General features: G+C 37.9%; 7 protein-coding genes and 1 long non-coding RNA gene across 11 annotated transcripts in view; 6 read left to right on the forward strand and 2 right to left on the reverse strand.

Moving 5' to 3' along the window:
• Window positions 1-10090: 10090 nt before the first annotated feature.
• Window positions 10091-163435, reverse strand: LOC129727869 (uncharacterized). Of its 3 annotated transcripts, XM_055686113.1 has the most exons (9): window positions 162731-163435; window positions 159228-159807; window positions 100136-100176; window positions 23899-24726; window positions 22816-22958; window positions 22519-22729; window positions 17420-17531; window positions 12151-12707; window positions 10091-11027 (listed from the first exon to the last, which is right to left on the reverse strand). In XM_055686113.1, the coding sequence occupies exons 4-9, from the start codon at window positions 24020-24022 to the stop codon at window positions 10843-10845; spliced, it is 1332 nt and encodes a 443-aa protein (XP_055542088.1). In that variant the 5' UTR covers window positions 24023-24726; window positions 100136-100176; window positions 159228-159807; window positions 162731-163435; the 3' UTR covers window positions 10091-10842. The 3 variants fall into 3 exon arrangements, with proteins under 3 accessions (XP_055542088.1, XP_055542089.1, XP_055542090.1); XM_055686114.1 differs by lacking the exon at window positions 159228-159807; XM_055686115.1 differs by lacking the exons at window positions 100136-100176; window positions 159228-159807; window positions 162731-163435 and adding an exon at window positions 99866-99888.
• LOC129727871 (uncharacterized) lies at window positions 83817-98757 on the forward strand. Its single transcript, XR_008728599.1, has 5 exons — window positions 83817-83936; window positions 97937-98001; window positions 98064-98138; window positions 98198-98386; window positions 98460-98757. It is a non-coding gene; the product is annotated as an uncharacterized LOC129727871 (long non-coding RNA).
• A 12186-nt stretch (window positions 163436-175621) lies between the features above and the next one.
• Window positions 175622-177196, forward strand: LOC129728377 (uncharacterized). The gene has a single exon (XM_055686815.1). It carries the CDS (start codon window positions 175622-175624, stop codon window positions 177194-177196), a length of 1575 nt encoding a protein of 524 aa, XP_055542790.1.
• A 183-nt stretch (window positions 177197-177379) lies between these two features.
• LOC129728379 (uncharacterized) lies at window positions 177380-178495 on the forward strand. The gene has a single exon (XM_055686816.1). The coding sequence runs from the start codon at window positions 177380-177382 to the stop codon at window positions 178493-178495; it is 1116 nt and encodes a 371-aa protein (XP_055542791.1).
• Window positions 178496-178828: 333 nt separating this feature from the next.
• LOC129728380 (uncharacterized) lies at window positions 178829-180256 on the forward strand. The gene has a single exon (XM_055686817.1). The coding sequence runs from the start codon at window positions 178829-178831 to the stop codon at window positions 180254-180256; it is 1428 nt and encodes a 475-aa protein (XP_055542792.1).
• A 94811-nt stretch (window positions 180257-275067) lies between these two features.
• LOC129729850 (hypertrehalosaemic prohormone) lies at window positions 275068-276042 on the forward strand. The gene is made up of 3 exons (XM_055688696.1): window positions 275068-275277; window positions 275589-275720; window positions 275796-276042. The coding sequence occupies exons 1-3, from the start codon at window positions 275209-275211 to the stop codon at window positions 275832-275834; spliced, it is 240 nt and encodes a 79-aa protein (XP_055544671.1). The 5' UTR covers window positions 275068-275208; the 3' UTR covers window positions 275835-276042.
• The window catches only part of LOC129729848 (crossover junction endonuclease MUS81), a 15680-nt gene continuing 3197 nt past the window's right edge, over window positions 275876-288358 (reverse strand). The window contains exons 3-4 of one of the 2 annotated variants that reach the window (XM_055688693.1): window positions 276462-276502; window positions 275876-276084 (exon numbers count right to left, since the gene is read on the reverse strand). The gene's annotated coding sequence lies outside the window, so the exon portion shown is untranslated. Of the gene's footprint in view, window positions 276085-276461; window positions 276503-285085; window positions 285183-288358 lie in introns of those variants that run through there. The other variant, XM_055688694.1, reaches the window with a different exon arrangement.
• The window catches only part of LOC129729849 (serine protease snake-like), an 11980-nt gene continuing 1595 nt past the window's right edge, over window positions 277974-288358 (forward strand). The window contains exons 1-3 of the mRNA XM_055688695.1: window positions 277974-278261; window positions 278364-278597; window positions 278823-279090. Coding sequence (XP_055544670.1) covers window positions 278171-278261; window positions 278364-278597; window positions 278823-279090 — 593 coding nt within the window. The 5' untranslated portion in view covers window positions 277974-278170. The remainder of the gene's footprint in view (window positions 278262-278363; window positions 278598-278822; window positions 279091-288358) is intronic.

Genomic DNA, 288358 nt, shown 5'->3' on the forward strand with positions numbered 1-288358 from the left:
TGCGATACAATTTTACGATTATTGGGACACTCTCACTCACAAGGTGATTCAAACCAAAGATTTTCGTTCCACGGCTCGATCGGATCGGGAGACGATAATGAATTACCGATCGAAACCGATGAGAGAATCGAGAAAGCGTATGAACAAGTGACGATAAACTCGCATACAGTTAACAGGCTATAAAGTTCACGGAGTATTCTTTCGGTAGTTTATTTGTCACACAAGTTCTCTTCTCGAGAGACCATACAAAACATCGCGTATTATGCGTGATCAGAATCCAATAGGATTCTCTCGTGATAATTCTCTGATGCGATTTTAACCATCCTTGCCTGCCAGAAGACGGCGCACAGTGGGACCAAACTGAAAAAAGACGGACAAAAGTCTTTTTTGACGTTTTAGCATATAGGTGTCTTCAGAGAAGTTTTCAAATATGCGATTTTAAATATTTTAAGATATTCGTTGAAACTTTTATTAAGGGAGTATTCAGTCGAAATAAAAGCAACAACATCTAGTTGCAAGATATCAAATTTAGGTCTTCGGCAAAGTTGTAGAACTATTAAATTTATGAATTTTTCTCGAAGACACTAAGTGTCTATATTGTAAAACCATTGAGCTATAGTTAAATTTCTGTCAACACCCCCTTAAAATCAATTTATTGAGTTTCTTGAGATTGAATCGCATTTAATCGAGTTGACATATTCTACAAAGCTGGTGATATCATTAAGAAACACAACTTTTCTTAAGATTTCAATATCGTATATCGAATGGTTTGTTCAGAAAATTAGTTTTGAGCCAAAATTTTACTCATTTTTCAATTAATATATCTCAATGAGTGGCACTTTGTGGCAGCCAAAATTAGCATCTTTTAATCAGTCGTTGTATACACTAGAAGTATATGAAAAATCATGGCCGGGTATGATCGGGTATTATGGTTTTCCCAGCAATGTTTTCGATCATACCAATCACATTTCTGATGACCTTGTATACGGATTTTACATCAACTCGACCAGATGTTGGCAGCAACCTCTCAGAATTCATTGTAACTTTGTAAATATGAATGCCTTCCTAAACAAAGCAACTTTGCAAACTTTTTTTCGAAAATTATTTAGACAAACTGTTGAAAAGGTCTGAACATTTTATGTCTTTTGTATAATAAGATATATCTAAATAATGAAGAGGAATAGAGAAAAGTTTTCGAGGGATGGCTTTTAGGAAACTGTCTGAATTTTCATTAAAAAATATTGGAAAAAATGAATTTGAGATCGTACACTAAAAGAAGTTGATCTTAAGAACAAAAAGTGATTTGAGAAGAAACAGGCCATTTTAGATTTCTTAACACATCGTTTTTATATAACATTTTAAAATAGGCACTTTGAAGAAAAAAAACTTTTTTCTAACAATTTTGTCGTTTCCTTGGAATGTTTTCAACATGAAACAATGTTGGACATAATTTTTTTTTTGTTAGAAACATTTTTTTTCCTTAGAGGTGCCTTTTTAATATGCTCAGAAGATTATTGATAGCTAAATTTTTCATATGAAAATTAAAGTTCAAAGAAATCTTAGCTGATTTGTTTTTTTTTTAATATTTTTTTGTTTTTTCAGAAACAGTTTTTTCCGTGTGTTAATTTTTGAATTTTTAATAAAAAATCAGGCAATTCCCTATAAGTTATCTCTTGACAGGTTTTCTCTATATCTTACAATTATTGAAATATATATTATTTAGATATATATTACATTTATTTAGATATATATTATATATTATTGAAAAGTAATTTACAAACTGCATTAGTTCAGAAAGGCTCACACATCCACAAAGTTTCATGGAATTCTAAGAAACTGTTGCTAACATCTGGTCGAGTTAGTGCGAAATCCGTATACAAAGTCATCAGAAATTTTATTAATATGATCAAAACATTGCTAGGAAAACCATAATACCCGCTCACACCCGGCCATGATTTTTCGTACACTTCTAGTGTATACAACGACTGATTAAATGATGCTTATTTGGGCTACCAAAAAGTGCCACTCATTGAGATACAATAATTGAAAAATGAGTAAAATTTAGGCTCAAAACTAATTTTCTGAACAAACCATTCGATATACGATATTGAAATCTTAAGAAAAGTTGTGTATCTTAATGATATCACCAGCTTTGTAGAATATGTCAACTCGATTAAATGCGATGCAAACTCAAGTAACTCAATAAATTGATTTTAAGGGGGTGTTGACAGAAATCTAACTATAGCTTAATGGTTTTACAATATAGGCACTTGGTGTCTTCGAGAAAAATTCATAAATTTAAAAGTTCTACAACTTTGCCGAAGACCTAAATTTGATATCTTGCAAATAAATGTTGTTGCTTTTATTTTGACTGAATACCCCCTTAATAACAGTTTCAACGAATATCTTAAAATATTTAAAATTGCATATTTGAAAACTTCTCTGAAGACATCTATATGCTAAAACGTCAAAAAAGACTTTTGTCCGTCCGTCGAACGACCATGAAAGTCTTTCTTGCCTAAAAATTTGCTAAATTTGGTTCTATTTACTTGATTATTTTTCGAGATGTGCAGATATTCGTTTCATTTATATGGGATCCCTCCCTTACAGAGAAAGGAAGGAGTGTCAAACCACCAGGGAAATATTTTTTGCCTTCAAAGCTTTTACATGCCAAGTTTGATTCCATTCACTCGATTAGTTCTCGAGATGCGCAAAAAATTGGTTTTCATTTGTATGGGACCCCTTCCTTCCGGAAGAGGGAGGGATGTCCAACCACCATCATGTCCGATTGAGCTGAGATTTTGCACATATCAGTTTTTTGGGACAATGACAATGTACATGGTCGGTTTTTGAAATTCGATGATGAATTTTTTTTTTTCATACAGTCATTGTCACCCTAATAATTAAGCCCCTTTGGCAAACTATCCAGAAGATAAAGTATATCAGTGCGTCTTGAACTGTCCTACAGATCAGACGTTTTTTCGGTTGCTTGTGGACTGGTCTTTGACTGCCTATAGCTTCAAAGTTTGTGTTTTGTCAGTGTGTCCCTGAAAGTTATTTCCCATCAGTCTTTCTCAAGACTACCTACTTTTGAATTTAACATTTGTTTTAACTTTTTTCGTATCACCTGAAATGGCTGGACGGAAAAAAGAACGCTGCGGGGAGGAAAAGAGAGGCATCTCTTTCTGACACTTCGAGTGTCTGTAGTGACAATCCTTTTGATATTTTGCCTGAGCAAGAAGCTGGCGAAATGGAAGTTATTAATAATGAAACTATACAAAATATAAAATCTTTAAAAAAGGAGAAAGTTCCACCTATTGTGGTAACTATTTCTTCTGAATTTAATATATTCAAAAAGGAACTTTCAACGTTTGTTTCTGACGTTAAAGTTACCTATCAAATTGGCCGTAGAGGTGAATGCTGCTTATTAGCCGACTCAGTAAAGGGTCGTGATCGTCTTGTTTAGTATTTAACTGACAAGATGTACAAATTTTTTACATACGACACCAAGAACGCCAAGCCGTTCAAGGTTGTCTTGAAAGGTCTCACCAACGATCAAACCGTTGATGAGATCAAACTTACTTTAACAGAATTACTTGGCATAGCCCCTACCCAAGTAATTCTAATGAAACAAAAATCACGAGGCGAAAACAGTCAGAGAGCTGGAATTTCCCTTGTTAATTATTTAATTCATTTTAACCGCAACGAGGTTAACAACTTAAAATTTTTTGAAAAAGCACATGCTTTGTATAATGTGCGTGTAAAGTGGGACATTTATAGGAAGTATGGCGGAGGTGAAAAGCATATCACCCAATGCCGTACTCGCCAACGTTATGGCCATGGTTCCAAATTCTGTAACATGGACCAAAAATGTCTTAATTGTGGAGACTCTTCTCACAAAAAGGACACATGTCCTGTGAAAGAGAGTAAAAATTTTCGCTGTGCGAATTGTAACGGCAACCATATGTCAAATTTTTATCAATGCCCAGTCCGTTTAGCAATTGTTAAGGCAAGGCAAGGTAAACAAAATTCAATTTCTCAATTAAAACCAACTTCAAAACAAAATTCTCCAAGCGTACCAGTGACGCATAGTTTACCTACTCCTTTGCATACCCGTTTAACTTATGCACAGGTTACAGGTAGTTCGAACATTATACCGCCTAGTGTTGGTAGTTCGAAAATGACCGTTAATATGGGTAAGCAAAACACGCTAGAAAATAATTGTACACCTATCACTCCAGCTAATATTGCTGCCGAAAATATTTTTTCTAATGTCAACTGCCTGGGGCCTATTACGGCAGGTAAACTTTCTTTTTTGCAACAGGCAATGTTCGATCTTATGAACGCCATGTTGCAGGCAAAATCAATGTTTGAAGCCATTCAAATAGGCACAAATTTTACTATTAAAATTGTTTCTAATTTAAAATTTAGCAATGATTTAAAAAAAAACAATTAAAATATTAAATTGGAATGCTCGCTCATTGAAGGCCAATGAGAATGAGCTTTTTAATTTTTTAACAGTAAATAATGTGCATATTGCAATTATTACTTAAACATTTTTGAAACCTAACATAAAATTAAAATATGATCCCAATTACGTGGTTCATAGATATGATAGGATTCAGGGTTCCGGCGGTGGAGTTGCAATTGTTATTTATCGCCGAATCAAACATCGTGCTCTTCCCCATCTTGAGACGAAAGTTATTGAAACTTTGGGAATTGAAGTTCAAACTGAACTTGGGATTTTATTTATTGCCGCAGCATATTTACCATTTCAATGCACACGCGAGCTCAAAAATTATTTTAAAGGTGATTTACAAAAACTCACTAGAAATCGTTCGAAATTTTTCATAATCGGCGATTTTAACGCTAAACATCGTTCATGGAATAATTCTCAAAGTAATTCCAATGGCAAAATTTTATTCAATGATTGTTCTTCAGGATACTATTCTATTTTGTCTCCGAATAGTCCTACATGCTTTTCTTCTGTAAGAAACCCTTCAACTATTGATTTGGTGCTTACAGATCAAAGTCATGTATGTAGTGATTTGATCACACATGCTGACTTTGATTCTGACCATCTTCCAATAACTTTTTCTTTATCACATGAATCAGTTTTAAACCCTATGAGCTCTGTTTTTAATTATAACAAGGCTAATTGGGAAAGATACAAAACTCATATTGAGAGAAATTTCAATAATGAGCTTGATTTGCAAAACGAAGTGAATATTGATTCCGCTTTGGAAGCATTAAAATGTGCAATTGTTGATGCCAGGAATTATTCTGTTCCAAAGGCTCAAATGAAATTTGATTCACCAATAATTGACGAAAATCTTCAACTTCTAATTCGTTTGAAAAATGTCCGCAGACGTCAATATCAACGTTCTCGTGACCCTGTTTTTAAAACTATTTATAAAGATTTACAGAAAGAGATTAAACATAGATTTACTCTTCTTAGAAATCAAAATTTTGAGACTAAAGTTGAAAAATTGAAACCATATTCAAACCCATTTTGGAAGCTGTCGAAGATTCTTAAGAAACCTTCAAGGCTATTCCAGTTTTAAAAGATGGTGAACGTTTCCTTGTATCCAATGAACAAAAGGCTCAAAGACTTGCTCAGCAGTTTGAGAATGTTCATAACTCAAATTTGAATTTTGTGAGTCCAATTGAAAATGAAGTCACACGTCAATTTGATTTAATTTCTTCCCAGAATTTTTTACCTGCAGAAATAATTGAAACTAACTTGAATGAGATTAAATCAATTATTATAAATTTCAAAAATATGAAAGCACCTGGTGACGATGGAATCTTTAATATACTAATCAAACATCTCCCTGAGAGCACAATGGAATTTTTAGTGAAAATTTTCAATTGCTGCTCCCAAATTATGGAAAAATGCAAAAATTACTCCCATTTTAAAACCGGATAAGAACCCAGCTGAAGTTTCAAGTTACCGACCAATCAGTTTGCTTTCTTCAATAAGTTAACTGTTTGAGAGAATTATTCTTAACAGAATGATGTCACACATCAACGAAAATTCAATTTTTGCAAATGAACAGTTTGGATTTCGCCATGGGCATTCCACAACTCATCAATTGCTCAGAGTTACTAATATGATACGAGCTAACAAATCTGAAGGTTATTCCACTGGAGCTGCTCTTTTAGACATAGAAAAAGCATTCGACAGTGTTTGGCATAAAGGTTTGATTGCGAAATTGCAAACTTTTAATTTTTCAATTTTCCTAATCAAAATTTTAAAAAATTATCTTACTGATCGAACTCTGCAGGTTGTCTATCAGAATTCAAAATCTGATAGATTTTCTGTCAGAGCAGGTGTACCTCAAGGTTCAGTCTTGGGTCCAGTCCTGTACAACATATTCACTTCAGATCTTCTTGATTTGCCTCCAGGATGCACAAAGTCATTGTTCTGCGATGACACAAGCATTTCCGTAAAAGGAAAAAGCCTTCGTGTCATATGCAGTCGATTGCAGAAAAGTTTACATATTTTTTCCTACTTGCAAAAGTGGAAAATCTCTCCCAATGCTTCTAAAACTCAAATGATAATTTTTCCGCATAAGCCTAGGGCTTCTTTCCTCAAGCCAAACAATAATCACGTTGTCAAGATGAATGGGGTTATTATAAGTTGGTCCGACAAGGTTAAGTACTTGGGACTAATTTATGATAAAAAACTTATTTTCAAAGAGCACATTGAGAGTATACAAGCCATATGTTTATATCCTCTCATTAACAGGAATTCTAAACTTTGTTTAAAGAACAAACTTTTGATTTACAAACAAATTTTTAGACCAGCAATGCTTTATGCTGTACCGATCTGGTCAAGTTGCTGTTCAACAAGGAAGAAAACGCTCCAAAGGATTCAGAATAAAATTCTGAAAATGATTTTGAAGCGTCCTCTTTGGTTTGGTACACTCGAATTACATAGACTTACTGGTGTTGAACCATTAGAAGCTATGTCAAATAAAATTATTGACAATTTTTCGACAAAAATCGTTGCAATCCTCAATTGCTACGATAAGTTCTCTTTATAGCCAATAAGTTAGCAATTAAGTTAGTTGTAAGTTTACTTTCCCTTTTCTGACAAGTAGGTTTAAATCCCTACGAATGATAAGTCCTAATTGCGAAAGCAAACAAATCCTAACAATTAGAATTACAAATTTCTAACAGTGTTGAGAAGTCACCATTTGTGATTTGACACACATACTCATTATTTACTAATATTTATCATAAATACTTAAGCTACTAACAAATCCCCCCTTAAAAAAAAAAAAAAAAAAAGATAAAGTATAGATTTGAAAATCTTGCCAAAAACATTCAAAAACATAAACAGATAAACTGTTCATCTTGAATCTCGGCTAGAAAAATTTTTCTTCATGTTATTTGCTTGCATCTGACTTGTTCTACCATGTCAAATACTTCCAAATGTCATCAAAATTTCGCAGAGAGAGCTAAATCGACCTAGCGCTAGTGCATTGGCAAAGCGGAATCCTGGACTTTTGAGAGTTAACAGAACTCTTGAATCATTATTTCAAGTAAACAATATAAAATAGTCTGAAAAAGTGTTTGCAATATTCCCGGGAAACGGGAATGTAAAATTTTATTTCCCGGGAATTCCCGGGAACCGGGAATGGGAAAAAAATTCTTAGCAAACATGAGATTTCAAATAAAGTGTATTAATAAAAGGTATCAAAAAATTGTTTACAATTTCGTTATCAATACGCATGAAAAACGAATTGACAAACAAAACTTATTCAAGTTCACATCGGAAATTGCAGAAGAGTAGCTACAGGTCGGACTGGATTATCCGGAGCATCAAAAAAAATTTTATTCCGGATGATCGAGTTTTCCGGATATCACACAAAAACTACTGAAATTTTGCGATTACCGAACATAAAATAAATATTTCTTTTCTTTATTTTACTTGTATGATGTAGTGGCGTAACCAGAAGTTGTTTCTGAGGCGAAAAGGGGTAAAATCTTTAGAAGCAAAAAAATAAATTGGACATTGATTATTTCACTTAATTCGAACATATTCCAAGCATGCCGGAAGTGACTTAAATGGTCACAAATATGCTATAAGGGATGGTAAAGGCAAAATTACGAAATAAAAATTGAAAACGGACACCAAAAAAATAAAATTCCGGATAATCGAGTTTCCGGATAATCGAGTTTCCGGATAATCAAGTCCGACCTGTACCAGAATTTTCATGTCGTTGAACAACCGCTTCAGATCCACTGACAATTTTCCGTTAAACCCAGATAATGTAATTTCATTCTGTAAAATATTGCTTAAGTCCGCTGAATCACCGCTGGTGTTTGATTTCTATATTACTTCTAAATCGCCGATTCCATCTCTTGCTACATTTCATTAGAAACTGGAGTTTACAATACTTTCAGTTTGTTGAAAAGTAAGCTGAGTGTTAAGCAGGCATTAAACGAGGTAAATATATACAGTCAGGTTTTTTTACGCGGAGGATACGTACCTCGTAAAAAAAACGCGTAAAAAAAACCGCGTTAATTCGAAAATCCGCGCTAATTCAAGAATCCGCGTTCAAAAAAAACGGATTAATTCAAAAATCCGCGTAAAAAAAACCACGTTTTTTTTTAAATCAGCGTAAAGTAGTCCAGCAAGAAGGGCTTTAGAAAAAAACCCTAGACGCTCTATAACCAGTATATAAAATTGTCCTCTTTGACGGTAATTCCGGATCTTTTGGTGGCCGGAGAGTATTTTTCTGAACTAAGTCTATTACAAGATAAACACTTAAACGTTTCTGGTTCCAAAACCACGTTAATTCGGAAATTGGCGAAATTTTTTTTGAATTAGCGCGGTATCGCGTAAAAAAACCGCGTTAATTCAAAAATCCGCGTAACAAAACCGCGTCAATTCAGAAATCCGCGAAAAAAACCGCCGTTATTCAAAAATCCGCGTAAAAAAAACTCGTAAAAAAAATCCGCGTATAAAAAAACCGCGTAAAAAACCCGACTGCAATAATATATATTTTTTCAACAAAATATTTCTTCGGGTTATTATATATATGCTAAAGTATTCAATATTTGCTCAAAAATTTGCTTTACTTGTTTACTTAAACAATAGCAAAGATCATTCGCTCATATTTTACCGAATATATTTGCTATACCACCACACGATTCAATTTATTTTCGTAAAATAATCTGTGTAACAAAAAAGTTTTAATTGTTTTAATTGTTGTTTAGTTTTAATTGGCATAACAACATTTCGAACCCTTTGGATTTATTTGTCTAATTTCTCGTTTACTGAATAAGACAACAAATGTTTTTGACAAATAATTAAAGCAAATAATTTTATATCACACGGCCAGCAAACATTGACCGTTATTCCAATCAAATATTTGCTCCCCATAATGTCTACTTTAAAGGTGCTTTACACTTTGACGATTTAAGTTTTGTGTTTTAACAGTATATTAAATTTGATTGCACAATTGTATGGGACACTATATTAAATCTTGCGAAATTTTTCGATGAACTCGGGAATCCCGGGATCCCGGGAATCAAAATTTCTATTCCCGGGATCCGGGAATCCAGGGAAAAGGTAATTCCCGGGAAATCGTTCCCGGGATTGCAAATCCTAGTCTGAAACCTCTTTGTAGAATATTTGACCGCCAACAACCCGGAAGTTCATTTTTTTTATTAAAAGTCATCTTAAAACTTATCCAAAAGTAGTAGATGCTATCCAGAAACTCAGTGAAAGCGTTAGGAGTTTCACGATCATGCTCAGAAAACAAAAAGTGGGCTAATGACAGTTGAACCAAACATCTTTGGAAGCCAGATTTGATTCTGAATTTGGTTAATGCTCAGGGCAGAACTACAACAAATTGCTAACGAAGATTGCGTCATTAGTATTGATGAAATGTACTTCAAAAAAAAAAATTTAAAAAAAACATCAACAACAGCACTATAAAATAGGTTTGGATATATAACTCTTAACATAAATTCTAACTGTCTTACTCTTACCTATTTTCTCCCAAAGGCTGTACGTTCGAATGAAAGATGAATAATTTTGGTACACCAAGTTAAAAAAAAACTTTCGAGCGAGTTCGGATTATCTAACAACTTATTTATTCACTGTATATGAATAATACTTTTGCGGCATTCGTTTTTTTTATTTCTCGATTCCACATTTTATTGACTTCTGCAGCTGCTGTTAAAACGGTTTCACTATCTAAACATTCTCATCAAGTTCTCTATAATTCATTAACACAGAGAGCATGGCTGTACATTTTTTTCATCATTTACAATTACGATCAGTTTTTATTTGAGTTCCGAGCTTTAAAATTGAATTATGGTTTCGTAACGAAATTTTACCAAACAGAGAAGTTTGCTATGTTTCACGAATAGAAACCTGAAATTAAATTTACATTTCATTTTAGTTTAACTCATACTTTGCATTATTGCGATTTTTTCCTGGATATTCTCTCGCGAAATTTATTCTTCTGTTCCTTGCATCCCTTGCACTACACTTAGGACATCCGGCCAGGACATAAACCAGCGGTACCACAATAGGGTGACCCTCTGTTAATTATAGAGCATAAACGGTCAACCTAAGATAATTGATATTGCGTTTCCATCTGTTCGTTTCATGAGAAACGGTTTTTTTTATCTAAGCTTTGGGTGATGAAAGTTTTAACAATAAGGACTCCCTCAGCGAATGCTTTATTGCCCGCTACACAGATATAGTATTTTCGCTCTCGTTTAAACTAATTTAGCCTGTGAGACATGCGCTGGCATGCTGGCTTCCTAACAGTAGCATTCAGCTAGTTTGTTGGCCGTTGTAAGGGACAACCGATTTCACCTATTTAGCGCGCGGGATGCGAGAATAGATTCCGGTGCCATCGTCCACAGTAGCATCAACGATACCGCCACTATGAAAATGTCCGGATGGATGGCTCTGCTGGAGGTGCCCCCTTTGGCCTTACTGACGTCCGAGTCCAGCTGGCTCTGGTTGGCATGCTGCATCGCAGCTGGCTTTTCACCTGTGTGTGACGATATGGAAACAACCAGAACAAGCGAAATGGTAAGTGGAATGTTATTAGTATTGTTGGGTAGAAAATTCAATTTTTGTTTCGTTCTACGATGTATACTCGCAGAGAGCTTGCCATAGAGCTGGACTCGATGGTTTGGAGGATGATAATTAATGGTCTATTGTAATTGGGTTACAGTGCTGGCACTACCCTAAGAGTCGGTATTAATTGTTGTCGGAGTGCATATTGAATTTTTATTACGTGAAATTATATTCCATGTTTGCTACAAGCAACGGAGGGTATTAGATTTTTGCTATGTACAGCCGATTGAGCTATCACAATTTATGTGAATCGTAAGTTGAACGTTATTACTGTTTCTGTCCTATCAAGCATAAAATGTCTAAAATATCTCTGAATGAACCATAATTTAAAAATATATTAAACGTATTTGACAATTTGACAGATACACTGTTTGATTTCTTATCAAATTACTAGCTTCAACAATATTTAGATTACATTAAGCACATCCCAGTAGGAATAACCACTCGTACAGCTCCGTGGTATATTGAGTTAATGAGCAGTGGTAAATAATTACCAGAAACGGAATACAGCTAAACACCACAGAACTAAGTATCTTAACTAGGAATTCATTAAAAAGTACATGAGCGCTGGGAGGCAATTCAAATTCTAGTTGGAGTGATTTATCATCATCATCCGACTACTCTGGTCCCAAATTCTGTTGCTACCAAATTGAAACATCTACTCGAGAAAATTTCGCAATCGCCAGTTATCTGATTTCTTTGGAACATTTTTGTTGGTAATTGGAAGTTACAAGGGCAAACCACAGACAAACAGAACGTTCATACGAAACCTTTATTTCCACGGTAGTAGCTATTTTAGTGAGTATTTGCTCTGTTTGTTCGTGGTTGATACGCTCGAAATCGTCGCGCATCCCTCGGTAGTAATCACCATTCGTGTTGGTATGACAAGTACGACCAGCAGAAACTTTATCGATGCACCATCAGCATTTAGCCATCTACTGTCCAGCTCTCTAGTGTGGCTACAATGTTCATGCATGGCCAGCGGGAAAGATTTCCAGTTGGCCATATTTTGCTATTCCCCCTCAAAAAGTTACCTTGTAACACGTGAACGGTGATACTAGCGGACCGAGTGTTGGAAGGTGCACATGTATAGTTGCCAGCGTGCTTCGAGTGCACCTCCTTGATTGTCAGTATGCTGGTGACTGGAGAAAGTATGTGCGAGTACGGAAGAAACCCGCTGTGATTCAACGCCCATAGCTCTTGTTGCACTGGATGGTGGTCTAAGCTGCTGATGGGATTCGCAGTGTCTGTGGTCAGGTGCGCTTCTGCCGCGGCAGCCGATGAATGGTCCAGCTGTCCGGGAGGTACCATCATTTCGAGTGCATTTATTCCGAAGCGGCCATCATCCTGGTCCAGCGTGTGGCTACCTTGCTGGTAGCGATGAGCTAGGTGTAGATGATGATGATGCAGTTGGTGTTGGTGATGGCCATGATGATGTAGATGGTTTTCGATATCAGGCTCGTGGAATGGCGCATGATGTTGCTCGGTTGTGTCGGTTGCCGACGACGTTCCAGTACTGGCCGGAGGTTGAAATGGCGTTACTGAAAACCCATTTTGCTGGTCAAAGTTTACCATGCTTTGCTGGTGGTACCTTGATTGGGAAGAGAACCAACAAAACAAAATGAGACAAGTTTTGAAGTGGTATAAAGCTGGCTGGAAGTTTGGCGCTAGGGTTAATGACTTCCCATTAAAATCAAGCTAGTAGTGGGCATCGGACGACGCTAATGTCAAGTGTTTGGGCACTTAGATGGTGCACGTTGGTAATATACTATTTTGGTCACAGCTCTTTCTGATTGAAATAAAATTATACTGGCAAAAATATAACTGAAGTTTTTTTTTGGCGTAGAATTACGTCTTACTTTAGTAGGGTGGTATGCCAAGAAATCGAGAATGGAGTGAAACGGCAGATTGAAAAATTCCAAATGCGTATAAACTGTCATTGATATCTCTTCGGTCACAGAAATATTTGGTAAGGTGGTTAAATTTTAGTAAGTTATTTGATTATAAATCACCCAATCACGTGACCGTAATAAATTCTTACTGGGGGAGGAGCCTAGTAAATGACATAATAGAAGAGAAAACGCAACATTTCTCAACCGTTCTCCATCCGAAATACACCTGTTAAAAAGTAATACCATTAACTACTTCGAATAAATGATTTCAGGGCGCTAAGAAGCACTGGCTTTGTCTCTATAATGACCTCCGGCAAGTCTGTTAATTTTCTGGTCATTGCGAATTACCATTTGCGTATGAGGCGGGATGATTTCTGGTTATTTTCACAGTTTTTTTTTCAACTCGACTATCGAACGATATTCTCGTGCTGTGTAGTTGCATTGATCTAACAGTTTAATCTGTTTCACACATTACCAAACGGCTCAATCAGAGCAACAAACAAATTTTAACGGACATAATTCAAACTAATTCGATAATCAAAATATGGGATTTTTGGCGTGTTTATTCACTTAGTAAAGCGGGCAATGTATGTAGTTTCGCGGGAATGCGAAGATGAACGGGAATAGAAGGTGTGACTAGAATTAGAAAAAATTTTCCCTCGTCCAGACGGGACTCGAACCCGCAAACAACGGAGATTGCGGGTTCGAGTCCCGTCTGGACGAGGGAAAATTTTTTCTCATTCTAGTCACACCTTCTATTCCCGTTCATCTTCGCATTCCCGCGAAACTACATACATTGCCCGCTTTACTAAAAACTTAAAATGTAAGTCAATATGACAAAAAATGAAATTAGTTCGTAAAGTGTTTATTCACGGTATACAGTTGCCGAAAATCTAATGTAATGTAAAAAATGTCGCGCCGTCCTCTTTTCCAAATTTCTCTATTCTATCACGTACGTAGCACCGCCTAGCAGTTGCGTTAGTCCGTAAGTATTTAAAATAATCACGCAGATTTTTTTTATCATATGGTTAGCAGTTTTATTCATCGTCAAATTGCTATTCCGTTCAACTGAATTTCCAGTGGTCATGCGAGTGGTCATGGTTTCGAATCTTAGTAGAATCAGGCCATTCAATGTCAAAGTACTTAAGCATGGGTTTATTCTTAGGCTTTTTTAGACGAAATCTTTTTTTCAAACTAAAAAACTCTTTTCTAAACTTTCGGAAACTGCATTCACCCATAACATAACTATACGCTTTGATAACATGCTTAAGGCGACGATAAGGTCGACAAAGAAGGTGAGCGAATAAGTCTGATCGAATACAGGCACGTAGCAGGTAACATCTCAACAGGTGACACTGCATAAAAAACACAAAAGAGTGCGAACAGCAAAAAACGTTCGGATAATGCCACAAAAGATTAAAATTACTGGTCACAGTCGGGTCCAAACAAAAAAAAAAAACTAGGTCAAATTGCGGTCGTGTCTGATACACAACCTTTTTAGCTTTTTAGAAAAAATTTTCCGTCAAGTAAAATGTAAAAAGTAGAAATTCAGAAGTAAAAAGTAAAAAGTAAAAAGTAAAAAGTAAAAAGTAAAAAGTAAAAAGTAAAAAGTAAAAAGTAAAAAGTAAAAAGTAAAAAGTAAAAAGTAAAAAGTAAAAAGTAAAAAATAAAAAGTAAAAAATAAAAAGTAAAAAGTAAAAAGTAAAAAGTAAAAAGTAAAAAGTAAAAAGCAAAAAGTAATAAGTAAAAAGTAAAAAGTAAAAAGTAAAAAGTAAAAAGTAAAAAGTAAAAAGTAAAAAGTAAAAAGTAAAAAGTAAAAAGTAAAAAGTAAAAAGTAAAAAGTAAAAAGTAAAAAGTAAAAAGTAAAAAGTAAAAAGTAAAAAGTAAAACGTAAAGAGTAACAAGTAAAAAGTAAAAAGTAAAAAGTAAAGAGTAAAAAGTAAAAAGTAAAAAGTAAAAAGTAAAAAGTAAAAAGTAAAAAGTAAAAAGTAAAAAGTAAAAAGTAAAAAGTAAAAAGTAAAAAGTAAAAAGTAAAAAGTAAAAAGTAAAAAGTAAAAAGTAAAAAGTAAAAAGTAAAAAGTAAAAAGTAAAAAGTAAAAAGTAAAAAGTAAAAAGTAAAAAGTAAAAAGTAAAAAGTAAAAAGTAACAAGTAAAAAGTAAAAAGTAAAAAGTAAAAAGTAATAAGTAAAAAGTAAAAAGTAAAAAGTAAAAAGTAAAAAGTAAAAAGTAAAAAGTAAAAAGTAAAAAGTAAAAAGTAAAAAGTAAAAAGTAAAAAGTAAAAAGTAACAAGTAAAAAGTAAAAAGTAAAAAGTAAAAAGTAAAAAGTAAAAAGTAAAAAGTAAAACGTAAAAAGTCAAAAGTAAAAAGTAAAAAGTAAAAAGTAAAAAGTAAAAAGTAAAGAGTAAAAAGTAAAAAGTAAAAAGTAAAAAGTAGAAAGTAAAAAGTAAAAAGTAAAAAGTAAAAAGTAAAAAGTAAAAAGTAAAAAGTAAAAAGTAAAAAGTAAAAAGTAAAAAGTAAAAAGTAAAAAGTAAAAAGTAAAAAGTAAAAAGTAAAAAGTAAAAAGTAAAAAGTAAAAAGTAAAAAGTAAAAAGTAAAGAGTAAAAAGTAAAAAGTAAAAAGTAAAAAGTAAAAAGTAAAAAGTAAAAAGTAAAAAGTAAAAAGTAAAAAGTAAAAAGTAAAAAGTAAAAAGTAAAAAGTAAAAAGTAAAAAGTAAAAAGTAAAAAGTAAAAAGTAAAAAGTAAAAAGTAAAAAGTAAAAAGTAAAAAGTAAAAAGTAAAAAGTAAAAGGTAAAAAGTAAAAAGTAAAAAGTAAAAAGTTAAAAGTAAAAAGTAAAAAGTAAAGAGTAAAAAGTAAAAAGTAAAAAGTAAAAAATAAAAAGTAAAAAGTCAAAAGTCAAAAGTCAAAAGTCAAAAGTCAAAAGTAAAAAGTAAAAAGTAAAAAGTAAAAAGTAAAAAGTAAAAAGTAAAAAGTAAAAAGTAAGAAGTAAAAAGCAAATGTAAAGAGTAAAAAGTAAAAGTAAAAAGTAAAAAGTAAAGAGTAAAAAGTAAAAAGTAGAAAGTAAAAGTAAAAAGTAAAAAGTGAAAAATAAAAAGTAAAAAGTAAAAAGTAAAAAGTAAAAAGTAAAAAGTAAAAAGTAAAAAGTAAAAAGTAAAAAGTAAAAAGTAAAAAGTAAAAAGTAAAAAGTAAAAAGTAAAAAGTAAAAAGTAAAAAGTCAAAAATAAAAAGTCAAAAATAACAAGTAAAAAATAAAGAGTAAAAAGTAAAAAGTATAAAGTGAAAAGTAAAAAGTAATAAGTAAGAATAAAAAAGTAAGAAGTAAGAAGTAAGAAGTAAGAAGTAAGAAGTAAGAAGTAAAAAGTAAGAAGTAAGAAGTAAGGAGTAAGAAGTAAGAAGTAAGAAGTAAGAAGTAAGAAGTAAGAAGTAAGAAGTAAGAAGTAAGAAGTAAGAAGTAAGAAGTAAGAAGTAAGAAGTAAGAAGTAAGAAGTAAGAAGTAAGAAGTAAGAAGTAAGAAGTAAGAAGTAAGAAGTAAGAAGTAAGAAGTAAGAAGTAAGAAGTAAGAAGTAAGAAGTAAGAAGTAAGAAGTAAGAAGTAAGAGTAAGAAGTAAAGGAGAAAGTAAGAAGTAAGAAGTAAGAAGTAAGAAGTAAGAAGTAAGAAGTGAGAAGTAAGAAGTAAGAAGTAAGAAGTAAGAAGTAAGAAGTAAGAAGTAAGAAGTAAGAAGTAAGAAGTAAGAAGTAAGAAGTAAGAAGTAAGAAGTAAGAAGTAAGAAGTAAGAAGTAAGAAGTAAGAAGTAAGAAGTAAGAAGTAAGAAGTAAGAAGTAAGAAGTAAGAAGTAAGAAGTAAGAAGTAAGAAGTAAGAAGTAAGAAGTAAGAAGTAAGAAGTAAGAAGTAAGAAGTAAGAAGTAAGAAGTAAGAAGTAAGAAGTAAGAAGTAAGAAGTAAGAAGTAAGAAGTAAGAAGTAAGAAGTAAGAAGTAAGAAGGAAGAAGGAAGAAGTAAGAAGTAAGAAGTAAGAAGTAAGAAGTAAGAAGTAAGAAGTAAGAAGTAAGAAGTAAAAAGTAAGAAGTATGAAGTAAGAAGTAAGAAGTAAGAAGTAAGAAGTAAGAAGTAAGAAGTAAGAAGAAAGAAGAAAGAAGAAAGAAGAAAGAAGTAAGAAGGAAGAAGTAAGAAGTAAAAGGTAAGTAAAAACGAGAAGTAAAACTACAAAAAAACTAAAAAAGTAACCTTGATAAGGTTGAAAAAAAAACAGAAAAGAGCGAATCAAGAGTGTTGTTTTTTTATTCTTGAGCGAAGAAAAAGTGTTATTTTATTATAATTATTTATACAAAAGAAGAATTTCTGCTTAGTTTAACTAAAGAACAGTAACATTACTACGTGCAGTCTGAACTGTAAATCTATTATAATATTACGCTTACCAGAATACATAGGCCGGGTATTCCGTGGCTTGGTTCAGTTTACACTCCAATCGCAGGGTCGAACCCTCATCGATGTGTAAGTCCGGAGCACCCATAATGTCTGCAACGGCTTCTGCAATTGCACAATAGAAAGACACTTGATGAGAAAATTAGAATCAATAAGTTTAAAACCGCATGATTAAATCAGGTAAAACATAGTGGGGTTCAACTAGGGATACACATGCTCCGATTAACAATGTACATTTTAATTTATAACACAATTGAATTAGAGCATCTCTGCTTGTGTGTGTGTGTTTTTCAGCCATTCAGTTCAATTTAATATAGAGTGGCCTAACGAAGACTAGAATGTTTGATCATGTATCTAAATAAAACATGTTGTCCTAGAAGACAATAGCGAAACACGGGTGGGGGTAATTTAATTAAAATATCCATTAGGGGATTGCTACGTTATAGTTTTCGCACTTTAGGGTAGTACTCCGTTCGCCGTTTCGGCAACAACACTGAATGAAAGGGTAGGCCTTTGCGGTGTTCCTGTTTAGGTATATAGTTTTGCTTCTGTCGGCGGTTACGCTTGGTTGGGATGTGGGTTCTTGAATTTCAAACGAATTGATGGATGCTTGGGCCTTCAAGAGTTTCAAACCAAACTCAATGATGGAAATCTATTTTTAATGTTTGATTAGTCCGCCCGCCCGATCGTTGTGTGTTGAATACTTGAATTAGCATGATCAAATATTGGGTTTGGCACTTTTTCATGTGAAAATTTGGTAGGCGTTTAAAAAAAGTGACTGTGAGTGAGCGACTCAATCAGAATACAATTATCAATATTTACTTAATCAATGTTTATGCGCGAATTGATTTCAATCTTCAATTTGTTTAATGTCGAACTGTATCTTAACCATTCACACTGTTGTTCGAAAACCTTCCACCTATGATTGAATAGACAAAATTGAAAATGGACATGAACAGAAAGTTATTTCTAAAACAATCTGCAAATCGCCTCGTTCAGATTTGAGTGCATTCCCGCTTCGTTAGTATAGAATTTAAAACACGGTTTGACTACATGTAACCGTCTAGATTGGAAAAAAAGGACACGAAATGGCAAGGGTGAACATAATCTTATAAAAAAGACCTTTTAGGCCTCTGTGCCGAGTTAAGGATACAGACGCATTGCTATATTCTAAATCGTGTTCATTAGGGAATGGAAAAATCTGAAAATTGGTGATCTCTTTATCCCTTCTTTTCCATGCCTTTTAGTTTTTTCAAGGTGAAATAAAAGTTCGATTCGGTATAGTACCTTAACACCAAAAGGATTCCAGCCAGAGGACTGGCAACTCTGTCTGACATCGAGAGACGTCTCATTCACTGGATAACGCAGTATTAATTCCTTTTTATTAATCGTACAAGAAGAATCGAACCGTATAATAATTATCTACGGTTAGAGTTCAGATCGGTCCTTCAGTTGAAATAGAGTTTGTGAGCAAAGGAAACTTGAATGTAATTTTTGAAAGGTTAAATTAACTTTTCTCCGCGGGGAGATGGGTTAAGATGAGAGGAAAATTATATCATGATGGCCATCCAAAGGAGGAAGTCAAGATTCTTGGCAAAGAGGGTCACTTCTCGGATTTAATTCTACTGAGCACGGGTTATTCTCAAGAGAAAAACGCAGGGAACTAAATCTCATGAATCTAAATGAGGAATGAATCGAATGATTCTTGAAACGCAGATAACCAACAATGTGTTGGTTTATCTGTAATGAGTTCATTTTGTTTTCGATGATTGATCTTTTCTGAAGAATCGAAAAAATTAGCATTCTTATTTTGTTATTGAATACAAACCCAATAGCAGACGACGAAACATTTCACATGGGTTCGCAAATCTACCAAGACTGACCATTTTCGATTAATCGGAAACATTTCATAGATATTTCCTATATGCCAAGATGTCGTTTGATGATATTTATTGTTCATAAAAAAATCACCACTGCATTTTTGAGAGGCCACATCTGAAAGCAATGCTGCTCAATGAGTTAACTAAATCCAATTACCGAATATTCAGTAATTTGGCCTATTTTTTCCGCATAATTCACTACCTAACTTCAATTAAGAGGGTTTATTTCATTTTTGACCTACTACAAATAAAAACATTGTTTATGCTATGCTCTTTACCAGTCCACATAAGCACTGATGATGATTGTATGTAGCATTCAAAATGCGCATCTGTACGGACTAGTGATATTTTCAATATTTACTTCTCAAATTTCTAGTAGCGATCAATGGAAACAAATAATTCTTTTTTTTTGATTTCGTATATCATTCTTCTGTCTTAGTAGAGCTCAAAAAATATTTTCAAATTTGGTTTTTTGAACCACCAATAAACCTTTTTCACAACAAGCTTTAATTGTTTTATTTAGCTGATTTTAGGACCACCCTAATTTTCAATTCAATTTGAATGTAGATCAACTTAGAAGAAGCAACTTCTCCAGAGAAAGTATAGCTCCATAAAAAACGTATTTAGAAAAAAAATTATAGTATTTCAAAAATATTTACTTAAAATCTTTTTAATTGCTTTACGTTTCTGTGCAATTCCATAAAAACATTTTATTCGGCCATTTTTTTATCTAAATTAACCACGGCTAATTTTCGAAGAGGGTTCTTATAAAAATGGTATTGGTGATTTCAAATATTTTTAAAGCTAGAATGGTTTGTTTGATTGGTGTGACGTCTTTGGCAAAGTTGTAGACAATTGTTTTGTCTTCACAAGTTTTCATGAATAAAATTAGGAGTTGATTATCTCAAAAAGCTCATTTTTAAAAAAATCGTTTTATCAAAAAGCTGTTTTCCTAGAAACAAAAATTTAAAAAGAGATAATTTATTTGAGATATTTAATTTTAAATTTTTAAATGATATTTTTTCAAAGAGAAATTTTATTTTGAAAGACAAAATTATTATGTATAAGTTTGCAAAAAAAAAAACGCATTTATAAAACAGACCGTTTTGGCTCTAAAAAAATTTATAATCATCAATTCCATTTTTACATAGGACCTTCTCGAAAATAAGTAGTGTTCAAAGAAAAATACTAATATCATGAGATGCTATCTTTATCCTATAGAAACATCTGTGCAAAGTTTCAGCCTGATGAAAAATGATCTAATTAAATTGCTCTTTTATCGATAACCTGAAATGCATTCCAATTTTCGGAAGGTTGCAGGTTTTCGTAAAGAACGAAATATTTGTACTAAGTGTACTAAGTATTCACAACACGACAGAGCATAAATTAGAAATTGAAGTGTTGATTGTTTTTCAGAATATTTCATATACCACTCAATTTGAATTGTCATTCGTTCGTGACAAATAAAATTAAAACTAGCAAACCATTGCACAATGGTCCAGAAACCAAATTTAGGGGGAAATTTGAATCTAGAGCTCTATAGCAATGTTTTAGAGAAAAACTTTCTTCTACAAAGTTGTTACATATGATAATGCGCTTATTGAAAAGTTATCAAAAATTAGGGTGACCAAAATTTTCGAAGCAATCAACTATCTAACTTTTTTATCTTTGAAGATAGAAGAAAAAATTGTTCTACAATGTTATAGCTTCAATAATTTTAAGTAACTTTGTAAAAAAAGTTTTTTTCTATCCTTGAAAACAACCGATTTATATTACTTAAACTGCCTTTGAACGACTTTTAAAGCTTTTTAAGAGAAGCAATTTGAAATTCTGATATCGTAAATATCTCTATTCTACTCAAAGTTATTGGTGTTTTTCATCAAAAAACATGCGTTTTTCATTTGTATGTCATTCAGTTTGGGGCAAACATAAAAAATATCTCTTGGTCTCATTTTGAAGGGCATGCTTGACTCTATGAATGGAGGCACTTTTAGAGATATGTTATTTTTTAAATTTGAGTAAATTCAATTTAAAAACAAGACGAAAATTTCAATAATTTTATACATTATGCATATAAAAGCACCCAGATTTATGTTTTGGTATTTTTTCTTATAACTAGACGTAGTTACCTTTAATTTGACCCAAAAAGATCGAACATCGATCAACTGGTTCAAAAGTTATGAATTTTTTTAAATAAAATACATCGAATATAGCCGTTTTTTATTGTCACCCTATTTCGGAGCTGGTCCCCTTAACAACCCAACGAAACAATACGGGTTTGATTATTTTCAACATAGATGCATCCCTGCGATTTTGAGCACAATTGAAGCACTTTGCGTGACCAACTTCGAAATAGGGTGACCATAAAAAATGACTGTGTTCGATATATTTAATTTTAAAAAAAATCATAACTTTTGATCCAGTTGATCGATTTTCGATCTTTTTGGGTCAAATTAAAGGTAATTACGTCTAGTTATAAGAAAAAATACCAAAACATAAATCTGGGTGCTTTTATATGCATAATGTATAAAATTATTGAAATTTTCGTCTTGTTTTTAAATTGAATTTACTCAAATTTAAAAAATAACATATCTCTAAAAGTTCATCGATTTATAGAATCAAAAATGCCCTTCAAAATGAGATCAAGAGATATTTTTTATGTTTGCCCCAAAATGAATGACAAACAAATGAAAAACGCATGTTTTTTGATGAAAAACATCAATAACTTTAAGTAGAATAGAGATATTGGCGATATCAGAATTGCAAATTGCTTCTCTTAAAAAGCTTTAAAAGTCGTTCAAAGGCAGTTTAAATGTGAAACTTGAAATAAAGAAGTTAAAGCGCAAAATGTGTTTTTTCAATATAAATCGGTTGTTCTCAAAGATAGAAAAAACCTTTATTTACAAAGTTACTTAAAATTATTGGAGCTATAACATTGTAGAACAAGTTTTTCTTCTATCTTAAAAGATAAAAAAGTTAGATAGTTGAATGCTTCGAAAATTTTGGTCACCCTAATTTTTGATAATTTTTCAATAAGCGCATTATCATATGTAACAACTTTGTAGACGAAAGTTTTTCTCTAAAACATTGCTATAGAGCTCTAGACTCAAATTTCCTCATAAATTTGGTTTCTGGACCATTGTGCATTGTGGAGAACAATAACCAAAGGCATGAAATAGACCGTAAAATATGTCAAAAAACTGTGAACTTACCGACTACTTTCAGTTCGATAAACACCGATTGCACCGGATGCACCGACAGTTGGCACTCGTACAGTCCTTGGTCTTCGTCCCGAACGGCCTTGATGCGCAGCGCCCAGTGGCCCATGTGCCGGATGTGCTGCACCAGGAAACGCTCGTCACTGCTGTAGGTGGAGAGGCCTACCGTTAGCAGCTGGAAGTCTCTCCGCCGTACCCAAGATACCTGCGTCGGTAAGTAAAAGGTTTTGTATAGCACGAAAAATTTGTGATTGTTTTTTTTTTGAATTATCGCCTTTATTGCGGACCTACCAGAGCGGGACTTTGAGTTTGCACGGTGCACGGCAGCAGCGCGGTGCCGCCTCTTTGGGCTGTGACTTTTGTATTATTTCTGGTGGCAAAGTATCCCTGTGGTGAAATGGGCGCCAGAAAGTTGGTCTGCAGCGAGGTCGGATCTGAAATAGGTGATGAAGTTGGGACTAAGTGTATGAAATATGCTGCGGTTTTTGCTTAGCTGCTGAAACATGCAATGAAATATCTCTATACACACTTTGAAGTAAGGTTTCTTTTCACCGGCATAAATAAGAAGGTTTTTTTTTCAACAAGGAAAACAGATGTTGAAAAATTGAAAAAGAATAACCTAAGCTTTCAAACGAAAATTATCGACATATCGCGCTCTTAGTTTATTCTTCGCGAAGTTCGCTTCGTTTATCAGAGTTTTATTTTCGTCTGCTTTCTCGTGAATTGAATTGTTAGTATTTCCCGATTAAATCTTTCAGTTAGAAATATGATCCTTTCCATTTTGATATGCTACAGTGAGAGATTTTTATAAATCAACCTGTATTTCGAAAATGTAATATTGGCTTCCGTACCATGTTACACGTTAGATCATTGACTGAAAGCTGTTGACGTCATCAGCTTGGTGATGCAGAGATTCGAGAAAGATAAAGTTTTTCGGTTTGTTTGTTCAGCTGCATGGTCACAACCGTTTCGTACAATGTAGGCACTAAATAAAGGCATTTCGATGTTATTCATAAGACAGCGAAAAAACGGAAATGTGATAAAATTGCCTATTCTTAAAAATCGAAGCTGAGATTGGTTTGCTATAATCAGCTTTTCGATGACTTGTAGACTAGTTAATCAACCTATGTAAATAATAAATAGGGTATCGGATTACTTCAGAAGCGGTTTTCTTCGGCAGGTTTGCATTAGTCTGCTGTAGAAAATCTGTTGTAGAAAACAGCTGCCAAAGTAATCCGATACCCTAATCAATAAAAAATTTATGAACTTTAAAAACAAATTCTTTCATATTATCTGTGATATATACCTAACGTTTATAACAATGATTAACTCAACTATTTTTAACCATGCGGAAACATGTCCACTGCTACATACCTGAATGTGGCGCTCCCATTGCGATAGTGAAAATTAGTATCACAGCCAACAGTTGCCTTTGATTACAGCAACAACAGCAACTACAGCAACACAAACCGTTGCTCATAGCGTTCCTCCAGGCCATGTTATTATGCAAGCTTCCAGCTAGTCATTTATTTTCCGTTCGCTAGGTTTTTTGTTGCTGCTTTTGCTCTCTTTTTATATCTCTTCCGCAAGCCTCGTCCTTTTCATGTTCGATACAAGATGAGTGAGTCCCACCGCTCGTAACTTATAACAAAACGTTTTGTTCCACGCTGGTTCCGCTAGCAATTTTCCAACGCGTGCAAAGATAAGCTCTAGGCAAAATCGCACCTTACTGTTGTCGCGTGTGCAGGTAAGCTGCATCGCTACTTTGGTTTGTGCATTTATAATTAACTGACACAGGTACAAGGTAAAAGTTGTGCTTTGTTGCGCTTCGCGCCGAATACCTCGCGTTTCTCCCAAACCAACGACCGTTTCGCTGGAAGTGTTCTTCATTCGAAGTGCTTGTTCACATAACTGCCCTCGCTTGCAGGACATATACGCTTCGTAATTGTCATGTAGTTTCGTTTTTGCATGAACATCCCGGAGAAAGGGTTTTTTATTCCCGTCGATAGGTGAAGCGTGAGAGTTTTTTTTTCAAAAAGCCTTTATTTTTTGATACTCTTTGCGCGGCATGTGTCGTTGCAATGCTGTTCTATAGATTAATATTGCAATTCACCTGTAGCTCGCTGGTTTCGATGAATGGATGCAGGAGTGTGACTGGTGCAGCTTCCTACGGCTTCTTGTTGTGTTGCGCCGATAGTCGAGCTGCGAATGAAGATAAAATGAATGCATGCAATTTTAATTATGCAATGTTTGCTGAATAATTTATTGCTAGATGAAAGAATAAAATTAAATTAAAGATATAATGGATACCTACAACACTATAGCGCGTATTGTAACTTTCGTGAGTTGCTCATATTTGGATCAATTTGTTCGGATTCACACAGTGAGGCCTCTCTTGGTGTTAATACAAAGTTTGTTTTACGTTTTGTTCAAAGTTTCAGGTTAAAGTATAGGTCACATTTAATCAATGAGTAAAATAGGGTTGGAGTCTGCAAAAGTTCATGTACAGAATATTTTCCTAGCTTTTTGCCTAGCTGGACGAGCATCGGTGTGCAAAATTTGAATATGATTGGCTCAATGGTTGTTGAGTTACATTGCAAATTCGAAGAGCTGTGTTATAATTTTAAATAACATTTGCGCTAACAAATTGGACAAAAATTGCCGATTTTTCAAGGGTCTACCTTGAAACGCACTGACAAAACAACGCATGCAGTGACAATCATATTAACCCATGAGCCAGCCGAATAAATTGGTAGCTCTAGCAGTCGAACTCTAACCGTTATGGCGAAAGCAGTGAAGCTACTCCGTTCAGATGTGTGCGCGTTTAAATAACAGTACTCCGCCGCGTCGAAAACGGACATCGTGCGACAGTTCGTGGACACCGGATACGCCCGTTTCGGCATCTACAACATCTTGACACTATTGGACAACAATGAGAGCATTAAAATAAAGCCCGGTTCCGGACGGCCGACGATCCTGAACGACAAGAAGCTCCTAAGGAAGCTGAAGAGGGAGACCGAGGGAAAAGTGGCTTAATCGCTGCGTGCGCTTGGCCGGGAGGTCAATGCAACCGGCCAAACAGTGAGGAAGTGCCTGGCGAACAAGGACATACATGTCAGGAAGCAGCAGTCCCTTTCACTAGTCTCGGAGCTGCAGGCAACGCCTGAATGAAATGGTCAAATCGATTTTCCCGGCAAATCACGACGTTGCGGTGGTGAGGGACGACGAGGCCTGTCTCATCCTGGATGGCAACGACTGGCAGGGCACTTTGTATTTTACTTCCTCCACGAAGGAAGTAAGCACCAAGGTGAAGTCTCTTTCACACACTAATTTCCCCAAGAAGGTGCTGCTGTGGCTGACAATCAGCGAGAAGGGGATGTCAAAGATGCTCTTATTCCGCTCCGGACTAGCCGTGAACGAGAGAATTCATAGTACGAAGTGCCTAACGAAAGTTACATCGTTCATCAAGAAATACCAGAAGGCCGAAGACGTGATGATTTGGCCGGATCTGGCGTCGGCCCACTATTCGAAGCGATCGTCGAAGAAGATGGAGCGGCTGAATATTAATGTGATACCCAAGTTGGTGAACCCGCCCAACGTTCCCAAGTTGCGTCCCATCGGGGATTTGGGCAAGCCGGAAGTGTAACATCTACTTCAACAATTTTGTCGCGAAAACTGAGAAGGAATTGATAAATAAAATGCAGAAAGAGTTGAAAAACATGCAGCACGCATGTTTTCGTATGCAAGGGCGAATGTTCCGGTTAACTGCCGCAAGCCGCACGCAAATTTTTTTTGCGTGTAAGCAAACATAATTACCTTCCATGGGAAATTTGTCAAACTCAATTATCTGTCTTAGTTTTTTTTTCACCACCATCCGAAAAAAGTCCATTTTTTAACGCATACGTTAGAATGTAAAAAAAAAACAAAAATTGTAGTTCATAGTCCGGAAGTTCTCACGAAATCCACCTCCTAAATTTACAGCCTAATAAGCCTCTATTATCCAACGCATCACAAGCAAGGCTGCTATTTTCTACGTTTTTGCATGAAAGTAAAAAATAGCCACCAGAAACGTTAGTGTTACCATGACAAGAAAATAGCTCACTATCCTGCAGTGTTCATTCTCTCTTCCCTTGTTTTTTTCATTATTCGTAAAAAAGAGAGTTAAGTCATCCATCAGTTGTAGTCAAAAACCTAAACTAATCCACCTAGCGGTCAAACCCAGCCTTTCTCATTCAAACTTTTATTTGTAAAAATATATTTACATGAACGCTTCAATCCAATGAATGTATTTTCACTCTTAAAAATATTGATGTTGTAATCTATACAGGGGAGTTTTTTTCGGCTTCGCAGTCTTTAAAATGTGAAAAGAAAACGATATTTTTCTCTTACACCGACGTTTCGAATAATATATATTCTTTATCAAGGCTCTACAAGTAAATTAAGATCAAAACGATTTTTAGAAACAAATACATAAATTATGCACATAACATCATTACCGAGAGGACCATTTTCCTGTGAAGTGGTTCTTCGGCTAGAGCATTAATTGTCAAAACAGAAAGTAATCATCCTAACAGAACATCCAAAAATACATTAAATTAGCTAAACATGATATCAAATACAATTCATGCTTCTTACATTATGCAAATTAACAAAAAAAACAAATTAAAAACTGTACACTTTAACGAAGCGGAACTCGTAGCACTCTCAATCATACTAAACCAATTTTTCCGTAACCAGCAACCTTGCATGCAAACTCTATTGCGCACAAGTTATGCTGTGTGACACTCGGTGGAAGCTGTCAGCGACCGTTGACGTTTGCTGTTGTTTATTTCTGTACTCCGCTTGACGTGTTGCATGATTGCTGTATATGTTGTGCTTAAGCCTTCAACATCACTGCGTTTGTTTACCGTATGATCGTTCGTGATAATGTGGCACATTTCCAACACGTTCAACGCTGTTTTTCGCCTATGTTCATCCAGGATACACACCTCATTCAACTTGAATGAATGGTTCTCGTCGATGCTGTGTTGGAGTAAAGCAGTTTTTTCCCTCAGGTGATGTATTTTGGCAATAGTAGATGGGCTGGTGGCATGTTCGTTTGACTTGAGCTCATCCAGTTTTTTAATGTTTGACCGGTGGTTGCTGATTCTTGTTTTGAGATGCTGTGTAGTGAGTCCAACATAGCACGCATCGCAGTTGGCACAGGGAATTTTGTAAATGACGTTGCTGCGATCTAATGTTGCGATCCGATCTTTGGTGTTCGTGAACAAATGGTTTATGGTGTGCTCATTACGTGTAGCGAGGGTAATTTCTGGGAAATCTATACGCAGTGATTTCTTTATGCGCGCCGTTAATCTGTCGATGTAGGGCATAGGTTTGTATGTTGTTGGCAATGTTTCTGCTGGGGCATCTTGTACGTTCTTCCTCGTTAGTCTGTTCTGCAATCTATTTCGCAGCGATAAAGGATAGTGGTTGACCTTAAGATGTTCGTCTATGATGTCGTTGATCGCTTTTGGGGGGAGGTTTGTGCTGAGTTTTCGTACTCTCATGATAAAGTTGGCAACCACATTCATTTTCATATGCAACGGGTGACAAGAGAAAAAATCCAGGAATCTACCCGAGGCCATGGGTTTGGAATACCATTCCGTTTTGATGGACTGGTCTGCTTTGCGGACTAGCACCATGTCGAGATATGGAATTCTACCTTCCTCTTCTCTTTCACACGTAAACTGTAGGTTGCTGTCATAGCTATTAAAAACATCTAGAACTTCTTCGACTTTGTCTGCGGGCACAGCAAGGATTAAGTCATCTACATATTTTTTCAAAAGTGGGAGCGGGAAATTCAACCGTTCTACCACTTCTTCGAGCAATAATTCCATAACTAAATCAGCTGCAGTTGGCGAGAAGGGATTCCCCATGGCGGTTCCAGAGATCTGTTTGAAGTACTGTCCACGAAATGAGAAGTAGCTACATTCCATGCAGAAATTTACAATTTCAATGAAAAAATCAAGGTTGATTTTCGTGTGTCGTTTGATTCTATCCCATTTGGTTATTATTGTGTGTATTACTAGACTCCTGGGTATGCAAGTGAATAGAGATACCACATCCAACGAAATAAGAATGTAGCTTGGTGGCAGTCGTACCGTATTAATGTACTCGCAGAAACTGAAAGAGTCTGTTACATTATACTCACACTCAATCGATGCTCGCACGATGCGTCCAATATATTTAGACAGCATGTATGATGGTCCTCCGATGTTGGGTACGACTGGCCGGAGCGGTAGGTCCTGCTTATGTGCTTTCGGTAGTCCATATATCCTTGGGCAATGCGATGACAAGGTGCGTAGCTGATAGGCTGTTGTTGAATCAATCAACTCTAAGTTTAGCAGGCGATTCACCAAATCGTTGTTTTGCTTTTGAAAACCTGATGTGGGGTTGGTTTTAGTGGGCTTGTATGTGTTCTCATCAGACAGTAGGTGTAGCATTTTTGAGTTGTAATCATTCTCGTACATTATAACGGTTTGTTTTCCCTTGTCAGACTGAACAATAATCGTGTCTGGGTTATCTTTGACGAAGCGCTTTGTTATTTTGCAGGCATGTTGTAAGAATGCGTTCAGAGGATCGTATGATGCTGAATCAAACGTGTGCAGATAGTTCTGAATCATATTGACGACATTGCATCGATTACGATCTCGCACTGATTTATCCGGATTGGAAATAAGGACATTTTCCAAATCCGCGATCAAGTGGAAAACTGGCACGTCAGTGACGGAGGTATATGGCAAAGCGAACTTCGGTCCTAAGCTCAACAAAACCTCAGTCTCTGGTGGAATTGTTGTTGATGTAGCGTTGTGAACTGCTTTTGGGTTACCATTGAGGGTTGGCGGATTGCTTCGATCCACGGAAACGGAGAGCAAGTTGTCAAATTTTCGTTTAGTGGTTTTCGTGCTGTGTTCGGTATGTGTTTGCAAAAAATTATCCTGGAACCGAAGAAAGCTCTGTGCGATATGTTCAGGCAGGATATGTACAATCTGTCCTTTCAACGATTTGAGCTCGTTCTGAAGCTTATTTATTGTATAGTAGGTCTGTCTGATTTCGATATTTAAGAGTGACTTCTTAAACCTGTTGATGCTCCTATTTAACTTGTTTATGAATGGGCTTTCGGTCTCGAGCAACGCGAAAACACACTTGAACGAGTTTTTTATATGGTTTGGGAATATACCTCTCCTCCGACATCTTACGAGAAACTTTTTTCGACTTATCATATTGCCATATTTTTTGTTACTTGTTGCATACTCTTTTAGTATCGTGAGGGTTGTGCTTCCGAATTCGTTGTCAATCGCTTGATAAAAGCTGGGGGGACGCGCCATCTTATTTCCACTATACTTTTTATCGACTGTTAGTTTACTCAGGGGAGTTTTTTTCGGCTTCGCAGTCTTTAAAATGTGAAAAGAAAACGATATTTTTCTCTTACACCGACGTTTCGAATAATATATATTCTTTATCAAGGCTCTACAAGTAAATTAAGATCAAAACGATTTTTAGAAACAAATACATAAATTATGCACATAACATCATTACCGAGAGGACCATTTTCCTGTGAAGTGGTTCTTCGGCTAGAGCATTAATTGTCAAAACAGAAAGTAATCATCCTAACAGAACATCCAAAAATACATTAAATTAGCTAAACATGATATCAAATACAATTCATGCTTCTTACATTATGCAAATTAACAAAAAAAAACAAATTAAAAACTGTACACTTTAACGAAGCGGAACTCGTAGCACTCTCAATCATACTAAACCAAATTTTTCCGTAACCAGCAACCTTGCATGCAAACTCTATTGCGCACAAGTTATGCTGTGTGACACTCGGTGGAAGCTGTCAGCGACCGTTGACGTTTGCTGTTGTTTATTTCTGTACTCCGCTTGACGTGTTGCATGATTGCTGTATATGTTGTGCTTAAGCCTTCAACATCACTGCGTTTGTTTACCGTATGATCGTTCGTGATAATGTGGCACATTTCCAACACGTTCAACGCTGTTTTTCGCCTATGTTCATCCAGGATACACACCTCATTCAACTTGAATGAATGGTTCTCGTCGATGCTGTGTTGGAGTAAAGCAGTTTTTTCCCTCAGGTGATGTATTTTGGCAATAGTAGATGGGCTGGTGGCATGTTCGTTTGACTTGAGCTCATCCAGTTTTTTAATGTTTGACCGGTGGTTGCTGATTCTTGTTTTGAGATGCTGTGTAGTGAGTCCAACAAAGCACGCATCGCAGTTGGCACAGGGAATTTTGTAAATGACGTTGCTGCGATCTAATGTTGCGATCCGATCTTTGGTGTTCGTGAACAAATGGTTTATGGTGTGCTCATTACGTGTAGCGAGGGTAATTTCTGGGAAATCTATACGCAGTGATTTCTTTATGCGCGCCGTTAATCTGTCGATGTAGGGCATAGGTTTGTATGTTGTTGGCAATGTTTCTGCTGGGGCATCTTGTACGTTCTTCCTCATTAGTCTGTTCTGCAATCTATTTCGCAGCGATAAAGGATAGTGGTTGACCTTAAGATGTTCGTCTATGATGTCGTTGATCGCTTTTGGGGGGAGGTTTGTGCTGAGTTTTCGTACTCTCATGATAAAGTTGGCAACCACATTCATTTTCATATGCAACGGGTGACAAGAGAAAAAATCCAGGAATCTACCCGAGGCCATGGGTTTGGAATACCATTCCGTTTTGATGGACTGGTCTGCTTTGCGGACTAGCACCATGTCGAGATATGGAATTCTACCTTCCTCTTCTCTTTCACACGTAAACTGTAGGTTGCTGTCCATCAAAACTGAATGGTATTCAAACCCATGGCCTCGGGTAGATTCCTGGATTTTTTCTCTTGTCACCCGTTGCATATGAAAATGAATGTGGTTGCCAACTTTATCATGAGAGTGCGAAAACTCAGCACAAACCTCCCCCCAAAAGCGATCAACGACATCATAGACGAACATCTTAAGGTCAACCACTATCCTTTATGGCTGCGAAATAGATTGCAGAACAGACTAATGAGGAAGAACGTACAAGATGCCCCAGCAGAAACATTGCCAACAACATACAAACCTATGCCCTACATCGACAGATTAACGGCGCGCATAAAGAAATCACTGCGTATAGATTTCCCAGAAATTACCCTCGCTACACGTAATGAGCACACCATAAACCATTTGTTCACGAACACCAAAGATCGGATCGCAACATTAGATCGCAGCAACGTCATTTACAAAATTCCCTGTGCCAACTGCGATGCGTGCTATGTTGGACTCACTACACAGCATCTCAAAACAAGAATCAGCAACCACCGGTCAAACATTAAAAAACTGGATGAGCTCAAGTCAAACGAACATGCCACCAGCCCATCTACTATTGCCAAAATACATCACCTGAGGGAAAAAACTGCTTTACTCCAACACAGCATCGACGAGAACCATTCATTCAAGTTGAATGAGGTGTGTATCCTGGATGAACATAGGCGAAAAACAGCGTTGAACGTGTTGGAAATGTGCCACATTATCACGAACGATCATACGGTAAACAAACGCAGTGATGTTGAAGGCTTAAGCACAACATATACAGCAATCATGCAACACGTCAAGCGGAGTACAGAAATAAACAACAGCAAACGTCAACGGTCGCTGACAGCTTCCACCGAGTGTCACACAGCATAACTTGTGCGCAATAGAGTTTGCATGCAAGGTTGCTGGTTACGGAAAAATTTGGTTTAGTATGATTGAGAGTGCTACGAGTTCCGCTTCGTTAAAGTGTACAGTTTTTAATTTGTTTTTTTTTGTTAATTTGCATAATGTAAGAAGCATGAATTGTATTTGATATCATGTTTAGCTAATTTAATGTATTTTTGGATGTTCTGTTAGGATGATTACTTTCTGTTTTGACAATTAATGCTCTAGCCGAAGAACCACTTCACAGGAAAATGGTCCTCTCGGTAATGATGTTATGTGCATAATTTATGTATTTGTTTCTAAAAATCGTTTTGATCTTAATTTACTTGTAGAGCCTTGATAAAGAATATATATTATTCGAAACGTCGGTGTAAGAGAAAAATATCGTTTTCTTTTCACATTTTAAAGACTGCGAAGCCGAAAAAAACTCCCCTGAGTAAACTAACAGTCGATAAAAAGTATAGTGGAAATAAGATGGCGCGTCCCCCCAGCTTTTATCAAGCGATTGACAACGAATTCGGAAGCACAACCCTCACGATACTAAAAGAGTATGCAACAAGTAACAAAAAATATGGCAATATGATAAGTCGAAAAAAGTTTCTCGTAAGATGTCGGAGGAGAGGTATATTCCCAAACCATATAAAAAACTCGTTCAAGTGTGTTTTCGCGTTGCTCGAGACCGAAAGCCCATTCATAAACAAGTTAAATAGGAGCATCAACAGGTTTAAGAAGTCACTCTTAAATATCGAAATCAGACAGACCTACTATACAATAAATAAGCTTCAGAACGAGCTCAAATCGTTGAAAGGACAGATTGTACATATCCTGCCTGAACATATCGCACAGAGCTTTCTTCGGTTCCAGGATAATTTTTTGCAAACACATACCGAACACAGCACGAAAACCACTAAACGAAAATTTGACAACTTGCTCTCCGTTTCCGTGGATCGAAGCAATCCGCCAACCCTCAATGGTAACCCAAAAGCAGTTCACAACGCTACATCAACAACAATTCCACCAGAGACTGAGGTTTTGTTGAGCTTAGGACCGAAGTTCGCTTTGCCATATACCTCCGTCACTGACGTGCCAGTTTTCCACTTGATCGCGGATTTGGAAAATGTCCTTATTTCCAATCCGGATAAATCAGTGCGAGATCGTAATCGATGCAATGTCGTCAATATGATTCAGAACTATCTGCACACGTTTGATTCAGCATCATACGATCCTCTGAACGCATTCTTACAACATGCCTGCAAAATAACAAAGCGCTTCGTCAAAGATAACCCAGACACGATTATTGTTCAGTCTGACAAGGGAAAACAAACCGTTATAATGTACGAGAATGATTACAACTCAAAAATGCTACACCTACTGTCTGATGAGAACACATAGAAGCCCACTAAAACCAACCCCACATCAGGTTTTCAAAAGCAAAACAACGATTTGGTGAATCGCCTGCTAAACTTAGAGTTGATTGATTCAACAACAGCCTATCAGCTACGCACCTTGTCATCGCATTGCCCAAGGATATATGGACTACCGAAAGCACATAAGCAGGACCTACCGCTCCGGCCAGTCGTACCCAACATCGGAGGACCATCATACATGCTGTCTAAATATATTGGACGCATCGTGCGAGCATCGATTGAGTGTGAGTATAATGTAACAGACTCTTTCAGTTTCTGCGAGTACATTAATACGGTACGACTGCCACCAAGCTACATTCTTATTTCGTTGGATGTGGTATCTCTATTCACTTGCATACCCAGGAGTCTAGTAATACACACAATAATAACCAAATGGGATAGAATCAAACGACACACGAAAATCAACCTTGATTTTTTCATTGAAATTGTAAATTTCTGCATGGAATGTAGCTACTTCTCATTTCGTGGACAGTACTTCAAACAGATCTCTGGAACCGCCATGGGGAATCCCTTCTCGCCAACTGCAGCTGATTTAGTTATGGAATTATTGCTCGAAGAAGTGGTAGAACGGTTGAATTTCCCGCTCCCACTTTTGAAAAAATATGTAGATGACTTAATCCTTGCTGTGCCCGCAGACAAAGTCGAAGAAGTTCTAGATGTTTTTAATAGCTATGACAGCAACCTACAGTTTACGTGTGAAAGAGAAGAGGAAGGTAGAATTCCATATCTCGACATGGTGCTAGTCCGCAAAGCAGACCAGTCCATCAAAACGGAATGGTATTCCAAACCCATGGCCTCGGGTAGATTCCTGGATTTTTTCTCTTGTCACCCGTTGCATATGAAAATGATTGTGGTTGCCAACTTTATCATGAGAGTACGAAAACTCAGCACAAACCTCCCCCCAAAAGCGATCAACGACATCATAGACGAACATCTTAAGGTCAACCACTATCCTTTATCGCTGCGAAATAGATTGCAGAACAGACTAATGAGGAAGAACGTACAAGATGCCCCAGCAGAAACATTGCCAACAACATACAAACCTATGCCCTACATCGACAGATTAACGGCGCGCATAAAGAAATCACTGCGTATAGATTTCCCAGAAATTACCCTCGCTACACGTAATGAGCACACCATAAAACATTTGTTCACGAACACCAAAGATCGGATCGCAACATTAGATCGCAGCAACGTCATTTACAAAATTCCCTGTGCCAACTGCGATGCGTGCTATGTTGGACTCACTACACAGCATCTCAAAACAAGAATCAGCAACCACCGGTCAAACATTAAAAAACTGGATGAGCTCAAGTCAAACGAACATGCCACCAGCCCATCTACTATTGCCAAAATACATCACCTGAGGGAAAAAACTGCTTTACTCCAACACAGCATCGACGAGAACCATTCATTCAAGTTGAATGAGGTGTGTATCCTGGATGAACATAGGCGAAAAACAGCGTTGAACGTGTTGGAAATGTGCCACATTAACACGAACGATCATACGGTAAACAAACGCAGTGATGTTGAAGGCTTAAGCACAACATATACAGCAATCATGCAACACGTCAAGCGGAGTACAGAAATAAACAACAGCAAACGTCAACGGTCGCTGACAGCTTCCACCGAGTGTCACACAGCATAACTTGTGCGCAATAGAGTTTGCATGCAAGGTTGCTGGTTACGGAAAAATTGGTTTAGTATGATTGAGAGTGCTACGAGTTCCGCTTCGTTAAAGTGTACAGTTTTTAATTTGTTTTTTTTTGTTAATTTGCATAATGTAAGAAGCATGAATTGTATTTGATATCATGTTTAGCTAATTTAATGTATTTTTGGATGTTCTGTTAGGATGATTACTTTCTGTTTTGACAATTAATGCTCTAGCCGAAGAACCACTTCACAGGAAAATGGTCCTCTCGGTAATGATGTTATGTGCATAATTTATGTATTTGTTTCTAAAAATCGTTTTGATCTTAATTTACTTGTAGAGCCTTGATAAAGATATATATAATTCGAAACGTCGGTGTAAGAGAAAAATATCGTTTTCTTTTCACATTTTAAAGACTGCGAAGCCGAAAAAAACTCCCCTGAGTAAACTAACAGTCGATAAAAAGTATAGTGTAATCTATACATATAAAAATGCAATTCGGTCTGTCTGTCTGTCTGATCCATATAGGCTCGAAAATTACCGAACCGATCGGCGTGAAAATTTGTATGTAGGGGTTTTGGTGCCGATAAAGGTTCCCAAGATAGTTTGAGACCCCTCCCTTTTCTGGAAGGGAGGGGTCCCATACAAATGAAACAAAAATTTCTACACAACTCAAGAACAAACCAAGCAAATGAAACCGAATTTGGCATGTAGATGTTTTAAGGGGTAAAAAATATGTCCATAATGTTTTGACACCCCTTCTTCTTTTGGAAGGGAGGGAAGTCATACAAATGAAACACACATTTTTGCACATCTCGAGAGCTAACCAACTAAATGGAACCAAATTTGGCAGGTGAATGTTTTAGTGGTAAAAAATATGTTCCATAATCGACCTCAGGCAACATTTTGGATTGTAAGATGGCAACTTCCGGTTTCTGGAAATCAGCCTGAAATGGACGATTCCCATTAAATATGAGTATCTCCGGAACCAGAAAGATGCACAGAAGCTAAAAATTGATCACGGACACAATCTTGAATTTTAAGATGGTGACTTCCGGCGTCTGGCAAACAGCCGGAAATGACCAAATACCATTCAATATGAATGTTTTCGGAACCAGAATCACGCACAGATGACAGAAATTGATTTCACAGGCAATTTGAAAGTTCAAAATGACGACTTTCGGTTTCGGAAAAGCAGCCCAAAGTGACCAAATACCACCCAATATGAGTATCTCCGGAGCTAGAATGTTGCAAGAACACGACTATGAATTGTAGGATGGCAACTTCTGGTTTCTGGAAAACAGCCAAAAATGGCCGATTTCCGTCTGACATGAGTATCTTCGGATCTAGAATGATACACAGCAGCTGAAATCGACCACCCATCCCATTCTGGATTCTAGGTTGGCGACTTCCGGTTCCTAGGAAACAGCCGAAAATAATCGAATAACACCCAATATGGGTGTTTCTTCAACCAGAATGACGCTCAGAGGCTAGAAATTATCTTAAATACCATTTTGAAATCCAAGATGGCGACTTCCGGTTTGTGAAAAACAGCCTTAACTAACCAAATACCATCCAATATGAGTATCTCTGGAACTAGAATGATGCAATGAGCTAACAATTTACCTCAGGTACCATTTTGAATCGCTAAATGGCAACTTTTAGGAAACAGTCGAAAATGACCGAATATTACTCAAAATGAATATTTCCGTAATCGAGATGATGCATAGAAACCAAACATTGGCCCTGAACACCATTTTGAATTTAAAGGCGACCACTTTTAGTTTCTGGAAAACAACCAAAATAACTAAATACCTCCAAATATGGGTATTTCCGGTGTCAGATTGATGCCGGAAAATCTGCTGAAAATGACCGAATACCACCCAATATGAATATATTCAGAATTAAGGCGATGTACAGAAGCCAAAAGTCGAGGATATTGTCATTTCGATAAACCCAATCATTTCAAACGATTTGTTATTTGACTTTGATCTTATCCTATGGCTGATTCGTCGTGCATTTGCAGACTTTTAACACATCGCAAGGAATCAATCTTTGAATTTCTTCTCTTTCCAAAACTTTTGAGCAACATATCAAATTGTTATGAAGTTTGTTATTTGTAAGTTGCGAGAGATGACTCGTTCGTATGACACTAGTTATGTTCAAATAAGTCATTTAATCTTTGAGATAATAGACTTCCGTTGTTTTATCAACAATTTAATACATAACGGTTGCTTAAGTTCAATTATAATCAAATGAAACGGGAACGTATAAAGCAGCCAAACTTTGAAACCACGTGTTCAATCATAATTCATCAGTTAACCCTTAGCCTGATCATCTGATAATAATATTGATAATATTGATCAAATCGGTTGTGTGGTTTCTGAGATAATGAAGTTTCGCGATTTTCACATTTCGACACATTACAGACAAAGTTACAGTCCGATTATAGTTAAATTCAATAGGGTGTTATGAGGCTGCTAGACCTCTCATTTGACTTTAATTCAGTGGAAATCGGTTCAGCCATCTCTGAGAAAAGTGAGTGAGTCCAAGTAGTCTTCGGAATATATTCCTTTTCATAGCTGGATTTCACATTTTTAAACATAACAGGCAAAGTAATGGTCCGATTGCAAAACAAATCAATAGGGTCTTATGGGGCAACTAAACCTTCCATTTGACACCGATTTTATGAAAATCGGTTCAGCCATCTCTGAGAAACATGAGTGAGATTAAACAGTCTTCACAACACGTTTCTTTTCTTAACTTTTGAATCACAAGTTCAATCTTCATAAAATTCAAAAGTTAAGGGTTTTTAATGTAGCCCGTTCATTTGAAATCAATTTTGTTCAAATTGGTTGTGTAGTTTTCGAGATAATGATGTTTCGTGATTTTTACATTTTGATACATAGCCTCTAAACTAAAAATCCGATTACAATGAAATTGAATAGGGTCTTATGGGACAACGAGATCTTTCATTTGCAATTAATTTCATGAAAATCGGTCCAGCCATCTCTGAGAAAAGTGAGTGAGAATAAAAATCTGCACATATACACACACACATACAGAAAATGCTCAGCTCGTCGAGCTGAGTCGAGTGATATATGCCATTCGGCCCTTTGGAGCACTTTTATACTTTCGGTTTTGCAAGTGATTGCCATACCTTTCTAGGAGAAAGGCAAAAAGTTCGTTAGATTTTCAGTGCTTCAAATTTACTGGAAATAGATAACTCTGTTTTGCCTTTTTCCTAGAAAGGTATAGCAATCACCGAAAAAACTAAAGGTATAAAAGTGCTCCAAAGGGCCGAATGTCGTATATCACTCGACTCAGTTCGATGAGCTGAGCATTTTCTGTATGTGTGTGTGTATGTGTGTGTGTGTGTAACGCTCTCCCAATCTCACTCGATTTTCTCAGAGATGGCTGGACCGATTTCAATGAAATTAATTGCAAATGAAAAGTCTATTTGCCCCATAAGACCCTATTGAATTTTATTGTAATCGGATTTCTAGTTTAGAGTTTATGTATCAAAATGTAAAAATTACGAAACATCAATATCTCAGAAACTATGCAAACGATTCGAACCAAATTAATTTCGAATGAACGGGCTACCTAAAAGACCCTCAATTTTTGAATTTCTTCAGGATTGTACGAGTGATTCTAAAAGTTATGGAAAGAAACGTGTTCTCGAGACTATTTAATCTCACGCATGTTTCTCAGGCTGGACCGATTTTCATAAAATCGGTGTCAAATGGAAGGTCTAGTTGCCCCATAAGACCCTATTGATTTGTTTTGCAATCGGACTATTACTTTGCCTGTTATGTTTAAAAATGTGAAATCCAGCTATGAAAAGTAAAATATTTACAAAACTACCTAAACTCACTCACTTTTCTCAGAGATGGCTGAACCGATTTTCACTAAATTAGTGTCAAATGAGAGGTCCAGCTGCCTCATAACACCCTATTGAATTTAACTGTGATCGAACTGTAACTTCGTCTGTAATGTATCGAAATGTGAAAATCGCGAAACTTCATTATCTCAGAAACTACACAACCGATTTGAACAATATTGATATCAGATGAACGGGCAAGTTAAGGGTTAACTGATGAATTATGATTGAACAACTGGTTTCATAATTCGGCTGCTCTATACGTTCCCATTTCATTCGATTATGATCGAATTTAAGCAACCGTCATATATTAGATTGTTAAAACAACGAGTCTATTATCTCAAAGATTACACGACTTATTCAACATAACTAGCGTCATACGAACGAGTTATCTATTAAACATACAAACAACTAACTTCATAACAACTTGATATGTGGTTCAAAAGTTATGGAACGAAAAGAAATTCAAAGACTATTTAAAACTATACCTGCTTTGATCAACATAATTTAAATGCGGTTTCGTACTATTTGAACGTTCCCGGTATTGCTCGTGATGAAATTGTTCGAAATTAAGTCATTTCTTTTATTTCGCTATTTCTTAAGCACTAACATTACGTGAAAATTCATATTTTATACTTCAATTACAACATCAATATTTTAGAACCCATAGAGTGAATATACTTTTATTGGATTGAAGCGTCCATGTAAATCTATTTTTACAAATAATAAGTTTGAATGAGAAAGGCTGGGTCTGGCCGCTAGGTGGATTAATTTAGGTTTTCCATTGTGTGAACTATACAGTGATCACCCGATTATATCTCAACCTGATGATTTTTGGCGTGATAAAATAGGGAAAGTGATAAAATCGGGAAATTTTCAATTTTTTTTTATTGAAGATGTTAAATCAATAACTAAATACGTAAAATCAGCGATTTTAATTTTTTTTTTTGGAAAATGTATCTGTACAAACATATAAAAAAAGCTGCAGTTGTTTTTTCATAAATCGATATATCTGAATAATGACAAAAGATAGAGAAAAGTTGTCAAGGGATGAATTTGAGAAAACTGTCTGAGCTTTTAAAAATATTTAAAAAATTCAATTTGAGATCCTGTACTGAAAAAAAAAATTTCAAAAACAAAAAGTGACTATAAAAAATCGATCATCACTTTTTTTTTAAACATTTTTTTAGATAGATAATTCAGTTGCCTAAAACTTTTCTGAACAAACCTAAAAAAATAAAAAAAACCTAAAAAAATCGAAGTAAAGTTGCAAATAAATTACAATTAAGTTTTTTATTCGTTCATGTTTTTGTTTGAATTGGTAAAAATGAATTACTTGCTTTTTTGTAGCGCAGTACCATAAGCAAAATATTAGATGTTCTCACAACACTGAACATTGCCGAAGACAGCATGCTGATATCTCTCACATATTGCAACCAGAAAAATCTTAATATGTAATTAACGATTTTTAATGCCTTCTCATAGAAAACTTTATGTTGCTTGCAATATGTAAGAGATAGAAACATGATGTCTTCTGCAAAGTTTCTTGTTATGAGATCACCTAATACTTTTCCTAAGACACCAAGCGTCTATCTTTATCTAATGAAAAAGTAAATATTCTATCTCACTTTTAGGAGGATTGATCACACAGCTTTCTACATCAAAAGATGCGTTTTCAAATATTTTGAAACTTTTCCGAACATATTATACGGTTATAATAAACATTTGTATCACTATTCAATTATTCGCACGATAACAGCAAAATGTAACATTGTGCATCGGTTGAATTTTTAATGTAAACTGCATCCAGAATGATACACAGAATTATGAAAAATGCCTTAAATATTGAAGCGTAATAGAAAATCAGTTCACCCTGACATTTTTTTGATGAAATGTTTTATGATGATAAAATCGGGTGATTACTGTAGTTAGTAAATTCGGTTTGTGTACTGTACAGTGGCATTACCTACGCGACTAGTGATGGATGGAAAAAATACTACGAGGTAAACCGGCTTCGGAAAGTCCGCTCTTGAATCAACTTTGTAGTTTCATCTTGATAACGCTTGCTGTTTGTTACCAAGGGGACGATGAAGATCATTTAGTACGATTTTCAGCAAATTTTATTGCGTGCCTGTGAATGATGCGCGTGAATTATTTTATCAGAGTATTGACAGATAAGGATGGAAATTTGTGTATCTGCGTTCATTAGAAGTGAGAACTGAAAAAGATTGATTGTAATTTTTGAAGAATTTCGCTAGTAAAAATGATAGTTATCGGCGCTGATCACAAGATATGCATTGTGAGTTGACTTGATTCGTAGTTTAAATAAGTCAATTAGTAACATACATTGTGAATTCCAACTGCTCCCTTAAATGTCGAAACTATCGCCCCAGTTAGGCCAATTTGTCACGGATTTCTTTTTAATTATTCGATGGGTTTGCAAAGAATAGTTTACTTCTACAGCTGGTGAATTGTCAACAGCCCGGGTGGGTTAGTTACAATAGAGCAACCAACTGTGAAAGCGTTTTCCAAACGCGGAGTACGCCAAAGGTCTCAATTTGCATATTTTGATGCGAACGCGTTTCGTTCAAATATTCTAGTGGAATGTACACTGTCGTCGCTGGGGACGACGGAAAGTTATCGACGAAGATAATGAAACTTTTCCGCTCGGGGAAGCTGTGAGGTTGGGTATTCGTTCCTTAATATTTGGGCGCAAGTTTAACAAATTGATGGAAACTGCTGGTTGTCAAATTTTGTTTGCGTCTTTCTCTCTTTCCTAGCGATGCTATAATATTACCCAAATGGTACGCGGACATAAGCGATTTCGTAGTTGCGAGTGTTTATGCAAATAGGGAAATGTTACAATTTTAATCAAATGAAAATATGGTGAAACTTTTACCCACAGTCGCAGTACCGTTAAATGCAGGAAATATGTCACAAGAATAAGCTACTTTGATGACGATTCAGAACTGTCACCGCCAATCCATGTTGAAGCTTTGTTTACTTGAAAACCAGCTGAGTACTATAATATCATTCTTCTCTTTAGGTTTATATCAGATTGCAAGAAGAATATTTCACCGAAATGGTAACAAAATTCCCGCTGTGCGCGTTGGTTTGAATTACAGGTGAAAACGTATAGTCAATTTGTAGATGAATGATTGAAATTCAGCGAAATAATCGATTTGGTTATTTTTTATCAAACGACCGCTTACAAAAGCTATTGTGTTGTTTACAATTGGTTTTCAGCTGTCGTTAATTTTGTAGTTTATTGCCCTTTTTTCATCGAAACCCATCGAAACAAAATTTGCATAAACGAGTAAATTTCATATGCATATGGTACACGTGTGGCAGGTGTGAAATCTTAAAAACTCATTATCTTCAACGCCGTACGAACTAGCATTCCAAAACCACCAAACCACCAGCCAACATTCAAATGGATGGTAGATATCAACTGTCGCAGCTTAATCCCCAGTAGTAGGGGTGCTGGTATATCCGACAGCAACAAACAGCACCACTAGAGCAAGAACCCTACAACGCGGTGGGTATTATTGACTGATTTATGGGATCGGATTCTAACTGTAAGGGACGAAAGGTACAGGATAGCTAGAGGTAACCTATTTGGTTTATAACCAGTAGAATTTATCTGTGCACATTGGCGAGATAGATGTGGGTCTGTGAAGCGGTGACAGGGCCAGGTATTTAGCGGTGATTCTGCAGTATGATCATGATGAATGGATATGGCTGGATCTCAGCAGCCGCAAAGGCCTGGTACCCTGCAAACCTAGAAAGCAATAGGTGCCATAGTTATAGCAAGAGTAATCATATTCGAGGCTTAGATTTAACTATATTGGGTATTTTTAATTTTTTTATTTTTATTAAGTGTATTTTAATATTATATTATGTTGATTAATCATGTCCAAGCTGATCTCTAATATTGATATAAAAAGTAATTCTCGTAAAGCGAGAGATCTACACTAATATCCTAATAACAATTAATCGGTGATACCGATTTTCTTTGACGCCGGTTAGAATGCGGGTTCTGAATATTGCTTAGAAACTAATTATAGGTTGAATATTACACTAGTCGACCAAATGAAAAAAAAAGTGAAAAATGAAACACTAAAATTCAAAGGAAAGCTATAACACAGTGCAACAAAAATTTGCTTTTTTGCCTTGGTTTTTATATAAGATTTTTTCATGTATTTTGACGCAGAAACAAATTTACCCTAGTTTGTGAATATATTTCACCTTAAGGGGCAACAGTGGTGGCATTTTGAATTTTTGAGAAATCGGAAATTTTCGATGCTTTTTCGACGCCATTTTTTTTAAAGTCAAATATCAAAATGATAAGAGTTTGTCCACATATTGGCATTTACTTACCCATATTTAAAAAAAAAACATATCTTAAACCGGACAAAACCTGAGCTTAAAACGGTGATTTTACGGAAACGGTTTTGGCATGGTTTCAATATAACTCACAAAGCGAAAAAATATCGAGTACACATGAGCAACAGCGGGAGGATCACGTGAAGACAAATTGTTATTGAATCGCTTACATAATTGATATTACATTAAACAAATTTTAAATAAATTAACCTAGCGTCGAGATAAGCCTATTTCATTATTGTAAGGGGATTGGGGCAAAATTGACATGTTGCTGACATTTTACGTGGATCAGACACCTTTCAATCGATTCCTGAGACTTTACCATTAATGTTCAGACATACTCGATATTATTTCGTTTTGTGAAGTATACTAAAACCATGCCAAACCCGATTTCGTAGAATCAACATTTTGAGCTCAGTTTTTGTCCGATTTAATATCTGTTTTTTTAGAGATTGGTAAGAAAATGCTAATGTGTGGAAAAACTTTTAGAATTTCGATAAACAAAAGATAAAACAAAAAGGCGTCGAAAAAAACATCGAAAATTTTCGATTTCACAAAAATTCAGAATGGCGCCATTGTTGCTCTCCAGGTGAAATTTGTTCAAACTCGGAGGTATTTGATTTTGCGTCAAAATAAATAAAAAAATCATACATAGAAGCCAAGGCAAAAAAAATGTTGCACTAGTGTTGACAAGTGTTACCTTACGCGAATATTTTTTTCATTTAGAGTGTGCTTCATTACACGGCTTAACACAGGTTTTACCCTAGAGCTCAAGCTGGAATATAGGAAATCATAGTTTTGTAACAATTTTTGCGAATTTTGGTGCTCTGCGTCAAAAGCTTGCAGAGTAATTGCTCCCCAGGTTCGTCGCTTCTACATTTGCTAACAGGGAAACTTCATTTTAGTCTTTGAAAGAGGACGCGGTAGAGATAGAGAAAAAAATTCGAAATAGAAAGAAAGCAAGAGAGAGAAAAAACAGAGAGAAAGAGACAGAGAAACAAAGAAAGATAGAGAGAGAGAGAGAGAAATAAGAAAGATAGAGTGAGAAAGAGAGATAAAGTAAGGTAGATAGAGAGAGAGACAAAGCAAGATAAGGAGAAAGAGAAAATAAAAAAAACACACAGAGAAAAAAAGGGAACAAAGAAGAAAGAGAAATTGCATCTCTTTCCATTTTTTTCCTCCATCTCTTTTTTGTGTATGTGTCTGATCGACTTTTTGGCTTCTGGGAAGTTTATAACTACATTTGGAAAGTTTAATTTAATTTAAAAAGTTAACGGAAGTTAACTTATTTTAAGGAGTTCTATATAGTTTAAATCGAATCATAATTTTACGATTCAGTCGTCTTATATTGAAAGACGTCCCTATAGCATGAATTTATATTGCAGATTTGAGCTTTTAATATAGGAATTTTTATATTACATACACTACATTCAGTTATCTGCAAACCAATCAAATAAATCAAATTCAAATTTTATTCTAATATATTTTATATATGTGAACAGTGAACGAACATATTCAAGCACATTCATGACGAAGCCCCAACATGTGTGTATTTTCAATCTATTCGAAGATGCTTTTACCAAAGAAGAATAGCAAAAACCTGTTTTTTGAGCTGGACGGTTTGAGATGAAATTACAACGAAATTACAAATGACACGATAGCTTCACGAGTACTACAGTGCGTTGAAGTAAGTTTTGTTCATTCGCTTCTTTCGTTTACTCTTGGCACTGCTCATCCTTACCCGTGCTTCGATATTTCACGTTTGTTAAATCAAAGCTCAGCCCGGTTTGTTATTTCTTCTTGTGATTTTAAATTAAAAAGTTGCTACTCGGAGTGTAACGGTTTAGTCAGGAAAACTTTTCGACTGTTTCATCTATCATTCTTGTTTACCAATGTTGGATAATTAAATAAAAAGATTTACAAATTAGATAACTAGTAAAATTTGAATCGAACTCTCAAGTATGCATGTCAACTCTGTCGATTAAATAATTTATAGAACAAATAAATTTGTTTTTTTTATCCGTTTCCTTCGTTCAGTCCTTTGAAAAATATGGCACTGTTAGCTTCTTAATATTTTTTCGTTTTGTATTTTACAGTATTCAACTCAGCAAGCAGTAAACTATTCTACCAAAAAAATAGTAACTGTTTACCTATAGGTAACCTGCGGGGGCCTAGCATGGTTGGTAACGTCTCCGCCAACCACGCTCGACGCCTGGGTTCGAATCCCACCGCCGACATAGGTGTCGATGGTTGTGAGGTGGCGTGATCCACTCACAACCAACTCAGCTGGTCTAGATTCAATCCTAGCCAACACCGGGAGATTTTCTGAGGCAAAAAATCTCTGGGATCACGCCTTCCATCGCATGAGGAAGTAAAACCGTTGGCGCCGGTCCGTTAATCAACAAGTCGTGAGTTAGGGTCCTGGGTGGAGTCGCCTCTCCGGGCGTCGGTGATTGGCACAACAACAGTGGTGGAAATAGACCGACGGAAAATAAGCGAGAATAAAAAAAAACCTATAGGTAGCCATTCGCCTCCATTCACGCACATTCGATGGAGTCAAAACTAGTAGAAGGCGCAACCAAAAATTGCATTTGAATTTTGCAAGAAGTTAGTTCAGGTGAATTGGAATTTAACAATTTACGTTTAAGTGATAGTATACCAACATTGTTGAGAGCTTGCTCACATGTGGTTTTCGTGATTGTATTTACTGATCAGATATATTTTTGTGAAAAAGTTACAACCAAGACAGGATAATTGCAATCAGATATAACTACATATAAAAAACAGCACTGCAAGATGTCTTCTGCATCCATTTTTGTCAACCAATATCGAAAGGTAGATGGACAGTAGAGCAGTGTGTAGAGCAGAAGTGAAATAATTACATTTTGTATAGATGTATAGCTTGGTGTATCGCTGCAAGCCGGAATGTAGTTTTTGTACAGATACGAATATGGTAGAGCTAGTTTCTATTTCTACCATTTCTGCTTAAAGTTTAATTCCAATAGAAAACGTCTGAGTCAGGTTGATTGAATTGTGGACAATGAAGTTTCTATCGGATGTCTTGTAGAAATTGGCAGAAGATTATTTATATCCAAATGACCAATTGTTGAGTAGAAACATTGAAAAGCTATTAACACGCTAAAGCTAGCTTGTAGATATACTGCTAAAAAGAAATAATCCATATTCAGTAGCGACATTTCCCCGAGCGCTATTATATACAGCTATTTTTCATTTTCCTAAAAAATCTTGTTTGAATAACTTTCCCGAGAAGAACTCTTGTAGATTTAAATCGTAAAACAAATGAAGAAGCTGACAATTATCACTTCCAAGTGGAGAAATCTCCGTTTCCGCATGCTGCGCGATTTACCGTCTATTGCATGTAGCAACCAAGCAAAGGTAAGCAACTGGAGCAGTTTGTATACAACTGGCGCTCGTTATGTAGTACCCTTTCATGCGGTCGGATTTACATGGACTCTTTTTTCTCTTACCCTATTGCATTCACAAAGAGGATTACGAACCCAGTCTTGGTGGAAATACTTCTATGGGTCTGAACTCATCAAAAAACTTTCCCAACTACAAGACATACAGATGTGGTTATGCGGTAGATAAATGTATATCACACTAAAACGTGACATATAGTTGAGTTAATATGCATACGTTATTTTTTCAGAATATTTTAATATATCCTCCATTCTCACTAAAACCCGGTCATTATTCACAAGCTCGATCATTCCACCTCATAATGAAATGCTTCTCGATTAAGGTTTCATAGCAAAGTTTAGAGATATAGCCCAACAAAAACGGTGAGAATTGCAAAGGTCCAGCTTTAAAAAACTGATTCACCACTTGACCGGTTTGAGCAAAAGAGTATAATCATTTTTTCCTGGGTTTAATTAATTGATTTCCAATTTCGAAGACATTGTGGAACTAGTGACCTGGTTTTCACGAGGATTGCTCACATTTATTCTAACGCACTAAATTGAAATGCAAAGTTCATATTTTATGTCTAAGAAATACATTTTTATAACAGTACTATACCTTCATTAATGTCGTCAGCAGCGTACACTAAGGCCCAAAAACCATTCAATCGATTATTTTAAAATTTGGAGTTATTATTCCTAACTGATTTAGCTGGTAAATACCAGAAATGATCAAAACTAATTGTAGATTGTAGCAGATAAGCAAAGCAAAGCCTTGGTGCTACATTCCATATTGGAACTCGACCTTCTGTTTTACTATACAGTCATACCTCGATATAAAGCAACTTTATTTTTATTTTTGTTACGTTATGTCGAGTTACGTTATATCGAAGCAAAAAAAAATTTTTATTTTAATTTATGCAAGAATGTTAATGGTTGCTCAAATATGCGCGAAAACCCATTTCCAACACCTATCAGTATTTTCAAACTTTTCTTATGCCCATTTAGAAATATTTTCAGAAGCAAAAAAAAATTTTTTTCAACTGATACACAGGTTACTCAAAGATGCGTGAAAACTTATTTCCCATCACCTATCAGTAATTTTAAACCATTCTAATGCCCATTTAGGACAATTTTCAACAAGCAAAAAAATTTTTTTTCAATTGATGCAAGACTGTTGACGGTTACTCAAAGATGTGCGAGTAAGTATTTCCCATCACCTATCAGTATTTTTCAACCTTTCTTATACCCATTTAGAGAAAATTTCAACAAGAAAAATTTTTTTTTTTTCTAATTGATGCAAGACTGTAAATTGTTACTGAAGGATGCGTGAAAACCTATTTTCCATCACCTATTAGTATTTTTAAACCTTTTTTATGCCCATTTAGGACAATTTTCCCTTTAGTTTCATTCATCTTAAAACTTACTACAAACACTTTTTTGAAGCAATTTATACCCCGAAAACAGTTGCTGTATCATTTATTTTCATTTTCAATACATTTTCAAAGTTACGTTATATCGAGGTAAAAGTTACGTTATATCGAGTTACGTTATATCGAGGTTGCCTTATATCGAGGTTGCCTTATATCGAGGTATGACTGTACATAGACTTCGCTTCCGACTGTTAAGTGTACACGACAGTTGCGGGGCTAGCGCTATAATCCTACTGACACTAACAGTCTCTTCCAGGCCAGGACTCTAACATGCAACGATTGGCTTGTTAGGCCAGCATCGTACCTCGCGACCAACTGGAAGACTTTGTAGCTGATAATATAATTGTAGCAGATAATATAATAAAAACCTGAATTAATCCACCTAGTGGTGCAGAAACCTTTGTTATACTAACTATTACTTTATACATATTTGGCCTGTCACTTACAAATCGTATACCATGCATTGTAAGTAATTTCAATAATGAATGAAATGAATTCAAAAGATAGTTTTCAGAGAGTTAACCAACCCGAAAAAAACCCGAAACCCGACCATATCTTTTGTCCATGATTGTTGATTTCCTTTGAGAAATAAATAGCGTTACGAAAAAAGAGGGATAGAGAAGAGGAAAGAGCAGTGAGAGAGAAAAATTATCCAGAAAGTAAAATATCCCATGTCTAAAATATACTTTGGTCAAAACTCTACAGTTCAAGAAACCAATAAAAGATCGCACTCAGTATGATTTTTAAAGATCTCTGGGGCTTTCATTTGAGCAAGCGAACATCAAAATCGGAATAAACGTTCTGTAAAAAGAGTGTTTTTGTTTGTTATTTTTCTTTTTTAGGTCGATTTTGATATACTATACATATTAACAATATATTTACACATACATACGTACAGGCACACATACACAAACATACATAAATTGTTCAATTCGTCGATCTGAGTAAATTGGTATACAACACATGGCTCTCCGTGTCATTAATTTTGCCTTAAAAGTTGAATTTCTTATATAAAAATTACTCTTTGATCAATATTTTAAAATCTAAGCCAATAATCAAATATCCACTCGGTAGCATTCTGGGGGAGCACAGTAGTTTTCGTTTGCGTATAAGATCATAAAAATCGGATATTGCGTTCTGTAAGAAAGGTGCGTTAGTATTTTGCGGCACATACATACAGACAACATACACACACACACACACATACACACGAACAGACATTGCTCAGTTCGTCGAACTGAGTCGAATGGTATATACGATTCGGTCCTCCGGATCATGGATCTATTTTGCGTTTTTCGACCGATTTTATAACCTTTGTTTTTAGTATAACAAATCTATTTTGCGTTTTCCGACCGATTTTATAATCTTTGTTTAGTATAATGAAGGTAAAAAGGTAAAACTATTAAAAAAATAGAATGTTCATTTATTTACACCAGTTAGAACGAACTACCATAGTATGAAAATTATGCACAAATGTCTTTTACTCTTAGTTTCTTCTGAGAGATAAATAGTAGTTGAAAAAAAAAGAGAGAGCGAGAAAAAGAGAGATAGTGATATAAATAAAGGATAGAGAGAGAAATGATCCAAAAAGTAAAATAATCCATGTTTAAAAATTCTTTCGTAAATATTCTGAAATTCAAGCAACCAATAAAAAACTCACTCAGTATGATCAAATGGGTTTGGAGCTTCCATTTGCACTTGTTAACACTTGAATCGAATAATGCATTCTGTGAAAGGTGTGATTTTTTTTTAATTTTTTTTGTTCGATTTTGATATACTACACATGTAAACAACATATTTACAAATACTAACGTACATACACACATACACATGTATACAGGCAATGTTCATTCAGACGAACTGAGTCGATTGGTATACGGCACTTGGCCCTCAACAGATTTATTTTATGTTTAAAGTTAAACACTCTATGTAAAAAAATACTCTTTGATCAATATCTCAAAATCTAAGCCAATAATCAAAAATCCATTCTGGGGGAGCACAGTAGCTTTCATTTGCATATAAAATCATCAAAATCGGATATTGCGCTCTATAAGAAAGGTGCGTTAGTATTTTGCGTCACATACATACAGACAACATACATACACACACACACATACACACAGATACACACGAACAGACATTGCTCAGTTGGTCGAACTGAGTCGAATGGTGTATATCACTCGGCCCTCTGGTCTTCGGATCTATTTTGCGTTTTTCGACCGATTTTATAACCTTTGTTTAGTATAACAAAGGTAAAAATGAAGGTTTGAAATTACGTACTTAATATTTTTGGACGTTAATCATTTTGTAAATGTAAAAAATAAATACATGTGTGTAGAAAGGAAAGTCTGAGTTGTTAGGAAGATACTATAGATTTCTTTATTTAACAGTATTTAAGAACAATCGAATGAGCGATGTGAACTACACGACGACTCGGTACTATATAGCTTCGTTTTCGTATTTTTCGACGAGGGGTCACAGGACCATCCCGGAAGTGTCCAAGGTTTAACACAGTCTCCAGCAGTCGTAGTTACTCTCGGTCCCTCCGCATTTTCATCGATTTTATTCACCTCGTAGCGATCATTCGGCAAAACCTTAACAATTTTATACGGTCCAAAAAACTTCGGCTTTAGCTTCAGTCCAACACAAAACTGAGTTTTCGGTATTGCGACGAATTCTCCAATAGCGTACTTTCTTAACGGTTTTCTGCGTAGATTATACGACCGCTGATTCTCATTTTGCAGTCTGGAAATATTATCGTGTGCTGATTTTCTAAGCTCATCGCGTTCTCGCTGAAAATCATCTCGGATTTCCTGTTGCAAAATCTCGTGAAGAACTTCATCAGTTTTTGTACGCATCTTTACACCAATCAGTAGTTGGAAAGGTGTGGTCTCTATCGCACGCTGCCACGTATTATTCAATACTTTCTGCGTCTCGCCCACATAGCGAAACCATTCATCGGGTTTGTCGATGGACAGCTTCGTTAGCATCGGTATGATTATGCGATGAATGCGTTCAACCTGATCATTCCCGCGTGGTACACCAGTAACGATGGTATGCAATTCGATGCTTTCTTCTTCACAGTAGTTAGTAAAAATTCTCGACGTAAATGCTGCACCTCTGTCGGTTATTATCCTTCTTGGATTCCCAAAATTATAGGTTATCAATCTAAGCTTCCTTAGCGCTTCTTCTGCAGAAGTTGTTTTCGTAGGAAAAAGCCAGACGAATTTTGTGAACGCGTCGATTACGGTTAAGATATAATTGTACGATTTCTTTGTAGATGGCATTGGACCCAAATGATCAATGTGGAGCGTATTCAATGGCACATCTCCCTTGGGGATCGGGTGGAGTTCACCCTCTGCTTTACCTTTCTTTTTCTCTCCGACAATGCAGGGAACGCACGTACTTATGCATCTTTTGATTTTTTCTTCTAGACCTGGGATAAAATATTCAGCATCAATCCTTTCCTTAATCTTTCTCACACCTATATGGCCTTTTTCGTGTACCGATCGTATCATAGACGTCTCCATGGACTCCGGGACATACACTCGTTGCGATTTCTCGTCACCCTTATACAACACGCCGTTTTTCACGGTATAATTTTCAAATGAATCTCCTCTCTCAATAACTGCCATAACAGCTTTCGCTTTATCGTCACTTTCTTGCGCTACACGGATCTGAGCACTGACTGGTGAAGACAATGTCAGCACCGTTGCACGTGATAATGCATCAACATGGGGCATACGATTTCCTGAGCGATGTTCGACTTCGTATTCGAACTCAGCAAGAGCGACAACCCATCGAGCAACACGCGCATTCATTTTCCGCTTCATCATTGTATCTTTAAACGCACGACAATCTGTTACTTTTTAAATATGTACCCCAACAAATAGCATCGGAATTTCTTCAATGATTCAACTACCGCTAACGTTTCGAGTTCATATGAATGATAGTTCTGTTCGGCACCGTTGGTTAATCGGTTGTAGTAGTAACATGGATGAAACTTACCGTGATCCAAGGCACGCTGCATCAAAATACCTGTCAAAGCGACTTTACTGGCATCTGTATGCACTTCGATATCTCCATCCGGTCTGAATATGCGCAGCACAGGGTATTTAGATAGAATGTCTTTGATGCTACTGAAAGCGGTTGAAGCTTCTTCATTGAACTCAAAACAAGCATCCTTTTTTAACATTCTTGACAAAGGACGAGCGATGTCAGCGAACGAAGGTATAAATTTCCTGAAATAACTCGCTAATCCGTAAAATCGTTGCAACTGTTTAACTGTTGTCGGCTGCGGAAATTGCTTAAGTTTTTCTACCTTCGCTGGGGCAGGCTCGACGCAACCGCCATAAATCGTGTTGCCAAGATATTCAACACGACGCTGTAGGAAAACACACTTCTTCCAGTTGAACTGTAAACCAGCTGACTCAGCCACTTTTAGTACCGTTTCCAAAACCCGTATACCTTCTTCTTCATCTTTCGTAGGAATAATAATGTCGTCAACGAATACAATTATTTTACCATCCTGCACCAAATCTTTCAGTACTGTTCCAATAAATCTACCGAACGCGGAACCGCTAGTACACAACCCGAAAGGAGCCCGTAGAAATTCATATTGCCCGTCACTGGTGACGAATGCTGTGTACTTTCGACTTTTTTCTTCCACAGATACCGCAAACTGGGGTGACTTTCATCACTTTTTCGATTGTATCCCAAATATTTTCAGAATATACTGAAAACAATATTATTCGATATTTTTAAAATAAGTACTGGCATGCATTGAAAAAAATTTTACACCAATCATCATTCCGGGGTGACTTTGATCACTTCATTGTTTTGATGAATTTGGTGTAACACTTTGCTACTTTCACTAAATTGAACAGCCTTGAACGGCTTAAACGAGTTTATAAATATGGAAAGCAATTTGGGGGCCATTCGCATTCTACGTGAACAGTTTATAATGGTGAATGTACAAGATTCACACAAAATTTTTAGAATATATATGAATTGTTATCCACTGAGAGAGAAGGTGGTCTAAAATCATCAAAAACTTGTCCACGAGGAATATGACTTATGAAATTGGCCAAATTTGCATGTTACTTCACGTCTTGGGTTTTTGTTAAGAAGAAATATGTAATACGCTGTGGAGAATATTGGGACTCAACATTGCCTTTGAGGAAAAACTTGCAAAAATAACAATAAAATGTATTGTTATAATATTTGTTTATCTTAAGAACTAATCTGGGAACAAAATAAAAAAACTTTACGTATTGCAACTTGTTGTTTTGAATCTGCTTAAACCGATTGTTTGTATGCAACAAAAATCGCCAAAAATACACTTTATTTTCAATTAATATTTTAGCATGAAAAACACTCTTTAAATAGCAGGAAATGCATGAGTAGTAGCAATGCGAACATATATCCACGCATTCAGTGAAGATTACGACAAGTCCCAAGCACTATGAGCTTTTTTTTACCACATTTTCAAGAAAGAGGTACAGTGATCAAAGTCACCCCGGTGATCAAAGTCACCCCAGTTTACGGTACATGGAAACAAGAATTTCGTAGATCAAGAGTGGTAAACACACGAGCCTCAGCTAGCTGATCGACTTGTTCTTCTATATTTGGCATTGGAAATTTGTCACGTATCACTTTCTTATTAATTTCTCGATAGTCGATGCACACGCGCCGCGATCCGTCCTTTTTAGGAACTACAACCACTGCACTAGAATCAGGGGGGATCTATCTGTCAAACATCGTGTAACCAACATATTCGGCAACATAGCGTTTGTTTTGGTTTTTGTTCTTTTTGGTCATGAAATTGATCGATGTGAAATATTATGGAATTGGTACTTTTTATTTTCAAAACTCGCTTTCATGAATGTGTTGTGTAGCGATTTTTCCCTCATTATTGTTCATAGTTATAAACATCATGGACCAACAAACGTCATGGACCAGAGTTGATCTGCGATAACGCACACATATATGAAATTTGACAGCAGTGAATCCCTGACTAGAATCTGACTAGAATACTCACTGTGAGATGGTTGTATCACACCATTCTGGAGCCATTCATCGATTTGCTTCTTAACGATTTCCTTCTCTAAATACGCGAGATGACGCGGATTTTGACACACTGAATCGTTATCGGTTAGCTTGATTACCAATTCGTTGACAGCCTTTACGGATTCTGCTGGCTTGTAGCTTTTGACTAAATCCGTAATTCGGGCGCGATACATATACGGCACAGTTATTTCATCCATACCAACGTATTCTTCTATACGATGAATCCATTTCGCATCACTTTCACTTGGCTCGAAATCCTCGTTCGATTTTTTTCTAATGCAAACACCCGCCGGTGTAATAGAATAATCGACACTAGCAAGAAAGTCCATTCCGACTAACATTTGTATATCGACAGCATCATAAGGCACGATGTAAACACGAATTTCATATTCAACTTTACAGCATCTTCAATACAGTCTCACCGCACACATCGTTCACCGCTCCGCCATATCCACGTACTTTAAGGAAAGATTTACGCATTTGCATTCCAGTTTTCTCCAGCTCTAACCAAAGATCTTTTCGAATTAATGAAACTTCACTACCGGTATCAATAATTGCGCTAATATCAATCTCACTCACTTTACCCTGAAGAAACGGTTTTCTATTACAGATGGCATTTACTATTTTCACATTCTTTTCGGTTTTTTTGTCGCTCTTTTTTGTACACTCTTTTGACAGATGGCCGAATTTATTGCAACCGAAGCACTTCGGGCCGTCGTTCTTTTGCGGACACTCGCTTGCGACGTGCGAAGTCTCGCCGCAGTTGAAACAATGCCGCTTCGTGCCTACTTTGTCACTCTCCTTATGTCCCATTTTTCGCTGTTCCATCGGCTTCATGTGGTTTTCGTCTGATCGGGATTTCCTATTAGATTTTCCTTGTACCTTCTCATAGTTCAGAAGTTTCGCTTTTAGCTGTGTGATGGTATGTGCTTCGTATAATTAGTCAGCCTATACACCAGAGAGACGCCGAGACACTCACCGTTAAGGCAGCTGTCAACATCAAAACGGGCGATCTGTATAATTTTGCATTGCCGTTATCCGTTTTGATGTTGACAGTTGCCTTAACGGTGAGTGCCTTGTCATTTCTCTAATGTATAGGTTCTCTAGTATAATAGAGAACGATGGATTCATCGTCAGTAATTCCATCAACTATATACTCACAAACACTCGGTTCATCGAGGTCGATTGCCTGGGCGATTCTCGGCATTTCATAGATGAAATCCCTTGTAGACTCTGTTGGTTTTTTTCTTCGTGATGCCAGTCTACGGTGCACATCAGTTGCTCGGGTAAATGGGGCGAATTCCTTTAGTAATGCAGATTTCAATTTCTTGAACGAGTCAAGGTCACGTTGAGCGAACACGAATCGTCTTGCGGTACCAGTTAATTTTTTTCGGCACTTGATGAGTTTCTGCTCGTCAATCCAGTAAGCGGCTACTGACATATCATCAAATTGCTGTATCCAGATCTTCACGTTTTGGCCGTCCTCTGCTCCAAAAGATTCAATACTATCTTCTACGTCTCGAAACGTATACGGTCTTTGCACTGCACGTACTCTCCTTGGGGTCGACGTCATTTCATCGTTTATGGCAGTACGAAATTTGACAGCGCCATCTTCGCTGCTAGCTTCATCGTCGTCAGGATTAACCTCTTCTTCGTCGTCGTCATGATGATCTTTATCGTCGTTTTCGTCGTTGCTACCTTCAGCGTCATCGTTTCTCTCTACGTTCCTGCGTTTTGCTGCCGTCGTGTACCTCGTCGTTGGTACATGGAATTACACCGTTTTTCGCTAGGTTGTCGTGAGAGAGAATTTTCTCTGCCATCGCCTTTTTGTCTCCTGTAGCGGGAATTCCTCTCTTCTCGCACTCCCGAGCTAAACCAATTTTGGTAAAATTTTCGCATAGCTCGGTTATACGGTCCGCCATCTTTGCAAACAAGAATTTACTTTTTCACTTTAACTAATAATCGTTTATGGAACAACTTTCACGTATTTCGCCGGTATTTCCATAACAACTCGCTTCCCGGACGTGCCCCCATGTAGAAAGGAAAGTCTAAGTTGTTAGGAAGATTTCTTTATTAAACAGTATTTAAGAACAATCGAATGAGCGATGTGAACTACACGACGACTCGGTACTATATAGCTTCGTTTTCGTATTTTTCGACGAGGGGTCACAGGACCATCCCACATGTGTTATTGTCATAAAAACTATATATGAAACTACATTTTCAAATCATGTCGTTCAGGGTACTAAACCGAAGCCCTAATGAAATATGGCCGGCGATAGGAAAATGAATGTTATTTTCATTTATTAAGAAAATCGTTGCCGAAATGAGCAAATTTCCATTCGCTTTTTGTGCTGCAAAAAAAAACTGTTCCGATGCAATCATTCCGGACTTACATTTAAATTACTGCCACCGTATTCACGCTTTGATTAGAAAACTTTTTTATGTGTTCCACTGTAGACGGTTGCTGGAATTTCACTTGCCTGTTCGGCAGAAGTTATCACAAAGTGCAACTATCAGGACGCTTCGCTTCCCATTCGGAAGGGTTCGCTATCGCAATATAATTTTAACGTTGACCAAATTGGATGTGGGCTTATGGTCGTACCTGGTCTGGTAGTACGGAAGCTGTTTCTTTATCGATTGTTATTTCGCTTTTGGATCTACATTACCATCGGAATTGAAAAGTCAAACGAGGTAAAAGTAATCTTTACGCTGCTGCTGATGTTGCATCTTTTTTTCCCATTGCAAAGTTGTTGCTGCTTTGTGTTTTGCTTTGCGATCGTCGTTTTCATCTGTTTAATTCACCAATCCTAGCATTTATATAGAAAGATACCGGCAGCCAGTAAAATTTAAATAAAAAAATATCGGTGAAAGCTTTCAGCGACAACTTTGCATTCCGTGAAAGTCACATGAAAAGCAGCGAATAATGGCAGCTTCGCAGACTATACAGCGTAGGGCACTTTCCTGATGCAAGCAACTAAATAAGAAGAAATCGCTTCCATCTGTATAGATTTTTACATTTTTTTGGGTTGATGCAATTGAATGAAGAATGCCGTCGTTTTCTGTTTTGTTATTTTAAATTTGGTTTTTCACCCGTGATTTGAATTTCTTTCGATAATGAACTTTATCTCGATAATGACGCGAGTGATGCTGTTGTTTGTTGGTCAAAGTGGGTAATGCAAATATCTGATTAAAGCTTTAATTTATTACTATCGTTTGTGATACTTGAACTGGAAAGTAGTGTAAATAGGGTAAACCTAGAGAAATGTAGGTTATACAAATGATAAAGCGCTAACCGTTGTAGTAATTGTCACGCCAAAACGAGTAATGGCCGTGTGAAATCATACAGTGCACCCGTTTTCATGTGACATTTATCATAACACTGAGCTCCTTGTCAACTCTCTTAGTGTGTAGGCTCCAGGCCCGGATTTGAAGGGGGGGGGGGTTAAGAGGGCAAATGCAAAAGTTTCGGGTTCGGGTCGGGCTCGGGTTTCAACCGAAAAAAAAATCGGGTTCGGGTCGGGTGCGGGTTCGAAAAACATCAAACCCGACCATCTCTAATTCGTACCTGATGATGCATCATGACAGGAAATATCACAAATATACATATACATATCACAAAGCGTCCTCAGTTGCGACATTGAATTAATTGAAACGTTAATGACACCTTAAAAGCATATTCTAGCAATGAGTCATATCTGAATGCCTACCTGTTAACGTACCGTGTAAAATAATATGTTCACCATTTCATTTATAATGGTACTATTATATTATTAGTGTCAACCAGAACAAAGTCCTCACTTAATTAGTTACCAATATGTATTGTTTAATGACTGCAGACTGACTGTTGCTACTGCTTTTCAATATGAGCACAATGCGTTTCAAAAAGCCCATCTCGCTATGTACCATCATAAAACGCCAATCAATGTCAATATACTGATTTGGAGTCATCAAGCAAGTTCCTTTTATGGTTTGCATTGTTATAAAATATTCTGTGGAGCAGTTTTAAAAATATCAGAAAAACTTGAGCATTAATTAAAAAAAATACGCTCTCTGGGAACTGTCACACACGAATAACGGGAATACAAAATCATACAGCTCACCCGTTTCGATGTTGACAGTTGATATAACGGTGAGAGCCTCGTCTTCTCTCTATGTATATAGGCTTCCTATATAATAAATCATTCTGTTTCATTTTTTGTGTGTTTCAAGATTTACTACTACTTTTCGATACACTCCTTATGATATTACTACCTTTAAAGATCTAAATTCAAATATACAGTAACGCATGCTAGTTAGTTCCACCTATAGTCCCGGCCAGGGATACGATCCAATCGAGCACACGCACATTTGGAAACCACTCCAAGAGGAAGAATCACACGCCCCTGAAAAATGGTAAACCAAACAAAAATGTCCAATAAAATAAAATTTATTCAAGTGAACCTACATCACGCCAAAGAAGCTAGAAGCGTCCTATGTAGCAGGTTCACTTGAGAAAACTTGGACGTGGCTCTAATCCAAGAACCCTGGTCCAACAACAATAGAGTTCAAGGAATTTCTACACCAAAATGTAAGCTTCTTTATGATAGTACACAAACTGCTCCCAGAGCAACAATTCTTATACGGGAAAATTTAACATTTATACCCGTTACAAAATTCATCAGTAGAGACGTCGTGGCAATATAAGTGGACGTTCCAACGACTCGTGGGATAACGGAGATCATCGTTGCCTCTGCGTATTTCCCAGGAGATAACGCTGAGATTCCTCCAAAAGAAGTTGCTGCGCTTGTTCAACACTGCAAACAAAAAAACAAACAGTTCATAATAGGATGTAATGCGAATGCCCACCACACGGTTTGGGGTAGCAGCAACATCAACGTTAGTGGTGAGTTTTTATTTCATTATTTATTTTTTCACAACATAAACATTTGTTATCAAGGTAATGATCCAACATTTGTTACTAGAATTAGACAAGAGGTTCTTGATCTAACACTTTGTAGCGCTAAACTATCTTGAATGATTGTGAACTAGCACGTGTCAAAAAAACAATCGTTGTCGGACCACAAACAAATTATGTTCAACTATGTTTCTGAGGAGCTCGCGTCCGAAAAATTTAGAGATCCTAGAAAAACTAATTGGGATAGCTACTATTCCACACTCTCAAACAAGATTTTGCTCTCAGTGGACATCTCTTCCACTGAGCAACTCGAATCTGTTTCCTCATCTTTTCTAACTAATATGATAGATTCCTTCGAAGAAAGTTGCCCGGTGAAACGGAAAACTTCTAGTAAGAACGTATCTTGGTGGAACAATAAACTTGAAAAACTAAGAAAATCGTCAAGGAGGCTTTTCAATAAAGCTAAAACTACCGCAAATTGGACAGAATATAAAAGCTGTCTAACAGAATACAATCGAGAGATTCGAAAATCAAAGAGAAGGGACTGGAAGCGTACATGTGAGCAAGTTGAAAGTTGTAGCTAGACTCCATAAAGCCCTCTCTACAGATCACACAAATGGGCTTGGCCGCTTAAAGAACGAAAACGGTCAGTTCACAACAGACTCTCAGGAAACACTTAGTGTCATGATGGATACACACTTCCCAGGCTCGACTCAATTGACTTCCGAAAATGCACAGGACTTCTATATGACTCAACCTAGCTCAATTCACGACAAGGTTAAAGCTCAAGAATTGGCCAGTGTAATATTCACGACGTCGAGAGTTGAATGGGCAGTGGATTCCTTAAAGCCCTTTAAATCGCCGGGGCCAGATGTGATTTATCCAGTGCTTTTACAAAAAAGCAAGGATATTATAGTTCCCTGTCTGGTGGAGATGTTCAGGGCTAGCATGACACTAAGCTACATTCCGAGTAAATGGTGAGAAGTCCGCGTCATATTTATTCCTAAGGCTGGAAAACGAGATAGGACGAGTCCCAAAGCATATAGACCAATCAGTCTAACTTCTGTCATTTTGAAAATGATGGGAAAAATCATTTATCTACATATCAAATTATCATACTTAAAAAGTAGACCATTAAACAAATTTCAGTTTGCCTGTCAAACTGGTAAATTAACTGAAACAGCACTCCACACGCTGGTTTCAAAACTAGAGAAGTCTTTTGAGGCTAAAGAAATCTCACTGACAGCCTTTTTTGATATTGAGGGAGCATTTGACAACACTTCTCACGAATCTATAAAAAATGCTATGAAAAAACGCGGTTTTGACATGTGCATCTTGAATTGGACTATCGCTATGTTATCAAACCGGTTGATAACAGCCAATTTAGGAAGATCAACTTTAACGACAAAACCAACAAGGGGTTGCCCACAAGGAGGGGTTTTATCTCCCTTATTGTGGTCTCTTGTTGTCGATGATCTTCTTAACAACTTAACGAACCTAGGATACGAAATCATCGGATTCGCTGATGACATTACTATTTTAGTTAGGGGTAAATGCGGATCTACTATTTCCAATAGAATGCAATACGCCTTAAACTACACACTTAAGTGGTGTAACCTGGAAGGACTAAGCGTCAATCCTTCTAAAACAGTCATAATCCCATTTACAAGAAATAGAAAGTATGAAATTGCAACTCTTAAGTTGGGAAACACACAGTTGGTGCTATCCAAGCGAACCAAGTACCTAGGTGTTATGCTTGACCATAAGCTCAACTGGAACGACCATCTAGAGTATGCGATATCAAAAGCAAACAACGCTTTTTGGGCTTGCAGCAATACATTTGGCAAAAAATGGGGACTCAAGCCGAGGATGATTCACTGGATATACTCGGCAATAGTGAGACCCAGAGTAACTTATGCCTCGCTAGTGTGATGGCCTAAAACTTCACAATGATCAGCTCAGAAAAAGTTAGATAAACTACAACGTCTGGCATGCTTATCAACAACAGGAGCAATGGCCAGTGCACCATCCAAAGCCTTAGAAGCTCTTTTATATCTTCTACCCTTACATCAGTATGTACAACTTGAAGCCGAAAAAGGTGCTCTTAGGCTAAAACGTGTTAAAATTTTTCTGGAAGGAGATCTACAGGGGCATTTACGAATCCTCAAAAATTTCCAACTGAACACCTTAGTAACCACACAGTAAAGAAAATTTACATTACTTTAAATGCACATAAATGGAGCATTGGAAACCACGTAATATTCCGTGTGGCATTATATTCACATGCAAAGTAAATGAATATATTGTGAATTTGTATGCATATTTATATTCGAAGCTTTAAGTTTATATCAATTAACGTACAAATTTACATGTCTTAAAACGATTCTGTATTGTACATTATTTACGGTGTGAAATTGTATATGTTTTTCACTTTATGTGCTAGATATCGTTATGTGCTTTCATTTGTATTAGTTGTAAATTTCATATTTTGGTACTGTGCATGAATGAAGATCGGATGGACTCTAAGACTAACTTCAGTGTTCCTTTCAAAGTGATTGAATCCAATCGCACCGAATGGGATGAAGGAGGTCCTAAGGTTCGTCCAGGGTCAGTCATTTTTTATACAGATGGCTCTCAAATGGACGAGTCTACAGGCGCTGGGGTCACTGGACCAGGAATCAATATATCAATTCCAATGGGGCAGTGGCCCACAGTTTTTCAAGCGGAAATAAATGCTTTTCTAACATGCACAAGTATTTGCTTGGCTAGGAAATATAGGTATGCCAATATCTGCATTTTCTCAGATAGTCAAGCAGCTCTCAATGCTTTAAAAGCATACACATGTCAGTCGAAGTTGGTATGGGATTGTATTCAATCCCTACGACAACTCACTATAACAAACGTTGTCAATCTATACTGGGTGCCTGGTCACTGTGGTATAGAAGGAAATGAAAAAGCCGATCTCTTAGCGAGAATTGGTTCTTCAACTGCTTTCGTCGGGCCGGAGCCATTCTGTGGGGTATCTTCATCCTGTTTGAAATCTGCGCTAAGAGGCTGGGAATCAATGATGATTGATGCCAACTGGAAGTCTTACTCCAAAGCAAGGCAATCTAAACTATTCATTACACCATGTAGAAGAATCACACGGAACCTACTCAGTATGAATAAAGCTGATCTGAGTACGTTAACTGGCCTACTTACTGGGCACTGTCCGAGTAAGTATCACCTTAAAAAATTAAGTAAACTGACAGATGACTTATGTCGTTTCTGTAAATCTGTAGAAACCTCGGAACACTTACTGTGCCAATGCAGCATAATTCAGCAAAGACTCTTGGAAAAGGTATCCTCACACCTAACGAGATTAGTCTGCTGAACTAATGAAGGGAGGGAACTTCATCAAAGAAGTCATACCTTCTTGGGGTGAAATGCAAAGACTGGGTGCGACTATCACTGATACCCATAGTGATGGAACGAACTGACAGTGCATAAAAATTAACGCGGAGTATACCACAATATATCTAACTAATGGTAGCAGTGGTCATAGGCTCCTACAGGAAAAAAAATGCATGCTAGTGTGTGCTGGCGATGCGAATGCATTTCGAACACACAGGCAGGATCATTACACTCGCACACAATTTCTTCGTAACGATGTAATTACGACTTTGATGACAAGCTCCTACCTTTAAAAGATGGAATGCGCTGTTTGATTTGACGCTTGTCATTTATATGGGATTAATCAGTTGCCAGTCTTCTTTTTTTAGATATTACGCAACTTTAGTTGATTTTTTTAAAAAAATGTTGGCCATTTATGAAGACGCTAGATATATTGAAAAATGTGATATGGTAACGATGAAAACAATGCGTGTGTGCATGAGAAAGAAGGAGAGAGAGATATAAAAGACGAACACTCGTTTGCCAAAACATGCAATGATTGTTTGATTCTAGCATGACTTCGAAAAGCTGTTAAACATAGCGCAAATAAAAGGTTACTGAACTTTTCGATGCTGGTTGAAAAGTCTCAAAATCGTTTGGTCTTGAAGGCCATTCGAAACAAGTCAAGAAATGATCAATGGAGGAGAAAATCAACGGAACACACAAAAGCTCAAGTCCTAATCAATCAATGTGTCTTCTCATTTCGCACAACTTATGCAATGATTTTGCACAACAAATGCGTTAGATACGTAACGCAACATTTATACAATGAATACATTCACACAGACTGAAATCAAAATATATCGAAGATGGTCAGGTTTCGGGTTTTCAAACCCGAAACCCGAACCCGACCTGTACCCGTCGGGTTCGGGTTTGAAAATTGTTGAAAATGTCGGGAACGGGTTTGGTGAAAAAAAATCAAGTTCGAGTCGGGTTCGGGTTTGGAAAACCATATCGTATGCAAAAAATCGTGATGTTTCGGTAAACTTTGGTTTTAGGCATTTTGGACCGCTCAAACCGTTGTTCATTTTCGTGAGCCGTTCGTCCATCCCTGATAACACCGTCTTTAACTGAAACAGCAAATGCAATGAATTTAGTTTTGACAGTATCAGTAACATGGAAACGATTTCATATCGTCAGTTGAATTCAATACTGGCACTACTAACAATTCATAGTTTCAGGAAAAACGTGTTTGTAAATTTTCGTCACAAAATTCTTTTTCCATTTCCGTGAAAACTTCAAAATTGAGGACTTTTTCAGACAATTTTTATTGGACCTGTTTGGGTTTATTAAGTGCATATGATGAGCATGTTATACAACTTGTTACCTTATTCTTTCGTCTTTTTTGGGATGTTTTCGATTTGTGCTTGAAGGCGCATCAATTTATAACTCTGGAATTGCTGGATTTGGCATCGTTTGCCATCAAAAAATCAAAACTGCAAAATTTTGAGTTGTGACAGTATTGTATTCAACTGACGATATGAACAAAACCAGTAGATTCATAGTTAAAAGCAAATTCCAATTCATATTTAAAGAATTAAAAAAGCTTTTCGCCATGTTGGTCCACTGAGGAAAGTGGTCCACCCAAGGAAGTTCTATTCCTTAAAATTCCATGTGTCTGAGTTTTGCTCTGCAGCAAATGAATGACTTATACGGTGTTTAGAACAGACTATTTAAACTCTTCACCATGATTTTCCTAAAACATGGATGAATCATTGAGTCCCTGAAACGCATGAACATTATCAGCCGAATATTCTCAAGGCAGTCATTGCTTATAATAGCAGCCATACAGGGTAAAACTACCTTTGATGGACCATGTGCTTTAATGAACCACCGGTCAGAAAAACAAAATTGATGCGAAAACTCGAGGAATATACAGAAAACATCCATCGAGTAACATTTTATTTAGCTAACTGCATCAAAATCACGAGAAATATTTGTAATTTCCAATTTAGGTCAAGAGAATAAACAGCTATTTGTCAGGGTGGCCCACTGAAGGAATTGGTACATCCAATGAAGCTCTACTCTGTAAGTCCACAATAAAAAAACATTACCATTTACATTTTGTAGGGTAAATTAACCTATAGTGGATCCATTTCCTATTGTGAACCACTTACTAGATTAACTCGAGAGATGTACAAAAAACTGTCATCGCGAAACATCTCATCTAGTCAATCTGCATCAGAATCACGAGAATCATTTATAAATTCTGATTTGGGGTGAATTCACCTATAGGGCCCCTCTGTCCTACAGTAAATCACTTGTCAAATATCCTCAATGTTTGAGTAAACTCGAGGAATTTTCAAAAAAATTCTATCGGGAAACATCTTATCCAGTCAATTGGCATCAGAATCGCGAGATAAAGTTTCAATTCCGATTTAATGTTAAGAGAAATTGAATTAATCTGACGAATGGTCCACTATAGGAGAGGAGTCCACTATGGGAAAGGAGTAATTCACCATATATAATATTTTAGAATGTTGCTGTTTGCTGTAGTACGGAAAAAATAGGTCACATATAAGGAGTGCTGCCATGATAGATAATTTATTCAAGTGTAAGCTACACAGTGCAACATTTTTTTTGCCTTTGCTTCTATGTATGATTTTTTGTTGGAGTTTGATGCGAAAATAAATTCCCCCGATGTTCAAAACGTATTTCAATTTATTTTTTCAAGAAACCCCCTCCCTGCAAAAGGGGAAGGATCATGTAAAGAAAAATTGTTATTGTATATTTGAGTATCGCTTACACTCTTGATATTACTTTAAACAGGTTTCAAATAAGTTAATTTAACGTCGAGAAGAACCTATTTTAGTATTGTAGAAAAATTGGGGCAAAATTCATATGTTGCTGACATTTTACGTAGATCAGATACAAACCATTCGATTCCTGAGATGTTTTTACTCAATATAAGACATAATTTGACTACTACTTTTAGATATTAGCGCATTACACAAAAAAAATATATATTGAAACCAAGGCAGAAAAAGTCAATTTTTGTTGCACTGTGGTGAAGTGTGAAGTGTTAAGTGACTGTAAAGGCTAAAATTCAGCTACAATTGACGTGCAATATGCAGTGCATGAGAAATAAAACCATGTGCTTATTTTTGATTAGAGGATTCCGACAGGGCAATACAGCCCAATACCGTACAGCCGGATTAACAGAAATAGTTTTTAGTGAATTTTCGGCGGTAGCAAACAAGCTCAGTGTTGTTAGATACGAACTCGGAGGAGAATATAATTTCAGCTTGGAGTCGTTGGAACAGAAAAGTTTTTTTAGTCAATAAACTTGATACCGTTGTTCTACTTGTACTATTGAAAGCATCTGGCTGTTCTTCTCTTCATTATGGAAATGCTCATTCTGCATTATGCCGTTTGTGTTGACTCACACAAGGCTCGTCTAGGCGCTGTTTCTTTTAGCGAGAAGGGAAGATCTTCCCATGAATAATACTAATTACAGTTGAGCAAAGTTTTCCTTCTTATTTTTCAATATCCTGCGGTGGAACGTTCATACGACATAGAGAAAGTACTTACGCACGTGCTATCCGTAATCTTTCCGCGTTGTTCCTTCCATTATCTTTGCTGCGTAATATTCAAGATGGTTAACTAGGAAACTTTGACATACATATGAGCTTGGGAAAATACTTTGCACACTCTTCGCCAACTTGCATGACGTAAACGCGTTATCCGCCGGTGGATCTATTTACGTTCTCCGGTTAGTGCTCGCTCTGAGGTTATGACAAGCTTTTACCGTAGAACCGCCCGGCTTCGATGGGTTGCATCAAGGTGATGAAAGGATGATGCGTACATCGTGCAAGCTTATCATCATAATCAATCGCAGGACTGATCCATGGGATATACATGGAAACGGTTTTTTTGTTTCATCCATCTACCAGTGTGAGTGTTTTTTTTGGAAGCATTGTGCTATCGTTTATTTCGTGATATAATACGCTCTTCCATACAGTAGAAATTATTTTTTTTAAATGAATTTGCCTCTTCGAATTTTAGACTAAGCTTTCATAAGAAAAATAGACTAAAATAAGAAACATGCACTCATGATGAAGCAGAAAAGGGACAGTTCATGTTGCGGATGGGGGTTACGACAATGGCAGTATATCTCACATTGATTCTTATCACTCCCTGTATAAAAGTGCATATAGGACAGGCTGGAAAAACTTGTCCACATTTTACTCAATCGTGTTACCAGAGTTGATATGCGAACGATTTACCGAAGATGATCTGTTTTTCTCGCCCAAGATTACTTACATCACATAACCGGCAATGGTGCAGGTTAGGTAAGATAAAGGAAGGACATACTTTATCCATTGAGTCAGCACTGATACATATGCAGTGATAGTTTGCTGATAGTTGATATGATAAGGGTTGGGGTGAATGTCGGTTTTTTATTGAATGAAAAAAAAAAATGAAATCTTTATTAAGACATTATTTGCATTATCTATCAAAGTTTACTTAATTCGTGAACATGTTAACAAATATTTGAAAGCAAGGGTTCATTTTTCAAATACAATTTTTCAATAACTATTATGTTTTCATTATGAATCGAAGCTCAACAACAGCACATGACTTCGGTATCAGCATTGAAAAGCAATGAAACTTTTTTTTTGATTATCGTGATCCGATTAAATCATAGAGGCGTAAAAGCGTAACGAATTATAGGGTATTAATTATGCTTTAATAGGTCAGTAATGTAATCAACATGATGAAAAATGTGATTATGCTCCCAATAATTGGCGATTTTTGGTTTTTGACATCCTTTGTTCCATGCCGTTACAGACGATTCATTGTTTCTGATAACAAAGATGTGTTGATGCCATTGAAAATAGATTTAAAGCAATAAAATATACACAGTTTTGCAGGCAAAAAAGTTTTGCGGGACACAGAGTTTGATGCAGATTTCACTGCTAAGAATGAGTTTTCTTGGTTTGTTGAATCTTTTAATAAGCATGATTTTTCATCATTCGCTTCTCTGCTACCGTTGCGATAGGAAGCATTTGAACACAGCTCCGTTATTCTTTGCTCGCTCGAACAAACAATACCGTTTGGTGCGCGCGTGGCTTGTTTTTTCGGTATAGTGAAGTATACAATAGACGTCCAGCAGTCGAAGCAAATTATCGCGCCGCCGGGCGCTGGTTACTTCTTGTGGCACAGAAGACTGAGCATTGTCTCCAGACGATACACGTGCTACTTGTGTTTTCGGTACCGATACTGGAGTCAAATCAAAAGCCGTTCAGTAGTTGGAGCAAACCCCCCGCGCCGCTGGGCGCCGGCTATACCCTAGCGGTGTGGTTACTGTGCATTGTGTGTAGACGGTCACATGTCGTTTGTGCTACCAGTGCAGTACTATATCAACCGTTCAGCTGCCGAAGGAAACTTCCCGCACCACCAACCGCTGGTTAGTCCCTAGTGCTGGCTCAGCTGAAGGAGACTGATTGTGATTCCTGCCACCTACTGGATCAACCCAACTATCAGCCAGTGAGGCGCGTAGGTCGAAATTGGAATAGTCTGGTGAAGTATTCACATTTGTTTTTATTATTATTATTTTATATATATATATATATATATATATTTTTTTTCTCAATACAATAGTCTTTTTTTCTATTTAACACATCTTATTTTGGAAACTTGTTTTCACATTTTACAAAAATTATTTGACCCCCCTATATACGCATATTTATAGTTTGCGTGCGGTAGAGCAGAACGCTCCCGCAAAAATGAACAACATCCAGATGGAACTTTTCCTGGATGTGGAAACAAATGGGGAAGAGGTTGAAATCTCCCCCTGCAGTTCCCCCCTGCCTTCCCCTGTACCTTCCTCTGTACCTAGCCCAGTACCGAAGGTCCCGGTACGAGCAAAAGCTTACCCAGATACCGCTGGCGGTCCTTTCGTAGTCTTCTTCAGGCCAATTAAAAAGCCATTGAATATTTTTCAAATCGGCAAGGACCTGGCAAAAAATTTTTCGGACGTCACTGAAATTACGAAAGTGAACAAACTGCGAGTTGTCGTGAACAGCTTGAAGCAAGCAAACGCAATTGCTTGCCACGAGCTCTTCACGAGAGAGTATCGCGTGTACATCCCTGCCAAGGATGTAGAAATCGACGGTGTGGTCACCGAAGGGAATCTCACTGTCGAAGACATTTTGCGTTACGGGTGGGCTGTTTCAAGAACCCCCTAATGCAAAGTGTAAAGGTGCTGGATAGCAAGCAATTGCATTCAGTATCAATCGAAGAAGGGAAGAAGAAATTCTTTCCTTCGGAGTCCTTTCGAGTGACATTTGCCGGATCCGCACTGCCGAACTACATCCGTTTGGACAGGGTTCGTCTACCTGTACGCCTGTTTGTGCCGCGGGTCATGCACTGCCAAAACTGCAAGCAGTTGGGTCATACAGCCACCTACTGCTGCAACAAGGCACGCTGCAGCAAATGCGGAGGGAATCACGTTGAGACCGCTTGCAGTGGGGACACTGAAAAGTGCCTTTATTGCGGTGGTCCCCGGCATGACCTTTCGGCGTGTCCCGCGTACAAACAACGCGAGGAAAAAATTAAGCGTTCCCTCAAGGAACGATCAAAGCGCTCTTTTGCAGAAATGCTTAAGAGGGCTGAGCCACCCTCGACAGGAAACATCTTTTCCTTTTTGCCAACCGATGAGGGTACATCTGACGATCCCGTCGAAGGTTGTTTTTATGCCATGCCAGAAGGATCAAGGAAGAGGAGAATTGTTAACTCTCCTAATCTCTCTCGCAGAGGTCGCAAGATAACCCCTAGCGGAATGACCAATAAGCCAACACAAAAAGGAAGCGGTGGAGAAATGCCGAAGCAAATACCTCCCGGGTTTAACTTCAAATCAAACCAGGAGAATCCACCGCTTCCCGGGGCACCGAAAACCCCTCGTGCATCCATTTCTCGATCAGAGGATAAAAAAGAAACAGGGTTTATAAATTTCTCTGATATTGTGGACTGGATATTCAAAACATTCAACATAACAGATCCCCTTAAAAATATTCTTCTTGCCCTTCTCCCTACAGTGAATACATTTTTGAAGCAACTCACAGCAACTTGGCCCCTCATTTCAGCTATCATATCTTTCGATGACTAATACGGCGAAAGAGGTTAGGTATTTTATCACTGTATTACAGTGGAATTGCAGAAGTATCATCCCCAAATTCGATCTATTTTCTCATTTGATAAACACATACAATTGTGATGCGTTTGCGCTCTGTGAGACTTTTCTTAATTCAAATGACCAACCCAATTTCCACGATTTTAACATAATTCGTCGAGACCGAAACTCACACGGTGAAGGGGTACTTTTAGGGATCAAAAAGTGCTATTCCTTTTTCAGAATCGACCTCCCCTCGCTCTCGAATATTGAAGTCGTTGCCATTCAAACGAATATGAATGGAAAAGACCTTTGCCTTGTTTCGATTTATATTCCTCCATCCGTGCGGATTGAACAGAGGCAACTTTCGGATATAGCAGAATTGCTTCCCGCACCTTTTTTGATATTGGGAGATTTTAACTCCCACTGTTTGCAATGGGGGTCGCATTACGACGACGTCCGATCTTCTTTAATCTGTAACTTGATAGACGACTTCAATATGACACTTTTAAATACTGGGGAAGCGACACGTGTACCTAATCCTCCAGCTCGTGAAAGCGTGCTTGACCTATCCTTTTCTTGACATCACTAGCGTTAGATTGCCAGTGGAAAGTAATCAATGATCCCCACGGTAGTGATCATCTCCCAATCGTTACCTCAATTGCTAATGGTTCAACTCCCCCGGACCCAATCAATATTTCATACGACCTTACTCGTAATATTGATTGGAAGTCATATGAGACGATCATAATGGAATTCATCGAGTCTCACGAGGAACTTCCTCCGGAGGAAGAATACGCGTTCCTTTCTGGCTTGATCATAGACGCCGCGACTCAAGCTCAGACGAAACCGATACCCGGGGTAACGATTAGACAGCGTCCTCCCAAGTGGTGGGACAAAGATTGCTCTGAACTGTACGCGCAAAGGTTCTCGGTGTATTTGGCCTTCCGAAAACACGGTACTCTTGATCTGCTCCGAAAGTACGATGTACTGGATAGGCAGATGACGAGTTTAATCAAAGCAAAAAAACGCGGATACTGGCGGCGGTTTGTAAACGCGTTGTCGAGGGAAACAGCAATGGGCACTCTTTTGGACACGGCCAGCCGCATGCGGAATCGTAATGTTTCGAACGAGAGCGAGGAATATTCAGGCCGCTGGATACTCGATTTTGCCAAAAAGGTCTGCCCGGACTCTATACCGGAACAGAAAACCTTTAGCGACGCGTTTTTAGTAGCTACGGAAGAGCCTCCATTTTCGATGTTGGAATTTTCGATGGCTCTCCTCTCGTGCAACAATAAAGCTCCAGGATTGGATGGAGTTAAATTCAACTTGTTAAAGAATCTACCCGATTCTGCAAAAAGACGCTTGTTTGACTTGTTCAACAAGTTTCTTGAGTTAAACATTGTTCCGCACGAGTGGAGGGAGGTCAAAGTGATTGCTATTCGAAAACCCGGAAAACCTGTCTCTGATCACAATTCATATAGGCCGATTGCTATGCTCTTGTCTCTGGAAATTAATGGAGAAAATGATCCTCTTACGGCTAGACAAATGGGTCGAAACAAACGGTTTACTTTCAGATACTCAATTTGACTTTCGCCGGGGCAAAGGAACGAACGATTGCCTAGCGTTGCTTTCTACTGAAATTCAACTCGCCTTTGCTCGAGAAGAGCAAATGGCTTCTGCATTCCTGGACATTAAGGGGGCTTTCGACTCTGTGTCTGTAGAAGTTTTAACCGAGAAACTTCACTCGCAGGGACTTTCACCAAATTTGAATAACTTTTTGCTCAATTTGTTTTTCTGACAACATATGTATTTCTCACATGGTGATTCGACAACTTCCCGAATTAGTTACATGGGTCTTCCCCAGGGCTCATGTTTAAGCCCTCTCTTATATAATTTTTACGTCAATGACATCGATTAATGTCTTGCAAATTCATGCACGCTAAGGCAACTTGCAGACGATGGCGTTGTTTCCAATACTGGAAGCGAGGCTAACGACCTGCGAGGACCATTGCAAGATACCTTAGACAATTTGTCTGAATGGGCTCTCAAGCTGGGTATCGAATTCTCCCCGGAGAAAACTGAGTTGGTCGTTTTTTCTAGGAAGCATAACCCAGCTCAGCTGCAGCTCCTACTATCGGGTAAAACGATCACTTAGGTTTTAGTTGCTAAATATCTCGGGGTCTGGTTCGACTCTAAATGCACCTGGGCTTGTCATATTAGGTATCTGACACGAAAATGCCAACAGAGGATCAATTTTCTTCGTACGATTACCGGAATCTGGTGGGGTGCTCACCCAGGAGACCTACTAAGGTTATACCAAAAAACGATATTGTCAGTTCTTGAGTACGGTTGTTTTTGCTTTCGCTCCGCCGCGAACACGCACATTATAAAACTAGAGAGAATACAATATCGTTGTTTGCGTATTGCCTTGGGCTGCATGCAGTCGACCCATACGATGAGTCTTGAAGTGCTAGCGGGTATTCTTCCGTTGAAACATCGCTTTTGGAATCTCTCTTACCGGTTACTAATTCGATGCACAGTTATGGACCCATTAATAATTGAAAATTTCGAGAGGTTGGTCGACCTTCAATCTCAATCCAGATTTATGACTTTATATTTTGACTATATGGCTCAAGATATTAACCCTCCTTCATACGTTTCCTCCAATGTTGCACTTTTAGGTACTTCTGACAATGCTATATTCTTCGACACCACCATGAAAAAAGACATTATTGGTATCCCGGATCAATTGCGACCGATCAATTACGTCGCAGAACTTGCTGCTCTTGGGATCATCGAAACCCTGCCCATAGACCACTACTTCATCTTCACAGACAGTCTCAGTGCCATTGAGGCTCTGCGATCGATTAAGCCTGTGAAGCACACCCCGTATTTCCTGGGGAAAAAACGGCGGTTTTTAAGTGCTTTAACAGATAAAAAATTATTTGTGAAGAAAAAAAAAACAGATAAAAAATACCGGGTTACCTTAGCATGGGTCCCTTCTCATTGTTCCATTCCGGGCAATGAAAATGCTGACGCTTTAGCTAAGGTGGATGCTATTGATGGCGATTTTTATGTCAGACCAATTGCTTATGATGAATTTTATAGCATTTTGCGTCAGAGAACACTCAACAGTTGGCAATTATCATGGAACTCAGATGAACTGGGACGGTGGCTACATTCCATTTTTCCTAGCGTATCGACGAAAGCATTGTTCAAGGGGTTGGATGTAGGTCAGGACTTCAGTCGCGTGATGTCCAGACTTATGTCCAATCACTACACGTTAAACGCGCATCTCTTTCGTGTAGGGCTTGTGGAAAGTAATCACTGCATTTGTGGCGATGGCTTTCACGACATTGAGCATGTTGTTTGGTCGTGTACCGAATTCTCTGCTGCTAGGTCCAAGCTGATAGATTCCCTTCGGGCCCGAGGAAAACAACCGAACGTTCCCGTCAGAGACATTCTGGGAAGCGGGGATCTCCAGTACATGACACAGTTATACTGTTTTTTGAAAAATGCTCACATTGAAATTTAAAATTATTTTGTCTATTTGTCAGAATACCACTATGCTGGAGACACGAAAACGAAGAGCCAACATCTATGTAAACACTTCAGACCAAAACTGCGCCACATCACTGTTACTGTTCTACCAGTTGAAAAACAAAGTGCTAAATAGTTTTAATTCAAAATTGTACCTCCCCTCCTCTAACCTTTAATCCCCACTAGCTCATAGTCGGCCGCGAGAAATAAAAAAATGGCCTCCCTATTTCTCCTGCTAACTTAGACATAATAAGAATTGTATCTGGCTCAGTAAAGCATAAGATGTATCGTGCCGTGTCAAATAAACCAACTTAAACCAAACCATGATTTTTCATAAGTAATTTCTTAATATGGTGTACCTAAACATGATGTTCCTAAAATGTGACAGTCAGTATTTAGACGGTTTGCCTAGCGATTACGTTGAAGTGTTCGGAATTAGAATCTAAGCCGAATTCTGAATTCTCGTTATTTACATATTTAAAACATATAATCTATAAAAACAGCACTTAATTGCAACAAAACAAAATAACCAACATGCTAAACCTTTAAAATCGACGGGAAAATTTATTTTTCGTTGAGTTTTTAGTGCAAGCTATGATGTAACATCTTAGGTGTTCGAAATTTGATGCAGATGGTATTTAGTGAGAAAGGCGAGATCATTCCGCTAGTCATATTGATTCGTATTTTCAATTTTATGATCGTCCATTACTAGACAAAGTTGCAAACTAGGAAAAGTATCTATATTCACCATGGAGCGTGCTGTGTGACATCAGCGTTACAAATTGAGAGGAAAAATCATAAGTTTTTTCTTCTATGTTCGGTGTATTTCACTTATTTTTAAACGAAGCATATAAAAAATATGATTATATGCTAACAATACCATATGCAATAACATGTCTGCTGTCGCACCATGATCATGCAGCATACATTATTCATTCGAAATCTGCCGCAGATATGTCATAACGATACCGCAGATTGAACTGACGAGTAGATAATAATTTTGCGCATTGAAATGAGAAATGTTAAAATTGCAATAGCTTGCTAAAAAAGGGAGAAGCGAGTCGAGCTCCGTACCTATAGGAGAAAACTGGAGAGGGTAAGTATACTTACGAATAGGCGTTCGTGGAAAATGTTTTCGCATGTACAGCGACAGCAGTCTAGGGTAGGTAGTAGAAAATACCGTATCACCAATTTCATACTGTAAGTGATTTTAAAGGTCATCGTCTTTGACACAAATAATATCGCCGATGCTTTACCAAACACAAACTTGCGACTCTCTAGATCAAACAACCATTTGAGGAAAGATTATAAAAAAATATTGTTCCGAGAAGTATTCAAAAACGTTCACGTAGTTTTTGTTGGCATTGTTTCGCACGCAACGAATAACTTGGCATGAAATTGTTATTCAATTTGTTTTCATTGAATTGAATTTCGAGGAATTGAATTACACGTCTGTAGGACGTGCACATACCTTCTTTGGAAATATATTTTCTACAAGCTTCTGGAAGTCCAAACTCATTTCAATTTTAATACTAGTGCTATAAGCACGAAATATTTGATCATTTTATATTCAGAAATCATTTAACCGTTCGAGCTAGCCGATCGGTATAAATCTAAAATATTCATCCATTTGCAAACCATTGTTATGATTCATACTGCGGAAACTGTACTGGCTACTTCTCACGGTATTTTCGCCCATAGAACAGTGGGTATCTCAGAAGCAGCAGAAGATGTATATAATAAAATACCGCGAATGATATATTTAACGCCAGTCGGAATTGCTCTTCGGAGATTTTCACCTGCCGTGCCGGTGGTGAATGCAGTGTAACCGACCGGGCAGATCCAAGAGGGAGCCGGAGATACAATAAGTCATTGGCGCTGTATGCTCCATTTGTATTTATTGCTATACTGCGGTCGTTTCGTAGCATAACAACGCTGTTTCTCGAATTCCGGTCAAAGGTTTGGAATGTGTCAGATTAATCACCGTGCACCTAGAAGCGCAATTTATTTTTTAAAACGATAGCTAATGGCAGGTTTTTTCTTCGAGACATGTTTATAAAATATGTGGTTAGTTTTCGTGTATTGTAATATGTTTATATTAAATCGTAAGTGTGAGCTGCTCCATGTTTGAACGGATACGGTAGCAGCACACATGGTCCGAACCGAAAGACCGTTTTACTAGTGTGCTTTTTGTCATGGACGGCTCTTCTGTAATATGTTTTGCGTACCCACCATGATGCCTCGAGCGTTCTTTTGTTATGACTCGCACAAGTTGGGACTAGGAAAGCTCGACGAAAACATATCTCAAGAAATTGTGTGTATGCATTGTATAGTAATGATGAATATTCTATAGAAATTCTCGATTCTATAAACCTACATATTTTTCCTCCTCATAGTAATTCCGATGGAAAAGTAGCAATAATCATGGAATGGCATCGGTCCTATGAAAGTAAACTAAAAAGTGTGCACCGTTACTTTGGTTTATCTGTTTCTTGGGTCATGAACTCAAAATAATCCGTAATGTTGGTTATTTTCCCACTTACATAGAAAATATGTAACATCCCTATATTTTACCTATGTGATCAGAGCTAAGAAGGTGTGCTTGTCACCGTGTTTCGCTACGCATTAATCTCCACTTCAACACTTGCTACCTTTATGCTTTTGTCTTTAATAACCTGCGTCATTAAAAATATGCTGGATTATATGGACCGGGTACTAAACGTAGTGTATAGCTACTAGGAGCATCAATTTGCGAAGCTACGGAAAAACTGTAAACCGGCAAGTAATTAAACTTTCATTCATTTTTATTGTTTAACACTATAAACTTTATGGCTGTATGTAAAAAAGAATAGTTGCTGCTAAATTCCAGCGGAGTGGTAGAGATAAATCAAATGGAAAGGTAGATAATCACTTAATTCGTAAAAGTGCTGAGCATCTCGCTTTAGTGGATTCTAGACTTTTTTACTATTGAGCAAATCCCCAAAACCGGCAACCTTTTTTCCCCAGCACAACTGATACCAAAATATACAACCGATTTGACTTTGTGAACGATTTGTTTTTGATGTTGTTATCTTACTCGCTTCATAAATTAGTCTTCATTGTTTAAGCGATTTCTGTTGTAGTGAGAGAACGGTTGACTCTTACTGGAAACTGGCTCGACCTGCAACCGGCGAAGCAGCAGCTGATTTTAGCGCAGTATGGCTGAGAATAGTGATGGGAAACTTATCGATACTTATCGATAATATCGATAAATGCTGCTTATCGATATTATCGTTAATTTTTTGACGTTAACGATAATTATCGATATTATAAGGGTGAGCACAAGTCAGTGCGGCTCACCCCTTTGGCATCACGCCATGTTTCAAGGGCTAACATCTCAACATATGTAAAAGCGAGATAGCATATCACTGCTTTTTTCATACATCTTCATCTTACTGCTTACAGCGGGCACAAATTAATTTGAGCCCAGGACACGAGTTCATTGTCATTCACTGTTACTCGGTATAGGGATGCCAAAGGCTCGGTGCGGCTGGTTACTGGAGGAGACCCAAAAGAAGGAGACCTCTCCTACCCTACCCCAGGAGTTGCTTTTGCCGCTAGGTATTTGTTGGGTGCTGCTATTCGACAAGATTTAGCATAGTTGCGGGTGGTGTAAAGGTTCGCCCCGGGTGTCACTGAGTTTCTGAGAAATAATGGTAACTAAAAAGGTATTTATAGTTTTTAAACAGATGAATTCGACAACTTAGTACTGGAGAATTTTAAAAAAATATCCAAACTTTTTGCACCATCTCATAAAAAGCAATGATACGAAATTGTAATAAAATGCATTTTCTTTGGCTTGCCATTTCTTATAATATGATGGACATGCATAGCGGCAGTCTATCGGCAATTCTCTGGTAATTGTTTAGTTTAACTTGGAACTGTTTAAGTTTAAAGTATCTGTTACCCAACAAACAATTTTTAGTTCCACTAAAAATTCAAATCAACGAAATAGTTGCGCCATAAAAGTATCCTGATTTATACAGGGAGTAGACAAAATAATTAAGATTAGAAAAAATTCTCTCGAATTTTAAATGGCCAGAACTTTACGAAAAATGGATCAATTTTGATAACCGGCTTCATTTCACTGGAAAACAGTATTATATTAGTATTACTTGGGAACTTGGTGTGACCAACCTACACCGAAAATGTTTCGGATTTCAAGAGTGTGTGTCAAAGTGTACATTTTTGCAACGCATAGAACGTGCATAGTACCCAACAGGGAAAAAACCGCCAAAATCAACACTCATACTTAATAAATTCATACCACGATGATTCCTTGGCAAATTTTCAATCTTTGACTACCAATAAACCCGAAATAAATTCTGATTTATTGACAACATATAAACCTAAGTGAAACAGTTCTACGCGTTGCAAAAATGTGCACTTTGGCACACACTCCGGAAATCCGAAACATTTCCTGTGATCCTTGGTCACGTCCAGTTCTCAAGTAATACTAGGAAACTAGGACAGTTTTCCAGTAAAATGCAACCTGTTTTGTAAGAATTGATTCATTTTTCGTGAAGTTTTGGCCATTTAAAAATTGACAGTATTTTGCCTGCTTCAATTATTTCCCTTATTATACAACCTTCAAAACGAACTTCGGCTTCAAACTACTCCGTAGAAAGCAGTCCCGGCGTAAAACCCGAAGACTTTCTAAAACAAACTGTTTAACTCATCCGGTTGTTTGAATTTCCATTCGCAGTATCGTAAGATTTGTCATTCAAGGCCTTAAGGGATACGTTGCGGTTGCGTTTGCGGCAATTTGACAGTTAGCCCATACATTTACTGTCACATTGACGTCAACGCAACGCAAACGTATCCATTCTATTTGGGCCATCTCTGTCTCTGTTTTTAACAAATTTATATAGCAAAATTGCATTTGTCGAATAACGTTTGCGATAAAACAAATGGACAAAAACTGCCGATTTTTCATGGGTTTACCTTCAATCGCACTGACGAAACTACTCATGCATCATCAATCATAGTAACCCATGAGTAAGCAAAAAAAATTTGACAGCTCTATCAGTCAAACTCTAACTGTGATGGCGAAAAAAGTGAGGCTACTCCGTTCAGAAGTGTACGCGTTCAAAGAACGGTACCCCGCCGTGTCAAAAACGGATATCGTGCGGCACTTTGTGGACGCCGAGAATGCCGGTTCTGTCAACTACAACATCTTGACACTATTGGCCAACGATCAGAGCATAGAAAGAAAGCCCGGTTCCGGACGGCAAACGACCCTGAGCGACAAGAAGCTTCAAAGGATGCTGAAGAGGAAGACCGAGGAAAAAGTGGCTAAATCACTGCGTGCACTTGGCCGAGAGGTTGGTGCATGCTCTAAAACAGTGTGGAGAACATGGACATACATGTAGGAAGCGGCAGTCCCGTCCACTGGTCTCGGAGCTGCAGGCAATGACGCAGCAACAGCGGTTGAATAAGATGGTCAAGTCGATTTTCCTGGTGAATCGCGATGCAGCAGTGGTATTGGACGACTAGACCTATCTCACCCTGGATGGCAACGACTAGCAGGGCTCTTCGTATTTTACCTTCCCCACGAAGGAAGTGAGCTCCGAGGTAAAGTTTATTTCACAGACCAAGTTCCACAAGAAGGTGCGGCTTTGGCTGACAATCAGTGAGAAAGGGATGTCTAAGTTGTTCTTCTTTCGCTACGGGCTGGCCGTGAACGGGGAAATTTATAGTACGAAGTGCCTGACAGAAGTTGCGCCGTTCATCAAGAAATACCATAAGCGCGAAGACACGGTGTTCTGGCCAGATTTGACGTCGGCCAACTACTCGAAGCGATCGTTGGAGGAGATGGAGCGGCTGAATATCGATGTGGTACCGAAGCCGACGAATCCGCCCAATGTCCCCCACCTGCTTCCCATCGAGAATTTCTGGACAAACTTGGAGCGCAAGATCTATTCCAACAATTTTGTCGCGAAAACGAAGGAGGAATTAATAAAAAAACGAAGAAAGAGCTTAAAAACACGGCTACACGCATGTTTTCGTATGCCATGGCGAATGTTCAGGTTAACTGCCGGAAGGCTGCACGCAAGGACGTAATATTTTTTGTGAGGAAGCTAACATGAAATTTATCCAACTGAATTATCTGTCATAGTTTTTTTTCATCACCATCTGAAATAGTTTTTTTTCATCAACATCTGAATTTTTTTTTACCGCAAACGCTAGCTGTCAAATTATCGATATTTATCGATAATATCGGTGAAAGCCCAGGAATTATCGATTATTATCGATGTCTGTTTTGGGCGATATTTCCCATCACTAGCCTGAGAATAGCCTGCTTCATTCGATCGCAACGTTCCACAGCAGATGAACCAGCCGGCGGACTGCACAGCATTGCTGAACATGTCCGAAAATGTTAGTAATTTTATCCGGATTTGTCGCGTCGCGTTTATTTCCAGTGGTAGCGTTCGTTATAATCTTGTTTGCTTGCTCACAGTGTGTGCGGAGAAATAACAAGAGATCATCGGTATGCTATTTAACGCTCCAAATCATAATTGAAGATGTTAATATATTTTCTGTTTGTTTTGCGATCGCAGGGAACAGCGAAAATAAGGCAGCACTGCACAGCCACATTACACGGGTTCCAATTACATTCCACGTGGACAGATTTTTGACGATTTGGACTCCCCCTCTCTCACCCTCCGTGGACAACCCATAAAAAATCATAAAATTTTGTTTAAACCGTGGACATTTTACAAACCCCTCCGTCCCCTAAGCTGTCTACGGGAAATGTGAATGGCGCCTAATAGCTGTGAGTGTGACGGTAGCGTGCGTGTATGGTCGTTACGTCTGGTTTGTTTGCTTGCAGAGCGTACAGATCGGAAAATAACAAGAGAACTAGAATCATCTCGTATCATCGGTAAGTGGCAATCAAAAATAAACGCTTCCCTTCAAGGTTACCCATCAATTAATAAAAATGGGAGTTGAAAAAGAGCTATTACTGAAATTTATCGCTTCACCCTGATCGAGTGTATTCCCAACCCTATTGCAAAAAATATATTGACATAAGACAGGCTGTCGTAACTCTACGTTAACCTCGCGGTCGTGTCTTAAAAACAACCTCTTCAAAAATTACTGTTTTTTCTAAAATCTGTGGTTGATAAATATAATGAAAAATTCTTTGACATTAATAAGTAAAATGATAAAATTTACAAGAGGCCAATTGATAGGCAATCCAATTAGAAAACTAGTGAAATAAAAATTAGCTTCAAAATTTCAACTTTTTTTTCCATTTAAATTAGAAAATTCAAATAATCGACCAAAAATTTTTTAATACATATTTTCGTACGTGACATCGTGTTTTAGAATTCAATTATTTATTGATATCATGTAAAACGTAGCGCTGTCAGAATAGAAGAGCTAGCATGACCTTGCACCGACTAAGAGAACGTGAAAAGCATAAATAATAACCCTAGCACCTGCGAGAGCGAGAAGATACACAGTTGACATGGTCTGTAGTTATCCGCTGCGTGTTATGTGTCGCAGCCATAAAGTGGGGCGGAGGTTTATATACATTTTATAGTTATTTATATTTGAGTTTGCTTTTAAACAAATGAATGAAAGTGCTCCTGGCTATTGTAAATTTTATACATACTTATAGTTTTGGTTATAGTTCTGTAGTATAAAAACTAAGAGAAAAAAGCTAAATAATTTGTTATGACCAAAACAATTGCATTTTCTCAATAATCAATCGCAATCATCATAAATACGCTTGACATTTTAATAACAATTTTATATTTTCTCTGAAAGAGAAAAAGTTTAAAACAATTGTCTATGGAGAACATAATTTGTTATTGAATAAGGATTATAAACTGATATCGTTTTCCCATGGTAAAACTTTGATTCCTTCTCCTGAAAATGTTACTTGTCTAATGACGGAAATAAAACGCTGATAGAATTTATCTTAACAAGCTAGCGCGTTCGCAGAAACAAGTTGTTTTCTGCTCAACAAACATAAAGCGTATAAAATTGGATGACAATCTTTATACAATGAAAGCACTAGCACTCGTTTTTGCTTCTGTTCAAACGCTCAGTTTATGTTTACATTTGCACGCTATAAAACGGCGACTAGCGCAGCAGCTTAACTATGATGCATATACACAAGAGTACATACAACTTTTTGTGCAGCACATGTTTTCGGATTTTCAAACTGAACTTTGTTGTGCCTCTGGGCTTCGAGCAGCCTACACTATTAAACATCGTTTGAACTAATTCCTTGGTTCAAGCTAGGTCACGGTCGACGGTTATACGGTCGATTTAACTTAACCCAAGCAACCACCGAACAGTATAATTTCTGGGATCTTTTCCACCATTCAGCCAACACAGTGGTACGAACACGGTTAAACAGCTGATGCAGGTACATTGTTAGAAACATTTGTTTAATTATGGGAATGAAGATAATACAGACTCCAGTGAGTTACATAGACCACACACCTGCTTATTTTGCAGATCAAATAAATGCTAATGTACAAACACTTGCTTCTAGTGCGAAGCAATAGTAAATGAATCTTTATGGTACTTAGATTGTTTTTGATTCAAATTTGCTGTTGAAATTGCAGAGACGCTGCTGGTTAACCCAATTTAGTAGTTAAATAAAAAAGTTTGATTCTCAGCAAAATCCGCTTTTGTTGGCATAATCGCTTTCATTACCGCAAAATCTGTGTAGGACACTAAACAATTAGGCCCCCTTTTCTCCTACATGCGCAGGACATGTTGCGGTTGAAAGTCTACCGATAAAAATAAAACCACTCGAAATGAGCGCTTTCATTCTGCCGCATCAGCCACATGCCGGTCCGGTGGGTGTTGCAGCTGATGCAAATGGCAGATGACTCGGGAGGTAAAAAGTGTTAAAATTTTATTAACCATTTACCGTTCACACCAAGACAGCAAAAGGCAACCAATTGGTTTTTGTACATCGCCCGTTGTCCGCCATATCGGATTGGGATGATCAAGTAGTGTTGCTTCCTACCTACATTTTAGGAGCGAAATGATGTAAATGTTTTATTTATTTGATCGAGGTTTTAACACAGAAGTCATTCACCTCCTAGGAGCAACATAATGTACAATAATATTTGTCCTAAATAACAAAATAAATCTTGAAAAAATGTAAAGGTTTAGTTTCATTCAGTGAAATAAATCCTTCAACAATTAGTCATTTTTTATCAAAAGGTTCAAAAGAGTATCATAGTTTATCTAATCATTTTTCATCAGATTCACGAGTTCGATCAGAAATTTATCAACGATTGGATTTTGAAGGGAGGTATATTCGAAGTCACTTTTTTGGAATTCAAGCTGGTGTCAGGAGTTGATTTTGCGCATAATACCAGTTTTAGGAATATCCATGTTAGATCATGTCTGTAATTTATTCAGATATTCCTGTCACGGTTATAGTTTTATGCGAAATTTATAATCATCAATTAAAATATGTATTTACAATATTAGCTTGTAGTTAAGACTCTTAACTTAAGAGCAATGCCAACCAAATGTGACAATTTTCATATTTTTTAAGCATGTAAGCTGCTTGAAGTTTAAGAAATTCACTTATTTACCAAACCAATTCATCAGTTGCGGTATGATAACTTTTATTTGGATTTCTACATTGATGACTTTTTCTAAAATTTAATAGTTGTTGTGATTGATAATATTGTCCGGAGATAAAAAACAAAAAACTAGTAGCAGTGCTTGTTACTTTCCGAAATCTGCCCCTGATTATTGAAAAACTCCAGCAAGTCTGATCATCCCGACGATGCACCTGCATGTAGCCAGCCGTGGGGATTTCTGTCACACGGGGCACTTCAACCGCATTACGGTACTGACGCAGTAGGTTTTCAAAGCAGCAGGTTGATTCTAAGCCTGCATGCCGGTGACCAAAAATGCACAACCAAAGCAACGCAGCGTTATTAGACCACACAATATTCTTTGGCGTAGCTGGGGTGTGCTGTTCTGACACACGAGCCACCACAAGCAGTGAAACACAATGTGTAATAATAATAATAATAGCAGAAACACTGACTGGACAGGAACGGAACGTAATAGTATACATAGTATTTCAGTTCCGGTAGACTTGAAGCAGCTACTATTGAAGTGCTTGCTTGCTGGTGGTGCACATTTTTGCGCATCAGCATAAATCTAAATAGGTATGAATTGCACTAAGCGAATGAATATGCATTGGTGATGAATGGTGAAGGGGTTACCTGTTGAAGAATAAAATGTGCTAAAACGGTTGCAACAGTTGTGTTTTTGCGGGCAGACGGAAAGATGCTGGTTCGAATTAATTTTCTGATCGAGATAGCATTATAGTATAATCTGTAATTTGGTGTAGAAATATTGCATCGATACAATTCAATCATTTCACCTTTCTCACCGAGGTAAGGCTTTGAAAAGTGTAATATGAGAATGGAATGTTAGCAAATATTTGTGCATGTTCGAATAAAAAAACGGCTCAACTGATTTAAATGCTTTTAGTTGGGCTTGAACTTGAACGATCGCACATTTCGTAGTTGATTGATCTGAGCTAGTGAAGTTGCACAAAAAAAACCATTAATTTGGGATTAATATATCATCTTCTGTGCACAACAATTCAGCGGCCTCAGCTTGGTATAGATCGATAACGGCGCCGGCTACGTTCTTACGGTCATTTATGCTTTGTTCAGACTACGCCGCATATCACCTGATATCGCCAGATGATATCGGATATCACTTCGGGTGTTCACACTACAGTGAGATGATATGGTTTGACATTTGCTTGGGTAATTGAAAAGAGCAGAGAACAAAAACAGGTCAAAGCAAAAAAAGACAACGAGAGCAACGCATTTAGGATAGGGATGTCAGATAGTTGGTTCGCTCCGACGTGAACTTTCATATGCAGTTTTCAAAATGTGCGGGATGACAAGAGCAAAAATTTTTTTTCCTTCTTTTTCGCATGTAACGCGAATTGTGAAATTTGTAGGGCTGTGTCAAATGTTTTTTGGCCGTGTTGTCAACTGCTGCAAACCAGGTTTTTATTGTTTTCCGAACATGATATCCTTGATATCATGTAGCCGAGGTGATACCCGGTGACAGCTCGATTGTATGGGATATCAGGTGATATGGATGGTAATATGGCCTCCATAGCACGAATCGCCTGATATCAGGTGATATGCGGTGAAGTGTAAACGGGGTATTAGGGAAGAAAAGTAGAAAGTGTTACAATCGTGGTTGCCAGATATCTCTGCATCTCTACGACTATAACGGAAAGGAAGGTTATTTTATCACTGTGGTTAGTGACTGATTTTTATACTTTTACCCTTCCCTCTACACGCCCAAATATAGACTTTACCACTTTACATTTAATTGGTGAGTTGACCTTGGCAGAAGCGTCATACTAAGCTTCGTTCCTCACAAGTTTCATATGATCATTATAGACTGTCAGCTGAAATATGGTCACAACTGGATGGTGTTTCCTGAGCAATGTTGTCATTCGACAATAGCTAAGTGAAGAGGTGCGCATTAACCATATCTCGGCGGTAGAAGAAATGCCAATTCAAGCTCCTGTTTGCCAAAATAGTGTAGCTCAAAACAGCGTCTGTTATCCGTGTTAGGTGCGGCTGATCACTGACTTGGTGTCAGCGTTGGACTCTAATCAGAGCTGTCACGAGACTGGTGGTTGGTGCAGGCCTTATAAGCCAGTCGTGAAAACAATCCGTACAGAAAGCAAAAAATGTAAATATGGACCGGAAAAATCGGCATAGACCTAGGCAACGGAAAAGGACTAACGATTGGGAACTCGGATCATGGAACTGCAAATTCACTGATTTTTTTTTTGGGAATACCGGTATTCTTTCCGTCTTATTGAGGGTCCGCAAGTTTGATATTGTAGCGCTGCAGGAAGTATGCTGGGAGGGAGTATCGGTACATACTACCACAAAAGATCATAAAAATGGTCGTAGTAGTCCAAATTTTACAAAAAAAAACAGTACATACGTACGCAGATGGTTACACCGTCTACCAGAGCTGCTTACGATCTCAACGCTTAGGTTTCCCAGGAGGAGGAATTCTGACCGGTTTATGGAAAGTTCAGCGTACAACGGCTCACGAACGAAAATGGCCTTCGACTCATAGATATCCAAGAATATGGCCAGTACCTACTTACAGCGTAGCCTCCCATAAAAATCACCACAACAGACTGTAAACACACGAATCGATCACGTTGCAACTGACGGAAGGCTCTTCTCGGATATTATCAACGTCCGAACGTAAACGGATATTATCGACGACCAAGTACAAACGTCGATTTTGACCATTGTCTTCTTATGGTCAAAATGCGCCAAAGACTTTCGGTTGTCAACAACATCCACTACCGTCGCCCGCCACGGTATGATCTGGAGCGACTAAAACTCCCCGAAGTCGCTACTGAGTAAGCCTTGAGGCAGCGTTACCGGAGATAGGAAGCTTACCAAAGCCCCTCTGGAGGATTGCTGGAGTACTGATAAAGCAGCCATTAACAATGGAGCGGAAGGTGCTACTGGATTCGTCGAGAGGAATCGACGTAACGGCTGGTTCGACGAGGAGTGTCAAATCAGCATCAGCTGATAGTCAGGGTCTGGGATACAGAACAGCTACTGGAGAAGTGAAAGGAGGGAGTAATATGCCCAATACACAAGAAACGCGACAAGTTGGAATGAGAGAACTACCGAGCGATCACGATTCTCAACGTAAGCCTACTAGGTGCTCTCCCAGATTATCTTTCGCCGCCTCTCACCGCTAGCGAGAAGGTTTGTGGGAAGTTATCGGGCCGGTTTTGTGAATCGCCGACAACGGACCAACGGACAATAACAATAACAGTTCATGAAACGCTGCGTTCCCATTCACCACCATTTTAAGGCCACTTACGACACTATCGACCATGTAGAGCTATGGAAAGTTATGAACGAAAATGGTTTCCCTGCGAAACTAACAAGACGTTATCAAGCTCGTTTGAAACACGCAACCCTAGTAACAATATTGGTTTTGTTAAAGTTTTATAGCGCTAAATACAGCCAAAATAGCGCTATAAAACTTTGATAAAACCAGTTTTGTTACTTGGGAAGGGACTTCGACAAGGCGACCCTCTTTTCTGCCTCCTGTTCAACATTCCTTCAAGGTGTCATTTAACGTGCGGCCGTTAACATGCGGGGAACGATCTTCAATAAATCCATTGTTCCAGGGTTCCATGATGTTCCAGGCGGTTGCTGAGCAGTACACCAAGCTGAATCATGAAGCAGGAAAAGTTGGATTGAAGGTTAATACGTCGAAGACCAAGTATCTGCTAGCAGGGTGAACCAACAGCGATAGAGCTCGCTTAGACGTAGTGATCGACGGAGATGAGTTCAAGGTGGTTGACGAATTTTTTGTACCTCGGGTCATTGGTAATGTCAGACAACAACGGCAGCAGAGAAATCCGCAGTCGTATTGTAGCTGGAAGTTGTGCCTATTACGGACTCCACAAGACGTCGAAGTCTGGTAAACTACGTCCCCGTGCACCACATACAAGACGCTCGTAAGGCCGGTAATCCTCTACGGGAAACGAGAAATGGACAATGCTCGAGAAAGACTTGCAAGCATTAACCGTTTTCGAACGACGTATAATTAGGACTATCTTCGACGGAGTATGTGAGGATGGGGTATGGAGGCGAAGAATGAACCACGAGCTGGCGCAACTTTACAGCAAACCCAGTATCCAGAAGGTCGCTATAGCTGGAAAGGTACAAAGAGCGAGACATGTTGTAAGAATGCCAGACAAAAATTTCGCAGAAAGGGTGTTTGTCTCGAATCCGTCCGGTACAAGACGTAGGTGGGTGGACCGAGTGGAGCAAAATGTAAAGATGAAAATGACAGAAGCGCTAGTCACCTTTTCGACCGCTAGGAGCGCCACTCCTGGTTTTGTTCTACAGGACATTCAAGAAAGAATCACTTTTGACAATGAAATTACCCAAATGGGTACACTGAAAAGAATGCACATTGTTGTGAATTTTATAATAAGAATAACGTTCGCTTATGTATGAGGCAGTACATGGGTGCGGTTCACGGTTGGTACGTTTGTTTGTGTTATTGTTTTTGCAACCTCAAACCGAACACAAAATCTTAATGTCTGCAAAAAAATCAAGAGTGGTATTTTATTGTTGTGTTAAGGATGGCTATTCTCGCGATACTAGAGCAACCGATTGGATATTTGTTTTTCGCGCTTCCCCGATCGGGGTTCTATCCAAGTAGCGACCTGAACTCTAATCAGCGGGTCACACCTGTCTCGTGGATTTTTTATTATCGTGGAGAAAAACCAATTGGCGCTTCTAATGACAAAACAGGTGACTAGTACATCTAATCTGTTCTACATGTCAAGTGAATATAATTAATATTTAAAAAAGTGTAACTCGAATGAGTAGACTTCAAATTATGAGTATGGAAAACTCGTCATAAATGGTTTCTTTTTATTTGAAGAATTTTAAAATAAAAAAATATATCGCATCATTAGTTTACGCCAAGAAAGAAAGTGAAAGCTTAAAACAATAGTATACACTGGGGTTGCTTTTTACGCGGTTGGTTGTACCGCATTTAAAAGATTATTATACTAAACTTATTTGATACCGCGTACAAATAATCTTCCGAATCGAGTGAAAATAATTCGCGTTATTGTAAAAATATCCCGTTTAAAAAAACGCAAAAAACAACCCGCGTAAAAAGCGACCCCAGAGTACATATATTCACCATTGTGGAAACAAGGAATTTACAAGTGAAAGTTCCACACGACTTTTAAAAAGTAAATATGGTCGAGATACAGCCACATACTTAAGACATACGTAACACTGACAATTATTTGCTGGTACAAACGTTTCAAGCTAGTCGACAAAAAAATCATTACTTCGCTCTACTGGAGCGTTAAAAAAATCCCTTAAGGAGCTGTGAAAGTATATGCAGCAATCTTCGAGCACGCAGGAAAAAGCATGCAGGTATATTGTTCGCATAAAGTACTCAAAGTTCAATATTGAGGTTAAGAAAGATCTAGTAATTTATTTCAAAACATTAGTTTTAGAAGATTTCTTCGTTACGGGTGTTTTGAGTATTTGACAGTTAATGATTAACCAAGATTTTTAAAGAAACTAGGTATATTAGATATTTTCACATCGCATGACATATCACATTTCCCTTCTTGATTGAATTTAACATTTTCAGTTCCCCCACATTTGATCCCCCACTACACTGCCACCGCCTGCCTTCATGATTAAGTGGGTCCTGGATTCCTATTTATTTTAATCCACAAAGAAGAATTTTATGTAAGAATAATGTTGGTCAAATAAAAAAAAACCCTTAAAAAGGTAAATAATGTTTTTATGGAAATAAATTTCGAATTCGAATATCATACGTTTATCATAAAAATATATTAGTTCGTATTAATCCTTTGGAGCCATTAAATCAAAGGTCCAATGTGTCGCTAATATTTACTAAGAGACCAATCAAATAGGTCCTATGTGATAAGGAAAACAACATAGGTCCTATATAACAAAACCATCAATAAAACCTGGAAAAAGTAGGAGGGTGGTATTCAAGACACGACCGCATGACGTTGACTACCGTATTTTCTTATATTCCATCAAAACAAATAGTAGAGGGAATTGCAACTCCAGTATTTGTTGCAATTTTATCTAACAGTGCATTTCTGAATGCTGAATACTAGAAGAATGGATCTCTCTTATTTAATCGCTGTCATTTCATACATACCGCATGACGTAGGACTCTATATTTTTCATCTAACAGTGCTTTCTTATTTGCTGACATTAGAGCGCTTTGAACAATAATTAATAAATAAAACAGAAAATTCAATTAGCCGCTTCTGTACCAAAATTTCGAGGCACCAAAAGGTGCCAGTTGCCGATTATAGTTTCCTGGTTAGTCCGTCCAGAATTCCAGCCATTTAAGTGTTTTGCAGTAGCCATTTACTACTAAAGCCACCAGCATTACGGGTGAAACCGGCACGAGAGGACCGGTACTATTTTGTATTTCCTCCTTTCAGCTGCTATCACCTAGCGTCCGCATGTCACTGGTGCGGTTTTGGAATCAGAATGATGGGGCGCCGGCCGCTGTCGTAAAATTAACACCAACAAAAAGATGCATATTTGCAAGGTTTTTTCCGCTAGCAGCAGCATTTTGTAATAAAACAGAAAATTCAATTAGCCGCTTCTGTAACAAAATTTCGAGGCACCAAAAGGGGCCAGGTGCCGAATATATCCATGTTTTTGGTCAGTCCGTCCAGAATTCTTTCAAGATAGCGTCCGTATGTAGCCGGTACGGTTTAGTAATGAAACTGATGGGGTGAAATGTTCGAACGGTACGTTTTATACCAAGGCTTCGTCAGATAAATTAAAAGAGGGATGGGCTACATAAGTTATGGAATGGAAGAGACAAATGTTTCTTGAAAGCTGCGCCGGCCGCTGTCATAATATTAACACCAACACAAACATGCATTTTTGCAAGGTTTTTTCCGCTAGCAGCATCATTTGGTAAAACAGAAAATTCAATTAGCCGCTTCTGTACCAAAATTTCGAGGCACCAAAAGGTGCCAGTTGCCGATTATAGTTTCCTGGTTAGTCCGTCCAGAATTCCAGCCATTTAAGTGTTTTGCAGTAGCCATTTACTACTAAAGCCACCAGCATTACGGGTGAAACCGGCACGAGATGACCGGTACTATTTTGTATTTCCTCCTTTCAGCTGCTATCACCTAGCGTCCGCATGTCACTGGTGCGGTTTTGGAATCAGAATGATGGGGCGCCGGCCGCTGTCGTAAAATTAACACCAACAAAAAGATGCATATTTGCAAGGTTTTTTCCGCTAGCAGCAGCATTTTGTAATAAAACAGAAAATTCAATTAGCCGCTTCTGTAACAAAATTTCGAGGCACCAAAAGGGGCCAGGTGCCGAATATATCCATGTTTTTGGTCAGTCCGTCCAGAATTCTTTCAAGATAGCGTCCGTATGTAGCCGGTACGGTTTAGTAATGAAACTGATGGGGTGAAATGTTCGAACGGTACGTTTTATACCAAGGCTTCGTCAGATAAATTAAAAGAGGGATGGGCTACATAAGTTATGGAATGGAAGAGACAAATGTTTCTTGAAAGCTGCGCCGGCCGCTGTCATAATATTAACACCAACACAAACATGCATTTTTGCAAGGTTTTTTCCGCTAGCAGCATCATTTGGTAAAACAGAAAATTCAATTTGCCGCTTCTGTAACAAAATTTAGAGGCACCAAAAGGTGCCAGTTGCCGATTATAGTTTCCTGGTTAGTCCGTCCAGAATTCCAGCCATTTAAGTGTTTTGCAGTAGCCATTTACTACTAAAGCCACCAGCATTACGGGTGAAACCGGCACGAGATGACCGGTACTATTTTGTATTTCCTCCTTTCAGCTGCTATCACCTAGCGTCCGCATGTCACTGGTGCGGTTTTGGAATCAGAATGATGGGGCGCCGGCCGCTGTCGTAAAATTAACACCAACAAAAAGATGCATATTTGCAAGGTTTTTTCCGCTAGCAGCAGCATTTTGTAATAAAACAGAAAATTCAATTAGCCGCTTCTGTAACAAAATTTCGAGGCACCAAAAGGGGCCAGGTGCCGAATATATCCATGTTTTTGGTCAGTCCGTCCAGAATTCTTTCAAGATAGCGTCCGTATGTAGCCGGTACGGTTTAGTAATGAAACTGATGGGGTGAAATGTTCGAACGGTACGTTTTATACCAAGGCTTCGTCAGATAAATTAAAAGAGGGATGGGCTACATAAGTTATGGAATGGAAGAGACAAATGTTTCTTGAAAGCTGCGCCGGCCGCTGTCATAATATTAACACCAACACAAACATGCATTTTTGCAAGGTTTTTTCCGCTAGCAGCATCATTTGGTAAAACAGAAAATTCAATTAGCCGCTTCTGTACCAAAATTTCGAGGCACCAAAAGGTGCCAGTTGCCGATTATAGTTTCCTGGTTAGTCCGTCCAGAATTCCAGCCATTTAAGTGTTTTGCAGTAGCCATTTACTACTAAAGCCACCAGCATTACGGGTGAAACCGGCACGAGATGACCGGTACTATTTTGTATTTCCTCCTTTCAGCTGCTATCACCTAGCGTCCGCATGTCACTGGTGCGGTTTTGGAATCAGAATGATGGGGCGCCGGCCGCTGTCGTAAAATTAACACCAACAAAAAGATGCATATTTGCAAGGTTTTTTCCGCTAGCAGCAGCATTTTGTAATAAAACAGAAAATTCAATTAGCCGCTTCTGTAACAAAATTTCGAGGCACCAAAAGGGGCCAGGTGCCGAATATATCCATGTTTTTGGTCAGTCCGTCCAGAATTCTTTCAAGATAGCGTCCGTATGTAGCCGGTACGGTTTAGTAATGAAACTGATGGGGTGAAATGTTCGAACGGTACGTTTTATACCAAGGCTTCGTCAGATAAATTAAAAGAGGGATGGGCTACATAAGTTATGGAATGGAAGAGACAAATGTTTCTTGAAAGCTGCGCCGGCCGCTGTCATAATATTAACACCAACACAAACATGCATTTTTGCAAGGTTTTTTCCGCTAGCAGCATCATTTGGTAAAACAGAAAATTCAATTAGCCGCTTCTGTACCAAAATTTCGAGGCACCAAAAGGTGCCAGTTGCCGATTATAGTTTCCTGGTTAGTCCGTCCAGAATTCCAGCCATTTAAGTGTTTTGCAGTAGCCATTTACTACTAAAGCCACCAGCATTACGGGTGAAACCGGCACGAGATGACCGGTACTATTTTGTATTTCCTCCTTTCAGCTGCTATTACCTAGCGTCCGCATGTCACTGGTGCGGTTTTGGAATCAGAATGATGGGGCGCCGGCCGCTGTCGTAAAATTAACACCAACAAAAAGATGCATATTTGCAAGGTTTTTTCCGCTAGCAGCAGCATTTTGTCATAAAACAGAAAATTCAATTAGCCGCTTCTGTAACAAAATTTCGAGGCACCAAAAGGGGCCAGGTGCCGAATATATCCATGTTTTTGGTCAGTCCGTCCAGAATTCTTTCAAGATAGCGTCCGTATGTAGCCGGTACGGTTTAGTAATGAAACTGATGGGGTGAAATGTTCGAACGGTACGTTTTATACCAAGGCTTCGTCAGATAAATTAAAAGAGGGATGGGCTACATAAGTTATGGAATGGAAGAGACAAATGTTTCTTGAAAGCTGCGCCGGCCGCTGTCATAATATTAACACCAACACAAACATGCATTTTTGCAAGGTTTTTTCCGCTAGCAGCATCATTTGGTAAAACAGAAAATTCAATTAGCCGCTTCTGTACCAAAATTTCGAGGCACCAAAAGGTGCCAGTTGCCGATTATAGTTTCCTGGTTAGTCCGTCCAGAATTCCAGCCATTTAAGTGTTTTGCAGTAGCCATTTACTACTAAAGCCACCAGCATTACGGGTGAAACCGGCACGAGATGACCGGTACTATTTTGTATTTCCTCCTTTCAGCTGCTATCACCTAGCGTCCGCATGTCACTGGTGCGGTTTTGGAATCAGAATGATGGGGCGCCGGCCGCTGTCGTAAAATTAACACCAACAAAAAGATGCATATTTGCAAGGTTTTTTCCGCTAGCAGCAGCATTTTGTAATAAAACAGAAAATTCAATTAGCCGCTTCTGTAACAAAATTTCGAGGCACCAAAAGGGGCCAGGTGCCGAATATATCCATGTTTTTGGTCAGTCCGTCCAGAATTCTTTCAAGATAGCGTCCGTATGTAGCCGGTACGGTTTAGTAATGAAACTGATGGGGTGAAATGTTCGAACGGTACGTTTTATACCAAGGCTTCGTCAGATAAATTAAAAGAGGGATGGGCTACATAAGTTATGGAATGGAAGAGACAAATGTTTCTTGAAAGCTGCGCCGGCCGCTGTCATAATATTAACACCAACACAAACATGCATTTTTGCAAGGTTTTTTCCGCTAGCAGCATCATTTGGTAAAACAGAAAATTCAATTTGCCGCTTCTGTAACAAAATTTCGAGGCACCAAAAGGTGCCAGTTGCCGATTATAGTTTCCTGGTTAGTCCGTCCAGAATTCCAGCCATTTAAGTGTTTTGCAGTAGCCATTTACTACTAAAGCCACCAGCATTACGGGTGAAACCGGCACGAGATGACCGGTACTATTTTGTATTTCCTCCTTTCAGCTGCTATCACCTAGCGTCCGCATGTCACTGGTGCGGTTTTGGAATCAGAATGATGGGGCGCCGGCCGCTGTCGTAAAATTAACACCAACAAAAAGATGCATATTTGCAAGGTTTTTTCCGCTAGCAGCAGCATTTTGTAATAAAACAGAAAATTCAATTAGCCGCTTCTGTAACAAAATTTCTAGGCACCAAAAGGGGCCAGGTGCCGAATATATCCATGTTTTTGGTCAGTCCGTCCAGAATTCTTTCAAGATAGCGTCCGTATGTAGCCGGTACGGTTTAGTAATGAACTGATGGGGTGAAATGTTCGAACGGTACGTTTTATACCAAGGCTTCGTCAGATAAATTAAAAGAGGGATGGGCTACATAAGTTATGGAATGGAAGAGACAAATGTTTCTTGAAAGCTGCGCCGGCCGCTGTCATAATATTAACACCAACACAAACATGCATTTTTGCAAGGTTTTTTCCGCTAGCAGCATCATTTGGTAAAACAGAAAATTCAATTAGCCGCTTCTGTACCAAAATTTCGAGGCACCAAAAGGTGCCAGTTGCCGATTATAGTTTCCTGGTTAGTCCGTCCAGAATTCCAGCCATTTAAGTGTTTTGCAGTAGCCATTTACTACTAAAGCCACCAGCATTACGGGTGAAACCGGCACGAGATGACCGGTACTATTTTGTATTTCCTCCTTTCAGCTGCTATCACCTAGCGTCCGCATGTCACTGGTGCGGTTTTGGAATCAGAATGAAGGGGCGCCGGCCGCTGTCGTAAAATTAACACCAACAAAAAGATGCATATTTGCAAGGTTTTTTCCGCTAGCAGCAGCATTTTGTAATAAAACAGAAAATTCAATTAGCCGCTTCTGTAACAAAATTTCGAGGCACCAAAAGGGGCCAGGTGCCGAATATATCCATGTTTTTGGTCAGTCCGTTTAGAATTCTTTCAAGATAGCGTCCGTATGTAGCCGGTACGGTTTAGTAATGAAACTGATGGGGTGAAATGTTCGAACGGTACGTTTTATACCAAGGCTTCGTCAGATAAATTAAAAGAGGGATGGGCTACGCAAATTATGGAATGGAAGAGACAAATGTTTCTTGAAAGCTGCGCCGGCCGCTGTCATAATATTAACACCAACACAAACATGCATTTTTGCAAGGTTTTTTCCGCTAGCAGCATCATTTGGTAAAACAGAAAATTCAATTAGCCGCTTCTGTACCAAAATTTCGAGGCACCAAAAGGTGCCAGTTGCCGATTATAGTTTCCTGGTTAGTCCGTCCAGAATTCCAGCCATTTAAGTGTTTTGCAGTAGCCATTTACTACTAAAGCCACCAGCATTACGGGTGAAACCGGCACGAGATGACCGGTACTATTTTGTATTTCCTCCTTTCAGCTGCTATCACCTAGCGTCCGCATGTCACTGGTGCGGTTTTGGAATCAGAATGATGGGGCGCCGGCCGCTGTCGTAAAATTAACACCAACAAAAAGATGCATATTTGCAAGGTTTTTTCCGCTAGCAGCAGCATTTTGTAATAAAACAGAAAATTCAATTAGCCGCTTCTGTAACAAAATTTCGAGGCACCAAAAGGGGCCAGGTGCCGAATATATCCATGTTTTTGGTCAGTCCGTTTAGAATTCTTTCAAGATAGCGTCCGTATGTAGCCGGTACGGTTTAGTAATGAAACTGATGGGGTGAAATGTTCGAACGGTACGTTTTATACCAAGGCTTCGTCAGATAAATTAAAAGAGGGATGGGCTACGCAAATTATGGAATGGAAGAGACAAATGTTTCTTTAAAGCTGCGCCGGCCGCTGTCATAATATTAACACCAACACAAACATGCATTTTTGCAAGGTTTTTTCCGCTAGCAGCATCATTTGGTAAAACAGAAAATTCAATTTGCCGCTTCTGTAACAAAATTTAGAGGCACCAAAAGGTGCCAGTTGCCGATTATAGTTTCCTGGTTAGTCCGTCCAGAATTCCAGCCATTTAAGTGTTTTGCAGTAGCCATTTACTACTAAAGCCACCAGCATTACGGGTGAAACCGGCACGAGATGACCGGTACTATATTGTATTTCCTCCTTTCAGCTGCTATCACCTAGCGTCCGCATGTCACTGGTGTGGCTTTGGAATCAGAATGATGGGGCGCCGGCCGCTGTCGTAAAATTAACACCAACAAAAAGATGCATATTTGCAAGGTTTTTTCCGCTAGCAGCAGCATTTTGTAATAAAACAGAAAATTCAATTAGCCGCTTCTGTAACAAAATTTCGAGGCACCAAAAGGGGCCAGGTGCCGAATATATCCATGTTTTTGGTCAGTCCGTTTAGAATTCTTTCAAGATAGCGTCCGTATGTAGCCGGTACGGTTTAGTAATGAAACTGATGGGGTGAAATGTTCGAACGGTACGTTTTATACCAAGGCTTCGTCAGATAAATTAAAAGAGGGATGGGCTACGCAAATTATGGAATGGAAGAGACAAATGTTTCTTGAAAGCTGCGCCGGCCGCTGTCATAATATTAACACCAACACAAACATGCATTTTTGCAAGGTTTTTTCCGCTAGCAGCATCATTTGGTAAAACAGAAAATTCAATTTGCCGCTTCTGTAACAAAATTTAGAGGCACCAAAAGGTGCCAGTTGCCGATTATAGTTTCCTGGTTAGTCCGTCCAGAATTCCAGCCATTTAAGTGTTTTGCAGTAGCCATTTACTACTAAAGCCACCAGCATTACGGGTGAAACCGGCACGAGATGACCGGTACTATATTGTATTTCCTCCTTTCAGCTGCTATCACCTAGCGTCCGCATGTCACTGGTGCGGTTTTGGAATCAGAATGATGGGGCGCCGGCCGCTGTCGTAAAATTAACACCAACAAAAAGATGCATATTTGCAAGGTTTTTTCCGCTAGCAGCAGCATAAACATCGGAAACAGAAAGTGACAACAACAATAACAACAAAGTCAGATCGATTGTATCCGTTAGTGTCGACTGTGCTTGGGAAGAGAGGTAGTGATTGGCTGCGCGGTATGATTTAGACAATCGATATTAATTACCAATTTTTCAATAGTGTATCTCAAACAATAGTTTGTTTTTGTTACATAAATTTAACCGTAAAAGAATTTCTGATCGATTGATGCCAAAACCTCGAAAACCTGATTATAGATGACTGCAAAATAAGCGCTCAAAACCTGACCACTTTTCTCTGGTTTTCCCTGGTTGAATTACTAGATTTTTAAATTCAGGGGCCTAACTTCGATATAGACGTTAGTCAACGTCAAAAAAGATTTCAACCGTTATAAAAGGCATTGGAGGTAAAGACAACATTCTTTCTTTGCACAAACTAGCCATGTATTTTCTACTAACTGGTACAGAGCGGAAGATTTCGGGCTCGAATCTCAGTACAACCAGGTCCTTCGTTGTTAAAGACAAGCATATTAGGGTAGGGAACATATTCTAAGCAGCTTTAGAAACTACCTGTGTATTGAGACGAAATACTCGAAATGTGTTTGGTGAAATTCAAACAGAAGTATATCAATCTGTGCTCTATGTTTTTCTCTGTCAGAATATGTTTTCAGATTGTAAAACTATGTTAGCAAACTTTAACAATAATTAATTGAAGTTACCAATCGAGGGACACTATTCCAATCACCCCGAACCTATTTTAAGCAGATTCCATCTGTTTTTCTGTTTGCCTCCCCATCTGGTCTCGAGGTAAGATGCTGGCCTCACAAGCCGGTCGCCGTAGGTTCGAGTCTCGACTCGGGAGAGACTGTTAGTGTCAGTAGGATCGTAGCGCTAGCCCCGCAATTGTCCTGTACACTTAACGGTTGGCTGCGAAGTCTGGGTATAGTGAACAGGAGGTCAAGTTCCGAATCGGAATGTAGCACCAAGGCTTTGCTTTTTCCATCTGTTTTTCAGGCATCACGTATTATATGTAATTCTCGAGAAACATTTCAAAAGGTCCTATCTGACATTTGTAAACAAAATACAATTTATGCGTATTCGTTTTAAACAGCTTCTTGTCTTTGAGCTAATTGAAAAAAAAATTGGTTTTGATTTCTAAAAAAAAAATCAGTGTGGGCGAAAAAAACGTCCAATTTGAAAAGTAATACAATATCGCACAGCTTTCTGATTGGACCTTTTTATCTGCTTCTGTTATTCAAACGAAAACTTTGACAGAAACAAATTGGACCTCGTACCTCGAAGTGAAAAAAAGAAAATGGAATTCGTTTCGTCTAATCTCGGTAATTTGAAGAATTATTTTGGAATTCCTTGAGTAAATTTTTATATTTCGTTATTATGCTAGATGCCGCAGATAACGCCAGCCGAAGTCCAAAAAATATAAATCAAATGGAAATCTTTTATAGCGATTTGTGTGAAGGTAAAATTTAATGCCATAATTTCTGTGAAAATTAAACTAAATTTTAAAACTAAAAACAGATTTCAGATGTTAATTCGTCATTCGACAGTCAATACCATTCCCGGCCATGTCACTACCGTTCTACTGACGGAGGTTCACCTCATCCTGGTCCTTTTTTTTCCAGTCTATGCCATCAGTAGTCGGTGTCACCACTCCAGCAGCCTAGAGAATAGCCATTCAACTCCTCATGATTGTTCTTTTTCTCTGTGGTAAAATTTCATGCGAAAGCTTCTATCATGTTTGGATGGGATACTAATTTTCTTGATAACACGATTTTGTCAGGTTCATCGCACTCACACCGTAATCGTTCTCGTCTCCATTATGATGTTTCACGTCGTAATTAGTCATTGACGTCAGGCAGCACAGACCGTGGCCGTGCTGATCAAGCTTCTGCCGTAAGTGATCGATCCCCTCAACCATGTCATTGTCATCGTTCACGTCGCGATCAGCCCTTCACGTCAAGCAGCAAAGATGAAAGCCGTGGGCTTCCTGTCCAAGTTTCTGTTGTTAAAGGTTTTCATTTCATGCATATAGTGTTATTTACTATGCTAGTGTTTATTATACAACTTCAGGTGGTAATTCGTCGTTTCCAGTTATGTACGGCCCGCAACCATCTCACAATAATAAATTAAAATAAATATACCATAAAAGTTGCTTACGTTTCTTGTAATTTTTTTTTAAAGAAACTAGGTATATTAGATATTTTCACATCGCATGACATATCACATTTCCCTTCTTGATTGAATTTAACATTTTCAATTTCTATTTGATCCCCCACTTCGGTTTTGCGGTAATTTCATAGACCACTACACTGCCACCGCCTGCCTTCATGATTAAGTGGGTCCTGGATTCCTATTTATTTTAATCCACAAAGAAGAATTTTATGTAAGAATAATGTTGGTCAAATAAAAAAAAACCCTTAAAAAGGTAAATAATGTTTTTATGGAAATAAATTTCGAATTCGAATATCATACGTTAATCATAAAAATATATTAGTTCGTATTAATCCTTTGGAGCCATTAAATCAAAGGTCCAATGTGTCGCTAATATTTACTAAGAGACCAATCAAATAGGTCCTATGTGATAAGGAAAACAACATAGGTCCTATATAACAAAACCATCAATAAAACCTGGAAAAAAGATTTCAACCGTTAAAAAAGGCATTGGAGGTAAAGACAACATTCTTTCTTTGCACTTAATATCATAAAAGAGATTAAACTTTCTTTCTGTAGAAATTGGCATTTGAAAAAGATCTACAAAAATTCAAGTTCATTTTTCTCTGATTAGTGTCGATGTCAGATAGGACCTTTTGAAATGTTTCTTTAGAATTATATGTAATTCTATGCAATTCTTCTTATTATTATTCTACAGTAACACACATTAACATGTGTTTTGATTTATCGAATTGGACTGTCCAAATGCAATTAATATAATGGTAACGGTCGACCGTTTTTACATTTCTCGTTGCATTCCGAAAGTTTTATAGCGTGGGAATTCGCTGTTGAACATCAGATAATAAGTTCAAAAGAATAGTATGTTTCTTTATACATATAAAAATCAATATTATTATAAAATATACATAGTTTGCTAGACAACAGATAACTCGATTAAGATACGTTTGAATACATTTGAAAACATTCGAAAAGGGTTGCCACGTGAATGATGAGCAACAATTCAAAAGGTCCTACCTGCTTTGATCGATTGTTCGAGCAAGATATTTTTTTTCGATCACAGTTTATCAAACACGTTTCATGACCAGTTATTTGCACAATTTGATGGCTGCGGGTTAACTCCAGCCTTCTAGACGAAAATTACGCTAGGAAAAGAAGTCGAAAAGGAAAAGAAGGAACCATTGACAAAATGAAAGGTCGATCAAGATAATCGATAAAAGCAGATATGAGACCTTTTGAAATGCTTCCGAAATTTAAGCAAAAAAGTGTTATAAAAATTTGGCTCACCTTTATGGTTTCTCTAATGTAAGAATGTACGGAGTCGGCATCTGAAAAAAATGGAGAAGATTAACACTATTTATTATATGATAAATACTGTGAATTTCGTTTATTGTTTTAATTGTGTGTTACAATCAATCTAATTTTCCTGCTGCACTTCTGGTACATCGTAGGTAAAGAAAATCAGCAAAAAAAAAAATTACTTTTGCCCTTTAATGCAATCTAGAATCTGGTGTGACAAATTCTCACGCACATCATCAATAAAAATTTTCAAAAGGAGTTTGCTTTTTATATCTATTTTTATCCTGGCAAACGTTTCTTCCTTTGATGTTTTTGCATTGTTTGTTCATACATACATTCATATAAAATGAGCTGACGGGCGTATTCTCGTGAGATCATGTCCTTCGTCAACCTGACACCAATCGATTCGTAATTCACCGAGCTTGCTGTACCTGTTGTATGTATACATATCTGTCATGTCATGGTATCGGAGAGACGCTCTTGGCAAAATATGTGATCAGATGGTGTTGCCTTTGCTCTTCGTTTCCCGTATCTTTTTTATTCCAATCTGGCTGTCGTTTTTTCCGATGCTGAACTTGGACCCTCACTGTTTTCTTTTGAGATCACTAATAAATCATGTGATCAATTTTTTTGCTGTGGCAAAGGTGTGACTGCAGAGGGATTCGATTTCATAAATTTATTCTGCATTACCGGTATGCACTGCAAAGTGTGCACGGCCTATATGATACCTGTGTGCTCTTTTTCTTTGCATTATAAATCAAACCGTCACATCGCAACATGTTTACCAACAAAATGGTTTGATGTTATATTGCGGCTCGCTCGATATTCATATTTTGATCTTTACAAGATTTGCAACTAAACGCGAAGGGTTGATAAGCGAGTTACCGCAACGTTTTTTTTTCTTATGGTACGTAGATATGATAAATTCAATGAATGATACCACCCGCGCTGAAACGTGCTGCCCTGGTGGGGTTTCTGGTCGGAGACGTGCGTAGAATTTTCTATCCATGTAAATCATATTCTCAACCTATCTGAACACGCAACACCTAGGGCAGTTTCAGTGTGCTCCGGGGTTTGGCATCAAAGAAGTCGATGAAAAATGGCAATACAACCCCGCACGCAGCGCTCGCTTAGATCTTCGACTCACTCAATCTTCTTCTCGGAGAATAAAATTATACACATATCCCAGCTGGAAATCCCGTTTCACCGGTGCAATTTTTGTTAGAATGACTTGATATGAAACTAGACGTATTTGGCAACATGAAGTATAATAAAAAAATAAATAAAAACCAAAACAGAATAAGTAGAAAATGAATCAATGTATAAAATGTATGGAAAATAAAATAAAATAAAGTGCTATAATCGGGACACCCTAAAAGTTCCGTTTACATTTTGGATTAACTGCCATTTCGCCACCACAACCAATGATACCTTTCGAATCTGGTTGATGATTGGTTTCGACAAGCAGGACGTCGCACCCCAGTAAATAAGAAAATGATTTATGGAAATGTTTTTTTCCGCGCCTACATTTTCACGTCGTTTGCAACATCGGAACGATGAAAACAGCGTGAAGATGGAAAGTGGCGAATTCTTTTTAAAGACAGTTGGGAGAATATAAATTATATACCGAAAACAGATTCAGCTGGAAATAGAACAAAAATCCGATTTAGAGAAAAGCGAAGAGCATTTTTAATAACGGCGTCATATTTTTGAAACAGTTTTTTAATTCCACGCTTCCATTTTTTCTCCTTTGGCCTCCTTTGGAACGTCGCCGGGAAATTGTTCATCTCCAAATAATTTTCGGAAGCAATTTGAAAAATGTGCGTAATTTCGCTGCTGCAATCCACCAATATAATTGTGAGTTGTATGATTATAATCGCGAGAACTAATGCTAATTCCAGCGATTATCCTAATTTCAACACAAAAATAAAATGAGAAATTATTCGATAACATTTCGATTCGAATCCAAGTGGTATATTATTATGTCAGTCGATTTGTCACACACGCCAAAGAAATTGAAATGGAATCCAAAGTCTTCTGTAAGGAAAACAAAATTTGTTTTACGCCTCCGGGCAAGACGAATTGCTTTTCATTACGTTGTGTTTTCACGCCCCAGTAAAACATGTCGAACATTTTTCCGCTGTGGTTGGCGTCCATTGAGAGTAGTTCTTGCTAGCAGAACCGTTACCCGAGTGGGATAGGATATCAAGTTCAATGTTGTAATGAATATCAATATGAATGAATATCAAAAACATGAACCAAAGGCTTGTCTCATGTTTTTGATACTACATACCAAAGAGACGTGCTCTTTCAGTCGACTGGCCTCACAAACGACGTGGGTCTGTTCTTGTTGCCCAGACTCAAATGAAATTTTTATTTTGCACTATAATTGTATTCCTCTTCTGCTTCAACAGTCTCGACACCGACTGTTATAGGTAAATTGAGCTCGTGAGGTGAATTCGATTAGGTAGGAAGGCGACCTATGGAGAAGCTGAAAGCTGGTGACCTGTAGGCTAGATATGATATTTATATAAAGATTTTTTTCTGAACGGGAAATTTGGAAGTAAGTTGTCTCCCACATAAGAAAACGTAAAACTAATTCTCTTTCTCATTGGTTTAGTTGGTACCTGTAAAAAAAATGTTTAGTTGGTTTTATGCTGATTGCTTTAGTAGTACAATACTGGATATGCTGAAAGATAGAATGCATCCTGAAAAGTAATCAAAGATAAAACCACAAAATTGTGGTACACGATAGAACATGAGTGACAGGCATTGCTAACCGGTTGAACACTAGCCCACGTGTTGCTTTCCTACACTCGCTCTGCTTAATGGTAGCATGATGATTCACCTAATTGAATAACCTGGCCGTCCCGATAAATTGAAATGGCTCCGAATGGCTCCGCCCAATAAAATTTGATCACTTTTGATGGAAAAGGTAAGCGAAATTTCGGTTTTCGAAAAAAAAATTTGATGCCAAATGACTTAAAAACACATGAAACGTCGAGAACTGGTGTCATCTGAATTTTTTTTTTTGAAAATATCGACTCTCTTTTTTCAATTGTGGAAGGCGGAGTTTGAAACATTTAGAATTAATTTAATGAAATTGATCGCTAGTCTCTCGAAATAGCCTGTATAATGATATACACTGTAACTAGCATCGAATACATTATGTTTCATTAGGGTGGTTCATTTATTCGACATAGGGTGGGTCATAATATTGTGTAAAAATGAGTATAAAATAAAAAAAAATTACTTTTCACTGAATACCATTAGAAAAATTTCTGAAAATATAATATTTGTTATATCATTGTTGTTAGGGTGGAAATGTTGAATTGGAAAAAATACTATTCAAAATAGCAAGATATAACAAAACAAATTTACAAAATGTACCAAAAAACTACTCTGTGCAAAAACAGAAATCATCTCAACCAAAATTAAGATTGTGTCTTGCGGAAAATGTTGAATACTTTCATGTCATTTGCAAAAACACACACGGAAGGTACACGGAATTTGGATATTTGAAAAATGTTTTCGATTCCAAGTGTCTTTAAAGTACATGGAACGGTGGAAACTGATGGAATATGTTTTTTTATTTTGATTGAAAAATTTACTCTCTAGGACACTTGTACTTGTTCTTTCGAATGTTGTACCAAACAATTTATTCGTTTTATTCACCACAATAATGTCCTTTGCCAACACTTGATCGAACACACAGTGCTCTGGCTTATATAATCGGACAAAAGACTGTATCGATGTTATTCAGTGATAATGAGAGTATAGGGATCTCAATCAGATGCGTCGTTTTGACAGTTCGACTTTACATTTTCTGTCAAGTTTGAGCGGTGTGTCATCTTCGGCAGAGTTGAAGGTAATAGTTTTGTCTTTCAAAAAAAAAATATATATATATACACTCTAAAAACAAATTATTAATTAAAAAAAATAGAAGAAAGGTAAAAATTATTTATCAAAACAGTCCATTTAAAAAAACTGATTTTTTTATGAGAACTACGAAAGATTACATAAACAACGAAACCGGTCATGGAGAAATAAAAAAAAAAAGTTATAATTTGTTTTAAAATTTTTTTTTACAGGGTACATTTTTTTGGAAGGAGAAAGTTATTACTCATAACTTTGCCAAATATACTATGTCAATCAAATAAAGTCGAAACGGTTTGTTTGATTGGCATAGTGTCTTCGGCAAAGTTGCAGATAATATTTTGTCCTTCCAATATGCCTTTAAAAAAAATAATTGAAAAAATATTTTTTTTCAAAAAATGTAAACAATATCGCACGCTTAGCCTTGGGGCTAATAGCGGTCTCGATCAACTAGATTAATTGAGAGAATTCGTTATTGATATTGTTTTTGGCACATTTTGCATGTGTAGGATAAGTACAACGATACACCGTGCCCCAGTGTTGAGTCGAGAAAATTTCCAGCTCGAAAAGATCCTCGACTCGATCGGGAATCGAACCAGATATCACAACCGTGTGGGAGAGCTAGCCGACCGACATCGCTAACCACGGGGACCACACAAAATGTTTCAAAATCAAAAAATGTTTTTATTTTGTTTCAAATAATGATAACTATTTTTTAACTTTTGTAGGTTTTTTTATTAAAGAAATAAGATTTTTAAACATCGAGCTCTTTTGAATAAATATTTTAAATTTTTCTTCTAACTTTGTTTTAATAATTAATTTTTTGAGGTGTAATTTTTTGGAAAGACAGAATTATTATCTACAACTTTGTCGAAGACGTCACACTAATCAAACGAACCGAAGTGCTTTTTTTAATTTTTCAGTGTATTTCATTATACAGGCTATTTCGAGAGACTAGTGATCAATTTCAAAAGATAAATTCTAAACATTTTGAGCTCCGCCTTCTACAATTGAAAAAACGACTAAGTCCCAGAGTCGATTTTTTTTTCAGATGACACCAGTTCTCGACGTTTCATGCGTTTTTAAGTCATTTGGCATAAAAAAAAATCGAAAACCGAAATTTCACGTAAAAAAAGGCCAAACTTTAATCGCTTTGCGCCACCCCATTTCAAGTCCGATTGAGCTGAAATTTTGCACAAGATGTTTTTTCGAGCAGGTGAACATTTTGTAGAGGTTTTTTTTCAAATTCGAGATGATCATTTTGGCTGGCACCTTATTACATATGTATGCTGGCCACGCGCTGTAGCGTATACTTTGCACTCTCTTCTGCAGAACGCTCAAGGTATTGCTTAAATTGTGAACCATAGGGTATAAACATTGTGACTGCGAAAACATCCATTCAGAAAACATGCACCAAAACATTTCACACACATGAGCGGCTGGTTCGCGGACTCGATAAAGAACTGAGTCAAACGGTGCAATGGCCTAGGGCATTCAAGCAGAGCGCGTAAAAATTGTCGCGATGTATGATGTACGTAACCTCTGTATGCAGTAAAAGTAAACACAACATTATAACGTATCCAGGCATTACTCAAAGGATTCGACTGAAGTAAGCCAAAACAGGTGTATAATCTCGGCGGAAGTAATCCACCGAAAAAAAAGTTTACTGAAGGAACTGTTGTGAATATATACATGCACTGTGCGACCGTGCCCGTAAGGTGAGAAAAAATCTTCTATATTAAACAGCCCCACGGGTGCGAATAATCCGACCCATTTCGATTCTTTATTCCAACCTTTCGACCTTATTTGAGCAGATTTAAAATCCAGAAGCGTAACAGTAATGTATGGTAATAAGAGGGATTTTCGAAGCTATGAAGAAGGAAGACTAAGAAATGTGTGCCTATTGTTTGAAATGGATAAAAAATAAAACTTTTGGTCAGCAGGCTTCTTGACTGTTTATTTGGCATATATCTTTCTGCGATTGACACGTTTGCTTGCTTAGAACAGATTTTTGAAGAAACTACCCACATCCTTGGCCGCCTGCTGGAACCAATTGCCAACCTTCGCCAGCACATCATTCCCGGTTTCGCTTACCGACGATGATTCCTGTTGCGTGCCGCTATTTTGCTCGCCAGAATAACTATAAACGTCTTGATCTGCCATGACGACCGCCGTCATCGTTAATAAAAAGATTGCCGTAAGGGTTAGTATAAGTTTTATTTCCATGGTGTGTCCGTACTGGTGTACTGATATCGACTGAAAGGCTGGGATATTGTTTGTCCAGACATGTACGCGTACGAGACCTTTACGTACATTCTACAACGATTCAAGCACTGTTTGTACAGATGGTGACTCTTTTTTGTTCATTTAGTTGTGTCAAGTAGACAATATTGAAGAATGTTTGAGAAAGGTTTTAGTTGTTTTTCCTTTTCACACGTACCAAAGACGTGCATTGAAACTTGGTAGGCACACTCTGCATGAACCCGCATGTTTTTGGATGGGATGAAAATTTTGAAACAGTCATAGTGCAACTGCTGAGTAGAATTTAAGCATCAGTATTCTACAGTCGAATTTCCGCAAATTTGAAATCGGTATGCAATAAAAATATATTTACAATTTAAACGGTTGTTTTGCCTAACCCAATCAGTCAAATACCGCAATAATACCAATTTGCGTCGTTATGTAAAACTTTATTATACTTTTTATTCGCTTAAGTTAATATATTCCATGTGTAATGTTTCCTATTGTTCTTGATGTAAAACAAGTGAATATTTCTACCAAAACAGCAAACAGTAAAATATTTCAAGACCATGGTTGTAGAAACAGTTATTCTATTTTCCTCACATCCCAAATTTTTTTGCATATGCGACAAAAAATTTACGCACGCCGAATCTATGTCAAGATAAACCGATTAGGAATACATTTTGCTCCCTTTTGACACCTCATATTCCCTACAATGTCGGCTGGAACAAATCGGGTGGATGATGGAGCTCAACATGCGGTGCTTAAATATGCTTTCGTCGACTTTACTGTGGCACATACCTACAGCTTCTAGTTCGGCTGGAGTGGGAAACTAAAGTACACATCGTCGCAACGTGAGCCGTAGGGGCATTCTGTAGCATTAGATGGCTACTGAAAACGTGCCGGTGAAGGATACATTATATTCATCGATAAGTATACGTATACCTATATAAATAGGCACTTATGTGCTTTATTGGTAGTAAAAAAACCGTTTACGAGCTATTTGGTTTCAAGCAGGGCTCGTCATGCTGCCCTCTCTGTACGTAAAGAGGATTGTGGAAGCCATTGACCAGAGCGGGGCCGGTCATAGGTTATTCGGGGGATAGTAACTCATCAATTGGAAATACGAGCATGTTGAACAAGTACTGTCCATAAAAATTCTTACGATGATGTATAGCGGCATAATATGTATGCAGGAATGAACAATTTATTTCGTTACACTGTGATGGGTTTTTGATTTTTTTGGTTCTGAAGCGGAGAGGATTCGATTTAAATGGTTTGATTCCCAAACAAAACATCTCTACATTTGTCTGTCCTCAAACAGGAACAGATGCAGAAACGGCTGTCTTTATAGAAAATATAGTCATGCCAACATTTGCATTTCTCGAACAGTAGAACGGCACTCAAAACCTTAAAAGCTTTTAAGTGCACTTTAAAACTGGACTGAATTCGCTGCTTCCTACAAAAACAAAGCCAGGTGAACTCAGTAAATCTGTACTGCATTCCTGGTCATTGCGGTAGAAAAGGAAATGAGCTTGCAGATGAATTTGTTCCAGCTTTGCCTTCATCAGAATCATTGTATATATTTTTTGAATGTGTTCTGGGGGTCATTTTCAGAACGCGCAATATATCAAAAAAAAAAAAAGAAAAAGAAAATTAACGCCAAGTGTAAAAACCAGTTGTTTGGTAAAAATCGAAAATAAAAATCGAATCTCAAAACTTTTACGGATCTCATGACTGAACTTTTTCCGCTTAAGTACTGCCTTTTTCTATAGTTAAATTGTTTTATTTGTCAGGTTGTTTAAATATCGTAAACTGGGGTGACTTTGATCACTTTTTTGAATATATCTTAAATATTTTAAGAATATACAGAATACAAAATTGTTTGATATTTTTAAAATGAGTACTGGCATGCATTGAGAAAGAACCAAATACTAGATCAAAAGTTTAACAACAATTCTGCTATTTTTGATGATGCTCTAAAATTTTCACATCAGTCATCATTCCGGGGTGACTTTGATCACTTCTTTATCTTGATGAATTTGAAGTGAAACTTTGCTACTTTAACAAATTTGAGCAATCTAAAACGACTTGAACGAGTTTATAAATATGAAAAGCAGTTTGGGGCTATTCACATTTCACGTAAACAGTCTATATTGGCGAATGTCCAAGATTCATCCAAAATTTCGAAATATACATGAACGACTATCCACGGAGAGGGAAAGGGGCCTATAATCTTCAATAACTAGTCCACATAGAATATGGCTTATCCAATAGTCCAAAGTTGCATATTATATGGCGTCTTGGGTTGTCGTTAAGAAGAAAACATGTAATACACTTACACACAGATTATTGGGACTCAACATTAGCTTTGAAAACCGTAGGTTTATATTTTTTTATACTAAGAACTAATATGGGAACAAAATAAACAAACTTCACGTTTCGCAGCTTGTTGTTTTGTATATGTTTGAACCGATTGTTTGTATGCAATAAAAATCCCTTAAAATCCACTTTATTTTTAAATTAATATTTTAGCATGTAAAACACTCTTTTAATAGCAGGAAATGGACAGTGGATAGTAGCAATGCACACTGGCCCAGAAACGGAATCTAGCGGAACGAAACTAATAGCGCTCTCGGGGTTTGACCAATCGGTTTTCGATCTTCTACAAAGTGTCTAGGGCTTCATTTTGGATGCTTGAATTATTCCGGAATTTAGCCGCAAAGGTGGCGTTGCGATGCCATCTTCTTTCCCTTACAAGCTAGAACTTTGCGATATTCGACAAAGTTGTAGATCTCTAAATTTCATGAAATTTTACAGAATATACAAAATTTCTAACTCTTCAAGTTTCAGAGATCTACGAGTTTTTATAAATTTTGTCTGAATTTCACGTTTTATTGTGATAATTTTATGAGTTCACTCGAAATATTTTATTACAATTTTTTTCTCGATAGAAATTGAATAATTACATCGTTTTCTTCCGAATACAGAAGTTTTTGAAGTACTTAAGTGAAAATATTACACAAAATTTGAAAAAAAAAACATAATTTTGTGAAGTAGATAGCTCAGCGGGTAGTAAGTATTAGCAAACCATGATTTTTTCTAAAAATTGTCCATCAAAAAAAGCTTCATTTTCTGAAATATAGAAAGATGTGTTTTTTTTGTGATATTTCAGATCCGTTGCTATTGGATTTGGCTATGAAACAAACAAAGTAACATTTGATCCAATAGCAACGGATCTACTCTCAATAAACCTAGCTTTACTAACGAAAACTCGACGCATACTTAAACCGAAAACGTATGCTGATTCAGAAAATTGTATATTCTTCGGTGATTTTAATGTTTCGAATCACAAAACTATCACAAAAAACGTGAAACTCAAACAAATTCTTCAAAAAATCGTGAATTTCCAAAAAAAATAAGAGACAGAAATTTTATTTCTTCTACGAAGTTACATAAAATTTTCTAATCTGAAACTTTGCCGAAAACTGCAGAGCTCTAGCGTGTAAAAATAAAAAGTTGGTGTCGAGGCGCTATCTCTGCGGTCAAATCGCGAACAAAACTGAGCGTCAAGTTGAAGTTCTTATTACACTGGGAAACTTTGCTGGCACATAGGTTGAATAGAGTATCAAAGTACTGGACCGTGTATTCCATGCAATAAATACATAGCAATTGTATTTTTACATGAAACCTATGGTTATATTTAAACTAGACTGAGGCCGTTGCAGTAAACCTTTGTTAGAGAGAGCAACAGTGCGGTTGCGAGGAAGGGGGATCCACAATGGAATGAATTTTCACCTTGACAAGAGAAGTAAACTTGCAAACTCATCATCTGTCTAAAAACTTCAAGGCGGCATACGATTCAGTTAAGCGCAACGAATTATGGCATATTATGCTTAAACACGGTTTCCCAACGAAACTGATTCATGCCACCCTTGGCGGTTTTTCATCATGCGTCAGCATAGCGGACGTTATTTCGGATCCGATCGTGACATAAGACGCTCTGAAGCAGGGTGACGGGCTTTCGAACCGGTTGTTCAACATTGGCTTGGAGGGTGCAGTACGGAAAGCTGGCGTGCAAACAAGCGGTACTATTATCTCAAAGGCTCATATGCTTCTTGGCTTTGCGAAAGCAGCCAGAATCGGAGTTGTCATCAACTCTATCAAAACAAAGTAGGGGAACTGCTCCATTATTCATCTCAGCCCATATATTCATCTCATACAACTTGAAAACACAATTGAAAACACGAAAAAACGCATATTTTCTTCTTGGACCAATCTGCTAATCCATGCTCTGAGGCAGCATATAAAAGTTTATGGAACAATCGTAAGCTCAACAAACTATTTTATGTCAAGATATGATGATTATAATTCTTGGTGCTTTAGAGTCACCATGAGCGGGAAAGGGTTAATATTATAGTCGGGCATCTGCACTCGAAAACTCATTTAATTCAATCACCTACCTCAGAAAATAAAAAACGGCTACAACGGGACTCGTTCAGCAGCCAACCGAAGTTTTTCTCATCACTAGCGGACCACTTTTTATTTTAATCACAAAACAAAATCACTATACTTCAATCTTTGAAATGTTCACCTAAAATTTCCAAAAACAAGCTTGAATTAGCAGAAATATATGAGATGAATTTCTACAATTCCTTAATTTCAACTGTATGTATTTTCATCTGTTTTCACTGCGTTGAAGAAAATCAAAAGTTGCCAAATCCCTTTTTGTTAATACGAAAAAATCATACTGAAAATGTTCAATTATTCTGACATAATTGACATAAATCTACAGCACTGTTGTGGTTACCTAGGTTACCAGTTTTGCACGTAAACAACTACAGCGGATATCTAGGTAACCTACTACGACGGGCTACGGCTACGTTTATTCATGATAATGTGATTCATTCATGATTAACAGTGTGATGAATATGGGGGCGTAGTGAGATGAATAATTGAGCAGTGATTCAAGTTTTGAGATGGATATGGAAGCGTTGTGAAAAATGGCTTGTTTTACAAAATTCAGGATAAATCTATCTAATTTTTCTTAATATACAATGCTGAACGATTCCATAAGAGCACGTTAGCATATTTAGTTTATTTGTTTAGTGATTTCGTGAAAATTTGGTGTTTAATCAGTGCATCCTTCGTGAATATCAGCTTAATGAGATGATTAATGGAGCAGTTCCCCTACATGGAGGCTGGTGGAAAAGTTAAAAAACAATTGAACATCAATTATACTCGAGTTGAATAAATTGAGATTTTTCCCAGTGATGTTTTATGCTTATAGTAGGGCCCACCAGCATTTTTCTATGTTTTGAAACAGAAAATAACCCGGGGAGCGCAATCTAGTGAACAGGCCGCGTGAGAAAGCAGTCCGAATTTTAAAGCTTCGATTCTGGGAGATGCAATTACGCATGTCAATTAAACTGTTGAGGCATTTCATGAAAAACAGGCGAAAAAATATTTTTTTAGTATATTATTTTCGGTTTTGCTGAAACTTTTCACAGTTGTTCCTTTTTGATAAAATGGTATAAAAAGGTCATAAAAAAATTCTATATCAGTAAAACGGCTTGTTTGATAAAATTAGTGTCTTTAGCAAAGTTGCAAGTAATAAAATTGCGGTTCTAGAAAAAGTATGTAAAATGTAGAAAAAAAAATTCTTAGCTAAATTTCCCAAATTGTCACAAAATTTTAAATATCTTAAAAAGTCTATTTTTCAAAATCTGATTTTCTTACACATTGAAGTATGTACTACTATATGTCAAAATTTGGTGATAGTAAAATGGAGAAAAAAACAGTTATGAACGTATAAGTGATTGAACTATTGAATAGTCCTATTTTGCGACAACATACCAACATTCTAGTATATCACGCAATTGGCATTTCAGTGTTGTTAAATTTCACTCTGCGAAAGTTCGCACAATATTTACGGTTAGGTCTAGCTCATGATATTTTACAGAGCTACTTGGTGCGTGCTTTCAAAGACTATTACAAAATATAATTAGTTTTCAACAAAGCGTTGAGAAAATAACAGAACCATGGATAGATCATGATTCGTTTTATAATAGTAATAATCCTAAGCCTTACTAGTCCATCCTTGATCCTGCAAGTAAATAATTACACTGGCGCAAAAAATGTTCCCCTAAAGCTAAAAAAAGTTGCCCTGGAAAGATTATAGTTTTAAAACCATTCCTGTGGATTTAGGTGCCCCTGGTGCGTCAAAAGGCGACAGAGTAATTGCTTACCGTCGCTTCTACGTTGGCTTACGGGAAAACTCATTGAAGTCTTTGAAAAAGTTTTCTTCTCTAGGGGCTTGACGCCCCTCGAAATGTTCAAAAAGCTATAATCTTTCACTTTTTCGTGAGCTCTAGGGCAATACCTGTGTTTACCAGTGTTATTGTCCTTGAGAATGAATTTCATTTCCAAATAATGATACATTTTTTTAAAGGGGGGATTTGTTAGTAGCTTAAGTAATTTTGATAAATATTAGTAAATAATGAGTATGTGTGTCCAATCACAAATGATGACTTCTCAACACTGTTAGAAATTTGTAATTTTGATTGTTAGGATTTGTTTGCTTTCGCAATTAGGACTTATCATTCGTAGGGATTTAAACCTACTTGTCAGAAAAGGGGAAGTAAACTTACAACTAACTTAATTGCTAACTTATTGGCTATAAAGAGAGCTTATCGCAATTGAGGATTGCAACGATTTTTGTCGAAAATTGTTAATAATTTTATTTGACATAGCTTTTAATGGTTCAACACCAGTAAGTCTATGTAATTCGAGTGTACCAAACCAAGGAGACGCTTCAAAATCATTTTCAGAATTTTATTCTGAATCCTTTGGAGCGTTTTCTTCCTTGTTGAACAGCAACTTGACCAGATCGGTACAGCATGAAGCATTGCTGGTCTAAAAATTTGTTTGTAAATCAAAAGTTTGTTCTTCAAACAAAGTTTAGAACTCCTGTTAATGAGAGGATATAAACATCTCGTATATTTGATGCACTTGGCTTGTATAAATAATGATACATATTACTTCTTCCTGTGTAACAACTTCATGCATAAGTCAAAGGTGGTGAACCATGACGACGGGTGCATAATTCAACAATTATTCATGTTTCAATTAAAAAGAAATTTATGGCTTCATTTTCGTTACGTTTCCAGAGCTGCGCAGTACATTTCCCGAAAGTAATGATCGAAATTTAATACGTTGATAACTAATTATATGATGTAACAGTCCGTGAAAACACGCTCCACGTAGCTCTGTAATATTTACACGCTTATTCGAGGAAACCGCAAATAATGTGCGTTCATTCGCGTAGTAAAATTGAACAACGTTGAAATGCAGCTCGCACGGGAATGTTGATGCATTTGGATGCTTGGTTACGGAGGGAAAGCGGAATTACCAGGTTGTGTTCAATCATCAGAGCAAACATGGCGAATGAGAATACACAAATCGGAACCCTAGCGTATGCTCACCGAACCACCACTACAAACACATACTAACATGCACCCGACCCCGTACGCTCAGGTGTGTATTCACGATAATGGAATTGGTTTCCTTTGGTTTGCCAAGATAAATTGCTTACATTTATCAATCAGTGGACGAGTTCTGTCCTCTTTTACCTACTCAACCATGTTCATCAGGTCAAACTGGAAAACCTTTAAAAAGGTTTTGTGTCTACGCGACATCATTGCATTGATGTCGTTACTATTATTTTTAATCATCTTATTGTTAAAATAAAGAAGGGAAAAAGTTGCAATTGGTTTAAGTAGGTAAAGTAAGACATCTATTGTTGGTGTTGCACGATGATTAAGGCATCGATTGACAGCCAACATCAACAGAACACTGAGCTGAAGACTGTCAGGAAAAGTGAAAAAAAAACAAGCCTCTCTCCTTAATGTGATCCTGTGAAGTTTTCTTTTGCGATAAAAGTGCATTAAATTAGCATGGTATGGTTATTATGACTTTCTCTCGAATGAAAGTTTTGATTCTCTTGAAAGTTAACACAATACAATACAAAATAACGATAACTGTGTGCGCTAGAAATACGGAAAAATTGAAGTGATAGTGAAATAAAAATAAAATTATTAAATAATTCCAAAACAGTTCGGAATTTGAATCTGGATAGATACATTGTCAGGTTTGTTGTTTTGTTGTTGTCTGCCACCATGTACTTTTTATAGTAAGATCGTCTGGCTGATGTTCGTATTCCACATATTTGCTTTGCAATGGGTGCGTACAAGCTTTGGTTCGGAATAATAGATTTGGTTTTGTCGGGGGCTCAAAATATTGTAATTTTTTAGAAACATCCATAAAACTAGAAAAATGGAGGCGCTCTGAAATGGTCACTGACACAAATAGCCATGCGTCCCCACACAAGGCAATTTCAAAGCGTTGAAACGATGAAGTTGAACCGGATTTTCCGGCCGGAAGCTCTGGCAATCATTAATTTTTTTGTGAGTACATACGTGCTCTGTTCAATGTGGTGGGTGAAAGCTTAGAAACGGTAGATTTTAGTTGAATATGTCTCGCTTACGGCTCATGTAGAGAGAATAATTCCAGCTACTGCTGCTTTCTGTTTGTTCCGGCTTGTACAAATGTTGAGTATTTACAATTTAATCAACAAACTTCTAACGGTGCTCTGTAACATCACGTTTTGTTTGGCGGTAGTAAATTAGATTTCAATGCTTAACTTCTATTAATTTGGCATCAGTTAGGTTACCGTTTCATTCATTTTTTTACATTTGTTCCACGTATCTAGCGTCAATAATATGCATTATTGCAGATCGAGCAAATAGCGTGCACGCTTTCATCGTCTACTTGAACTGATAAACAGATGCTTACTGCCTCTTCGTCCAACCAACGTCGCAACGGCAGCAAACGATGTTCGTGATGCGCAAATATTTGCACGGTGTTAATTGAAAATTGACGCTACACATGCAGCATCATTTCAGTATGTTCCAGAGGGCGTTTGAAGTTCAGCAAACTCACCCGGTGGCTGTGAACAAATCACTTGCAAATCCGCTGGTGGTATGTTTCCTGTGACCATCCCATCACTTTGCTCTTCTGTAGGAACCGGGAAAGATTTAACTGCAATCCAATCGAAATAATGGACTGGTGCCGGTTCGGTGTACGAGGAACGTCAAGTACCAAAGTAAATTATTCATCGATTTTGACTGAGTACACACAGCAACATATAAGGAAATTTGCCTGTGACCGGCACAATCACTTCTAGAGCCCTCAATTATTTATATTTCTTGGATGGTTTAATTGACAAATAAAATTTCCACACTGTGCCAAATTAAATTTTCTCGTCTGTGTATTATTGTTCTTGTTTATGTCAAAACAATCTGTGAAAGGTACATTCATTGAAATCTCCAATGGGAAATTATCAGTCAATTAGATTCCATCTGGCTTCCGAGACATTCTGAGCGAAAGGCACAGAGCTTACGTGGAACTCAATTCCACTTTATGAATGTGTGTGTTTGTTTTAGTGGAATGATTTGAAAGCTTTCCACTCTAAAAACTCTTCAAGTATGCAACCATTTTATACTATCTTTGGTATAAGAAAAGTTAATTCAAATATGCGTACGAATGGCAACGCTGAAATAGTGGTGTTTGGACTGATCACTTCATTAGAAGAGTGTGACTTGTTTAGAGTGTCAAATGAGTTTACTTAATGCACCTTTTCATATTTTTCCTTGATATTTAACGCGATTCGCAGGTGGAAGTTACACTGCTATCGATTCTTTTTCGAAAGTATTTAGCAAAAATGAGTGAAAACCTTCAATAAATGAAGTTTTTTTACGCAAATTTCGGATTTTTTTTCGACAGCTTAACTTAATCCGCGCAGTTATAAACATAATTACCTGCCCGAACAATTTCTTTACGGGTATGTTATGTATTTCTATCGTCATGTTCTAAAATTGTAAATTTTTTTAACATATTCGACTATTTATTTTTTAACAGTCTAAGTAGATATTTCAAACTTCCAGCAGTGGAAGGATTTCGCTCAGAGGTTAATAACTGAAAAACTCACTTTTTCACTCTAGGCGTCGTACTAAATTACGTGACGCTAAAAATCTAAATTTTAGAACCCCTCCCCCCTATGTAGCGAAAGGTAACGTTCGACATAGCTCCCCCCTAAAATTACGTAACGCTGATCAGCCTGACCCCCCTTCAAAATTTTCAATTTCGAGCAAACATCACAGTTACGTAACTGTCTAACTCTACCCCCCCCCCCCCCTAGGTAACAATAAGTAACGCAGACTCAACCCTCCTCCCCCCCCTCATGCGTTACGTAATTTGTGTACGACACCTTACGAACTAGTTCCATTTTTTGTCTCACCACTTGCGCGTCTCGACTACTCACAAGTCATAAATAGAGTAAGTCGTGTGAAAGAGAGACACTTCCTCAGTTACAAAATGAATCACACGAGGCAGTGTGTGTGGTTCATTGAGGCGTGCTAGGAATGGGATACAATAGTAGAACAGTTCTCGCTGAAACTGTCCAACTGCACAGTGTTGCGGGAGCTCACAATCGTGAACCCTTTTTTCCATTTACTCTTCAAATACTAATTTTATTGACATATGACTTCGTAAAATATCTAAACATATAAAAATGCAGCTCTGTCTGAAACTAAGGAACCGATCGGCGTGAAATTTTGTATATAGGGGTTTTAGGGGCCGGGAAAGGTGACTAAGATAGTTCGAGACCCCTCCCCCTTCTTCAAGGGAGCCAACAAAATGGAACCAAATTTGGCAGGTGATTGTTTTTAGGGGTAACAAATATAATGGTTTGACACCCCTCTCTCTTCTATAAGGGAGGGGTCCCATACAAATGAAACTCAAATTACGCACAGCTCGAGAACCAATCAAGCAAATATAACCAAATTTAGTAGGTGAATGATTTTAGGTGTAACAAACATGTCCATAATATTTCGACACCCTTCCTTCTTCTGGCATGTCTTCAAATACCATTTCGAAATCCAAGATGGCGACTTCCCGTTTCTGAAAAATAGCGACAAATGACCAAATACCACCCAATATGGGTATTTCCGGAATTTTTATGATGCACTGAAGCCACAAATCGACCTTAGACAACAATTTGAATTGTAAGATGGCGACTTCCGGTGTCTGGAAAACAGCCGAAAATGACCAAATACCACCCAATATGAGTGTTTCTTCAACCAGAATGACGCTCAGAGGCCAAAAATTGTCTCTTAATGCCAATGTGAAATCCAAGATGGCGACTTCCGGTTTCTGAAAATCAGCAGCAAATGACCAATTACCACCCAATATGGGTAATTCCGGGATTGTTATGATGCACTGAAACCATAAATCGACCTCAGACAACATTTCGAATTGTAAGATGACGACTTCCGGTATCTGGAAAACAGCCGAAAATGACCAAATTACACCCAATATGAGTGTTTCTTCAACCAGAATGACGCTCAGAGGCCAAAAATTGTCTCCTAATGCCAATGTGAAATCCAAGATGGTGACTTCCGGTTTCTGAAAATCAGCAGCAAATGACCAAATACTACCCAATATGGGTATTTCCGGGATTGTTATGATGCACTGAAACCATAAATCGACCTTAGACAACAGTTCGAATTGTAAGATGGCGACTTCCGGTGTCTGGAAAACAGCCGAAAATGACCAAATACCACCCAATACAAATGTTTCTTCAACTAGATTGACGCTCAGAGGCCAAAAATTGTCTCCTAATGCCATGCTGAAATCCAAGATGGCGACTTACGGTTTCTGAAATACAGCGGCAAATGACCATATACCACCCAATATGGGTATTTCCGGGATTGTTATGATGCACTGAAGCCACAAATCGACCTCAGACAACATTTTGAATTGTAAGATGGCAACTTCCGGTGTCTGGAAAACAGCCCAAAATGATCAAATACCACTCAATATGAGCGTTTCTTTAACCAGATTGACGCACGGAGGGCCGAAATTGTTTTGAAATCCAAGATGGCGACTTCCGGTGTCCGGAAAACAGCCTAAAGTGACCAAATACCACCCAATATGAGTATCTCTGGAACGAGAATTAAGCTGAAAATTGACCTCAGACATCATTATGAATTGTAAGATGGCAACTTCCGGTTTCTAAAAAACAACCAAAAATGGCCGATTTCCATACAAAATGAGTATCTTCGGAACCAGCGGTCATAGTATTTCAAGAATTTGTTTAGAATTAATTTATAATCGATCAACACAATTGTGTTGCGCCAAGATGTAGACAACCGTAGTTTGTCGTATCTGTCGCAACACCCTAGCGCACGCGTCTCTCCGAGAATGTGCATCTCTAGATTAGGCGGTTGAGAAAACCCGAAGTAGTCCCCATATAGAATTGCCAAAAAATGGCTGGAGAGGGACAGATAGGGCCCAATGACGGCAGCCAAAATGAAACAACCAGCAGAATTGTAGATTTCCGAATATTCACGACGAGATTTGCGGGAAATTACGTACTTCCTGTTAATTCGTACGAAATCACCTTCCCTTATCTGAGGACTAATAATGATCGTTCATTTCGTCCTAGATCGTCAAGAAATTTGGAAGTGTCGCGTTGAAAGTCTGTTGTCCGCGTTTTCTAATTAATTTTTGTTAAGTAAGTTTAGTGACGTGATTTATTAGTTACTTGTCTTAATTCCTTGTCCTTTAGTGTACAATAGGCTCGTTACCAAGTGAAGTCTAATTGAGATTTATTCAGTGCGAATAGTGCGTTTTGAAATTGTGTGCAAAGTAGAAAGGTAAATGTGCTCAAAGTTCAAAGCCATTGACCCCGACCATATGCTAATGACCCCGTTTGTACAGCCACAGGGCTGCGCACTCTCACCCACAGCCGAACGAGCGAGAGCAGGACAGCGAAAGACGCAACGCGTACCGTTTTCCCCCAGGACGAAATTTTTCCCGGCAGCCGTTTCATCGCGCGGGACACTCGCAGATCACACTTTATCTGCCCACGTGACCAGCATCGGATAGACAAAAGTCCTCCGGTGAGGCTAGTGGCCGTTTCCGGTCGAGGGATCCCGGAAAGCGGCACTATGCAGTGAATTATTTCCATCATCCAAATCGGCGTGTGCTGATCGACCGCGTTGGCCTTATGTGATCGCCAGCAGCAGCAGTTTAACACGCCAACGACCAACATCAGCATCAGCAGCAGCACACAGCAATCTATTGGTGAGTCGTTCCAATTTACTCTCGAGAGCGGTGGGCGCGTCCATGAAGGACCCCACAATTTAATTGTGATTTCCCAATAATCGACTATTAGTCGCACTGGCCGGTATCGAAGCCGCGCCCATGATTTTTGCAGTTGAGTGGAGGCCGAAATAGCGTGCACGCGTTTCAGAATTTTTGATCGCCCCACACAACAAATCTAAATCCCGGGTAGCTAGCCATTTGCTCGCACCGCAGGACGTCACTGCAAATATCCATTCTGGAGCAGCTGATCGAAACTTGAAAAGCACATGGGTCAATGAGCACTAGAGATAGGGAGAGAAAAAACGCACACAATAGGAGCTTAGTCTAGACGATAAGTTACACACATACAATGAAATTATAATATAAAAGCATGCTTGCTCGATTTAAATACAAACCTGTTCTTCAATAATAATATATGGAGTTTGTTTCATGCAGATAGTGTTGTAGTTTTGTTTATGTAATGCTCCCGCAAGGTTTAAGTCCGGTTCTAGTGTTTCACGTCATTTTGGTTCGTTTTCCGTTTGTGATAGTTTCGTCTTCCGCGTGGCGAGATTCGAATGGTCGGCAAAGCTTTTCTTCCAGATTGCGTACGATCTCTGGTGGTAAATAGCGGCATTACCCGTGATGAGAAATTATAGTGCGGGTGGTTTCTCACCGCAAACTCTCTGAGAGAATAGATGGTGTTGAAGATTTCTGCTGGGGGATAAAAGGGTGTCGACCCGTTTTTGGTGACCGAACTTTGTGTAGCCATCTGGTCAGATCCTGATTCCTTTTTTTTTGGTATATTCTTTGGAACGACCCTTTAGGGGAGTCTCAACCGGGCAAAACTAATCTAGGTGGGCAGTCTCCATTTCGGAGTGGCGCTTAAGCTGCCCGCAAGCTAGGGATCGACCAGGGCCGGCTACAAATGATACACAGGAGCTAGAATCGACCACAGACACCATTTTGAATTCGAAGATGGTGACATCCGGTTTCTGAAAAACAGCCGAAAATGACCAAATAACACCCAATATGGGTGTTTCTCACACCAGAATGACGCTCAGGGGCCAGAAATTGTCTCCAAATGCCATTTTTTAATCCAAGATGGCGACTTACGATTCCGGATCACCGGATCCAGAATGATGCAAGGAGCTATAAATTGACCTTAGACAACAGTTTAATTGCAAAATGGCAACTTCTGGAAAACATCCGCAGATAACCAAATACTGCTACATATGGATAAGTCCGTAATCGAAATGATGTAAAAAAGCCAAGCATTGACCCTGGCCACCATTTTGAATCGGAAGATGACCACTTTCAGTTTCTGGAAAACAACGAAAATAACTGAAATGCACCCAATATATATCCGGAATAGAGGTCATGTACAAAAGCCAAAAGTTGAGGATGTTGCCATTCCGATAAAACCAATATTTTTAAACGATATAATCCAATCGCAAGGAATCAATAAATTTGAAATGTTCAATATTATTAAATTAAACACTTAAATAGGCGAGACGAAGTTTGCCGGGTCAGCTAGTTGAGTATAAAAAACTAGAGCTAACAAGTTTTAGTTTGAAACTCCGCTGCCAGTGACGCAGAAAAATCTATCTTTTCAATCCTACACTTCAATAAAATGGTGTCTTCAGTAAAATTATTATTACTGTTGTCATAAAAAACTTTACCTAAGACACCTTTCTTCTAACTTCTCTTGTTTTAGAGACCCATACCGTTTCATATCAGCCTACTTCTTAAAATTCAATTTCCTTTAATGTCTAGAAAACTGTAGTATTTGGAATTCACAGATCTAGTCAATGCCAAAAAATGAGCTCAAAATCGTGAACTTTTTTCATTTGATTTTCATATACTGGTTTTATTGACATAATATATCCAGAAGATATTTGTTATGAAGAAGATTCAAAGGATGACAATAAGTTTAGATCGAAACTACACCGCTGGCGAAACACAGTGCAACGTTCCATAGACAAAAATCGAAAAAGTGGATTTTTATTGAACCAATTCTATATGCTGATATGTTTTATACATGTTTGAGACATACTGTAATGATATTATTAACCTCATAAGTTCACCCATACGATTATGAAACGCATCTACTGTGAAGTGGTTTCAACGCCCAGCATTGGAAACTTAGTAAACTTAAGGACCATCCATTAATGATGTCACGCATTTAGGGGGGGAGGAGGTTTCGATTATTGTGACATTTTGTGACATATGGGGTAGGGGGGGTTAGCTTGAGTGTGACATCACATTTCAACTCAAAAGAAATAAAGAAGACCTATACTACAGAGTTTAACTCAGAATTATTTATGATACTTGCATCATTCATTCATAGTTCTATGATCTCTTTTTTTGTTTAAGATTTGCTTGAGATAAAATAAATGACAATTTTTTTTCGTTTAAAAAGCACAATGTTCGTTAGTTCTGTTTTACCGTGCATGAATGACAGCGTAATTTCTTTAATTTTTTTTGTCTCTCTTAATCCTATTAACATGTGGAGAAGATTTGGTTTGCGAACTGATTGGAGAGGAGGAACTAAATATGGATGGACTTTCTGTAATCAGCAATGATGCTGCAGTTACTGCCCCAGCTTTCTATGTCGTCGATATGCGACTCCATCAACAGAATCTTTGGACTAAGGATTTAACGCCTTTTCTAGTTGTTTTTAATAGTCTTCTTTACTTCTTAGTTTCAGTAAAATCGTTCTAATTTCAAAAAAATGCATTTTATACAAATTTCTCAATTTTCAGTCAATTATAATCAAAGTAGGGGGGGGGGTGTATCAAAACGTGACGTAATTAAGTGGGGGGGGGGGGTGTCAAGGAAGTTGTGACATTTGTGATAAGGGGGAGGGGGGGAGTTAATTTTTCCCAAATTTTGCGTGACATCATTGATGGATGGTCCCTTAGCTAGATTTATCCTGAATTGTGTAAAACAAAACATTTTTCACAACGCTTCCATATTCATCTCAAAACTTAAATCACTGCTCAATTATTCATCTCACGACGCCCCTATATTCATCACACTTTCATGAATAAACGTAGCCGCAAACCATCGTAGTAGGTTACCTTGTTATTCGCTGTAGTTGTTTACGTGCAAAATTGGTAACGTAGGTAACCACTGAAGTGCTGTCGATTTATGTCAATTATGTCGGAATAATTCAACATTTTCAGTATGATTTGATCGTATTAACAAAACTGATTTGGCAACTTTTGATTATCTTCAACGCAGTGAAAACAGATGAAAATACATACAGTTGAAATTTGGAATTTGTTACAATTCATTTTATATATTTCTGCTAATTAAAGTTTGTTTTTGGAAATCTGAGGTGAACATTTTAAAGATTGAAGTATTCTTAGTGTAGTGAGTGATTTTGTTTAGTGATTAATATAAAAAAGTGGTCCACTGATGATGAAAACAACTTTGTTTGGCTGCTGAACGAGTCCCGTTGTATCCGTATAAAGTAATGCGCGGATTTTGTTTTCTGGGGTAGGTGATAGAACTGAATGAGTTTTAGAGTGCAGATGCCCGACTATAATATCAGATTTAGAGCTTTTAAGTGAGTTTTTGGGGATTCTTCATTATAAGAAATCTAAAGTGAACTAAGAAGAATCCATTCCATGGATTAGTAGATTGATTCAGTTAGAAAATATGCGTTTTTCCTGTTTTCATGTTGTATAAGATGAATATATGGGCTCAGATGAATAATGGAACAGTTCCCCTCATTGTTCTTCGATTTTTGAATGAAGAATTAAAAATCGTTCTAAATCGCTACAATGACAGTTGGTACATGGACTAACTGTCATTGTAGCGATTTCGAGCAGATTTCGATCAGTTCTAATTCGTGATTTAAAAATTGAAGGACAGTGGTAGAAATTTTTTGAAATCACGTTTTGCTTAGAAAACTGATATAGCTAAACAATCCAATTGAAAAAAATACTAGCTGTTTTGATTTTTGTCCCGCGTTCCCATACATTGAACGCACTGTGAGTCGCTAGAAAATTCAAATTACCGGGAAACTACCGTTGCGCTTCCGGGTTGCTATACATCTGTTCCGCTAGAGCTTAAGGGGTAATATCTACCAAAAAATTTTTTTTCTTGTCATTTTTTTATTGGCTTAAATCATGCTAAAACTATCCTAGAATCAAAATCTACATCGCCCAAGTACTGATCTAAACCCAAATTTCATTCAAATCAATTTTTACCGAACAACTTTCATGCTCCAAAAAACATTTTTCGTTTAAGTTGGCGATGCTCGTTTTTGTTTTTAATTTAGAGGCTTTGTAAACTAGTGGAAGTTACCTATGATCGATATCGTGTTTCAAATTTGTAGTATAGAGGTCGCTGCATCAAGTTTCGACCGTTACAGCGTCTCTACAGAACGTGTTTACTCACAAATTCCATTTGCTTAGTCGATCAGCCGTTCTCGTTGTGTACGTTCTTTGTTTGAGTTTTTTGATACTTTTTAACTGTGAGGTATACTCAAAAGTATTTCAATATGAGTGACAAGTTTGAGTTTTGTGTGGGATCGGACGCCAACTGCGTCAAAGTCACTGAGCGTCGCATGTCTGAAACCACGAAAGAGCGTAGGCGTAGCCTTAGATCAGATAAAATAAAAGGAAGAAGAGGAAGATAAAGCCCAGAAAGGACAACTTTACGGCACAGGGGTAGCTGACTGAAGGTTAAAAAATTATTAGGGGCTTTACTGTTGCGATTCTTAAGATTTATAGCAATTTGAAACTTTAAACGCGTTTTTGTCAAAACTCTGTTTTCAAAATCAGCGAGCAGTAGAACTGAAAAAGTTTACATCCGATTTACTTGAAATTTTCACTGTAGCTTCTTCATTAAATTATCTAGTGAAGTACACACGATTTTAGCGATTGATTAACAACAACTAAAGTTATAAACAATTAAAGTCAATTTTTTTTTGTCGAAACAGAACTTTTTTTTTCAAACCGTTGCCATTTTGCGAAGAAAAATTCTAAAAATATAATCATGTGTACTTCACTAGCGACACTTTTGTAGATAAAGAAAAAAAAAATTGTTTTGGTTATAGGTGGAGCTGGGCACGACTGCTCGCCGCGGAACAACTTTAAAAAAAGCGATTCACGGCAATCCCTGCACAGCCGTCATTTTGTAACAAAAATAACAACAAAAATATTTTTTCTATTCTGCAAGAGTTGCTCAATCCAATGATATATTATTTATACACCTTACATCTCAAATGTCCTATAAAAAAGTTCATGAAAAAAGCCTTGTTTTTTTGAGCATTTGGTAGATATTACCCCTTAACTTGAACTGGAACTTGTAGAAATTGGATGGAAAGTTAAAATAACTGTAATCTCTTGGACCATTCTTAGAAACGCAATTTTTAGTAACACGCTTCCGCATTTTCACTCGAGCCAAAAATTTTACAAATCCATATAAATCAATTTACCGTACATGGGTGAACAGTTATTTAACACCTTTCGGGCAGTTTTTTATTCTTCATTTAAAAATCAAAGGACAACGACAAACATTTTTAAAAATCACATTGTGTTCAGAAAACGCATCTTTTTCAAATGATATATAAAAACTAGTATTGCTTTAGGACCCAATTGAAACTGCTCGAAATCGCTTGAATGAATGGCCGCCAATAACTGTCATTCAAGCGACTATGGACATTTTTAATTCTTCATTTAAAACCGAAGCAATTTAACAAATCACGTTTTGCTTAGAATCGGAAATTAGTATATAGCTAAATATCCCAATAGAAACTGACTTTGTAAGTCTCTGATACCAATCAAATAAATCGTTCTGGTTTTGAATTTTGTTTCTTTTTTTTTTTGGGAAATTTTAACTTTTTTGATTTTTATCTCCCCATGATCCAATCATCAACTGTATCGAGTCTAGTGTAGTTGTTATGAAAAAAAAATAAGAAATTTAGCTTTGACTTTCAATTATTTAAAACCTCATTTTTTTTTCTTTGATAAAAAAGGTTTTTTTCCCGGTATATGTTCTCTTATTTGGAAAGACAGAATTGTTATCTGCAGTTTTGCCAAATACGTCACATCGATTAAACAAAACATTCTAGCTTCAACAATATTTGTAATTATCAATTTTCTTTTTACATGAACCATTTGCACAAATTAGTTGCGATTGAAAAAAAAATACAACCAATAGCACGAAACAAAATTTGAAACAATTATGCTGAGTTCCAGCCAGATCAAAAATAGTGGAATTGCGCCTATAGCGAAAAGCTAACTAATTGTAGTACATTAAAGATGGTAAATTAATTCCAAATTAGACAAAGAACGGTGGTTTTTTGTGCACCTTTTCTAACACAAATCCATCATGACGGAGCAACTACGAAATGTGCAATCGGTCTAACACAAGTTAAAATCCAATTTTATTGTTGAATGTTTGGCGGAGAACTTGCACCAACAAAAAGCTGTCAGTTAAACAATTGTGTTAATGTTCTCGGTCTAACAGCGAAATCACATTAAAATTGTAGATTACGAGATAGAGAGAGAGAGTTGGCGACAAATGGGAACCTAACACCCCGTATGTACGAGAAAATTATCGAATTAGCTAATTCAATTCTACAGTCAATACAGAAATTTTTAATTTGTTACTTTAAAAAAATCAAATCTCTGCATTTAAACCAACAAATACATTCATGTGAATGTTAATTTGGATTGTGGGAATTTGCGACAAGCAATTCTACCTTAGTATCGAACAAAGTGTTGCTCAAAAGTGTCCTACCACGTGAGTACGGTTGACATAAAAGGACCCACATCAGGAAAACGTAATAAGAGTGGAAGGCTATGAGATCATCAATATAATCAATTTGCACAACGGCGTTAAGACAAAAAAAACTGGCTGCTGTATTTCTTCTTCCAATGTTCGAAATAGGTGCCACAAATAACATGTATGAAGTTTTACTCATTGATAAAGTATCAACAAACGTTTTATAAAATTTTTTAGGTAAATTTTGAGCAGTTTTGCCCGATTTGAAAACTAACAGAGAAGATCTTCGCAGACATGTAATATAATAATGCTAGAGCTAACAAATCTTCGTCGTCTACAACTTTTAATTTTTAAACTATATTGTTCACCATCCGTTCGTCACTCAAATTATTTATGCCATGCTCAACTGACATCATAACGCAAGAGCTGCCGGCGCGGTATTATTTGAACTGTGGGAAGCCGAACGACGGGTAATTTGACTCAGCCGTCTCGGTGGCGTTTGGATTACGTGACCTGTGCTTTGCACCTTCCATAGGCAACCTGAATGGAGGTTTAAATTTACAACTACTGTACCATATGTACACTAAAGCGAGAGACACTTCACCACGCGTCAGTGTTCTAGTGAATAACGTGGGGCAAGGATCTAAACTTTCGCTTCTCTGGCTTCTTTCAATTGGTAGAAGGTATATTCTACCTATGTACCATGTACACCACCAAACAATTTCCGTAGGGATCGGGTTCGGAAGAGATAGTTGTTAGTTGCAGTTCTGTTCGGATGGAATACCTTCAATAGGTGAAAGTACAGCTAGCAAATATTATCAATTTATTCAACCCAGAGGCATAATCAAGTTGCGACAAAAATGTTTGCTGAATAATGATGTTTTCCCAATTATTACGATCGAGTTATTTATTTTTTGTGATTTGGAACAGAATGATTTAACGAGCAATATTTTTACCTTACCTTACATTACATTTCAATATTTAGAAAATATTCAGTAGCATACATCTATTTTGCCGTTATTTCAATATGCAGCAAATTACCCAACTTGAACGTAAATCGCGTGCCCTGAGGAATCCCGTATTGTAAACGAAACCATAACGAAATGACCTCGCTACACGAGAATACCACATTTCCTTCCAACCTGATGGTGAACTTGATACCATTAAAATGTTGCCGACGAATCATGGCTAGGCGTGAGAGCTACTTACTAGCTTCGTACATTTAGATTTCGTCACACCGTGCTTCGCTGTTTTCCTCGAAACGGGACGAATCTTACTCAGGTACGCCAGTAAAATCCTTGCTCAAGATGATGAATAAATAAAATTCATTCCAACTCTGATGGATGATTGCGGTTATCTAAAATGCTGGAAGGATCCATGTGAGCTACTGTGAGAGATTGCTAGCGTGATGAGTTCCATTTGCACTGGGAATAGCGAAAAGACCGCCTTCTAGGCTTACTTAGACCAGTTCTGGAACGTGGTTGTTTGTTTTATGGCACCGGCCGGCGATTCTGCAGAACACTAAAGCCGCTTATTATGCGGGGGATACGTGGCGCGTAATGAAAACAACGTATATTGCGAAATCCGTTCTAAAAACAAATTGTTCTGAAGAAGGTTTTCATTTATGTCTGCCGAAAGCTTTTGAAAAAGGTTCCTAAACAGAGACAGTTACTCCTGCGAATCAAGAATAAAACCAGGAACAAATAGAAAAGGCCAAGTCATTCAGTAAATACACCCGCGGAAAAAATGACTCTTTTTTAAATTCACGTAGAAAAGTGCGTAAATTTCGAAATCCACATAGAAAGTAACTTTAGTATATATTGTACTTCAAGTTTCTAACATTATTTATTACATTCGTTAGAAACAGGTAGGTAAAACGTAGCAAATTGCTTGTTTTGTGCAGAAAGAGAGAACTTTACACAAACATTACGCTAGAAACGCATACGGTCAGCTTTTATTTAGTGTTCTTGGGATTTTTTCGCCAGTAAAATACTTTTATTTCATTCGGCACTGTACACTTGATTTCGACGCTACGTAATTGTGATATTATGTATGTAATGGAGGCTTTCAACGTGCCTCTAACTGGATTTGCTACATGTATTGTCATGGTGAAAAATGCTGGAATAATTAGTATAAAGTAATAGAACTTTAAACAAGACTGAAAACTTAAACTATTAAATTTAGTTTTTCAATGCGAAACGACCAATATTTTACTATTTCTGCCCCGCCTGATCTATTATTCAACCCCAAACATCTATGTGGAATAAAACTCAACCGTAATCGACATTGTTCAACATGAAAAATTCAGAAATGTAGGAATCTTGAGTTGTTCCAGTGTTGCAAGAAACCGACAATATATCCACCTGCCTGTAAAGTTGTGGCTGGCACCGTTATTGGTCTATAAAAAGTTGGGTTATTGTACAATGTACGGTAAGGAGGAATGATCACTTCTAGTCTCGAACGCATACGGTTGCTACTCATCGATATGTACAGTCAGAACTAAACTAAGCTTCTGAAGCTCCGTAACCAACGATTTAAAAATGAGTTTCGTTATTAGAAGATTGTGCGCTCAAATTTGTATAGAAAAAATAAAAGGTTAATTCTAAATACTAAGGCAATCAAGCCGAAACAATAAATTCAATAAATGCGCGACCAGAGCGTAAACAAAAAACAGCCCTAATACGACTAATGCGGACTTCCGCTACAGTTGCTCTATTCGCAATCAATGACAGTGCCATCCAGCCGAAGTGTAACTCGTCAGTGAAAATTATTAGATTTTACCAAGCCGCCGCGATTCCACCAACGCTAGATCATCATGCAAGCGCCAGCAAGATTCGGCGGCACGATAATTCTTTATCACGGAATTAAGACATTCATTCCCAGCACGAACTGGGAATGGATTTGTGGCACCAAAGAGCGACACCATAGCGGAGGAATAATAGCGTTGTTCGTTTGCCTGGAGCTGTCTGCAATGAATGTGCCCCGAAAGTGCCGAAACACGTGTTTCGCTAATTAGAATTTATGTTCCAGCCGCCAATACGATTGGCCATGAACAGCTCGAGGGAACGTCGCAGATAGCTAGAAAGTGCCAACTGTCGTTTTTAGTACGGATATTAGACGACGACCTTGTAGCGTATAGAACGCCGATGACGACTGATGGCGACGTGACGGTGGCATTCTAATTTGTCTTTTTAATTTATTTTAGTTTTCGATTAGAATGCGGCCCCCGTTTTCTTGTTTATGCCTTGTACGTTGCACTAGGGATGGTATGAATAATGTACAGATTGATACAGTTTACCGTTGAAGCCAAATGTGGTAGAAATAATGGGAATAAATTTGTTAGGAATCTATTAGAAACAATGACAACAATCCTAGGGAACGATGATTACAATGTAGCGAGACTGTTAAGCAAAGTAATGAAAACGGAATGGTGTCCTAAAGGAGGGACAAGATTGTGAATGGAACAATAAACGAAAGTGAAAGTCGTCAACGTTAATGCTACCAACCGATGCTTTTTTTTTTTTTTTTTTTTTAAGGGGGGATTTGTTAGTAGCTTAAGTATTTATGATAAATATTAGTAAATAATGAGTATGTGTGTCCAATCACAAATGGTGACTTCTCAACACTGTTAGAAATTTGTAATTTTAATTGTTAGGATTTGTTTGCTTTCGCAATTAGGACTTATCATTCGTAGGGATTTAAACCTACTTGTCAGAAAAGGGGAAGTAAACTTACAACTAACTTAATTGCTAACTTATTGGCTATAAAGAGAGCTTATTGTAGCAATTGAGGATTGCAACGATTTTTGTCGAAAATTGTTAATAATTTTATTTGACATAGCTTCTAATGGTTCAACACCAGTAAGTCTATGTAATTCGAGTGTACCAAACCAAGGAGGACGCTTCAAAATCATTTTCAGAATTTTATTCTGAATCCTTTGGAGCGTTTTCTTCCTTGTTGAACAGCAACTTGACCAGATCGGTACAGCATAAAGCATTGCTGGTCTAAAAATTTGTTTGTAAATCAAAAGTTTGTTCTTCAAACAAAGTTTAGAATTCCTGTTAATGAGAGGATATAAACATCTCGTATATTTGATGCACTTGGCTTGTATACTCTCAATGTGCTCTTTGAAAATAAGTTTTTTATCATAAATTAGTCCCAAGTACTTAACCTTGTCGGACCAACTTAAAATAACCCCATTCATCTTGACAACGTGATTATTGTTTGGCTTGAGGAAAGAAGCCCTAGGCTTATGCGGAAAAATTATCATTTGAGTTTTAGAAGCATTGGGAGAGATTTTCCACTTTTGCAAGTAGGAAGAAAAAATATCTAAACTTTTCTGCAATCGACTGCATATGACACGAAGACTTTTTCCTTTTACGGAAATGCTTGTGTCATCGCAGAACAATGACTTTGTGCATCCTGGAGGCAAATCAGGAAGATCTGAAGTGAATATGTTGTACAGGACTGGACCCAAGACTGAACCTTGAGATACACCTGCTCTGACAGGAAATCTATCAGATTTTGAATTCTGATAGACAACCTGCAGAGTTCGATCAGTAAGATAATTTTTTAAAATTTTGATTAGGAAAATTGGAAAATTAAAAGTTTGCAATTTCGCAATCAAACCTTTATGCCAAACACTGTCGAATGCTTTTTCTATGTCTAAAAGAGCAGCTCCAGTGGAATAACCTTCAGATTTGTTAGCTCGTATCATATTAGTAACTCTGAGCAATTGATGAGTTGTGGAATGCCCATGGCGAAATCCAAACTGTTCATTTGCAAAAATTGAATTTTCGTTGATGTGTGACATCATTCTGTTAAGAATAACTCTCTCAAACAGTTTACTTATTGAAGAAAGCAAACTGATTGGTCGATAACTTGAAACTTCAGCTGGGTTCTTATCCGGTTTTAAAATGGGAGTAATTTTTGCATTTTTCCATAATTTGGGAAAATATGCAATTTTGAAGCAGCAATTGAAAATTTTCACTAAAAAATCCATTGTGCTCTCAGGGAGATGTTTGATTAGTATATTAAAGATTCCATCGTCACCAGGTGCTTTCATATTTTTGAAATTTTTAATAATTGATTTAATCTCATTCAAGTTAGTTTCAATTATTTCTGCAGGTAAAAAATTCTGGGAAGAAATTAAATCAAATTGACGTGTGACTTCATTCTCAATTGGACTCACAAAATTCAAATTTGAGTTATGAACACTCTCAAACTGCTGAGCAAGTCTTTGAGCCTTTTGTTCATTGGATACAAGAAAACGTTCACCATCTTTTAAAACTGGAATAGGCTTTGAAGGTTTCTTAAGAATCTTCGACAGCTTCCAAAATGGTTTTGAATATGGTTTCAATTTTTCAACTTTAGTCTCAAAATTTTGATTTCTAAGAAGAGTAAATCTATGTTTAATCTCTTTCTGTAAATCTTTATAAATAGTTTTAAAAACAGGGTCACGAGAACGTTGATATTGACGTCTGCGGACATTTTTCAAACGAATTAGAAGTTGATGATTTTCGTCAATTATTGGTGAATCAAATTTCACTTGAGCCTTTGGAACAGAATAATTCCTGGCATCAACAATTGCACATTTTAATGCTTCCAAAGCGGAATCAATATTCACTTCGTTTTGCAAATCAAGCTCATTATTGAAATTTCTCTCAATATGAGTTTTGTATCTTTCCCAATTAGCCTTGTTATAATTAAAAACAGAGCTCATAGGGTTTAAAACTGATTCATGTGATAAAGAAAAAGTTATTGGAAGATGGTCAGAATCAAAGTCAGCATGTGTGATCAAATCACTACATACATGACTTTGATCTGTTAGCACCAAATCAATTGTTGAAGGGTTTCTTACAGAAGAAAAGCATGTAGGACTATTCGGAGACAAAATAGAATAGTATCCTGAAGAACAATCATTGAATAAAATTTTGCCATTGGAATTACTTTGAGAATTATTCCATGAACGATGTTCAGCGTTAAAATCGCCGATTATAAAAAATTTCGAACGATTTCTGGTGAGTTTTTGTAAATCACCTTTAAAATAATTTTTGTGCTCGCGTGTGCATTGAAATGGTAAATATGCTGCGGCAATAAATAAAATCCCAAGTTCAGTTTGAACTTCAATTCCCAAAGTTTCAATAACTTTCGTCTCAAGATGGGGAAGAGCACGATGTTTGATTCGGCGATGAATAACAATTGCAACTCCACCGCCGGAACCTTGAATCCTATCATATCTATGAACCACGTAATTGGGATCATATTTTAATTTTATGTGAGGTTTCAAAAATGTTTCAGTAATAATTGCAATATGCACATTATTTACTGTTAAAAAATTAAAAAGCTCATTCTCATTGGCCTTCAATGAGCGAGCATTCCAATTTAATATTTTAATTGTTTTATTTAAAATCATTGCTAAATTTTAAATTAGAAACAATTTTAATAGTAAAATTTGTGCCTATTTGAATGGCTTCAAACATTGATTTTGCCTGCAACATGGCGTTCATAAGATCGAACATTGCCTGTTGCAAAAAAGAAAGTTTACCTGCCGTAATAGGCCCCAGGCAGTTGACATTAGAAAAAATATTTTCGGCAGCAATATTAGCTGGAGTAATAGGTGTACAATTATTTTCTAGCGTGTTTTGCTTACCCATATTAACGGTCATTTTCGAACTACTAACACTAGGCGGTATAATGTTCGAACTACCTGTAACCTGTGCATAAGTTAAACGGGTATGCAAAGGAGTAGGTAAACTATGCGTCACTGGTACGCTTGGAGAATTTTGTTTTGAAGTTGGTTTTAATTGAGAAATTGAATTTTGTTTACCTTGCCTTGCCTTAACAATTGCTAAACGGACTGGGCAATGATAAAAATTTGACATATGGTTGCCGTTACAATTCGCACAGCGAAAATTTTTACTCTCTTTCACAGGACATGTGTCCTTTTTGTGAGAAGAGTCTCCACAATTAAGACATTTTTGGTCCATGTTACAGAATTTGGAACCATGGCCATAACGTTGGCGAGTACGGCATTGGGTGATATGCTTTTCACCTCCGCCATACTTCCTATAAATGTCCCACTTTACACGCACATTATACAAAGCATGTGCTTTTTCAAAAAATTTTAAGTTGTTAACCTCGTTGCGGTTAAAATGAATTAAATAATTAACAAGGGAAATTCCAGCTCTCTGACTGTTTTCGCCTCGTGATTTTTGTTTCATTAGAATTACTTGGGTAGGGGCTATGCCAAGTAATTCTGTTAAAGTAAGTTTGATCTCATCAACGGTTTGATCGTTGGTGAGACCTTTCAAGACAACCTTGAACGGCTTGGCGTTCTTGGTGTCATATGTAAAAAATTTGTACATCTTGTCAGTTAAATACTGAACAAGACGATCACGACCCTTTACTGAGTCGACTAATAAGCGGCATTCACCTCTACGGCCAATTTGATAGGTATATTTAACGTCAGAAACAAACGTTGAAAGTTCCTTTTTGAATATATTAAATTCAGAAGAAATAGTTACCACAATAGGTGGAACTTTCTCCTTTTTTAAAGATTTTATATTTTGTATAGTTTCATTATTGGTAACTTCCATTTCACCAGCTTCTTGCTCAGGCAAAATAACAAAAGGATTGTCACTACAGACACTCGATGTGTCAGAAAGAGATGCCTCTCTTTTCCTCCCCGCAGCGATGCGAGGTTTCTTTTTCCGTCCAGCCATTTCAGGTGATACGAAAAAAGTTAAAACAAATGTTAAATTCAAAAGTAGGTAGTCTTGAGAAAGACTGATGGGAAATAACTTTCAGGTAGTCTTTAAAAGACACACTGACAAAACACAAACTTTGAAGCTATAGGCAGTCAAAGACCAGTCCACAAGCAACCGAAAAAACGTCTGATCTGTAGGACAGTTCAAGACGCACTGACCAACCGATGCTTGTTGCCAAGTTGAAAACTGTGTCTAGTTTTCTCCACCACCTCGGTATTTTGTGATTATCCTTATGATCATTTGGACTCTGCATCGGATTTCTTCCAACCAAGATTTAGCTATTTAAATAGTAAAATTCGGATGTGCAAATCAAACCAGAAAGATGCTTGAGCATTTTTATTTGGTATGATCTATTAAACGAAGGAATAAACAATTTCAATTTAACACCAAGACAAGAACGACGTACAGTAACGAAGGAAGAGATCTTAATGAAACGTTTGATATCACCTAACAAGAAAAAAAAACACAAAAAGGTCCAATTAGGGAAATTATGTTTGTACCTTTGTTGACTTCAAAACCACCAGTGTATAACTCGGTTACGGTTCCATACCCTCAATGGTGCGTCTTCTGGCATGATTGCAATTTGTATAATGTATTCTATATTATTGAAAAATAGAATTTTATGTGGGTTTTGGAATTTATGTTGTTTTTTAACCGCTTCGTATCTCCCGTATGAAAAGCGACTTCAGTGTATAGCTCTCCATAAAAATGTGGAGCCTAAACAAAATTGAAGAAAAAATGCCTCGTCGTTGGGAACGAACTTAAATAAAAAGTTTTAGGAGGTTTCTAAGATGTGCATGTATAAGTAAAAGTGTTTGTTTTCAGCTGTGCGAAAGCCTGAGTCAAAAAGTGTGAAGTACTATATACTATTTTTTGTTTGTTTGCGAAACTGAACTAATTAATCGATTCTTTTATGAAATTAGAATTACGTTGTCCATTGATGTGAACTTTTCTAACAGGGATTTAATTAGTTGCTTGAGTAGCATTCAAATTTAATGAAATAATACAAAATTATTTTAAAACGACTTCAATGCAGCTATGCTGAGGTCTTTATTGTTTCCAAAGCATCACGAAAAAATTGAGAATTTTGAGAATATTGAAGAGAGAGGTAGCTTGAGATAGAGAGAGAGAGAAAGAGAGAGAGAGAGAGAGAGAGTAACTTAAATCGATGACTAACATGTAGCAAAATGGGATTAGAAAAATCACAAGTTTTGTGTGCAAAGCCACGACCGCAAAGTTGACGTAGAGCTACATAAGGTTATTTGTTACATTACTAGTATTTAATATGTTCAATATTTTGTGCAAAAGAGGAGTGGAAGTGCTACCGAATTTCAATTTGCATATATGAGTACGACATCACTCAACAGGAATGGAACACACACTATACAGCGCAAACAAGTTTCAACGATTAGAGTGTATCGGAATCAAATAACATTTTATTTCCAATCCAAGTACAAAACAAGAAATTATTATATCTTAATAATTTATTTGTTGTTCTTATAAGTACAATTGTTGTTTAAGTTAATATCGGATGTAACGTTTACCGTATCTCTGTGTTACCCTGACAGTGGAAATTAGGGCACACCTGCGGAAACAGTGGAAAGCTACCTGCAAACTAGAGATGACCCGCAGATTGATTGCCAGCATTTCACTAGAGGAAGTGTTGGCCAATGCACCTACCGCTGATGCTGCAACTTTTTACCAAGGAAAGTGCCGCTAAACCTACCGCTGAGGTTATTACCACTACTGTTACTGGTACCCTCTGCTGGTACCCGAAGATATTAACTCTTCAATTAAGTATTTATTTGTCCTCAAAAGAACAATTTTTTGTTCAATTGATTATCCGATCGCATCTCTATGCGAAAAAAAATCTCTGACTTTGAGAAAGGGGATGTTTCTGAAACACAGTGGAAAAATGTTTTCACATTGCAAGTTTGACGGCCCACATATTTTGTTTGCCAGCATCCCAAAACTGAACGGAGTGCCACTGCACCAGCTGGCCCTGCTACTGTTGCTGCTGCTAAGTATGGACTGTCGCAGTCGCTGTCCAGATTGATTGATTTCTTCTTAAAGGGATTTCAACCCCAAAAACGGTCATTCATCTTGGTGACTAGCTTAGGCAAAAGTAGGTTTTTAGATAGGCCACATAGTACATTCCCGATTTATTAGATCTATAATTCTGTCGATCGTGCATAGGCAAGGAAGCATTAAGCGACCAATCAGAGGTCAAATTTTTCGTTTTAGCAAGGCTTGACAATACAATATGTACAATAGCTCGAATAATCAAATTTCTGCATTTGGGCGAATTAATAAAAAAAATTCTAATCGACTACTGCAAGAATGAAGGCAATCCATTGAAAACTAACCGACTTATTAGCATTTTATATTAGTTATATTTTTCCATTTTCCGTTTTTAGATTTTCATTCTACATCCCTATGCAGCCGAACTTCCTGAGAAACGTAGTTCTCAATACGGGTTGCATTGTAGTTGAGATATGAGTGCGGGTCAATTTTGAGAAAAGCGAATAGGAAAGAACAACGTAAAAGATAAGGTGGTTTCCTGCTATCATAAGCAATACCACTTTTTTCTGTGTGGACTCATCACTGCGACCAGAGCTTAAATCTATTGTGATATTGCCCAGGTGTTTTCTGTACTCCACACTTCATTTTATCGGCAGTATCACTATTGAAGAAAGTGAAAAGCTTATCTTCCATATCCGTGCTTGTATGTAAATTTTACCTTTCCATTTCAAGCTTACTGCTCTACTATACCGAGCCTCTGCCCATCCTAACAATATCGCCTAATTACAATTCCCTGTAGGGAACTTTCAAACGTCACTCACACCAGTTTTATTATAACAGGGACTTATTTTTGTTAGAAGGAGAGTCAATAGGGGTACTGTAGAATTCAGATTGAAGGAACGGTACGTGGTGGGGAGCCTGAGAATAAACCCATGCTAAAGTCCTTCGACAACCAAATTGCCTGATTCTACTAAGATTCGAACCCACGACCACCTGGTTACCAAAGCGGACTCTGTAACCTTGCGGCTACAGAGCTCCCCTTGCGATACCACTTACCTTGCTGTTTAAATAAACTGTTGCTTTGTTGAATTGTTGGTCAATCCGAAAACAACGTTCAAATTGTTGTTTATCGAATGATATAAGCAATAAAGTACCAATGGAAATCGACAGAGATTCATCCGTTGAAAAGATTTTGGGCCATAATGAAGGGCAAAGTTCGAAAATCGTCCAGGGTGTTTAAGAATGAGTTTGAGTTGAAGAAATAATGAATGAAAGTGACCGTATGGTTGAGCTTCTATTTACGCGATAGAGTTCTGCGCGTGAAAGTTGAAACTTGCTGTTCATCTTATTTTACGAATAACTCCGGTGTCCGAAAGGTAAGCAATATGGGCCCCCTACTATTTACATTGTTTTTCAACGATGTGACCTTGCTGTTAGGTGCTGGTGTAAAACTGATATACGCTGACGACCTAAAACTATACCTCGATGTACTCTTGGACATATTTGTGGGCTGGTGCCGTAAAAACTAGTTAATTTTGAGTGTCTCCAAATGCCGCGTTATAACTTTTCATCGCAGGTAAAATCCAGTAGTCTTTGACTATCAGATCGACGATCAGGAACTTAAGAGAGTGGGTCATATTAACGACCTTGAAGTTTTTTTGGATTCGAAACTCTCTTTCAATTTGCATCGCTCGAGCATCATTGCTAAAGCCACACGCCAGCTTGGCTTCATCTCTAAAATTGCTCGTGGTTTCACCGACCCTTACTGTTTAAAAGCATTGTAGGGGAGAACCGTACAAGACGCACCAGTTGGGTAAGATGGCCCATGCTATTAATTCCCCAAAATACTTACACATGTGGCTTTTTATGACGAAATTCTTCGCTTGTCTCATAAAAACCCAGCTTCTCTAGAGTTTTCATAAAAAAGGTGTGCCATAATGACTAAAATACTCAAAAAACTGCGCAATTGGCTGTGGCTCTGTCCAACATGTAATTATTCATGAATTTTATTTAAGCTTTTATGATTAACTGACCAGTAAATAATACAAAAAGCTATGGTTCCCCTAACCTTTACACTTTTGGAGTTTATAATACTATGAGTATTTCAAATTATTTCACTAACTGTCGTCAACTTTTACCTAAAAACACCAAAATCAAAATTGGGGCAGGATGCACTATGAAGAGCTTGCAGGAGATTGGTTGACAATTTAGAGCATGTTCCATTATCTTTGATTTTACTTTCGAGACTTCAAGCGCTTCTCACTTCACGTGCTGATTTCTGCTAGTGGCATATAAGCCTACTGCTTTGGAGCATACTGACCTTTGTTGTGGTGCGTTTTGGTCACGGGCTTGTTTGGCGGCAATGGTAATTTTTACCAAAAAAGACATTGAAATCGAGTATTTTATAATAAACTTCGTCATGAACATATGATAAATAGATCCTGCAATCATCCTACACGTTCAATGTCGCTTTGAAATAATTTGAAGCGCTGTAAATCGCGAAAATGCTTAACTGGTGCGTTTTGTACAATCCTCCCCTATTGCTCGTTGGAATGGCCCACACTCGAATACGCAAGCATGGTTTGGTGCCCTAATCAATTGGTATGGACCATTCGTATTGAACATGTGCAGGAGAGGTTCATCCGTTTTGCATTGAGAAACCTGCCTTGGCGGGACCCGATTAACCTGCCTCCTTATCCTGAAGATTATAGCTTTCAACCATTCTTATGGATTTTTTCCGGAGAAACTCATTTAAGTCTCTGAAAAAAAAGTAATGGCTAGGGGCACCAAAATTCACAGGAATGGTTAAATAGTTTCAATCTTGCATTTTTTTCCGGTTTGAGCTTCAATTATTTCCTGAAAGTTTCAAGATAATCCGACTTAAAATAAATTTTTGGCGAAAACTTTTATCTTATGCTTTTTTCCGAGTACAGGCCTTATAGTCTCAAAACTGCATTCTTATTGACAGACAAACATTCGTTGCAACCTTCCGTTGCATATAGTGGAAAAATATATTTTCCCGATGTTCATTCGCCGAAATAAAGTGTTGATGCTAGACACCTTGTTTCCCATGGGAGAAACAACAATGGCCGTATGGCAGTGAAATGAACAAACAATAAAAAAAGAGTAGCAATAAAGCTTTTTTTCTTTGTGTAGATGACAGGGACAAAGCCAAAAAAGGACAAGTAGGAAAATCGGAAAAGAGAACTGTTTTCCTCCAGGATTGCAGTAGGTTAAGTTTAGGTAGAATTTGTTCAATAAAATTAATCTGATTCCGGCGGCGTTATTATCTTCGTACGAATGAGACTTATGTATGACAAGTCCCAGGTAACTTGGCCTTTGCAATCGTACTTTCGAAGGTCGTGCCTCAAAATGGTCAATGTTTTACTTTTTTGACCAGTGAAAAAAAAAACATTTTTATGCCAAATGTCTACTTTTTTCAATCGACTTTCTGGAAGGCAGAAAGTTTTCGAACTGTAGGACTTTTTTAGAGAGTTGGTTTTGTTTTTCAAAAAAAGATTGATTTTGACAATTTCATGAATTTTTTAATCGGTCAAAAAAGTGAAACTTTTACTTCACATCACAAAGTCCGATTGAGCACAGGCCAATTTTTTTGAGGCAATAAACAACATGTACATGGTCAGTTTTTCAATATATGTCATAATATGTCACCATAATGACCATCTATAGTAAAATGACAAATAAGTTACTATTTGAAAAAGCTCTTTAAATGTTTTTACGGGCTATATTATAATTCACTAAGCAAGTTCGCCAAACTCAAAAACACTTTATGTCGACAGCAAATACATTGCCGCTGCCGGCTTAGAGTGACAGTTAAAGCAGTGACAAAAATTGATTAGTCAGTGGAAAGTTATTTGGTGAGGAATAATTCAATTGGTTCTACTAATGATGGGACGAAATGAAAAGGATGTGCTAGTTAGTGCTGATGGTACAGTAAATTTTTTACTTGAAATTACAAATCATTATAATAACCTCAGTTTGCTTCTATTCGAATCCACTTTCTCTTCAATGTGACCATGAGTACCAGACATATTTTGTTTCACTTTCAGATGCGAATGCCAAATTAGGCAAAGCCTATTTGAAAACAAAAAAAATGCACTTTACAGTGCAAAAATCATTAGCAGATGCTTTTTAATCAAATCCTAAAACAAAGGGTTTACGTATAGTTTTGTGCACATTTATAACAGTTTACGTTACAATAAAAATTAAAAAAGCATCGATAAGAACTATCGAAAGGTCTTTTGGAGATTCAACGTACCGTGTGTTTCTTAACTATGAAGTTTCTCACTTTTATACAAAAAAATCAGAACAGCTTTGGGCTATATTTTCCACTGCATGAATCTTAACTCTTTGCATACTCTTGAAAGTTTATTGATGTAATTCAAACTTTCTGGCATATCTTATAGTCTGAAAGTCAGTAGCAGAATTTTAAAGTTCCCTAGCAGCTTTTTATCTATACAAAAATTGTCACCCCTATTGCGAATATATTATCACCAACCGCTTTCACAGGCTACGTTTTATAAAAGCGATTGCGATGGTTCTCAGTAGGCAACCACCGTTCACTAGCATGTGACGCAGAATTTATTGACTGGAAAATAAAAAAAAAACTTTCGGAATTAGAAATAAGGGTTAAGGGCAGTACTGTTGGATATTCAACCAAAGATAGCATCAATAATTTATATTTTTAATCCGTTGTCAAACATAATAAGTGGACTGATAAAAAGTAGTCCTAATCCTTTTTGCCATTCGCTTTGATGTAGCGTTTGGAAGTTATGCTTTTAAGTATTTTTTTTTTCTAAGTAAGGTAAAATTCATCCCGGCCTTCTGCTTTAACTAAGTGCCGAGAAGGAGGGTCAGGAAGAAGAAGTTTTTCATTTCCAATAATGAAACCGGTAGATTCGAGGTGGTTAAACTTCCGATAATCACTTATAAATGTGGAACTTTGTAAACGGATGGATGTTCAGTCCGAACATCTGAAGTTAATGGTTTAAAATTTCTTTTAACTTGAGAATTCATTGCAACTGGGCTGACTTGAGAAGTGTGGTTTCGAGCTCTCAAAAAAGTGCCTTAGATACTGGGCAGTGGATTTCACGATAACGTCTATTGTAGAACCGAAGTTTAATTTATACTAGAATAAATTTTTGGTTGACCTGTATATTTTATTTATTCGTTCAATTGTTCGATAGAAAATCCCAATGGAGTATACGTAAAAAAATATGTGCCAGTAAACCCTGCATTTACTAGAATGATGTGGAAAATATCCAGGGATGCAATCATTTATGGCCAGTTACGTAGAATCTCTCTATCAATCTCGGCAGATTGAACGATTTAAAAATTATCGAATGTATGTTCGTGAAAGACAGAGATTTATTGTGCTTTAGTTGTAGGCCATACAAATAGCATTTGCTCGTACTGAGTGTAGTTAACGTCTATGTGAGCTATTTGACTGTTTAGTTAAAAATCACTGAACTTCACGAGTTTTTAAACTTTTGAAGGTATGTCTTCTGTCACGAAAGAGGTAAAACATTAGAGGCAGAGTCACAACTGTTTGACTTGAAATCAGCTGCCCACAACTATGGAAATAGAACCTGAAATGTCCGTACCAGCAATAAATTGAAGGAAGCCAGCGCCTTCTGTCAGGTCTACTAGAAACAATTTTTTTTGAAGCGCGCATGTAAAAGTAAATAAATGCATCGAACTAACTTAGTGGTTCAGTCAGGTCTCTTGCCCTAATATCAGGCCAACCATTTTCAGACAACCAGAAACAGCTGATCCATGTTTAAATAACATCGTCTCACGTTTTCGTGATAGATCTATGCTGGTTTGAAGATTGAAACGGAAAACAGTCCGCACAGTTAAGATGCTATCTTCTAGTATTTCGTGACGGAGACAAGATAAATTGAAATGACATCAACCACAAGCAATACTATGCTGGTGAATTTCCTATTTCGTTGCGCGATTATAGTGTTTGTGACTTTTAAGGAATAAGCACACTATTTTTGAAGTTGTTTACCATTGAAAGAATCAACACTCACGATAAATTTGTCTATCCCACTTTATTAACTATTACAGTAAAAAATTCTGAATTTTACACGTCACGTAAAATATTTTCAGTTGCTTCTGACGTATACCACGATTTTGTTCAAAAATTATGTGCAATATCATTTCAATTTGTGTGGAATATTATGAAATTTACTACCATAAGCGAAGGAGGCAATTCTTTATATGCGATTCGACATACAGTCATACATAAACTACTAACGTACTGCATCAAATTTCGAACACGATTCGAACATGATGTAACTTCTTGCACAAAAAAATCAACGAAAAATTAACTTTTTCATCGATCTCAAAGGTTTAACATGTTGCTTATTTTATTGTTGTTGCAATTAAGTGCCATTTACATATATAGATTTAAACACATTTTGTACATGAAAACAAGGAGTATTTAGAAATCAGTTTTGACTAAAATTCCAAACACTTCAACGTAATCACTATAACCGTCTAAATCACTATAACCGTCGTAAATGGGCAAACCGTCTGAATACTGACTGTCACTTTTTTCAACGCCTGCTGATTCCCCGGAAGTAGCCCTGCTGTACATAACTGGATGAAGGACGTTCCAAGGAACGAAATGGTATATAATAATCATACTTTTTATTACACAATCTATAATAATTCGTTTTTGACGTTGACTAACGTCTATATCGAAGTTAGGCCCCTGAATTTTAAAATCTAGTAATTCAACCAGGGAAAACCAGAGAAAAGTGGTCAGGTTTTGAGCGCTTATTTTGCAGTCATCTATTATCAGGTTTTCGAGGTTTTGGCATCAATCGATCAGAAATTCTTTTACGGTTAAATTTATGTAACAAAAACAAACTATTGTTTGAGATACACTATTGAAAAATTGGTAATTAATATCGATTGTCTAAATCATACCGCGCAGCCAATCACTACCTCTCTTCCCAAGCACAGTCGACACTAACGGATACAATCGATCTGACTTTGTTGTTATTGTTGTTGTCACTTTCTGTTTCCGATGTTTATGCTGCTGCTAGCGGAAAAAACCTTGCAAATATGCTTCTTTTTGTTGGGGTTAAATTTACGACATGCGGACGCTAGGTGATAGCAGCTGAAAGGAGGAAAGACAAAAGAGTACCGGTCATCTCGTGCCGGTTTCACCCGTAATGCTGGTGGCTTTTAGTAGTAAATGGCTACTGCAAAACACTTAAATGGCTGGAATTCTGGACGGACTAACCAAAAACAAGGATATATTCGGCAACTGGCCCCTTTTGGTGCCTCGAAAGTTCATTACAGAAGTTTTGTAAAAGAAGCGTTGCAATTCCCTCTACTATTTGCTTCAATGGAATATTTTTTTTTTTTATAAGAATACGGTAGTCAACGTCATGCGGTCGTGTCTTGAATACCACCCTCCTACTTTTTATTGTGAAGTGTTCGAAGTTTGAGACTGTTCGAAGTTTGAATCAGAACGGTACTTTCGGCCAAGAAAAGTGTGAAAACCAAGCAGCAACGAACATCCTTTTAAGTATTAACAGAACCGGCAGTCAAAGTAGATAGTGTGACTTTGCTTTCGCATCCAAGTGAGTTCCAAAACTTTCTTGCACATCTATTCATCTGTCGGCACCGTCACCCACCGACGAGAAACGGCTCAAGTCCCTGGGATAAGGTGCGACAGGATATGCCAGTCAGCAGGGACAGGAATAATCCAACGATGATTATGCATTTACATCATTAGGCTATTTTCGTGATTAATGGATGAGGTTATGGAACGATGTAAGCGGTATAATGAAGAGCCATAGATGATGTGCCACTGTCAATTATGGTTGGCTGTCTTTCTGAAATTACCCGGTAAGAGGAATATTTAAATGCATTGGTAATTGTTTCCAGCTATTCGTGGTATAGGATAAACATTTAATCGCAGTTAAGCTTTACAAATTGCCACTTTGTGTTGAGTTTTTCAAACTTTTCAAATTTTTGGAGTCAAATTTAAATATGCATTCAAGGGTACATTAAAAAGAGGGTGGCATCAGCTTTAGGTGGTGTCGAATATATTTCCTTGAATCCTTGAAATTGATTCGACGAAGCGAACCTGGCTTCGGGGGTTTTCTTCACCTGCATACATTTCTCAGCGGCTGCAATTTTAACATTAATTTTGTCTTGAACCACGCGAATAAAGACCATTCAACAGGGATTCGAAAAGATCGTTACGATTATACAGTAAAATTATCATATGGAATCGATGTTGATGTTGTAAGATAGCACTGATGGAGATGTAAGTAAGTAAACTTTGGAAGATGAGACTTAAAGGAATCAATAAATTTTTATTGTAAAGCTTGAAACGTTGTCGTATTATAATCCAGGAAATCGGAAATGATAACACAGTTACGCCTTGTTCTTTTCCATAAATAGGCGGTAAATAGGCGAACGCGAACGGTTGGACCATCGGAGATTTCCATACGAGCAAGCGGACATAAATATTTTCATCTTTTTTTCAACAATTCTCGTATTTTTACTACTTGTTATGATCGAAACAAGTTGCTTAGGATCACTTGTGACTATATTGCGGTCAGATTTTGATAGAGGCTTGTATTTTTTTCTTATAACAAAAAATGGCCACAACATTCTCCAGAAACTCGGTATTATAGTACGCGGCGTTGATTTTTATGTTTTTCTCGATAAACACCAGAGGGAGCTTCCCAAGCCTGAACACAGCCCCCAAATCATCACCGACGCGAGGCTCTGGAACCGCAGGATGTTGATGTGGGACAGAGGGATGGTGGCCAACGTCGCCCACAGCGGAACGTTTTTGAGGGTCTGAATCAATGCTGAACTTATCAGAGGTCGATTTGGCGCATTGCATTTCGAATTTGAAGATATGTATGAGAAAACCTTCTTTTTTGCATTTTCCATTCTAGAGAACTCAAACTGGCCTCAGCCATACATTTCTCAATTTCAAAAACTAGGTTTTTGTCGCTTAACTACTTTACCGAAGAAACTGAAGAGCTAGGATTTTCCTAAAAATGCTATAGCTGTTAAAAGTCAAGTATGTCGAATTGAAAGCTGGAAATGATTTTTTCTGCCAACACTACCAGTGTAGGTACCGCTGTCAGTCAGATTACTATCAGAAACAGCCTCTGGAACATGTTATAGATCCTGCTTTCTGCCTATTAACCTACATTTGATTGCTCGATTCAGCGGAGTGTGTAAACTCGATACAACAGGTTACCTCTGATGGAAATTTAGATCATTGCACGATGAAGTCACAAAAAAGAAGAAGACAGAGGTTTGACAGTTGTCGCGGGTTTGTTTACATAGTATCAACTTCCGGTAAGCTTAGGATTGTGTGGGGTCCCAAATGGAATCAAAACAACTTAGTTCTGGAAAATCGATCACTTTACCCCACCCTACTATATTTGAGGCTGAAACTGACACCCAATAGCGTAGCTAGGGGGGTGCGGTTGATGCGGTGCACACCAGACCCACCACTCAAGGGGGCCCCAAAATCTTGCGAACACCGAACCGGTCAACATGCCCATCTGAACTTAACCTCATGTATCTGTGCTCGCCACTCTGCTCTCGTGATCCACACGGACAAAGTATACGAGATTCCGATGTTCATTTTTACCATGATTCGTTATTCGACTGACGCCGAAGTTGAATGTTTTGCGATCACAAAAAACATTCGATGCAACGTGGAAACACGCAACGAAGGAGCGATTTTTTGCAATGCTGAAAACCAGACTTGATAAAGCACGCACCGCACTAGAGGCGGAACAAAAATTGAGCTCTTGCTTGCTAGGTATCACGCAGCTGGGTGCTTCAGTCGATGATTCGGCACGCGAAGAATGAAGAATACCACCACAGAGCGGATATCTCTTCGTTGGTGTTTTTCTAAAGTTACATACAGTGACATGCGTTGTTTAGACGCACCATGTTTTTCACAGGTTTTTCTTTCAAAACTAATTGAATTTTGAATGTCTTCACTTATTTTTGTTTGTTATCATACACTAAAACAAAAAGCATCATTTCTTCAAAAAAAGTGCACTTGATAGAGAAAAAAATGTGAAAAATTGAAAATAAGCTGATGCATTCGTTTAGACGCACCGCAATAAGCTGATGCATTCGTTTAGACGCACGTAGTAAAAGCTCAAATTTTCTGAGTCAATCAGTTGGCTAATACTTTGTAGCTCCTCCCTTACTCATTATAACTGCAAATATTCTTCTGAGCATTGAATTGACAAGTTTATGGAGAGTATTTGCAGAGATTTGTTGCCAGCATGAACGTATGCATGATTAAGGGTCGTTTACTGTGTTGAACTGGCATCCATTTGCATAAACTCTTGCAGCTACTCCAGTGGTTCATGATCGAGTTGCAATCAGGACTACATAATGGTCCATCAAATACGGTGATGTCCTTTATAGAAAACCAGGCCTTAGTTTATCGGGAAAAATGAATAGTATCGTTGTCTTGCTGAAATACAACAGGTTCATCCATATAATACTCCAAGTAGGGAACCAAAACGTCTTCCAGAAGCTCGCAGTAGTTGTTGGAATTCATTTTGGTGGTGATCCAGCAGATAGGAAGCTTTTCGTCATAAGAAAATCTTTCCCATACCATAACCATTCCTCCACCAAAATTTCGCGTAGATCGAGAGACATTTAATTCCGCCAATTCGATCCAGTAGTGACTGTCACAGGCCATTTCTCATCAGGAAAAAGATACCCTCGGTGGTCCTGACTATTACAGTCAATACTGGCACGATTTGGCGGAATCAAATGTCACTTGACCCAAGTGAAATTTTGGAGGATGAAGCAATTATGGTATGGAGAGGATTTTCATATGACGAGAAGCTTCCTACCTGCTGGATAACCACCAAAATCACGTGCTGGATAACCACCAAAATCACGTTCTGGTTCTATACTTGGTGGCTAATATGGATGAACCGGTTGTATTTCAGCAAGACAACGCTTCTATTCATGTTTCCCAACGAACCAAGGCCTGGTTTTCTGAAAATGAAATAGCCGTACTTGGTGGACCAGCATGTAGTCCGGATTGCAACCCGATCAGGAACCTCTGGGGTATCTTGGCTGCAAGAGTTTACGCAAATGAACACCTGTTCAACATAGTAAACGATCTTAAATCATGCATACGTTCATGCTGGCAACAGATCTCTGTAAATACTCTCCATAACCTTGTCAATTCAATGCCCAGAAGAGTATTTATAGTAATTATGAGTAAAAAAGGAGCTACAAAGTATTATCCCACTGATTGACTCAGAAAATTTGAGCTTTTACTACGTTGACTTGAGGTGCGTCTTAACGAATGCATCAGCTTATTTTTAAGTTTTCGCATTTTTTATTCTATCAAGTGCACATTTTTTGAAGAAACGATGCTTTTTGTTTTAGTTTATGATAACAAACAAAAATAAGTGATGACATTCAAAATTCAATTAGTTTTGAAAGAAATACCTGTGAAAAACATGGTGCGTCTAAACGAACGCATGTCACTGTAGAGCGCACGGTGTAGCCCCGAATCATTTTGCTTGCTTTTTTGTTTCGTGGCATCTCCGTCTCCTTGTACTATGCTTATCTTTGCTATGTATACTACACGTTACAGCTAGTGCAGAGGGTGAGCGCTGACGACGTATGCGGGTGAGTGGGTGACTATATGTTTGTGTTGTTTTTGAAATTAAATGTCATTGATCGCGCACGGCCCTACGTTGTGTTTAATTTCACCCTTTGGCATCACGATGGGCAATTAAGGCCTAGGGAGCAGTTTTCTTTCGCGCACCACGAAACGCACAATCTTTACTTTACTACTGTACATTTTTATTCTAATATCTATTTACAAACTGGCAGTGTAACGGCGCTGTCGCCGTACGCTTATCGACTAACCACAATAAACACTAATGATTAACACTGGTGCTGCTGTGGAGAGCGCTTTTAGAGGCTGCCTCTCGGACGGCAGCATTGTCGAGCCAGAACAAAGCCTAAAACAATCACGCGCAAACCAGCGTCGCTTGGGCCTCAGCTGGTCACTCACGGATGACAGTAATGCCCAGCTGAGGCGGGAGTTTTGGCGCGAACAGTCATGAATTCAATGAAATGAAATTTAATGTAATAAAGTAGCAAAATAATGCTCTGTTTAATAGTTTCAAAAGAACATTGAACAGTGAAAATTTGTTATAATTTTTGCAACAGTTGCAGTTACTTGGATTCGTTTGTTTCGTTCAAAGAAAGCATGCGTTTCGGTAAATATTCCCTGTAATATGAGGTTTAAATTGCTTTATATGTTTGAGCCTTCAGCCAGAAAATACAGTGGAATATAATCAAGACATTATTTTGATACTTTCCGTCGTTTCAGGAAGCATAATCATCAATCTTTATTCAAAAAACGAGTTTATATTTTAAAAAATATTACAAAATTCCTAATCAAACTTGGTCAAGTACGCACAGCATCTCAAGCAGAGCTTGATTGTAGCTCTAGCTCCAAAACCCACACGCACTCGGGCTAGGTGCTTTGGTCTTCAGCTTGGTGCGCAACAAATTAAAAGCATCACACAGCAAATATCTCTTCACGGATCAAAACAAAACGAAAAAGAAAAAAACGCTCAACGTGCCTCCAGGTGACGAACACAAGATTATCGCACTGCATTCGTAGCATTTTTAGCTCTTGCGCCGAGCTGGTGCTTACTACGAATGTCACATAAGACGATAATACGCTCGTGGTGCTTGGTGTCTATAATTTGGCGATGTCACCGAGCGGCTCGGAGCGGTGCTTTTACCAAGTCTGGAAAACGCTGTCTATCTGTGCTATTGTGTGGCTAACTTGAAAATATGAAACAGAGTGAGGGAAATAATCTGCGTTCACGCGAGACATCTGAAAACAGTTGGCTCTAAGTTAAAGTTGATCAAGAACTATTTGAGGTCAACGATGAGTAACTTGAGATTAACAAACCTTGCCATTTTATCAATCAAACGTGAAATCACTGCACAGAGTGGTTTAATAGTGGAAATTCGTGAACTTAATTATTTTGTGACGTTTGTGTACATTTTGGCCTTTCGGTTTGTTCTGATGACTTTTAAAATTTTTGATTGCACAACTTGTGGAATATTCGCCATTTTGTTTTTTAAGGTGAAACTGTATTTAGAAAAATTAACTTTTTTATTTGAACCGATAGCGAATAAATGTGTTTTACAATGTTGTAGTACTTGAAATTTTAATAAAGTTTGCTTAAGACATCAAGTTGCCATGGGTTCAATTTATTGAGATATTATATGGTCTTAGGATGTAGTACCTTAAAATTAGTTTTTTGGACTTTTTCACACTTAAACCACATTATATAACATGGGTATGTTAAGCAAAGTTTTAGGTGATAGTAAAACAAACAACTTTGCTGCAGACACTTATTCGTTTAGATCTCATCTGTAGAAGATACTATGGTTTTTATGTTAAAAAAGTGCTCTTTTCAAAATGTTATTACTAAGTAAGCTGCAAAGGTTGCACTTGCAATAAGTTTCGTCTGATAGCTCGAAGTTTAGTCTTTAATAATTGTGAAGATGCTCAGTGGCCGTCAGTGGCCTGAAATATGTGGTGGTTTTTAGTTTCTTATGATTGTTGATTCCAAAAATCAGTTTTTCAGGTTTATTCTTATTTTATCTACGTAATACCACTTGGGTATGTTCAGCAAAGTTTTAGATAATAGTAAAATAAGCTTAAAACACCGAAACGCATGATGTATTTCAATGGAATATGTTATGATTTTAGGGCACATTTTTTAGCATACCATTACATACCAATCAGCAAACTTGCTTGGGATTCATATTTGTAAACTTTTTTGATGTTCATGGGACATTTTATAATTAATTAATGTATATGTGAATTTTGCATTTACTTAAAAACTTTGCATTCACTCAAAAACTCTAATTTATTACAAATCTAAAATACAATAAAAATAAATTTTAAAATCGTTAAAAGATTCATCTTGAACCTCTGAACTGTCTGAACTACTGTCTCCTATCAAATCTATACCTAACAAATACTTTGCATCTTGAGATGATATTTTGGAATTTTGTTTGGTATTTTTAAACATACTGGAGATGAGTGGGTCCGACGATACCAACAAACGACGAATAAGGTCGAGATTCAAGATTGTTCTTGAGCATTTTCTGGTATGATCTCGTCGGTATCGCTTGAGATCTTTGTTTCACGATTCCTAAGCCTCTTCGGAAAGTTGACCTATTGGAACATTAAAGTGTTCAATAATTTCGCTGCCGTGGATAAGTATTTTATGCACTGAAGCTGACATGTAGTACCACGGGTATAGATGCACTAGATATGTTGCTGTCTCTGCACAATATTCGGAAAACCGCTTAGGCGACATCCATAAATTACGTAACGAAACGTAACGCCAGCGCCTACCCCCCATAAAAATTACGTAACGCTGTAGAAGAGTTTGTCTAATGAAAATGCTGGTTTTTGGAGAGTCTCTTCAGAGATTTTTTGTTACGTAACGCTGATCTTACCTTCCCCCCTCCCCTATGTAACAAATCGTAACGCTAAGGATAACCCCCCTCCCCCTTATGAGCGTTACGTAATTTATGGATGTCGCCTTAGTGTTGATTTCGCATCCAGATGCTTACACCTGATAATACATTTACATTTTAATTTTAGGTTGAAAACTGTAGTTTTACCTTTATATTACCTGCAATATTGCTCCGCATCGTTCCAAAGCTTTTACGTCTAGCCCAGTTATGCATACCGTTTTAGAAGCATTGGAAAAGAAACGACGAGCAGTGTTTCCATCATTTGATGTCCCTGTTCCTTCTGGCTTTGGTTTAACATTTCGTCGGTTTCGTGCAACACTGGCACAACTCAAAAAACATAGTTTCGAGAAAAACGCGTTTGAAAATTTGCGTCGAAAATTTATTTTTCGATTTTCAAGAAAACTTTGAAGTTTAAGATTACCAATCCTTATTTAACACCTTTGGGTCTATTATGCACATATTACGTGCTCACGTTGTCCAAGTTTAAACCTTATTTTTACTAACTTTATGGAGAAATTTCGATTTGTGCAGCAAAGGCACATCTACTCATAGCTCTGGAATTTCTGTGATTTTCGAAATGGGATTTCGTGTGATAAAACTTTACAGTATTTGGCATCGTTTGCCATCAAAATCTCAAAAATGCAAAATTTTGAGTTGTGCCAGTGTTGCACAAAGCCGATGATTTCAAAAATAGATGGGTTTACCCGAAGAATCATAATCATAACATATTCCATTGCATCATGCGCATCATCATGCGTCATGCGTTTCGGTGTCTCAAGTAAAGTTGCTTATTTTACTATTATCTAAAACTTTGCTGAACATACCCAAGTTGTATTACGTAGATAAAATAAGAATAAACCTGAAAAACTGATTTTTGGAATCAACAATCGTAAGAAACTAAAAACCACCACATATTTCAGGCCACTGACGGCCACTGAGTATCTTCACAATTATTAAAGACTAAACTTCGAGCTATCAGACGAAACTTATTGCAAGTGCAACCTTTGCAGCTAACTTAGTAATAACATTTTGAAAAGAGCCCTTTTGAATATAAAAATCATAGTATCTTCTACAGATGAGATCTAAACGAATAAGTGTCTACAGCAAAGTTGTTTGTTTTACTATCACCTGAAACTTTGCTTAACATACCCATGTTATATAATGTGGTTTAAGTGTTAGAAAGTCCAAAAAACTAATTTTAAGGTACTACATCCAAAGACCATATAATATCTCAATAAATTGAAGCCATGGCAACTTGATGTCTAAAACAAACTTTATTAAAATTTCAAGTACTACAACATTGTAGAACACATTTATTCGCTATCGGTTCAAATAAAAAAGTTAATTTTTCTAAATACAGTTTCATTTTAAAAAACAAAATGGCGAATATTCCACAAGTTGTGAAATTAAAAATTTTAAAAGTCATCAGAACAAACCGAAAGGTTAAAATGTACGCAAACGTCACAAAATAATTAAGTTCACGAATTTCCGCTTTTAAACCACTGTGCACTGATTCCATTGATTTTGATCTGTAATTTCTGATTTTACCAACCAAACGGCTCGGAGAGTGAGTATCTAAATACCTAATAAATAATTTTGCGGACAACGGAATAAATAAGGAGAAAAATCTAAGGTTTTTGTTTGTCTCAATTCCTTTTATGGAAGAAAAAACTGCCCAGTCATTTTAATTGGGGGCCCACGTTTTCGTTACCGCACCAGGCCCACCAAACCGCAGCTACGCCACTGCTGACACCAATACCAATACACAGAATGCACATGGGTGCACCATTCATTTTAAGTGTTCAAAAATGCGGAGATTGGTAACCAGCTAAAAATAGACTCGTTTATTCATTTACCCACTAGGGTGCCCGGTAAGGTGGCCATAACCAGGGCTGTCATTCGCACACTCAGTGCGCTCAGTGTGTTAATTTCACGTAAAGGCACAACGAGAACGGTACCTACACATTTTGACAACAAACAGGCACAATGAGAAAGAGCGAAAACGAAATGACTATGAAAGATATCATCAGGTGGGAAATATTTCAAAAGAGGGAGAACGGAACAACACTTTGTGCTGCTTTTTGTGCCACATTGCGTGAGAACAAAGTGCTTAAGTTTGAGCAGTTTGCGTTGCGTTGCGGTTAGAAAAAATAGCAGAAAAAAGGAACCAAGACCAAGGACCATATACATTTTTGAGAATTCATTTAAACACGATTCTCAATGGCGTGGACGTGTTTCTTAGGACATATTACGCACGTCCAGACATGTTTCTGTCTCGGTATTCATATACAATCGCTACATGCATTCACTACTGATACCGTTCATTAGGGTGGAAATGACTTGTATGGTAAAAAAATGTTCTTCGTCGCATTTAGAAGTTCGTTCAGTCGAAAAGTAAAACTTTGACCGATCGATTTTTTTCATTTTTTGTTTTTGGATAACATCAGATCTCGATGTTTCGTGTATTTTTAAGACATTTGGGATCAGAATTTTTTGATATTCAAAAATTTATGAACTACCTGCGCATTTTTTTCATTGGTCACAAAATAATGCTTTCGTGTTTCCGAAGTCAGATTTAGCTGAAGTTTAGTATGGGAACTTTTTTCGAAGACGAAACTATTGAGTCCTACTTCTAAACGAAATTCGAAAAGTCGAATTCTATTGCTGCCCTACTGTTCATTTAGGAGACATATTGCGGCTACCTCCGGGAAGAAACCATTTTTAGTTTTGAAACAAAACCCATTGAGCAGCACTGAAAATTAGCTTCTAAATTATTTCAATAGTAGTCAAATGAAGTGTCAAAAACCAAAACAAAAATTAATGCTATAATCGTTCGTTTGTCGAATCCGATAATCATTGCCCCAAGCAACACACAAAGTAAGACACAATGTGTGGTGTCGCACATTTTGGCAAATGCACAAAGTGTACTCAGTCGCATTTTTTCGGTGCGAGAGAAAGAAGAAAAGAGCGAATGGGGAGAAGAGAACACAAACGAAATAGCGGGAGTGGCACGCACGGTTCGATGGCAAATGTGTTGTGTATAAATTTGTGTGGTTCTGTCTGCACTGAGGTGAATTCCAGCCCTGGGCATAACTATATGGAAAAAAGTAGGAGGTTGTATCCAAGACACGACCGCATAACTGACGTAGAACTACGCCCACTATTAACAAATACATTGTTGTAGGTGTTCCATTTATGAGTCATAAAGTCTACTAATGCTTGCTTCGTGCTGCCTCAACTGTGGGGTAATAAAGACATTGAAAACACGAGCTGTAAAAGCTGTTTCACATTCTGTAAATTAGACGGATGCTACAGATTTAAATTGCTACTATCCAGCACAGATTGCTCGCTTGAGTTGTCAAAAAATTTCTAACCTTCAAATATTTGTTTATTTGCCTTGAGAAAAGCATTTTGCTGCTCAAAATTGGATTTTCTAATGGCAACCTTTATGCTGCCTCAGTAGTGGGGCAATAACGGCAGTCTGACGACACACTCTGAGAAGCGGGAAGAATCGCGCTGCTCTTGAGATATGGTGACGAACCACCGTGCAAGTTATTTGTTCAGTTTTATTGATTTTTGTACACAGCGAATAAACACCGATGGTGCTCTCACACACGCAACGGTTTTAACCCGTATTTTATTGCGGTTTGTAACATCAAGCGATTTCGTTTGCTCGTTGTTGCGTGTTGCATCATATTGCAACTTGGCAGCTGGGAGACGACGAAATTCTGTTAATGCTGATTGATAGAATCGACTTTATATCAGTACTGCATATTCGAATTAACTGCCTTTGTGAATGCGTTCTAACAGGGCAGTTTTTTATTCAAAATCGGTTATGTTGATCGCAGCCTTTGTGCTGTCCCAACAGTGGGGGTATTAACTAAATAAACTACAACAGAATTCGATTGCTAGGATCCCGCGAAGAATGTTTGCTTGTGTTGATGCTAGGAAATTTTCACCCTTCAATTACTTGTTCATTTGCCTTGAAAAAAGGCATTTTGCTGTTCAAAATCGGTTGCTGATCGCAACCTTTGTGCTGCCCCTACAGTGGGGGAGTTATGATATACGGACAACATGCACTGTGGAAGCTATTTCACCTTCTGTAAATTAGACGGCCGCGATAGATGTAACTGCTAGAATCCACACAAAATGCTTGCTTACGTTGTCAAAAATTATTAACTTTCAATGACTTGTTTATTTGCCTTGAAAAAAGGCATTTTGCTGTTCAAAATTGGATTTGGTGATGATGATCTTCATGCTGCTCTAACACGGGGGAATAATGACAGTCTGGCGAGGCACGCTGAGAAGAACCGTGCTGCTCCTGAGACGTGGTGACCAACCAGAGGGCTAGTGCTGCTGCTGCGGGAGGACGACTGCTCTTGTCGCTGTCTAGAACTATTATGAGCGGCTTCGGCTGAAACAGGCTCTTATATAGGCCAAATAGCATGTTTCCAATTGCAAGGTATATAATACTGTCGACCGTGCTTCGGAAGCAATCATATAACGACCAATCAGAGGACGTAATTTTTGTTTAAACAAGGCTTGACAATAATCAATAGTACAATAGTTTGCATAATCAATCAACAATTTTCTACATTTGGGTGGATGCGTGTATAATTTTCCAAACAATTGCTGCAAAAATGAAGGAAATCGGTTGAAAACAAACCGATTTATAAGCATTTAAAAAGGGACATATTTCGTCCCCTTTTCGGTAATAGTTTTCCTATTTACATCACTATGTGGTAGGCTAAAGAAAAACGTAGTTCTACGTCAAAAATTCCATCACATTTAGCCTACGTAATTATTCTGCAAAAAAGATTTGCATGTGAAATAACGACCACGACTCAAGTTATACTGACTCTTAGTTTTATTACATTATTTTTTTCATGTCGCATTGATTTACGAATATAAAATTAATTTTTCAATTTACAGGTTTCAAAAATTTTCGTCAATGAACATGGAAAAAAATCTAGACAGCTTTTCACTCAGTAGTGAAAAGAACAACATTAGACGAAGCAAATATTCACCTAATTTTTCGTTTACTGAATAAGACAGAAAATACTTTTGCAAGCAAATATTACCAGTCATTTTAAGCAAATATTTGCTTCGTGTAATGCCCACTTTAGAGCTGCCATACACTTTCACGACGTCAGTTTCGTGTTTTGATAGGGTATTTAGTTTTATTGCACTATTGTATACTGCCGGTAACCGCAAGTCAGTCCCATCTGTAATTTTGTCAATTTGAGTTAGCATCGTATTTTGGCCTAGCTTTGAGTATATTTTCAGATGTACCGATAAAAAATAGTGGTTTGTTCAACAGAAGTGGAAATCAATACCAAGTCGAATAGTCACATTAGGCAAAGTAACCGCAAGTCAGTCCCAAAAGAAAAATAACCGAAAGTCAGTCCCGATTTACAAAAAAAAACATGCATAATACAACAGTGAATGGGAAAAAATGAATGGGAAGTAAAAAAGAGTTCGATACGACCGTTTAGATGAAAATAAGTTATCTAGTAATAATTATCAATTATTGGGAATATTTTTTAGTTTGAATTGGTGATGAATTTATGTGGAGCAATTTTCTGCTAATACGAATTCAAGTCAATTTTTTTCTTGGTTCGCTTCTTCGTGGATCTATCCGCAAAATCTTGAGTATTGAAAAAACTTCCATTAGAATCCAGGGAATCGTTCCAAGAAATCTCCAGAGGTGATGCTCGAACTTCAAATAGATTTGGATCATCTTGACATTTGTTGTCGGATGAACCAACTGCAGTCCCGGCTTCAGTTTCTTTATCCAAGTCCAAGTTTCATCGGTTCCGTACATCATGAGATTTTCCAACGTCGACATTTCTTAAAAGGTTCTCTTGGACATACACTTCCTAACAGCGAAGGATTGACAGTTTTCCACGGCAACGAATAACAACACGTCAACACGCACTATAGTTTCAACATGGCAATGTGACTGACTTGCGGTTACTTTTCTCTTCGGTGCAGAATGTAACGGCAAGTCAGTCACACTCAAGATTTTTATCATAAAATCAATTATATCAATGGTTTTTACAACGTAATTAGTGCGGGCTAGTATGCAAACTATATTTTAGCATGAATATTGTCAAAATAATTCATCTTAAATAAGTGATGACTGAGCGTGAATAAAATATCTTTCGAAGCTGTTTTCTCGTTTTAACATTTTTACAGATGGGACTGGCTTGCGGTTACCGGCAGTATAGGAAACTATAAAAAATCTTGCGAATTTTTCTAGGAACTCGGGAATTCCGGGATCCCGGGAATTAATATTTCTGTTCCCGGGATTCGGGAATCCCGAGAAGAGGTATTTCCCGGGAACTTGTTTCCGGGATTGCGAACCCCAATTGTGCCAAAAAATTATCTGTGCAAAATTTCAGCTCAATCGGATATGATTTAGGGGTGCTTCAAAGCGATTTTCGGCCAAAATTTTTTTTCGAGGTAACACCACATCTCAAAGTTTTATACATTTTTAAGTCATTTGGCAACGAAAAAAATGTCTCGATTTTCCCAATTTCCTGTACTCCCCCCTTGGTAGATTTTCGGGAGTCGAAAAATCAAAACTTTGAGCGCTTTGAAGCACCCCTGAATCATATCCGATTGAGCTGAAATTTTGCACAGATCATTTTTTGGGGTTTTCGAAATTTGACATGACCCTTTTCGCTGCCATCCTAGTGCCCAGCCTCAAAATAGGGTGACAAGAAAAGAGCGACATTCGACTTTCTTTTAATTTCATACATTTTCAGCAGCAATAAAAAAAGCAGATCTAAATTAGAGTGTGGGAAAGCCGGATTATTTTTCCCATTTTTCTCTGCTCGAAATCCCGTAGTGCGTTGCCTGCAGCTTTTTGTAATGTACTCCTCGTACACTATCTCGGAGAACATATGTGTTCCGAAGTCAGCCACAAGCAGGACGTTTTCATCCAATTAGCTGTTTGGTGTAATCGGTTGTTTCGCTGAAGCAAAATCATGCTGATTTCTGAACAAGTACTTCAACATCACTCACTACAATTTGCAAGTTGCAGTGCATTTGTTGAGTTACTTTCTCAATTATTTTTCAAACATGAATCGATCACATTTCTTATTGGAGCGATGTTGCGACATGCTGCGTCATTGCCGTGTCACATTGGATGCACTGCATAAACTCATAATTTTCACTACTTTCTCGACGTCTTCATGAAACCTGTCATGATAACGCAAATATATGATTCTGAAATCCCTTTACGAGCACTGGGATGGCAATTTAGCAGATTGAACAATGTCGTTTGTTTGGTTGCGAAAAATTAGCCGAACTGTTTCTCGTGGCGTTTATAAACGGTTTGATAACGTTAAGCGCCGGACCAAAGTTTTAAAACTTCAGTCTTGCTATGTGGACGAATGGAGTGAAAGCTCAAAAGCATCCTGCGTATGCTTTGACACATTCCACGATATGGTAACGAAGGAACACATAATAAAATAAGTCATGAGAAACCAATACTAGGAATTTGAGCCGGCGCTCTCATTCCGCATTCGTGTCCATGGGGCGTGACACATTTGTTGGCGTATCGTTTAAATAAAACAACTCGTTATTTTAAAAGTTTAATATCTTCGCAACAGAGCATATTGCGTTTAGTGAATGGGTCTACCCCATGTACAATCGCCCGTTAATCCATTGACACTGTGAGCTTTCAAAAAAAAGTAAGGAGAAGGGTATTTCGAGAAGAATGCAATTTAAGTTTCAAGACGCAAAAACACGAATGTTGGTAAGACTGTGAGCAAATTCTAATAATAGGCGGACAATCATGACCATTCGATTGAAAATTGAAAAACGTCAAAAATTCCTACGTCTATATCTAATCTAAATAGAGCACTGTGTTAATAGTATGAAGAAAAAAACAGTCAAGCAAAACACTCGTAGGACTATCTTCGTGTGTTTCGCAACCATCCTTACAAAGCAACAAATTCTTCTGCTCACCTCTTGGATTTGAGAAACTGTTATGTCATACTATACTTACCATAAACATATTACTAAACATGATTTTTCAAGTACATTTCTCTATGATTGTTGAAATTTTGCGCGTATTTTGTTTTGTAAAATAAGAAAAAAAATCAACTGAATGGATTTGCTTAGTTTAACCCTCTAGTGCCCAATACCGCCATTTGGCGGGCTTCAGTCAAACCTCTAAAAAGCTTCAATAAATACTTAAAAAGTGTTTATAATGATCCATAGTGATTTTAGTGAAACCCGTCCAGAAATTAACTTGGGCACTAGAGGGTTAAAGTTTAAGTGTGAGCGGGGTGCGCCTCTTGATATGTACGAGCTACACAAATAAATAAAAGAATAATTTACTCAGGAGTAATTTCAGTACTACAATAATTTTATACGCTAGATTATTGGCCCTTTCGCTATATGTACATTAAAAAATTTGAATTAAAATGTAGCCAATTCAGTTGTGAAAAAATCTGCAACATGAAAACGAAAAATGGTAATTTGGAAAGTCAGAATATACCCATGAAAAGTTTCTTTGGAATCGGAACACGAATGACCAGCTCATGTAAATAGCATACAAACCAATTTACACTCCACTTGCGTGCAGTGTGCAAATAATTGTCCTTCTTTCAGATACTCACACGCACTGTTGAAGCCGACGAAGCACAAACAGAAATACGCCGCCTGCGGACGGTTTTCTTCCGCTGCTGTGGTTTTCACAACGCGACAGCAATGATTGAGCAATTCATATCATCGACCAACAAAAACATGAGCTGGGTAATCCTTTGCCGGCCAGTGACACACCCGAGTGATGCGATGGGGTGCTGAGTTATCACGCACAATCTCCCACTTTTTCCAAACAACGTATAAAAAAATCCAGCAATCTGGGGGGATGTAAACACTTTACACAGGTAACACTTTCAGCTGAACTCGACAACACGCATTTATGCGTGACATTCGTAGAGATATACGCCTATCCCCGACTGTTTAATCAAACATTACACAACAAACATGCAGCAGCAAGCATGTTGGGGCCGGAAGGTTCGCAGTGAAAAGAAAATGTTTGTTTTTCGCTTGTCAGTTTGTTCTCCTGTGATGTCACTGAATGATACTCTGTTTAACCGGATGGTTCCGAGGCCGTCCTCTAGCGTTGATTGCGGAAACAGATGTTCACTTCAGCGGAGTGTTCATAAAGTTTAGCAACTAATATGAGACGTTGATCTGGGAATACGAAAAACAATGTGTTGAATGAAACTAAGTTATAATCAGTATACTGGTTTTGAATTGCTACCACAGATTGCAGAAGCAGTGTTGCGAAATTTCGACACTGCAAAATGAAAATGATACAATAGCAATTTCCCTCTCACTCTCATCACACTGACATTGAGTTCTCGTGTCAATTTTCAAAGAAAACCATGTCAGCGTAATAAATGATATATCTTAATTAATATCGAAATTATTTGATGTGAGCCAATCTATTGCATGGAGTCGATGAAGTAGGTAGGGCATCTACATCCTCAACCGCATAAATATCGCTAAAGTAACATAGCATGTGCGTGTGCATTAACACTGTCAACTGCAGAGTTGCCAATGTTCCAGTTTAAACTGGATTTTTCCAGTTTTTTTTCAAGTGATCCAGTCAAACAGTTGAATCCCAAAATCTTCCAGTTTTTTCATATATTGATCAGTTTCATCCAGATTTTTTATTCACTTAAGCTCCAGTTGATTTTAGAAAAAAATCTAAAAACGTAATTCACTGTGCAGTGCTGTCTAACTGCTGTCAAACACCAACACATTGGCTTAGTTCGTAAACAATTATCTGGCATTTCTTTCTTACTCGCATCGTATATCGCAATATCGTTCCTTTATTTCTGAGTAAGTTGGCGCTGACCCAATGGAATAAAGAAATTCGCTATTACATAAACGTTGGAAGGTAATTGCAAAAATTTGTATCTTCAATATCAATACAAAAGCGTAATAAAGTATGATATTTATATTTTTTCAATGCAAAGAATCTCAAAATAACATTCCAGTACAAATGATGTCTAGACTAGCTGTAATGCCAAACAAGCAGCAAGGCGCAAAATCACAAAACACGATAGGAATTTGGATGAAACGAAAGTGCCTGTATTAGACTATCAACGATTGGAGAAAGAATCTCCTAACGAATTAGTGCAAGGTGTTGTGGCGCTTTCGTTTCATTAGCGCCATTGTATGGTAGAAATCAGCTGCTACTAGGAGAATGGTTTAGTTTATCGTTGGTTCGCCATTTCAAACGAATATATTTTCCGCTGTTTTGCCGCAAAAGGTGTTTTTTCACCACACCACTTGGTACGGTGCCAAATGTCGCTAAAAGCTGGAGGGAAAATGATATCACGCATAAACAAGCACCCATCGCGACTTGCAAGGATGAAGGTTTCAACACAAAAACGATACCTCACACAGTGCGGTATGTCGCGGTATTGTACGGTATTGAAAACTAAAAAATCATCCATAAAGTTGTGGTTGTTGGAAATTTGATTTCAAAAAGAGTGAATCAAGATGAAGGACGAAAATATATCGTACGTTAACTTTATGTTAAAATACACTTCACAAATGTGTCAAAAATGAAAATACAAGATATTGTTTCCTGAAAAAAACACTTTATGTTCGCTCTGCTTAGACAGCATGTACGACTATACATAAAAGTTCAGGGGTTAAGGTCCGGGAAGCTGGGAGTCCCCAAAGTCTTATCGAGTAATTCAGTCAAATTCTCCCGACATTACGCTTGAAATGTATTCGCCGTGTGGGCCGATGCACAGTCCTATTGAAGGACGTAATGATCCTTCCGGTAAAGGTTCCGAAGTGCCGGAGCCACAACCTTATTGAACATCCTATAGACGTTTTTTAATAGGAACTCTTCAAACTGTCCCTTAGTCGGATTTAAAAATTACGTTTTTCCATGTAATTCATTAGCACCTTTCAGTAAAATACCTATCATGGCTCTTTATGGATTTAGATTCGAGTAAAAATAGTGCTTCAACCATACCACTACGCAAGATTTTAATACAAAACCTTTTTTTTTCTGAAAAGCTTGTTTTTTGCTTATATTTTTGATTCATTATCATTATAAATAAACTAAGTATCATGAGATTATTTTATCTTTTCATTCTAGATTTATTTCCTGTATGCGTATGTCAATCATTTCTTTGTGTCAAAAATAGTGTTGAGAGATTAACAACCAGTACCAGAGTAGGATCATCATGGTTTCCACATAGATATTTCAAATATAGTGCTATTTGCTAATATCTTTTTCATAATTTTTTTTTTAAATATTTATGAAACATGTTAATTTCTCGAATACTTTCGGTATTCTATCTGTCGGATAGTGATCTTTATGGTACTTTGTCGAGACGAAATTTCATTAACGTCTGATTTGCTGTATTACAACATATCAAAATAGAACACCAGCAGTGCTGCCATTTTTTTGTTACGTGCATGTTACCAGATTGGAGATTATGTTTACTAAGGGAAGTGATTGTTCACATGTTATAAACACATCACTATGTTGCCAAACGATATGATCTTGATTTGAGAAATCCAAAAAGTATAAACTGAGAGCAATTTGACCAAGAATTCGATAAACCCTAGATTTATTCTACAATAATAATTGATAACAATGTACACTAATATGACCGGGAATGCATGATTTGATGATAGACATTTTGTCCTTTGCAACTGTTTCGAATTCGTTGGATTGCAGGATCCTAAAAGAATAAATCATCTCTACTACTAGTACTCATTTCAGAAGTAATAAATCCTTCCTCTCTGGGTCAGTAGTAAAGCATTTCGATCACCAAGCGTAAGAAAACAACTGAGAACACAAAAACAAAATAATAACAATGTATTAGCAACTTTCTTTCCCGTGTTAGATATTTTGTTTGCCGAGCTTTGTTAATCAGTTTAATAACAGGCACAATAAATTTCGGAGTTGGAAATAATTTTCACTAAAACTAGTAGCGCACAAATGATGTATAAGTCCGCAGCATACGAACATACGCTCGACCATCGTAAATTCAAACATCCATAAATTTTCGCTAATCGTGGTAAATGTTCATTAGCCACCTATTCGTACCGTGACAGAACGACCCGTAAAGATATTTACCTCATAGAGTAAATGGAATTCGACAGCACTCGCCACCACTGCATACGACAGGCATTATCCACCTAATTCCCCAATGACTAATTTGTAACAGTAGCATTCGGTTGCACATCAGCGCATTTGTCACGTCGAGTACTTCTCTGTCGACCTGTTCTCACCATCCACCACTTCCGAGCATCACTCCACATCTAAATTTATCCAAGTGTCGTGTAATGATCCCTCTTACTCTCTCACCATAAACACTTAAATCATTATCCTCGCGTTATGGAGCATAAATGTTGCTACCACTGACATGCATTTCCTATTTATTTTCGTATCTTCCCACTTTCCCGCTCCCGGCAAGGCTCAAATACGTTTACTGTCGCTGGTTTTTTTCCTTCAACTGGGCTAAAGTATCACTGCGCGCTCTTTATCCTGATCTCATAAATATCATGTGCACGCTTCATATGCAGCGCTCTTCACTCGCTCCTGCCCGCGAAACGGCCGGACTACGAGTTGTTATTTACACTCTAGCTTCCGTTTAGATGCACTTGCACATATCGTTCCGTAGCCAACCGCGGACGGGTGAATCTATCGGTAGCAGTGGAGTTAACTATCGCGTCGTTCACAGATCGCTACCGTCGATTTTTCGAGCACCGCTGCTAGCACTGGCATCCAACCGATTCGAATCGCGCTCTACGACTGATGCTCCACAGGACGCCACGGGCACAGTTTGGGCCTGCAGGTCGGAACTTGAAACGTTCTCGAATGACAACACCGTCAGAATAACAACAAGTTTCCCCTCCCCTCTGCATGGTGAGAATACTTTTCCATAGTGTGTTGAAAATTTTCCCGAGTTTCAACCGCTGATTTCCCGAGAGGCGCGGACTGCTTTCATCAGCTGTTTGGAACGGATGAACTTTGAACGAGAGAATGAATGGAAATGTGCTAGAGGAGTGTAATATGAAGGGATGATGACTACAAAGCATGCGCAGTATGATGATGGAAATTGCTGTTCGATCGTACTCTTACGTACTCTATAGAGCAATTCACTCCGATATGAATGAAATTCACTGCGAGATATCCTGAATCTTATGCTATCTAACGGTCAAAAACAGTGACAACTTTAAACTAGTTATTTCCAAAAGAGCGTTTCGTTTTTTTTTGACTCCATAGCTTCGAAACTATTAATTCAATGCATTTTCATGTAATATGAAAAACAAATATAAAAATAGTAAACGTACCTAAATCTTAAGTAAGGCTATAAAACAAAAAATGCTTGGACATCCAGCACGCAAAACAAGTGTCTGTTCGATTTCAAAGAAATTATGAAAAATTACGGTAATTTATGTCAGTTGTGATACTCCATATCCTAATATTAGCTCTTTTATAATCGTATGTTTAAAGCTTTATAAAGAATTAACCTATTGATGTATTATTGGTTATACTATTGGTTATATTTTAGATTATTAGAATGCATCGATTTAGGTTTTTAGACATCAGTTTTGGTTCTCAGAATGCATCAATTAAAATTAATGTAATAAATGTACACAATAAATACGAAAAGTTTTAACCTTAACCAAAAAACCCAAAATTAATCCACCTAGCGACCCAGCCTTTCTCTTTCGAACTTATTATTTGTTTGAATAGATTTTCATGAAACCTTCAATTAATAGACAAAAATACACCTTGATAATTTCTGCCGGAATTATTTTTCACTCTGAATATCGAATTTCTGGTAGTTAAAAGCATAACTATACCGAACATTTAGGTCGGATTATGTATCATTTTAGATTCAACTTTTTGTAGTAGGAAAATTTTCCCTGATGAACAACAGCCTAAACAGACCAAATATCATTCAAAGTGAGAATTTGTGGAACAGTATGAAATTTTTGGATAGTAGCTTCCAGTTTCATTACCCAATGTGAGTTTTTCAGGAACCGGGATAATGCTCAGAGGCCGGGAATAAACTCCATACTTCATTTTGAAATCCGATTTTGCGACTTATGATTCCTGGAAAACAACCTTCAATTGCCAAATTCAATCCAATAAAGGTATATTGATGTTGAACCTAAAGTAATAATTGAAGTATAAAATGTGAAGTTTGATTTGTAATCACGAGCAATACCGGGAACGTTTAAATAGTACAATATATTTTGATCAATCAACTTCGTTTCTTTCCATAACTTTTAAGCCACGTATCAAATAGTTATGAAATTTATTTGTACGTTTGAGAGTCCGTAGTTATGTTCAAATAAGTCGTGTAATCTTTGAGTAAATAGACTTTCGAAGTTTGGAGAATTTATTACATAACAATTGAAATAAAAGTCCGATCAAAATTAAATGAAATGGCAACCAAACCTTTCATTTGACACTGAGATTGTTGTTCAGTCATTTTTGGGAAAACGAATGAATTTGAAAAGTCATCGGAACATGTTTCTTTTCACAACTTTTGAACCACATGCCTAATCAAAAATTCTTTAGTTAACCCTTAACTAGCCCGTTAATTTGATACCAATATTGTTTGAATCGGTTGTGTGATTCGTGAGATAAGGAAGTTTCGTGATTTTCACATTTTGATACATTACAGACAAAGTTACAGTCCGATTACAATGAAATTCAATAGATGTTATGAGGCAGCTAGACCTTTTATTTGACACTAATTTTGTGAAAATCGGTTCAGCCATTTCCGAGAAACATGAGTGAGATTAAACAGTCTCCAGATGTTCAATCTTTATCTTAAGTTAAGGGTTTTTGAGGCAGCCCGTCCATTTAAAACCAATTTTTTTTTTGTTCACACAACATTTATTTGACACGGCACAATACAAATTAATGTTTTACGGAGCCAATTAAATCTAATGTCTTATGGTCTAGAATATCTTATAATCTAAAGGCAAATTCTTTACCCTCGCTGCCGACTACGAGCTGAAACTAAATCTAATACTAAAACTAACATGTTTTTTTTTTGTTTCGCTGTTAAATTGGCACCTTGATGCTCTTCAAGTAGCTATAAACATGTAGCATGTATGGCAAGTTTCGCTGAGCGAGAATATCACGAACTGGCACATAGGGCTGTATTCCTCGGGCACTAGGGTATCCAAAAGTAGAGATCTGGCGCCGCAGAATTCAGCACACACCCAAACCACGTGTTCAATGTCTTGATACCCCAATCCACAAACGCAATGATTACTGCTCGCCAGCCCAATACGCAAGAGATGTACGAAGAGAAGCAGGATTATCGAGCTTGTAGGAGGCGGTAAAATTATTATTGAAGATACCGAAGCCAGTGGACCCGTTGAGAAGTGATCCATCAGTTTAAAACGCAATGTCGCAGTTGATGTTTTTATATTTGTTATAAAATATTTTAGGGATCTGCTGCACGCGTAAATGATCCGGGATTCCACGAGTTTCTCCCATCATGGATGTATCGAAAAACACAGTAGAAACAAAAGTATCTAATAATTTGACACGATTGGAGGTGTATGAGGAAGGATTTATACTTTGAGACATGTGATTGAAATACACAGTGATGAAACGGGTTTGAGAATTAAGTTCAACTAGCCTATCGAAATTTTCAATTAAAAAACCTCACATTTGATGAGAATACGAGTAGTCAGATCCCAAAAGCGGTCTTTTAATGGGAGAACGCCCGCCAAAACTTCCAAACTCATCGTATGGGTCGAATGCATGCAACCTAAGGCAATACGCAAACAACGATACTGCAATCGTTCCAGCTTGATTAAATGGGTGTTTGCAGCGGAGCGGAAGCAGAAACACCCGTACTCAAGCACCGACAATATCGTTGATTGGTAAAGCCTTATGAGGTCTCCTGGGTGGGCGCCCCACCATGATCCAGTAATTGTCCGGAGAAAATTCACTCTTTGTTGACATTTTTTCATCAAATACCGAACGTGACATCCCCAGGTGCCTTTCGAATCAAACCAGACACCAAGATATTTAGATACCAAAACCTGAGAAATCGTTTAACCCATTAACTGTAAGTGATGCTGAGCTGAGCTGAGCAGGCTCACGCTTCCTAGAAAAAACTACTGTCTCAGTTTTCTCCGGAGAGAATTCGATACCTAGCTGTAAAGCCCAAGCAGGCAAATTGTCCAAGGTATCTTGCAATGGTCCTTGCAATTCGGCAGCTTTGGCTCCTGTAACAGAGACCACGCTGTCGTCTGCAAGTTGTCTTATCGTGCATAAATTTGCCAGACATGCGTCAATGTCATTCACATAAAAATTGTAAAGAAGGGGGCTTAAGCATGAGCCCTGGGGAAAACCCATGTAGCTAATACGAAAAGTTGCCAAATCGCCATGCGTAAAATGCATATGCTTTTCGGACAACAAATTATGCAAAAAATTGTTCAAAATTGGTGAAAATCCTTGTCGGTGAAGTTTGCCCGAAAGAATGTCAATAGAAACGGAATCAAAAGCCCCCTTAATGTCCAAGAACACAGATGCCATTTGTTCTTTGCGAGCATACGCCAGCTGAATATCTGTAGAAAGCAACGCAAGACAGTCATTCGTTCCTTTGGCACGGCGGAAGCCAAATTGAGTATCTGATAGTAGACCGTTTGATTCGACCCAATGGTCTAAACGACGGAGTATCATTTTCTCCATCATCTCCATTCATTTCCGGATACAGGATAGCATTGCAATCGGCCTATAAGAGCTGTGATCAGAAGCTTGTTTTCCTGGTTTTTGGATGGCGATCACCTTCACTTGCCTCCAATCCTGCGGTACAATGTTTTGCTCCAGGAACTTATTGAACAAGTTCAACAAGCGCCTCTTGGCATTGCCGGGTAGATTCTTCAACAAGTTGAATTTGATTCTATCTAACCCAGGCGCGTTATTGTTACAGGACAGGAGGGCAACTGAAAATTCTGCCATCGTAAAAGGTGATTCTATCGCGTCGTGGCCCGGAGACGCATCGCGAACAATGTTTTGCTCAGGAACAGAATCCGGACATACTTTCCTGGCAAAATCAAATATCCATCGACTTAAAGACTCCTCGCTTTCGTTGACCGTTACGCGATTCCGCATTATTCGGGCTGTGTTCCAAAGAGTGCTCATCGATGTCTCCCTCGACGTCTCGTTCACGAACCGACGCCAATATCCGCGTTTCTTTGCTTTAGCCAGGCTTTTAAGCTTGGTATTAAGCTCCGAATACCGTATATAGTCGTCGGGTATACCTCCCTTCTGGAAGGCCAAAAACGCGTCGGATCTTTGCGTGTAGACATCGGAGCACTCTTTGTCCCACCACGGAGTTGGAGGCCGCTCTTTGATCGTTACGCCGGGATACTTCTTCGTTTGGGCTTGCAACGCGGCGTCGAGGATTAAACCCGCGAGGAGGTTGTATTCTTAAAGTGGTGGGTGATGTTGAATCGACTCGACCGCTTTTGAAATCATTTCCTCGTATAACTTCCAATCGACATTCCGTGTGAGGTCATACGGAATGTCAATTGGTCACATGCGAGTTGAACCGTTAGTAATTGAAATAAGAATAGGCAGATGGTCGCTACCGTGAGGATCGAGGATTACCTTCCATGTGCAATCCAACCGTAGCGACGTCGAACATAAGGATAGATCCAAAGCGCTTGGGCGCGCTGGAGGTTTCGGGATACGTGTCATTTCACCGTTGTTTAACATAGTCATGTCGAAGTCATCGCAAAGGTTATAGACTAAAGAGGAGCGGTTATCATTGTAGGGGGAACCCCAAGCCACACCATGAGAGTTGAAGTCTCCCAAAATCAAACGTGGCGAGGGAAGAAGTTCTATTAAATCAAAGAGCAACCGTTGCCCAACCTGTGCTCTGGGAGGAATATATATTGAGGCAATACAAAGCTCTTTACCTTGTATTGTCATTTGACATGCGACAACTTCGATGCCTGGAATCGGAGGGAGGTTAATACGATAGAAAGAATAGCACTTTTTAATCCCTAAAAGTACTCCTCCATATGGGGTGTCTCGATCAAGACGAATAATATTGAAATCATGGAAGTTTAGATCAATATTTGAAGTAAGCCAAGTTTCACAAAGGAAAAATGCATCGCATTTGTTTTTATTTATCAAAACTTTAAACGAATCAATTTTTGGTAAAATACTTCTACAATTCCACTGTAGGACAGAGATAGAATCCTTCATACACGCAGTTGAATTAGGCATCGAAGGATACAATCGCTGCAAGGAGGGGCCATTGGGCAGTCAACTGCTTCAAAAATGATCTAACTGTTGGGAGGAATGCTGTAAGAAAAATTTTAATTGGATCGGGTACATTGAAAGTTTCAAAAATCCAGTCCACAATGTCAGAAAATTTCACAAATCCAGAGTTTGTTTCATCAACTGGGAGTGCAAAAGGAACAACTGGGGTTTTAGATGTTCCTGGCAGTGCTGGGAACTCCTTCTGGGACTTTAAATTTGCAAGCCCAGGAGGAGTTTGCTTCGGTTTTCCGCAGCACTGTTTGGTTTGTTTGTAACTTTCATTTCACTTTGGGAAATCTTAGGACCTTTCCGGGGAAGTGTAGGAGAGGAAATATTTTTCCTCTTTCTAGACGCCCCAGGATTGGCATAAGTTGTTCCCGCTGGTGAATCGTCAGAATCGGTTTCATCAGAGGACAACAGATCACGGTGTATCAACCGATGCACCACACTCAGAAAAACCAAATGGGACACTCACACCAGAAAATATTAAAAAAGTAAAATCGTGCTAAGTGATCGCTAAATTATGCCTCTCAGCTGTTCTAGAGGTACGGTACTGATCTAAGAAGCCAGTCACCTTTCATTCGAATCCCGGTTCGGGAGAAATTTTTAGTCTCTGTAGGATCATAGCACTAGCCCCGGAATTGTTTTTTTATACTAACAGTTGGCCGTAAAGTCTATGTATAATAAACAGACGATAAGGTTCCGAAAGCGGAGCATAGCACAAAGACTCTGTTTTGACATCAATATGAAATTTGGCGAGTTTATTGAGACCAGAGGCATCTCAAAGGAACACGTTGGTCATATCATTTCATTTCATAATAATTGTTTGAAATTACCAACGTGTCAAACATTTGCCGAAAAATCTGAGACCATGCGCAATAGGAAGAAATTCGATGCACCTAAAAACACAACAATCAACCGGGAAACTTCGACTACTTTGAATATGAACAACAATCAGTAAACAATATAATTGTGTGTATTTTATTAGATTCATTCGACGTTGAAATTAAGGCGAAACAGCGACGGAGCAAAAAGTGCTCTTTCACCAGAACAATGCTCTCACTTATTCTGCTCGCGATATAACCGATCAATTGAGGGAATCGCTGGTTCCCCATTCTTCGCCAGATTTGTTTTTTATTTTGCAAAAAAAAATAATTCGTTTCGATTAGTAATTTTGATCCCAATTATAGTTTTATGTTAATGATCAACTTGCGAATAAATCTCTTGCAAAACAACTTTTGAAAAAATGGAGTAACCAAGATATCTGCAGATTATCAGTCAGACATATGAACGCACTGAACATAAATTCCCACACTCAAAAATCATCAACTCTGGGAAATTTTAGAAGTTTTTCAACTTATCTTTCGAAATATAAAACCATTTCACCAACCACGCTGAACCGGTCAGCGGATATCACTATTTATCTAATAAGAGGTACGTACTTTCATCGATTTTCACTTTCGCCTTTGTATACGCTTTCATACCCGTCATTGCCAGACATCAACAAGCATGTCATCGTTTCTCCGCCCACAGCACGAGTCGACCTAATGAATTATGAATTCTTCAAAGGCCGGCCGGCTTCAAATAAACATGTTTATTGGGTAGTACTTCACGAGTACCCTAAATAGCACAATTTAGACAGTCGATAAAACTAAAAATGGCCTGCACGCAACATGGAAACACCGGGCGCCAGCAGACGATACTGTTTCCTTTCGTCTTCCTGGCAATTTTTCAACTCCGTCACTGAGGTTTGCCCGTCAAGCGCACGAGGAGTGTTCCGGTTCATATTCGATTTAAAGAAAATAACTGCAGATGTCGCGAGTAAACAGCACACGATACGGCTATTTTTGGGAAACTCAAATGACTGCGGAGTAACGCTTTGCGGGTGATTTTTAGAGCAATTTTCACGTATGGTTTTGACATTTATTGTGCAGTTGTTCGAAAATTGCTCATATAATATGTTCGAATAAGCACATATACACACGCATGAAAATTTTGAGTATGTGGTAGCTAAAAAGAAGGACACAATTGAAAACAATCATTGTGTCGTAGGCTGAATTATTTACTTTATCTACAAAATTTATTTTTTTCAAGAACAATAGCTTTGAGGTCATGTATGTTCGAAAAAAAGTATTGTTGGCTTGTGGTTTTATCAAAATTTAATGTGATACTGCATGTATGTGCAAATTTTCGTTAGTGCCCAAGGCACGATATATTTAGTATTCATATACTGCTATCGTGTTATCTCATTTGTGATTTCTAAATCTGTGTATAACTCACTCGTATGAAGTTTTCTTTGCAAAAATTTAGAGCATGAAAGACCTTGAAAGTACTTTGATACTATAAAAAAAACTTTTAAGAATCTTGCTCGTGTATAAGCAGTTGCATGTGCTTTTCTGCTCCTTTCTCCTCGCAAACACGTACGTAGGTATAGATACCCGAAGGTGAAAAGGTTCTCCGTTGAAAAAATAGAAAAAGAAAAATACAACCGGTAAACAGCAATTTCCAACAGCGCGGCATGTTTCCGTCGAAGCACTGTGAGACGATCGATAAAATTAAAACTTTTCACGTTGTATTCGCAATCATCGAATCAATTGCCTTACACGGTTTTTCCGCAACATTGCGTGACTCCGTTTTCATCCAGGTGATAATTGCGACACCATAATATCGGGCTTCCAAAATTCAATCATATGGCCTCAGTTTATGTGAAAATATGTTTTTGTTGTATAATGGAAAAGCTTGAGTGCAGTTCACTGTACCTGACGCTACTCGCCTTCCCAAACTGTAAGCAATTTTTTTCTCTATACATAGCAACAGGTAATCCACACCCGATAAATTATTTCCGTGAAAACGTAAAAACCGTCATGCGGAAAACCACACTCAAACTTTCCGAAATATTCATGTATCATCGAAAAGGTGGTAATTGGGGTAATTTCTGGAGCTGGAGAACACAAGGACGAATTTTTTCATTTTATTGGTTGTCGCATTTTATGAGCTGGATCTTTTTTTTCTATTTGCGTTTAATGAATTTACGATTCGCTTCGTGGCTTCTCGGCGATAAAAATCGCATAAAATGTTTTCAAAGCTTGATAAACCAAGGAGCGCAGAGGTTGACGAACGTACACTCGTAACTTGCAAACGACAACAAGTTATGGGTTGGGTTTAAGTATGTTTATTGGTATGTATTTTTATGGATTCTTGATTTTCGATTATGTAAGTTATGTGGAAGGATATGAGCGTTGAGAAATAATGTCATTTGTAAAGCAATGCATAACATACTTGTACTGCTCGTATGATACAACTAAATACAAAACTAGACCCTTTAAGTCTATTGCAATTATAATCAATATGTGAAAATCCTGATAGTGTAGAAAGTCTAATGAACCCATTGCTTTTTTTCGCATAGTATCGAACAACTAATTTGGGAAGTTTGATTAAAATAGTCTTGTATGAGAGCCTAAATAAATATAGTTGTCCACGGGAGCGGTAGACGGTAGAGGTTTTTACTTTCGGAACAGTCAACTTGTTCTCTATACATTTCCAAATTAGGACATCGTTGATGTAAACGACTGAAATTTTTGAATTGTTCCTGACGGTTTCTGAAATTCAAAACCCATTCTGTGTTGTATCATGTCGAACTGAATCGGACATCAAACATTTTTTTTCCATCTGCGCAATTTGCCAACTGGCCCAGAGCGCAGCTTTGACGGATCTTATTTTTCACAGTTCTGAGCAGAAGAAAAACTTACTCATAATAAAACAGTCGCCTCGAGCATTCACCAACAATATCAAATTAACGGATAAAATTGGAGCATCAAACACATGTTCCTGTCAGTCGTTGCTCATTAGCAGAAGGCGATTAACATGAAGCAGACCCAAAGAGACCGACAAATACACGCCCGTCCGACGGATCGGGTAAAGGATGTGTAATACTTTCCGTATGCCCCAGTCAGCCGGGCACCGTCAGCATCGTGTGGATTATTTATCTACCAATAACGATATGTATAATGATATTTCTGTTTTTTTTTCGGAGGTGCTCTCCTGGTTAGATTGGAAAACAGCCACAATACTGTGCGGTGCTTTGTGTTAATCTTGGTTACACATCCAAATTGATAGCTACAATTTTCGAATTCTTAATTTTATTCAAAATTAAAAAACACTGACGCTTTTCTTATTTTGGCGACAACTGAAAGAAAACAAAAACATCTGAAATATGCATACTGTGTGACGAACGCCAAAGTTCATGAAAACGATTCTGCTGAAATCGTTCCTCAATTTGTTCGACGCACCAGCCTGTGTGGTCTATCCCATAAAGCCATATCACTATGTAGATTTGCAGCATAGCAACACAGCATCAATTCAAAGTCCGTAGCGAGCGTTACTGCTCAATACTGATACACAGCCAAAAGCAATAAACAATCCAACTGACGAGAAAAACGACTTTGTCTGTCCTCGTTTGGTTGTGGTTTTGGTTTGAGTGTCAACAAAAAATGTCATCCAAGTGCATTCAAAAATTCTCTTCTCCATTCATCACCTCCGAGTGGCATGCATGATGTTTAGAAACTTCTTAGTACGCCTGATTTATGGGAGCAGCCAGATAAATGGTGAACACGAAGAATCAAGCCCCTCTGACGACAGAATCAGTCCTAAATACGCGATCACGCAACATAAAACGTCTAACAAAGTCGGTAATGACTGCGGATGGTGGGAGCAGTGTAGACGAGGGGAGCTAAACCGCCAGATAGGATGCTGTCGAATCATTTCCGAGCATTGTCACGTAATTTCTTAGCGATGCTGTTAGACATTTAATCGCCTCTGTGTCAGCCCGGTCTCCAATGTCTAGCAGCTCATTCTTTTTTTCAACTTCAAATGGCATGAAATTGAACTCGATAAAATATTTAACGCGTACTTAAGGACGTTGCACAACGAGTCAGGCAAATAATTCGCGAGCGCGCTTTCGCAGTAATTTTTTCGTGCCGGGTGGGTGCGCATTTCGTTGTTTCAAGGAGATATTTTTTATCATTATGACCTCCACCTTCAGTATTCCTTTCGAAATTATTAACTGTTCGATATCGACGAGTTCTCCGCCTGCACATCCCAATGTCCATCCGTTATCAAATCATCTTCGGCAAGCAACGAATTGCTATCGGCACTCAAGGGCACGATTAACACTCACCACGAGTTATCGGGTGCATAATCAAATGATATACGCTCGTAGCATGCCAGCCACGATCATCTTGAGTTAGTTGCTAATTGGATACGATTCGATACACTGGCACACAGCCCAGTCACCCAACACTCCCGCATCGGTCGAAAATGTATCTCGGTTTTAACTGTTAACGTAATTTCTGTTAGAGTAAGCCAAAACGAATAAATTTAAGTATGTGTTAAGTAAGTCTAAATAAAGTAGTTTGTGCATGCATATTTGCGGTCGAGTTCAAAGTAAAAGAAAATCCATTGGTAAATCCCTCCGTGCACGACAAATTCAGCGTGACGAGAGCCACGGGGCCCACGGGCACTGGATTAAAATTTAAGGCGCAGCAAGAAGCAAGATCGTTACTGTTCTCCCGAGTTCGAAACATGGTCCTTCGAGCCGGATAGATGTCGAAAATTCCATCTATCTAAATCTGAGCCACGCTGCTTTGCGCCATTCGGCTTATCATGAAGAATTCGCCATTGCAATAGTGCAACACAAAGCTTATGGACGCCATTGCTTTTCTATCGCTTATGCATTGAGCGGGATCGTCATTGACTTTGCTATTAAAAACGTATCATACAAAGCATTCAGAACGCCTCATCGACATTATTTCATCAATTCGGCATCGTTATTGCGTTTGGAAGATCGACTATTTGTAACAAGGAGAGATTTTACGCTATTGTGATCAACGTTGTGTGACATAGGGCAGTGCAGTACTGCGCCGATTCTCGACGGATTTCTGGACCAACGAAGCTGATTTTAATTATTCAAGGCAATACACTTGCCTTTAGCAGGTGATTAATTTTCCTATTTTTTATATTTGTTTCGTCCGGTCTACGCGGTCTGTCGTTTCTAGATTACTCGCAATGACGTCAACGTTGGAACGGAAGCTTCGTGGATTCAAGATCCGCAAGCGCAGCGTCATCACTTCATTTTCCACTATCACGAGCTTCGTCACTAACTTTGAAGAGGAGCGAGATGCTGTCGAAATTCCCGTACGATTGGAGAACCTCAACGCCCTCTGGATGGAGTTCAATAAAGTCCAAGCCGAGTTGGAGCTGCTAGTGAACGACGAAGAAGAACAGGAAAATTTGCTGAAAGAGCGAACTGAGGTGGAAAAGGCTTACTACCGCGCGAAGGGTATGCTGATGTTTCATAACCGGTCGCCAACCAACTCACAAGTGAATCAACCCCGATCTCAAGAGCCATCGCAACAAGCGCCGCAGGTCAAATTACCCGATATTAAGTTACCCATTTTCAGTGGAGAGTTTGAGAGCTAGCTCAACTTCCATGATTTGTTTGTGTCTCTTGTGCATACCTCAACGCACCTAACGACAATCCAGAAATTTTATTATTTACGCTCTTCGTTAAGCGGTGAGGCTCTCAAATTAATTCAAACAATACCTATATGCAACGATCAGTACCCAGTCGCATGGAAAATGTTGATGGATCATTATTCGAATCCGCGACGCCTCCAGCGTATTTATATCCAATCGCTTTTTGAATTCCCCTGCATGAAACGCGAGTCTGCCACTGAATTACACTCATTAATTGAACGCTTTGAGGCTAACGTTAGAATTTTAAAGCAATTGGGGGAACATACCGAGCATTGGGACGCATTACGAATTCATCTGCTCAGCGCACGTCTGGACCCAGTTACCAAGCGGGATTGGGAGGAACACTCGGAAGCAAACAAAAGCACCAAATTTCACCAGTTGACTGAATTCTTGCAAGCTCGAGTTAATGTCCTGCAGTCGGTCGTTAGCAAATCAGAACCCCAGTCACAAACTTCGTTTCCGAAAAAATATAGTGGGTTGCGAGCAGGAAATCATGGCGCGATACAAAAGGGTCCAAGGGGGTGTCTTGCTTGTTCTGGTCCACATTCTTTATATCAATGTGAAAGATTCCCGAAGATGCCTATCGAAGCAAAGGAAAACATAGTTCGCAGCAAACAACTCTGTAGAAACTGTTTGCGACAGGGCCATATGGCACGAAATTGTTCGTCGGAAAGCACCTGCCGTAATTGTCGGGGTCATCATCACACGTTAATTTGTACCAGTACAAGCCAACAATCATTTCAAGGCAATGTTTTACACACTACTGGTTCACTGTCTCGTCCGCGTAATCCATCTAGCCAACGTAACGAAGAGCATGTGTCATCAGCGTCTGCGGTACAGCCTGGTACAACGAACAGTAGTATCCAAGAGGCATCTAGAAACAAAATTCTTCTAGCTACAGCTGTTATTCTACTAGTCGACGGCAGCGGAGGTGAATATCCAGTTCGAGCGTTATTGGACTCAGGAAGCGAGTGCAGTTTCATCACTGAAAGGGCAACCCAACGCATGAGCATTCGCCGCGAAAGGGTTAGCATTGCAATTGCGGGTATTGGACAATCCTCTACGCGAGTTCTGCATAAGATCCGTTCCACAATAAAATCAGGTATAACGGATTTCGCCACCGCAATCGAACTACTCGTTCTCCCAAAAGTCACTGTGGATTTACCGTCCATGTCAGTTGATGTGACGTCATGGTCCCTTCCAACGAGAATACAGTTAGCCGATCCATCCTTTTATGATCCCGGCTCCATCGATGTAGTACTCGGAGCAGAAGTGTTTTTTGACCTATTCAAGGCTTCAGGTCGAATTTCACTCGGAGATACTCTGCCTACGCTTGTTAATTCGGTTTTCGGATGGATCGTGTCCGGAAAAGTAAGCGAAGGCGCTCCTCGAAGTGCGTTTGTTTGTAACGTTGCAAGTACGGCGGATCTGCATAACGATATGGAACGTTTTTGGGCAATTGAAGACGAACCAACTACAGCGTACTCTCCAGAAGAGGCACTCTGTGAGAAAATTTTCTCCGAAACCGTCACTCGGGACTCTGACGGTCGCTATGTTGTACGATTACCACTAAAAAGAGATCTATTGGACAATTTGGGCGATAATAGGCGTTCCGCCCTACATCGCTATCGACTTATCGAAAATCGTCAAGGTCGTGATCCCGGTTTAGCGACGGAGTATAGAAAATTCATGGACGAGTATTTTCAGCTTGGCCACATGGAGAGAATCGATGAAAACAACGCCTCCTCTTAACCCTTCTTCCTTCCTCATCATCCAGTGATTAGAGCGGAGAGCAGTACGACGAAGGTTCGCGTCGTATTTGATGCCTCCTGTAAGAGCGCAACAGGCCGGTCTCTAAATGACGTCATGCTTGTAGGGCCCACCGTGCAACAGGATTTGAGGTCCATAATCATTCGGTCTCGTTTACACCCAATAATGCTTATCGCCGACATTACCAAGATGTATCGGCAGATTCGTCTACACCCAGGAGACACACATCTGCAAAGGATCTTCTGGCGATCGACTCCGGACGAACCTATTGGTGTATACGAGCTCAAAACGGTTACCTACGGTACCGCTTCGGCACCATACTTGGCGACTCGAGTTATTTCGCAGCTAGCAACGGATGAAAAGTGCCACTATCCTTTGGCAGCAGAGGTGGCGTGCAAAGACTTTTATGTCGATGACCTTTTCACTGGTGCAAAAACGGTCAACGAAGCAATTGAGTTACGTAAACAAATGGAAGCAATGTTCAACTCGGCAGGCATGGAGTTACGAAAATGGGCAAGCAATGTTCCAGCTTCTCTTCAATACGTTCCAGAGGAAAACCGTGCGATCAAGGATCTAGTGGACTTCGATAAGGATCAGTCAATAAAAACGTTGGGCTTACATTGGGAGCCTCAAACTGATCGGCTAAAGTATGTCATCCCGAACATAACGATCGACCGAGAATCTGCAGTTACCAAACGGAACACACTCTCTTCTATCGCCAAATTGTTCGATCCATTGGGCCTAGTCGGTCCGGTCGTGTTGATAGCGAAGGTTTTCATGCAGGCGTTGTGGGGTCTTAAGAACAGCAACGACACACCCTACGATTGGGATCAAGAGTTACCTGAAACAATGAAGCAGCGTTGGTTTGCGTACGTATCCAAATTACCAAGCCTCAATGATCTGCGAATCAACCGGTTCGTCATTCTCTCGAACACTACTGCAATCGAGCTTCATTTTTTCTCGGATGCTTCCGAGACGGCATATGGAACCTGCGTTTACGTCAAATCAACGAATTCGTCGGGACAAACGAAAACTGCGTTACTCACTTCGCGTTCCAAGGTTGCTCCTCCAAAGCAAATAAGCATCCCTCGCCTCGAGCTTTGCGGTGCTCGTTTGGCAGCCGAGTTATATGGCAAGGTGTCCGATTCGCTTCGTATTGATGCTAGAATTCACTTCTGGGTTGATTCAACAACAGTACTGAGTTGGCTTCAGGCAAGACCGTTAACATGGACTACGTTTGTAGCAAACAGAGTGGCTACAATCCAGCGCTTAAAATTGTGAGTGGCATTTCGTTCCTGGGGTAGAAAATCCTGCAGACATCATATCCAGAGGGCTTCCTGCAGACGAACTAGCTTCCTGTAAGGTCTGGTGGGAAGGACCCACATGGCTTCGACAATCATCGGAGTTCTGGCCCACTTCGCCGTTGGAGACACAATCAAATCCCGAATGTTCGAGGGAAGTTCGAAAGACTGCTCATATAGCTACATCACAACCAGATTCTTCATTTATCGACGAGTATATCGCTCTTTTCTCCAGTTATAGCCGCTTGTGCGAACGACAGCGTATTGGAGACGACTTTTCACCGTCTTACGAACTCCAAGAGCTGAACGTAAAATGTTTGAACCACTTACGTTAAGTGAGCTGCAAGGTGCTGAATTTGCTCTCATTCGATGTGTGCAGCAGGCCGCCTTTCCAGAGGAATGGAGAACACTACATAAAAATGGAGTAATATCCACATCATCTCGTCTTCGCTGGTTCAACCCACATCTCGGAAAAGGTGATGTCATTCGCATCGGCGGTCGCCTTAGTCGGTCCGCGCAGTCATACGATTCGCAGCATCAAATTTTACTGCCACATTCGCACCTATTTTCAAAACTTGTTGTACGCAGCTATCATGAACGCCTTCTTCACGCAGCTGTTCAATTACTTACCAACACCATTCGGTTGCGATTCTGGATTTTGGGTGGCCGCAGTTTAGCTCGTCAAATAGTACAAACGTGCATTGTGTGCTTTCGGGCAAAACCAAAGTTGGTCGAGCAATTCATGGCGGAGTTACCTTCTGCGAGAGTAACAGCATCCAGGCCATTCTCCATAGTCGGGATTGATTTTTGGGGACCGATCTATCTCAAGCCTCGCCATCGTCGCGATTCTCCTCCTAAAGCCTACGTAGCAGTATTCATCTGTTTCGCTACCAAAGCGGTGCACTTGGAGTTAGTGGCAGACTTAAGCACGGTAAAATTCATGCAGGCTTTTCGTCGCTTTGTCTCTCGTCGGGGTTTATGTTCAGATGTTCATACCGACAACGGAAAAAACTTCGTAGGTGCCGCCAATGACCTACGACGTCTAATGCGATCTAATGAGTTCAAGCAAAGCATGGCTGATGAGTGTTCCAGCAACGGTATTCGATGGCACTTTAATCCACCAAGAGGCTCACATTTCGGTGGCTTGTGGGAAGCTGCCATACGTTCAGCTCAAAAACATTTTGTACGCGTCTTGGGTGAGCATAAACTGGCGTACGACGACATGCAAACGCTCCTAGCACAGATCGAGTGTTGCCTAAACTCGCGTCCACTTATCCAACTGACGGACGACCCATCGGACTTGCAGACACTAACGCCGGGTCACTTTTTAGTGGGGACGGCACTGAAAGCTGTTCCTGATTCAAATTATAAAAGTATTGCGTTCAATCGTCTACATATGTGGCAGCAGGTCCAAAAAATGTTGCAGCAAATTTGGAAACGCTGGCACATTGAATATTTGCATACGCTTCAGCCTCGAACAAGATGGTGTCGACCCCCGGTACAACTCCAAAAGAACCAACTAGTTATTATTCTTGATGAAAATCAACCTCCTCTGCGCTGGCCCACAGCGCGTATCCACGAGTTACACCCAGGAGCGGATGGAGTAGTGCGAGTTGTCACGCTACAAACAGCCAACGGATTCGTCACTCGCCCCGTAGCGAAAATTTGCCTGCTTCCAATACCAGCCAGGGAAGAATCATCATCCGAAACAAAACCAACTTCGTCAGCATTGCCACAGTAAGCATGAAGGCAGCATGGCTAAGGTTTCTCAGCGGAGATCAACCGCATCATCGCATCAGCAAAGGAGCGCGGTTCTCGCAGTGACGAGTCAACTAGTGCTAGATGTCACTCTACACTACAGGGTCCAGGTGAGGACCTGTCCATTAACTTTTATTATATGAAACCCTCTACCGGGTCTAAAATTTCTTTTCATGTCCATGAGCCGTACTTTGGAAGAGTTCATGCTACACGACTTCAAGACAGACTTCTTCGTCACGACTAGGATGGATTCAATAGCGACAGGATAACCAACGTAGAGCAACAGGGTCTTAGTTCCAGAAATGGTTATTTCTGCGGGCGTCAGGATGTTCGATATCGACGAGTTCTCCGCCTGCACATCCCAATGTCCATCCGTTATCAAATCATCTTCGGCAAGCAACGAATTGCTATCGGCACTCAAGGGCACGATTAACACTCACCACGAGTAATCGGGTGCATAATCAAATGATATACGCTCGTAGCATGCGAGCCACGATCATCTTGAGTTAGTTGCTAATTGGATACGATACACTGGCACACAGCCCAGTCACCCAACACTCCCGCATCGGTCGAAAATGTGTCTCGGTTTTAACTGTTAACGTAATTTCTGTTAGAGTAAGCCAAAACGAATAAATTTGAGTATGTGTTGAGTAAGTCTAAATAAAGTAGTTTGTGCATGCATATTTGCGGTCGAGTTCAAAGTAAAAGAAAATCCATTGGTAAATCCCTCCGTGCACGACAAATTCAGCGTGACGAGAGCCACGGGGCCCACGGGCACTGGCTTAAAATTTAAGGCGCAGCAAGAAGCAAGATCGTTACTGTTCTCCCGAGTTCGAAACAATTAACAACATTTTAATCTGAACTATTACAAATGAGGCAGTTTTGAATCTTTTGAATTCAACTAGATGGTTGTATGATTTAGAGTCTTCCGGCCTGTACTCCGGACTGTACGAAAAATCGTCAAGTCGTGTCTTTCTGAATGATTTTTTCCCTGTTTTCTGTTTAAATCTGCCTTCCCGTTCGGTGCCAGTGCCAATATTGTTAGTATCTGCCTGCTTATGAACCAAATTCCAAGTGCGCACGGTATTTATTTTTTTTCGAAGTGTGGCTTTTTTGAAAATTCGATTTTGGTGAGGAAAAAAGTAATTTATTTGTAAGACATGGTATACAAATTTCGTACACCCAAAATCTAGATTTCATAACCCCTCTCCCCGAGTAACAATAGGTAACACCCAATATAGCTCCCGCCTCTAAGATTACGTAACGCTGAGCAACCTGCCCCCTCCAAACTCTACAATTTTAAAATTTACAATTAAAAAAAAAATAACCCCTCCTTCTCCCCCATGTATAACGATACGTATTACAAATTTAACCTTTCTCGCCCCATTCATGCGTTAGGTTTTTCGATCACACCCTTGTGTTAATCTCACCCTTGTCAAACACTTCCAAAACCGTCGCTGAAGTAAGTGAACCATACTAGCTGACCCGACAAACTTCGTCAAGTCCAGTTTTTTCTCTTTATTCAATTAATTTTAAATTTTGAAAGCATAGGGATCTTAATTGATTCCACCTACTTCCAAAAAATGATTGCGATTTTTTTATAGTCTGCAAACGCATGACGAATCTGATATTTGAAGCGAAATGTTTTTTTTAAAGCATCGGTTTTGGCCATAGTATGTTATCTATGAGAGATAACTGTTCTTCTTCCTTCAAAAAATATGCAACTGAATCAGCTTAACGGGAAAATCGGACAATTTTGCCAATACTCTGCACTAACATTGAGTTTAAATAATAGAACTATGTTATTTTGTTCACGTATTTTCCAACCAAAAAATCTCTGGGCTCCTATTTTGGCCATAGCATTCCTAAATTGGCCACCTGGAGCTCCTATATTGGCCAATTTGCAAAAAAGTTGAAATCACAGCCAGTATATTTATAAATCAAACTAAATAAAAATATAATATTCACACATAGCTAGCCGGGCAGAGTACATCAAGGTCGCCTTTTACGCGGTTTTTTCTACGCCGGTTTTTACGCGGATTCCGGAGATTATGCGTTTTTTTACGCGGATTCCGGAATTTACGCGTTTTTTACGCGGATTCCGGAATTTACGCGTTTTTTTACGCGGTTTCCGGGATTTACGCGGTATTTTCTACGCGGATTCCGGAATTTACGCGGTATTTTTTTTGCGCGGTTTTCGGTTTGTCTTCACTCGGATTGCAGAATTCACGTGTGTTTTTTACGCGGATTCCGGAATTTACTCGTTTTTTTTTACGCGGATTCCGGAATTTACGCGCCTCCGCGTAAAAAGCGACTTTAGTGTACTTCGAGTTAGGATTTTATTTAAATTAATTTTATTAATTATTTATTAATTGTTTAAATTTAAATTTTATTCAAATTAATGTAAATAAACACTGACACGAAATAATTCTTCAATTTAAATTTTTTGTTAATGGTCTGTCATTGATCTATATTAAATAGCTAAAAAATCTGAATGAATGGAGATCGGATTTTTTTTTTGGAAAGAGTAAGACAGAATACAGTTCTCATCGCTTTACATCAAATAGCGGTGTTATAGTAATACAATGAATTCTGTTTTTACGCGACTTTTTTTACGTGATTTTATTTTACACGATTTTTTTTACGCGTTTTTTCGAAATTACGCGATTTTTTCACGCGATTTTCTTGAAATTACGCGATATGTGACATGGGAAATATTGTTTATGAGCCAAGATGTAACACACACACAAACATACACACACATACACATACATACACACATACACACACACTTACCACATAACGAAAGATTTTGTAATGACGCGATCTTCTTTTACGCGATTTGCTCCAAATTACGCGATTTTTTTTACGTGATTTGTTAAAAATTACGTGATTTTTTTTTACGCGATTCTTTTTTTGCGCGCACGCATCAATCGCGTAAAAAGAGAATCCAGTGTATAGCGATACCTCGATATAGGACAATTTCGATACAGTCATACCTCGATATTTTTATTTTCGTTACGTTATATCGAAGCAAAAAAAAATTTTTTTTTCAATTCATGCAAGAATGTTGATGGTTGCTCAAATATGCGCGAAAACCCATTTTCCATCACCTATCAGTATTTTTAAACCTTTCTTATGCCCATTTAGAAATATTTTCAGAAGCAAAAAATATTTTTTTTGCAATTGATACACAGGTTACTCAAGGATGCGTGAAAACCTATTTCCCATCACCTATCAGTAATTTTAAACCATTCTTATGCCCATTTAGGACAATTTTCAACAAGCCAAAAAAATTTTTGTTCATTGATGCAAGACTGTTGACGGTTACTCAAAGATGCGCGAAAACCTATTTCCCATCACCTATCAGTACTTTTGCCTTTCTCCTAGAAAGGAATAGCAATCACTTGCAAAACCGAAAGTATAAAAGTGCTCCAAAGGGCCGAATGGCATATATCACTCGACGAGCTGTATGTGTGTGTGTGTATGTGTGTGTGTGTATGTGCAGATTTTTATTCTCACTCACTTTTCTCATAGATGACTGGACCGATTTTCATGAAATTAATTGCAAATGAAAGGTCTCATTGTCCCATAAGACCCTATTAAATTTCATTGTAATCGGATTTTTAGTTTAGGATTATGTATCAAAATGTAAAAATCATGAAACATCATTATCTCGAAAACTACACAACCGAATTGAACAAAATTGATTTCAAATGAACGGGATACCTGAAATACCCTTAACGTTTGAATTTCATAAAAATTGAAGTTGTGGTTCAAAAGTTATGACAAGAAACGTGTTTTGGAGACTACTTAATCTCACTCATGTTTCTCAGAGATGGCTGAACCGATTTTCATAAAATCAGTGTCAAATGGAAGGTCTGGTTGCCCCATATTGATTTGTTTTGCAATCAGACTATTACTTTGCCTGTTATGTTTAAAAATGTGAACTCCAGCAATGAAAAGGAACATATTCCGAAGACTACTTGAACTCACTCACTTTTCTCAGCGATGTCCGAGCCGATTTCCACAAAATTAGTGTCAACTAATAAGTCTAGCTGCCTCGTAACACCCTATTGAATTTTACTGTAATCGGACTGTAACTTCGTCTGTGAAGTACCAAAATGTGAAAATCACGAAGCTTCATTATCTCAGAAACCACACAACTGATTCGATCAATATTACTATCAGATGAGCGGGCTAGTTAAGGGTTAACTGATGAATTATGATTGAACACGTGGTTTCAAAGTTTGGCTGCCCTATACGTTCCCATTTCATTTGATTATAATTGAACTTAAGCCACCGTTATGTATTAAATTGTTAATAAAACAACGAAAGTCTATTATTTTAAAAATTACATGACTTATTTGAACATAAATAGTGTCATACGAACGAGTCATCTCTCAAAATTACAAATAACAAACTTCATAACAATTTGATATGTGGCTTAAAAGTTATGGAAAGAAAAGAAATTCAAAGGCTATTTAAAACTATACCTGCTTTGATTGATATATGTGGTCTCAACATAATTTAAATGTGGTTTTGTACTATTTGAACGTTCATTGATTCCTTGCGATGTGCTTAAAGTCTACAAATGCACGACGAATCGGCCATAGGATATGATCAAAGTCAAAAGACAAATCGTTTGAAATGATTGGTTTTATCGAAATGACAACTTATTTTTATTATATATAGAAGATAGTAGAAATTTCTCCCATCGAGGTACGATGCTGGCCTAACAAGCCAGTCGTCGTAGGTTCGAGTCTCGACTCGGGAGATACTGTTAGTGTCAGTAGGATCGTAGCGCTAGCCCCGCAATTGTCCTGTACACTAAACAGTCGGCTGCGAAGTCTGTGTATAAATAAACAGAAGGTCAAGTTCCGAATCAGAATGTAGCACCAAGGCTTTGCTTTTTTTTAGTAGAAATATATTTTCTATTTTTAGAAAATTTGGTTGGTTTAAGTTCCCAATAAATACTACACTGCATTATCACAATTAAATTTACACCAACCGGCCCACAAAGGCTTTGGCAAATTTGACAAGTACTTGGAACGTCTTTCTATATACCTTTGTGACAGCTGCTTTTTGTGCTTCACAGAAAGGATCACGGAGTCAAAAAGGTTATAAATCACTGTTTTACACTGTTATTCTATCAAATAATATGATGCATACTGCAACCGGGAGAATAAAATAATAAATCTTTTCGGTTAGGTACGTAGTTTGTAATTTTCTTAGCGAAAATATTACGTACAGCATGACCTTTTATTGTGACTTTTACATCCTGAGTCATGGCATATTTTCATGAATGTCCAGTTTTGAAGACGTAAATGTTCTTTTGTTATATGGTTGTTACAACCCTTAACACACATTTTCCAATTCCAACAAAAAAAAAGATTTAACAATCTCTCGTATTTTTAAAATTAAATACACAACTGAGTCCTCGCTATTTTTCTCAATGTAACTATATTTTGAAAAAGTGGTTACCTTTAAATCATCAAAAGTATTGCCAATCACTAGTTAGAACTTTGTCCAATCTTTCTGGCATAGCTCAATTAGCACAACCAGGGGTGACATTGCGCATTTCGCTTTGAGTAACTCGAATCGAGAGAAATCAAACTCGTTTCGAGGTGGAGTTGGTATTGCGTATTATTTTCGACACCACAATTTTATTGCAGTTTATTTCGAGCAAACATTGACTCGAAAAAAAATGTCAGATTTGTCTAGGGGCTGGACAACTTTATTTTTATAAAAAATATTTCGGTAATATTATACGATATCGGTTGATAAATTTTGATATTTATCGTTTATCCGACACATTGATATCATACCGGAGCCTAATAATGCAACAATAAATACTTTATAATATTTAATATTGGAAATATTCCGCCATATATCAATAGTGTCTTGCCCCTAGAGATTGGTATTTCTCACGTTTATAATAAGATTTGTCCTTAAAACAACATATAAATCTTTGAATATTTTACTACGATTCTTCTAGTGATGAAAATGGTTTTAGGAATATACAAAGACGATATGGGTATTAGGCTTACATTAAATGAAACAAAGTTAGTTATTTTCTGATGCAAAAGAAATTTTTTTTCATGGTATCGTCAACATTTCAAGATAAGGCGGGGAGCACTCAAACCTATTTTAAGTACAATATTTCATTTCCCTCCAAACTGCACTAGTACAATTCCTGCTCCGTTAAAGTTAGCCCCTACTTTAAATCTATTCGCTAGTGGATCCTACCAAATTAATGTTTTTCCGCTCCACATATGTTTAGTGAAATTATTTATGTTTTAGTCAACAAACTTAGGTACAAACGAACGCCTTTAACTTATCGACCATTTTTTATCACTTTCGAGCTAAAAAATGCTCGATCAAAGCATTACGTAATGCCAGTTTTGCTCGAAGATCAACTGCAATAATACGCCATCTACTCGTTTCGAGCTCGAATCGAAATCGGCAATGTCAAATGTGGTCGAAACGAACAAAAATCACTCGAAACGAAATGCGCAATGCCACCCCAGGCTTCGAAAAGGTCATCTCGCTTCCTTAGCGTGCGTCATAGTAGGCTTTCGCTCGTAATGCGTATTGAAGAGATGCACACTGTCATTCGTTTGGTGATGTTATTTTGGCCTATTTCTGTCTACTTCGTTATTTTTTCTTCATCTATCACTTATTTGACACGGCACAATACTTCGTTCTATTTATGTTGAGAAATATTTTTACATGATCAATGAAATAAATAATTTCCAAGATATCCGCACTCAACGTGCGTTATTCTTATTTCTAGAAAAAATGTCAAAATACGTTTGAGGAAAAAAAAACTTCGTGGTGGCGGTACTTGTTTGGCAGGTTTGTTCAAGAATGTATCAAGATAGTGAGCCTTGGTAGCGTCAAAGCGAGAAAAAGACGATTATCGCAGTGAGTGTGGTTCTACCCTGACCATTTCGAAGCCTAAACACAACTGCTGATCAACCAGACCATGTGTAATCGGACGGAACAAGTAATAGCACAGTGCAACAATTTTTTTGCCTTGGCTTCTATGTATGATTTTTTGATAAAGTTTGATGCGAAAATAAATTTCCCGGAGTTTGAACATATATCAACTTAAGGAGCAACAATGGCGCCATTTTGAATTTTTGAGAAACTGGAAATTTTTGAGGTTTTTTCGACGCCATTTTGTTTTAATACCAAATATCAAAATTCTAAGAGTTTGTCCACATATTAGCATCTTTTTACCCATCTTTTGAAAGAAAAAACAGATCTTAAATCGGACAAAAACTGAGCTCAAAACGGTGATTCTACGAAACCGGTTTTGGCATAGTTTTAGTATATTTCAAAAAGCAAAATAATATCGATTATTTCTGAGCATTAATGAAAATTCGCTAGTATCCTAAAGTGGTAGTCAAATTATATCTTATTTTGAGTAAAGAAGTCTCAGAAATCGAATAGTAGGCGTCTGATCTACGTAAAATGTCAGCAAAATATCGATTTTGCCCCAATTCCCCTACATTACAAAAATAGGTTTTTCTGCTGACATGGCTCGGGAGAGATAGTTAGTGTCAGTAGGATCGTAGCGCTGGCCCCGCAATTGTCCTGTAACTTAACAGTTGGCTGCGAAATCTGTGTAAAATAAACAGAAGGTCGAGTTCCGAATCGGAATGTAGCACCAAGGCTTCGCTTTGCTATCTTTACAAGTGACAACCAAAGTGGTAACGGTAGAGGTATGTAACTACTATATTTTACATGTCACTAATGAGACATATTGTAGCACAGTTGAAAGTTAAAGGCTTTCAAACTAGAAACCCTAACCCGACCCGTACCCGTCAGGTTTGGATCGGGTTCGGGTTTGAAAATTTTTAAATCCTGTCATCCGAAGTTAAAATTCTGGTGTTGGCTATATATACATCACCACCAGACACTATCAATCGTTTTTTGATCGAAGCATTTCATGTCAGCAAAAAGTTCATCCGAGAAAATCCAGACTTATGTGTTGTAACCGCCGATAAGGGTAATAAAACAGTTATAATGAAGAGAGAAGATTATGAGTCAAAAATGAGAGCCCTTATTGACGACATCGACACATACGAAAGGATCGACGCGGATTGGACAAGCAAAATTCAAACGAAAAATAACACGCTGGTGAAATCACTATTCGACCAAAAAATGATTGATCAACCCACCAAGAATCGGCTAATTACATACAACGCGACTTGCCCTAAAATTTATGGACTACCTAAGATTCACAAAGACGGCAATCCACTGAGGGTCTTACTGTCATGCATAAACTGCCCAACATATGATCTCTCAAAATACCTTGCTAGCATTCTGCATCATTCGATAGACCACGAGAAATACAACGTACGCAACTCATAGGAGTTCTGTACGTTTATTAACAAAGTCACACTTCCCCCCAACTATGTATTGGTATCGTTTGATGTGGTAAGCCTGTTCACTTGCATACCGAGAGACTTGGTGGTACAAGCGGTGAGAAATAACTGGAACTTGATCGAGAAAAATACGACGATCGAAGATCAAAATGTTTTTATCAAGCTCATTGAGTTTAAAATCTCGTCCAGTTATTTCACCTTCCGTGGGGCCTATTACCGGCAAAAGGAGGGGACAGCCATGGGGAATCCTTTGTCACCTGCTTTAGCTGATCTTGTATTGACTACATTACTTGATGATGTGCTTGCGAAGATCGATGTACACATTCCATGTATTAAAAAATACGTCGACGATTTGTTCACCGCTCTCCCAGCTGACAAGATTGAATATGTGAGGAATGCTCTCAACGGGTTCGACTCACATATTCAATTCACATATGAGGTAGAAAATAACAACCGATTACCGTATTTAGATATGGTTCTTATTAGAACCAACGAACAAAAAATCGTGACTGAGTGGTTTAAGAAACCTGTCGCTTCCGGGAGAGTTCTTAATTTTCTCTCGATGCACCCGCTGGCACAGAAATTGAATACGGCAACCGGTTTTATTGGGAGAGTCTTTCGATTATCGACGAACAAATCGCTCACGGAAAATAAGCAGATAGTACGCGAGCACTTGCTTACCAACAACTATCCGAGCTCACTGATAAATCGGTTAATCAACAGATTTATCAACCAAAGCACGAATAACGTTGTTGAGGAAGTAAACTCGGAACCAAAAGTATATCGATCTTTGCACCATGTTGACGGCCTCACACCCGCACTTGCACGCAGCATTAAAAGAACCATGAAAATATCAGTCTGAGTTTCAAATGCGTCAAAACCAACAGACTACTTTTCACGAAACTCAAAGACTCTTCTTCGCATCTTTCAAAAAGAAACGTTATATACCGTATCCCGTGTGCAGACTGCGATAGCTCATACATTGGTATGACTACACAGCAACTAAAGAACCGTCTTGCCGCGCACCGCTCTCTCATGAAACGCTACGAACAGTATAGAGATTCTAGCACTGAGAGGGAGGGAAGGGAAGATGAGTTTAAAAAGACGGCGTTGATGAAGCATGCGATAGAAGAGAATCACAGTTTCAATATAGCCAACACCAGAATTTTAACTTCGGATGACAGGATTCAAGCATTACAGGTGTTAGAAATGTGTTACATCGCATGTGACAGATCCGCAATAAATTATAGGACGGACACGAACAACTTAAGCATCGCTTACTCCGGCACGCTGCGATCTCTCACATGTTGATGCAGACTACTACAGTCTCAAGCACTCTCTATCTCTGTCTTGCAACATTATTTCTCTCCGTTTTGACGCAACATTTCCCGACGGCTTTAATCGTGTGTGATGTGTGTTGGAAGATACTGTGTAAGTGTAGCTCATCCGTTTGAGTTTTTTAAATTTTGGAAAGTCACAAACCAATATTTTGTATATTTTATATCCATAGTGTAGTGCAGTTAACCTAAAGCAATTTTACACCAATGCACCATATTTAGACGAGAACTTGTTTGTTTTGTTTGTAAGTTGTGTATGTAATAACTTAATTCGTGTGACTAATTTATGTAAATTGTAAACTGTTAATCGTAGTTGCCCTGAGGACGAGGAAATATATCCTTGAAACGTCGGCTTTGACATAATAAAACGTGTTTAAAAGAAACCCGTGACCGAAATTGCCATCATTGAACCCATTAACTATTTATTGGTCAAACACCGCTTAACACTTTTTTCAACTCTCGATGCGCTTCAGCTACCGTTTCGTTACATGAAATGAGAAACGTAACACTTCCTGTAAATGATAATTTGACATTTTCACACAACGTGAAGTATATGACACCACAATAAAATCACTAACGTATGAAAGCTTATTTAAAATTAGATATGTCAAAATCTTTCGTATTTTCATATGGCGGTTTTTCGACAAAACACAATAAATATTCTTTCCAATTTTCTGCATTTAAATGTCCACGACAAAAAGCTAATCAAGACTCCTTGTTAGATAGCTCGTTATAGGTAGGGTATTTCTCCATTGTTCTTCTCTATTTATTTCATTATTAATTAGCTAAGGTTACTAACTAAATAGTTCAGCAGCGCTTGGGGAAAATTACAGTAAATAATCGATGAAACTGAAAGATCGCACCGACAAGAGAAAAAACTCATTCCGCGTCGAACACTCGACAGAAACGGACGTGCAAAGTGGTCGTTCTATTACAATCCGGTCCGTGTGTACGAATAGCCAAACAAAAGAGTGTATTATTCGCGCTAAAGGCCAACTAGATTGTGAGTTGTGTCGCTACGTTCTGTACCCGGCTCGCAACTCTGGCTGTATTGGTGCAAAATACCAGCTGCAGTTTTGATCTGTGCACAGTGAATAGATCTTTCTAATTCAAGGCCATCAGTTGACAGTCGAGTCGTGTCGCTGTGCTGAGTGATCTCACACCCGGCTCACTGCCGGTGGCTGTATTGGTGCTGCTGGCTGCTTTGGGTGCAGCTTCGAACGAGCGGACAACCACTGCTGGAAGGAAGAAGTAAATGGTACGTGTTCTTGTCGGCGCTAGTGCGCTACATTTAGCGCGATGGATATAGATCCCTCGCCTCCCGTGCCACCATCCCCGAACCCCCCTGACCCTGACCCTTCTGTTACCCCCTCCCCTGTTCATTCTCTAGTCCCCCCTCGCCCCAGGCTTTACTCGGACGGATCTCAACAGGGCAGCTATACTGTTTATTCTCGTCCAAAGGCAGGAGTGAATTCAAAGCGATTAAACATACTGCAAATTTCTAAAGACCTGACGAAGGGGTACAAGGCCGTGACCGAAATTTCCAAGGTCCGACCTAACAAGCTCCGTGTCGTGGTCAGTGATCTGGCACAGGCCAATGCTATCGCTTGCTCTGAGCTCTTCACACGCGAGTATCGCGTTTACATACCCGCACGAGACGTGGAGATCGACGGTGTCATAACCGATTCGAGTCTGTCTGTCGAGTGTATCCTAAAAAGCGCAACCGGTTGCTTCAAAAATACTGAAACACAGGCGAAGATTTTGGATTGTAAGCAATTGCGGTCCATGTCTCTCGTCGGCGGTAAAAAAGTTTACACTCCGTCAGACTCGTTTCGCGTTACGTTTGCCGGATCTGCACTCCCTAGCCACGTCTCGATCGACCGGGTTCGTCTGCCTGTGCGATTGTATGTACCCCGTGTTATGAATTGCACCAATTGCAAGCAGTTAGGCCACACAGCCGCCTACTGCTGCAATAAGGCACGATGTAGCAAGTGTGGGGAGACTCATGCGGAAGATTCTTGCAGTGTTAATGCTGAAAAATGTATTCACTGTGGAGAAAACCAGCATGAGCTCTCCACATGCCCGGTGTACATGCAGCGCAGAGATAAAATCAAGCGGTCACTTAAGGAGCGTTCAAAGCGTTCTTATGCTGAGATGCTGAAGAAGACCGTGACCACTTCTACCATAACATCGAACCCCTTTGATCTGTTGTCCTCTGATGAAACCGATTCTGACGATTCATCAGCGGGAACATCTTATGCCAATCCAGGGGAGTCTAGGAAGAGGAAAAATGTTTCTTCTCCTAAACTTCCCCGTAAAGGTCCTAAGATTTCCCAAAGTGTAATGAAAAGTACGAACAAACCAAACAGTGCTGCGGAAAAACCGAAGCAAACTCCTCCTGGGCTTGCAAATTTAAAGTCCCAGAAGGAGTCCCCAGCACTGCCAGGAACATCTTAAACCCCAGTTGTTCCTTTTGCACATCCAGTTGATGAAACAAACTCTGGATTAGTGAAATTTTCTGACATTGTGGACTGGATTTTTGAAACTTTCAATGTACCCGATCCAATTAAAATTTTTCTTACAGCATTCCTCCCAACAGTTAGATCATTTTTGAAGCAGTTGACTGCCCAATGGCCCCTCCTTGCAGCGATTGTATCCTTCGATGCCTAATTCAACTGCGTGTATGAAGGATTCTATCTCTGTCCTACAGTGGAATTGTAGAAGTATTTTACCAAAAATTGATTCGTTTAAAGTTTTGATAAATAAAAACAAATGCGATGCATTTTTCCTTTGTGAAACTTGGCTTACTTCAAATATTGATCTAAACTTCCATGATTTCAATATTATTCGTCTTGATCGAGACACCCCATATGGAGGAGTACTTTTAGGGATTAAAAAGTGCTATTCTTTCTATCGTATTAACCTCCCCTCGATTCCAGGCATCGAAGTTGTCGCATGTCAAATGACAATACAAGGTAAAGAGCTTTGTATTGCCTCAATATATATTCCTCCCAGAGCACAGGTTGGGCAACGGTTGCTCTTTGATTTAATAGAACTTCTTCCCTCGCCACGTTTGATTTTGGGAGACTTCAACTCTCATGGTGTGGCTTGGGGTTCCCCTTACAATGATAACCGCTCCTCTTTAATCTATAACCTTTGCGATGACTTCGACATGACTATTTTAAACAACGGTGAAGTGACACGTATCCCGAAACCTCCAGCGCGCCCAAACGCTTTGGATCTATCCTTATGTTCGACGTTGCTACGGTTGGATTGCACATGGAAGGTAATCCTCGATCCTCACGGTAGCGACCATCTGCCTATTCTTATTTCAATTACAAACGGGTCAACTCGCATGCGACCAATTGACATTCCGTATGACCTCACACGGAATGTCGATTGGAAGTCATACGAGGAAATGATTTCAAAAGCGGTCGAGTCGATTCAACATCATCCACCACTTGAAGAATACAACCTCCTCGCGGGCTTGATTCTCGGCGCCGCGTTGCGAGCCCAAACGAAGAAATATCCCGGCGTAACGATCAAAGAACGGCCTCCCACTCCGTGGTGGGACCAAGGGTGCTCCGATGTCTCCACGCAAAGATCCGACGCGTTTTTGGCCTTCCAGAAGGGAGGTATACCTGGCGACTATTTACGATATTCGGAGCTTGATACCAAGCTTAAAAGCCTGGCTAAAGCAAAGAAACGCGGATATTGGCGTCGGTTCGTGAACGAGACGTCAAGGGAGACATCGATGAGAACTCTTTGGAACACAGCCGAAGAATGCGGAATCGCGTAACGGTCAACGAAAGCGAGGAGTCTTCAAGTCGGTGGATATTTGATTTTGCCAGGAAAGTATGTCCGGACTCTGTTCCTGAACAAAACATTGTTCGCGATGCGTCTCCGGGCCACGACGCGATAGAATCACCTTTTACGATGGCAGAATTTTCAGTTGCCCTCCTGTCCTGTAACGATAACGCGCCTGGGTTAGATAGAATCAAATTCAACTTGTTGAAGAATCTACCCAGCAATGCCAAGAGGCGCTTGTTGAACTTGTTCAATAAGTTCCTGGAGCAAAACATTGTACCGCAGGATTGGAGGCAAGTGAAGGTGATCGCCATCCAAAAACCAGGGAAACCAGCTTCTGATCACAACTCTTATAGGCTGATTGCAATGCTATCCTGTATCCGGAAATTGATGGAAAAAATGATACTCCGTCGTTTAGACCATTGGGTCGAACCAAATGGTCTACTATCAGATACTCAATTTGGCTTCCGCCGTGCCAAAGGGACGAATGATTGTCTTGCGTTGCTTTCAACAGATATTCAGCTGGCGTATGCTCGCAAAGAACAAATGGCGTCTGCGTTCTTGGACATTAAGGGGGCTTTTGATTCCGTTTCTATTGACATTCTTTCGGGTAAACTTCACCGACAAGGATTTTCTCCAATTTTGAACAATTTTTTGCACAATTTGTTGTCCAAAAAGCACATGCATTTTACGCACGGCGATTTGGCATCTTTTCGCATTAGCTACATGGGTCTTCCCAGGGCTCATGTTTAAGCCCCCTTCTTTACAACTTTTATGTAAATGACATCGACGAATGTCTGGCAAATTCATGCACGATAAGACAACTTGCAGACGACAGTGTAATCTCTGTTACAGGAGCCAAAACTGCCGATTTGCAAGGACCATTGCAAGATACCTTGGACAATTTGACTGCTTGGGCTCTACAGCTAGGTATCGAATTCTCTCCGGAGAAGACTGAGATGGTAGTTTTTTCTAGGAAGCATGAACCTGCTCAGCTTCAAACACAATTAATGGGTAAAACGATTTCTCAGGTTTTGGTACACAAATATCTTGGTGTCTGGTTCGACTCTAAAGGCACCTGGGGTTGTCACGTGAGGTATCTGATGAAAAAATGTCAACAAAGAGTGAATTTTCTTCGTACAATAACCGGACAATGGTGGGGAGCGCACCCAGGAGACCTCATAAGGCTTTACCAAACAACGATACTGTCTGTTATTGAGTACGGGTGTTTCTGCTTCCGCTCCGCAGCAAACACACTTTTGATCAAACTGGAGCGAATACAATATCGTTGTTTGCGTATCGCCTTGGGTTGCATGCAATCGTCCCATACGATGAGTTTGGAGATCTTAGCTGGAGTACTACCATTGAAAAACCGCTTCTGGAGCCTGTCTTCTCGTATTCTAATCAAATGTGAGGTCTTGTACCGTCCCGTGATTGAAAATTTTGAAAGGTTAATCGAACTTAATTCTCAAACCCGTTTTATGACATTGTATTTCAATCACATGTCCCAAAGTATTAACCCTTCTTCGAATATTCCAAATCATGTCGACTTATCAAATACTTCTGATTCTACTGTGTTTTTCGATACATCCATGATAGCAAAAACTCGTGGAATCCCGGATCATTTACGCGTGCAGCAGATCCCTAAAAATTATTCCAATAAATATCGAAACATCAACTGCGACAATATGTACTACACTGACGGATCACTTCTTGATGGGTCCACTGGCTTCGGTATCTTCAATAACAATTTAACCGCCTCCCATAAGCTCGATAATCCTGCTTCTGTTTACGTCGTAGAATTAGCTGCAATTCAGTACACCCTAGGGATTATCGAAAAAATGCCCACGGACCATTATTTCATCTTTACGGACAGTCTCAGTTCCATTGAGGCTCTCCGATCGATGAAAGATGTTAAGCACTCTCCGTATTTCCTGGGGAAAATACGGGAGCATCTGAGTGCTTTATCCGAAAAATCGTATCAGATTACCTTAGCGTGGGTCCCTTCTCACTGCTCGATACCGGGTAATGAGAAAGCGGACTCTTTGGCTAAGGTGGGCGCAACAAACGGTGATATTTATGAAAGACCAATTGCCTTTAATGAATTTTTCGCATTTGTACGTCAGAATACGATCATCAGTTGGCAAAATTCTTGGACCAAGGGGGAACTGGGAAGGTGGTTACATTTCATAATCCCCAAGGTATCGACGAACCCGTGGTTCAAGGGGTTGGATGTAGGTCGGGATTTCATTTGCGTGATGTCCCGGCTTATGTCCAATCACTATAGATTTGACGCGCATCTCCGTCGTGTTGGGGTCGGGGAGAGTGGTATCTGTGCCTGTGGTGAAGGTTATCACGACATAGAGCACGTTTTTTGGTCATGCCCTGTACACCGTGACGCCAGGTCTAGATTAATAGCTTCCCTGCAGGCCGAAAGTAGGCAGCCGGCTGTTCCTGTTCGTGATGTCTTGGCGAGCCGTGACCTATCCTACATGTCCCTTATATACGTTTTCCTGAAATCCATCCACGCCCCAGTTTAGTCCTATCCCCTTCCGCCTACATCCAACCAAACGACAAGAACACGTGAAGACCCCGGATCCGGAAACAGCAATCAGACCCGCACGATACTCTCAAGGCCCGATGGAAACAACCCAAAATGCCAGTCCGTAATATCTTGGCCCAGCAGCGGAACAAATTTAATATGCTGCTTACCGATGGCAATGAAAACCATCAAACAGCAAACCTGTGCTTTTAATGCAAAATATTCTAGCTTTAAGTTAGATTTAGTTTCAGCTCGTAGTCGGCAGCGAGGATAAAAAATTTGCTTTTTGTTATTAAGATACTTTAGAAAGTAAGCTACCAGATATAATTGGCGCCGTTAAACATTGAATTGTATTTGTGCCGTGTCAAATAAACTATAGATGAAGAAAAAAAAATGAGAAAAGACTTGTCTCTTTGGACATCGCTTTTCTGTCATGGATACCCGATCAGGAAGAAAAAACAAAAATGTAACAGAGGCTGTTAGTTTGTTATGTGAAAAACCTTTCAGGTTGTGTTTAATGTTGATCCCGTTAGGTGTTAAAACAACAGAAATCGTAACAAAAAATATTCTACTAATATCAAACCCATATCCAACTTTGTTACTAACGTAACAGCTTTCTATCTAAATTAGATAGCACATAGAACAGTATAATAACAACCATTGTTATAAACAACAGGTTTTGATAGAGACGAAAAAATTGTTAAATTTGTTTCAGAACAACTCCATTTCATGATTTGTTATTATATCTCATTCAGATTCAATTTTGTTATCAAAAGCTAGTGGGGAAAAACAAAATCGTATCAAAATATGTTATTTGTATTTTCCGTTGATAGAATTTTGCAAATTTTTAGTTATGCTCTTCTGATCGGGTACTGCTTCCTGTCTGGAAATACTATAGTGCAGATGAATGCCTACGGCTTCCATCAACTTTAACATTTGCAGAAATGACCACCGTAAGTCATGTTGAGGTTGTAATATTTTATTCGTGACACGAAACTGGTTCTCTACTTGAGCGCACATGAAGTTAATTTCTGGCTAAAGAATAACTCCTCGTAGCTCCAACGAGGCTTTTCCATTTCCTAATATAAAAAACCCTTTTCACTTTGGATACTTTCCCTTGGTCTGATAGCTCCCTAACAAGCCTCATGTAAATACGTTTTGATTTGTTAAAAACTTGTCTGAACACAGTTTTCAAACTATTTATATTTAAAAATATGGTGGTATCAACTTAAATAACTCAGTTCGTAACCAAACTGCCGTGAGATGACAAATTGACGTAAGTGCCACTTTCTCGAATATGAGTTTTTCATGCCAATTTGTTCATTATTCGAAGACCTATCTTTTGGTATGTTCCTTTCGTTGTTACTTATTCGTAAGTTACATAAAATCAAAAAAACAAAGTGACGTTGGCACACATTTCCATACAAAAGTGACGAAGAATTCTTTCGTTTTTGGGCCGTACTGAAAAACTGATCACTTGGATCTACGTCACAATGTCATCTCACGGCAGCAAACCGAGCTAAACGAGTGCTACCGCAATCTTTTCATGAGCTCGAAACTTTCAAACTGCAGACCGAGAACGTAAACTCAAGAAGTTGGATTACCATTTATAGCAGCAAACACCACTCGGGTACGGCTTCGGCTACATCTGTAGCTTAAGTTTGTCGTCTGCTTATTTCGTAGGCATTTCATTAAAAATTACTAAGAATCAGGCAAACATGTTTCGCAAACTTTTGATGACAACAGCGTCTGAATGAATTAAAAATTCAATTTTAAACACGGTTTTTGAATCGCGTAACCTGATCAAGTTACATACGGTTTCGGAAATAAATTAACTAAAGTTGGGTAATAAAAAGTTATAATGCTAATTAAGCGTATTCTTAACTGCATATGCTTGGTTTTTTTGAACACCAGAAGAGAAAATATGCTGCAGTTGACGTTTGACAGGAAGTCGAGGAATAAGAAACTGTGAGTTTGACTGTTAAGGCAAATTAAATACTAAACTGTATTTGATTGTTATGAAGAATATTAACCCAAAGACTTTTAAGGCTAAAAAATATATCTTAAATTTCTTTGGATCAATCCTGAATGGTTGCCACTTTGCAATTGATTATTTCAATTCCTTAGAAGTTAGTTTGCAAATGTCATAATAGCTTTAATGAACAATGGCTTCCAATCTTCTACTTGCAGGTGCACAAAAACCAGCAAATACATACCATGTTCCAGGAAAAAGTTAATCACACCGGTATGGAATATATAATTTTCTACGGAACCATAAAGCAACCAAACAGACTCATTAAAATACAATAATTTTCCCCTGAATTGAGTGACGACAAAGTAATTTATGCATTATATGCAGCTCTGGCGAAAGTGTGAAAACGCTAAGAACATTCATCTTTGGAGCCAGCGTGCGGAGTCTGTGCGCGAAAGAAACCGAAACCGAACTTCCATGTTTACTGTACGTACGGCCGCATTCCAATTTGTTTATGTTTCCGCCCCTAGAGGAAAGTGTTTATTACTGACTCAATGAAGTCTGTTTTAAAATTGATACTCATGTTTACACTCCAGTCCAAAGAGCTCGATTTGTGCAACACTTTCTTATGGTACTAAGAAAGTTAATCATACGTAAAACATAGATTTTAGGTAAAATACCGCACTCATGTTAATGCATTTAAACATAAAAGATAGAAATTCTGAACTTTTTTTTTTGATATTTCGCGTTGCAATACAATGATTTTGCGACTTATTTATTTACTTTATTCAGTGCATCGTGCTGCATGCGTGCAAATCTGTTTATATTTTTCTCTAAATATTTTCACTGAACAACACTCGAAACAGACCCGCAGATGACCCTATACCGTTATTCTTACAAACGTATCTTGGTATTTATTTTTTGGAGTAGGGAAAAGCCGATAGAAATGAAATTTCTTACTGAGTCGCTTGTTCCAAAGGTATAAAATTTACCCCTTCTTCTCAAATATTCATCACTGTTTCATAATTTTATCCAAGAGATAAAAGTTTGTTATATTAAAAAAAAACCTAAATTAATCCACCTAGCGGTCAGACTCAGCCTTTCTCATTCAAACTTATTATTTGTAAAAATAGATTTACATGAATGCTTAAATCCAATAAATGTTTATCCACTCTTTGGGTTCCAAAATATTGATGTTGTAATTAAAGTATAAAATATGAAATTTGACGTAATGTTAGTACTTAAGAAAAAGCGAAATAAAAGCAATGACTCTTAATTTCGAACAATTTAATCACGAGCGATGCCGGGAACGTTCAGATAGTACGATACCACATTTAAATCATGTTGAGGCCATATATGTTGATCGAAGCAGGTAAAGTGTTGAATAGTCTTTGAATTTCTTTTCTTTCTAAAACTTTTAAACAGCATATCAAATTGTTATGAAGTTTGTTATTTGTAAGTTTGAGAGATGACTCATTTGTATGACACTAGTTATGTTCAAATAAGTCGTGTAATACTTGAGATAATAAACTTTCGTTGTTTTACAAATTAAAACATAACGCTTGCTTAAGTTTGATTACAATCAAATGAAAAGGTAACGTATGGGGCAGCCAAACTTTGAAACCACGTGTTCAATCATAATTCATCAGTTAACCCTTAACTAGCCCGTTCATCTGATATCAATATTGTTCAAATCGGTTGTGTAGTTTCTAAGATAATGAAGTTTCGTGATTTTCACATTTCGATACATTGCAGACGAAGTTACAGTCCGATTACTGCAAAATTCAATAGGGTGTTATGAGGTAGGTAGACCTTTTATTTGATACTAATTCTGTGGAAATCGGGTCAACCATCTCTGAGAAATATGAGTGAGTCCAAGTAAGTTGTCTTGGAATAAGTTTCTTTTCATAGCTGGATTTCACATTTTTGAACATAACAGGCGAAGTAATAATCCATTTGTAAAAAAAATCATTAGGGTCTTATGGGGCAACATGACCTTTCATATGACACTAATTTTATAAAAATCGGGCCAACCATTTCTGAGAAACATGAGTGAGATTAAATAGTCTCCACAACACGTTCCTTTCCATAACTTCTGAACCACATGTTCAATCTTCATAAAATTCAAAAGTTAAGGGTTTTTAAGGTAGCGCGTTCATTTGAAACTAATTTGAAACTAATCAAATCAGATGTGTGGTTTCTGAGATATTGATGTTTCGTGATTTTTACACTTTGATACATAACCTCTAAACTAGAAATCAGATTACAATGAAATTCAATAGGGTCTTATAGGGCAACTAGACCTTTCATTTGCAATTAATTTCATTGAAATCTGTTCGGTCAGACCATCTCTGAGAATAGTGAGTGCGAAAAAAGGTGCACATACACACGTACACACCCACACACAAACATATACACCTATACATGATTATAGGCAGAAAATGCTCGATTCGTCTAACTGAGTCGAGTAGTATATGACATTCGGCCATTTGGATCACTTTTCTACCTTTTAATTAGCCAGTGATCGTTAGGAGGAAGTCAATATGTTTACTTTCATTATGTGATTTCACATTTTCATGAACAACGGACAAAGTTACAATCCGATTGCAATGAAATTCAATAGCAACCTATGGGGCAACTAGACCTTTCATTTGACACTAATTTTGTGAATCGGTTCAGCCATCTCTGAGAAAAATGAGTGAGTTTAAACAACCTCAGGATAACTTTTCTTTGCATAACTTTTGAACCATATGTTCAATCATTACGAAATTCAAAAGTTAAGGATTCTGGAGACAGCCCGATCATTTGAAACCAACTTTATTAAAATCGGTTGTGTGGTTTCTGAGATATTGATGTTTCGTGATTTTTACATTTTGATACATAACCTCTAAACTAAAAATCCGATTACAATGAAATTCAATAGCAACCTATGGCACAACTAGACCTTTCATTTGCAATTAATTTTATGAAAATCGGTCCAGCCATCTCTCAGAAAAGTGAGTGAGAAAAAAAAGTTGCACATACATACACACACACACACACACACACACACACACATACACACATACATACATACATACAGAAAATGCTCAGTTCGTCGAAAGGGGTCGAGTGGTATATGACATTCGGCCATTGGGACCACTTTTATACCTTTGGTTTTTCCAGTGATTGCTATACCTTTCTAGGAGAAATGCAAAAGGGAAATGTGAACATCGTCTCTCGACCATATTTCCCAAAAGAGTATATTCATGCTAAATTTCCACTCATTCGCTATAAAACTAAAGCTCGAAAAAAATTGAAGCGCATAAACTACTCCTCTGACTTAAACAAATGTAAAATATGATAATTTATTATTAATAACAACATTCTTGGGCGAAGTTTTATGCAGTTGTACGTTAACCCGAAAATAGAATATAAGGAAATATTAGTATATTTATCACACAAGCTTCACTTATGGAACGACATGCTGATATTGAATGGTGTATGCCCATTGCCCACACAACTTGGATCATTTCTTCCTTCCGTACTGTTGCGTCTCTAGTTGAACCAAATTATTCCAAACCAGCAAATTTCAACAATTTCATTTGGAAAATCACTCTCTAGCCAGCAATCAAAATTCAACCCAGATGCAGTGATTTGTATCAGTCAACATTACCGCAATCTTCCGTCAACGGTTGAATTACAAATTCCAATCGGTTCGATTTAGCATGGCACGAACCGACCCGCAATTAATTGCTTGAAATTCCAACCGAATGTACGAGGAGAACAAATCTTCCGAGCCAATTCGACATTCCACAATCAGATACTTCCGATTCTGAATCCAAGAGGAGGAGCACAGCTAAAAAAAGTAGATGAGAGTGGGAACTTTTGTTGATTTCTGTGCCGTGCTGTGTATTCTGGCTGGAAAGGTCATTGAAAGGAAGGTTGAAACCATGCATCAAATCGAATCACCGGCTTCAGCAGTCGCAGCTATGCAGCTGTAATGGAGTGGTACAGTGCCCACGAAAGGATTGTTTGTTTACGAAAACACATATGATGCGATGATTTGAATTTCGAATATTGAAACAAACAGATACCCAAACAGGAGGACATACATTTTGGGGTTCGTTGGAAACAATTTTCAAAAAAGAATGTTTCCTTGAGTGAGTTCGTAGGTGTCGAAAAAGTTCGTAGGTTACGGCAAGCAACGATTTGCGAATGTTTTCTGCTTAAGCTGACATAACTGGTACAATAAATATTCAGAGCTGTAGTTGTATGTTGAAATATTACTGAATCTACGTGCGTAAAAATCAATGTGTTTCCGACTTATGCGGATTTTTTAATTAACCCTGTCGTGTTCATCCTCGTTCGGTTTGCACAAATAGTTATTTCCTATCCTGTTCTTTTGCCATTTGCGCCTAACGACGATTCCAAAGGATCGAAACAGGAATGCAGCAATTGTCGCACATTATTGCGGTTGAGTACAATGAATATTTGGTACGGTATTGTTGCGCTCATTCACGCCTAAATGAGAGATGGTACTGATTTATGAAATGTTACCGTCCAACAGTTGTCATATGCCATGCAACGATAGCAACAAAACTCTATTTGATTTCCACATTAGGACACTTTGGTATCTGTGCTAACATAAATTTTAACAGACAACATGACATATTTTCACGGTGCAATATTGAAACATCGTGAGGATTTTTCACGATGCCAATCTTTGGTTGGTTAAACTACAGAGAACAGACATTTATGTTCATATAAAGAAATTTGAAAATCGTGTGTAAAAATTTGAACCAAAATACGTAATTACACTAACGACATCTGTCTTGTGGTGCCCTAGTTTCACTGCCCAAATATTGCCGTATCGATATTTTATCGATATCAGTGCTTGGTTTATCATTGACGCGTAGCGGAAGCATTACCACTTACGGTGAAATAACGGTTGCAAGTTTTTACACATCCTTTGAAAATAAGATGAACGTCTGTTCTCTGTGGTTCAACTACGTAAACTGCTAAACTAATGATCAACCATGTTGAAAAATATCTTTCCTCATTGTTTCGCAGATTCACATGAAATACCTCATGTCCAAATACTTTGAAAGTTAATAATCTGTGTTAAATATCATTACGTGTTTTCGTTATAAAGCTACGCAGTTGCTTAAAATTGCCACCTGTCGAAATATGCTCAACAGACTACCGAAAAACACAATCAAATTATTGACAATCCAACAAAGTAGTATTTGCACATACACTAGAGCGAAAGCGGAGAGAGTTGAATACAACAGAAGAACAACAAAACAAAGCCCCAAATGAAGTCTAAAATCAATCTGATGATCAATTTGCTCCATTCCCAATTTGCTTCAATACTGGAAACAGGGAAAAGCTCCTTCAAAAACAACACCGGGAACATACGCGAAGTACGAAACAAAGAAAGTAAAAAAAAAATCTTCCTCACACACTGTATCCCGACGTTGACATTCCCAACGGAATCAGATGCAGCACGAACCGTACGTTAGAATGCAGCCAATAACAGAACCGATTAGATTTAGAATGTCCACCAAGCGGAAGAGCGCACTGTGAAGGAAATTGCTCTCAAAGTGGTACGCAGGTGGTAGCGCGAATAAAAAAAAAAATGGGGTCCGTATATCACGACATCATCCAAGATTGGATTAACGAAATTAAATGATTCCTTTTGTGTTTTTATGTCGTTTTGCGTTAAGTTTCTATGCCGTAAAAACAATATGAAACAACTGAGAAAGTTCATAAATTTTGAAAACTTAATTGTTTACAAAATATTTAAGCCACAAATGGCCGACTTCGAGCTACCACTTTAAATTTTCAAAGGCACAAAACTCGGTAATAGGTAATGCGTCACCTATGAAAACGCTATTTCATGTTTGCTGCTGTGAAGCAAACGTAAAAGAGTGTTTTCGCTGGGAACTCGAAGTCGGCCATTAGTGGCTTTAATTTCACCCTAAAATGTGAACAGAAACAATCATTTTTTCCTTACTCTGTTTCGAATATTTTTTTTTAAGTAAATAATGAAAAAGTCAAAAATCTAAAAAGTGTAATTAACACAGATAATTCATACAGTTGATCGTTACAGAGAGGATCATTTTTCAGGTGGCACTTTGGTTAGGGCCCTAAAACACATTTGATCATACAATAAATCAGAAAAATAGATAAAAATTACAATTAAAAATGATTACATATTGGAGTTGTTATGAATTGTTGCACATGAGTAGTTCGTTCTAAGTTGTTGGAGCCTCAAAAAATCCGTTGACGCAGTGGACGTGGCAGCACGATCACATCCATTTTAATGAGAATCCAGGGCGCGTTAATTTCTCCTTGCAGGGTCTTTCCGACAAAAATCACCTTTTGCACATTTCGTCGTTTTTCGAGAGTGTCTATTCCTAAAAGTCTGCACCGGCCTTCGTATGGAGGTAGCGCATCTGGATTTCTCCAAGTAAGAAGTCTTAAGGCATATTTTATGAATTTTGATTGGACTTTTTCAATTCTGGTTATCCAAATGCTGCGAAAAGGGCTCCACACGACGGCAGCTGTTTCTAGAACAGATCGCACTACCCTTACTAACACGCAGAGAATCCATCCCCAGGATACCTATAACTCGGTGACGGAATCGTGAAAGGAATGGCAAACACGATCCGGAGGATTTCCACTCACGATTCATATTTCAAGAATCCTAGAGCCATATACAGGGCATTCCTGAGGATTCTTTTCAGGAATCCTTTTCAAGGACGCTCAGGAATCCAATGTGAGGAATCCTAGAGAATCTATGCGAATCGTATGTGTTCGTCCGCGTAGGCTATAGCACATAGAGCGCAGGCAGTAAGGATCGCGAAACTCGGTTGACATCCGGAGATTGAACCCAAAATTTCGCCCTGATTGGTTGAGTATGTGACTGTAGTGTTCCCGGAAGTTCAACTCTGCATCAAGCATAACCCCAAGATCTCGCACTACGCTAGTTCTACTAATGGTTTCATCGCCCATACGATAGTTTCATTGAATAGTATGTTTTTTTCCTCGCAAAAGTAATCAATGAACATTTCGATACATGAAATACGAGAGTTAATTTCTAGATGGGCTTCGGTAAAATCATTATAAACACTTTTTAAGTATTTATTGAAGGTTTTTAGAGGTTTGACTGAAGCCCGGCAAATGGCGGCATTGGGCACTAGAGGGTTAAAAGGATTTCACAGTCGACAGAAGTTTTGATGAGGTAATACACTTTTAAATCATCGGCATACAGTAATTCACAGTTTTTGGCAGTGCTAGACAGACGTCGTTGAAAAAAAAGGTGAATATTAGTGGCCCCAAGTTGCTGCCTTGCGGAACACCTGAACGGTTAATGAATTCGCTTGACTCTGCGGAACCCAGTTTGACAGATAATCGGCGCTTGCTTGAATACGATTCGAATTGAAATATTTTAAAAAGCAAAGCAAAGCCTTGGTGCTACATTCCGATCCGGAACTTGACCTTCTGTTTATTTATACACAGATTTCGCAGCCGACTGTTTAGTGTACAGGACAATTGCGGGGCTAGCGCTACGTTCCTACTGACACTAACAGTCTCTCCCGAGCTGAGACTCGAACCTACGACGACTGGCTTGTTAGGCCAGCATCGTACCTCGAGACTATCTGGGAGATGAAATATTTTAAAAGATTTACGAAGTCAGTTGTCAGTAGCATAAATACAACAACAATGAACCCACCACTCATTAACGTTGGAATAAAGCGCACAGTAAACAACGATAACGGATTCCCTACGTAGCACACTTTCCGTGTGGCGCTTTTCTTAGGTGCCTCTACCTACCACCTTGTTTTACTACACTCAGTGCGACCCATACGCGCAGAAATAATAACACAGTGCAACAAAAATTGACTTTTTTTCTGCCTTGGTTTCTATATATAATTTTTTTGTGTATTTCAGAGCTGGTAGCGACTGAGTGACTCAAAAATAGGAACTTTAGAGACAAAATGACTGAAAAAAGAGACCAAAAAGTAACCGAAAAGAGACCAAAAAGTGACCATAAAGAAAATTTATAAAGATGAAATTCCGACTTAGAAGCAAAAAAATCTATTGATTTGTGAAAAAGGTTTGTAAATTTTAGGATATAAAATGATTGCATTAAAGAGGCAATACAAACGTATAACAGGATGACCACTCAAAATCAAGTTTTGATTTCTCGCCTTTTCCTGGTTTTCCCAACAATATTTCTTAAATTTCCCCGCTGTTTTATTTTTTAAAATAAGGAAAAGACAGTGTTAGAAAACTATGAAAACTATATTCAGTTGGTCTGACAAGCTTCTACAGAGTCCAGCACAGTTTTCGCTCTTTTTAACTCCAAATCGTTCGCAAACTTCGCCTCTTTGCGCTTTTTTGTTTCTTTCACTTTTTTGTTGTTGTTAACTTGTCGTTGGGCTTCAAATGCTTCTGTTATGGGAAAGTTCTGATCGATTTTCAAGTTTCAAGTTCAAGGATGCGAATAATGAACACGGGCTGAGGATGTGATTTAGACTTAGAAAAAATTTTCCTCATCCAAAAGGGACACGAACCCGCAATCTCCGATGTAGCATTTCGTTTAGCGGTAGGACTCAAAAGTTTTGGCTTCTCGAAAAAAAACCTCCTTGTTAAATTTGACCTCAATCAGATTTTGGGAAGAAGACACCGAACAGTGGTCCAAGTTTTACCTACTTATTTAACCGATGAAAAATAATGTCTTAGAAATGCATGAACCGTCGAGACCTTTTGTTAACTCGAAAAAAAATTTTTTTTTCGAAAAACTTCGATATCTTGAACATACAAAGTTTTCGAGCTGAGGCCAATAGAATGTATTAGCAATTTTTTCAAGGTCCTTAAATTAAGTTAAACCGACACTTCAAACAAATGATTAACAAAAAATATTGTTCTAAATAATCCGAGTAAAACATGCATTCGCTCAAAAATACGGTAAAAATTTCATAAAAAGCAAACAAATCATTACGGTTTTTCAAGAATTCGATTAAGATGAAAAGGGTTTCGCGTCAACACGACTGAGGGGTTGGTAGTAGCTTTTCAGAATTCAATGGAACTTTGAGGGTGTGTAGGCCTTAGTACCCTAAGTAACTTCGCAAAGTGGAAAAATATGCTTACGTAATTATTGAACGCCCCCTTAGATTTCGCAGGTCTAGCCAGAACTGCGGAAAGTCAATATCATACCTACTACTCTCATTACGCCAAAATGATGCAACACCAGAATCAGCCAACTACGATGCATGGTTCATTACAAAAGAGTTTGCGATGTTACAATGATTCTCTTAGCGTCAACTCTCACTCTCATATTTTTCCTGCTATCTTTCTCGATCATTCGGGTATGGCTGTACTGAGATTGAACCAGCCGAAATATCAAGTTCATTTTGACAGCATGATGTTATGAGGATAGCAAACATAAAATCAATGATTTTTCTTCAATTGATATGTTTGATATTGATATATGGTCGGCGTGCGATCAGACCGAACTAAGCGCCGTTTTCTCAGATTGAGTTATTGACACCCAGTGGATATGGGAAGTAATAATCTAGCTATAATGAAGTAACGAAATCGTTTGAGCATTTGATAACGATATTATAACAAAAATTCTCTGTAACAGCTTGTACACAGCAATTGCGGCGGTAAATGTTTTTCGACGCTTGGTTCGGTTTGGCTGCACGCCGACTAAAAGCATTGTCAATAAGCAACTATTACTTCGTTTTGTAACTGAGCGAATTTTAGTTTGGTACATTTTGAATCTGTATGATCATTCATTTTTATTCTCAGTAGAGAATATGCTTCTTCATAACACCAATTGTAATAAAAAGAATTCTATTAATATTTTTCAAATGATCTCATATCTGAAAACTAATATTGCATTTTTATTTGTTTTTTGACAGCATTAGTTTATTAATTTGATTCTTGAATATTGTGCTTGTTGTAAGTTAAACTAAAGACAGTGTTAGTTCGCGGCAAAAGAAGAATCGCGGATGGCAAAACAGAAAACTTTTAAATATGTATGGGTATGTATATTTATATACAGATCCTGTTAAATTTTGGCACGGTTCAACTTTGAAACTGTTCAATTTCGGTTCGGAACGGTTTCGCTTTTCTCCTAGTTTTCATTCATATTTTCTTTTAACGAAGAGGATGGCCGGAGTTAATCGACTGGTTTCGGATATATGGCCGGAATATGTTTCAGTAACATGGTAACAATGATTAAAGCAGTGCTTAGAAGTGTCTAAAATCCTACCATGCCTCTCATTGAAAAATGTAAAAATGCGGACCTGTTCCGGTTGTGTTCCGAATATTCGGGGTTGTTGTGCCAGCCCATCAAGCGACACCTATAACCAATGGTTTGAAATTATAAACCTAGTTCATTGGTGGCCATATCTTGAATTGAGATCGTCACGGACCGCAAAGCAGATAAAATTTAAAAAATCCTGATAGCAACAAACTTCAAGCTGGCACTGACATAATCACGCTACCTAAACGATTTTTGATATTCCAAAAATCACCTTGATTTGCATTGCAGTGTGTGTCTAGAAAAAATCCCTCAGCATCTATGGATTCAGAAGACGAAACTCTAAAAATAAGGAGCTTGAAAATTGAAGAGCTAAGTTGAAACCTACCGTGGGAGAAATAATTTAAAAACTCCAAAATTCACTCTTACATACCATATTTCATCCACCTGACATGATTTGATACATGGAGCAATTGATACGTATGAAAATTCCCAGTGTTTGCTCAATCTGTTTAAAAATTAGAAAAAAACACAGACATATTTGCGTCTCACAAAAACGGGGAGAGGTCCAGAGGGGTAGCACCTTTACTAAAACTTAGAGCAACTATTCCCCTTGAATAAAAGTCCAATCAATAATTTTCGATGTTTTTTCGACGCCATTTTGTTTTAATACCAAATATCAAAATTCTAAGAGTTTGTCCACATATTAGCATCTTCTTACCCATCTTTAAAAAAAACAGATCTTAACCCTTAAAGGCGCGCGACGTTAAAAAATCATCTAAAACATAAAATTTATGTTTAACAGGTTTACTGCCTTAAAACTAACCAACATGCATAAAAAAATTGAAAGATTTACTTTTTAATGTGCAAATATTACCATGTTGTTTTTAAACAACACTGTGACTTTATCGCATAATAAAGTCTAAACAATTACTTTTATTAACAGTAGCTTTAAACTTGACCTTTTGTTAGTATAATTACTGATAATTCAGACATTTTCACTAACCACTAACCTTATTTTAAAATTTATTTTCAAAGACAGTCACTACCAGTCGGGAATCTCGCCTTGTTTTTTTTCCTTTCCGAGATTTTGACAGCAAAAATAAAAACAAAACATTCAAATACAGTACTTCCAGCTGTTGAGTTTTCTTCGTTAGAGTCTAGAGAGCTGTTCTAATGAATTATATTTCTGAAAAATACTAAAATACGTATATTTTAAAACGTTTTTAGTAGTGTTGTTTTAAAACAACATTGCGCATTTAAGGGTTAAATCGGACAAAAACTGAGCTCAAAACGGTGATTCTACGAAAACGGAGAAAATTGCCAAATTCGTCTAAGTCCGCCGCGAATTCATAGTCGTATTTGGTAAAGCATAATAGAAGGCATGAAAAATGATGTTTTATGGCGACCGTGCACCCTTACCAAAAACTGCTAATGATAACTGCTACTACGTTACATTCCAGTGCGATCTAACAAAATATATCGTTGTAGTCCCAATTCAAAATAAAGAAGTCAACACAATAGCGAAAGCTTCAGTAGAGCACTCCATTCTTATATACGGACAAAAATGGAAATGCGTTCTGATCAAGGGACCGAATATAAAAATGAGATCCTTGAACTTGCGAACTTCACCAGATCAAACAAACATTTTCAACAGCTTATCATCCAGAATTAGTTGGACCATCGAAGAGAAACCATCGATGTCTTAACGAATATTTGCGATCATTCACCAATGAGCACTATTCAGATTGGGATGAATGGATTAAATATGACGAATTTTCATACAACACTACACCTCACACTGATCAGAGTTTCACTCCGCTCGAGTTAATTTTTGGAAAAAAGCAAATAATTTCGAAAGCAGTTATGAAACAATCCACAAATTTTGATAAAAAAGCAATATGGATAAGCCAGTTATCGAGCCCTACTCCAAAAAAAGTAAAAGTAAAAAAAGGAAAGAGTGAAAAAATTAAATTTTAGAATAAATTCTCTCTAAGGGTATGGTGTAGCATGAATACAAAAATAATAAACACTCCACTCATAACGTAGCAATAGAGCGCACATTAAACAACGATAATGGAATTCCCTACGCTCTTTTCGATCCCTTGTTTCACTCCCCTTAGCGCAATCCATGCGCGCAGCAATAACAAAAAAAAACCAACGCTGAAAATTATGCAAAGGATGCATTTAGTGACCTTGTATGTTAGAATTATATCTCCCAGATGGTCTCGAGGTACGATGCTGGCCTAACAAGCCAGTCGTCGTAGGTTAGAGTCTTGGCTCGGGAGAGACTGTTAGTGTCAGTAAGGTCGTAGCGCTAGCCCCGCAAGCACTAAACAATACACTAAACAGTCGGCTGCGAAGTCTGTGTATAAAACAAACAGAAGGTCAAGTTCCGAATTGGAATGTAGCACCAAGGCTTTGCTTTGCTTATGTTAGAGAAATGACAAGGCACTCCCCGTTATGGCAACTGTCAACATCTAGACGGGCGAGCGTATAATCTTGCATTGCCGTCTAAGGTCGTTTTTTACGCGGCGGATGCGTTCCAAATTTGTATGGGCCCAGGTAAAAAACGACTTTTTTGAGTTGCAAATATGACAAAGAAAACCGTCCTAAAACGTTAAAACTTCGTTTGAATATGATAGTGGCCAAATTCAATATTTTAAATTTTGAGTATTTACACCAAAAATTGGGATTTTTTTTTGAAAACTGATATTTGATCACTCGTGGCCTAAAACGGAAAACGTGATTGAAATGCGGTCGATATCTTGTACCGTTTTTGAGTAATGGAGGAAAGCAACCCGCGTAAAAAACGGCCGTATTCGTTTTGGTGTAACGGTTGCCTTAACGGTGAGTGCCTTGTTATTTCTCTAATATACAGGTTCACTAGATGCATTCTCTGTTTGTCTTCCAAGCAGTCTCAGAATAGTTTTCACTTGCATTCGACTATAAAAGAAAATTATTGATTAATAAAGATAACACTGCTTAACACAGGTATGGTCCTGAAGCTCAAACAGGAAAAAAATGAAAGATCATAGCTTTTTAACCATTTCTGTGAATTTTTGGCCCCTAGCCACCAAAATTTTTTAGAGACTTAAATTAGATTTCTCTTAAATTTAACGTTGAAGCGACGAACCCGGTGAGCAATAACTATGCGACACTTTGACGTAAGTTGACGCATTTCTACACTGGCTCGAGGCACCAAATTTCAAAGGAATGATTGAAAAGCTATAACCTTTCTAAAGCAACTATTCCATGCATTTTTCGCTTTTGTTGACCGATGTAATTATTACCCGCTTGGAACTCGATTTAGAAAGTCGACTTTTCTATCAGCAAAGTCTTCTTACTTTGCATTCTTGATGGTTAAGGTCTAAGGGCAGAGAGAAAATTGCCAAAGTCCGCCGCGGATTCACAGTCGTATTTTGTGAAGTATAACAGGCATGAAAAGTCATGATAATGTGCATCATATTCACTTAACGTTTTGAAAAACCGCTCGAAAACCCGATTTTCACTTCGGAACCAAAGTTCACATACCATTTGACTCAGTTCGGTGAGATCTAAACATGTCTGTGTGTCGAATCAAGTATCCAGAACAACATCGTTCCAAACTTCTTCTGGATATTCTGAGTTTGAGCATAAACCAAAATTGATGGTTTATACTTAAAATCACTCACAATTTCAAACCTAGGGGGCCATCCAAAAAATTGTATATGTCCCCATGCTGTCCACGTGGAATGTGAATGGTCCTAGTTTAACTTTGATTTAAATAGGAGTGTCGGATATCACCATATGCGCATTAATTCAAGCTTTTATACATAAACACAGATAGCATAAAACTTTACCCAAACACATTCAGGAAAAAAGTGAAATTATTTATTTACGGTTAGATGGTCCATTTTATTCTCTAACAAAATTAAAACTATGTATACTTCAATAATTATATTTAATATCTTTCATATCAAACGAAATTTACAATACAATATTTACTTAAATATTATTGCCAAGAACTCAAGAGCTGATAAATTCGGCAAAATAATTTACAAGTTTTCCGCAGACTTTTCAAGAACTTCGGCAAACGAAATTTTAATATTTGCTGGTTTACGGTAGATTGACATATTTGCTGAAAGTGCATCGAAATATAATGCTGATTTTTGCAGAAAAATTAGCCGAGTTCGATCAGCTGTTCGGAAGTTTGCCGAGATAAATTAAGTGTGTACAAAGTTTGCTGGGTCAACGATTATGAAATATATTTTATTTTGTTCGAAGAAATATCAACAATTCTAACAATTCTAACTGACATGTTTTTCGCACAGTGCTACGCTACACTCTAAGTATCGCTCTCCTACGAACTGTAATATTTGTTCGGATGCCGGTAAACACTACCGCGGTGGGCTACCGATCGTCAATTTTCACGAGAAAAAGCAAAATATCGGTCATTAAAAACACAAACAAAGCACCCATTTGTTTTATTCAAGTAATTTTCGGGTTTTTAAATAAAATACTCAGAATGGAACATGTGAATAACATCAAAAAAAAAAAAAAAATAGAACAGTTAGTCCACAATTATGGATCAGTCAAAATTAAGAGTCACTTTTACTTAACTTTTACTAATAATTCAATTTTCAAGAAGTTGTACAATTTTCTTTAATTGTTGGATTTTGCGATTGAAAGGCGCACTAAAGTTATTAAAAGTAAGCATCGAATATTCGAGCCTTTTTTATAAATCGGAATGACTTTTAAGGAATTGTCTGATTTTCTTTTGAAAAAATATTTAAAGATTTGAATTTGGTATCCTGAACTAAAAAACAATTTATTTTGAGAACAAATAGTGATTAAAAAGCAAAGCCTTGGTGCTACATTCCGATTCGGAACTTGACCTTCTGTTTTTTATACACAGACTTTAGTTTAGTGTACAGGACAATTGCGGGGCTAGCGCTACGATCCTACTGACACTAACAGTCTCTCCCGAGCCGAGACTCGAACCTACGAAGACTGGCTTGTTAGGCCAGCATCGTACCTCGAGACCATCTGGGACAAATAGTGATTATAGTGATTCAAAAAACGGGTCATTTTAGTTCTTTTTAAACATGAGCGCTTAAGATAGACAATTTACTTGCCTAAAACTCGTCAGACCATTTTGAAATCGACACTTTGAAAAAAGAAAAAAGTTTTTCCAACAAAAACTTTTTAATACTGTACAAAAATCATGTATTTCTAAGTCGCAGTTTATATTAGTTTCAGATTTCAGCATTTTCATGACGATCTCGCTTGGATTGGATTGAGATTCACTGCATTTAAAATCAATATTAATATTCTTAGTGGATGGCACACTACTTTTCTGCTAAAAAAAGCGAACACCGGCACACCGTGATAGCACGTATAGTGTGCCAGCAAATGTCGCTTCTGTATCCACCGTAGAAGCAATCCGATGTACATGAGGATTTGTTGCAAAACAAAACGTAAAAAGCACCGATATTGGATCATATGTAATTGGATAATACATCAACCGTGAGACCTTGCCGTACAATAGTCTTCACTGAGAACGATTGCCTCTTCAATACTTTAGCACGAGTGCTAGCAACGAACTCCAGAATGATACGTACCGTAAGGAATACTTATTGAATTTAAAATCTGTTGACATCCCTTCGGATTACGAGAACTGGGAGTGTACTCTTGGTATCTTCAACCACTAAGGCATGAAAGAGAGAAACCATTGATTGCAAAGAATATTTGATAGTTTTTTGATAATTACATATTGGCTTTGGAAAGTAGCAATCATAAACTTAGCACACAGAAGTAAATTAAAAGGCAATGAAATATATTCAAACTATACAGTAAAACTGTAGCAACCCACGAGTGATTAGGGAATTTTAAATTCAACTAACAACCTAGTCCGGCTGAACAAATAACCCGGTACTTGCAAATTCATTGCTGAAACTCATTGTCTATACTGATGGTGGTACGGCAATGGGGGTGTTTTCACTTTTGTCGTCCTAGTGAAGGATAACCGCAAACCGGTGAGATCGTTATGTATAATCTCTTATCAAACGTGCGATTCACGCCTAGCTTGGCGTCTGTGTACTGATGGTAACCTTAACGGACCTTGACTTGACTACGTGGTTTTAACGCAATTGCTACGTTATACGTACGTTTCTACATGCTGCTCGTACATATTTACATTGTATTCCCACCGGCCAGCAAGTTTTGTATGGTGCTTTCCGGTGTTTATACAAGTAAAATATTTTACCATAAGGTGAAAAAAACCGCGGGTGACTCGGGGTAAAATAGAAATATTTGCAATTTAAAATTGATCATGTTCTGTTTTAAGTAAATAAACATTTCAAAAATGTTTATAAACTTTCAAACATGTTGCATAACAATGAAATACGGATCATCCTAAGGACACACATCTCGTAGATAGAAAAATCTCTTTAACAGTCCTTTAACTTTGCACTCCATCGTGCTCTAGAACACGTTACAAATTAGCATACGCATCACAAACGCGCTGCTTGTCGTTATCAGAGTGAATGTCATGTTGCTTGAATTTATATCGTACACTCCAAAGCGAAGTCATGGGAACCTTTATTTTAGATCCGTATTTTTACTTACACATACCTTTTTCAAGAAACACTGAAACTCATGTACCGTGTGGTGATGCGGCATTTGTGTTTTTTTTTATTAATTTCTACGCGTGTAATTGGGTTTGTATGATCTCTAATTCAAAAAAAAATGGAATTCAGGCTTCCGCATTGCTTCGTTGTGAAAAGATGAAAGCATAGCACAATGCTGATAGATTCCAGCAATGTGTGAGTTAATTTCAATCCACATCCAAGTGTTTAGACACTACGGTTGCGGAATATTTTTTGGCAAAAGCAACTTCAGAGCACGGTAACCGTAACAACCGGAACGCAAAAATGTGCTCGCCGGGAACAGAACAAAAAGCATATAATGTATGCGAGAAGGAAAAGCTCAGCCGGTGCAGGTCGGGAAAATTCGGTGCGTTGTCAATCTTGAGGCAAAGAAATCATCGTGAAACATTCTGAGCAGGGTCAAAGGTTGCATCAGCGTTGGGCTTTTGTGCAGCACGAGACATTTTCATGTTAAAGAGGGTTTGTTCCAAAGGTTAAAACGACTTGCTCCTTAATGAAAAATGAATCCAAAAAAGAAATCCAAATTTAACATGTATTCATTCAAATAAAGGAATACTTTGAACACGGTCTTGGGAAATTCTTGTAAAACCAAGCAGTGTACGGAAATTTAGCTATTCAGGCTATTTTCACATGAATAATTCACCATTGTTCAACTCTCCTGGAGTCCCACCAAGTGGAAATTCGTATCTAAAAAAATCTCTGTCATCGCGGTTCAGTAACGAAAAGCAGCCAGTGAATTTCTGTGTGTAGAATATCCATAGTATAAAAACATCCGCTAAAAAAAACATTTTTCTTCGCGAGAAAAATGGAGCAACCTCCAAGCAGCTAGTGCGGCACTATCAGATGAAGCGACCGGATACTTCATTGCTCATAACCCGACAAATTGCCTCATAACGAGGTTTTTTGTTGCTTTATCTATGTGTTTAGCTTAGAAACAGAAACGATACGGAAACCAGAGCTGAGGCGCTTGAAGGTGTTTTCGTTATATTCTGCAGTGCGCACATTCATGCCATCTGTCACACCGTACTGCATACGCAAAGGTAATCTTGCTGGAACAGATTACATTAAGGATTGAAGAAAACAAGTCAGCGGTGACGACACCGCTTCCTGCATGAACCATTAAAAATCGATCAATAGAAAAATAGAAGTTGAATTTGAAGCACAAATTCAATTTTAAAATAATCATTTTTTATTTTGTAAGTGGCATGAATTCGTTTTGAACGATGAATATTGATGTAGAAATCTATTAATACTAGCGGTCTAAAAAGTAGGTCAAAAGGAGATATCAAAAAGTTTCTTACGTTCTAACTCATCAAAGCAAAGCGAAAGGAAATTTTGGAAGCGCTTTTTCCTCCCATGCCTTCTAAGAAATCATTAACGTGAGCATGACTGAGTAACATACACTTTCATTTATTCAATGAAAAATACACAGAGAAGAGGAACATGTTCGTTAAATATCACCCAAAATTGCAACAGCCAGCAATCCCTTTTTAGGTAATGTCATGAAACCAAATATTACAACTAGAAAAGCACACAAAAAAAAACAAACATTTTGAATTCGGATAAAGCATTGTATTTGTTTTTGATTAAAGGAAAAATACATTTGCCACGGGTTTTGGAATCATTTTCACTCAAGCGTTGCTTTTCAAAAAGGTATATCTATTTTAGTAAGAGAAAATTTTAGAAAATTGTATCTCAAAAGCAATGCACTGTATTAAAATGGCGTCTTACGATGAGTTACAGAAAATTGAGGGCTGAAAAATAGACAATGTAAATATAGTATAAATATGAAATAAAACTGTAAAGATTGCATTTTTTTAGTTGTTATTGAAAACGGAAGTTTATGACGGATGAATTTCTTACCACTACTCGGAGAGGGTCTATTAGCATTATAATTATAATTCTACAATAGATGATTGAATCTAAAAAAACCTAAATTAATCCACCAAGCGGTCAGACCCAGCCTTTCTCATTCAAACTTTTGACTTGTAAAAATAGATTTACATGAACGCTTCAACTCAAGAAAGCAATATTCACTCTTTTGGGTTCTAAAATATTGATGTTGTAATTAAAGTATAAAATAAAAAATTTGACGTAATGATAGTGCTTAAGAAATAGCGAAATGAATGAAATGACTCTTAAGTTCAAACAATTTAATCACGAGCAATACCGGGAACGTTCAAATAGTACGATACCACATTTAAATTATGTTGAGCCCAGCAGGTATAGTTTTAAATAGTCTTTCTTTTCTTCCCATAACTTCTGAACCACATAAAAATTGTTATAGATTTTGTTATTTGTAAATTCGAGAGATAACTTGTTCGTCAGACACTAGTTATGTTCAATTAAATCATGTAGTCTTTGAGATAATAGACTGTCGTTGTTTTTACAATTTAATACATAACAGTTGCTTAAGTCCGATTATAATCAAATGAAATGAGAACGTATAGGGCAGCCAAACTTTGAAACCACGTGTTCAATCATAATTCATCAGTTAACCTTCAACTAGCCCGTTCATCTAAATCGGGTCAGCCATCGCTGAGAAAAGTGAGTGAGTTCAAATAGTCTTCGGAATATGTTGCTTTTCAAAGGTGGATTTCACATTTTCAAACATAACAAAGGGGCGTGGACAGATTTTTAACGATTTTAAACGGATTTCGTCTGAACTACAGCTTAATAAGCTATTATGTAGCTCACAACTGATGCAAATTTTTCAACTGCTCAATTTACGAACAAACAGCTCGAATCATCGTTTTTATATTTTTAATGTGCTTTATGGTTAGGAATTTTTTAAAATTAGGTTTTATTCTATTTGCATCCAGATACGTTTGCGCGAGAAGTTGATTTGATTTACACATTCAAAAAAATGTTCGCAGGCTGCATATTTATTATTGTGCCTTTTAGGTAGTTATTTACGATGCTATACATTTAATTTTTTTAAAACGGCTAACTGAAGAACTGCGTTGATTTTTGCTATTACAGTAAACTCACGTGTACTGTATAGTACTGGGATTTGAAATACTCATTAACTGCTTCAATTGAAAGCAAGTGATTGTCCCTAAAAGGACGGTTGGGTTAACTTTCTACAAAGGAATCAATCGAATTTCTCCTGGTTTAGTCGTAGGCAGAACAGCTTGGATGTTTGGGAGAACATTTCTCTGGGCAATTAGTGACGTCGAATGGAAGCTCGTTCAGGTTCTCGTCATTGGGAATTGCCAGTGCAGGATGATTCTCGTTCTATTATCTCTAGCAGCATTTCCCACCAATTGCAAGACCTGAAGCAAGGTACATTGCAGCCGCCAGATCGATAGGTTTACCTGTCTCAACCTGAAAAATTCACTGCCGGGTCGTTAGCAGCCTTAAAACAGGCTATGCGTCTTCTTTTACGTTTACCACTCACGTGGTAGGAACGCAATAACGAGAAAACCAGTGGACGAATAAATGATGATGTGATTCAATAAACCCGTGCCATTGTCATAAATACCTACGGAAAAGACTGACGCGACAAGTGGGTGGGGCTACGCACACGGTGTTATGGAAGAAAATAAAAAAAGTTTGGGCTGCGCTGCTCGTTGCTTTTTTAGGTATAAAAACGAGTGTTGCGAGTGTAGTGCATTAGTTTTTTATCAACTGTTTAACCGCCAACAAACTTGCCTTTAAGATGGCATCGAGGACTTAAGCGGACTACAGACAAGCGGCAGATCAGTCAAGTTTAGCCTCCCGTACTATTTCTTTTACCAAGAGAGCTGGCTAAGTTCACTGGGTTCGTAGATGAAATTATTTCGAAATACACTAGCTCAAAGAGAATTATTTCATTCCTTCTGTCAAGTACAAATTACAACTGGCCTTTCACAAGACCACGTTTTTGAAACAAACATGTTTTTGGAACAATGATGAATTTTTTTTATCTTATGTAATCTGCATAACTACATTTTTTTATTCTCCTTTATTTTCCGTCTGACTAGTTCCATCAATGTTGTTGTGTTAATCACCGACGCCCGGGGAGGCGACTCCACCCAGGACCTTCACTTACGACCCGTTGATTAACGAACCGGCGCCAACGGCTTTACTTCCTCATGCGATGGAAGGCGTGATCCCAGAGATTTTTCCTCAGAATTAATTTTGAATAATTTTGTCTGTGTGTGTAATACGAATTAAACAGCCAAAAAAATGCAACTACACAACTCGGATAAATCGTTTGATAAATAAGTTAAAAAAATACCATTGATTATCACAATATAAAAACAATATAAACGCAGTATCAAGATAAAGACGGGGAAAAGGTAGGGAAAATAAAACATTTTCCAACGTTCCTTCTGCCATATGCAGTCAAAAAGTTAACACTAAGAAGAAAAGCGAGATTTAAAAGTTCTTATCCCTATTAGTAACGCTCTGGCAAGTGACAGAAGAGTAACATCCACTTCTCAATTGAATAATATTGGCGCACAAACAAGCAAAACAAAGCGCCCGCCCACTACGGAATGCTGCAATCGAATGAGCGTGTGTTGCATCAAAAACCATACAAACAGAAAATCGTCGCCTGCTGCGCTGCGGCAAGTCTGCTTGCTACTGGTCGATCCCGTTTTCAGTTAAGCATAATTTTGTTACAGTGGTCGGCTGAACAATGAAGACTAAATTGTTGCATGCTAGCTTTCATATGTGACTAATGACAGTAATACTTCCGGTGGGCGTGTCGTTGTGAACTCGTGCGAACAAAGCAACAACAACAACAACAACAAATCGTTTACAAAGTCAAATCGTTTGTATACTTCAGTGTGGGCTGTGCTGGGAAAGTGCTTGGATTGCGTCATTGCAGGCACGTGACTGGTTGAACTATAATCGAATTGGCTTTGAATTTTTAATATTTTACTATTAATAAATGGTTCGATTTTTTTTTCCATAAACAAGATTGAATTGAAAATATAAAATTCATATCAATTTACCATGTAGAACCATCAACTTTGAAACTATTTAATATTCATTTTTCTCTCATATTTTTTTTTAATTTTCCAGGAAAAAAAATAATACCAGAAAGTTTTGTTTGATTTGTATTACGTCTTCAGCAAAGCTGTAGACAGTAACTTTGTCCTTCTAGAAAAAAATACAGTAATAGTGGAAATAATAAATACACTTGCAGTGTTAGTTACTTTTCCATATTTGTGCACAGATTTTGCTTGTTGTATGCTGTTATATTGAATCATTACGATCTGCAGGCACTCTTTTTAAAAGAGGAAAGGAGGTATAACTGATTTTTTTCTGTGTCGGTGATTCCGAATTTTTTTTTGCGTGAGTTAGTGTTTTTAAGGTGGCGAAAAAAATAATTACTCCATTAAAATATATATACAAAACATTCCAGCTAAACTTTATTTCTCTACATATTGTTAGAAAAGTGATCTTTGACGTTACAAAACTCACTTTCAATATTTTGTGGCATGTCCTTTGTTTCGTAAGATCATATTCAATCTTCGTGGTATGTTTACCACCAGGTTTCCACGAGTAGAAGCTGGAATAGCATACCGTGCTCCCTGTACGACGTTTCATAAGTCTTTTTTTTAAATAAGGGGGCTTGTTAGTAGTTTAAGTATTTATGATAAATATTAGTAAATAATGAGTATGTGTGTCCAGTCCAATCACAAATGGTTCTCAACACTATTAGAAAAATTGTAATTTTAATTGTTAGGATTTGTTTGCTTTCGCAATTAGGAGTTATCATTCGTAAGGATTTAAACCTACTTGTCAAGAAAGGGAAGTAAACTCACAACTAACTTAATTGCCAACTTATTGGCTATAAAGAGAGCTTATCGTAGCAGCTCTTTGGAAGAAAGGGCTTCCATACAAATGTAACGCGAATAATCAAGTAGGTAGCTTCGTAGCCGCAAGGTTACAGAGTCCGCTTTGACAAGCGGGTAGTTGTAGGTTCGAATCTAAGTAGAATCAGGGCCGTTCGATGTCAACGAGTTTAGGCATGGGTTTATTCTCAGGCTCCCCAGTAGCTCTTTCTGCACGTTGATTGACAAATACCTCTTGTCAAAATTAAATCCCTCTCACAATAAAACTGACCAGAGGACCATTCTGTTGAAACTTCTCTAGGGAATCGTGATCGTCGTAAAAAGAAAGGGCATACAAACGAGCTCGAATTATGATATTCATATCACTTACTTTCAATACTGATATCGCTAATAACAGGAGTTCGGGATACATCAAACACACGGGCGATATCACAAAAGATCAATGTTTCTGGTCACAGGGGTAAGTCCACACAGGAAAAAAAACTAATCAAGCGAATGGAACCGAATTTTAAATGTGGAGGATTTTGGGGCACAAAATTCTCCCGTAGTGGTTCGACAGCCCGCCCTCTTATGGAAGGGAGGGGTTTCATACGAATCGAACACACATTTCTGCATAACTCAGGACCTAATTAGGCGAATGGAACCAAATTTTGTATGTGGAGGTTTTTGGGGGCAAGAAATATGTCCATGGGGGTTCGACACCCCACCCTCTTTAGGTAGGGAGGGTTCCAATTTATATAAAACAAAAATATCTGCACAACTCAAGAACTATTTATACAAATGGAACTAAATTTGGCATATGAATGTTTTGAGCTTGAGCTTGATCGATCGTACATTTTGTAGTTGCTCCTCCGTGATGGCTCTTGGCTAAGGGGCCATCCACATACCACGTGAACAGATTTCGAACGATTTTGACCCCCCCCTCCCCCTCCGTTGACAACTGCCCATATAAAACCTAAAAAAAATGTATGGACAGTGGACATTAGGCAACCCCCCCCCCCCTCTCCCCAAAGCTGTCCACGTGGTATGTGGATGGCCCCTAATGAAATTGCTCAGGAACCACATTTAGATGGCTATTCGGGATAACTTAACAATCTTCAATGTGTAGCAATTCAGTAGCTTCCGCTTTGTGAAGATCGATTACGGTGCTGGCCGCGTCCTTACCGACCGAGTTTACCTCTGCATCTCTAACGGCTATGACGGAAAGACAGGTACTTTTTGTCACCGTGTTTAGTGACAGGTTATTATGCTTTTAATTTTCCCAGATCCAATTAAACCAAACGTTCTGTTTTTTTTTTATTTTTCTGGAAAGTTTTAACTTCTCTGTGTCATTTTTCCATGCTCGAACAGCCAGCAATGTTTGGCTAATATTTTGTAATTTTCAGAAACCTATTTTTAAAAAAAAAGCTTTTCAAGATAATTAATTTTTAGTTTTTTTTAATTTTCTTAAACCACTGCTAACTTACTGGAGAGTGTAAATTAAGTGAAGGTGTCACACCGATCAAATAAACCGTTTTTGTTCCGAAAATATTTGCAATTGCATAGCGTTTTATTCTTTTATCTATAGAAACATCTATGCAATGTTCCAGCCAAAAAATCGATTAAAATGATTGTTTTGTGAAGTTGCACAATCATGTTCGCAGCTATTACAAACTATGCCTGGTAAATCACTGTATATAACAGTACATAATAGTGGCACTCTGTGAACTACTTTTAGTACATTAGTTATAAAAACTATGATTTATGAGAGAGAGATTTTTAGTTTATCGAAAAACGAACCAATTATTTATATTATTGATTAGCAATGTTGAATTTTTGGTTGATAGTGCCCACCACCAAAAAACAGCTTTCCGTCAAATCAAAAACAGGTACCATTCAAACTATTATCAGTTTGCAAGAAGTTTAAATTTTTACAAACGTGCTCGAGTATTGACCAATTTTTCGGGCAACGCAATTTTTCGTTTGCTCATTTGCCCAATCTGCACTGCTGGTAATGGGCCATCCTTTTCATGCTTCGTATCATTTTCTGCGGCAATATGACCGGAAGGGGGTCAGTCATTAAATTATATTCATTCCCTTTTACATCCCAATCTTAACTGATCTCGCTTTGGAAATTGTTTTTATCCGCTTCTCGCAATTATGATTAATATTCAGCAGCTAGCAGCTCACAAAGGTGATAGTGGTGCGGTTCAGGGGACCAACTTTTTATTCGTTTATGGTGACCGGAATCAAAGGAAAAGATTTCTCCCAGCAGCCTTTCGCAGCACGATGGTCGTTTTATTTGTGCACACTGATTGCCAATTTACAGAGGGGCATTCAGATTACGGAGAATGTCACCTGGTCAAATGGATTATTCGCAGTGTGTTTCAAAATTATTCGAAGTTATTGTTTTGTAGTGTTTAGTACATACCTTTCAGATCAAAAAATTACCGTATAAGAATGAGGAACTGCAAAAAATAGTGATATATCCTGATAACGTGATTACTTAATGTTAAAACTCCTAAGATGTAATATTTAATGACAAAAATGATGATAATAACTACCGTGATATTTCTAATCTCAGTGGATCACGAAAAAAATTGGAAAAAAGCTTAACATAGATGCTTTTATTAATTCTAAAATTCCACTCCCGGAAGACATAAGCCGTACTCTGCGTTCACTTTTTTTATTCTCATTTAAATACTCATTTAAAACCCACAACAAATCCATCTCTGTGCCAGATGGCAGCTCCCCCACGTTATTTTCCCATCCGTGAGGCTGCCAACCATTGGCTGCTAAAATGCCAAAAAAGTCATTACGGAATGGAAATAAATTTTCGCCTATTTGTCACGTTTTGTTATTACTCTTTCGCACAACTTTTTGCTAGTCTGCCCTCTGGCGTCCGAGCCACATTATACTCGACGGCACCGACCGGGTTGAAGCTGAACTACGGTCCGAGCACTCACTCTGGCTCTGACGGTCAGACTTTCCAATCGAATTTATAATCGCATCAGAGGAAGAGATTTTAGAACGCTTCCGAACAACAGACAGCGCGGGCAAGTTTGCGGATGCGATTCTGGACATCGCCTTTTTCGCGCATTCCGTGCGATGCGGATGGACATAAACCAACGCCAGTGAAAAGCTCGTTAGACTAAACTCGACTGTAGAGCAGCGTGTTTTGATTTATTGATAAGGTAAAGTTGCCGAGTTAGGTTATCATTCACTTGCGGGAGCCGAGAGCGGTGCTTTAAGTAATCCAGCAGTATGACCGAGCATATGTGTTCTGTGCTGTGTATTTCGAATTAGGTATTCATTTTAAAACATTTGAAACAACGCTTTGCAGATCGCAAGTATACTTAATAGTCAGCGTCCAATAAATTATGCGTAAAGATTTAAATTATATAAGGTTTGCCGCAGTGTATGCTTTTATGGTCTCAACTCTAGCGGCATTAAAAAAATATTTCAGAGTAATGATAATTAACATTTGTTGTTTCAATGTATTATTTGCAGCCTGTTGCATTATTGAAGTTGAGAAAAATGAGTAATTTAGCATATTATTTCGAGGTTAAAATTAATAACTGTTGTCAAAATAGTAATGTTGATTGAAAGCTGTACCTTGATCAACAATGCATTTTCTGCTTCACAACAATTGAAAAATCCATTCGTTGTTTTGCTTTCGTCTCGATTAGACGCAAATTGTTCATCTCCGTTTGAGTTTGCAAAATAACAATACACGAGTTATCGTACGGGTGTTTTTTTGTCGATTATTTCTTGTGCTGCGCGATAACAATAGCCGGTAGTTTATCGGCAGAAACATCTTCTGCACACTGGTAGGGGCAGGCTACCCCGCCAGTGATCCGATACGCAGCTGATATATCAGCAAGAATAATTCTCCCGCACCGCTGTTACCCCGCTAGCAGCACGGACCACCATACGATCGAGCGAGTGGAAGTCAACTACAAGTGGCATCTACAAGGTCGCGTGTAGGATACGGCCACTGTGTCACAACACGAAGCTGGATCGTCATTGTTTGTTCTGCGGAGACGCTCGATTAATCCTACTATCAGCCGTGAGGTCGTGACTTAGACGTTCGGTGAAGTATTCACTTTAGAATTTTTAACATTATTATTAATAGTATCATTATTGTTATTATTATAATTATTATTACTATTATTATTATTATTATTATTATTACTATTATTATTATTATTATTATTATTATTATTATTATTACTATTGTTATTAGTATTAGTATTACTGCCTTTTTTTTAATTTTGATCCATTGTAGTTTGAAAAATTGTTTTTAAAATTTAATAGCAACTATTTGACCCCCCCCACACATTCGAATATTTATCGTTTGTGTGCGGTAGAGCGTAACGCTCCCGCAAAATGGACGACATGCAGGTGCAACTATTCCTGGATGTGGAAACAACTGGGGAAGAGATTGAGATCTCCCCCATCAATTCCCCTCTACCTTCCCCGCTACCTAGCCCCGTACCAAGGGTACCGGCAACACGGGTGAAAGCTTACCCAGATGCTTCGAAAGGTCCGTTCGTAGTTTATTTCAGGCCCATAAAAAAGCCTCTAAATATAATTCAAATCGGCAAGGACCTGGCAAAACAGTTTTCGGACGTAACCGAAATTACAAAGGTTAGACCGAACAAACTGCGAGTTGTTGTGAGTAGCTTGAAGCAAGCAAACGCAATTGCTAGCTACGAGCTCTTCACGAGAGAGTACCGCGTGTACATCCCTGCCAAGGACGTGGAGATCGACGGTGTGGTTACCGAAGGAAGCCTCACGGTCGATGACATTTTGCGTCACGGGGTTGGCTGCTTCAAAAACCCCCTGATTCAAGATGTAAAGATACTGGATGTCAAGCAATTGCATTCAGTATCCATCGAAGAAGGGAAGAAGAAATTCTTCCCTTCGGATTCCTTCCGTGTAACATTCGCCGGATCCGCACTGCCGAACTACATCTCCTTGGACAGGGTGCCTGTACGCCTGTTCGTACCGCGGGTCATGCATTGCCAAAACTGCAAGCAGTTAGGTCATACAGCCACCTACTGCTGCAACAAGGCACGCTGCAGCAAGTGCGGAGGCAATCATGCTGAGACCGCTTGCAGTGAGGATACTGAAAAGTGTCTTTACTGCGAGGGAACTCGGCATGACCTTTCGGCGTGTCCCGCGTACAAACAGCGCGAGGAAAAAATAAAGCGTTCCCTCAAGGAACGATCAAAGCGCTCTTTCGCAGAAATGCTGAAGAGTGCTGAGCCACCCTCGACAGGAAACATCTTTTCCTTTTTGCCAACCGATGAGGGTACATCTGACGATCCCGTCGAAGGGTGTTCTTATGCCATGCCAGAAGGATCTAGGAAGAGGAGAATGATCAACTCTCCTAATCTTTCTCGCAAAGGTCGCAAGATAACCCCTAGCGGAATGACCAATAAGCCAACACAAAAAGGAAGCGGTGAAGAAAAACCGAAGCAAGTACCTCCCGGTTTTAATTTTAAATCAAACCAGGAGTACCCACCGCTTCCTGGGGCACCAAAAACCCCTCGGGCACCCATTTCTCGATCAGAAGATAAAATAGAAACAGGGTTCATAAAATTTTCTGATATTGTGGACTGGATATTTAAAACATTCAACATACCAGATCCCCTACAAAATATTCTTCTTGCCCTTCTTCCTACAGTGAAAACCTTTTTGATGCAACTAGCAGCAACTTGGCCCCTCATTTCAGCTATCATATCTTTCGATGACTAATACGGCGAAAGAGGTTAGGAATTTTATCACTGTATTACAGTGGAATTGCAGAAGTATCATCCCCAAATTCGATCTATTTTCTCATTTAATAAATACATACAATTGTGACGCATTTGCGCTCTGTGAAACCTTTCTCAATTCAAACGATCAACTCAATTTCCACGATTTTAACATTATTCGTCGAGATCGAGACTCACACGGTGGAGGGGTACTTTTAGGGATTAAAAAGTGCTATTCCTTCTTCCGAATCGACCTCCCCTCGATCTCGAATATTGAAGTCGTTGCCATTCAAACGAATATGGATGGAAAAGACCTATGCCTTGTTTCGTTATATATGCCTCCATCCGCGCGGATTGAACAGAAGCATCTCACTGATATAGCAGAGTTGCTTCCCGCGCCTTTTTTGATATTGGGAGATTTTAATTCTCACTGTTCGCTATGGGGGTCGCTGTACGACGACAACCGATCTTCTTTAATCTGTAACTTGATCGACGACTTCAATATGACAGTTTTGAATACTGGGGAAGCGACACGTGTACCTAATCCTCCAGCACGTGAAAGCGTGCTTGACCTATCCCTCTGCTCGACATCACTAGCGCTAGATTGCCGGTGGAAAGTAATCAACGATCCCCACGGTAGTGATCATCTTCCAATCGTTATATCAATTGCTAATGGTTCAACTCCCCCGAACCCAATCAATATTTCCTACGACCTTACACGTAATATTGATTGGAAGTGTTATGAGTCTATTATAGCGCAATCTATCGAGACTCACGAGGAACTTCCTCCGGAGGAAGAATACGCGTTCTTAGCTGGCTTGATAATCGACGCCGCGACTCAAGCTCAGACGAAACCGATACCCGGGGTAACGATTAGACAGCGCCCTCCCAACAAATGTTGGGACAAAGAGTGCTCTGAGCTGTACGCGCGAAGGTCCGCGGCGTATAAGGACTACCGGGAGTACGGCACTGTCAACCTACTTCGAAAGTACGAGGCACTGGGCAGGCAGATGAAGAGCTTAGTAAAGGCGAAAAAACGCGGGTACTGGCGGCGGTTCGTAAACGCGTTGTCCAGGGAAACAGCGATGAGCACTCTTTGGGATACCGCCAGGCGCATGCGGAACCGTGACGTTTCGAATGAAAGCGAGGAGTATTCAGATCGCTGGATACTCGATTTTGCCAAAAAGGTCTGTCCAGACTCTGTACCGGAACAGAAAACCTTTCGCGACGCGTTATTAGTAACTACGGAAGAGCCTCCATTTTCGATGTTGGAATTTTCAATGGCTCTCCTGTCGTGCAACAATAAGGCTCCAGGGTTAGATAGAATAAAATTCAACCTGTTGAAGAACCTACCCGACTCTGCAAAAAGACGCTTGTTGAATTTATTCAACAAGTTTCTTGAGCTAAATATTGTTCCGCATGACTGGAGGGAGGTAAAAGTCATTGCTATTCGGAAACCCGGGAAACTTGCCTCTGATCACAATTCATATAGGCCGATTGCGATGCTCTCTTGCCTCCGGAAATTAATGGAGAAAACGATCCTCTTACGGTTAGACAAATGGGTCGAAACAAACGGGTTACTTTCAGATACTCAATTTGGCTTTCGCCGGGGCAAAGGGACGAACGATTGCCTAGCGTTGCTTTCTACTGAAATTCAACTAGCCTTTGCTCGAAAAGAGCAAATGGCTTCTGCGTTCATGGATATTAAGGGGGCTTTTGACTCTGTCTCTGTAGAAGTTTTAAGCGCGAAACTTCATTCGCAGGGACTTTCACCATATTTGAATAACTTTTTGCTCAATTTGTTGTCAGAAAAGCATATGTATTTCTCACATGGCGATTCGACAACTTCCCGAATTAGTTACATGGGCCTCCCCCAGGGCTCATGTTTAAGTCCTCTCTTATATAATTTTTACGTCAATGACATCGATGAATGTCTTGCAAATTCATGCACGCTAAGGCAACTTGCAGACGATAGCGTTGTATCCATTACTGGTGGCAAGGCTAGCGACCTGCAAGGACCATTGCAAGATACCTTAGACAATTTGTCTGAATGGGCTCTTAAGCTGGGTATCGAATTCTCTCCGGAGAAAACTGAGCTGGTCGTTTTTTCTAGGAAGCATAACCCAGCTCAGCTGCAGCTCCTACTAACGGGTAAAACGATCTCTCAGGTTTTAGTCGCTAAATATCTCGGGGTCTGGTTCGACTCCAAATGCACCTGGGCTTGTCATATTAGGTATCTGACACAAAAATGCCAACAGAGGATTAATTTTCTTCGTACGATTACCGGAACTTGGTGGGGTGCTCACCCAGGAGACCTTCTAAGGTTATACCAAACAACGATATTGTCAGTTCTTGAGTACGGCTGTTTCTGCTTTCGCTCCGCCGCGAACACGCACATTATAAAATTAGAGAGAATTCAATATCGTTGTTTGCGTATTGCCTTGGGTTGCATGCAGTCGACCCATACGATGAGTCTTGAAGTGCTAGCGGGTATTCTTCCGTTGAAACATCGTTTTTGGAATCTCTCTTACCGGTTGCTAATTCGATGCACAGTTATGAACCCATTAGTAATTGAAAATTTCGAGAGGTTGGTCGACCTTCAATCTCAATCCAGATTTATGACTTTATATTTTGACTATATGGCTCAAGATATTAATCCTTCTTCATACGATTCCTCCAATGTCGCACTTTTAGCTACTTCTAATAATGCTATATTCTTCGACACCACCATGAAACAAGACATTTCTGGTATCCCGGATCAATTGCGACCCCAAGAGATCCCTAAGTTTTTTTCCAATAAGTTTAAACATGTTAGTTATGATAAAAGCTTTTACACTGACGGATCTAATCTAGATGAGTCCACTGGCTTCGGTGTTTTCCACGAAAATTTTACCGCCTCCTACAAACTCGATGCTCCTGCTTCCGTGTACGTCGCAGAACTTGCTGCTATTCAGTACTCTCTTGGAATCATCGAAACCCTACCCATAGACCACTACTTCATCTTCACAGATAGTCTCAGTGCCATTGAGGCTCTGCGATCAATGAAGCCTGCGAAGCACACCCCGTATTTCCTGGGGGAATATACGGCGGTTTTTAAGTGCTTTAACAGATAAAAATTACCGGGTTACCTTAGCGTGGGTCCCTTCTCATTGCTCGATTCCGGGTAACGAAAAGGCTGACTCTTTAGCTAAGGCGGGTGCTATTGACGGCGATATTTATGAAAGACCAATTGCTTTTGATGAATTTTATCGCATTTTGCGTCAGAGAACACTCAACAGTTGGCAATCATCATGGAACTCAGATGAACTGGGACGGTGGCTACATTCCATTTTTCCTAAGGTATCGACGAAAGCATGGTTCAAGGGGTTGGATGTAGGTCGGGACTTCATTCGCGTGATGTCCAGACTTATGTCCAATCACTATACGTTAAACACGCATCTCTTTCGTATAGGGCTTGTAGACAGTAATCACTGCGTTTGTGGCGATGGCTACCATGACATCGAGCATGTTGTTTGGTCGTGTACCGAATACTGTGGTGTTAGGTCTGAGCTTATAGATTCCCTTCGGGCCCGAGGAAAACAACCGAACGTACCCGTTAGAGACATTCTGGGAAGCGGTGATCTCCAGTACATGACACAGCTATACGTGTTCATAAAACACGCTGGTATTAAAATATGAAACTCTTCTATCTATTTGTTAGAGTACCATTCCCGCTACACGCTGAAAGAAGATGATACACTAAGCTGGAGACACCCAAACGAAGACTCGGCATCTTCATGTTCACGCAGACAACTCAGTCCAAACTGCTCAAATAGAACATCACTGCTTAGCCATGTACAAATAAATAAATCGTATAACTCAATATAGTTGAAATCAAAATTGTAACTCCCCTCCTCTCACCTTAAATCCCCACTAGCTCGTAGTCGGCCGCGAGAATAAAGAAAAGGCCTCCCTCTTTTCCCTGCTAATTTAGAATTTAAAAAAAATGTACTTGGCTCAGTTAAACATAAATTGTATCGTGCCGTGTCAAATAAACTATTTAAAAAAAAAAAACAATTGAAAAATTACCAAAAACAACCAAATATTTCAAAGTGACTGCTAGGTTCATTCTGAATTAAAATTAATACGGAAAACATGTTGAAATTTGTTTTCTCTTATCTTAACAATGACCCTAGGCAATGAAGAGTAGCAGTAGCAAAGTAGCCTGCCGGACCTGGCTCAAGTTTAGCTGGAAATCCATCAACGTTTAATTGAATATTCATATGGTTACGACCGAACACTCTTTGTCCTGCTGTACGCCACGTGCATAAGAATATGGTAACATAACCCAAACCGTATGCTTCACAGTATGTGACCCTGACTCAGCCATACTGCTTACAAATTTCCAGTCTACGGGATTTTCATTACATGCCAAGAAGTTGATTCAGCTAAAACTCATCAGCCGAAATTTTTGGGCGCTCACGTTCTCAAATCAGAATGGGTGGGCGCGCATGAAATGCAATTTAAAACACGTGTGGAATAATTTTAAATTATTCTATTTTTCGCTATTTGATTGTTAGTCGAATGCGTGTTAAGAATGGAAAAGAAAACAACTATTTCCGAGAAAGGATATAAAATGGGCGGAAAATGTTGAATTGGTCATAGCCATGGAGTGCTTCACTTTTTCTACTGTTAAAAACAATTCGATCAGAGAAAGGAGGGGGAGGGGGGGTATCTAAAGGGGGAGAAAAATCCTTTAGCTCATTATCTAAAAACCTCTCACAAGAACCAAACCAACAACAGACACAGAGTGTCTTCGAAACTTCAACTTCAAAAATAAAATTCTCTGATTTTCATAAGTTTTTGCAAAAGAATAAACCTTTTGCAAAACCTAATAAATCAGAGAATTTTACACCAGTACATTTTTCTCACCCAAAGTCTTTAGGACTTGTGATATATATTGGCTTTGAGCACATGACGAGTCAACAGTCTTTTCACTCAACTGACCAATTTGATTTTATAGTAGCCGAATTGAGTCGATTTCTAGTCGAGTGCTTGGTTGAGTCGACTGCTTGAAAATTCGTGAAACAGCTGATCAAAACCCAAATGATCTGAAAATGCGCCAAAATTTAATCGACCATTTTTTATTTGAATGAAATTTTGCACACGTATTTGGCTTAGCAAACTATTTTTCACAGACGGAGGATTCTTTTGGGTCCATGACTTGTTTTCTAAAAGGACGTGTATGTTTAGGCATGGGCTTTCGTTTTAGAGCATTCAAAGCCGTGGTTGTACAGAAAAACTGTCTGAGAGTGAGTTGTAGGAAATTATCAATGCATTGAAGAAAATACATCATAAAAAGAAATTGGAAAGAACGCTAAATTTTAATCTACAAAAAAAGGTAAATTTATTTCCTTATTTATTTTTTTTAAAGAAACTTGAAGGTAAAAACGCAACTTTTGATAAAAAGTGCAGAAAATATCTTAATTACGACGGCTTTTGATGTGCAGGAAATACCGTAGTGCATCAAATTTCGGACACATAAACTATGATGTAACTTCTTGCATTAAAAAATCAACGAAAAATTCATTTTCTCGTCGATCCTAAAGGTTTAACAGGTCGGCTATTTTATTGTTGTTGCAATTAAGTGCTATTTATATAGGTTCTGACATGTTTTGTTTATTAAATGAACGAGAATTCAGAACTCGGCTTTGATTCAAATTACACTTCAATGTAATCACTAAGAGATTGGGGGCCATCCACATACCACGTGGACAGCCTAGGGGGGGGGGGGGGGGGTGTGGTTGGTTTGTGAAATGCTCACGGTCCTTACAAAAAAAAATAGAATTTATATGGGCATTTGTCCACGGGGGGTGGGGAGGGGGGATGAGTGAAAATCGTCAAAAATCTGTCCACGTGGATGGCCCCTTGATAGGTAAACTATCTCAAGACTGACTGTCACTTTTTTCAGCCTTGGAGTAGGGATGGAAAATATCCACTAAAATGGCTACCGATAATTAACGATAATTTCGCGATAATTATCGATAACTATCGATAATCATTGATGGTTTGACAGCTGAAAGCAGATGAAGAAAAACAACAAAATGTTGCTTCCCTCGTGGACAGGAACAATATTTAAAAGTTTATTCGCACACATAATTCGCACTTATGCGAAATCTCGTCGGCATAGGCGTAGCCAAAGGGGGGCATATTAACATTGCACCAGTATGAGAGCAGACCGTAAGAACTTGGAAGAGTTGGATCTTATAGACCTGCTAGCTAAAGCCCATTCTTTCTTCCCTGCGACTGAGAAAGCAGTTAAAATTGCACTTGCTCTACCATGGAAACATGCACGATTGAACGCTCGTTCAGCACATTACGTCGGGTGAAAACCTGGCTGAGGTCAACAATATTTGAACAGCGGTTGAGTGCTCTCTGCTTGCTGAGTGTTCATCGGCAGATGGTCAACAACAATCGTGAAAAGACACATGAACCGCTTCCGGAACGTTTGACGTTTGATGCCCGAAGATTTTATTGAGAATCTTGACTGTGTCTACAATCTTCACGTCCTTGGGAAGCTTTGACAGGATGTAGTTGAGATAGCGGCTGTGCAAATGGGTGTCCAGCTTCCGGAGAAGTAAACGTACCTTCGCCGCATCATTCAGCTGGCCTGCATCGTTCTCGAAGCGGTCCTGGTAGCGGTTAAACAACAACGTCCGAACGTAACTCCGTTCTCTTCGTCAAAGACAAACTCGATGATGTTCGAAGAGAGGGACTCTAAAGTCTGCTCCGGGGTTTGATACTGACGCTGCTGCTGCTGGACCGCTATCCGCTGTAAAATTTGGGCCATCTTGTGAATCATATCTTGAATTCCCGGTTGCGGCTGCTGATCAACTCTATCTTCTGCCATGTTCGTGGATTCTTGGGATCCTCGTCGCCAAAATAATATGTCCAAAGTTTTAAATGAACTAAAGAGTTTTTAGTAAAGAACATCTATTTATATTCGAGGTTGGACAAAGAATAATCAAATTTTCCACTCTGATATCAAGGACAACTTTTCACTGGTTCCCTTGATGTAACAATCACTAAAGACTAGTATTTATTTCTATTTTTCAAAACACACTAAAGTCGCTTTTTACTCGGGGGATACGTGCCGCGTAAAAAACGCGTAAATTCCGGAATCCGCGTAAAAAAAAACGCGTAAATTTCGAAATCCGCGTAAAAAAACCGCGTTAATTCCGGAATCCACGTAAAACAAAGCCGCGTAAATAATCCGCGTAAAAAGCGACCTTAGTTTACTATTTTTTTACTTCTAAAGTTTTGAAGAGCTTGCACCCTCCCCCCTATTTGAATTTCTGGCTACGCCCATGTCTCGTCATTGTCCGTACAAGTTAGATTAAGCGAAAATGATCATCTTTCAATTTTTCAACAATTTTCAAGAGGATTTCGTGGGAGAGTGAACAAGCATCGAAGTCTCTCTCAACAACGGCAAGGCCAATTTATTTATTTTTTCAGTTCTGGCATCATTGTAGAGTTTTTTTTTTCTTCATCTATTTCATTGTGGAGTATAAATGCCAATGCAAGGTAAATATCGATAACTATCAATAACGCTGAATGCTCAACGATTCTATCGATAGCCGTCAACTATCGATACTATCAATAATTATCGATATATTTTCCAACCTTACCCTGGAAGTGGTCTTACAGCAAAGAGCTATTTTTTCCAAACAATACGATTATAGTATCTGCCAGACAATTGTGCATATTGATGCTACTAACAACTTTGTAGAATATAGTGAAGGCCTAGAAAATAGTAAAAAATATGTTTCTTATTTTTTTCTTCACATATAGTAAGCATGTTTTTTTGAAAAATGTGTTCTGACAGGACTTTTTTTTAATAAAAACTCTCTAAGTCGAATTTCGTGTGGGAATAACGATCACCAAGCACATTCATTTTTCGAACTATCGGCAGTCATTGAAAAACGATCGCTTGATCAGTACATTTCAGTCGACAGTGCTAAAAAAATAATGGATAGAAAAGCCCAGAAAAAGGCCAGTGTTTGAACATGTGAACTATACCTCAAAGATCAAATGAGCCTGGTAGGCCTATCTAACTCTGTAAAACCTTAGGTAGGAGGCTGTGCTGATAGCAATTATAGGAGATTAATTGGACATTTTGGGTCAAATATAGGACCCAGATTACCATATCGTCGCAGGGCTAGTCCATTGGCCGCGTGCCAGCCCTCTAAGCGATTCTTCTACAAGATTCGCCATCTTTACCATCAACACCAAGCAAAGACAGCACACCAGTCCGATTCAGATCATCCGAAGATCTCCGAAAGACGAGACGAGTGAACGACCCGTGTTACGGCGAAAGTTCGCTGAATTCCTCAATGGTTGCGACCTGGGAGGCGGATAAATGCGGAAACACCAGTGTGTAGGCGATGTGACGACATAGATTACCGAAAGTCATCCGGAGTAGAGCATCCGTAGCAGAATACAGCCAGGGAAGTGTATGTAATAATTAGCATGTGATTAGACTCAAGACCAAAAATGCATGTATACAGAATAACAAAGAGCGGACCACGTGGTAGATAGATAGTTAGGATACTCCCCCTTTACAGTAAATATATACAGGGTGGCAACGTGAAAGTGATACACTTTTTTAGTCATTGCAAGTCATTGCAAGTCGAGCGGGGGCCTAGTGTGGTTGGTAACGTCTCCGCCAACCACGCTCGACGCCTGGGTTCGAATCCCACCGCCGACATAGGTGTCGATGGTTGTGAGGTGGCGTAATCCACTCACAACCAACCCAACTGGTCTAGATTCAATCCTAGCCGACACCGGGAGATTTTCTGAGGCGAAAAATCTCTGGGATCACGCCTTCCATCGCATGAGGAAGTAAAGCCGTTGGCGCCGGTCCGTTAATAAACGGGTCGTGAGTTAGGGTCCTGGGTGTGGAGTCGCCTCCCTGGGCGTCGGTGATTGGCCACAACAGTGGCGGAACTAGACCGACGGAAAACAAGCGAGAAAAAAAAAAAAGTCATTGCAAGCCACACGTACAACTTCGTTCGGCATTTCGTCCCAAATCTTCATCAAACTATTTTCAAATGTGTCCAAACTTAAATGCCTAACGTCGTCCAATTTTCTAAGCATGTATCCCCAGCTACTAAGGTCTAGCGGGTACGAATCCGGTGACGATGCAGACCATTCAGAGGAACTGATGAAACCAGGCAAATTCTGCTCACACTATTTCTGAACGATCATTGCCTTATGCGCTGGTGGTGAATCCTGTTGAAAGCTGTCTTTCCCAAAAACCCAAACCATCACAGCTGACGTTTTTTGATGTCGCTCGACTGCTCTTTTATCAACTGGTAAATCACGAAGACATGCTCCATTAACATTTTGCATGGAAGTATGGCTCATGTTCATTTCACACGCAATTTTTCTTGCCGAACGGGCTGGATTCCGCCGGAAACGTTCCTTCACTGCGTTTGATGACCGATGGAGTCCGAACACTCCGTTTTTCACCAGGTTTCTTCATGGGAACAACCGTGCCTGTATCCTTGAGACGCTTGATGGTCCTAGACGAATAATCTGCTTAAATAGTGTGACAGCTTCCTCCTGATCTCGATGTTAGTCAATCTTTGCAGGTACAAGACCCTTATTTGTTCTCTGCATTGCATTTTTCTTGAGAGCGGAACTGAAAACTGACTGTATTTACTCCGAATAACCAGTAAAAACGTCACTCTTTCAAAAAATACTCAGATGTTTGTCATGCTGTGACAGAAAATACATCGAGGGGCATTCGATACGTGTATCACTTCTATGTTGCAACTCTGTAAAAGAGATCCAACTGATTTTTCGTCCTTACGGCCGACCCTAAAAATCTTTGCTAATCTTGAAGAGTGTTCGAGAGAAACATTTCCAATTTCAAATGCGGTTAGTTTTAAATGGATTTTCTTTGCTCTTGCAGCACTCGATTAGAAAATCATCAACGCATCCGCCCAAATGTAGGAAATTATAATTTGATTATTCGATTATTCGACTATTGTGCCGTTGCCTTGTTGAAACGCAGATTTCGGCCTCTGATTGGTCGCTTGATGCTTGCTTTCCTAAGCACGGTCGATAGAATATCACTAGTTAACCAGGAATGCACTCTATGGGTTATATAAGGGCCTGCTTTTGTCCAAACCAATCAATCTACTAGTGGATGGCCACTCGGACGGTTCTAACTAAGCATCGGGTCCAGCCGCACTACTTCTTTCTCCAGTGAAAAAACTGCCTGTGTGCAGTAGCGGCAGCATCAGCAGTAGGTGCATTGGCCAACATTTCATCTAGTGAAAACCTAGAGACCCGTATTTTGGCAACACACAAACGGGGATGTTGGCAATCAAAATCTGTTCAAGCTGTAATACACTCTTTGACCAAGCGTCAAATATTTGCTACTTTTTGACAGATTTTTATTTGGTCAAAGATAATTGTTTGTCACTCTCCAATTTTTACATGGGGTAAACAACAACCATCATGTCAAATAAATTTGACCATTGTGTCAGAAGGTCAAATATTTGACCATTGGTCAAAGAATGTAATACAGGCTTTAGAATTTAAATTTTCAGTGTAAAAACAGCTTTCCACTGTGTTATCAGAAAGGTGCCGGAAATAGCACAGCGGTGCGATTTACATCATATCCGTTGTTAAATAAACAACAAATTGTCTTTTTGAGGACAAATTGAATATTTAATTTAAAGAGTTAATATTTTTTCGTTCATTCATCACACTTCATTAATAATTTAACATCAGTAAGCAATTCTTTGAATAATTTACACTAAGGTTACGATAGGCTATCTTATCAATATTTTTAACTTTTATCCAACACTATTTATTAGTGTAAATCTCTGGACATAAGGTTAGAAAAAAAAATTTAAAATGGCAACGGAAGTCGATTTACGGCCTATTATTATCATACCGGTTCCGGCAACACTCATATCAGCTTTGATATCTTTGGCTATTTTCAAGGAACATACGTAAGAACTAACGGTACAACGTAAGAACTAACGAATATATATTAAACAGGACACAAACACTTATGGTTCTTACAATGTAAAAATTACCTTTTTCAACCGACCGGTTTCGGGAGAAACTGTTACCCATCTACAGGGCGATGTCCAACTAATTCAGCGGTTCGCAACCTGGGGTACGTGAGAGCCTTCGGGGAGTACGCGAAAGAAAAATCAGTATTGGCGGACAAAGCAATTTTTTAAACACTTCATTTGTTGTTCAAACTTGCTCTTAAAACATGACTGTAGCAATCAACCAAATCACAGTTCAATATGAAACTTAAACTAGACTACCCACAACATGATCTACCACTACTCTCTCCCACTCTGCGAGAACATTCCAAGCCAGGGGGTACAATTGATTTGGAAAAAATCGTCAAAGGGTACGCGGACAAAAAAAGGTTGAGAACCGCTGAACTAATTAATTGGAGAGACTTACAGTTTCAGTTTGGTAAGGTGGAAAAGAGGCGATAATATGGGAGCATCATGTTCGTCCTTAAGCGGCTGTTCCGATGTTATGATATGCAGCGACTCCCATGCATTAAATTGCGACGATTTTCCAACACTTTTTGAATTTTTTGCGTTGTCACAATCAGCATTGTTTGGAGGGAGATATTATGACTTGCCACACTTGAGTCGTTGGTTCGTCTGTTGGCTACAGCTTTCTTGTGTTCTTTTAGACGAGCTTTGAACTTGCGCCGGATTTGGCCAATGTACACAGTTGCACAATCCTGGCATTCTATTCTGTAGATTCCCGGCTTTTCATTAGGCGGAATTTTATCTTTCGCTTTAGGAGCCATCCACATACCACGTGGACAGATTTTTAACGATTTTTAGAATAAACGATAGTTTGGCTTTCAAAATCGGCAGCGCAAGTCGAAGCAGAATGGGAAACCAATTCATGATTGTGTGCTACCAAAGATCTATGACGTGCCAACGAGAATATGTCTATAATTATACTACTCACGTTGGCCTTTTTCCGCGCGAAATGAATAAATTGGAAGCTAAAATTAACCATTATTAAATGCCTCGAAGGAGAAAATCATCAATTCGTAAAAGTAGCGTGAACATCTAACACTTGCTAGACATAAAGCCATCACAATTACATGCGGCTCATCCTGTACTATTAAATATTTTAATTTACAACAGCCATAAACCGCATCGCATGGTGGTGATGGTGACGAAATACTCAAATTAAATCGTCCGTCAACCGCAATGAAACTCAGTGAAGCGCGGAGACGACAAATGTCGCGAAAGAGTTTCCGAAGAGACATTAACACTATTTCCCGCTTTCCGGCTGTCATAAATATGTATCTCGTTTGGTAGGATGCAACTGAATACATTAACGGAAAGAAGCATGCAGAGTGGAAAAAATTGTCAGCTTTAGAAGTGGCTCACATATTAACATTTCGTTTTGTTCAGTTTATGACTATTCAGAGCGATTCAACGGAATTCAAAAAAAAACCTCTGAAAAAATATATAGGAAAACAAAAAAAAACACTTGTATCATTTCGTACCTTAAAATTTGCAATTACCCAACGAGCGCTTACATTTTGTTAATTCCTCCTTTAAAATATCCTTCATTCAATGAGTAGTATCGCATGTAAATGGTAAGCTATCGGTGTGTACATAGATGTATATCTAATTGTAACCTTAAAGTTTCCACTCCTCTACTCTTCATTGAAAGAAAAAACCGATACCTGCTCTACGAATGGAGAAACTTTCTATGTGGAAAGATTCATCTGCATCATGGCAAGTGTGAACTAATAGACATAGTTTGAATCGACGAAATTCCATTAATCGAACAAACATCGTAATAATTTAACTTTTGATCAAAGGAATTTCAGATTTTGTCACGCGGCAAGCAATGAAATTTACTATCTGCATCTTTGCCGGGAGTTTCCGGCTGTATAAATATTTCTGTTCGTCGCATACTTTCGATTCAAGCGTCGTGTGGTTTCGAATAGACCACCACCGCGTTGAAAATCTACTTGGGACGGAAAGTAACGCGAAACTGTCACTTTGCTGATGCCATGGACGCTACATTAAGAGAGTTGGAAGGTTGGTTCATAAAATTGATCTTCCATACTCTAGAAACTGTTTGATTTTTTTCCTTGTACCATACATTTATATAAGTGTAGTCCTTGATAGATAGTTAGCTTCATGATTCATGAATAAAAATTTTATATCTATACCTATAAAAAAGCAGTCCGGTCTGTCTGTCTGTCTGATCCATATAGGCTCGGAAACTACCAAACCGATCGACGTGAAAATTTGTATGTAGGGGTTTTAGGGGCCGAGAAAGGTTTTCATGATAGTTTGAGACCCCTCCCTCTTCTGGAAGGGAGGGCCCCCATACAAATTAAACACAAATTTCTGCACATCTCAAAAACTAACCAAGCAAATGAAACCAAATTTGGCATGTGGATGTTTTTAGGAGTGACAAATATGTCCATATTAGTTCGACACCCCTCCCTCTCCTGGAAGGGAGGGGTTCCATACAAGTGAAACTCAAATTCCTGCATATCTAGAGAACTAACCAAGTAAATAGAACCAAATTTGGTAGGTGGATGTTTTTAAGGGTTACAAATATATCCATAATGGTTTGACACCCCTACCTCTTCTATAAGGGAGGGGTCCCATATAAATGATACTCTAATTTCGCACAGCTCGAGAACCAATCAAGCAAATATAACCAAATTTGGCAAGTGAATGTTTGTAGATGTAACAAACATGTCCATAATGTTTCGACACCCTTCCTTCTTCTGGCCTGTCTCCAAATGCCATTTTTAAATCCAAGATGGCGACTTCCCGTTTCTGAAAACAAGCGGCAAATGACCAAATACCACCCAATATGAGTATTTCTGGAATTGTTATGATGCACTGAAGTCACAAATCGACCTCAGACAACATTTTGAATTGTAAGATGGCGACTTCCGGTGTCTGAAAATCAGCCGAAAATGACCAAATTTCACCCAATATGAGTGTTTCTTCAACCAGAATGACACTCAGAGGCCAAAAACTGTCCCCTAATGCCATTTTGAAATCCAAGATGGCGACTTCCGGTGTCTGAAAAACAGCGGCAAATGACCAAATATCACCCAATATGAGTATTTCCGGGATTTTTATGATGCACTGAAGCCACACTTCGACCTCAGACAACATTTTGAATTGTAAGATGGCGACTTCCGGTGTCTAGAAAACAGCCGAAAATGACAAAATACCACTCAATATGAGTGTTTCTTCAACCAGATTGACGCTCAGAGGCCAAAAATTGTCTCCTAATGCCATTTTAAAATCCAAGATGGCGACTTACGGTTTCTGAAAAATAGCCTGAAGTGACCAAATACCACCCAATATGTGTATCACCGGATCCAGAATGATGCAAGTAGCTAAAAATTGACCTCGGACACCAGTTTGAATTGTTAAATGGCAACTTCTGGGAAACAGCCGAAAATAACCGAATACTACTACATATGGATATTTCCGTAATCAAAATGATGTATAGAAGCCAAGCATTGACCCTGGACACCATAACTGAAATGCATTCAATATATTTCCGGAATAGCTGTGATGTACAAACGCCAAAAGTCGAGGATGTTGTCATTCCGATAAAACCAATCATTTTAAATGATATAAACAAATCGCAAGGAATCAATGAATTTGAAATGTTTAAAATTATTAAATTGAACACTAAAATAGGCGAGACGAAGTTTGCCGGGTCAGCTAGTACATTTATAAGTGTCGTCCTTGATAGATAGTTAGCTACAAGAGGAATAAAAGTTATAAAAGCGGAAGTTGCCGGCATAGCTAAAAAAATTACTCGTGGAAAACGAAATGGTTTCTCGGGAATACACTCATGCATACTGATTTTATTTCCTCGGTGTTTTACGAATCTATCCAGCGGGTACGCTTACTTATCGTACAATCCCGTGACGCTGCTTTTAGTAGTGGAAACATACATTTTCACTTATTTCGTCGTTGCACCATCAATCAAATTTTCATGCATGATATTTATTTCGGAATTTCGAAATTTACAACATGTACTCACCCAAGCTGTAACCGCGTTGACATCAGTTAATGCGTTCACGATTGGTTATAGGTGTCTGGGTTGGGTTTCGGCTGGTGGAGAAGTAAAAACCAAATGTGTCCGATTTATCTGTCGCTAGCAGAGTATACAAATTTATTTTCAATTTTATAGGAAGATTTAACTTTTACTTGTATGACAAATTTTGTTTTTTGTCGTTTAAACAAATTACTTTGTAAAGCAAAATGCAAAGATCTTTGAATATAGTTTAAAACCGTTCCAAAATCGGTCCTCAGACTGGAAAGCTTTTGACACCATGAAAATCGTCACGGTATAGAGAGTGAGAGGCATCGCCCTCCAACTGCCATCAACTAACACTTTGAAGGAAAATCGACTCGGGTGGATGGATCCTGCTCCCTGTCTATTTACATATGAATATCTTCGAGATGTTTCACAAGTTATGCAAATGTTTTAAAATGAAAAACAAACAACGCTGGACTAAGAGCAATGATTAAAGGTCGGACAAAGCAGTGCCAGCAGTGCCCAGACAACAGCGCACAGTGGTCCAATAAGGCAAAAAGTGGAACTTAATTCCATAGCGCCTTTTAACTTCATCCTAGCTTAATAGTGTCTTCGGATCAATTGTTTGTATGAATGACCCGCATAATTGCAAATTGTAAAAAAATATTAAAAGTTTACTATACTAAAAATAAAAAAATTAACTTTTTTGTGTTAAGAGATAGAAGAATAGTTTATTCAGCAAAGTTGTAGAAAATTCAAAAATATGAAACTTTGTTGAACAAATGAAAATCCTATCTTTTTTCGGTACAAAGTTATAAAGTACATTACATGGAACTTATTTAAAAGTTAGTTTTTTGTACTTAACTTTAGTTAGTTGCATTTTACACGAAAGTGTAGTTCGGAGGAATTGTTAGGGCACACAAAACAAACATTTTTGCCGAAGACTATATATCTTCAGGAGTTTTCTTTACAAAGTTATACCATATTTTAGCTTATTTTTTCGATAACTTCAAGAATGTATAGGTTAAAAAGGGGCAAGTGGAATTATGATGTCAATAGTTTTTCTTGAAGTTAAGCTGAAGTACTATAAACTTCTTTAGGTTCCATTTGTCCCAATCCACCCATTTTAGAGTACGGCGAACATATGTCACAGTAGGTTTTCATATATCAAAAATACTAACTTTTTTTTGTTAAGAGATAGAGGAATGGTCTTTTCCGCAAAGTTTGAGAACGTGCAAAAATATGAAACTTTGCTGAACAAACAAAATTTCTATCTTCATTGGGAACAGAGTTACAGAGTATTTCATGTAAAAGTTACTTAAAAGTTAGTTTTTTGTACTAAACTTCTGTTAGTTACATTTTACAAAAAAACGTTGTTCTACAAAAGGATTTTGGCATACAAAATACACGTTTTTGTTGAAGGCTACACATCTCCAGGACTTTTCCTTACAAAGATATAGCATAATTCAGCATATTTTTTCGATAACTTTAAGAACGTATAAAGGAAAAAGGGGCAAGTGGAATCATGATGTCAATTTTTTTTCTTAAAGTTCAGCTCAAGTGCTCAAAACTGCTATAAGTTCCATCCGTCCCAATCCACCTAATCTTTATTCTATACGTTGTTGAAGTTATCGAAAAAATATGCTGAAATGTGCTATAACTTTATAAGGAAAAGTCCTGGATATGTGTAGCCTTCATCAAAAACGTGTGTTTTATATGCCCAAATGCTTCTACAGAACAAAGTTTTCTTGTAAAATGTAACTAACAAAAGTTAAGTACAAAAAACTAACTTTTAAGTAACTTTTACATGAAATACTCTGTAACTCTGTTCCCAATGAAGCTAGAAATTTTGTTTGTTCAGCAAAGTTTCATATTTTTGCACGTTCTAAAACTTTGCGGAAAAGACCATTCCTCTATCTCTTAACACAAAAAAGTTAGTATTTTTGATATATGAAAACCTACTGTGACATATGTTCGCTGTACTCTAAAATGGGTGGATTGGGACAAATGGAACCTAAAGAAGTTTATAGTACTTCAGCTTAACTTCAAGAAAAACTATTGACATCATGATTCCACTTGCCCCTTTTTAACCTAATCATTCTTGAAGTTATCGAAAAAAAGCTAAAATATGATATAACTTTGTAAGGAAAACTCCTGGAGATATATAGTCTTCGGCAAAAATGTTTGTTTTGTGTGCCCTAACAATTCCTCCGAACTACACTTTCGTGTAAAATGCAACTAACTAAAGTTAAGTACAAAAAACTAACTTTTAAATAAGTTCCATGTAATGTACTTCATAACTTTGTACCGAAAAAAGATAGGATTTTCATTTGTTCAACAAAGTTTCATATTTTTGAATTTTCTACAACTTTGCTGAATAAACTATTCTTCTATCTCTTAACACAAAAAAGTTAATTTTTTTATTTTTAGTATAGTAAACTTTTAATATTTTTTTACAATTTGCAATTATGCGGGTCATTCATACAAACAATTGCTCCGAGGACACTATTAAGCTAGGATGAAGTTAAAAGGCGATATGGAATTAAGTTCCACTTTTTGCATTATTGGACCACTGTGCAGCGGCATCGACGGCCACGCATTCATTTGCCTAACATAAGAGATGATAATAATAATCGTTTGTGACTTGGCTGGCAATTGAAAGTGCATCTTTCGAGTCTCCTTGAAAATCCCACTCGGTTGCCATTTCTGCCCAGTACGACGCCGTACCCAGTCCACGAAGATATGCCAGACCGTCTGTTGATGGGAAGAGGCCCTACTTTTATCGCTTCCTCTCGTTGGAAACAAACAAAAGCTGTATGAACTCAACGGGGTGTAAAGATGCAAGAGAGTGCCGCCGCTGGGATAAACATTTTCGCAAATAAATAAGTGCCTCACTCCCAGCCAAGTCAGTGCAGACGGTAATGGTAAGGTTAACTAAACGATTAGAAGATAATCGCAAATCCTAGCATACTTCCCATACTACCATGTGGACTGTGGTTCGAGACAGCCAATGGATTGTAGGGTCGTATTCTTACGTTTTGTGTTCACTTGCATGGTACACGCTATTAGTTCTTGTACTGCCCCATACCAGAACAAATTGAGGCGGATACTTTTAAACAACATAATAGAGCGCAGAAAATAAATTTCAAGAGTATCCAGCCATCATTGCACAACCCTACCCTCCGTTCTGCTACCGGAAGGATGCTTGGCATCTACTACATCAGAGACCAACTGGTGCAACAGGAAACATGTAAATGTTTATTTATTACAGCGAATACGATTTTAATGTTATTCAGCCAGCAAGGTATATTCATGCTCTCTCGTGGCATTAGCAACCGAACAATCAGCGGAAGGAAGAGTCGAGATCTGCTGCTTAGTGCCGCATGCCGGTGCAGCTGTGCAATTTTCTATTTGCTTCCGTTACGGATGCGGATGCAATTTCACCTTTTGCATCCAATTGCGTCTTCATCCGTGCTCCGGCGAACACGGAAATTGAAAGGCTCGAAACGGTTCAAAGAGCTAGCCAAGCTTATTGTTACAATCATGGATCGCTTAGAAATGTTGCCGTCAACCTAGACCGATCCCAGTAGACTGACATTGTTAGATAAAGTCGGGACCCCCACCGGTGCAACGTCTGGAAAATTGTGGTAAATACCACAGTCGAGTGAGCTGAGCTTGTCTAATCGAGCCAAACAGAAAGTGTTTTGCAATCAGCACTTGCTAAGTAAAGCGACGATGTGTGCTCTTGTTAAGAGCTAATCACAGCATGAGGTGACAAATCGTTGAAAATTATTAAATTAGACGTCCAGATTTCCTAACGTTGAAACAAAAAGAAGTTTTTTTATTCCTTTTGTTAGTTTTCATGTTGATATTTCTAGAGAAACTACACAAATAAACATAGTTCTGAAAAGAAAATTTTACCATTTTGCATCGCGTCGTTTTACAAAAGACATGAGTGTGGTTTAGGTTGATTGTAACGGAGTAACGTTTTGAATGAAAACTCATCATCTTATAGTTTGTTTCGATACAAATACAAATAAAGCAATTCATTGTTTGATTACGAGATGAGCAATTCCACCGAAAACGTACAACCATTACAATGGACCAATTTTAACTTTGCTGAATTTTGTGCTAGTGGTTTTTTTAAATACGACATACTTGAAAAACCATGCTAAAATGCTATGCAAAAAAGGTATTGATGGTAACAAACACTTTTTATTCCAAAAACAGCACAGTTGTAGATAAAAATTTTCTCTTTCCGAAAAGATATACACTTCATAATAAGTTTTTTTTTGAGAAAAAAAAGTTGGTAACACCCCACAAGCATCAACATTTATCCCTAACTGACACAAAAAAACCTGAGCAAGAATTTCGAGAAAACTTGTAACTGTAACGGAATCGTGAAAGGAGTCTTTTCCGCGATACAGTCTATCTGTGTGACTCGCACGTGGAAAACCCTCTCTATTCTATTTCTTTTCTAGGAATTCACACTCCAGATTCTCTGTATGTTAATTAGGCTAATGTCTTTAAAACTCTGCGAACTAGCTAAAGCGAATCTGATCGTTTCCTATAGAGGACTCCAACGATTCCAATGTGAGGAACTCAAGAGAATCTATGCGGAACATAAGTGTTCGTCCGGGAAGTTTGAAGATAGAGTTCGAACTCAGGCCACCCGCGTGGTTGTAGCAGACTTTATCAACTACGCTAGATAAGAATTAACGTTAATTTACCCTATGATGAAATAAATAATTTTACCGTAAATTGAAGATTTTGCAAATGTTCAATTTACGCTGTAAATTCATCATACTAAACGATTAAACTGTAGTCTTCACAAGTCACATGTTTTAGGAGTTTAAACAGCCTTGCGCAGAAATATAAAAAAGTTTTAGACTATCAAGAATTTAAAACGGAAAAGCTTCTCGACCTCTTCCGACGTATATATTCGGAGGATATGGTATCCTGCTCTGACTCTGATTCTTGTAAACTTCTTGCGAAGTTTTTCTTTTCAGTATTTGCTTCGGCTAATGTGCCAGTCGATCTTGTTGATCTTGACATTTCTGAGGTCACGCATGATATGATGACTAACGCCGCTAAAAACTTAAATGTTCGTCGCTGTTGGTCCCGACGGAATACCGGCAGTTCTTTTGTGTCATTGTATTGATACTATGGTTTCTCGACTTTGCACCATATTATTCAACAAATCTTTGGCTCAAGGAAACATCCCTGAGGTACGGAAGCATTCCTATGAGTCCCGGTATTTAAAAGTGAGGATCGACGAAATGTCAAAAACTATCGCTGAATAACTAATTTGTCTGCCGCTTCTGAATTAAATCATCGTTAAGCGACTTGAATAATTCCTGTGGAATAGAATATTGTTAACAAGTTATGCTGGGATTTGGTGTATCGTCTGCGTTCACGAACAAGTCTGATGTACCACAGGGTAGTAACCTAGGACCGAGCTTCTTTCATTATTTTCTTCAACACTTTGAAGTTTGAAAATATGCTTGACGATTTGCAACACCGAGAATTGTCATTGTCTACAATCACTTTTGAATATCTTTGTGACGTGGTGTACACTAAACTCTCTAATTTTATGAACTGCGAAGTGATAACATGTCACCGCATTAAAACGCCAATAGTTTCTAATCATGCTGTCGACGGGAAAGCGCTGCGTAGAGTCGATTACGTCCATGACCTTAGAGTTATCTTTGATCGAAAGCTGACTTTCGATAAACACCGTTCTGCAATTGTTTCGAAAGCAATTAGCAAATGGGTTTCAACGCGAAAATAGGACGTGACTTCAAGGAACCCCATTATCTGCAAGCACTGTACTGCCGTTTGAAGCGTAGTTGTCCCAGCGTGCATAAGATTTGTGCAGAACATGGGACTATTATGATTAAAACGGCAGTGTACTGCTCATTCGTACGCCCTCTACTGTAAAACGTACCTAAGTGTTGTTGGGCTTCGGCACCAGCTTTCATGGACACTCTAGAACGCCGCCGAAAATTACACCAGGCTGCCAAAATTTTAAATGCTGAACTGGATTCCACGAAAATGCCGTCCATGATGAATTTCCTTGCAACTCAACGCATGCTGAGACCGTCTTCGATGCTGAGCAGTTCCACAAAAAATGTCCCAGTTTTAATGTTTTTTATTGTCAGTTTTGATTTGGCAGAAACTTTGCAAAGACGTTTCAATTGGCAAAAGATGCCATTTTGTGCTTTTGGTTAAATTTTTTGAAACACGACTCATTTTTGAGAAGCAATTCCTAACTTTAACTTTTTTTCTCCATGACCGGATTTCATTAACTTTTTTTCTCCATGACCGGGTTTCATTGTTTATGTAATTTTTGCAGTTTTTATAAAATACTACAAGGTATACAGCCCCAGGGGTTGTATGAAACGATGACGTAGGACTAAATGTATATATTATATGCTGCGATAAACTGTTCACAGGCAACACTACCGTTTATATTTGATGGTCGTTATTTTTAAAACTAACGATGCATGAATACATGAAAATTTTACCCTAGTAGTAGTTGTGAAAATTCTCATAACTCTTATCTTCAAGCATCTGTAGTTCTGAAAAGTACCAATTCCATAATCTTCAGTATGAAATTCGTTCTACAGAACGCTGATGATCGCACCACCATCGGTAGTATTGAATATTTTGTTGGCCGCGCATAAAATTTGCTCCCCGCTGTGCCCTCCAGTAGCTGTGCCAGCAAAATATCCTGCAGCGTACGATGGTAACTGTTGCTGCCGTATGCAAAATAAAGGTAACATGCTCCGCGGTGCCTGGAAGTTGCTCGTATGCAGCTCTCGTTTCTCAATGTCGCGTACCTCTAACAGCTATACTCCACTCGCTGTTGTGTGACAAACTAGACTGAAGCTGAATTTTCTACACGCAGTCTTTTGTATCGAGTTCAGCATAGATTTTTGCCATTAGGGCGTGGCCACACAGCTTGGAGAAAGAGGAACAAACCAAAACACCTTCGATACTACTGAGTGATTTTCATAAGCATCAAAAGAAAGTTTCTGCGAAAATCACTCTGGTTCTTAGGTTAACTAATTTTCGTTACTTTTTTTTTTTTTTAAGGGGGGATTTGTTAGTAGCTTAAGTATTTATGATAAATATTAGTAAATAATGAGTATGTGTGTCCAACCACAAATGGTGACTTCTCAACACTGTTAGAAATTTGTAATTTTAATTGTTAGGATTTGTTTGCTTTCGCAATTAGGACTTATCATTCGTAGGGATTTAAACCTACTTGTCAGGAAAGGGGAAGTAAACTTACAACTAACTTAATTGCTAACTTATTGGCTATAAAGAGAGCTTATCGTAGCAATTGAGGATTGCAACGATTTTTGTCGAAAATTGTTAATAATTTTATTTGACATAGCTTCTAATGGTTCAACACCAGTAAGTCTATGTAATTCGAGTGTACCAAACCAAGGAGGGCGCTTCAAAATCATTTTCAGAATTTTATTCTGAATCCTTTGGAGCGTTTTCTTCCTTGTTGAACAGCAACTTGACCAGATCGGTACAGCATGAAGCATTGCTGGTCTAAAAATTTGTTTGTAAATCAAAAGTTTGTTCATTAAACAAAGTTTAGAATTCCTGTTAATGAGAGGATATAAACATCTCGTATATTTGATGCACTTGGCTTGTATACTCTCAATGTGCTCTTTGAAAATAAGTTTTTTATCATAAATTAGTCCCAAGTACTTAACCTTATCGGACCAACTTAAAATAACCCCATTCATCTTGACAACGTGATTATTGTTTGGCTTGAGAAAAGAAGCCCTAGGCGTATGCGGAAAAATTATCATTTGAGTTTTAGAAGCATTGGGAGAGATTTTCCACTTTTGCAAGTAGGAAGAAAAAATATCTAAACTTTTCTGCAATCGACTGCATATGACACGAAGACTTTTTCCTTTTACGGAAATGCTTGTGTCATCGCAGAACAATGACTTTGTGCATCCTGGAGGCAAATCAGGAAGATCTGAAGTGAATATGTTATACAGGACTGGACCCAAGACTGAACCTTGAGGTACACCTGCTCTAACAGGAAATCTATCAGATTTTGAATTCTGATAGACAACCTGCAAAGTTCGATCAGTAAGATAATTTTTTAAAATTTTGATTAGGAAAATTGGAAAATTAAAAGTTTGCAATTTCGCAATCAAACCTTTATGCCAAACACTGTCGAATGCTTTTTCTATGTCTAAAAGAGCAGCTCCAGTGGAATATCCTTCAGATTTGTTAGCTCGTATCATATTAGTAACTCTGAGCAATTGATGAGTTGTGGAATGCCCATGGCGAAATCCAAACTGTTCATTTGCAAAAATTGAATTTTCGTTGATGTGTGACATCATTCTGTTAAGAATAATTCTCTCAAACAGTTTACTTATTGAAGAAAGCAAACTGATTGGTCGATAACTTGAAACTTCTGCTGGGTTCTTATCCGGTTTTAAAATTGGAGTAATTTTTGCATTTTTCCATAATTTGGGAAAATATGCAATTTTGAAGCAGCAATTGAAAATTTTCACTAAAAATTCCATTGTGCTCTCAGGGAGATGTTTGATTAGTATATTGAAGATTCCATCGTCACCAGGTGCTTTCATATTTTTGAAATTTTTAATAATTGATTTAATCTCATTCAAGTTAGTTTCAATTATTTCTGCAGGTAAAAAATTCTGGGAAGAAATTAAATCAAATTGACGTGTGACTTCATTTTCAATTGGACTCACAAAATTCAAATTTGAGTTATGAACACTCTCAAACTGCTGAGCAAGTCTTTGAGCCTTTTGTTCATTGGATACAAGAAAACGTTCACCATCTTTTAAAACTGGAATAGGCTTTGAAGGTTTCTTAAGAATCTTCGACAGCTTCCAAAATGGTTTTGAATATGGTTTCAATTTTTCAACTTTAGTCTCAAAATTTTGATTTCTCAGAAGAGTAAATCTATGTTTAATCTCTTTCTGTAAATCTTTATAAATAGTTTTAAAAACAGGGTCACGAGAACGTTGATATTGACGTCTGCGGACATTTTTCAAACGAATTAGAAGTTGAAGATTTTCGTAAATTATTGATGAATCAAATTTCACTTGAGCCTTTGGAACAGAATAATTCCTGGCATCAACAATTGCACATTTTAATGCTTCCAAAGCGGAATCAATATTCACTTCGTTTTGCAAATCAAGCTCATTATTGAAATTTCTCTCAATATGAGTTTTGTATCTTTCTCTATTAGCCTTGTTATAATTAAAAACAGAGCTCATAGGGTTTAAAACTGATTCATGTGATAAAGAAAAAGTTATTGGAAGATGGTCAGAATCAAAGTCAGCATGTGTGATCAAATCACTACATACATGACTTTGATCTGTTAGCACCAAATCAATAGTTGAAGGGTTTCTTACAGAAGAAAAGCATGTAGGACTATTCGGAGACAAAATAGAATAGTATCCTGAAGAACAATCATTGAATAAAATTTCGCCATTGGAATTACTTTGAGAATTATTCCATGAACGATGTTTAGCGTTAAAATCGCCGATTATAAAAAATTTCGAACGATTTCTGGTGAGTTTTTGTAAATCACCTTTAAAATCATTTTTGTGCTCGCGTGTGCATTGAAATGGTAAATATGCTGCGGCAATAAATAAAATCCCAAGTTCAGTTTGAACTTCAATTCCCAAAGTTTCAATAACTTTCGTCTCAAGATGGGGAAGAGCACGATGTTTGATTCGGCGATGAATAACAATTGCAACTCCACCGCCGGAACCTTGAATTCTATCATATCTATGAACCACGTAATTGGGATCATATTTTAATTTTATGTTAGGTTTCAAAAATGTTTCAGTAATAATTGCAATATGCACATTATTTACTGTTAAAAAATTAAAAAGCTCATTCTCATTGGCCTTCAATGAGCGAGCATTCCAATTTAATATTTTAATTGTTTTATTTAAAATCATTGCTAAATTTTAAATTAGAAACAATTTTAATAGTAAAATTTGTGCCTATTTGAATGGCTTCAAACATTGATTTTGCCTGCAACATGGCGTTCATAAGATCGAACATTGCCTGTTGCAAAAAAGAAAGTTTACCTGCCGTAATAGGCCCCAGGCAGTTGACATTAGAAAAAATATTTTCGGCAGCAATATTAGCTGGAGTAATAGGTGTACAATTATTTTCTAGCGTGTTTTGCTTACCCATATTAACGGTCATTTTCGAACTACCAACACTAGGCGGTATAATGTTCGAACTACCTGTAACCTGTGCATAAGTTAAACGGGTATGCAAAGGAGTAGGCAAACTATGCGTCACTGGTACGCTTGGAGAATTTTGTTTTGAAGTTGGTTTTAATTGAGAAATTGAATTTTGTTTACCTTGCCTTGCCTTAACAATTGCTAAACGGACTGGGCATTGATAAAAATTCGACATATGGTTGCCGTTACAATTCGCACAGCGAAAATTTTTACTCTCTTTCACAGGACATGTGTCCTTTTTGTGAGAAGAGTCTCCACAATTAAGACATTTTTGGTCCATGTTACAGAATTTGGAACCATGGCCATAACGTTGGCAAGTACGGCATTGGGTGATATGCTTTTCACCTACACCATACTTCCTATAAATTTCCCACTTTACACGCACATTATACAAAGCATGTGCTTTTTCAAAAAAATTTAAGTTGTTAACCTCATTGCTGTTAAAATGAATTAAATAATTAACAAGGGAAATTCCAGTTCTCTGACTGTTTTCGCCTCGTGATTTTTGTTTCATTAGAATAACTTGGGTAGGGGCTATGCCAAGTAATTCTGTTAAAGTAAGTTTGATCTCATCAACGGTTTGATCGTTGGTGAGACCTTTCAAGACAACCTTGAACGGCTTGGCGTTCTTGGTGTCATATGTAAAAAACTTGTACATCTTGTCAGTTAAATACTGAACAAGACGATCACGACCCTTTACTGAGTCGGCTAATAAGCGTAATTCACCTCTACGGCCAATTTGATAGGTAACTTTAACGTCAGAAACAAACGTTGAAAGTTCCTTTTTGAATATATTAAATTCAGAAGAAATAGTTACCACAATAGGTGGAACTTTCTCCTTTTTTATATTTCGTTTTATATTTATATTATTTTATATTATCGTTTCATTATTAATAACTTCCATTTCACCAGCTTCTTGCTCAGGCAAAATATCAAAAGGATTGTCACTACAGACACTCGAAGTGTCAGAAAGAGATGCTTCTCTTTTCCTCCCCGCAGCGATGCGAGGTTTCTTTTTCCGTCCAGCCATTTCAGGTGATACGAAAAAAGTTAAAACAAATGTTAAATTCAAAAGTAGGTAGTCTTGAGATAGACTGATGGGAAATAACTTTCAGGTAGTCTTTAAAAGACACACTGACAAAACACAAACTTTGAAGCTATAGGCAGTCAAAGACCAGTCCACCAGCAACCGAAAAAACGTCTGATCTGTAGGACAGTTCAAGACGCACTGATTTTCGTTACTTATATTTGACTGATAACGGTGTTCAAGTGGGCACAAACAAACAATTAAACCGGAAAATCACTCAATTTAGCAGTGAAAATTCTTGAAATGAGGATTATATCTTGCTGTGATAAACTATTCATAGGCAACACTACCGTTTATCTTGGGTGCGCCCTGGTCGTTATTGTAAAAATGATTATAGAGAATTAGATGAACATTTCACACTAGGAGTAGTTGTGAAAATTCTCATAACTCTTATCTTCAAACATTTTTAGTTCTAAAAAGAATCGATTCCATAATCTTCAGCTAGAAATGTGTGCTATAGAACGCTGATGATCGCACCACCACCGGTAGTATTAAATATTTTGTTGGCCGCGCATAATATTTGCTCCCCGCTGTGCTCTCCAGTAGCTGTGCCAGCAAAATATCCTGCAATGTACGATGGTAACTGTTTCTGCCGTATGCAAAATAAAGGTAACATGCTCCGCACTGCCTGGAAGTTGACTCGTATGCACTGCCGGTATCCACATAACTGTCTCATACTGATTTTGGTCACTTTTGAGTTATCATCGGGAATCGACTTAATTTTTATCATATTTTCGGGAAAAAAATTAAAATTGATACTTTTGTATGGAAAAACATGGAAAAAATACCAAGTTGTTTTTGTCCCATATTGAAAGTACCCGCATTACAGTCCCACTGCATAGTGGTACAAACTGCAAACATATGATTTTGCTCCAGATTAGTGTATATCGGATTATTTTGGGCATATAGAAGTATGTCATTTAATTAATTAGACTAATGTTGTTTTTCTGTAGCACAATCTACGTTGCCAATGATACTGCCGGTTGCTGGTTGAGTTTATATGTGATGGGACAAAATATGCGAGTACTTTTGAAATGTACCCGCATATTTTGTCCCATTTTGTCTTTTTTTCAAGTTATATAACGTAAAACCAATTCCATCCATGGTTTTTTGTTCTCAACGATAAACTTGTGCTGCCATGAAACTGTTAAGGTCAATGGTTCTGGATGTAATTGCTGGAAATCTGAAAATCACGGATAAAATTAAATCGCCGTTTTCTCAACATGTTGTTTTTCATTATAGGACAGTTATCCGGGTACCGGCAGTGCAGCTCTCGTTTTTCAATGTCGCGTACCTCTAACAGCTGCACTGCAATCGCTATTGTGCAACAAACTAAACTGAAGCTGAATTTTCTACACGCAGCCTTTGTATCGAGTTCAGAGTAGATCTTTGCCATTAGGGCGTGGCCACACAGCTTAGAGAAAAACAAACAAACCAAAACACTTTGTTGAGTCAAAATATGTAGGCAGTGGAATTTATTTCGTCCATGTTATTGTTATCTGTGCTCGGGAAGCAAGCCAATAACGAGGGAAATGTATGGGAAAGCTTGACCTTGGAACTTTTCACCTTTTTCCACCACTAAGCAGTGAAGCAACAATGTTGAACATTATATCAAAAAATTGTTACACATTTTATCTATCCACCGACATATAAATGACTAAGATGCATTAAGTCGTTCGCTTGCTATAATCGTTTGAAATCTGACGCGACATTTGCCAGTTTCATTTTCAATTTCACAAAGTGTAATCTAGTATAGCAAACAAAGACGTAGTCCTACGTCAAAATAATTGATTTTCGAAAAATGAGCTCTTTATGATAATTGATTTTTCTTTAAACTTAAAAAAAAAAAATAATAATAATAATAATAATAAGGTGTAAATTCTTTTTGGAAAGACAAAACTATTATCTTCAACTTTGCCAAAGGCGTCATATCGACCAAACAAATTGTTTTGGCTCTAAACAATATTTGTAATCATCAATACCTTCCCAAAATAGCATTTTCAAATAGCTTTCCAAAAATGAGTCGTGTTCCAAATATTTAAATCAATAGCACAAAATAGCATCTTTTGCCCATAAAAACATCTATGCAAAGTTTCAGCAAAAATAAAAATGGTCGATTAAATCGGTTGCCCGCTTTTTGTGGAATTGTTCTGCTTATGAATTCCATCATACGAACTTTGGCTATTATGAACCTTCTGCTTTTTGTGTTTATCCACAAGCGTCGAACATCTTTTTGAGTTCGGTGAGCCTAGTCATATTGCTAAGATTGCTAAGTCTAGTTTCTTTTAATAATTCACTTGAATTTCTCCAAGACTTTTTGTCAGGTACTACATTTATGAATAAACAAATACCTACTTTGTCAATTCTCTTTAAAAATCCCGTTGCCTGTTATTTTCGGTGTCCCAGTATAATAGTTACTTAGAAGGTTTCCTTAGTAGGCTGAAGCCCGCCAATCGAAAAACAAATAACAAAATTACCGTCACTCAACTATGTTTACCGCAACCCACAACACGACTTCCATCACATCACGTTGATGTCAGAAAAACCGATCATGATATGTACATAACCTACTTTCTCGAAAAGAACCGAAATAGATCTAAAAGGTATTAAAAACTATTTTTACGCACGCCGTTTGATAATAATAAACTTATATTAGCTTATAAATAATTTAAGCTGAGGGCACGTAGAAGTTAGAGGCTGAACCCGTTGTTGGTTTACAGTTATGATTATGAGAAGTCTTAAATTGTACGTAAGTGTATATCATTAAAAAACCATAATCCGATTTCGAGATTTTCGATGAAAACCACTCGTTTTAATGCGTCAGAGCTATAACATTATCCGTTTCCTGTGCGCGCTCGGAACGAATGTAGCTACCAAAAAAATGGTCCGCCCAGTTTTGACCGTGTCTAACTTTAGCTGCCGAAAACTAGTAGAAGAATGTTGATATTAATTCCGTCCGGCTCATGACGAACGAACGCTCATAGCGCTGTCGCCATCAGGCTTATTCAAACTTAGGTAAACAAATCACCACTCATTTTATCGAGCACCACAATTTAGCAGCCCCGGCAAATCCGCCGGCAATTCAACGGACGCAACAACAGCGGACACAATCAAGCCAAATTACCAGAAAGAAGTCCGGTATGAAAAGTGATAGCACCAACCTTCGGACAGCATTCGCAGAAGCACCGGAAGGCTTGGATCAATTATGTAGGAACAGTTCGATACAAATTGCCTTACAAACTTTAAAACATTTCAATCCATTCTCGTGTTCTGTTGTCTCCTTGCCAGTTAAGCTCCTCGGAATGGTGGAACTGCGAAACAGGGACTGTCCCCACGCCAATTTCCCCAACAAAACCAATTCAAAGTAACCGGTAGAAGGGGAAGGTCATACATATTGCGATGAGGGGGGACAACATAAAACGCAAGTTCAAACATTGAACTTGAAAAATTAAATCAGCCCAACTCGTCCCTCCCCGGTTGGTGGGTCTAATAAATACGTGCAACGAGCTTTCCACCGTGCCTACAACTGACGACTGGTTGCCCATGCAGAAGGTGAAAAGCGAAGTTTTTATTTCCTGCGAAGATGATATTTTGGAGAGTATCCGGATGTCTCTCATTCTCTCTCTCTGGGAAAATCATTCCCAGTGACATGAATCGGGAATCGGATGAATTTTGCAGTCGTTTAAAGTGTTCACTTGTTGCGGGCAAAATTCATTTATTGACCAGTAACATTGTGATCATATCGTACATATACGGTACGGATGTATAAGTAATAAGAAGGAATGGCTATTATTATAGGTTTTCAGATTTTAACATTTTGCTTGGAGAAAATGACATAATATGGTTACTTTTGGTAAAATATTTAAGATGTGGATAGATGTGATTTTTTTTTATTCTCGCTTATTTTCCGTCGGTCTAGTTCCGCCACTGTTGTGGCCAATCACCGACGCCCAGGGAGGCGACTCCACACCCAGGACCCTAACTCACGACCCGTTTATTAACGGACCGGCGCCAACGGCTTTACTTCCTCATGCGATGGAAGGCGTGATCCCAGAGATTTTTCGCCTCAGAAAATCTCCCGGTGTCGGCTAGGAATGCATCTAGACCAGTTGGGTTGGTTGTGAGTGGATCACGCCACCTCACAACCATCGACACCTATGTCGGCGGGGGGATTCGAACCCAGGCGTCGAGCGTGGTTGGCGGAGGCGTTACCAACCACACTAGGCCCCCGCTATCAGATGTGAATTTTCTCGTGAGTGAAAAGAGAATTATCACATACTTTTAACGTGAATTAGAAAATTGAAGCTTAAAATTTGAAATAAACGAATTTCAAAAGATCAAAAACCGTTTTGAATTGTATGAAAAATTCAGAAATATGTATTATAAACCTGCATAGATTTTTTTTTATTTTGATTATTTACAATCATAGATATATCATGATGAAGTCATAGAATATTAGGTGCTTATTCTAAATTATGAGGCCGTGTGATTGCTTTCACAAAAACATTTCTAATTTATTTTTAGCATATTCGAATAATTTAACCCTCCGTATTTAATACAATCAGTTAGTCACATCCATACACACAGGTCTGACCATTTTCTACATGTTTGTACATTCACCATTTCTCTGCCTTTTTCATCGTTATCTCAGAGATGGCGTAACCGATATTCATAATATTATATTATTCATAATATTATTATATTCATAATACCGATAATCAGGTTATAAAAGGATCTCACAATCCCGTAGGCTATTTAATTGAAGGTTTTATAAATATTAACAAATAACAAAAGAGAAATCGAGTGGCCTATTGGGCAAAATTTGTTGGAAATTCTAAATATTTGTTTTAGACCTCCAGGGTTGGTGGGTTTGGGGTACAGAAGCAATGTAGCAAATCCGGAGTGATTCGCGTTTAGGGCGCAACTAACAAAATGTAAACAAATGGTTTTATTACACTATTGGTTTCAAAAAGACTTACGAAATTCATTGCAAGAATCCTTTCTTTTGTATAAATCGATAAAATTATTTAAATCAAGCTTTTAGTGAAGGGCGATAAAGCAGTTTACCCAAAACAAAAGATACTTTGGAACTAGGCCCTTTACATTGTTTTGAAGCAACGGGCTTACTTGCGAAATATTTCGTAAACAGGCGACAGTAAAGGGCGAATCAACTTTTATGTTCAAAATAAAGGCGCATTTAAAGAGGCGCAACTGAAGAGAAAATAAAAACAAGGCGAAATAGAGGTGGGCGAATCTCGTTGTCAGAATGCTTTAAGGCTCATTAGAAAAAGGTTAGAAGAAAAGCGCAGACTTAAGCCATAAATGCACAAATTTTATGTAGTATTGTTAGGAAACTATAAGCCAGGTTAATTTTACGTCGATTTTTGGTATTGATGTTAATGTTAGTCACTTCCTTTGAAATTACGATTTGAAAATGTACTTGCAAATTTTCAAACTGATATTCCCCAATGTTTATCTTTTGCCAGTTGCGCCCTTATCGCAAATCACTCCGGAAATGTATGTTATTTAATAAAGGACGAGCATAGCTTATTACTATCAGAAACTTAAGTAAAAAACCTTCGAGAATTTTGACGGCAGCACTCCCCTGGAGTCAATTCACGAAAATGAAAGGTGTTAGCATAAAAGCAGTTCGAAACGCACTTCGAAAGTATGGTGAAGGTTGTAGCTTTCAGAACAAGCCGAAATCTGGACGTAAACTAGTTTCTGTAGACGGAACTTTGGACCGGAAAATCTTGTGTGCTTACACCAGAAAGAAATGTGCGAGGGCAACGATGCCAAACAAAAAAAAATGGAAGAATTCAAAATAAAAAACTTGAGATATCCTGGGAAAACTGGAGGATTGGCAACGCTGTCCTAGAGTGTTTCAAGCGGCGTCTGCTGCCCATGATCCGTAAACATGACCAAGTTAATTTCGTGCCAAATGAGATGAGTCCACCAAACTGTTCTCAGGCAAGGCCATTCGAGACTTTTTGGGCTCATACCCAGTCATATTTGAAAAAAATATGTGAAGCCAGCACATGCCATCCAAAAATTCGCAAAAGACTGGAAAGAAGTAGCCAAAATCATCGCTAATCAGCCTGGGCCGAAGCTTCGATCCAAGGCCAAAGATTGACTAGAACCAGATTTTGAATAAATGCGTTGTAATAGAAGAGCTTAGAGAAAATAGAATTGAAATAAAATTTGACGCCACTTTGAAATTGAAGATGGTGACTTCCGGTTTCCGGAAAACAGAAAAAATTGACCAAAAACCACCTCATGTGGGTAGTTTCGGGATCGGGACGATGTCTGAGACCTAAAAATGACTACAGAGGTCATTTACGATTCCAAAATGGGAATTTCCGGATTCTGGAAGAGAACCAATATGGACAAATACCATCGAATATGGGTATTTCCGGAAACGAGATGAGGTCCAGAAACTATTTTGAAATTTAAGATGGTAACTTCCAGTTTCCAGAAAACAGATTAAATTGACTAAAAACCACTACATATGAGTAGTTTCGGAATCGGGACGATACCAAAGACCTGAATACGACCACAGGGGCCACTTTTAGTTCAAAAATGGCGATTTCCAGTTTCTGGAAGGGAACCAATTAGGTTTTCCGATATCAGGATAATGCCCAGCCATTTTGAATTTCAAACTGGTTACTTCAGAAAACAGCCAAAATTGACCACGTCCTTGCAACTGTTGGGGAACGGAAAAGGAATGTTAGTCCAACATTTACTTAAGAGAACCGCAGAGAACTCTACGTGCCCTCATAAATGTTACGTGATATGGGAAATTTTAGTCGGAAAGGGAGACCCTGGGATACATCTGTTAGATGTTGGGCGTCGATAATTAACCCTCTAGTGCCCAAATTAATTTTTAAACGGACTTCGATAAAATCACTATAAACCATTATAAACACTTTTTAAGTATTTATTGAAGCTTTTCGGAACTTCGACTGAAGCCCGCCAAATGGCGGCATTGGGCACTAAAGGGTTAATTATATTATAGGTATGAATTTTGAGAGCTACGAAGAGCTGAGGCTATTGTGATTTACCACCTTTTTGGTTTAATTTTTTATCAGTTGAATTTTAGATTATTATAGAGCAATTTTAGTGTTTTATGTTTTGTGGTTATGTGTGAATGAATACGTAGAGTTTAGACTCCTAATAATTTAGTTATACGCTTATTATTATCCACCAGTTTGACGTAACTTTCATTATTAGCAAATCAATCTTCAGTCAGCTTGCCTAAGGGTTTCACCCCTTAGTTGAACATTGTCAAATAAGACCTACGCGAACAAAGTCCAATGTTCTCCGAAACATAAACCCGAAACTCTAAAAATATATGCTAAATGACGCATTCGTATGTACGAGATATCTCTCTGTATATTTACAAACATTTTAGTAAATAATTAGTTTATTTTTCCTCTACCCTCAACCAAAAATACATATGAAACTGATCTGTATGAATCTACCTCTACACGTCGATAATCAAAGCATAAAAAATACAAAGCCGCCTACATGTCAACAAACAATTGCAATTAAGCATATAGTATGTCAACGCAATCAACTCAAACAGAAAAAATCAAAATAAATAATATCACTTATTTCGCACGAAATCCTCCAAATCCTGCATATTTCGATAGTTCTGTTGTTTGGAACACCAACACCAGTAATTACAGTTGATTTCACCATTTATTTTCTCGCAAAACACACTTGTAATGAAGAAATTACGCGCACAAATAATCGGCCTTGTTACCAGTTTCCTCCTCCTCCTAGGAAGTATTTGTTGTAAATGTATCAACAATAATGTCAAAAGTTCATAAAATTCTTCAGCTTCGGAACATATCCCCGAAAAACCGGATTTCCGGGAATGGAATTTTTAGTGCCAGAACTATTGAAATTGGATGAAAATTGTCAAAGTTACAAGAATTTCAATTTGTGGGAACTCGGGTACCCCGATGGGCATATAAGGGTGTTTTTTTTCGTTGAGCACATAACAGGTAAATTGTGTTTATACCATTTATTTGAAAGCAAGCTTAGACATAATGAAACACTCTATAAAACATCTGATTGTGTTTACTCTTCTAAAAGACATTTCTCTGGGTGTTTTTCAAATTTAAAGCCAAATATTTTGCAAAATAATGCTCAACCTTATATACCTATGAATATGAAATACCGTAACCCAGTTGATCTCATCAATATTATTCCCTCAGCTTCTAAAGTGTATACGACTATTGAATCACTAAATACTGTTCAGTCTTGGTATTTTCAGAGTGGGAATACCATTCAATTAGTTATGGTAAGTAGCTAGGTACGAAACCAGCCATTATAAGTAGTTTTGAAACCGGGATTTTTTTCTGTGTGGACTCGTCACTGCGACCAGAGCTTAGATCTATTGTGATATTGCCCAGGTGTTTTTTGTACTCCGCACTTCATATTATTGGCAGTATCACTATTGAAATAAGTGATACGCTTATCTTTCATATCCGTGCTTTTGTGTAAATTTTACCTTTCCGTTTCAAGCTCACTGCTCTACTATACCGAGCCTTTGTCCATCCTAACAATATCGCCCAATTACAATTCCCTGTAGAAAACTTTCATACGTTACTCACACCAATTTTATTATAATAGGGACTTTTTTGAAGGAGAGTCAACACGGGGTACTGTAGAATTCAGATTGAAGGAAGGGTACGTGGTGGGGAGCCTGAGCTGGCCCCTCTAACACACGTTGGTATAGAATAGTTGACGTTACCTATTCCATGACATCAATATCACCAGAAAAGCGCAAAACATGAAGGCTAGTAGAACAAGTACCAATAACTGCATGAAAGCAAGCCAACTTGATATAATTAAGTGGCAAAATACATCTCGAGTACTAATACGGCAATGCGCAAATCTGTTGCTATGACAACTGTTAACCAGCGCATGCGCAAATGTGTGGTGTCTGCGCAGTGCAACTAGATCGACAATTGCTTTTATCAGTGGCAGTTTTAATTGATTATAGAGTGATGACAAAAAAATAATATTCAAACTTTCAAAAAGAGTTGTTTCTTTCGCTTGAATATTGAAACTGTTTTCGCCTAATTTCAACGTTATCTGGATATAAAATCTAACAAAACTAGAAAACGTTGTTAGATATACAATAACAAAAAACTGAAGTGATATTGGTTACACTGCAAGCGTTTTGTTTATCTTTTGATGGCGCGTTTTGACTCGCTTCGAATAAATATAGAAATCGTTCATATAATTAAATTAATTTGATCAAGTAATTTTAATTTGGGTGTTGCATGCTACGACTATTGTACTAAGAAAAAGCATTTTACAGATACGTAGTGTTGTTATTAGATGGTTTAATGTCTTACGAAAAGACCAAGTGATAGTGATTGTCATTCTTGAACTCATGTTATTAAAAACATCTCCAAAACCAGAAAAAACGAGCTTGTTTTCGAAAAGCGGTTGTATTACTAGCATAGCATAGCATAGCATATTTGATCGCCCGTGTGTTGCCCGCGACTGACCAGAACCAGCTGAAATTGCACAAAGAACCGTCAAAATGGTGCCTAGGAGTAGCAAGCCATTTTCAGTGTACAATTCCTGGTGATTTTTCTTTTCACTGGTCAATAACGTAGCTGGCCACGCCCAATGCAGATCAATAGAGGAAGGGATATCGGGAGTGTTAGTTTAATACTTGTTGCTACTAGAGACCGAGGAATCCTCTGCATCATCCACAAGTATCAAAGGAAGGAATTAGTGTTAGTGGAAAGGAATTGATCTGGATCCATCGAGGTTGATGGTGCGATCTTTTCTACACAAATTCGCGCCCGATATGGATATTTCTCGGTCTCTGCGCAACCGGCCATCAGAAGACGATATAAATAGAACCGCATCACGATCGCTCTATCGGCATATAGGAGAATCGAAGTTTCTAGGTATCATCGGCAACCAATCGTTAACAGTCTGTATCACACCAAACTTCGCGTTTCATCCCGTGAACTATTAAAATTTACCTCGAAACGAATGAATTTCGTAAAACGCACCGCACGCCGAACGCAAACTACTGGTACCAGCTCAAAGAACCGTTAGAGCGAGTAAAAAAAAACCCACAAGGCACACCCGAGCATTATACGATGTAATGGTCATTGAGCTCCGAAAACGCTGTATTAAGATAGTTACACTGAGCGCTGTCAAAATAACGTGCGCGAAACTGAGCTGACCTCCCCGAAGTAAACAATAGCGTACCCACTGCACTCCGGAAACCCCTAGATAAACAAAACTCACCCGGGCCGATGATGTCCAAAAGCTAGGAAAATCATAAAACAAGAACAAGAACTGAATAAAATGTCACCGCCCTGCCAGGACTCACAATTGTAGACGATGCATCAATCGCATGCCGCATTGTCATGCTCGAATGATAAATTTTTAAACTATATTGTAAAACTGCCAATTTTGACCTGTGAGAGTGCACCGTACAATCTGGTTTGTAAATATAAAAAAAAACTCCACCCGCAACCGAAAAGCTACCACACTTTGTGCACCCAACTGATGACACATTTACACTTCTGGCAAAGTCCTAAACCCGGTAAAAACCACTACACACAGAGCCTATGCATTCTTAAAATGTTTGATACAAAAACTCATACTCATCTGTTTTATTTTGGTTATGCCTATGCCAGCGAAACAAACGCCGACAAGCACAGCGCAACACTAATCTCTTCGCTCTCTCGCCAGATATTATTGTTCTCTTCGCTCACACCGCCATGCATTCCATTTTCGCATGTTAATAACGAACCGCTAGTTAGCGCGACGCACAAAGTAGGCACTCTTTTCGAAAAGCGGTTGTATTACTGATGAAAAACAACGTCAAACACAATACAATAACACAAGTTTTCGATTGCGCTTGTAGTACACTTATATGACTACTTTCGTTGTTACTTATTTTCTAACATGTTTTGTGTGTTACTTGGGGGGTTTATAACCCATGCTAAAGTCCTTCGACAACCAAATGGCCTGATTCTACTAAGATTCGAACCCACGACCACCTGCTTACCAAACCGGACTCTGTAACCTTGCGACCTTGAAACCGGGACGATATCTAGAGGACGAAGATTGACCCTAGGTATCATTTTGAATTCCGAGATGGCGACTTTGGGTTTCTGGAAAACAGTCTAAAAAAACTTCCTGCATTTTTTCACTGCGACAAGAATCGTTGAACTATTGTGAGATAAGTCCGGGTGTCCGCTGTATCCCGCACTTCTATCATGAGCAATACCTCTATTAAGAAGTGGCAAGCTGATTATTTATCCGTGCTTATGTGTAATTATTCTCTATCCATCCTTTTACACGCTACTGCGCTACTATACCGGGCTTCGTTCCTATTGTCAAATATCGCTAGTTATAATTTCCTGGAGAAGTTTCTGGCCACTTTTATTATAAGAGGGGCTTAGTTTTGTCATGTTCATTTTTGTCAAATATCGCCACTTACAAATTCTCTAGAGAAGTTTCGCTGTGCGCCCTTCTGGCCAGTTTTATTTATAAGTGGGACTTTTTGTTTTGTTAAGGGAAGTCACACCAAGGATGTATTATAGAATTCAGCTTAAAGGAAGGTTAAATGGTTGATCTGCTTGACAAAGCGGGCCGCGTAACCTTGAGACTACCAGTCTCAATGGCCGAATACTGTCTAATATGGGTATTGCCGGAATCGAAATGATGCCCAGGAACTGGAAATCAACGCAAAACGCTATTTTGAAATTTATGATGGTAACTACCGGGTTTTGGACGCTTTTTAAAGATTAAAAAAAAGAAAGTTACTTCAAAAAGATTTAAGCTATTTGGTTGCAATTGAATAAATTTCAACTGAATTCAAAATCGAAATGCATCTTGCAAGATTCCTGGGTCTGACAAAAGGTTGAGAACTATTCGCATTTTCATTTTACTGCACATTGTAAGAACTTGAGGATGTGAGACAAATGCCAATGCTACGAGAAAATAAGGAAAACAGTTTTTCTTGATAATTCGTTGTTCAAGTTAACTATTTCTAAGTCATGCCATTGCACTGTAAAGGTACATGATCTAGAATCATGGGACATATTTTGCCAGTAAAACAACCATAGTTTTGTTTCTGAGCCACGAAAAATGTTCCGGTTCTACACACTTAATTTATCTCGGCAAACTTCCCAATAGCTGAACGAGCTCGGCGAAGTTTTTGACAAATGTCAGCAATATATTTCGACGAACATTCAGCAAATATATCGATCTACCGTGAACCAGTATGCGTTTCCATTTTTTTGCCGAAGTTCTTGAAAGTTCTGCCGAAAAGTTCTAGAGCATTTCGATGAATTTATCAGCTGTTGAGTTCTCGGCAATAAAATCTAAGTATGTACTAATTTTTTCCATTTTTGATTTGGCTGAAGCATTGCGTAGATGTTTCTATGGGCAAAAGATGTCATTTTGTGCTTTTGGTTGTTTTTATTTAATCGCGGTTTACGATTGTGTTATGTAAAAATGCTATCTAAAACCCAAATTAATCCACCTAGCGGTCAGACTCAGCCTTTCTCATTTAAACTTATTATTTGTAAAAATAGATTTACATAAATGCTTAAATCCAATAAAGGATTATTCCCTTATTGGGTTCTAAAATATTGATGTTGTAATTGAAGTAAAAAAAATATGAAATTTGACGTAATGTTAGTGCTTAAGAAATAGCGAAATAAAAGGAATGACTCTTAATTTAAAACAATTTCAATTTAATCACGAGCGATACCGGGAACGTTCAAATAGTACGATACCGCATTTAAATCATGTTGAGGCCATATATACTGATCAAAGCAGGTATAGTGTTAAATAGTCTTTGAATTTCTTTCCTTTCCAAAACTTTCGAACAGCATATCAAATTGTCATGAAGTTTGTTATTTGTAAGTTTGAGAGATGACTCGTTTGTATGACACTAGTTATGTTCAAATAAGTCATGTAATACTTTAGATAATAGACTTTCGTTGTTTTAACAATTTGATACATAACGGTTGCTTTTTTTTTCCTGTAGGAGCCTATGACCACTGCTACCATTAGTTAGATATATTGTGGTATACTCCGCGTTAATTTTTATGCACTGTCAGTTCGTTCCATCACTATGGGTATCAGTGATAGTCGCACCCAGACTTTGCATTTCACCCCAAGAAGGTATGACTTCTTTGATGAAGCTCCTTACCTTCATTTTTTCAGCAGACCATATCTCGTTAGGCGTGAGGATACCTTTTCCAAGAATACGCAGTCTTTGCTGAATTAATGCGCTGCATTGGCACAGTAAGTGTTCCGAGGTTTCTACTTCAGAATTACAGAAACGACATAAGTCATCTGTCAGTTTACCTATTTTTTTTAAGGTGATACTTACTCGGACAGTGCCCGGTAAGTAGGCCAGTTAACGTACTCAGATCAGCTTTATTCATACTGAGTAGGTTCCGTGTGATTCTTTTACATGGTGTAATGAATAGTTTAGATTGTCTTGCTTTGGAATAAACCTTCCAGTTGGCATCAATCATCATTGATTCCCAGCGTCTTAGCTCAGATTTCAAACAGGATGAAGATACCCCACAGAATGGCTCCGGCCCGACGAAAGCAGTTGAAGAACCAATTCTCGCTAAGAGATCGGCTTTTTCATTTCCTTCTATACCACAGTGACCAGGCACCCAGTATAGATTAACAGCGTTTGTTACAGTTAGTTGTCGTAGGGATTGAATACAATCCCATACCAACTTCGACTGACATGTGTATGCTTTTAAAGCATTGAGAGCTGCTTGACTATCTGAGAAAATGCAGATATTGGCATACCTATATTTCCTAGCCAAGCAAATACTTGTGCATGTTAGAATAGCATTTATTTCCGCTTGAAAAACTGTGGGCCACTGCCCCATTGGAATTGATATATTGATTCCTGGTCCAGTGACCCCAGCGCCTGTAGACTCGCCCATTTTAGAGCCATCTGTATAAAAAATGACTGATCCTGGACGAACCTTAGGACCTCCTTCATCCCATTCGGTGCGATTGGATTCAATCACTTTGAAAGGAACACTGAAGTTAGTCTTAGAGTCCATTCGATCTTCATTCATGGTTACTAAGGTGTTCAGTTGGAAATTTTTGAGGATTCGTAAATGTCCCTGTAGATCTCCTTCCTGAAAGAATTTAACACGTTTTAGCCTAAGAGCACCTTTTTCGGCTTCAAGTTGTACATACTGATGTAAGGGTAGAAGATATAAAAGAGCTTCTAAGGCTTTGGATGGTGCACTGGCCATTGCTCCTGTTGTTGATAAGCATGCCAGACGTTGTAGTTTATCTAACTTTTTCTGAGCTGATAATTGTGAAGTTTTAGGCCACCACACTAGCGAGGCATAAGTTACTCTGGGTCTCACTATTGCCGAGTATATCCAGTGAATCATCCTCGGCTTGAGTCCCCATTTTTTGCCAAATGTATTGCTGCAAGCCCAAAGAGCGTTGTTTGCTTTTGAGATCGCATACTCTAGATGGTCGTTCCAGTTGAGCTTGTGGTCAAGCATAACACCTAGGTACTTGGTTCGCTTGGATAGCACCAACTGTGTGTCTCCCAACTTAAGAGTTGCAATATTATACTTTCTATTTCTTGTAAATGGGATAATGACTGTTTTAGAAGGATTGACGCTTAGTCCTTCCAGGTTACACCATTTAAGTGTGTAGTTTAAGGCGTATTGCATTCTATTGGAAATAGTAGATCCGCATTTACCCCTAACTAAAATAGTAATGTTATCAGCGAAACCGATGATTTCGTATCCTAGGTTCGTTAAGTTGTTAAGAAGATCATCGACAACAAGAGACCACAATAAGGAAGATAAAACCCCTCCTTGTGGGCAACCCCTTGTTGGTTTTGTCGTTAAAGTTGATCTTCCTAAATTGGATGTTATCAACCGGTTTGATAACATAGCGATAGTCCAATTCAAGATGCACATGTCAAAACCGCGTTTTTTCATAGCATTTTTTATAGATTCGTGAGAAGCATTGTCAAATGCTCCCTCAATATCAAGAAAGGCTGTCAGTGAGATTTCTTTAGCCTCAAAAGACTTCTCTAGTTTTGAAACCAGCGTGTGGAGTGCTGTTTCAGTTGATTTACCAGTTTGATAGGCAAACTGAAATTTGTTTAATGGTCTACTTTTTAAGTAAGATAATTTGATGTGTAGATCAATGATTTTTTCCATCATTTTCAAAATGACAGAAGTTAGACTGATTGGTCTATATGCTTTGGGACTCGTCCTATCACGTTTTCCAGCCTTAGGAATAAATATGACGCGGACTTCTCGCCATTTACTCGGAATGTAGCTTAGTGTCATGCTAGCCCTGAACATCTCCACCAGACAGGGGACTATAATATCCTTGCTTTTTTGTAAAAACACTGGATAAATCCCATCTGGCCCCGGCGATTTGAAGGGCTTTAAGGAATCCACTGCCCATTCAACTCTTGACGTCGTGAATATTACACTGGCTAATTCTTGAGCTTTAACCTTGTCGTGAATTGAGCTAGGTTGAGCCATATAGAAGTCCTGTGCATTTTCGGAAGTCAATTGAGTCGAGCCTGGGAAGTGTGTATCCATCATGACACTAAGTGTTTCCTGAGAGTCTGTTGTAAACTGACCGTTTTCGTTCTTTAAGCGGCCAAGCCCATTTGTGTGATCTGTAGAGAGGGCTTTATGGAGTCTAGCTACAACTGGCAAGTTTTCAACTTGCTCACATGTACGCTTCCAGTCCCTTCTCTTTGATTTTCGAATCTCTCGATTGTATTCTGTTAGACAGCTTTTATATTCTGTCCAATTTGCGGTAGTTTTAGCTTTGTTGAAAAGCCTCCTTGACGATTTTCTTAGCTTTTCAAGTTTATTGTTCCACCAAGATACGTTCTTACTAGAAGTTTTCCGTTTCACCGGGCAACTTTCTTCGAAGGAATCTATTATATTAGTTAGAAAAGATAAGGAAACAGATTCGAGTTGCTCAGTGGAAGAGATGTCCACTGAGAGCAAAATCTTGTTTGAGAGTGTGGAATAGTAGCTATCCCAATTAGTTTTTCTAGGATCTCTGAATTTTTCGGACACGAGCTCCCCAGAAACATAGTTGAACATAATTTGTTTGTGGTCCGACAATGATTGTTCTTCTGACACGTGCCAGTACACAATCATTCCAGATAGTTTGACGCTACAAAGTGTTAGATCAAAAACCTCTTGTCTAATTCTAGTAACAAATGTTGGATCATTACCTTGATTACAAATGTTTATGTTGTGAGAAATTAAATATTGAAATAAACACTCACCTCTAACGTTGATGTTACTGCTACCCCAAACCGTGTGGTGGGCATTCGCATCACATCCTATTATGAGCTGTTTGTTTTTTTGTTTGCAGTGTTGAACAAGCGCAGCAACTTCTTTTGGAGGAATCTCAGCGTTATCTCCTGGGAAATACGCAGAGGCAACGATGATCTCCGTTATCCCACGAGTCGTTGGAACCTCCACTTTTATTGCCACGACGTCTCTACTGATGAATTCTGTAACGGGTATAAATGTTAAGTTTTCCCGTATAAGAATTGCTGCTCTGGGAGCAGTATGTGTACTATCATAAAGAAGCTTACATTTTGGTGTAGAAATTCCTTGAACTCTATTGTTGTTGGACCAGGGTTCTTGGATTAGAGCCACGTCCAAGTTGTCTCGAGTGAACCTGCTACATAGGACGCTGCTAGCTCCTTTGGCGTGATGTAGGTTCACTTGAATAAATTTTATTTTATTGGACATTTTTGTTTGGTTTACCATTTTTCAGGGGCGTGTGATTCTCCCTCTGATTGGAGTGGTTTCCAAATGTGCGTGTGCTCGATTGGATCGTATCCCTGGCTTCAGGGCTTTTTGATCGAGCTTCAGCGATTACAGGTTTTCCAGAGTCAGACAAAGGGCACGAGTTACCACTCTGGACAGAAATGGGACCAATGTTGTTTGACCCTGAAGTCTGTTTACCATAGGCATCATTGATGCCCTTGGCATTGCCCTCTGGGATTGTGCGATCGGTTTTGCCAAACTGTCCAAAGTTGCCATTCCTCCCTTCGTTGGAGACTACAGTTTTGGATTTACCTGATGATTTGGTAGATTTTTTAAACAATATCTGTCCAAATTTATAGTTGATGTGCATATCACGATCAACTAGCGTCTTCATCGACGCACCGTCGACCGTTAGTGCCCACTCAATGTGCAGATTGTTGATCACCGAGCGATTCAGGATTCTCCATGCATCGGTGTTCAAGTTTTCATTTTGGCTTTCGATAAGCGCTTTAATGGTGTTGTTGTCGTATTTGGAGCTTTTTGGAAAAACAACGACAAGAATATCTTTCTTTGGAATGTTACTTTCGTCAACGGCGACGAGCTCCGCACCATCCCAAGGAACTAAGGTAGGGACAGTTTTAATCAACCACTCAGATGTTCGCTTATCGAGACAGTTGATTATCATGAACCCTGGTTTATAAGTGCAATTAGCAAACTTTGACTTCAATTGCTCCTTACGTTGAAGTACTACAGCACCAAAAATAGCCTCTTCGACGAGGTTTTGTTGATCTGTACTTAATTCAACGAGAGGATAATTTTTTGGGAGTATTCCTACTTTGACTCGACTAGTGACATCACTGTACGAGAGTTGCTTGGGTATTGCAGGATTTACGGCACTATTCTGGCTCTTTGGCAGCTCAGAAGTGGAACCTCTTGCAACATCTAGTCTTTGGTTCACAGAAACTGAGCCGTTGCGACACAGTGCAGCTTTACCCACCCAATCCGTCCTAGTTTTGCCCGAGTCCTTGATTCGCTTTGGATAAGGTTTACCGGTTGCTTAAGTTTGATTACAATCAAATGAAAAGGGAACGTATAGGGCAGCCACACTTTGAAACCACGTGTTCAATCATAATTCATCAGTTAACCCTTTACTAGCCCGTTCATCTGATAACAATATTGTTCAAATCGGTTGTGTAGTTTCTAAGGTAATGAAGTTCCGTGATTTTCACATTTCGATACATTACAGACGAAGTTACAGTCAGATTACAGCAAAATTCAATAGGGTGTTATGAGGCAGCTAGACCTATCATTTGACACTAATTTTGTGGAAATCGGTTCAACCATCTCTGAGAAAAATGAGTGAGTCCAAGTAGTCTTCGGAATATGTTTCTTTTCATAGCTGGATTTCACATTTTTAAACATAACAGACAAAGTAATAATTCGTTTGCAAAAAAATCAAGAGGGTCTTATGGGGCAACATGACCTTCCATATGACACTGATTTTAGAAAAAACGATCCAGCCTTCTCTGAGAAACATGAGTGAGATTAAATAGTCTCCAGAACACGTTTCTTTCCATAACTTTTGAACCACAAGTTCAATCATAATAAAATTCAAAAGTTAAGGGTTTTTTTAAGTAGCCCGATCATTTGAAACCAATTTGTTCAAATCGGTTGTGTAGTTTCTGAGATATTGATGTTTCGTGACTTTTACATTTTGATACATAATCTCTAAACTAGAAATCAGATTACAATAAAATTCAATAGGGTCTTATAGGGCAACTATTTGCCATTAATTTCATTGAAATCGGCTCAACCATCTCTGAGAAAATCGAGTGAGATTACACACACACACACACACACACACACACACACACACACACACACACACATACATACACACAAACATACAGAAAATGCTCAGCTCGTCGAACTGAATCGAGTGATATACGACATTCTGCCCTTTTGAGCACTTTCATACCTCTAGTTTTTGCAGTGATTGCTATACCTTTCTAGGAGAAAGGCAATAGGAGAAAGGCAAAAAGTGAAATGATAGAAATGACTTTTTATTTTAACTTCAACCCTGAGCAAGGCCGCAAACATTGAAATAGTACAATATCAAAAACAAAATATTTTGATCGTAGCTATAGTTTTAAACAGTCTGCGGGTTACATTTCTTTCTATAACTTTCAACCTACTCACTGTTCATAGCTTCTGAAATATAAGAGCGATTTTCACATTCTGACGCAGCGCCAAAACTAAAACTAACCGTCAAATAGACCCTTCATTTGACACCAACAGAGAAAGAATCGGTCAGACCATCTCTGAGAAAAGTGACTGCGAAAAAAAGGTGCACATACACACGTACACACCCACACACAAACATATACACCTTTACATGCATATATGCTCGATTCTTCAAACTGAGTCGAGTAGTATATGACATTCGCCCTTTTGGATCGTTTTTCTACCTTTTAATTGGCCAGTGATCGTTAGGAGAAAGTCAACATGTTTACTTTCAATATGTGATTTCACATTTTTATAAACAACGGACTAAGTTACAATCCGATTACAATGAAATTCAATAGCAACCTATGGAGTAACTAGACCTGTCATTCGACACTAATTTTGTGAAAATCGGTTCAGCCATCTCTGAGAAAAACGAGTGAGTTTAAACAACCTCGGGATAACTTTTCTTTACACAACTTTTGAACCATATCATAACGAAATTTAAAAGTTAAGGGTTTTGAAGACAGCCCGATCATTTGAAACCAGTTTTATTGAAATCAGTAACGTGGTTTCTGAGATATTGATGTTTCGTGATTTTTACATTTTGATACATAACCTCTAAACCAAAAATCCGATTACAATGAAATTCAATAGCAACCTATGGCGCAACTAGACCTTTCATTTGCAATTAATTTTATGAAAATCGGTCCAGCCATCTCTGAGAAAAGTGAGTGAGAAAAAAAAGTTGCACATACACACATACATACATACATACAGAAAATGCTCAGTTCGTCGAAAGGGGTGGTATATGACATTCGGCCATTGGGACCACTTTTATACTTTTGGGTTTTCCAGTGATTGCTATACCTTTCTAGGAGAAAGGCAAAAAAGGTATGATTACAAATATTTTTAGAGCCAAACGGTTTGATTGGTGTGCTGTCTTCAGCAGAGTTGTAAATAATAGGGGTACTGGGGGTAAGCCAGGCCCCCTAAGGAAAATGATTCTTTAGTAGCACTTGATGGCGAATATTGTTATATTTCTTTCACAGAATCATTGTCCAGATTGTTTTCTACAAGATATGAAGGTTTCTAGTACTGTGGGCTTACCACACTCACTGGGAGACGGTGTTACCCCGACAGACACATTTTTTTTTAAAGTGTATTTCTACCAATTTATCGCTTCGATTTACCTCTGATCGAATTCCTGTGATTGCTAACAATACAGGCAATACATTGTAGAGCAACGAAAAATTATTTTAGTCTTTTCAAATGAATAAAAGCTTAAGTTCCACTTACGAAAAATTACATCCGTTCACGCATCAGCTGCAGTAGCGTATGTTTGTCTATTATTTTGACGTTTGACGTTTCACGGTGGCTTCGATGTGTCTTAAAATGTCTAAAATATTAAATACCAACACTCCACATATTCCAAAACACAGTTAATTAGCGTTTTCTAGTAAAATCCTAGGGGTGACGGTCTTACCCTCAGTGCCGGGCTTACCCCCAGTACCCCTAATTCAGTTCTTCCGAAAAAAACACTCTGTAGAGATTTTTTTTAAGACAAAAAGTTTAAAAAATAAAAATAAATTATCTAATAAAAGTAATTTCTAAAAAATTTATTTTTCATGACACCCACATGAGATTAGCTAAACATTGATCGCTGTTCGATCAAAAAATTTAAAATTTTCCAGCAAATCGATAAAAAACTTAAAGCCAGAACGTTTGATCTTCGGCGAAGTTGTAGGGAGTAATTTTATCCATTCAGATTTTTTTTAGAAAAAAAAACAAAAAACTTACTTTTTATTGACTTGATTTTTGCTAAAAAAAACTTTCCTAATATGTTACCGAAGTAAAAAAAATGAAAAATAAAAATATTTGTCAAAAAACAGATTTTTGATTTTCCCCTACAGTGTATATTTTTTGAAGGACAAAGTTTACTTAAGAAAAATGTGAAATTTATCGGTAAATTAGACAAATAAGAGCGATGAGATGAATATAGGTGTATAGATGAATATAGAAGCGATTACCCTAATATGACACGCATTGCACACTTAGATGTAGTCCTATTCAGACTAATACCTATTTTAAAAATTATATATTTTTTAAATTATATGTTTTGTTTTTTGGTTTCGGTGGGAAACATTTAAATGATGTTTTTTGTTCTTGGATGAATCTCATGGCCTTGTAGCTATTTTGTACCATTCTTGTGAAAACAAACAAACATTGTGACAGTTAGTTTTTATAGTGCTGTACGATAGCTGTACTGTTCGGCACTATCATCCACATTCCTTCTACCCCGTCTCCTGTAAAAATTTATTTGATAAAATAGACGTCTTCCACCTTCTCTGCTCGAAATGAATCCGCGTTACAGCAGCTTCCCATCCCACAACACAGGCGCGTTCGTACCTTTGATTTCATCATACTGTGGTTACACCGTGAACAATTAATTTCGCAAATTTGTCGGTGCAGTGACGGTTTCTGCTGCAGACATGAATTATCGCACTTCCCATCATCGACGTATGACAGTGGTGATGCGGCCAATTCGGATTGCCTTAATAATCACTTCCGCCACTAAACCGGAAAATTAATCCGATCGTCGCACTTTGTACGGATTCCGAAGTACGTCATCCTATACTTCCTCGTGTCTTCTACTACCCCCTGCAAACGGAAAACAAAGGATGCATCTCTATGCGGTACTTAGCTTCGTGTGACTAGCGGAGCGAAAAATAATTAGACGCGAATGTGGGCCCTTATGAAACCGTACTAATTTACGGAAACGGAATTGAACCATTTATATAAAAGCGTTCGAAATTAACTACTCCGCAATCAATCAGGATCAAGCACCATCAACGGGCTGGCGATAAAGTGTTTGAGTAACTGCAAGAAACTGCATTGCAACCAGCAGTAGCCCTCCGGTAACAACCACGGAAGCAACCGGAAACAGTGGAAATGGATCTGGTGAAACTGTTCAGTGTGCTGCTAATCTGCGCCTCTTTGATCTTTGTCTGTGAAGCGCAGGTAGGTTAACAACGTCAGCTGGAAATGAAATTAATTAGCGATTAAGTTTAATTAAACGCGGAAACGGATGTGCTGACGCTCTAAGGATCGTTTATATTGCGAAGACGGTAACAGTAACATAAAGTTCAAATGAAGATTACATACTAATGAGTGAACGGGAAGGATGTGCGAGTATTTGATTCGATTTTCTGTGCATTTCATGTGTTAATCTGAAACAGTAGGAACTGCAGAAAAAAAACTAATTAAATTTTAACAGCAACTACCATTGCCTTCAACCTATTAACACAGTGTTAATTCACTTTATTGTGCAGCTCACATTTACTCCGTCCTGGGGTAAACGATCCTCGACTCCACTGTCACTAAACATGCAAAGCTCTTTCGGGGTTCAGGACGGCTGTAAAACGCCTGTTGATTCACTGATGGTAATCTATCGAATGATTCAGGTGAGATCATTGGTCGGTGACAACAATGCTTCACATTTACTAATACTTTAATTTTCACATCATTACCACATGTAGACCGAAGCACAGAAAATCTTAGAATGCAACCAAAAGTAGGCAGATAGCGGCTGTCATCGCACAATCAACTCGACAGAGGATTCAGTTCCAACCAGCGGAGAATGCATTTTATTTTTTGCTTTACATGATGGACATCGGAAGTGTGTATACCAATATATATCACGTTCCCGATTCGTTTCCCTAATGTATACACTTACCTATATAAGATATTGCAGATCACAGAAAATGGCTTAAGTGAAAAACGGTGTTATCATTTACAAGTCCTTGATTATAGTCCCGGTTGACGAACCTGAAGAAAGAAAAGAAAGAAACAGTGTCCTATGCATTATTCCGTTTCTCCCACGCTAGAGGTGGACGTGTTACGCATTTCGAAGCAATCAGTGAAATGCGAATCGATCTTTTGAGCGCAACACACCTATGATTTCACTCTACACAAGATGTGGAACGGAAGCATAGGATGCGAATGGACGCGACTCAGGTGGTGACTCTAACAATTCAAGCTCATCATTTTGCATCCTCGTTAATGAGTGGCCTCGGATTGAAAACTAAAATGAATCACTCTGCAGCCTTTTGCGGTTAGAGACTAATTGTCCCGTGCTTGGCTTTGCAGTCTTGGAGCTATTTTCGTCATTGGCCGGTGGTCGGTAGTAGGTTAATGAGACTTACCTTTTGCACTGTTCCCGTTCACTATGCGATGCGGTGGGGGTCTGGAAAAATGATAAAAGAGCAGAGAGATGTTCAACTCGACCGCAGTGTCGTTTGTAATGTGTATGAAAAACTAAAGTGAATGGCTAATAGGGATTCAGGACTCGCTTTTATGGGACGGAATAAGTGATAGTTTACCTATCTTATTGGCAAATCGTCGTTTGCAGGTATACCCAATACAATAGGTAACTTAGTTTCATGCAGTTTAATACCATCTGGGCTAAGAAATCTTAGAATGAGTTGGATGCTTGAGATTTGGTTTAAGATCGATGTACAAAATTTGAGCACCTTATTGCTCTACACTTTTAATACAAAGTTGCTGAAGAAATTGAAGGATATTTTTAAATGTTTACTATGCCGATCTTGAAATTCAGTAAATCGTTAATTAATAATGGCTTCAATATGTTTTGACTAAAGAATTTTATATGATCGAAATCGTATAAAATTGTAAAGGAAATTGTCTGAGTTTTCATATAAAAGCACTGAAAAATTAAATTTGAAATCTGATCTTTTTCTGCCAAAAACCTTACAAAACTTGCTATAATCTGACGAGTTTATGAGTTAAACGATGGCGTAATAGAGTGATTCCTTTCAATTTATTTCAACAGCAAAATTTAATATTAAAATTCAAACATTTTAAAATGAAATTAAAAAGCTCGGTTTACCTTTTCGTAACTTTGCTGAAAACTGATAAAACACTCTAATCATTTCTCAAACAAACTAGAATCATTCAATTTGGATGATTTCATAGGCAATATAATTATTCAACGTGATAAAAACTATTTGAGCAAAAGTCACCATGCCTTTACAATTTAGGCGGGTTCATCGAACGTTGAACGTATTTTGAAAACCAGTTTTTGACAAACAATGCAAAATCGTTGGCTTGAGTTGTAAATTTGCATTATCTCAAACTTGCGAAGAAGTACTGAGCACTGAAATGTCTTGGTTCTCCTTTAGGCGGGTTCCTTCAGTGTTGCACAACCGGTTTAATTTTTTGTTCTTTGTTGCATCAACTTGGTTAGCCGTTTTCGTTATAGCATTTCGTTCCAAACAATATATTTTACAATTCCCATAAAATTAGCATAGAAGAGTGAATAAGACTTTGGTTAAACGACTACAATGAAATAAATCAACACCCTAATGACGGCATCTGTTTTCTTTCGTATCACCAGTATGTACTCCGAATCAACACTAGCAATTGAATACACTGGTAAACAAAATAAAGAGCATAGCTTTCATATCGAAAGTCCACGTAATAAATCTATTCGTTTTTATTCTTCTAACCAATACAGCACACATATGTAAAGTTGTCAAATAGCCAGTAGGGTTAAATGGGAATCTTTTATTTTAATCCCCTAAAACTGCGCAATCTCATTTATTTTCCAACAATGACCAACAATGTTGCTAAGCATGTCGACCGGTGTTCTTTCACACTTCATTAAATAAGATGAGCGCGCCAATGTTCTACTATTAACTATCAAACTGCAATAATCAATTAGTGAAGTCGGATGGCAAGAACAGTCTGTGAAACATTCTTTCTGCAGACACTAGTTTTTTTCCAAAATAGTTTAATCGTATGGAAGAATGAATTCAATATTTCATTAAGTGAATAAAGTGGATGGAAACACGGCATCAAGTCGCATTCAAGCAGCGAAGCTGAATGGGTTAAGATGCGATATTACGCCCCGCAATTGGCGCTAGTTCTCACGCTTTTGTGCTTGTTCCGGGTCGCTAGTGTGAATGCTCAACAAGGTGATTTAGGTGAGTGTGCTTCAATTAGCGGTGGGGAATCCACCTTTGTCTTTTGAGGAAGAAAAACAAAGCGGAAAGAATGAATCTCATTCATCTTGCATCTTTTGGCAGCAATCGGCGATCAGTGTGTGGTCCAAAGAACAAATGCTCCCGGTATTTGTCGGCTTATTTCTGACTGTGCATCTGTGATTGATGACATACGAAACCGTCGGGGAAGTCCTACTAAGTGTGGATTCGCGAATAAAGTACAAGTTGTTTGTTGCCCAGATGGAGTTCAATTGAGGACTACATTAGCCAGTATGCCGGAAACATCAACCGCGACCAATCATCCCAGGATAGTGGAAAGTACGTCATTGCTCGACATATTACTATGTTTCAACTCAAAGCTATAAGCGTTAATGCAATGTTTCATCATCATGTTTTGGTTTCTAGAGCAGCGAACAAAAATTTCGCAGTGTCGACCACAATGTGACGGTGCTTCCTAACGCGTTTTAATCAATCAAAGGTGTTTCGTTTCTAATACCCTCATTCTCGTTCTGTGTTTTCCCAACTTTCCCACGCATCCAATAGAATGTACTGAATTCGGCGAGGCTGTGTTTTCCAAAGAGTATGTCAATGCGCTGGGCGTCGATGAGCCGAAACTGCACCGACTGGATAAATGTGGTCACAAGGCGGTCGAGTTGATTGTCGACGGTGAAGCTGCAAAATCGAGGGAATTCCCTCACATGGCACTGATTGGGTACGGCACAGCACCTGCGATACACTACCTGTGCGGTGGGTCACTAGTGTCGGACCGGTTTGTACTAACCGCTGGCCACTGTGTCAACACAATCGAATAGTGAGTAATATGTGTATTCGGTTTAAACATTTCTAATATTGACTACAGGAAGTATTTGCACATTTCGTTATTTTTTTATGTATAAGAAAGTTTATATTCAATCATAAAACAATCCTACGGAGACTCATCATGCTTTGATCCAATCTACGGTGCAAATTATAGCCATGACAGAGGGGGGAAACTGTTCCATATGTGCTGATTGGAGCAAAATGCTCGGTTCATTGTTGTGCCCACCCACACAGTCTCTGAGGAATAAGGATCAGAAACGAGAACACCTCATCGTTGGGCAAACCAATAGTGATGGAGAAAAAATAAGGGAGCGAACCTATTTTGATCAATTATTATACCCACCTACCACAGCATTCTGTGATTTTTTGGTCAATACATCTCTCTATGACCACGTGTTTCGACGTAGACTACGTTCTGTTTTAGTAGGTTGGTAAACTGCGGAAAGTGTAATGAAAATATACCCTCTTCAAATGCATAAAATCCTACTACTACTGAATGTGTTTTCATCACCAATGTCTAGGTCGGTAGATGAAATTTACCCCAAATTAGTGACATAATAATTTTTATATCATTGAAATAATAAACTATAGCAATGGAACATTTGTGGTTTACTGTTAAAACTAGCAAAAAGTTGAGTTGAAAATCGTATTTAGCCAATCGTGAGCTTCCTCTTGATAACCGTGACAAGTGCAACAATTAGCACTTTCGCTTTTGACCGTACCGCAATACTGTAAAAGCTTTTCACATTTTTCTATTTTATTAGTTGCCTGGCGTGACGTAAGGACGGTTTATTCTTTATATAATAAGAGTGTGCGAAAAACAGATTACTCCTTTCCGTGCAGAAGCGATGAAATGAGACTTATCAGTTCGCCGTCAAAAACCTTGAATCAATTGTTGAATCTTGTGCCCTTTATTGTTTTAACTTGAATAATTTTTTAAATCAGACAGTCAGATAATTTTAAAACTCACCCAGATACGTAGTTTTTCGATGTCTCATAACGGATTGAAAATATTCTAGTTGTGCTAACTGATTGGAACTTGGAACAATTGAGGTTAAAATGTTCATAAAAATAAGTGTCAATTTGATAAGGTTTTTCAAATTAGAATACATATACAGATTCTGCATACAAATGGAAAAACATCTGAATATATGGTACCTCTGCTTGACACCTCGCAATAATATTGCACTGGAGTTGGCAAATGAACCGACACGATTTAACAACTAATTAAGTTTGATGATTTTTAGTATACAAAAGCCGTATAACACAACTACCTCCTACCAAAATATACTCAATTAAGATCTGCAGAAATAGATTAAATTTTTTGGTACTGAAGAAAAAAACAACCATGACGGTATTGGTGGATTTAAAGTCAATGATTTCTATTCTAATATATGGTGGTAATAACCATAAATGATTAATAGGGAATTTACCAAAAGGGTTCCTTTTGTCTTTACAATTTCAGGAAGTGAATAAACATGTAACATGACACTTTTTTGAAGAACAATCTACAATTGAGGGAAAGATTTTTTGGAATCTTGCATGTAAAGGTCGTTCCAACAGGTTCTACTCTTTTAATTCAACTAGAGACACTCTCTTTTTCGGTTACAAAAACAACTCCCACAAGGCAGTGTGTGCGGTTGATCAAGGCGTGCTAGGAACGGGACACAATAATAGAGGGTGATATGATATTGGTGTTAGGAGAAATGACCTTTCTAATAGTTAAATTGGCTAAACACTTTACCAGAGACGGGTCCGAAGCTGTGTCTTACCGTAAGGGTCCGTTTTAAAATTTATCTCGCATCTTGTGGAATATATTTATGTCGGATCTTGTGAAATATGTAACATTTCAATCACCCATATCAATGTGTAAAAATTATCGCAAAAATATCTTAACGAAGTCGAAATCGTATACCACGTTTATTACCATGCGCAGAAATTCGGTTTTAATTGTAAATCACGGTGGAGTCTAACTGATTTACGATTGTAGGCTTAGAATTGTAAGACAGTGTGAAACAAATCACTTTCAATCGGAAATTATCGTATATAAATACGTATATCAATAAATTGCATACCATTATTTCTCAGTACGTATATCGCCTCCAAAATAGTACGCATATGCTGTTTTTGTGCATCAAATGCGAGTTTGTATGATATATAGGGGCGGATATTGGAATAGAAACATCATTATACGTATGAAAATGTTGATAGCGATGTAAAAATAGACACATATGTTTATGGTTTATGCATCATTCGATTACTATATTTTATAAGATTTATTATTATCATCAACAGTACAACATAATATTATCTAATAGTTATTATATGAAAAACCAATCCGCAAATCCAAACTTAATTTCAAATCCAATGAATTTAAAAAATATCATTTAACCAACCACGTGCACGCTTCACATACACAGATATCGCAGAAATGTACCAAATATTGCCTTTCCACCTCGCATCTTCATCACTACCACGTGACTGGTCGTTTCATCAATCATCCAATATGGTTCCAATATGGTTCCGTGGAAGAGATAGTCTCATTTTCATGCAGGTCTGCGGTTCGCTATCATTTCTAATCTGGCCTCTGAAGCAGAAGCATTAGCAGCAATTCTTGAATATCTCCCGAGAGACGATGCATATGAAGCACATACAACCATACAACTTTTCCAAGTTCCTTCATTCTCGCTTATGCGTTTACGAAGCTAGTCGTTTGCCTTAGAGCAGATGAAAACGACCAGCTTCGTAAACGCAGGAGCGAGAATGACGGAACTTTTAATAGTTGCACGGTTGTATGTACTTCATATGCATCATCTCGGAAGATATTTAGGAACTGCTGCTGGTGCTTCTGTTTCAGAAGCCAGATTAGAAATGAACGCGAGCCCCATGCCTGTGTTGCTTCCGAGTACTTAAATATGAGTGACAAGGTGTACAGTGGCCTCAAAGGCAGTAAAAGAAGAAGTACCAGAACAACCCGGAGTAAAATTAGTAACCGACACCATCCCAACCGCCATGCGTTCAAAGGCGATTCGGAGTACGTTAGTACCTCGGCGAAAAAATTTAAAACTTCTGATTTAAACCGATACAGCCGCCATTTTGTAACAAAAATAGCAATAAAAATATTTTTCCTATTCTGCAAGAGTTCCTCAATCCAATGATATATTATTCATATACCTTACATCTCAAATGTCCTGTAAAAAATTCATGAAAAAAGCCGTTTTTCTAGCATTTGGTGGATATTACCCCTTAACACACGTGCTGCTTAAGGTTTGTTGAAAAGGTATCCAAGATGGAACGCGTGAGACGTGAAAGAAGTGTGCACCCCTGCGTTGAAAACCCAACACTGTTACGAGGAATGATCGCAAAGGCTCTCAAACTACCGAAAAGGACTGTGAACACCGTGCTCAAACGTTACCGTGACACTTTGACGGTAGATCCTGCTAAACAAACCAAACGTAGAAGTGGAACATTGGACCGGATACTTCGAGCGAAGGTTATCGGGGCGGTCCGGAATAATCCTGGGGTCTCCCTTCGTGATCGTGCGAGAAGGATTACAAGTCCTGACAGAGTATAACGGCTGTATTTTGATGGATGATAAAACATACGGCAAAACTGACTTTGGAACAATCCTGGCTCGGAAATTTTACCTTGCTAATCGTAAGGGAAATGCTCAAGGTAGGTTCAAATTTGTTTTCGTTGATAAATTCTCCCGCAAGTTGATGAATTGGCAAGCCATCTGTAGCTGTGGAAAGAAGACAAAAGTTTTCATCGATGGAGCAACCACTACGCTCGGGATGTATAGGAATGGTACAATACAGAATAATATTGATGTTATCGAAAAAAGGAATGATCCACCAAACTACCCACAGTTTCGTCCCATCGAAAGATGTTGGGTAATAGTCAAGTTTGAATTGAAGAAGTGTGGCAAATCAATCAAAACATCATCTGATATGGCAAAGCGGTTAAAAAAAAAGGCCGATATGGTTGATGCTGCCACTGTGCAGAAATTGATGAGAGGTGTTCGACAAAAGTTCAAAGTTCGAGAATTCATCAGAATAGCCAACAAATAATTTTTCTAGTATTTTTTTTCTTGAAGGTTAATAAAACCCTGTAAAAACATATTCTTAGCAATATTGTACGTTATTCCCTCATGGAGGAATCGGAAATTGTATGCGGCCAAATTCTGAATGAAACAAGCCTTACACCACAGCTGCGCTAAACAAGAGTGGTGAATCCTTCTTGAGAATATACACAGAAATATACAATGGTGTGCACTGATGAGATAATTTCGATAGCATTCGAAGAGCAAACATGCATGACGGGTGGCTAAAAGTAAACAATGCAGTCTACTTTCCTACGTAGATATTCCTTTATTTGATATATGAACCATTCTACGAAAAACGGGCAACCATTTTAATCGACCTTTCTTTATTTGGTTGAAACTTTGCATAAATGGTTCTAAGAGCAAAAGATATTATTTTGTGCTATAAGCTATTTTTTTTTGAATCACGACTGGTTTTGGAGAGCTATGTTAAAATTGTTCAAATGTTATGCACAAAAAGTCGTGATGATTAAAAGTATTTTTGGATTCAAAACAGTTTGTCTGATTGGTGTAACGATGAAACCATCAAATGTAAAATAAATTTAGCTGCATTGGCCGAAAAATGCATATTTAGTTTTAAAATACAAAAATAATCTATCTGGCAACACTTCGGTTCATTTTCTTCAAAATTTTTCACTATCAAATCACTATTTTTCGGGTGTCTTACGTCTATAAATTATAGAGCAAAATAATTACGAAGCTTACAACTTTTTTCGTAAAAATGTTATATCTCGAGATAGGCTCATATTACCTCGGGATGATAGTTGTTTCTTATGTGAAATTTTCCAAGGAACACGATGAAATTATCAACTTTAAAATAAAAATGACTGCATTTGCCGAAAAATGTAAATTTAGTTTTCAAATACAAAAATAATTTATCTGGCAACACTTCCGTTTAAAACTTATATTTTTTCTGGATTCCTTGGTTTATTTTCTTCAAAAATCATCTATCAGTATTTTTCGGACATCTCACGTCTGTGAATTGTAAGAAAAAGAAAAAAGAGATTTTTGACAAAAATTGCGTGACTTTGCAGTTAAGTGGGGGTTCTAGAGAGCGGGGGGTATTCCAATCGATACCAAAATTGGGATTTTTCCAAAGAGACAGTAGAGCAAAATCATTTCAAATCGCCTGGAAATACGCGAAAATTTAATCGACCATTTTTGATTTGAATGAAAACATTCTAAAAGGGCGTATGCCTTTTGGCATAGGTTTTATTCGAAGCATTGTAGCCCACAAACCGTTGGTTGTATAGAAAAACTGTCTGAGAATGAGTTGTAGGAAATTAAAAATGCACCATAAAAATAAAATACACTGTACAAAAAAAAAAATTTTTTTCGACCAAATAAATTAAAAATAAACATTAAATTTCAATTAAAAAAAAAGAATTGATTTTTTTCTATTTTTTTTTTAAAGAAACTTGACGTTAACACGCAACTTTAAAAAAAAGTCCAGGGTGGAGAAATGAAAAATATTTTTTTTATGGTAGATTAATTTTTTTATGAAAATTCTAATTCAAACATTTTTCAAAATATTTGTATTCTGATGATTTTAGAAGATGCAGAAAGTCATTTTGAGTCAAAAAGCTCGTGGTAGTAAACATTCTAAAGGCATCGGTTTTCGAGTTATTTCTAATTTAAGCTCGAAAAATTTTAATTATTTAGGAAAATACACGTTTTTCTTAATTGGACCATGGTTCTCCAGCGAAAACCATATGTTCATCCAGAATGCTTGATCAAAAATATACAATTCATTCTTTGACAACAAAACGATTGGGCGAACGGTTCTCAAGAAAAGAGTTAAATGTTCTAAGTGATATAAATATATATAAGAATCAAATATTTATTTTCGAGTTTTATTATCTTAGGAACATATTTTTTTATGACATAGATACTTTACAGAACTAGTTTCACCTTATATTTTATATACGTCATAAGTAAATGATTCGTCATCGTTCGAAATCAGCTTCGTTGGATCTTATTTTCTGAAATCGGAACAAAAGAGTAATACTTTTGTGTGGCGCTATTATTATAGATTTTTTGAAAATATTGCTCCATTCTGTTACTCCTCGTTCATATTCTTCATATGATACCCAACTAAATGACATTTTTGATGAATTTTTATTACTTTTCTGATTAGACCAATCATACAATTCTTTTGCGCTTGCAATGGGATGTTCATGTTCTTTAGCTAAACTTGCATTACCTGCCATTCATTTTAATATGCCACCAATTGCATCGCATGGGCCTTTACCATGAGAAGTCGCAAAAAAATGCCACTCTGCATCGACGTTATATTTTGTTTTGAACTTGCAAAGTTTTTTCTATTTTTATATTGTGATATTATATTAATATCGCTTTTTTCAACTCTATTGTTGTTTTCAAAAAACTCATTAATTTGGCAATGAACACCTGAACCGCAACAGTATCATGATGGAGTACTTCCGATATTATGATGAAGCTGATATTCTTAAGTGTTCCAGATTCTGAATAGTAAACAACGAAGGAATGAATGGTGGCTTGACTATCATTTCAATAACTACACGAATCACAAATTGATAAAGATGTAAGATATAAGATGTGTGCTCTTCGATGTATAAATTTTTAATTTTGCAATAACGTTTTCGTTTAATTTGCGTAAGCTTGATGAGCACCGATGATCAGGAAAGGGTTTACAGCATTTGGGCTTGGTTTATTCCATTTTCACTTTATTCATCTTCACAAAATGCAAACTGTTACTAACACATCTGGAGTAGTGCAATCGTATTTTTATACGAAAACAGATATTATAGGTAACCCAGTAGTTATTGGTTGCGTACTTTACAAACAGTTATTATTAGTAAACAAGTAGGTAGTGTTGCACGACAAACATATTTTTTTATAAAACATTAGGCAAGGGGAAACGTGTAGGTAGGCTAAGGTTTAGCGCTTGAGTTATTTATCCAATCGTTTTGTTGTCAAAGAATGAGTTGTATATTTTTGATCAAGCATTCCAATGAACGTATGGTTTTTGCTGGAGAACCATGGACAAATTAAGAAAAACGTGTATTTTCCGAAATATCAATAATTTTCCGAACTTAAATTTAAAATAAATCGAAAACCGATGCCTTTAGAATGTTTACTACCAAGAGCTTTTTGATTTAAAATGACTCCCTGCATCTTTTAAAATCATCAGAATACAAATATTTTGAAAAGTGTTTTAATTAGAATTTTTATAAAAAAAATTATCTACCATAAACAAATTGTTTTCCATTTCTCCATCCTGGACTTTTTTTTTAAAGTTGCGTGTTAACGTCAAGTTTCTTTAAAAAAAATAAAAAAAAATCAACTCTTTTTTTTTTAAATTGAAATTTAATGTTTATTTTAAATTTTTTTAGGTCAAAAAAAATTTTTTTTGTACAGTACATATTTTTTTTATGGTGCATTTTTAATTCCCTACAACTCATTCTCAGACAGTTTTTCTATACAACCAACGGTTTCTGGGCTACAATGCTTCGAATAAAACCTATGCCAAAAGGCATACGCCCTTTTAGAATGTAACTTATGGGTGTAAAAAATCTCTCCACCTGTGAAAAATGCTCAGTTTGCTAAGCCAAATACGTGTGCAAAGTTTCATTCAAATCAAAAATGGTCGATATTCGACCATAGGTCATTTCGCGCGATCTTGCTGAGTAGATGAATAATTTCCCCAACTTTGAGCAAAATCTGTGATGGTCGTGTCCAAGTGGCATGTACACTTCGTATGGAATGACCCATATACAATCTAAAAAAACATTTTTTTTTTGAGAAAAAAAGGTAAAAATAAAAAAAAAAAATATTTATCTAAAAAGCTCATTTTTAAAAGTTATTTTTTTCATAAAAACTACACCAGATTAGCTAAACATTGATGGATGTCCGATCATGGATAAATGAGAAACAAAAATTTAAAAATTTTCAGAATAATTAAAAAATATTAAAAGCAGAACTTTTGTTTTGATTGGTATATCGTCTTTAGCAAAAATGTAAACAGTAATTTTGTTTTTCCAGAAAAAAACACAGTGAGACAAACATTTTTTACGAAAAAAATGACAAAAATATAATTAAAAATTAAGTATTTCTCGACTACTTTGTGATAAGGTCGTATATCTAAACGTAAACAAAACGAGTGAGAGTTATATCCCTTGTACTTCACAAGCACAAATCATCTCTCACTCGTTTTGTTTACGTTTAGACATACGACCTTATCACAAAGATTTCAAAAAACTCACTTTAAATCTGATTTTTTTTTCTATTAAAACTACACATTATACGTCAACTAAAAAATAGTTGACTAAAATTGGAGAATCAAAAAATTATATCACACGGAGATAAAGTGTATTCTTGGACTCAACGAGCATGGGCTGAATACCAGAAATGGATCACCGGTGGTGGGTTGCCGGACCAAAACAACTTACAAGTTCCAGTGAAGACTGATTGGGGTTCAGATGGCAGCTTTTTTTACTAATAAGCGAAAAGAGTAAAGTAATGTGACAATTATGCGGTTAATAACGCTATGTGACAGAACAAATTGATATTTTTACGACTTTTTTTGAACAAACATAAGCATATTTCAGCAGATACTATTTTAAGCATTTCCCATAAAAAAAACGAAACTTATAAAATGTCAAATGTTACAGTTACGCGATTACAGGCAGTACATGTCTGCTTTATTGTCCATGAAGGCATAACAGTCTCACTACCAAAAGCGTGCAGCTGAGTAAAATACAACTGGAACGACTGTCTTCTTTTTGAATCAATGAAATAACCCAAAAATTTAGAACCTTACTCATCAGTAGTGGCGGGCAAAATAGCTAAGTCACTAATTAGCGACACTAATTTCCAATCAGCAAGTTTGTGAGAGAAAAATTATTTTGTCTTACTGATTTTTGAACCTATGAGTATCGCTAAACCTCTGAATTTACAGTAAAACGGCGAACGGTAATATTTTGAAAAAATATGTCTCAAACTATGAAACGTTTTCACTTTCAAAATATCGTTTTCATTCAAATACCAAAAAAAATCTCTGACTGCAATTTTCCTCTTCCTCTTCCCATGAGACGAGTGTACGCCTGGTTTTCTATACAGGGTCTTCGGTCAGTTTTAATTTTTAAAACGTTTGAGTCATACTTTCTGACGCTTTGCA

This window comes from Wyeomyia smithii, chromosome 3 (genome assembly GCF_029784165.1).
Source record: "Wyeomyia smithii strain HCP4-BCI-WySm-NY-G18 chromosome 3, ASM2978416v1, whole genome shotgun sequence".
NCBI classification, from domain to species: Eukaryota; Metazoa; Arthropoda; class Insecta; order Diptera; family Culicidae; genus Wyeomyia; species Wyeomyia smithii.

Coding starts and splice junctions, on each gene's coding strand:
- LOC129728377 (XM_055686815.1), top strand. CDS start 175,622: ATGAAACGCGAGTCTGCCACTGAATTACACTCATTAATTGAACGCTTT.
- LOC129727869 (XM_055686114.1), bottom strand. CDS start 24,022: ATGGCCTGGAGGAACGCTATGAGCAACGGTTTGTGTTGCTGTAGTTGC. Junction 22,730..22,815: donor AAACTCAAAGTCCCGCTCTG/GTAGGTCCGCAA, acceptor TTACCGACGCAG/GTATCTTGGGTACGGCGGAG. Junction 17,532..22,518: donor TATCGAACTGAAAGTAGTCG/GTAAGTTCACAG, acceptor GTGCAATTGCAG/AAGCCGTTGCAGACATTATG.
- LOC129729850 (XM_055688696.1), top strand. CDS start 275,209: ATGGATCTGGTGAAACTGTTCAGTGTGCTGCTAATCTGCGCCTCTTTG. Junction 275,278..275,588: donor TCTTTGTCTGTGAAGCGCAG/GTAGGTTAACAA, acceptor TTTATTGTGCAG/CTCACATTTACTCCGTCCTG. Junction 275,721..275,795: donor TAATCTATCGAATGATTCAG/GTGAGATCATTG, acceptor TACCACATGTAG/ACCGAAGCACAGAAAATCTT.
- LOC129728380 (XM_055686817.1), top strand. CDS start 178,829: ATGTTTGAACCACTTACGTTAAGTGAGCTGCAAGGTGCTGAATTTGCT.
- LOC129728379 (XM_055686816.1), top strand. CDS start 177,380: ATGCTTATCGCCGACATTACCAAGATGTATCGGCAGATTCGTCTACAC.